Source organism: Phocoena sinus, chromosome 1 (genome assembly GCF_008692025.1).
Source record: "Phocoena sinus isolate mPhoSin1 chromosome 1, mPhoSin1.pri, whole genome shotgun sequence".
NCBI lineage: Eukaryota > Metazoa > Chordata > Mammalia > Artiodactyla > Phocoenidae > Phocoena > Phocoena sinus.
This window is the reverse complement of record NC_045763.1, coordinates 69,518,934-69,807,291: the sequence shown is the minus strand read 5'-3', so window position 1 is coordinate 69,807,291 and position 288,358 is coordinate 69,518,934. Positions and strand designations below refer to the sequence as shown.

General features: G+C 35.5%; 1 protein-coding gene and 2 non-coding genes across 5 annotated transcripts; 1 reads left to right on the top strand and 2 right to left on the bottom strand.

Annotated features, from left to right (window-relative positions):
* The first annotated feature begins 99,020 nt into the window (after positions 1–99,020).
* ADGRL4 (adhesion G protein-coupled receptor L4) lies at positions 99,021–220,948 on the top strand. Of its 3 annotated transcripts, XM_032647622.1 has the most exons (16): positions 99,021–99,365; positions 100,708–100,857; positions 163,031–163,183; positions 172,987–173,133; positions 173,603–173,673; positions 174,621–174,800; positions 174,908–175,091; positions 176,523–176,639; positions 180,492–180,697; positions 186,265–186,438; positions 187,657–187,860; positions 189,950–190,170; positions 190,300–190,366; positions 216,669–216,760; positions 218,328–218,496; positions 218,861–220,948. In XM_032647622.1, the coding sequence occupies exons 1-16, from the start codon at positions 99,344–99,346 to the stop codon at positions 218,921–218,923; spliced, it is 2,220 nt and encodes a 739-aa protein (XP_032503513.1). In that variant the 5' UTR covers positions 99,021–99,343; the 3' UTR covers positions 218,924–220,948. The 3 variants fall into 3 exon arrangements, with proteins under 3 accessions (XP_032503513.1, XP_032503520.1, XP_032503529.1); XM_032647629.1 differs by lacking the exon at positions 163,031–163,183 and having other exon boundaries at positions 99,027–99,365; XM_032647638.1 differs by lacking the exons at positions 99,021–99,365; positions 100,708–100,857 and adding an exon at positions 159,754–159,770.
* LOC116745675 lies at positions 120,614–120,720 on the bottom strand. Its single transcript, XR_004347517.1, has one exon. It is a non-coding gene; the product is annotated as a U6 spliceosomal RNA (small nuclear RNA).
* On the bottom strand, positions 173,779–173,886 carry LOC116745701. Its single transcript, XR_004347528.1, has one exon. It is a non-coding gene; the product is annotated as a U6 spliceosomal RNA (small nuclear RNA).
* Positions 220,949–288,358: the final 67,410 nt, after the last annotated feature.

Genomic DNA, 288,358 nt, shown 5'->3' with positions numbered 1-288,358 from the left:
CTTGGGCCCTGCAGTTAAGATCTCACAGGTTGTCAGAATCCACAATTCAATACTTGCTCAAATAAGTTACTTTTTATTGTTATTATTGAATGTATTGAAAGAAAACAACTGAAGAGCAATTCTTTAGATTTTTTAGGTAAGGTGAATTTGTGACACATTGATCATGAACAAAAAAGTTATTAGAAGCAATTATTCTATAATAAAAATTGAGTGCATATAATGTGGTTATGGCACAAACATCTGCCACTCACACAGACATCATTCTGTAAACCCATCTAACTAACTCTATTTTCCTTTCTGATTGTATCAGAGTAGCTTGCAGTCTCACAGTGATTTGAGTGACAGGCGTCCACCCTGGTGCAGGGTGATACATACCTTCGTTTTGTTTATGGGAATCATGCCTCCTTGAAAAATGTAAATTTTCGAATTGTTTTTTATTGAAAAAATGTATACAAGGAAGCAATGTTTTCATCTTCACTGCTTAAAAAGTCAAAGTTACTATAGTCTCCAGCTTTCATAAAAATTTTACTAACTTTTTAAATTGATTTTTTGGTTTTGTAATGAAAAAGAGCATGAATTATTTAATAGCTCCAGACAAGTTTTCTTTTAAAATATATATATTAAAAACATACAGTACAATGAAAAAGAAAATGTACAAGAAAAAGCATAACACTCACTACACTTATAAGAGGTTAACATCCTCACCTCTACCTCCACAAAAACAGCCAAAATCATTTTTAAATTTTAAAGTTATATTGGCATCAGGTTTATTACATGTCATATACACCTGTAGTAAATATCTGTTATGCAATCCTTATTTGAATGTTAGCATGTTAGATTTGGAAGGGACTTTTGAGGACACCTCGTTTGATCCTGGAAGCAACATAGAAATTTCCTCAATGGTACTCCTGGAAGAAGGTCTTCTAGCATTTGCTCAAACACTGACCTTGAGAGGAAACATATCACTTCATAAAGCAATATTCTGTGTTAGAAATTTTCATTTTGTAGGAAGATTTGCTCATATTAAGCCAACATCTATCTTGCCTTCATTCACAGAAAGGCCCCCCAAAGCTACAGAGCACAACAAAATATCTTATGACAGAGACCCCTAAAATGTGTGTAATTATGTAAAATTTTACTTTGATGCTGAAGTGTAATCAATTGTGTGAATTCTTCATATAAATATCAAGTTGAAAACTGTTAACAAACAGGAATGTTAATATCATTTTTTTTAAATAATGGCAGTGTCCTTATATACTGAAATTGTTTTTATCAGAACAAATCAGTTCCCAATTTTGACAAGAAAAAAAGAATAAAACACAAATGGGAAGAAAATGCATGAGGATTTGGATTTCTTCACTTTTCTTGGTTCTCATTTGACCATACCTTCATTCCCTCAGAATGTAGCAAATGTAATGGGTCATATATCAAACACTAGAAACAGCTTTCCACCACCAGACAGCAAAATGCTGTCCCTTGCCAATAAACTCATGCTTTCTCTTCAGTTATATAAATCTGTAAGTTGGCTTTAAACATTAGGTGTTTATTTACCAAGCAGTAAATTAACTTGTGAGTAGGAAAGAGAATTTTAAAAAAGAAAACAATGCATACAGATTCCAATAGGCTTGCACCCCTGTGTCACTGTTCTATGCTAAAAAGAAACAAAGATCTCTTGCTTTTTTTTTAAATTTTTAAATCCAGTGGCCTCAAGGACATCTTGGCCTTCATGACTATATTTTTGTCTTTGAATACCTGGTATTCTCTGAATGTAGTTATTAATCAGGAAAATATTCCAATGGATCACTTGAAAGAGAAGGTAGGAATTTAGAATTTAGCCCAACGGTGTCATTTTAAAGTTGATTAAGCTGAGAAGTCCTAGGTAAACTACAGTCCTCCTGATTCAGAATTCTGGCTGTTTGAACAATGTAGACAAAACAACCAGGAGGTTCACTAAAAATTTTGCTGAGTCATGTATTTTGTAACTTTTTGTAGCCAAATCCATGTTATCTTAAGGAAAAAGGGCAAATATTGACACATTTCTCATATAAAATGTTCTCTCCATTTTAAGTTAGGAGGAAGGGGATACTAAGTAGGGAAAAGGTTAAGATCTACCTATTCCTCTGTCAGGCTTGGATAATGAAAAAATGGTATACTATATATTTTTAAGAGAACTTACATTTTTCTGGCTTTATTAGGTAGCAGAAAGAAGCTAATCCTCTCAAACCTTGTCGTTTCTACTCAAAATCTTAAAATATTTATATTTGTTTAATTAAGTGAATTTTGAAGGAAAAGCATAAGTGAAGGAAAAATAGCTCAGTAGAGGTAAAAATGAAGGTTTTGCTTTCTTATAGGAAAATGATACAATATAAAACATGGAGACGATTTATTTTGTTATAGTTGTAGAAATGAATAAAGTATACAGGGCGCCAAGAACATGAGATATGGACACAAAAGCTGTGGTCTAGAGCCCTGAATAGAAAATAAGTAAATTTGCCATTGACATAGTAGGCAAGAAGGATGAGGCGTTTTTTTGTTTTGTTTTTTGTTTTAATTTCTCATCATGTTGGTGTTTTTCTTATAAAACTCCAAGACTATAAGCTATATAACATTGAGCTCAATTTTGTTTTCCTTTTTGTTATACATCTCAAATTCTATAAAATGTTGAGATATATAAATCACACATCCTAGGCCAGAAAAAGAATGCATTAGATTCATCTTGATAAAAGTAAAAACATGTTGAAAAGATGCAGCTCATTTTTTGCTTAAAAAAGTAGGGTTTTGTTTTGTTTTGTTTTGTTTTTCCTGAGAATCCTTTCCTTATAAATGGAAGACATACCAGCTCCATACCAGCTAATTGTTACTTTGAAGTCATTCTAGTTACCTAAAGGCAAGTTCTACTTCTCTGCATTAGATCTGGGTGCTTTTAAATGATTCAGAAAAGTCTGACATATGGTAGGGTGACTAACCGTTCTGGTTTGTCAAGGACCAAAGGGTTTCATGGGATATAGAATTTACAATGTTAAAATTGAGAGGGCTCTGGACAAACTGGGACAGCTGGTCACTTTGGTGTATCCACAATTACCAGGAAATCTCTAAGTATAACCCATACATATCAGTGGCAGAAAAGAATGAAAGATACTATCCCATTACCTGAAAGTCACCAAACTGATGATTTTCTATCTTATTTCATAGACAAAATAGAATGAAGATTAATTATTAGAAAAATGGGAGCTACCTTAGTGAAAGTGTTTGTTTTATATCGCTTTTAATGGGTGGTGTTCCTGTTATTACTCCATTTAAAAAATTATTATCCTTTCATAATGATGGGTTTTCTTGAAGGAAAATAAATACTGCTTCCCTCTACATGGAGAATTAATTAAGAGAATTCTAGAGCCACCCTACCCATTACGATGCAGTTTGTTAGTTCAGAAAACAATAGCTTAAGGGGATAAAGCATAAAAATAGAAGGAAAAATAAAAAGTACAAAGGTTGAATTCAGTGAGAGTAGGTAGCTGCAGAAACACTGTGAATTATGCAGAGCACTTAGAATATTTGTCGACTGAGAGAAGAAAGTTTTAACGGTAACAAAGAGAAGGAAAGTGAAAAATATATAAGGATGAGTGTGAAGGAATATAGTAACTCCCATAAAATTTGAGAGCTAAGGTAAGCGAGAGTGCAGGAAGAAAGGCTGTTTATAATAGTTTATGGGGGAAAAAAGCAAAGAATTAATAAAGACAGAAATAATTTGGCAGTTAGTCACTGTCACTAGAGGTCTGTAGTTCTGAAGTCCCCGAAATATATGAAGTATAGTACAGAAGAGATTTTTTTTTTTAATGGCAATGGACCAAGAAAACAGATGTGTTTGTTAGGAAAGTGCAGGTTTTAGGGAATAGACACATGCTCTCTTCATAGGTGATCTTATCCAGTCTCTTGGCTTTAAATATCATCTACATGCTGACAATGACCACATTTTCTTCTACAGAATAGACCTCTACCTTCTGCTCCATACCTGGCTCAAAATGAATATTTGACCTTAACAACATTGCCCAGTATCCATTCCCATGAGCCTAGCCTCCTCCCACCATTTTCCATCTTCTTTAAACCTTCAGGTACTAAGGACTAGAGCAGAACAGAGAATGCCAAAGAATCTCAAACAGTTATCAAAAATTTTATAATCTAGCCATCCTTTTGTTCAAAATTAAGTATCCCTTCCCTGCCATCATGGAAGCTGATTCATTTTTTATGTCTTAACTGTTTAATAATCTCAGCTGATTGATTTATTGATATACAATTAAAATGTTCTTTTATGATTACTGACTATATCAATCTAAGGGAAGGGATTATTTCATATTATAGGTTGTCAGACATTTACAGGTATTATTGGGTTTTATTTTCACATTGATAAAAATAATTATCCCCATTTTACAAATAACTAATCTTGAAACTTAGAGAAGTAACTAGCCCAAAGCCACAGACCCTGCATGTGATAAAGCTAATACCACCTCAATTTTTTAATGATCTATTGTAAAATATACCTTACTACCTAAAAAGAGTAAAAAAGCATAATTTATAGAAAAAAATCCAGCAAACAAAAATTAATTAAGAGAACACTTGTGTATGTGGACCCATCACTCAGGCTGATAATTCTCTTGTTATTTACAGTTTATAACAATTATGTATCCATAAAGAACGTATTGTTTAATTTTGAGTGTTTTTGAAATATACTTTTATAGAATCATGCTGTGTATATTCCTCTATGATTTGTTTCTCTACCTCAATATCACATTTTTGGAGATTCATTAGTGTTTATTCCTATAGTTGTTAAATTATTAATTTTCACTGCTGTATAATATTCTGTTTTATGATAGTTTACAGTATATCCATTTTGCCATTGATGTGAATTTGGATCTTTTCAACTTTGGGGTTATTAAAAGCAGTTTTGTTATAAACATTCTGCACATGTCTCCCTGTGAACATGTGAAGTGAAAGAGTTTCTTAGGGTATATACCTAGGAATGAAATTGTTAGGTCTTAGAGTATGTGCATGTTGAACTCCTCTAGGTAATGCCAAATTGTTTTTTCATAACTGTTCTAATTAGCATTCTCCTCAGTGGTAGATGAGTATGGTTTTTAATAATGGCCTCCCAAAGATGTCTATGTTCTAATCACTGGAACCTGTAAATAAGTTACCTTACATGACAAAAAGAACTTGCAAATGTAGGTAAGCTAAGAACATTGAGATAAGGAGATTATTCTGTGTATCCAAATGAATCCAATAAAAAAAAGCAAAGGCCCTTAAAAGTAGAAGAGGGAGTCAGAGTAGTCAGTCAGAGTGATTCAACATGATAAGGATTCAATCTACTTTTGCTGGTTTTGAAGATGGAGGAGGAGCCATGAGCCAAGGAATTCAGCCTCTAGAAGCTGGAAAAGGAAAGGAAACAGATTCTGCCCTAGAGCCTCCAGAAGAGAAGGCAGCCCTACCAACACCTAGATTTTAGGCCAGTAAGAGCCAGTTTGGAGTTCTATCCCACAGAACCGTAAGATAATAAAATTAGGTCATTTTAAGTGTGTGATAGTTTGCTACAGCTGCAATAGGAGACTAATAAAATGAACAAACCTTTCTGTTTTACTTTATCATCACCAATGCTTTCATTTGTCAGTCTTGGACAGTTTGCTGGGTGTGAAATGGCATCCCACTGTGGTTTGATTGTGCATTTATATGGAGAGAGAGAGAGAGGCTTGGTTGAATTCCTTGGTTCATGGCCCTACCCTTCATCTTCAAAACCAGTGATATACATTCACTTTATCACTTACTACCATCTAACATATTTTATATTTTAATTATTTTGTTTTTTATGTTTTTTCTCTTTTCCACTTGAATGTAAGCTCCATAAAGTTAAGGATTTTCTACTATTTTGTTCACTGCTGAATAGTTGATACATAGTAGGTGCTCAATAACTATTTACTGAATAAATCAGTGAACAAATTTGGGCCTCGTTCCATGTGTACCTCTTGAGTTCTGACTGAAAGTTGCATATTTTCTGTGAGGCATAGGGTAAACATGAGTTCCTCTAGAGAGGATTTACATTTTGTCCTGCCAGGTGACTCCAGACACTACCATTTTGAGATCACTTTAGCATCGTTGATCAGTTTCTTCAAATATATTCTTGATATTTCAGATACTGTAAATATAGGTTGTACAAATCTATAAGGTCCTGCTTGTTTTTTATAATTTTTCAGATACTTTTGATACTCAATACCAAGATTCACTTTGTTCATAGTCCAGGTGAGATGGGGGCGAGGGATGCATATTTCTTATTCACCAGTATACTGAAGAATTGGCATAGTTCTACAGTATCAAGTCTGAGCTTTAGAGTCAAAGATCTTTGTTGGGCAAATAACTTAAATTTTCTAAACACTGGTCTCCTCATCTGGTAAATGGGTTAGGTAGTATTATTGTCAAGATTTGAGGTGAGAATTAAACAGGAAAATATGCATAAAGCACCTGGAAGCAACATGCATATAATTGTCCCCAACATATTAATTCTTCTCCATTTTTCCTCTTGATTCTGAAGCCATCTTGAAAAAAGATTGAAAATTCTGGAATGAAATGTATGTCTTTACTTATGGATTTTTTTTTACATTAAGAATGATATTAAATTTTAAGGATTCTCACAAACATTTTCTTCAGTAAAATACAATATCTTGTTTTCACTAAATGAAAGCTTTAAAAGGTCCCTTTAGTCTTCTTGAATATCCAACTTAACAGTTTTTAAGAATTTAGTATAAATGAATCAGAAGTGAGCATATTAAAGTTTCTTTGAAATACACCAAACGTTTAGAGCTAACATTAAATATCAAAGACAAAGGAGTTTTCCAAAATACATGCTAAAACTCCAACCTGATACCAAAAAAAAAAAAGTGAAGAAAGTTAGCAAATAGCCACCCTTTTAAAAATTATGCCAAGGAATCAGTATATTCATCCTTCAAAAGGAAGACTAACCCAAGACCTGTACTGATTTCTAGCCCTTAGTATTACGAAGGATTATCACATTAACTTCCAATTCCAATAATGGAAAAGCTGTAGTTGTTTCTTTCTTGCAGTGAAAGGAACAAGTCCATACTTTTCTCACTGGATGACTTCTGAGTCAGAAAGAAAGAGAGAGAGAGAAAGAAAAAAATAAATAAAGCATCAGCCATATCACACACTCTAGGGGATTTTTATATTACTAGGAGTCTTAGATTTCTCCTGAAGGAAAGCACCAAAAGAACATGACACATTATTTCTTCAAAGAAGCTTACTTTTTGCCTTCAATTGACATAACAGAGACATCAGCTTTAATTCCTCATAAGTGAATATGTATCCTGACCTGAACTCACATAAAAATGAATATTTTCTGAAAACATATCTTTTCTGTAATTTGTTTGGAATATTACATTTTTCATTGCAAAAGCCTCTTGACAAGCACTGCATCAGTTGTCAGGTCAAATGTATAAGTAATCAATAATACAGTTCTAAGTTTTTCAACCCATATTTGAATTTTTATAACTAAGAAAAAATACTGGTAGGAGAAAAGGGCTCTTCTTGGTTCTCAGAGAAGCTAGGAGTCATTTACTCTCATATACTTATAAAGTCTCAATTATTCCTGCAAATAGAAGAGGTAAATTCATACATAATTCAAAAGCATGAATAACAACAAATTGTATTATATTTGACTTTGTGCTACATAACTTGGGGGGCAGAGACTCTACCTTCTGACATGTAAGCTGCAACCAGAATGATGAGTAGGACTTGGGCAGGTTAAAGTGGTGGCACATGGTACAGCTGGAAATGAAGTAGTTCAATAAATCTCGTGTAAAGTATAATAGCATAGCTTTCTGTTATGTTGATAGTTAAATGAAATACATTTTATTCCTGCTTCCATGAAAAATTAGAATTATAAACTAGCTGAATTTTCCAGTGAGATATAAATAACCCTGAATTAAGATTTGGAAAATTTCCGTTTTGGTCCTGACTCTCTTATTAACTCATAAGCTTTATGTTCTCATGCAACTAGTGTTACCTTTCTAGACCTCCTGTATTTCATGTGTAAAATGATGAAATTTCATTAATCCATCTCTAGGGTGCTTTCAGATTTTAAAATCAGTATATCTATAATTCTAACACTGAAGCTGACTCTCTCAGGGAGGGAAAATGGGCCAGAGCACTATTTCTTCAACTTGTTTCCACTAGACACACAATAAACAATATGTTTCTATGGTTGTTGCCCATCCCCTTTCTCTTCCTCTATTCTTTCTTTCACCTACCCCACCACTCTACTAAATCTGTCCATTCAAAGTCATTAATGACTTCCAGGTTGACAATCCAATGACCAGTTATTTGTTCTTATCTTACTATACCTTTCAGCAGCATTTGACACAATGAATGATCTGCTTTTCCTTGAAACAGTTTCTTCATCTGGTTCCTGGAAGATCATTGTGTCTAAAATGTCTTCCTATATCAATATGCTACTCCTTATACACTTTCGCTTGATCCTCTTTTTCTTGACCTCAACGGGTTGAAGTACTTCAAGCAACCGTTCTCAGATCTTATCACTTCTTCACCTATAGTCACTGGATAAGATAGATGATCTTATCCAGTTCTATGGCTTTAAATATAGAGTAGCAACTATAAGAGCATCACTGGTCAAGAACTATCCCTTTAACTACAATCTCAAAATCCAACTGCCTACTTGATGTCTTTATTTGGGTATTGATAGGCATTTCAGACTTAACCTGTCCCAAACCAATATCTTGATGCCCACTATCTACCTGCTTTCATATTTTCTTTCCTTTTAATCTCCCCACCTAAGTAAGTTAAACCACATTTTTCCAGTGGTTTAACCAAACCTTTAAGACCTTCCCTAAGTCATCTCTTGAACAGAAACTTTATCCTATAATTAGAAAATCTTATTTCTCTAATATTACTTTATAGGTGAACATAATTTTATTAATCCTACTTATCAATTCATTACACACTCATTTGTTCACAGAAACTTATTTATTCATATTTTATCCATATGTGTGTTTCTAAGAAAGTAATAAGCATTCATGAACCTACCAGTTAATATAAAAACTGTTATACTCAGTGGATAATTTTTATATATGATCCCCACTCTCCACTCCATCCCCTACCACTCCTAACCCAAAGTAACAACCATTAAGATGCATTATTCATCATTTCCTTTCTATAGTTTTATACATTTTTAAACTCATCTATATGTATCCCTACATATTTTAATTGTTTATTAACTTCATAAAATGACTTCCATGATGTATGCAAACTTGTTTCTTGCTTAATATTATATTGTTAGGATTCATCTTGATTGTTGCATGTAGCTGAGGTTAATTCATTCTGACTGCTGCATAATATTCCATTATGTGACTATCCTGCAGTTGATATATTCACTCCCATGTCAATAAACACAAAGATTGCTTCTAGGTTTTGGCCACTGTGAACAGTGCATCTATGAACAATCTTGCACATGTGAAAAGTTTCTCTCAGGTTGTAAAAGATGTTGTTAGTTTCTTACCCAGATTCTTGGGGATTCCTTTTACAGGTTGCTACTGGTGCTGCTGCTAAAAGCTTAGGCCTGTAACATTCCTTGGAGAATTGCTCTTGGTGAAATAGGTGCAGCCTCACTTGAGTTGCCTGTACTGTGCCCCTTCTTCTCCATCCTTCCCACAGCTTGGAGGCAGCTGGGAGTCAAAGAAAGCAGTCAGAAGCCCTGCTCCCTTGCCTCGGGGCAAGGACAGTTCTGCAGAGGAACCACTTGAAATCACACCCTTGCTTAGCTCCACTGCTTTCTCTAACCTGCTTCCTACCTCCCTTGTAACTTTCTGCTGCCTGCACTGCCTTTACAAATCATTGCTCAAGAATCCCTGCCTCCCTTCTAGGGAATTTGACCCAAAACAAACCTACAGTTGTAGGGTATAAGAAAATACAATTTTACAGTACAGTGTCTGTTTTTCAAAGAACTGTATTAATTTACATTCCCACCAGTAATACATAAGTGAGTCTGTGGACCCACATCTCCATCACTTAGTATTGTCATATTTTTAGAAAATTTTCCAATAGAATAAACTAGCATCTCATCGTAATCTTGATGTGGTTTTCATAACCACTAATAGAGTTGAATATTTCTTCATGCTTATTGGCCATATGTGTTTTTTATAATATGCTGGTTCATGTCTTTTTCACTCATTTTTAATTAGTTTTTGAGCTTTTTAAATCAAATCATAACAGGTTTTTTATACATTACTAAAATTAATAATCATTTGGTATTTGTAGGTATTGTATTTCCCAGTTTTAACTTGTCAGTTTTACTCTCTTTAGTATTTTTAAACAAAAAAAGATAAAAAATAATTTTAAAATAGTAAAATGTAGCATTTCTTTCACAGCTAGATATTTTTGTTCTGATTATTAAAAGCTTCATCTACCTCAATATCTAAATTTTATATGTAGTGTGTTATTTACTTCTGGGTAGTTTTGAATTACAGTTAGAAAATCTTCTTCAATTATGATTTATTTGTGAGAGTATGATTATTTAATTTCTAATTATTCAGGATATTTTCATATATCTCCTGCTATGTGCTTCTAACCTAATCATTTTGCAATTAGGGAATATGATCTGCTTATACCTATTCCAAACCTATCCTACTTCAAAGGTTTCTGATGCATGTTTTGGGGCCTTTCTACATGATCAATATTTGTAAATATTCCATATAAGTCTGAGAAACATTTTCTATTTGTTGGATACAGAATTTTATTTTATATCTATCAGATAAATTTTGTTGTACTAATATTTTTGGTCTTTTTTTGTGTTTGAAACTATTTTGTGTTGAAATGCCCTCTGATTATGGTAATTTTTCTAACTTCTCCTTGCAGTTTTGCTTCATATACTCCAAGGCCATTTTATTAATTGCATATATGTTTAGAATTTCTATGTCTTCTTGGTGAAGTGAACATTGCATTCTCAAGCAGTGACCCTCCCTGATGCTTATAATGCTCTATTCCTAATAATATCCCCTCAGGTCCATTTACTGCCTAGCAGCCAGAGTGACCCTTTAAAACATAAGTGAGTGTATATTAATCATCCACTGAAAATTATAAGGTTTGCCCTTTGACTCAGAATAAAGTTCACAATGTTACTCCCCACTTATCCTGACAATAGCTGCACCATTTATCTTATCTCTTACCAGCCTAACCCCTTCTCATTCATCCCCAGTTGTGGTAGCTTCTTTGCATTTTTCTGACCAGGCCAAACACGCGCTTAGTCCAAGGCTTTGATTACCTATTGCCTGTGCTTGGATGACTCCTTCCACACATAACTGCAAGGCTTACTCATTTGCTTCACTCATATCCCTTATTGGAAAACTTATATCAAAATGCCACTCCCTAACACACACCATGTCTCTGGCCTTTACCCTGTTTGTGTGTGTGTGTGTGTGTGTGTGTGTGTGTGTGTGTGTTTTAATTGAAGTATAGTTGATTTACAATTTTGTATTAGTTTCTGGTGTACAACAAAGTGATTTAGTTATACATATATACTATTTTCCATATTCTTTTCCATTATGGTTTGTTATAAGATATTGGATATAGTTCCCTGTGGTATACAGTAGGACCTTGTTATCTATTTTATATATAGCAGCTTGTATCTGCTGATCCCAAACTCCTAATTTATTTCTCCCCCCGCTTTAACCATAAGTTTATTTTCTATGTCTGTGAATCTGTTTCTGTTCCGTAAATAAGTTCATTTGTGTCATATTTTAGATTCCACATATATGCAATACCATATGATATCTGTCTTTCTCTGACTTACTTCACTTAGTATGATAATATCTAGGTCCATCCATGTTGCTGCAAGTGATAATATTTCATTCTTTTTTTTTTTTTTTTTTTTTTTTTTTGCGGTACGTGGGCCTCTCACTGTTGTGGCCTCTCCCGTTGCGGAGCACAGGCTCCAGACGCACAGGCTCAACCGCCATGGCTCAGGGGCCCAGCCGCTCTGCGGCATGTGGGATCTCCCCAGACCGGGGCACGAAATCGTGTTCCCTGCATCGGCAGGCGGACTCTCAACCACTGTGCCACCAGGGAAGCCCTATTTCATTCTCTTTTATGGCTGAGTAATATTCCGTTGTGTGTGTGTGTGTGTGTGTGTGTGTGTGTGTGTGAGAGTGTGTGTGTGAGTGTGTATATAAATGGATATATATTGATATATATATACATATATATTATATACATTATAATATATATTATATATGTATATATATGTGTATATATAGATATAGATATAGATATAAAAAACCTATTTTCTTTATCCATTCATCTGTCATGTTTTTAAAGAACTTTCATCATCATTTGTTTTCCTATTAGTTCCATAAAAGTAAAGCTTGCTATTTTGACCTCTGACTCCTAAGCATTACTTCCTCCCCTTCTATCCTTTATTTTTGCTGAGCGGTCTCACTTTTTAACCACTTGTTAAACTGGTATATTCTAAGAGTTTTGGAATTAAAAGTGTGTGATTGAATGTGGAGTTTGCCCTCTGGGAGAAAAGGGAATGAATAGAGAGTATAATAGATACATACAATCTTCAAGACACTGGAGAACAAAATGTACATAAATTGAGGAAATTCAAGGGATCAGGAACCCTCTACTGAGTAATTAAATATTTTGGAGGACACAAATGGTGGCAGTCATGGAGGTGTGTCACTCAGTCTCCCTTCAAGGGGAAAGCAGTTATGAGGAATATAGTCAGCCAACAGCCTCCACCTGCCACATCTTTGGGATCTACCTCCATGTCCAGCTTGAAGTACCTTCTTTCTTAGCTGGCCCCATAAATTGACTGACCACAGTGTGGTACTAGAGCTGAGGTATTCCGGCCAAATGCAGCTAAACTCTAATGAAAGAGTTCAACTCCTTGCTTGGGGCTCCCCAATAGGTTGGTCAAGATTTTCTCAGAGCTCATTGTAGTTTGGGGCTCCTCATACACAATCTTGTTTTCTTCCCTCACTCCTTCACAGGTATCAGGCACACAGTCTGAAGACTCTCTCTGCCTACTCCTGTTTCATCTCCCTTATATCCTTCACAGCCATCCTCTCCCATCCCTCAAATCTCTTTCACTTTTAATTCCATCTTGGCATCTGCTTCTAACCCAAATTTGCAACAAACAATAGCCCTTATTTGAGGCTATTAAAATATAAAGCACCAGGACTTTAATTTGAATAAGTTTTAAATCTGTGGGTTATTCAATTATTTAATAAATATTTGAGAATTACTGTGCACCCATATGGTTGTCTTAAGAACAACCAGGATGTATAATTTCAAAATTAAATTAAAGCATTTGTACTTCCTGTTCACATTCTAGTCTTTGGAATTTAGAGAAAACTTCTCCTGGTCTCCTATTGTCTGGGCCATGATTATAAATTACCAGAATGTTACCTTATCTCTTGTGAAATGAAATAACTTATGTTTTATATTATTGGACTCCATAGACTAGTCAGGTTTGCCAGATAGTAATAGGTCATAAAAAATAAATAAATAGAATCAAGTACCTAACTGCCCAATTAAAGAGCAAAGCAGTAACAAAATCAAAGCAGATTATATTTCTGAAATACTTAGTTTCTCTATAATTGGAATCTGAATAAAAACACAGATCATATCAAACTATTATCAAGGATTGGGAATAGATTCATTAATAAAATAAAGTTTACCTTCCTTTTATGCAATAGATGTGTCCTGGAAGTTATATGCAAATTGAATTTGTCTAATTAAATCATGTACTAATGCTTTTTATTAAGGGAAATTATGAATCTCTTACCAAAAATTGTCCAGAGGTTTATACTGGCTTTGCTTAAATCAAGGTGAATTCTCAAGATGGCATATTTCAATATACTAAACATAACAAATAATTGGGGAGAAAATATCTTATAACTAAATTCAACTGCTATAGCTTGGAGTCTGGGCTCCTACAAATTAAAGGACAAATGTCCCTAGTTCAATTTGATTTCAGTAAATTTGTAAAATAATCAGTTATTTTAAACCAATACTTCATTCTTTAAGGTATCTTGGCCCTTTTTCAAGTTATCTTTCCTTCCAAGTTCCCCGGAAACAAAGTGAGAACAAATTTTCTTTCCACAATACATATTAATAGCCTCCTCTTTCCCAAGAATATATTTATTGCAAATATATACTCATGCAGACAAAAATCAAGATACTTTGTTACCTTAGGTACTATTAATATGATGTTTAACTTATAAAAATTCAAAATTAGAGTTCATCTAAAAGAAATCTAAAAGAATAAAAGATGATTGGGATTTCCCTGGCTGTCCAGTGGTTAATACTCCATGCTGCCAATGCAGGGGTCACAGGTTTTATCCCTGGTCGGGAAATTAAGATCCCACGTGCCACACGGCATGGCCAAAGGAAATAAATAAATAAAATAAAATAAAATTAGGAACAACAACAAAAAAGAATAAAAGATTATAGAGTTAGCTAATTTCTATAGAAGAAACCTGATCTGCTAAGTAATAACTACAACTTCTAAATGTCAAATCTATTGTTAAGCAAAATCACCTCAAATGCTTCCATCACCAGAAGAAACTAGCATGTTAAACTACCAAATTCCAAATGTGTTCTCTATGGAATTCATTCTTATTTTCATAACAGAAACTGAACATACTTGCAAACAAAACTTATTATAATCCCTGAAGTGCTCTCAGGTAGCCAGCAACCAGTTTATACAGGAACTCAAAAGGAACATCCTGTTGTCTCATCTATACCCTCTTATTCCCCTTCCCTCCATCTCAGGTAACTCAGGAAACTCAAAATCTTTGCTTATTATTTTTCTCATTTTTCTCTCTTTCTTCAAAATGCCTATGAAGAAATTCCTGTTTTAAGTTATTTTTCTAGCTTTCTATGTGCCCAAATCCTAACATTCTGGGCTATATACTTATGAATAAGATGCTCTCCTAATTTTAACAAAAATATTTAATATTGGGAAGAGAAAAATGTGTTCACAGTTTAATTTATATAATGCTCTCCCCTTTTATTGCAAGCATTGGTACATGTACTCCAAAAACATATATTTTAGGAAGGGCACAAAAACCAATAACTGTGATACCATGTATCAATAATAAGTGCTATAATGGCAGAGATTTGAAATGTTGGTCTTTCCAGGGGAGCACAGAGACGGGAGTAAGTTACTCCTCCTGAGGAATTTGCAAGTGGTACCATCCTGAAAGCAGGTCAATTTCCTAATCTGAATAGGATTTTGTAACCTGTAAAATACAGGAGTTAGAAAGCGAAAAGTCCAAAGTGTCCAAATGATTTAAAGGGTGATTTTAATTTCAGAGAGGTATGAACAGTTTAATTCTGAAGGACTTTTAATAGGGCATTCTTGCTCTTGGTTATACTGCACATGAAGATTTAATATAATGAAATGTGAATTAGAGTTCTAAATGTTCTAATTTTTATAATCCAGGGATCCCGTGGAAAGTATATACCTAAGGAATTAAGTTTAGCTGAGTTATGTTGAAAAAAACTTGTAGAATTAAGAGCTTCAGGCCAAAATGGATGTGAAATATAATGCAGTATCTTTTTTCTTTTTCAAAATGAAATACACTTTACTCTCTAGGATATGATTCTGTGTTCCTTTATTTTTTCCAAAACATAGAGATATCCACAAAGATCTGTTGAAGAATTTTATAACTTCCTGGAGTTGGTTGTCTTTTCTTATTTCATCTTTAAACATATATGCTGGTTCAAATTGACCCATGCTTTTGCATCATTTGTATTCCGTACCAGTCATTTATTACTTACTTAAAAATCAGCCCCAAATTTAGAAGCTTACAAAAATAACCAATTTTATTATATTTTTGATGGTTCAGCAGTTTGGTCAAGACTCAATTTGCATGACTCTTCTACTCCATGAAGTGTTGAATGAGGTTGCCTGATGTTATTCAGTTGACAGATGGACTGATCTTGAATTTCCAAGATAGTTTCATTCAGATGTCTGGAGCCTTTTCAGGGATGATGGGAAGGTTGGGTTTAGCTGAGACTTTCCATCAAAGAAATTACACATGGCCCCATCTACATATTCTCAGAGTAGTCAAATTTCGCATATGGCGCTTGGCCCCAAAGAAACTGTTCTATGAGAAATGAGTGGAAAATAGTCTTTACAACATAGCCCTGGAAATCACAGATTGTCACTTCTGCCACATTCTGTTAGGGAGTTATTCACCCCCTCTCGATGGGAGGAGTAGCAAAAAATTGCAACCATCTTTAGTCTATCACAGTCTGATGTGTGGTCATCAATTATTTACATTTCTCCCATTTGAAAAATATACTCAATGCCTTTTTAAAGCCTCCCAAAGCATCATCTCATTACAATCCTTGGCTCAAATTCAAATTCCAGATTTTTGACATCTAAATCAGCTCCAGCTTAGAAAATACAACTACATATATTTCTGCACAAAACTATCCCAAAACATAATGGCTTAAAATATATTTATCCTTAGTTCTTATGATTCTGTGGATTTACTGAACCCATTTATGTTCTCATTTAATACCTCTCATGCTGTTACCTTCAGGCAGGACCTGCGACTAGAATTACCTAAAGACATTTTTACTCCATCTGATGCCTGGGCTGGCAAGCTTTGAAAAAAAACTGGGATATGGTCACCCATATTCCCCCATGTAACCTCTTCAAATGGCTTAGTTGGGTTTTCTCACAGCAGGATAGCTGGACCTCTGACATCACCCAGAACGAGTGTTCCAAGATACAGGGAGAAGAAGATTCTAGTCATTAGAGACTCAGAACTGAAGACTGGTACAATGCCACACCCACCATAATTTATTGCCCAGAAACTGCCCAGATTCAATGAAGAGACATATACCCCACATTCATGAGAGAAATGCCAAACAACTTATAGCCATGTCTAATCTGCCACAGTTGTAGCCAACCACAAATTATTTACAATTCTCCAAAAACCAAAACATACTCATGCCCTCCAAAGACCTCCCAAATTCTTATCCAATTATACTATCAGGCTCAGGCTCACTTTTAGGATCTTGTCACCCATTGGAGCTTCAAATGTAGATGAGGCTCCTGGTGGTGGTTCCCCTAGTACATCCCCTGGTAGAATTTCATTCGGTCTGAAGACTTGAGAACTATGAGACAAGTTATCTGACCCTCCCCCTGCACACACACATCCAACAAACATTGATGAGATGCTCTTAGGGTAACCACAATAGACACTCCTTTTCATGAGGGTCAGGGGAAAGCAGGACCCACATAGCAGTCGTTATGATCCATAGAAATTCTTAAATACAGCTGGGCACATGTTGACAGCGCATCCATTAGGGACCTCCTCTCATCCTCAGAAGTGACTTCTTGGCTCTGCTCTCTGGGGTTTTTTGTTATGCCCTGAATTCACCTTTCCATTTTCATAAAAAACTACCAGTATTTGACACTACATAACCTTTTCATTCTGTTTCCTGTTTATAAAAGTGTGGAATCCTAAAGCCACTTTTTTTTTTTTTTTTGATTGTTAGGTCTCTAAAGTCTTTTTTTTTTTTTTTACATCTTTATTGGAGGATAATTGCTTTACAGTGGTGTGTTAGTTTCTGCTTTATAACAAAGTGAATCAGTTATACATATACATATATTCCCACATCTCTTCCTTCTTGTGTCTCCCTCCCTCACACCCTCCCTATCCCACCCCTCTAGGTGGTCACAAAGCACCAAGCTGATCTCCCTGCTTCTCACTAGCTATCTATTTTACGTTTGGTGTTGTGTGTACTCTCTTTATCCCTTTTAGGCTAAGCTGGTGATATAATTCTCTTAAAAACTTTGTGAATTTTCTGTAAGCCTTGTAGGAATTCACTCAAATAGAAAACACACTCACAAATTGCCTTGAGACAAGCCCCTCTCCATCACTGGCCACCTAGAAAACTGTTGTGAAATAACATCTTTAAGTTTATTAGAAATCCTTTTATCTAGAAAAGAGGGTCTACAAGTTATGACCTTAAATCTTCTGAGGACTTAAAAGGCTTTCATCCATACTCTTGGTTTTTGCTTTACCCAAAACCCATATTTTACTGCCTTAGAGTTGGTCTTTTCCTTGAGACTATGTTTTACCTTGAGAATATTTTACTAGGCGAGATGGAGGATGAGAGACAGTTTTAATTTCAGGTCTAGTATGTCTTGGCTCCTTTATGTTTTCTCTAAGTTATGCTGGAAAACTGAAATGTTTTATCTTTAGGTTACCTCTCTTTTCATATTTTATCTTAAGAACCTATAAGAAGTCAGTTGGCACTTTCCATATTCTTCCTGGAAATCTCCCCAGTGAAATCGATGAGTTCATTTGGTAACCTTTTTATTTTCCCTATTACTGCAGATAACTGAGCTGCCAAAATTTTGCCACTATATAAAAAGGGTCTTTTTCTGTAACGTCTAAATATTTTACATCTGGTCTTTTGATCCCTCACCTATAGTCTTTTCAAGGCCCTTATAACTTACAAAAAATTTCCTCAAATTTTTGTCCAGTTTGTACCTGTCACCTGTGCTCAAAGCCAGCGCCACATGTTTAAAGTTTGGGTAAAGGCAAGTTCCCACTTCCTGCTGCCAATTTTTGTTCTGGTTATCTATTACTGCAAAACAAATAACTCCAATTTAGCATATTAAAACAATAATCATTTTATTATATCTCAGGGCTTTCTGGGTCAGAAATTAGATCAAGACTTAGGAAACTCTTCTGTTACATTGCCTGAGGTTATTCGGTGGTATTCAGATGGCAGAGGCTGGTAAAAATGGTCAAATATGGCGACTTATGTGTCCGGAGTCTTCCCCAGGGATATTGGGAAGCCTGGTCTCTTCTGGGGCTGTCCACTAGACTGCCTACAAGTGACCTATTTAGCTTAACAGTCTTAGGGTAACAGGACTTCTTATATAGTGTCACAGAGCTCCAAAGAGAGTGTTAGATAAGATCTGGGTGGACCTTGAAGGATCTAATGACTTGGTCTTGGAAATCCCAGATTGTCACTTCAACGTCATTCAGTTGGTCCAGCAAGTCAACACAACCCAGATTTAAGGTGAGGAAAATTATACTCTATCTCTTAATGACAGAAGTAGCAAATAATTTGTGGCCATTTTCAAATGTATTGAATATTTCAACTACACAGAATCATTTTTATAAAAAACGTATTTTGATCTGGGCTTTTGGATCTCTTCTCTGTGAAGGTTGTTTGGAAACTGGCAGTTTATTCTCAGGTAAATATGTTTGTTGTGTTTAAGATTCATTTCATTAGTTTTCATGAGGAAATTCTTTGATTAGTGAGGTAACTAGTCCGCAAATGTATGTTTAAAATCCTAACTATTTAAATGTTACAAGTGTATGCAGTTATGATTCTTTTCTAAAGTACAGATATTTCTTTGGGAAGATAAAATGTTATGTAGGGGTGATGTAATGGTTTTGTTTAAAATTAAATTTGGGAAAATTTTCCCCATTACAAAAGCAATTCACATAAGCAATGTAGTAGACCTTGCAAAGGTAAACCTATAAATTAGTTTTGATGAAAATACTGTTATTTGTTGTAGAATAGATAGTAAAACCAACCCAAATGTTACCTTTCCCAAATCCCTGCCCTTGCCAAGTAACTTCATAGTTACTTTATAATTACTTTATAATTCCCCCTACTCTGACACTGGGTCTTGGCCAATACACTTAGAAATGACAGTGTGTCAGTTGTGAATCTGGGTTTCGTGAGTCTTTGCATGCTTGTACTTCTGTAATTGCCATTAACAATGTTCTCAGACCAGCTTGTTGTAGAAGAAGTGAAAAGGGGATCGTAGTTGAGTTGCCCAAGTCACTCCACCGAGAGCCAGCCTAGATTAGCCAATAGTCAGTACCCTCTCAGACACGTAAGTGACTCTAAAATCTAAAGAAGCCCAAGCAAAGCCAAGCCTAAATCACCAGCACACACTCATTGGCTGAATAGTGTTAATTGTTTTAAGTCACTTACTTTTGGAATGGTTGCTCATTGGGCATTATTGTAGCAAGAAGTAACTGATACAGAAATTGATACTAATAGTAGGGTGTTGTAACAAAAATCTAAACTATGTGGCACGATTTGGGGACAAGGTTGCAGCAGAAGGCTGGAAGTACAGTGACGAGGTATTAAAAGGAGGTTGGAAAAATGGCAAGGGAGCTGCCAAAGGAAGCTAAAATATAATGACCATGTTATGTAGTTGCAAAACATTTGGTAAAACTATTACTTGCTTTAACTTATAAAATAAATATAACTAACAAATATTTTATCTTGAGCACAGAGATTTCCAGGCAAAAAGTTGAAAACAGCAGTTGTTTCTTATTCACTATATATGAAAATGTAATACACTCAAGAGATGAGCTCAGAATAGTGGTTAGGTGCAAATAGAAGGAAAACAGAGGGTCCAGTACCTGCTAAATTGGAAGTTAAAACTCTTTCTCATCTCCAGCTTCTCACACTGCTAAGACATGACAATGACATAAGGGATAAGGACAAATCAAGGGAGTGGCTATGGGTCACTTTATTATGATCTCAGAAAGAATTAAGCAGTTAATAGTACCCTTCATCTGGACAAAAGGACTTCTGGGAACTGAATGTCATGGCTCTATAGCAGCCTGAACAATCTAAGCAACATCACCAAGTCTAGAGAGAGATGAAATTCTCAAAAAGAATAGCGAGTGTGGCTTTGAAACTTGAATACTGCTAAATCAAATATTTAAAATACACTTAACATTTTTAAAAGAGATGCACTGGCAAAAGAACAAACAAGCTAATCAAAAATGGACTGAGACTTTTCAAAATGTAACTAGACCATTAGGACCCCAAATTTATATGATTGGGAAACAAGCTTTGAATGATCTTTACAGAACAAAATTTCCAGTGCTGTTTTTGCATGGGGCAAAAGGCACTCTGGAAAGGGAAAGATATCCCAGAGATATGAGCTAAAAGCTGTAGAGAATAACAAAATAAGAAACCCTTCTTTGGTATCAGAGTTAGACCTAAGAACATTCTCCACCACCAGAATAGAGGACCTGGCTATAATTGCCAAGTGCAATTTCAGAATTTCTAGAAGAATGACTTCTAAAGAGCCTTGGGTTCTTTGTCTTAACAAACAGTAGCACTGATTGATATTATCCTGCTGCAGTTTTGCACACTGTGTGTTGGGTTTGAGTGGGACAGAAAACTTGTCTTCTTTGGTTCATAGGACTTTAGAAGTAGCTACATTCAAATTCATGTATATCACAGGATCCTGGAGTTGGAGCTTATGTTTGATTGGATGAGAAATGAGTATATTTCTCATTAGGGAGGAAATGAAAAATTGTGCCCTTACAAGCAGACGGGGTCTTGCAAAATTGCTCAAATCATCATCTCTCTAGATTCACAATCTTTGACATATATTTGTAGTGTTCTTTACCTCTAACTCTTGGCTCATCCATGTGACCTATTTGACTAATAGAACTGTGAACTCAGAACTCAAGAAGATTTACAGGTTTCTATTTTCTTTCTCTTGAACATCTGCCATCACCCTGATGACATGCCCAGTAAGATCAGAGCCACATGGAAGATAGCTGAATCAGGCCCCCTCAATCTTCCAAACTGAGACCATACCAAGCTCATCCCCAGACAGCTGAACCAGCCCAGGCAAGATCTGAAAATTACCTACAGGAATCTAATGAAAATGACCTCCTGCATTTGTCCACTTAGTAAATGCTTACTGTTTGAAGACATTGCAATTTAGTGTTGTTATTTAGTATTTTATGGCAGTAGATATTTGATATGTTACCTGTAAAACTTTCTGATTCTAAATTTGCATTGTCTTCCTTTTCTGAAATATTTCCGGTAAACATAAAAGTATTGGTTATCCTAAAATTAAGAACTGTATATCTAGCCAGGATGAGAAATAAACTTTCTAAATATATTTGAAGCTTCTCTGTGCAACTTACCATCAAATTCTCTTTCTTTCCTATATGCCAGAGATAACAGCAATTTAAATTTTTTTATTATCCTCAAGCATTTTCATAATTCTACTATGTAGGTATTTTTTCTGCAAACAAAATATAGCATTGCTTTTCATTTAAAAAAAAATATGATAGTAACATTCTTTATCATCTGCAATGGCTTTTAATACTCAGTATTATATATTTTTAGTTTTTACCATTTTAAAACGCATTATTCCAGTTCAATCATTTTCACTATTGTGTTGCATTACTTTACATGGCCATGCCACTAATGCTTTTATTAAAGCATTTCCTCTATATGGACATTATGTTATCATGTTATGCCATCAGACACCATTTTGTATATTGGCTGCATGTAAGAATTCGGTTTTAAATTTTATATCTTACTGTTCTGAGTTACTAAAAACAATGAAAAGTCCTTAAACCAGCATATATTTTATTCATGCTTCAGGATTTGTCTCATGTATTCAGCTAAGAAACACCAAATGTAATACTATTCATGTTGACATATTCCATACTTCCCAACCCTGCAAAACTAGCAAAGTTCACATAAACATAGATTGGCTTAATCACCAGGAACATTAAGAATTTTAAAAAAATAATACATATTTAACTATTTTGTATGGACTTATTCAATATACTATCAATCCTAGAAAGCAATTTGCATTACTTGCTCACATTTTAGAAGAGTCAAAACATACTCCTTAGCAATTCGCTTTTTAGTCTTGACCTGGGTATTACTGCTCTAAGTGTGAATTAGAATACAGAAAAGTATTCTATGTGTGATTGGTTAACATCCTGTAGTGAGAAGGCAGTACTCAGAGTTTTAAGTGTACAGCAAACGCCTCTTAAAAGGATAGTAATGAAGAACTGTAAATAAAATTAAATTAAACGTTTATTTTATTATTCAGAATATCTCTTAGTGATTCTACATGGGGCTTGCTTCTCCTAAGTAGACACAAAATATTACTTTTACAAAGCAATGCATGGTTACTGAGGAAGCCATTGTTTAGATAAGCTCAGAAACATTAAAGGCAATATATTCAAATGAAATTTTGTGACCTCTGCTCCCGCTGATGCCAGTGCTGCAAATGTTGACCTTATTTCAGTACTGAAATACTTATGTTGAAAATCTCTATGCTCCACTTCATTCACTATTAAGAGGAGCTTGATTTTCAAACATAAGGAAATCTAAATGTCTAGACAGATACATATTAAAGAATCATATAGATTGCTTCTTATGTCTCAAATAATACTATTAGAAAAAAAATGAGACTCATAATTATTTTTTAACAGGTGAAAGACTGACCTAATTTAACAGTATTTAAAATAGTAAGAACAGTTCCTATTTATATCATGGTAATATGATTTATAACACTTCAGGGTCCACAGAACAGAGTAAAGAGTTTACATTAAGTAATTATCAAAAAATTTTCTTAGAAAACTTTTTATAAATAACAATGATCTATTCACTTTTTGACAAAAAGCCTTTATAAACATTTAGATTTTACACTGCTTGAGTAATGCTTAATTGTGCCCACATGCTTCACTTTGTCTTTTCAAATTATCACAATTTTAGAGCAATCCATTTCCTTTCACTCATCTAGGTATTAAATATTTTTATAAAGATTTTCCTAGTTTTACCTTGAATTCCTATTTCTATAAACCTTATGTTAAAAGTTCTAAATAAGCAACATTAGGAAATAAGGTGCAATCTACAAACTTCAATATAATAATGTGTCTGAATTGTATTAAGTCAGCCATAAATCCTCAGGCTAAAGTTTTTACATATTTTTAAGCAATCTCCTCCATTTAAAAACTAAACTTAAATCACTTTCATAATCAATGAGTTAATAGTCATTAGCAAAACAAAATCTAAGGGTTTAATGCAGTGAACAATAGTCTTCATATTTTAATTCAAATCTATTCTTCTAGAGACATTTCTACTGTATTTGAGGCTCTTTCAGTTATATATTTCTATGTGACAAATCACAGCAAAACATATTGGCTTAACACAAGGTCAATTTTTTTTATTTCTCACAATCCCATGAGTAGCCTGAGCAATTTTTCTGTTGGCCTCACCTGTACTCACTCATGCAGTTGCATTCAACTCTGGGTCAACCACTGACTAAGCTAAGCCAGGATGGCTGAGACAGTTGGATCTTTTTCCCCAGGTAGTTTTTCATTTCTAAGTAGGCTCCATTGATTTCTTTAGATCCTGGTCATCTCAGGGTATTAAAAAGGGCTAGCCCAGCTTCATAATTTGTGATGTTAACAACAGAGTATTTAACCAACGTAGGTCCTTCTAAGTCTGGGGCTCTGTGAGACTGCACAGGCTGCGTTCCCAGACGCCAGCCCTAAAAACAGGTAAGTGTGGGCCTTCCCTGGTGGCGCAGTGTTTGAGAGTCCGCCTGCCGATGCAGGGGACACGAGTTCGTGCCCCGGTCCGGGAAGATCCCACGTGCCACACAGCGGCTGGGCCCGTGAGTGTGGAAGCTACAGAATTTCCTGAAGCCCTGGATCTTCAGTCACACAACTTCACACCTGCCAGATTCTATGGGTTAACACAAGTCTAAGGCCAGTGCATATTCAAAGGGGTGGACCTGGATGGGAAGAATTTGTGTTCATATTTTCAATCTATTACAAGAGATATTTTAATTCTGTCCCTTCTTAAATCATCTAACCACCCTCGGCATTTTCTCCCTTTCAAAACATAATCTTTAAAAACTTAAATTATTTAATAAAATCACACGGGGAAGGAGAAGGGGAAGCTGGGATGAAGTGAGAGAGTGGCATTGACATATAAACACTACCAAACGTAAAATAGATAGCTAGTAGAAAGCAACTGCATAGCACAGGGAGATCAGGTCGGTGCTTTGTGTCCACCTAGAGGGGTGGGATAAGGAGGGTGGGAAGGAGACACAAGAGGGAGGGGATATGGGGATATATGTATACATATAGCTGATTCACTTTGTTATCCAGCAGAAACTAACACAACAATGTAAAGCAATTATACTTCAATAAAGAAGTTAAAAAAATAAAATCAGAGAAAAAAGTACATAAAATCAAATACACTTTGCTATATCCAATCTTGTTTACTTAATTTCAGAATTCAATTTTTTAAATTTGTGCCTTTTGACCACCTTCATCTAATTTCCCCTCCCCCTACCTGCTCACCTCCGGTAACCACAAATCTGATCTCTTTTTCTATGAGTTTGATTATTTGGTTGGCTGGTTTTTGAAGTATAATTGACCTCCAATACTATGTCAGTTCCTAGTATACAATATAGTGATTCAATATCTCTACACATTAGAAAATGATCACCATGATAATTCTAGTTACCATCTGTCATCATAGATGTCACCAGAATTTAAACAGGAGAGAAGATTGAAAATGAAAAGCATTAGTAAAAATCTATAGATTTTTCAATCTAACATATATATTTGGAAAAGTATATTTGGAAGGAAAAGGGATATTACAGGATCTCCAGGTTGTTTATTACATTATATAGAGATCTCTGCCAGGTAATTTACTATGAACAAATGCATCTGGATGGGTGTGTATGGAGCTGTTCCATTTCAAAAAAACAGAACTGTGTATTAATCTCCAGATGCAGTGTGAGCCTTTGTAAAGCACCAAAGTTCTGTATAGCTCAAATGAGAATTAGCCTCCAAGTGTGCAAAATAGATCAGGCTGTGAACACACATTTCTGACCTGTAGTTAAAAGGGACTAGTTTGCTTTAAAGAGGACAAAAAAAGATTTTGTAAACCAAAATCTTTAAATCAAAGAAAGAAAGGGAAAAAATCTGGGGTGCTGTCATTTTCACCGTGGGCCACCCATGTTCTTAGAGCAGCAGTGCTAAGGTCACTGGGCTATGATTAGCAATGAAAGGCTCTTTTATCATGTTGAGAGATTCAGTTCATGTTCCCACCAACACTTGGATGTTTTCGGCATTATTTTAATACTGTCTTCTGATTTTAACTTCTATTTAAATGCAACCTTTCCTATAAAGGCAATGGGTCCTAATTCTTTCCATCAATTCTGATCTTTCAATGACATTCTGTTACAGCTTCTCGACATTCTGATTCTAAATTTCCATTGTCTTCCTTTTCTGATGTCTAAAATCGTGTAGGAGCGTAGGTGGGCTTGGCCCCTATAATTGCTGCCTTCATATCTTATCTGTACAAGATCCAACCATGTGTTTAGAGGAAAGGAAATTGACGTAATATATGTTGTTGTAAACTGTAGAAACTTTGTTGGGCCTATCTGTAGGAGGGAGTAAAAAATTTAGTAACTGAGAACTGCAGGAGCTTTCCCGGTGTCTTCCAACAAGAGCTCGAGGTCTTTGTTGTTATTGCAGTTTTTCCACTTGAGAAAGACACAGTGAAAGAGGAAAGAAGAGTCGTGATGTCTGTTTCCAACTTCAGGGTAATTGAGGGATTGGATCATTCTGCTGAGAGTGCACCAAAGAGAAGAAAACCCATTACTGGAAAGGGGCGAAGAAACCCGGGAGAGGCCAGATTGCCAAAAGTGTGGATCTCACAGCACTGAACGCAGGCGTGAGACAGGGTCCCCCGCACCTTCAGACAGAAGGACTCCTTCCTGCCCCTACACTGATCATGAGTGAGTCTGAGGACATGGAACAAGCTGGGCTTAGTGGGACTTTTGAGCTTTCCATATGCTATTCACTACTGCCAGGCTGCGTTGTTAATTAAACCTCTTCTTCCAAAGTGGTGATTACAAAAGAGGTCTGCCAACGTCCAGCATAGTGTAGAAGCCCAGGAAGAAAGGATGGAGGCTCTGCCATGAGATGAGGAGAAGCCCAAACACCCAGACCCAGGTATTTTGGGGAAAGTACAGTCAAAAGAAGATTAACTCGTTTCTGATGTACAAATGAAACAGTGAGCTCAGACCCCAAAAGAAGCACGGTGAGTGGTAGATAACTTGGAGCCAAATTTACTAATTAGAATCATCTCAAATGACCCGGCATCTCCTGCCAAGGACATCAGTAAAAAAGAGTAGATGAGGGCTTCCCTGATGGCGCGGTGGTTGAGAGTCCGCCTGCCGATGCAGTGAACACGGGTTCGTGCCCCGGTCCGGGAAGATCCCAGATGCCGCGGAGCGACAGGGCCCCGTGAGCCATGGCCGCTGGGCCTGCATGTCCAGAGCCTGTGCTCCACAACGGGAGAGGCCACAACAGTGAGAGGCCCGCATATCGCAAAAAAAAAAAAAAAAAAAAAAAAGAGTAGAAGAGTGCTTTCCTCTGCAGAGCCACTGTGCCTTTATAGCCACCGGCTCCCCCTTACATGGTGTGGTTTGAAATGGGAGGTTTCACACAGCACTGAGAAAATAATATACTGAAACGTTTGTGTAAGGAGACCACATTTTTGTAAAGTAATGACAAAATAACCTCTATATGACTGCTGATAAATGACTAATAGATGATAGATAGATAGATAGAGTTTCAGAATGATACAGAAAAGGACAGAGGAGAGATGAAATTTAAAAAATACAAAAAAGAAACTTCTTTTTATAAGTCACAAGCATGTATATTATTCAATTAGAATGCTGTATTTTTATGAGTATGTATGTGTACATATAATGACAAAAATTTGAAGAACCTCAGGTAGTCTGAAATACTGATTCTTGAAAGAAGTAAAAGTTACTTCTATACTCTTTTCATGTTAATTCCTGAACAAGTAAATATCTGAACAGCCATTAATTGTTATGATACATTTATTGGAACCAACAAAATGTCAGGCATTATTCTAATTTGGGGGCCCAACAGTCTCCTTCCTTCTCATTATTCCTCTTTACACTTTGTAAGAACAATAAGTGATGTGCCATGGGTTATGAACAAGAGGTTTTATGGTGGAACCAACTCTACCAAATAATGGCCAAGAGCAGAGGGAGTGGGGGACACTTTCCCAATAGGGATGAAGAATGGAGATGTTCATACATCCATAGTACAAATGTGAAAGATAAAAGTTTCTAACTATGTCCTAGACACACACACACACACACACACACACATACACACACACACACACACACACACACACCTTTACTCTATAGATAAAATTGTCTCCAAAAACTTAATGATTTTTATAATATAAAATTCTTAAAGTATTACTTGATTCTCCCTTTTGAATCATCACACAGAAAATCACCCATCTCAAATAGGTACCCAACCTGGGTTTTTTTTGTTTTTTGTTTTATACCCACCTTGTTTTTATTCTCTCCCTAGTCTACAGTATGTGGCTGAAGATGTAATTTGATTCCTGGCTATCCTGTAAAAATTAGTTTCATGTCAGGAGCCCAATACTATTGTCCTTTCATTGGCAAAACTCCCACTGCGGTCAATCAGAGCGTTCCTTCTGACCTAAGGAGAGTGCAGTTGGGTCCCAGTGCAGGAGACAATGTGAGCAAATACAAGGGCTGTTTGGTCACTGTAGATTGCTCAAACACAGTTAGGAGCATTTGAGTTCTAACTCCCGCTGGGCTGCTGACCTTAAATTTGAGCAGCAGAGCATCAGGAGGAGAGGCCTGCTTTAGAAAAATCCTGTCCTTTTGCTTTAGGTATTTCTGAAGCCATTTAAACATTTCTCATAAGTTCTATCATGGGGATTAAATTCAGATACTTGGCTAGCTGAGTTGGTGAGGGTAGAAGTAGGGATGATGAAGTTGGTAAGAGGAAGAGAAGGAAGGAAAAGGAAGAGGATTGGACCAGGTGAGAAATTACATGGGGGGATGAAAAATAACTTTCCATGGCTATTTTTTCAGAGGATCCATAATTACAACATCAATACAACAGAGAAACTACAACAACATAACCTAGTAAATTATGTTTTTAATCCCTAAAGCATTTTTAATATTTTCAAAGTCAGTAAAGTAAGCCTATATGATTTTTCCTTACCTTATACTATTACAAAACAAAAATATTTACTAGAACACAGAATATAATATCTGAATTATCACTTGAGTCATTTCACTTTAGTCATGTATAGTCAAGAGCAACTTGGCTATGAAGTATTCTAAGACTGAAACCTTTCTTTCTTATTATTATATATTCTTTTTTTTATTCATTGATTGAAGATACTTTATTCACTATACATGACAGAAATTGTTATTTATTGACAGGATTTTCGGTTGATATTTTCCTCTGAGATGTCATCTTTCACTAAAAGAGCATGCTTGAATTTACATTTTTAGTGAGTTTCTAGTGAAATGTAAGTGGTTCATGGAATTTTATTTCTTATTGTGGAAACAACACTTAACATGAGATCTACCCTCTTAACAGACTTTTAAGTGTACAATACAGTATTTTCAACTACGGGCAGAATGTTGAAAAGCAAATCTCTAAAATTTATTCATCCTGCATAACTGAAATTTTATTTCCTATTGATTAGTAGTTCCATGTCTTGCACTTATCCCAGCCTCTGGCAGCCATTTTTCAATGCTTCGCTTCCGTGAGTTTGGCTACTGCAGACATCTCACGTAAGTGGACTTGTATGTACTTAAAAGTATTTGTCCTTTTATAAATGGCTTATTTCACTTAACATAATGTTCTCAAGATTCATTCATGTCGTCACATATTGCAGGATTTTATTCTTTTTTTAAGGCTGAATTCTTTATTTTTTTCAATTCAGCTTTATTGTATTTGACAATAACAATGACATCTTTTTTCTTCTATACGTATTTACTGAAATATAGTTGATTTACAATGTTTCAGGTGTACAACAATAATTTAGTTTTATACCTATATAATATATATATATATATATTCTTTTTCAGATTCTTTTCCATTATAGGTTATTACAAGATATTGAATATAGTTCCCTGTGCTATACAGTAGGTCCTTGCTGTTTATCTATTTTATATATAGTAGTGTGTATCTGTTAATCCCCAATTCCTAGTTTATTCCCCTTGTCCCCTTTCCCCTTTGGTAATCATAAATTTGTTCTCTATGTCTGTGGGTCTATTTCTGTTTTGTAAATAAGTTCATTTGTAACATTTAACAACCTAAATGTCCATCAACAGATGAACGGATAAAGAAGATGTGGTATGTATATACAATGGAATACTCAAGCAGAAAAAGGAATGAAATAATGCCATTTGCAACAGCATGGATGGGCCTGGAGATTATTATACTAAGTGAGAAGTATTATTCTTTTTCCCGCATTTTCATATGACTTCCAGTTCCAATGGACACTCACTATGGAGGCAATTAAGGTACAAAAAATCCATACTGAATTTAGAATCAGAAGGCATCAACTTGAAACCTAGTTTGTTTATTTACTAGCTATAGGATTTGGGGAATTCAGGGTTGGAGTGGAGGTTGTTAAAACCATTCTTCTCTTGATACACAGTTACTACTGATACACAACAAACATGGATGAATGTCAAAAGCATCTATTAAGCAAAACAAGCCAGACACACAAAAAATGTATACTCCATGACATAATTTTTAGGAACAGACAAAACTAATCAGTAATGAATCAGAAGGATGGTTGCTGCAGGGTGGGTGGGGAGGGTGAAGACAGAGGTGAAGTCTGACTGGGAAAGAAAATGAGGAAACTTGGTGATGGGTATGTTTAGTATCTGGATCTTGGGATGTTCACCAGGTTATATATATTCAAAATCACTATGCAATACTTAAGCTTTGTGCTTTTTATTCTACATAAATTATATCTCAATAAAATACTATAAAAATCCATGGAGAAGGGAGAAAGCAAATGAAAATATAGAAAAGCTTAGAATAACTTGAAGTAAGGCCCTAATATCCAAGAAGGGAAGAGAGGACAGGACATCAAAAACCCATTTGTGTTTTTCCATTTCCTCAGCCTGTGAAAAATGGAGAACTACAACTAGACCCAAGAAATCCAAGAGACAGAATATCCACTTTAAATAGGATTCCTCTCTTGACAACCATGGGTCTGTCCTTCCCCACTGTCTTCATGATTCCCTCAAAAAGCGAATTGGTTTCCAAGGCATGCTAGGAGTTCATGAAACAAATATAACCTGTTGTTGTTGTTTTTTTAAATCTCTACCTGAATCTATAAAAGTATCACTTACAAAAAGTTCAAAGTAGAATTGTTTCAAATTCTATCCCAAGTTCTTGAAATAAGCTGATGTGTGCTGTCCATATATACTATACCATGTACTACATGAAGTTCTACATAATTTTGCGTTGTAATTCCAAAAGACTGCAGCCCCCTCCCCCCATACTCCATAACACACACCACAACCCCCCACCCCAACACACACACACACACACACACACACACACACACACACACACAGAGTGCAGCGTCACTGGGAAATACCTTACTGGAGAAAATACCTTACTGGAGATCACACATGAGTATTTGGGAAGATATGGTCTGAAATGAAATAGAATTATTCATTAATAATCACAGAAAATGAATCTGAGGCATCCAGTTCATCTCCTTGCCATTTCAAGATTTTTCTCTCCATTAAGATACTCATAGTAATATAAACAAGTGATATTTTATTTTATTAGTTCATGTTTTAATATGACTTTTGTATTCCATTTCTATTTCACTAGTTGTCATGTATATTCTTATTGTTTTCATATTCCTCCTTTTGCCAATAGTGTTTTTTTAAATAAGATTTTCCTTATAAAGTCAAATCTAAAATGTTTTGGTGTTCTATATAATCAATTTTCCATAGTTCTATAATGACTGTTTCATAACATTCTATGGCTGGTATTATTTCCTTTGTTTTCATTTATAAAACTAATATAGGAATTGAAAATATAAATGCATGTGTAGAGTTTTCCATATCACTGCAAAGATTTAAATTTAGAATTTTTGCAGGGCAGTTTGTAAAATCATAACAATATAATCAGAGAGTTAAAGGATAGTGATTTTCTGAAGGAGTATTGTTTTTGTAAAGCAAACTTATAACTGGATACCGAATGACCTAAGTAATTATATTTCTGGTTAATAAGCAGCTTTCTGACTCTCCCAGTATCATCATTGCCTACTGGGGCTAGTCAACAAACCTGAGCATTTAATGGTGTTCTTAAATTATCTAAAAAATTAAGGAGATACCAGTCAATAAATTACTCTAATACTTGGCATTTTTATTAGTTTATTTTTTTGCTAAAAGACAACAAAAACAAAATAAACAGTGTATGCAGTAAATTAAATTGCTGAAATCTTTAAGTAACTGCCTCACTGATTTTCCACCATTGCAAACACAAACACACACACAAAAAAATGAGATGAGAATTAGTGATAAGAAAAGTCTGGAACATATTATCCTGCAGGAAAAAAAAAAAATGTTGCAAACAGATCTATTCCTAGAAACTTTTAGTATCCAGAATTATCCTTTTGGGTACAAGACTCCAGGCCATTGGTTCTCAATCCCATCAGACTCAATACCTCCTTTATGCAACAAATATTTTTATAATGTCGCTTTTATTCTCCCAATACAAAATTCACAGGTAATATCATGTAACAATGAACAATTTTAAAAATTAATCATTAACTGTTCTATGAAGGAGAAAATAAAGAAATTGATTTATAACAAAATACTCTACATTAATATTTACATTTTAGACATGACTATGCTAGTAACCATAATGAATTGGATAGATGCTGACTCCTATAAATATCATCACTGTGAATGTACAGACAAAAATGAAAATTCGCTGTATTGTTGCCTCAAAAATCAAAGAAATCACAGTGTGATTGAGAGAAATGATGAGTCTCTCTTGGTAAAGTTCTTAACAAAAACAAAGTACAATCTTTCCTAAATTTGCACAGTAATTGCCTTACTGGAAAAAATCTGCATATACTAAACCTATTCACAAAAATACTTGATTTTACTAGGCTCGGTTATTGATAAACAGGTCATGCAGAGTCATAGAATCAGTCATTGTACAAGACTTTCTACACACTCAGGGCACCCAGCATCCCTAGCAATTGCCCATTAAATGACAGCAATGTCTCTCCACTGATCATGACAGCAAATGCCCCAACACATTTCCATTTCCCAAAGAACCCCTAGGGGATTGTACGTACAGTTAAGAACCACTGTTCTAAATAAACTACACTATATGTTTGCTACTACAGGCAAAACATTGGTCTAAACAACTATAACAACAACAAATTTAAGTCACCGTAAAAAAGAATCCCTGTACCTTCTTGCTTTTCTCTTGCTTTTAGCCTAAGAGCCTTGAATAGAGTGGAGAGAAGCAGTTCCTGCACTCATATTCCACCGTCTCTGACATCGGAGAGGGGAGTGTCTGCTATTACTGGGCCCAAATGTCTTGCCCAGGACAATCATGTTTTTTTAATTCAGTTTTTCAGAGCACAACTAGCCCTGTTTGAGGTTTATGTGTAATCATAAAGCATGAGCCTAAACTTACCCCATTAAATAGTGTGACATCAGTAACAAAGGCTAAAACTTCCAGGGGCTGCTGATTTCTTTGCCAGGCACTGCACTAAGCAATGTGATACATATTAATACATTTCATTCTCATGACCCTATGAGGATGGTGTTATCATTCCCATTTATAGATGCGGAAAATGAGAAAACTGAGGCACAGCCTAAAGCCACACAGCCAGAAAGTGGTAGAGGCAGATTGGAAACCTGTCATCTGGTAAACTGGCCATCTGGTGCCAGAGTCCATGTGCTTAGCTACATATGGTATACTCTTTCTGGTGCACGTGGTAAAACAAGGAAAAGGGATAGTTATAAACTAGTCTGTCTAAAAACTTTAGAGCTTGTTGTTGTTATTATTATTTTTTTTAATGTCAGATGATGTAGTTACTCCCTTCTCCTCTATCAGCTGCTTCCTCAAATTACCACTGTTGTTCTAAGATAATGTCTGAAGCCCCTAATGCATAGGTCCTGTGGAAGTTACTCTCAGCTTGCTGGTCTTGGGGATGGCTCTGAATTTAGACTTATGGAGTCTTCCAGAATATGCACTGGCACATTGTGTTTCTACTTATAAATCTTGGTCCTCTTCTTTTGCAGTTTTAATTAAATTGTCCAATGAACATTTTCATTCCTCTGATACACTCTAGCACAGTGAATTTATAGATACTTAGGAAGTCCGGAAATCTCATGGATCAGAAATTATAGTAGTGCAGGTTATAAGTTCTCTGAGGGCAGATAATGTATTCTAGTTAGCACTTTATCTCCTAGCACAGTGCCTAAAACCTAGCAGGTGTATGATAATGGTTGTTAAATAAATAAATTAATAAATGAATTATATATAAGATTTGAGAAAACAGCTTGGCTTGAATTCACTCATCTTGATACTATTGCTATGGCTACTCTCTCTTCTTGATCAAGTTCTTTCACCTTTTATCATAATTGTCCAAACCTGTCAACTTTCTGTGGTTCTCTGTCAGACATGATCCAACTCATGATCCATGAGTTATCATGGCCCATAACTCCTGAAATTAAAAAGAGCATCAAGTTTGTATGGAAATTATCCCTTTAAAACAATCTCCAAAATCTTTTTTTTTATAACGTTGAATTGCCATTTACTATATATTTATCATAGAAATCAAACTACATAATAATCTTGTTGTATTTTAAGCATATTTTTTTCTATGACAACAAAAGTTTTTCATTTGGAGAAGTTCCTTTCTAAACATTGAAAGGGAAGAAAAGGAAAGTAATATTTATATACATAAAGGTCAAAAATTGTTAGAAGAGTATTCAAAAACGAGTTCCTTCATTATATAATTTCCATATGAAATCAGAACAGAAAACATTTAAGAGTCTATAAAACATTCATGGCATCATTAAACTGGTTTGTCTGTAAAGGTCTGCCTTCATTGCAGTGATATGTCGACATGGGTTGATGTGGCATACAGCTGCAACAGCGACAGTACTCCATGGCATGCATTTTGTTGGAAAGCACAAAGATTCAAAACAATTTGAATATAAAATATGTACATATGACAGTAAAATGAAGTGAATTAACCTTATATTCATTGTAAAGAACAATTCCTCAAAAAATATAAACCAAGCTTACAAATGCAATATTTAAATACTGTCCTGAATTGTACGGACAAATCAGAGTACACCTCTCAATGACACCCCAGAACAATTTTTCCCAGTTCTGATTGCTACTAGGTTTTGTCTTTTTAAAGGGAAATCCAACTTTTACAAGAAAAAGAAATAACTCAAACCAACTTCAAAGATTAATTGAAAGTCCCAACTAGGAACAGACCCTTAATTAATTCTCTAAAAATAGTTAATGGGAGTGGAAATTAACTACAGTTTCCAATGTAAAAATACATAAAAATATTCCCATCAGAGGAAATAAAGTAGAACCAAAAACTGGCTCTGGTATAGGGAATCTCAGAATAGCATATGGAACAGGAGATCAGATGCTTAAAATCTTAGGGAGAAATAAGTATTTACAAATGAAAAAAAAGTAAATGATATGTATGATTTTTAGATATTTGCAAGAATATTTTTTAAAAGTAACAAGAGAAGGAAAATAATCAAAGGCTTGTCACTTTAGCATCACAGACCATGGCTCAATCATAGCTCTCACTGTTGTCAAACTCAAAATTACAACATACAACAGGTAGGAAGACTTGGAGAGAATGTTAACCTTTTGGTAACACTGTCTGGAATTCTCCCATCCCTGCTTTGTCGTATTTTAAGTCATTTTCCCTTTATTAGTGTTCTCTGAAAGTATTTGCATCTGCTCTCCTTCCAATTTCTTTTCCCTCCTTACATTCTGAAGTGTACCCTAAGCCAAAACCCCTGTTCATAACCCCCTCTGCCATCAGAATAGAGTAGATAGGTGCTGCTATGTCCACAGAAGTGCTTCCGCTCTGTCATCACACCCCTCAAGGACTGTAGATATATTTTCTATTAGTCACCAGTGTATTTTCTTCAAACACTTCTAGGTTAACCAATTCGTACCCATTTGATAAATTCATTCATGTATATACGGAAAACAAACCGAATCACTATGTGCTGAATACACAGATGCTTCAGTGTCCTAATATTTAACATAAGTGTTTCTTTAACTATTTTAAAGTAATTTAGGGAGGATTTAAAACTTTTGGTAGCCAATCTGCAAACTGCATCTAATCAAAATGGTGACAATTATAGACTTTATTTAATGCTCCCCAAATAAGAGCAATCTGGTCTTTCAACACTTCCAAAATCAGTTGAATGTATACAGAAGGGACTTCCTGGGTACTACATTCTGTCTGTTAAATTAGAGGAGTCCTTCACTTAGTTTTTTTTTTTTGTTTTCAATTTTGGAATCAAGTAACTTTTAGAGAAGATGGTTTGAAACAGAAGAGTAATTAAAGACTTGGACCAACTCAATGACCTTAAAACAGCTACTTCTCTATGTCTCTGTTGACTCTTCATTCAAAAAATGATGTAACTGATAATATCAATTTCATAGGGTTAGGAAAAGAATTAAATGAATTAATATGTATAAAGTGTTTTGTATATTCAGGGTATGGCAGATAGTAAGGGCTATATAAACATTTAGTGTCATGAAGACGCTGGTAATGATGCTCCAAGCCAGAAACAAATGATGCAATTTCAGAAACTATTCTAACATGACAAATACGATTATATATTTATATTTATATATCTAGTAAAGCCTTTTTAAAAGATTTCTTGTCAAGATTACATGACATGAGGCACATATGTGTACTTTTCCCCAATATAACAAATATCTATTATTATTTTCTTCTTTTGCTCTCTAGACTGTATAATCTGAAGACATATCTCTTCAGCTTTTCAAATAGGGATCATCATTGGGAAAGCCTTGATGGATTATATCTGTAAAGATGGCCCCATATAACTGAGGGCAGAATTCCAATGTCCAGAACTGATTTCCCCAGGGAGGTCTTACTGGATATGAAGTTTCACTGAAATTCACACCCAATAGCAAAGTGCAAGGAGGGTCACCATTAACCACAATATGTTCAGTTCTTCAGGTGAGCTCTTTATAGAGACAGCTATGTTTAACCTGGATGCTCCTTCTGTAATCCACCAGCGATGTATATTACTTGAAAATATAAACCAGAAAGCTCTTGGATATGACCTAATAACTAAAAGAATTTTGTAATTCTTTGTGTTGTTTGCTTATATAAAAACAGCAACTTTTAGTGCTCATGGGAGTGAAGACACAATTCCTGATCACCAAGATACATTTAAAGGTGTGTTTATTCCAGTGGAGAAAAGGATAGAATAAATGCTATGTTGCTGCTCAAAAGTCCAATCTTGAACAGAGTTAGAAATGAATAAGAAAGACTGTTTTCCTTATTTAGTTACTTGGTGGAGTTTTTAAAAGCTATTTCTCCAGATATAACAATTTTATTTCTCTCAACAGAAAAAAATATTATATTTGGTAAAGGTATTTTCTTTTAGTTTGTATATATACTTTTTTTCATTTGTTGGGGGATGAGGACTTCATTTATTGATCAAGTGCATTTGGTGCTATGGTAAGTATACTATAGACCTTATTTAAGGCTTATTACAAAGAAGTATGATTATCTTTTCTAACTTTATAGTTGAGGAAATTGAAAGTCCTTAAGCAACGCCCAACATAAGTAGAGCCAGCAGCAAAGCAAAATTTAAACCTGATTATGTTCCACTCCAAATTTTATGTTCTTTATACGACTCTGTGCAGTTGTTCTACCTTACATGCCTATTACTTTGGGTAAATTATGTTTTTTTTTTTTCAACTGGTTGTTTAAAAGGTGTGGAAAATAAGGTTAGGTGTTTTTCTCAGCTTCCCTTTAAGTAGCTCAGCTATTATATTTTTGATTTTTCTGCTTCGTCCATTTGGTTGAAGTATCCTTTCTGTTTCATCTTCTGGATTAGGGGATGCTATTGTTTAAGCAAAGATACTGATTGAATCATGAGTACAACAAATTTGTATGACCAGATCTGTGGCTACCAAGTGCCAATTGCAACATCAAGGTAGCTTCCATGGTGATTTCAGGAAATCTACTATGGAACATTTCTTTCCACATGAAAGCTAAGTTATTATAACCTTTGAGAACTTTTAGCAAAATAACCAGCATGCTATTAAGAGCCACTTCAGGAATAATCAGTCCCTGTACCCAAACAGCTGCCTCTTGTCAAAGGAGGAGCACCTCCACAAAGCTGAGGCTGAATATGCTACTTCAAAACCTGCCAACGCCGGCACCAAGACCTCATTCCCATGGGTAGATCCTGAGACACTTATTACCCAAATCAAAGAAAAACAAAGTGCTCTCTTTACTAAATTGAGATTTTTAGAAGATTTTTCAATGCTACAAACTATATTATTGGTTTTCAAAAGCTATTGGATTTAAAACCTGTTAATGGAAAATGAGATGATATGAAACATTCACCAAAACTCTAAGAATCTCTAATGACATTTGCGAAGTCTAGAGCTAAAGGCCAACACAGCATCTACAGAATCATGAGGCTCAATCATAAAGCAAGAGTCACTAGTTTTCACATTTCTGGATGAATAAAAAGTATAATTACTTTGGAAATAGGAGGGAGACTATCTCAGAGTATTAAAATTAATCTTGTCTTTAGTTAATTAATTAAAATTAATCCTATATCTGAGTCTATGAAGGCGGGGACCTCATCTCATTAATCATTCTACCCGTAATACCTACTCTTATACATGAATGATGTGGTGCTTAATAAAATATATTGGAAAAAGGAATTAGTGAAACTATGAATGGATGACTTGATAGTGGCCACAGGCAGGAGAAGAAAAAAAAAACACCACATGACTCCAACATAAGATAAGAAGCTATGTTGGAAACTAAGAAGGAAGGTGAAGAGACTAAAAAATAAATAGATTTTTTTCCAATTTGTCTACTACTGTCTCTGATGATATACAATCCTAAGAGAAAGTGTTAGTGAAAACTTTGTTCGTACTCATTTCCTATGTTCCAACCCCAGAAAAGTTGTATCTCGGCCAGATTGTGGTTTATGTCCTCTGTCTTCCCCCTGTTGGTCACTCTCCCATTTTTCCTTATGTCACCCTGACTGTAGAGCATACATTGTAATACTCCTACGTTCCCCTGACCTAACAATCTTGTATTACTTAAAAAAATAAATAACTTAATATTATAAGGGTTATACCAAGGCAAGCACATCAGTCGTCTTAGTGATCTCCTCCCTAAATACACATTCAAATTCCTTAATCAATGAATCCAAGTCACCAGTTGTCATTGAAGCATTCTTATTCTAGGGTCTGGATGGGTGTAGGGCTGTAAAACTGATGGGTTAGTACTCATCAACTCCTCCACATAAATGGCCCAGAACTCTACTTCAATAAGTCACTGTGTCGATTATTACACATTCTCAGATAAGTGAACATTCACACACAATAGCATAGTAAAATCCCCAATAGTATTTTTTTCCACATAAATTATGCAAATAAAGTAAAGGAAATTGTGGACATCCAACCTACACATTGCTAACACAACTTAGTAACCAATGATTATTTCAGGGTGTTCTTTTCCTCAGTTAAACCTATAGAGAAAAAGAAATTTGGACACGAGAAAAGAACACACAGCTTCAACAGAACCTAGAAATATGACTAGTATTTTGTACAGTGCTAACAATTCTAATATTTTGTGAAGTATATTTATAATTCAGTTCAAAGTAGTTTTACAATCCAGTCCTTGCCAATGAATAACCTTTTGTTTTGAGAATTCAAAAGTGCATAAGAAACAGTTTCTTGACCTTACTAATCAAATGAGGGATACTACTAGCATGCAAATAGCATTAATATAAAGCAGAAAATACATTTCAGAAAGGAAGTATTAAATATTATGGGAGTAAAAGGTGAAAAAGCTTATATATAGTTGGACAGATCGTTAGATGTTTTAGAATGAAGGTTAGAGACAGGCGTGGATACAGGGAACAGGGGTCTAATTCCATCCTGGTACAAATACTTAGTGTACTTATAAAACATCAAATAAATAAGTTTGCTGAAATATAAACTATTTTCTACAGTGCTAACTCTATGCTATGCCCTATCCTAATAACTGTACCTCTATTACAAAATTTATTATTTTTATTGAGATATAATTGATATATAAACTCATATTACTTTCCCGTTTACAACACTGTGACTCAATATACGTATGTATTGTGAAATAATCATCATAATAAGTCTAGTTAACATCTGTCACCATACATACTTATGAATTTTTTTTTTTTTTTTTTTTTGCGGTACGCGGGCCTCTCACTGTTGTGGCCTCTCCCGCTGCGGAGCACAGGCTCTGGACGCGCAGGCTCAGCGGCCATGGCTCACAGGCCCAGCCGCTCCTGCGTCATGTGGGGTCTTCCCGGACCGGGGTACGAACCCGTGTACCCTGCATCGGCAGGCGGACTCTCAACCACTGCACCACCAGGGAAGCCCCGAATTTTTTCTTTTGATGAGAAATTTTGAGTTATTCTCTTAGCAATACTCTCTTTCAAATACACAATACAGTATTATTGAAAATTTAATAAAATATAATCCATACAACAACAAAGGGAGGGTAAGGGTTAAGATGCTTTTATTATTCCAGTGACAGAGCTGAGTTGGACCTGGGCAGCCTTACCTCACAACGCTTGCTCTTTTTTTTTTTTTTTTTTTTTTTTGACAACAAACATTTATTTCTCACAATCTGGAGGCTGGGGAGTCCAAGATGAAGGGAGCAGCACTTGTCTGGTGAGAGTCATTTCCTGGAGAGGTATTCTCTGGGTGAAGACAAAGCTTGCTCTTAAAGACTGAACCACACTTCTCTCACTTCTTCTAACTGTCTCACTGAGAGAATGGCGTGAATGTTACAGTCATTAACAAAAGCATAGATGTCAGAAGGAGGAACTTCTCTGGGCAGAGAAGAAGATGAGTTTATATTTCTATATTTTAAACGATACTCATGGAATTGGTTTAGAGAGGCGGAAAAAATTCCAATTTTGATTTGGAAATTAACTTTATAGTGCTGAGATTGGAATAAATGAGATTACCATAGAAGGGGCAAAGTGTGAGAGAGAAGATGACAAAGAACAGAATCTTGAGGAAAGTCTTCATTTAGAACAGAAAGTAGCCTCAGAGAAGGAGTAGGCACGGTTGCTATTGTTTCCTAAGAGTTGGTTATGTCTCTTAGGGCAGACTTCTGATTAGGCCAGCTGCTCAAAGTGGACTACATTCAACTTCTGACCCATCCAACACTCTCTGCAAGGCTTTGTATCTGGCACATAGGAGACTTTCAAACATCTTTTCAAATTAAATTGGAAAGAACTAATATTTTCTCTATGTATATAGTATGTGTCATAGGTTTTCATAACTCTACCTTATTGACTACGCACAATTTCTTTTTAGAAATGAAGAAACTCATACATTCAGTAAATGGGGAATCTAGGAGTAAACTACAGACTTGTCTAATTCCAAACTGATTTTCAGTTTCTAAACTGTGTATCAGAGATGTCTGTCTTTTGTTCATTGAGTTGCTTTTAGTGCAGTTTAGTTTTTATTGTTGTGGTGATAATGATTGTTTGAAGAAATGAGAAGGCTTTATTTAACAGGAAATAGTGAGCTGTCATTTTACAGTCATACTCATACTCTCGTGAAACAAAGTTCATGTGGAAGAAAAAACAAACGTGGTGACTGGAATTTGTGTTTACACTAGTTATTACTCCATCTAAACAAAATGAACCAAGTAGTTAGCAATATATAAGATTCATGAAGAGATAGTTTTGTAATATCACTATAGTTAGCTATAGTAGGCAAATATCATCCAACAGTCAGGAGACAGGAAGATATCAAGACTAACAAACACACACACACACACACCCTTGATAACTGGACAAAAGTTCATTCTGTTCATAAGTTTTGTACTTGTTTTTGTTTTTTGTTTGTATATGAGAATTTTCTTTTTTGTCACTTAAGACTTTGGAATTTATTCTAGACAAAAATCACCTGATTTGAAACTTGAGGAAATGGATTTAAATCTTCCTTTAAGGGTTATCAATGAGAACAAGAAGCATGTTAATAAAACACCATGACCAGGCGGATGAGCTATCTGTTCTCTCCTCCATATTCTCTCCAAATCCCAGGAGGAAAGGAGCAGGTCATGCAATTTCAGAGGAAGGGGAGGATAACTGGTATTTACTCTTTTGGAAGAGGAGAAAGGAAACCCATCCATTTAGGGTGTTTGAGTTTTATCTTAATCCTTGTGATCTACAGTTGTCATTTTTTTGTTAGATAGGAAAGAAAGTTGTGCACTGACCCAAAGGAAAACATAACATCTTAATTATGACTGCTTTCCCCCCACCAGTAGCCACATGAAGGAACCTTCTGCGTTACTAACTATTCGAGTTGACAGGGAAAGTTTGAAAGGGCATATGACATAATGCCATAATGTAAAAGTTGGAAGGAAGAGACAAAAAGAAAAAAAGGATGGCACTTTATTCTCTATTTAGAGTTCTCGTTCGTAGGAGGAGAGGTTGAAGAAACAATAACACTGTAAAAGGCAACATCAAAAGTATACTCAAGGGCTTCCCTGGTGGCGCAGTGGTTGAGAGTCTGCCTGCCGATGCAGGGGACACAGGTTCGTGCCCCGGTCTGGGAAAATCCCACATGCCGCGGAGTGGCTGGGCCCATGAGCCGTGGTTGCTGAGCCTGTGCGTCCGGAGCCTGTGCTCCGCAATGGGAGAGGTAAAAAGTATACTCAATTCTGACTATGTTTTAGCCATTGACATGTTTGCACTGCTCATCATCCCTTAAAGTTTTTTTGTGGTTTTCATAACAAATGTGATGTGTTTTAGAAAGCCAGTGTAAAAAGGGGAGAGAAACTATAGTTGAAACTTACTCTTTCTTAACATCTATGTGGATGTTAATGCCTCATAAAGGAACTACTTGTATTTCCCCCCTAAGTTTGAGTTGATTTTGACAGTTAATCCTGGTGGTCTTCAACATTATTGACCCATTATAATTTCCAGATAATGTTGATATTGTATGATTGGACAACACCAAGGGCATTACATGATTTATTTCTTAAATTAAAATGTCATTTTCCATAGCACGACCTCTGTCTCTCTGAACTAACCTATGGATTCATGCAACACAGTGAAAATCAATGGAACATGAAGTACCAGTAATGATACGTAATATGTTTGCAATAGATGTGATATTCAATGTGATTGAGTGCACTCAGGTTTGCTACTTCATTTAAACTTGGCTGACATGGCAGATTCAGTGTTACAGAATAAGAAATTTTTTCAAAAGCACCCGGTCCTCCAGCTTCATTGTTTCAGTATTCATTGTATAATTTTACATTTCAATTTTAAAACACTCTACTGCGTCTGTTAGCATTTTAGGTCTTTAAAACAAAAATAGCACAACTATTGTTTTGAAAAGAGAAGGAAAATTAATTTAATTAATAGAAAGTGCTATTTAAATGAATTCAAATTTTGTCATTTGTTTGAACATACAATCTTTTTTATATATTACTATAACTTACATCAAACGTAATATGAAAATATTATCCTATCAGATTCTGTAAAATCCAGAGCTTAGTGATTAAGTCTAAAGCCCAAAGTAGGTGCTCAATAAACATGTGTTAGATTAACTAAAAGTTCTGATTATTATTTCTATTAACTAACTATTTTAAGTTGGAAAGTTATAGAAATATAGTCACATAGATTCAAGCAGAAATAAGGGGATGGAAATTATTGACTTAATAAAACTCCAAAGTCCCAAATTTTACCTATAGGTATGGTTATATCCAGGGGCTCAAAAAGTCGTCAGGACTCTCTGTTTTGTTTTGTTTGACTCCCAAGTCGCCCCCCGCCACCATCCACCATGGACCTGCTTTTCTCCATATGAGGCTGATTTTTTTTTTTTTTTTTTTTTTGCCATACGCGGGCCTCTCACCGTTGTGGCTTCTCCCGTTGTGGAACACAGGCTCCGGACGCGCAGGCTCAGCAGCCATGGCTCACGGGCCCAGCCGCTCCGCGGCATGTGGGATCTTCCCGGACTGGGGCACGAACCCGTGTCCCCTGCCTCAGCAGGCGGACTCTCAACCACTGTGCCACCAGGGAAGCCCTAGTCTGATTTTAAGGAAAGTCCTTTCTTTCTAATGGTCCTGGCAGCTCCCAAATTCCATCTTACTATGTAAGTAACCAAGGTAGTGGAAAAGCTCTCTTTTCCAATAATTCTCAAAAAAAAGTCACTGTTTATATTTCACTGGCCAGGCATGAATTCTGTAGCTTCTCCTAGATCTCAGAAGTGACATCATCTTACATTAAAGGTGTGGATTAAGAGTGAAAAAGTGATTTCCCAAAGGAAAACACAAGCATTATTTACACAACATGCATCTTCTATACAATCTCACCTGCGAATCCAACACTTCCTTTTTTTTTCTTTTTTTTTTTGCCATGCCTCGTGGCTTGCAGGATTTCAGTTCCCTGACCAGGGGTTAAATCCAGGCCACGGCAGTGAAAGCGCTGAATCCTAACCACTAGACCACCAGGGAACTCCCAACCAACTTTTTAGGATATATTTCAGTCATGGAATGTCACCAGCGTTACAATTCTGCAAGGAGTGTCTAATCTATTTCTAATGGTCACTTGTAGTTTTGAAGGTTATTATTTTAACCTTTTTGTACTTTAATTTTATCTAATTTAAAGGAGTAGTTTATGGGAAGAAAGTATTAGTTATTATCATAATTCTCCCTGAAATTAGGCTCCCAAGCCACTATTTTGAGAACAAGCTTAACAACATGATTTTTTAAAATATTTATTTTATTGAAAATAATAATTCCATCTGAAAAATGACTTTAATTCTCTAAAGACTCTGATCAGATCTACTAATAAGTGAAATTGGTGCTAACAAAGTGACGATAATATGGTTGAGTTGTTCTTCTAGGACTGAGAGAAATTTATACATACATATAAATTTCTCTCTATATAAACTACATGTATATATATAGTAACTTGCCCATTCTCTCATGAGTGGTTCATATGTGCAAGACACCTGACTGGCCAGGGTTAGCTATGCAGTCTGTGATCATGTGTAAAAAAAAAGCTAATTGACCCACACAGGGATCAAACCCCATACCTGTAGATCCGGTGTAGATCTGGATCAACTGTGCTTACCAGCCATAGATAATCAGGAGTGTCATTAAGTGTCCCAGAGTTCCTGACACAGTCTCCTTCCAGACCACTCCACTACAGAATTTGGTGATGATTCACCCAAGAGGCAGCCATGCATATCTCAGCTTCCTGAGGAAGGAACCAGAAGAACAGGCCAAGCAATCTTTAGAAGCTGATAAGGTTTAAGTCAGCACCCTCTTCATCAACATCTCCCAGGCCCCTCCACTGACCCCTTTCCCTTGGCACGCTGACATGTAATAGTTACATCATTTCTCAGAAACTGAAGCCCAGAGCCCAATGCTCTCCACAGAACTTTTGTTATTTGAAATCTGAGTTGTTCTTTAATTTTTTTGTTGTTGTTGTTTTAGAGGATGATAAATACAATTGGATGCATGTCTGGCTTCAAGTACATTAGGATTTAAATCTCAGTGACTAGATTCCAAGTTTACTTAAGATAATTTGAACACATTCTTAATTGTTCTCTCTTTTGTATTCTACAAATCATTTTGCAAAAGTATGTCAAGTACTTTCTTTCAACATCTAGTGAACATATCCCATCCTCTCATCACCACAGCTTTTGGTTTCTCCCTACATGAGAAATGGTTTCTAGCCCTTGACCTATGTGACTAAAAAGACATATTTATATTTTATACATTTATTAAAATGTATCTGTAGGATTTCATAATAGAGCAACTGACCAAATGCACTTAAAGTACTTACTTATATGTAGTTAAAATACTTAAAAATGTTGTTTGTTTTTTTTTACCACAGCTTTTCCAATGCATGATGCCTATAATTATATCAACATCAGATCATCATTCATTAAATGATTTTGATAATGAGCACCATGATCAGAATTTATAGGCTGAGCTTATCTTTTTAAAAGATATATGTTATTCTACAGGCCTTTGCTAAAACTATTCTTCTATTACTTTATGGTGATAGTAGCGTTCAAATTTTCTGAAGATTGAATCAGAAAGTTTCTGATTTGATTTCCAGATACATGGATAAATAAACCTTAAGAATATAGGGTCAGGGCTTCCCTGGTGGCACAGTGGTTGAGAGTCTGCCTGCCGATGCAGGGGACACGGGTTCTTGCCCCGGTCTGGGAAGATCCCACATGCCGCGGAGCGGCTAGGCCCGTGAGCCATGGCCGCTGAGCCTGCGCGTCCAGAGCCTGTGCTCCGCAACGGGTGAGGCCACAACCGTGAGAGGCCCACGTACCACAAAAAAAAAAAAAGAATATAGGGTCAATTTTATTAACTGTTATTTCAAACTAAGAAGGAAGAAAGAAGGAAAGAAAGAAGAAAATGAAGAAAGGAGGGAAGAGCGGAAGGAAGGGAGGAAAGAAGAAAGGGAGGAAGGGAGAAACAAAGCAAAAACTGCTTAGAGATTTCCCATATATTTTTAATAGTATGATTACATATGCTGTTTAAATCTACCTCTAAAAAACCAAAATTTAAAAACAGTATAGTACAGAAACTATCCCTAATCGAAAACAATTTCGTTAAAGTCAATCGGATATGAAAACATAGCTTTACATGCAATAGATAGTGGATGAATGTATTAAGAAACAGATTAAATGACTGAGACATTTCTAAAATAGATCTCTCTTTTTTTTTTCTCTCTCTCTCTTTCAAGCCAAAATACACGAGATGGAAAGCATTAGTCCATAAAGGAAAGAGAAAGGAAGCGACCATTTTATTTTAAACAATTTGGCAAGTCACTTTGCCCATAGTATTTGGAAGGACTCTTTATGTGAGCTCAGAAAACTGTGAAAATATTGTATGTTGTATCACTGAAAACATTATAGACAGCCTGAAAAATAACAAAGTGAAATACAATGCTATTTCAATCACAAAAAGTTAAATCTAAGGATTTACAATAATGTAACGTATATGGAGAGTTATAAACACATACTTCTAGGCACATATAGGAGCAAGTATAAAACACTGTAATTAAAACATCCATTAAAACACATATGAGGGCTTCCCTGGTGGCGCAGTAGTTGAGAATCTGCCTGCCAATGCAGGGGACACGGGTTCGAGCCCTGGTCTGGGAAGATCCCACATGCCGCGGAGCAACTGGACCCATGAGCCACAACTGCTGAGCCTGCGGGTCTGGAGGCTGTGCTCCGCAAGAAGAGAGGCCGCGATAGTGAGAGGCCCGCGCACTGCGATGAAGAGTGGCCCCCGCTTGCCGCAACTGCAGAAAGCCCTCGCACAGAAATGAAGACCCAACACAGCCAAAAATTAATTAATTAATTAATTATAAAAAAAATATATGGACTTAAGTCTCACTGAAATTCCACTATTAACTTTTAAAGGATATTAAAGCTGCTAATTCATCTGTTTAAATAATAGGAAGACTTGTAATAGGAACATATTAGGTCATTGTAATAGAAAAGCCTACATTTTATACCTCTTTAATGTTAGTTTTTCTGGGATATTCCTTACGTATTTTATTAATAGCAGGACCCTTGTCTGGGTGTTATTTCAGGTACAGAAAGTCTATCTAGAACCCATGTGAATGTGTTTGGTTGGGTAAACAGCATAAATGAAAGTATTTTTAAATATCTTAAGTCTGGTTAGCAGGAAGTGGGCTTATGATGGCAATTTTACCTCTTAATAAGACTTCCGTAAGGGGTCAGCAACCCACCATGTCAGTGTTTAGAACCTCTCTTAGAAAGGAAAGTTTGGGTTGCAATGAGTTTAGAGAATAGCAGTCAAGTCCTCATGACTGTTGAGAAGTAGAATCCTAGGAGATTTACTTACATGGTATTAAAATTGGTTTCTCTTGTGAGGTCACTTCTCAAAACTCTCTCAGAAAGTGTTGAAGTGTAGGTAATGAATTATCCATGATAAAGAAGGCACCTCATCTATGGAATCATAGGGGGAGAAATACAGTATATAGCATAGCTTACAAGGTAAATATGGATCGAGTCTCTTCAATGGCTGTACACTTCATTTTTTTCTCACATTTACATTACACTTATTTCAGGTTGACTCCATTTGCCTCCTGAGTATCCATGTTAACTCCAGTATTCATACCTTCAGTCTTATTCCTCTCCTCTGCTGGAATGTCCATTGCCTACTCATGTCTGTCCATCATTCAAGGATTCAACTGAAAGATCACTCTCCCCCTATTACCCTGTTGAAAAGATCTTTCCAGTTCTTCTCTGTCTCTCTGCCTTCCTGTCTGCTTTCCCCTTTCTTTTACTTCCCCCTTCCTTCTAGTCTAGTATTGTGCTAGAAGCAGTGTCATAAATCTGTTTTGTTTTTAGGGATTACACTCTCTTCCTTTACATACTGTGCTGTTGGTAATTGTCTAAAAATTTTAAAATGTTAATTCCAACTTTTGATCAATCAGCAGCCATTTTCTTATATTCATGTATACATTCAACACAACATTAAACTTACCCTTTAAATAAGGAGCCTCACAGAAATGAGATCAAAATCTCATATACAGATCTTCCTTGACTTATGATGGGGTTACATCCCTATAAACGCATTGTAAATTGAAAATATCATTAAGTAGAAATACATTTAATACACCTTACCTACTGAACATCATAGCTAAGCCCAACCTATATTAAATGTGCTCAGAACTTACAGTAGCCTACATTTGGGCAAAATCATCTAACACAAAACCAACTTTATAATGAAGTGCTGAATATCTCATGTAATTTATTGAATACTGTACAGAAAGTGAAAAAACAGAATGAGTGTATAGGTACAGAATGGTTGTCAGTGTGTCAGTTGTTTATCCTGTGACTGCAGGGCTGACTGGGAGTTGGGGTTGCTGCCTGCCCAGCATCACCAGAGTATCCACATGGCATATTGCTAGCCCAGGAAAATATCAAAATTCACAATTTGAAGTGTGGTTTCTACTGACTGCATATGGCTCTTGCATCATTGTATAGTAGAAAAATCCTAAATTGAAACTTCTTAACTTGGAGACCATCTGTATTCAACTCTTCCTAAAATAAAGACTGCTAGACACATTTACAAATTATCTCATTGAAACTTTCCAACAATCTATTCCCTCCAATTCCAACTGGGTCCACATTATGTAGGATAGAGAACATCTAGCCAGACAGCAGAAAGCCTGGCTTCTGACTCTTCTCCGTTGCTTACCAGCTATTCAAAGATGGGCATCTCACTCTACTGATTTTAAACCTTGGTATTAAAATCAACTGGAGATAATAATGGCCAAAGTCCACACATGAAGATAGATGTGAAAATTGCCTCTGTGTTTCAAAGTGCTATTCAAATATCAGGTACTAGAATCTCTTGCAAAGGTACACAAAAAAGACCTTCAATTTTTCACATAATTAACTTTTTAAAATGTAAATTAGAGCCATTTGAAATTTCTTCCTGTAACAAAGTCACTGTCACTCTCTAATGTGTTCCTATATACAAGAGCTCCTATAAGAAGGAGCTGAGGTAGGATGGAAGGATGGAATTAAAAATTATTAGGATAGTCAGTATCCTTAAGCTTCTTCCCTGCAGTTTTTTTTTTTTTAAGTTAATTTTTATTGGAGTATAGTGGATTTACAGTGTTGTGTTAGTTTCAGGTGAACAGCAAAGTGAATCAGTTATACATATACATTTATCTTCTCCTTTTCAGATTCTATACCCATATAGGTCATTACAGAGTATTGAGTAGAGTTTCCTGGGCTATACAGTAGGTTCTTATTAGTCATCTATTTTATATACAGTAGTGTGTATATGTCAATCCCAATCTCCCAATTTATTCCTCCCCGCAACCTTTCCCCCTTGGTAACCAAAAGTTTGTTTTCTACATCTGCGACTCTATTTCTGTTTTGTATATAGGTTCATTTGTATCATCCCTGCAGTTTTTAAAGCTATCGAGAATCAGGCTCTTACTCTGTGCCAGGGACTAAATTAAATGCTTTATATATGTTTCAAAAAGAAAAAAGACAAATTCCTTCTGGGAATGAAATTTTTTAAAACCCCAGTGGACATGGTTTCAATATTCTGGAAAAAAAGAAAAAAGAAAAATTAGGCTGAATTGCCCTGTTGTTAAAGGCTGGGAACTGGGGACCAAGGGAGGTGCTGAAAGGTGAGACTGAAAAACAAGAGACAGGATCCCAATTAGGTTTTGATTCAAGGCAAGTTAGTGACAACTTTCTGGTTGGGGAAACGTCTGAGGAACTTTTGAAAATCGCATAATTCTAGCACACTTTATTGAAACACCTGCATATCTTTGAACTTTAGTAAAGACTTCAGCCCCTTCCACACCCCCAAATACAAACATGCTCTTATGGTAGTGGTACTATGGGGAGGGATTAAGAATTGAGACAGCATCGGGTATATGATAACATGGAAAAGGAGACTAGACAGGTGGAGACAAGCAGAAATCAGAACTGAAAGAGCCTGATACACATGTGTGCATCACTACGAGGCCTTAGAAATGGATTCAAATCTAGGATCTTGCAGTTATAAGTGGTGTGATCTTGGGAAAGTTCTTTTTCGATTCTGAGACACTGATTCATCAGGAGTAGTTGAGGATGATGTTCACTTCCACCTTGGGAGACTGTTGTCTAGATTGAATACGAAAAAAATATATGTATGACCAATGACGGTTATATGGATATACTCAATGTACTGTAGCCTCCTTATGCCTTTCTGTCCTCTATGAGTTAAATGAATGTTAAAATGCCATCCCTCCCTCTTTCTCTCCAGTATTAATGAGAATATTTCTTGGAATAAAAGTTAAGGACACTGCTATAGAGAACCAGGTGGTGACCTTGACTACCTGCTATATATACTCCTTCCATGAGTAAACTCTCCATGCCCGACCTTTGGTGTGGATTTTACTGTAACAGTGAACTAGGTAAAACTACCCCTGCCAGTTCCTGTGACAACACGGGAAGCAAATCCTGAATATCTCTTCATCTTCTTAGCAAATTTACCTAAGACTCTGCTTCCCATCTTGAATCCATCTAGAAAATGGGAAGTGATCTGACAAACTAGTTTCCTTTAAGGTGATATTAAATGATAGTCTAATGTGTAAACTTCTCTGAAGAATATGTGTATGTTAAAAATAATAATAACAGAAAGCATATACTGAGCACTTCCTCTGTTAACAGGCACTTTCTAAGCCCTTTTTATGTGCTGTGTATGGTATTTAACTTCACACTACCACATGACAAAGCTACTTTTAATATTCTTATTTTGAAAATAAAAATAACAGTCCATGACTTTGGACTGTTAATTAATACTTCTGAGCGCTAGACCTCTATGTCATGTCACTCCCTTTTTATACTCCCCCAGACTTTTCTCACAGCTCACAGAATTTAGTCCACATTTCTATAAGGCTCCAGTGATCAACTTTTCCATCTTCATTTTGTAAACAGGTCAAAGTTTCTTCTATCTCTGTTCCTCCTCTATTGCATGCAGAGCTATCCCCACATCCTTCATAACCTTGCCAACCTCCATTCGTCTCCGGGAACAAATGAAACGTAACTGTCACTGTAAAGTGTTTGGAGATGCTGTGGTTAAATCCACCTGTTCAAAACCTCTTATTACATACTCCGCCACCCTATAAAACACTAACACAGTACTAATTAATATTAATTTTTATAAGTGTTAGCTCTATTTTTTCCCATAGATAAAAACTCCATGAAGGCAAGAATATATCGTCTGTTTTGTTTTTGTTTTTCTTATTTTCACCATTTTATCCCATTTCCTATCATATAGTAAACTGGACCCAGTACTTACCAGATATTTTCTTATATTCACACAGGTACATCCAACTCAAAATGTCCAGATTCAGCTCCTTAATCTCTCCCCAAAACCTTCTTGAGAATCTGTCTCCATCTGAGCAATGAGCATCTATCTCTCTATTTACACACAGTCACCCAGGGAATCATCCTTCACTTCCTACTCCCTTCCCTCTGCTCATCCACAGTCATTAAGTTGTGTGGATTCTGCTTCTGAAACTTTCTCTTCTCCATTTGCAAAACTCAACATTCAATCTGTCTCGAAATATCTTCAGAACTTGTCTGGCCTCTTTGTCTATACTCAACCCCTCAAAAAGATACTTTTTTTCCCCAAAACACACAGCTGGTCTAGTTAATTTTTTGCTGAAAGTCTTTAAATGAACTATTTAACTGTCTTCAAAATATTGTCCCAAATTTTTCTGGTGTCCTCCTCCATCCCCACATTCACCCTCCCCTCCAACCATATTACACATCTCCTATTCTCCACAAATATCTGGCCTTTTATGTACATTTTTCCCTGCTTGGGTTACCATTTTTCCTTTGGGAATGTAGCTAACTCTTATTTATCTTTAAGAATTGCCTTTCAATTCCTCTAGGAAGATTCTCCTCACTCATTCTTAACTCTTGCTCAGTTCTCCAGGGTTTGATACTTTCATAGTGCCCTATGATCAATTATAAATGTTTCATATTGTATGTTCATTGTCTTTACTGAAATAAGGAAAATCAGATTTGGTTAGAACAATTCCAAAATTCAAAATGGTTAGAAAGAATACAATTTTTCCATTATTTGCAGTTTTGTTTGCAATTCAATATTTCATTCCTGTTCCAGTTTCAGTGTGAAAGAAAATCCAGACACCACAAGAGCACACTGAGGGTTGTGGTTTTGTTTTAGTTTAATAAGGAAACATTTGTAATAAAACCCTTCTAATGGTATCATGAAGCCTACAGGAACTATAAAAACATTCAGCTCCCAGGGCTTTTTTTTTTTTTTTTTTGGTAGCTCAAATTTATTGGCTTTTGAGATAAAAGCTTTAAAAGCTTCAAAAATGATGTGGGGTGCTTCCCGCTTTTTTAGAACCACAAAGACAATATTCCAACCAGAGTGGCATTTTCCTGCATTAAGGGAACCCAAAGGAATCTCTCCACAGAAGTGGCTGTGGTTTGCGAAAGACACAAGACCTGACCCCTTGTCTTTCACAGAAATCATGTGCTGATTTCAAGGAATTGGTTTCCTTTTCCTGTTTCACTTTCTTATGTTAGAGAGAGAGAGAGAGAGAGAGAGAGAAAGGGGTGGGGGAGGAAGGAGAGAAGGAGGAAGAGAGGGAGAGAGTTTGATGTTCTTTCCATCTGCATGATTTTCTATTTATCCTTTACAGTTTTGTGGTTTATAAAGTTAAATGTTTGAAATGTGAAAGGAAAATGTATGGATTCTTTTTTAGCTCAATCTTTGTGTCTTTTCAATGTTTTCATGAGCATTACATTCAAAATGACTACTAAACTTATTATTTTACTTTTTATATGAAAGTTGCTTAAGTAAGGTTGAGTATATATTAAATGTAGTTAAATTAAGAAAATTCACAGACATTACAAAATAAGTAAATATTTAAATTGACTATGGAATATATATGTATGTATATATACAGTGAAATATCACTTTATATGCATAATTCACATAAAACTATTGACAAGGTAGCAATCTCTTGGCAGGATAAATCCTAAAAAACATTGCTTTAAAAATTTTAAAAATATGTCTTTATTAACTTGGCTGCATTTCTTCATCTGTGTTGTTCTCAGCATTTTGTAGCAAATAATACCTACCTCAGGTTTCTGTGTAGGTCAAATAAAATAATATACATAAAATTTCTGGCACAAATCTAGCATGTGTAAAACCCTCAGTAAATGTAAGTATTCTCTCTTCAGACATTTGAAATTATAATAGTTCTAAACATTTAATAATTGTTTTATGTTTTTGGTCATGACCAGGTAATATTTTAAATTATCAGAAAAGAGAATGCACCTCTTAAACTGAAGTCATGTTCTTGTTTAGTTACAAAGATTTAGATGACCTAAGCATATCTTTTAATCTACCTACTATTTAGCATGGTAACATAGTATAAAATTAATGTCTTTGTTTTTTTAATATTATAGATATATGATCTCAGGCACAGTGAGTGAAACTTGTGGTGCACAATAAGAGGAGGGGGAGTTCTGGCTTCCCATTGTAGGAATATTTCTTGTGCCTTTGACACCTTTACATGAATTTTTTCCCTGCAGAATTCAGTAATCCAATTTCCTAATCTGTACAACAAGGATAATAACATATAATCTTATAATCTGTTCAACTTTCTTTCTCTTTCTTCCTTCCTTCCCTGCCTCCCTCCCTCCCTGCTTCCTCTTTCTTTTTCTGTCTTTCTTTCATTTCTTTTTCTTTTTTCTTTCTTTCTTTCTTTCTTTCTTTCTTTTTTTTCTTTCTTTCTTTCTTCCTTTCTTTCTTTTTTCTTTCTTCCTTTCTTTCTTTCTTTCTTTCTTTCTTTCTTTCTTCCTTCCTTCCTTCCTTCTCATAACCCAAAGCAAGGAATTTGCAGGTATGTTTTTGCTTTAAACAGTTCTATTGAGGTAAATTTGAAATAATAAACTAGACATACTTAAAGTTACAATTTAACAAATGTACTTAAAGTTACAATTTAATAAGTTTTGACATATTTATACTCTTGAGAAACCATCACCATAATCAAGGTAGTGAACATATTCATCTATATCCTCACCACCAAGGTTTCTTCATGCTCTTTTGTAATCCCTCCCCTCCTATCCTGCCCCTCCCAGTGCCCATTCAACCACTAATCTTCTTTTTATCTCAATAGATTACTTTGCATTTTCTAAAGGTTTATATAAATGCAATCATACAGCATGTAGTCTTCTTTCTTATTCATTCAGTTAATCATCATTTTGATTCATCTATGTTATTGTGAACATCGATAGTTCCTTCTCTTTTACTGCAGAGCAGTATTCTAGTGTGTTATTATTCCCAAATCTGTTTGTCCTTTCACCTGTGGAAGGACATCTGTGTTGTACTGCTATGAGCATTCTTGAACAAACCATCCTATGGATATATGCTGGAATAAATATCTAGGTATGGAATGGCTAGGTCATTTGGCAGATGTATGGTTAAACGTTTTCAGGAAATGAGCAAACACTCTTTCCCAAAGTGGCTGCATAATTTTACACTCTGACCAGCAGTATGAGAGTTACAATTACTTCAAATCATTGTCGACACTTGGTATGATCGGTCTTATTAAATTTTAGACATTCTAATAGGTATATAGTAGTATCTCACTGTGGTTGTGTACATTTTTAACTAAACTTTTTATTTTGAAATAACTACTAATTCACACGCAGTTGAAAGAAATAATACAAAGAAATGCCATATACCCATTGCCGAGGTTCCCCAATAGTGACATCTTGAAAACTATAGGACAATCAAGATATTAACATTGATACAGGCAAGGTACAGAACTCTTCCATCACCATAACAATCCCTCCTGTTGCCTTTTTACAGTCACATCTACCTCCGTTTTATTGTGTTTTTTGGGGTTTTTTTTGGTTTTTTTGCTGTATGCGGGCCTCTCACTGTTGTGGCCTCTCCCGTTGCGGAGCACAGGCTCTGGACGCGCAGGCTCAGCGGCCATGGCTCACTGGGCTAGCCTCTCCGCGGCATGTGGTATCTTCCTGGACCGGGGCACGAACCCGCGCGTTCCCTGCATTGGCAGGCGGGCTCTCAATCACTGTGCCGCCAGGGAAGCCCCCGTTTTATTGTTTTTTATTTGTTTTCTTTGCTTCTTGTTCCTCTGGTTCTCTTTCCTTAGCTTCCTGTGGGTAATCTGAACCTTTTTTAAGATCATACCTGGATTTATTGATCGTGTATTGGAGTGTAACAGTGTGTATCACTTTATATGATAAAGTGGGTAGAGTGGTCATTCCAAGTATTAAAACATACATACACATTTTATTACAGTAGATAGCAATCACTGTTTTACTGCTTTGAGTGAAGTGTAGAAATCTTACTTCAATTTAGGTCTTTTTTACCCTTCCCACCTTTGAAAAATAATTATCTTAAGTATATATTGGGTACCACATGTAACGGTGTTATTTTTGCTTCAACCATAAATTATGATTTAAGAAACTCATAAAAAGGTGGATATTCTGTTACTTACCCTATTTTTATCCACTCTAATGGCTTTCCTTTTAGAAGTTCCAAGCTTTCTTCTGTTACCGTTTGCTTTCTGTTTAGAGAACTTCCTTTAGCCATTCTTTAAGGATAGTTTTGCTAGCAACAAATTCTTTTAACTTTTCTTTGCTCAAAATATATTTATTTCCTCTTCATTCCTGAAAGATATTTTTGCAGGATTTAAAATTTGAGGTTAGCAGTTTGCTTCTTTCATTACTTGAAAAATATTGTGTCACTTCCTTCTGGCCTCAGTGATTTCACATGAGAAAACATGCTAATATACATTGATTTTCCTCTTTAAGTAATGTGTCATTTCTCTCTATGGTTGCTTTATATATATATATATATATATATATATATATATTTGTTGTTGTTCTTGTTCTTAGTTTTCAGAAGTTTGATTATGTGTATTGGCATGGATCTATTTGAGTTTGTCCACTTGGAGTTTTGCTCAATTTTATGAAACTGCAGGTTTATGTCTTTCCTCAAATTTGGGAAGATTTTAGCTATTATTCATTCAAATACTTTTTCAAATACTTCAAGTACTCTCCTCTCCTCTCGGATTGCAAGGATATGGATATTAGCTCTTTGTTATTGCCCTACATGTCATTTTTTAAAAACATCTTTATTGGAGTATAATTGCTTTACAATGGTGTGCTAGTTTATGCTTTATAACAAAGTGAATCAGTCATACATATATATATATATATATACGTTCCCATATCTCTTCCCTCTTGCGTCTCCCTCCCTCCCACCCTCCCTATCCCACCCCTCTAGGTGGTCAGAAAGCACCGAGCTGATCTATGCTATGCTATGCGGCTGCTTAGCCGCACGTGCTATGCGGCTGCTTCCCACTAGCTATCTATTTTACGTTTGGTAATGTATATATGTCTATGCCACTCTCACTTTGTCCCAGCTTACCCTTCACCCTTCCCATATCCTCAAGTCCATTCTCTAGTAAGCCTGTGTCTTTATTCCCATCTTGCCCCTAGGTTCTTCATGACTTTTTTTTTTTTCTTAGATTCCATATATATGTGTTAGCATACGGTATTTGTTTTTCTCTTTCTGACTTACTTCACTCTGTATGACAGACTCTAGGTCCAATCCACCTCACTACAAATAACTCAATTTCGTTTATTTTTATGGCTGAGTAATATTCCATTGTATATATGTGCCACACCTTCTTTATCCATTCCACTGTCTACATGTCATTTTTTTTTAAGTCTATTTGCTTTCTGTTGTTGAGATTAGGTAAATTCCATTGATCTGTTTTCAAATTCACTGATTCTATCCCTGTCATCTTCATTTTAGTGTTGAAACTATTGAGTGACATGTTTCAGTTATTGGATTTTTCAGTTCTATAATTTCTATTTGGTCCTTTTTTACAACTTCTATTTCTTTCCTGGTATTTTTCAATTTTTTCATTTGCTCAGAAGAATTTGTAATTGCTTGTTGAAGCATTTTTGGATGGCTGCTTTAAAAATCTTGTCAGATAAAATCAACATCTGATGCATCTTGATTGTTGGCATCTGTTGATTATATTTTCTCATGTTGTGATTTTCTTGGTTCTACATAGAGTTGACATTATATTATGAGACTCTCAATGTTATTAAACTTTTTAAAGGAGGCAGTCCCCTGGGAAAGTGTAACACTAGGCTGTTGGGTGTGTCCGCTCACCTTCCAACCATGCCCCGCTGACACTGCTCCCACACTCGTGAGCACTGACTCACACTGCTGAATTGCAGACAGCTGGGGTGGAAGATCAGCTTCTCCTTGACCCTGCTGACACCTCCACATTAAAAAGAGGGCACCTATTCACCCCACCTTATTACCTCTGAACGGGGGGGTGGTAAGATCAGTTTTCCATTGATCTTGCTGCCCCCAAGAAGGTGGAAAGTGATGAACTCAAGCCCAAACTGCCTTATTGCTGCAGGCTGGAGTCAGAAGCTTAACTCTCCACTGGGGTCCCCAGACACCAGGAGGAGGGAGGTGGGGTGAGCAGCATGTCAACCAATCCCATTCCCATCACCTCCTTGTGCCTCCTGAGGTAGGTGCTCAGCAGCCCACTAAATCTGCAACCCATGCTGACAATGGAGGAGCTGTGTGCAGAAACAGGAGTGTGGTTGGCCTTTCTCCAAACAGCTTATTCAGTCTCATTGCTGCCGGGTGGATAGGAAGTTCAGCTCCCCACTGTGTTTCCAAGACACCAGGGGTGGGAAGGAAGTGAAATACTCACTAGCATTTACTTGTATTATTTTATTGATGTAAGGTGGGGTAGAAACTCATCTCCCCACCACCATGGAGGAAGGGGATGTGAATTCTAGTGATAATCAGCCATACCTGCACTGCCTCTTTACATCACTTTACTTCTGGGTGTGGCATAGAGGCGAGCTGGCCCCTAAACCGCACTGATATTATCCTGGTGGAGGAATGGGCGTGGCACGTGCATCTGCTAGACAGGTTGATTGGCTCCCTGCTGTGCCTGCCAATAATGGAATTGGCTTCTGTGGGCAGGGATTTGGGGTGGAACAACACTTCTCCTGAAATATAGTATCTTGAAAACCAGTGTTTCATATATTTTATCCAGTTTAGGGGCATTTCATGCAGAAAGGTAAACTTAGTCACTGTTACTCCATCCATTTATTTCAGGCTGGAAGCAGAAGCCTGAAATAAATCTTATAAAATAATTATCAAACATTTTGAAAAGATGGCTTTGAATTGAGCAAAAGTGGTCACAGTATCCAGCATTGCTGACGCGCAATCAAATGTAATAAACTGGAGTACATCAAAGTACAAGATCAAAAACTGAGTCACACTGGTATCCTCTCCATAATGACCGCTCCCAAGAGTGTGGGAGCAGTGTCAGTGGGGCACAGTGGGAAGGTGAGCAGGCATACCCAACGGCCTAGTGTTACCCCTTGCCAGGAGATTGCCTCCTTTAAAAGGTTAAATAAGATTTCAAAAATGGAGTGTTCCCCCAAAAGACCCAATCATTAGTAAACTGATGGCTTATGTCTAGAGTCTGTTAAGCATTCCTTAGTGTTTTATTGAAATGCAAACAAAAATAATGAAATGGGGATGGAGAGATACTTATTCAAATAAGTAAAACTGATTATCACTTATGTACACTTGTGAATAGCATTTATTATTTAGCTAGTAGTTTGGGAACAATGTAAATTTCTTAATTTTGATAACTTCACTATGGTTAGGTAAGATGTTAATTAGGGGAAGTTAGGTGAAGGGAATACAGAAACTCTTTGTACTAAGTTGGCAACTCCTCTGTAAATTTAAATTCATCTCAAAGTAAATAGTTAATTAAAAAAAAATTGTTCCCTACATTGTTATTATCACAGCAAATGACTTGAAATGTCAGAGTCATTTTCATTCTACTCCCTGATCCAATCAGTCACCGAAGCTTGATTTTTATCTCTGCACTATCTTTTGTCTTCTGCAGAGCACTCTTTGCTCATGTTCCCATTAATTCTAGTTGGATCGTTGCAATGACCTGCACATTAATCTCCCTATTTCTATGTCTGAGAAGGAAAAACTAACTTAATTGGGTCTCCCTCTGTGAATTGGCTAGAACTGACTCACCTCATCATTTGGTAGCCACTTAACTCTTCTGGACCACAATGTCTTCAACTGTAAAATGGGAATAATTACAAAGTAACAGTGAGACACAAATTATATACAATCTTGGAATCAGCGAAGTGTTTGCACTTTTAAATACTAATGCATAATTACTTGCTAGACACAGCCAATAGCAAACAGCTGCTTCCAGGAAAATCACTTTACCCATATGTTTTAGTTTCACAGGCTTCCTGTGATTTGATTGCATAAAAATAACCTCCAGTGGTGACACTAAAACCCAAAGCACACTGACGAGCTTCAAGCCAAGTCCATCTTGGGGATTGCAATGGCCTCCTATTTCTACTTTGCTCAATTTCAGCCATGTAATATATAGTAATACAGAGCTAAAGCTGTTAACTTTCATTTTGTCACCTTCAGTAACTTCTTTTTTTTTTTTTTTTTTTTTTTTTTTTTTTTTTTTTGCGGTACGTGGGCCTCTCACTGTTGTGGCCTCTCCCGTTGCGGAGCACAGGCTCCGGACACACAGGCTCAGCAGCCATGGCTCATGGGCCCAGCCGCTCGGCATGTGGGATCTTCCCAGACCAGGGCGCGAACCCATGTCCCCTGCATCGGCAGGCGGACTCTCAACCACTGCGCCACCAGGGAAGCCCCAGTAACTTCTTAAAGCCATATACCTCCACAGCTGCCTACAACTTAACCTCAAGTAAAATAAGTCACCCTCAAATGATTGAATTGCCTTCCTGGATACATGTAATAACATTCATTGATTAATGCACCTGTGACTACATGGGTAACACAGCAACAAATGTTTCAAAAAGAAATCATATTTTTTGCAAGTTCAATTGCAGGAAACAATAAGATATGTTTTTAAGATTATTCATAACCTTTAAAAACCATCATCACCTTTATAATTTTTATAAACTTTTAATATCCTTTATGAGAAGAAACACAAACTTTAGCACAGTTTACAGTCTTTTAAAATTAACAATATTTTGCAGAATTTTCCTTTACAAGTCACTGACTCAACCCAACCAGGCCGGAGGTCCAACTCCTCCATTTTTTTTTTTTTTTTTTTGCCTTCATAACAAAGAAATCATCAGAAATTTCTTAATGACAAATAACAATGAGATACCTTATATTTTTGATTATGAACTGAGCATATTTTAAAATTAACATAGATAGATGAAAAAGATGCAAAAGACCAAAGTAAGCCTTGTATTTTAGTAGAATTTTCCAGTTTTCAATAAAAGTAACACCCAGACAGCACCATATGTTGGCTAGGTAGAGGGAGGAAGGGTGATGAATAATTCAGAATTGCCGCGAGAACCTTAACATCGTAATGGTTTTCATACTGCCTGGTTATTTCTTGCTGGACTCACTTAACTGGCAGAGTCCATGTTTCCTCACAGCTTTATTCAGCAAAGAAAATCTATACTGAGACCCTAAGCCTTAACAAATTGCCAAGGGATGAGGCTAAAGATGACTGCAGATCTCTGCATATTTAAATATTCAGGAGCCTAACCTGATAAATGTGGAGGGTAAAGCAGAAATTTAAGTGAAAGAAAGGTTCCTATTTGCTTCCCAGGTAGTTTGCCGGTTCACTGTGACGTTAAGTAAGAACCTTGGCTTTCAATATTGACAGATGAATGATCTGACTCTGGAGGAACAGTTATTATCCAGTAAGGGCTCTGTGTTATAAAAGCAATTCTGTTTTAGTTCTGGGGGCATAAGGACCCTCCACTATTACCTGCAGCTTGAGAATGCACAGCTGGAATGGCAATGGATTTGTTATTTGTAAAACATCCATGAATTTCATCACAGGCCTTCTACCAACATGGAAGCATCTGTGAGTCAAACGGTTCCCCAGCTGTTCATCCACTACCTGCAGGTTCTTACAGCATAACACCCCTATTAATACTGCTGGTTACCCTGCAGCCCTAATGAGTCCATACAAAATCGTTCCTTTTATACTGCAGTTTAATGTATGAAATCCCTCCAGATAAATCCCTTAAGGTTCTTTAAAAAATGTCTTTTTGGAATTGCTACCAGAGTTTCTGGGGCAACTCTCCACATTTTCATCTGAACCCCTGTTTGTTTCCTAAGTTTTTTGCAAAGGGTCCTCCCTTCCATGCAGATGCATTCTTGGTGCTTTGTTGCACAAATAGAGAAAATGTCCATGAAAGCAAGATTCAAAGGCTAAATAGAATAAAAACAAAATACCAGACTGGAGTTGTTTTAGCAGTTACCTTCAAAAGCACAATTGCTTCAGGACCCCTTAACAAATAGCTTTTTTTTTTTTTTAAGGCTCTTGAAATTGTAATTTCTTTAACAGTGACACACATATTTTAGGCTTTAATTAAAAGCTTTAGTGATACTAATTTGTATCATTGCACTACTGTACTTTTATTTCAAGCCAAATTGTATGTATAAATTATTTGGTAAGGGGTATTTAACAGCTTTACTTCAGGAAATGGAAAGGGAGTAAACTTTCATATCAAAAGCAAAACAATAATATATAATGTTTAAATTTGCAAAGAACATTTATTTAACTTAAACACTGACTAATAATTATGGTAAATGAACGATTACAAGATTTAGTAATTCAACAAACTTCTGCAAGTTTGTTGATTATTATATTTTGTTTTATAGCCCCCAAATTTCAGTAAGATCATGTTAACTGAGGTAATACATGAACCCTTTCAGCAGCAGCTTGCCATTTCTTCCACATCAGCAGTTCTCCATTTCTTGACATCAAACTGAGTATTCTTTCCAATACCTAACATTTGTTTTTCTCTGGATGCATGTTTCTTTGGATCTAAAAAATATAGATTCAGTTTAATAAGAATATAGTGTCAAGTGTAATAGCCTTAATCTGATATATCGCTCATTAACAAAGCAATATCAATAGAGTTTCACTTCTGTGTGGATTTCTAGATTCCATTTGGATTTTGGTGTGATTTTTAAATTTCATATATTGATGATCATTTTTAGATTTTAGCTATTTATTAGATTTGTTTGTACTCATAAATGAACACAAATATGATGTACTTTTTAAAATAAAATTCCTATTACAGAGGCCACTTTCAAATGGGAAATAATATATTTGGCTCTGTACTCCAAGAAAGGAAATAAGTCAAATACCTTCTGCCTGCATACATTAAAAGTTTGCACATTACCAGTTCATAAGTAGAAGAGTGACGGACAGTATGTATTGTGTATGCCAGTGACAAAGGATAGTGGGCTAAGCTCATCAGCCTCTGATGTGTGGCCTGGTTACGCCCACTAAGCAATATTTCTCTAAAGATATAACCATTCTTTTTTCCATTTATTATTCCCATACATATCATTACTTTATACACCTCTTTCTCAAACCCAGTCTCCATTGAACGACTTACGGGGTCTTCAATCTCATAGTCATAGGGAATGTGTGTTATAAATATTTCCTCAGTGAAAGAATATCGGCTTAACTTAAGTTCAATTAAATAGCAACTTTGACTCATGTAGACCAAACTTATGAAACAGATACTTCTGTTTTAAATTCTCACAGAAAAAGTCTTTACTATTTTCAGTTAATTGTGTCAATGATTATTTAAATTTTTGTTCTGAAGAATTACCATGTAGCATCAGAGGATTTTCTCAGTTATTACATTGTTTTGGTTTGAAAGAATTCTAACACTTGAAGTCTAACACTTCCTCTTCTGTAGAGGTGATAATTCCTATCACTTCGCCATCCTCTTCCTTCCACTCCCAATCCCCACCAGTAACAGAAATGTAGGGCACAGCATAATTCTGATCAAGCACTACATGCTAAAATCTCCACCAGCTTGGGTCTTCCCTGGTGGTGCAGTGGTTGAGAGTCTGCCTGCCGATGCAAGGGACGTGGGTTTGTGCCCCGGTCCGTGAGGATCCTACATGCCCCGGAGCAGCTGGGCCCGTGAGCCATGGCCGCTGAGCCTGCGCGTCTGGAACCTGTGCTCCGCAACGGGAGAGGCCGCAACAGTGAGAGGCCCGCGTACCGCAAAAAAAAAAAAAAAAAACTCCACCAGCTATCACATATATAAATGTTTCAGAGACTAAGGAAGGTATTTTTAATTCAAATTCTGTAATACTACAGATGAATGAAAGGTTATTATTACTATTGACTTTATAACGTCTCAATTTAATTTCTAAAATGCAGCATTTCATAAATGGAAATCTGTTATACGTAAATTAAGAAGACTAGCTACTTCCTTATTTAGCTTAAAATGAAATAGGCACATAAATACCTGCGATATATGGTATGCATATGAATAGTTTAGTTGGAACGTGTTCAAGTAGCACTTTTAAAAAGACTGTATGCTGGGCTTCCCTGGTGGCGCAGTGGTTGAGAATCTGCCTGCTAATGCAGGGGACACGGGTTCGAGCCCAGTCCGGGAGGATCCCACATGCCGCGGAGCAACTAGGCCCGTGAGCCACAACTACTGAGCCTGCGCGTATGGAGCCTGTTCTCTGCAACAAGGGAGGCCGCGATAATGAGAGGCCCGCGCACCGCGATGAAGAGTGGCCCCCGCTTGCCACAACTAGAGAAAGCCCTCGCACAGAAACGAAGACCCAACACAGCAAAAATTAATTAATTAATTACTAAACTCCTACCCCCAACATCTTCTTTAAAAAAAAAAAAAAAAAAGACTCTATGTTAAAGGAGTATAGCTTGGTAATTTAGTAGCTCTTTCAGAATATAAATACCTATAGGCAGAACGGGAAAATTTCTGCCCATAGAGCACCAATCATAAGTTTCGTAAGTAGGCATAAGGAGGCTGCCTGGGAAATGGTTAATTTTGTATTCCCTGGCCTTTGATATTGTTGGAAGCATGGGAAAAAATATTAATTGTTCAATTTTTTTCAGTCCATTTGAGACTAGTATAATCAGTCAAAACCATTTACCCAATTTTCACCACTTGGAACAGAAATTTCAAAATACTAAAGATAGAGCAGTTTCCACTGGTCAACAGGGAATTCTCCAGTAGTGTCTTTAAAGAAAAATCATTAAAAAAAACTGGTGTAATCTTTTTTAGGTTCTCATTATAATACAATAATTATTGAAGGATATTATTTTAAAATATCAAACAGTTGCTTTTCCAGTGAGGGAACTGAGTTACTGAGATACTCTTTCTTAACTGAATTACTCAGTATGATAGATTTGCCCTAGAAACGGTGTTAAAACTATAATCCAAATTTCATGACTCCTGAGCCTGTGTTTGGACAATTCTTTTGCCAGGGTTCCTAACGTTTCGGTAACTGGAAAGGATCAGTAATTCTTTCAGGGCACAAGGGTATCATTTAAAGACTCAGGAAGAAACAATTTGCCAACTGTGACATCAACTCCCTGAAACAGTTAATAGAATGGACCGTTTGCACCCATCAAGTATTTTATAGACCTTGGCTCATTCTAGAATCAGAAGTTGTCTTTAACTTTTTACCTTTTAAAATAAACTTACCTTTAATTGAATTTATGTTTTTGTTTGTTGTTTGCTTGGAAGTCCAGGCAAATAATTATAACCTTGTTTGTTCCATATACTCACTTGCTTATCCATATGAATTTTCAAAGAAGGAATAACATGAAAGTGAGAGCAATGACAAACTTGCAATTTCAGAGTTTCAATCTTTTTACTTTAGATTACATTATGTATCTATTAATAAAGACTAACTCTCAATATTCAGATCTTCTCTATAAATAATAAAATTGGAATGCCTGGTAGTAGAGCTAATAAAAGGTTGGCAGGTAAATATATTCCTATATTGTTACTGTTTTTGAAATCAGAATGAATAATTGAACACAACTTTAGTACCATTACTTAAATGACTCGGTTGCAACTGTTTAGACTCTTTTTTTAAAAAAAATTCATTTATTTTTATTTTTGGCTGTGTTGGGTCTTCGTTGCTGGGTTCAGGCTTTCTCTGGTTGCGGTGAGCAAGGGCCTACTCTTCATTGCGGTGCACGTGCTTCTCACTGCAGTGGCTTCTCTCGTTGCAGAGCACAGGCTCTAGGCGCATGGGCTCCAGTAGCTGTGGCATGTGGGCTCAGTAGTTGTGGCTCACAGGCCCTAGAGTGCAGGCTCAGTAGCTGTGGTGCACAGGCTTAGTTGCTCCGCAGCATGTGGGATCATTCCCGGACCAGGGCTCGAACCTGTGTTCCCTGCATTGGCAGGTGGATTCTCAACCACTGCACCACCAGGGAAGTCCCCTGTTTAGACTCTTGAAGCAAATTTTATCCATGTGTTGCTGATGTTCTGATAAAGTCAAAAATTTGTTTTGCATATGACAAGATGAAAAATAAAGTAAAATGTCTTGGCTGGTTTTTAAAGGTTTAGACAAAAACAATTCATAATGGTAATATTACTAAGACCACAGGGCCTGTAATCATGGCCTGCTAGTTCCAAATATAAATTTTTTCTAGAGTTTTATTTATAAATTATACATTTCTGAGTTTGAGGAATATCCCACAGGAAAGATAAGGAGAATGAGGGAATGAGGGAGGGAGGGTGAGGAATGGAATGAGAGAAAGAGAGAGAGAGAAGAAGAAGAAGGAGGTGGAGGAGAAAGTGTGGGGGGAAGAGAAGATCACTAGAGAGAGGCCAGTGTCTCCTCCTGATATATCCTGTTTTGGCTAAAGGAAGGAAGGCTAAGCAAAGTATGGTTATGTAGTTTTACGGAATGTATTTACATGAAACTCTGCACATAACACATAAATACCTAACTACTGTTAGATGAAGGCCACAGACCCTTCCTCCTTCCCTCCCTGTCTCATATCACTGTCTTTGTTTCTCTTGGTTTTCTCTTTTCCTTCAACATTTCCCTTTCCTCCCTTTCTAACCAAATGCAATCTATCCACCTGAAACACAATAGCATGCTGACTTAAGTCTTTCTGCTTCTTTATCTTTCAGAAGAAAAACACATTCTTCAGTTGAAAACCCAAATTACAGTAAGAAATACACAAGTTATTAGTGATTCTGACTTTGATCACCAATGCCAAGTAATGGACTTTTTTTTCTTCCTTAAAGTGAAAAGTTTATCTTGCAGATAGGAGAACTGATAGTAACGAGGACACTTTATATCAGAACATTTACAATTAAAGTTGGTTCTAGAATTTGTAGATGACATGGGAAACATTTATTTCCTATTAAAAGGTTTGTAGTATTTTAAGAACATAAACTTTTTTATTAATGCATTTCTGATTTGAGAAAACGTTAAAAAATATTAATAAACCTAACTTTGGGAACCTGACTTTTTTTTTCTTTTGAAATGCTTTCAAGACTATGGCACTCTTATATGTCTATTATTTCCCTATTAAATACTTCTGGTACATCTGCAGTTTTTAAGTATATTAAGAGATTTAATATTGCAAAATATTTATGACCTATCCTTGAGTAATTTTATAGTTGCTTCTTTTTACTAAATACTGAAATCTATTATCATTTGTAAGTGTCAGTTCATTTATTCTAAATGTTTTCTGTTCATATGAAACAAATTGGTACTTCCTATATATTCAAATGTTGTATTTCAAATTTTTCTTTATGTAACGTATTTTTCCAAACATATTTCACCATTTATGTACAGATCACACCTGAAGTTATCAGTGTTGCTTCCACTGAGAGTAGATAAGTAAAAGGAATAATTGTCACTCAATCTGTCTGATTATTCCATTTTAATTTTGGGAAAAAATTGAAGTTTCTTAAAAACTTGTCTCTTGACATATTGTAGCTAAAGTTCTTTAACTTATGTCTTTAGTTTGCAAACACTGAAGGAAAGTGCCCATAAATATTCAGCTGCCTGAATAAATTAAGATCAAATATACTTGAAAAAGGATGATATGATAATATTCCTTTTGGAAAGAGGTTCTCACAAATTTACATGCAAGAATGAATCTATATCATTTAAACTAATTTTCAAAATGTTTGACAAAGAGCAGCATTATCTTCAGCTCAAAATTTTCTTCTCTAAAAGCATTTATATTGCTAGTGGAAATCAAGCTGCTGGGTTTTCTCTTGATCCTTTTAAGGGTTTTTGATCCTTCTATGGATTCAGACTCTGCTGTGCAGGCATTGTTAGACAAAACCCATGAATATTAAGCCATTATTTTTACATTAGCAAGATTTCCCAAGGTGGGTTTTTATCATTTTAAGACATTTTTGTGTGTGTGTTACTCCCTTTTTGTCTAATCACCTCTAAAATTATGGACTCTACAAGAATAATACATGCTGAATAACAAAACACCTTGAAATATTCATAACTAAGGAGGAAACTGTTAAATGTTCATAAACAAAGTTGTTTGGAGACTCCTTTATTAATTTTTAATTTATTATCAGTCAATTCCTTATTTCTTCCAAATTCCTGTAGGGAATTTTGTTAATTAGTCATGTGTAAAATATTCATTAAAACCAGCTTCCTATTTTCTTCTTTATTGCAAATTTACATTTCTAATCTTATAACCAAAATAAATGCCATTGGGTAGAAGAACCATATTAATTTTGATCAACAACTTAAAATAGAAGCTCATACAACAAAAGATATGGTAATATAAACTAGACTAATATTGAGGTACTATGTTGGTAGACGCTGATATTGAAATAGCAGATGGCTATCAGGTTCATGTTTGAAAAAAAGTCACCGCTACGTAAAATAGAGTATTATGAAATGTACTCTAATCTAAAATATAATAACACAAATGAAATAATAGTCACTTTGTGCTTTTGTACCTTTGTATGTTAAGAATGTTTCAGAAACAACATATACTTTAGTTAGGGATTCAAGGTTTATCAACAGTGGCAAAATTTTAATCATTGAGTTGCACAAGGTTTGCTAGAGCAGTAAACTTCACATTTTACTTTTCTAATAGTTTTCTTAGTTGTTATTTATTGCAACTAAAATATTTTTTAAATTTTTGAATATTTCAAAATATTTTAATTTTCAGTTACTGTTATTTGGATTCAATGTTACAAATAGCAAATAGCATAGGATATGGTACATTTATGTGAACTTAGCATTCTTAATGTAGCTACTGACTATTCCCAATAAGAATGTCAGTAAAACATTCATACAAATATCCTTAAAAGTAATATATGCTAGCTTTGTGAGAAATAAAGTTTCCAATGCCAGATACGTAGTGTTGCAAAAAGTGAAATTCTTGGTCTGGTCGAAAACTTTTTTTGTAGGGGGTGGGGATACATCTTATAGTCTCACATTACTCTACTGAAACACTACAAGTTGTCTGTTCATACCACCTCTCTGTGGGAAGTCTATATCCCAATTTTAAGTCTTCAGACATGCAATTCAAATATGCAAAATACAACTCCATTTGGAAAAGTTGTTAAAATAAAGTAACATTATTAATTAGAAAAAATCAAAAACAGATATTTTGTGAGAAGGAAAAGGAAATTATCCTTAAATAAATGGAATATTTTATTTGTTTGTTTTGGGGAAGGGAACAGTAATTTTACTACCAACTTAAAGTCATGGTTAGTGACAACACAGTTGTACCATGGAGACATTTAACGACATTAACCAGAGGTCTCTCAGTTCCTGTTTCATCTTCTGACACTGAGCCACATGGAGGCAAAGATGTAGGTAGCACAATTTATTGGTTCTTTTAAAGAGGATCTACTGATTTAATAGCAAAAACTACTGATCAGAACGTTAGGATATATAGACCAACATTTTAGGATTTTATTTCTTAAACAGAAAGTCTAACAGAAGTCTGAGTTTTTGAAAGACATATGGCACTATTAAAGCAGATCTCTAAGTAATAGATAAAAATATATACAAAAAAAAAAAAAAGGTTAATCATAGAAGCATATGGCCAATCCTTAGAGACCACTTGCCAGGCTTATTTGAACTATCAGTCAAACTCTTTCGGCTTGTTTATTCTCCTAAAAATCCATCCAACCTGATTTTGATCCAGTCTGCACTGACTTCTTTATCTTGACCACAAAAATATCAAGAACTCATTCTATGGTGACATACACACATAAATTTATACCAGTCTAGTATTGTAATAAAAATGTTAACATGCCTTACTGGGAAAGGATCTATGCTTGCCCAGTTATCACTGCCTTCTTTTCTAAATGCTCCCTAAACATTTTCTCCCCAACAGTATTTTTCAGAATCAACCAACTTAGAGTTCTCTAAATTTCTTTCTGACCCTAAGAACACCTGTCCTCAATATTTTGCAACTCTCATTCTCCAAGAGGGCTCAAAGCAGCAATCATGATTTTATACCTCTGTTATTTTTTTAGTCTTAGGCAATGTTATTCTTCAACACCATGTTCCCTAATTTACACAGAGCCCTTTAGGAGATCTTAGAGTCTTCTCTCTGTCTTGTATGTATAATTCCCCTTGATTATACATGTTGCATGACTTTCAGTTTGAAAATCAGTTTCACATTTTAGGAGGTAGGATGGGGAGTAGCTAAAGAAGAACATGAAGTTCAGTCCTCTCTTTTATAGATGAGGGTCCTGAGGTCAAGCACAGGGTGTTCAGTGAACAGAGGGCTGGGACCTGGGGCCACTCCACTAGCTCATTCTTCCTGAAAAGGAACTGAATCATGTGTGTGAATGAGTATATTATGAGAAAAAAAGTAAGTAAAAATACTCAGCTCTGATCTGGGTTGAAGTTTCATTTTAATCCATAGGCTAATTTTTAAACATAGTTTCGTCATCTGAAACAGGCAAAAAAATGTCTTGTCTGTTTTACAACACTGTTGTGAGACCCCAAATTGGGAAACAAAGCAAGAAAACCATAATTGAGTATATAAGCATAAGTTATTATAATTATATAGTAAATTATACTATCTATCCCTTGTTCTGGCTATAAACTTTTAAAAAATTAATATAGTCAATCCTTTCTGTTTCTCAAAAATGTTTTAAAATCCTTGGGGTGTTCTTATCTTTCTAGGCTGAATTGTACAAAAAAGACCATGAGTTTTTGCATAACTCAACAAAGTCTTTTTCCTAACATACCTTTTGATGATAATCAGTGTTTAAAGTTTTTGAAATTGTGTGTGTGTGTGTATTTTCTACAAGAGTAATTTGACAAGTTTAATTCCATGTGGTGTTAGGATGGTAGCTCTCCCAAATAACTAGTAACAATGCTTTCTCAGAACTGTAAGAATGAGATATTTCTGAGAATGTTCTCAGCTGTGTTTGAAAAGACTTTTAAATGTAAGCTGTAGCTCCTTTTTAGAAACATCTGACAACGAGTTTTTCCCATTTAAGACACTGCCATATGCAGCATCTTCTTGCTCAGAAACTCTGTTTCATCTCTGCAAAAATATATTGTGTTGTTTTCTTCTGAAAATATTGAAAATTTGAGTAAAATTAGTGTCTTTTTTAATAAAGAACACCTACATTGTACATTATTCTAAAAATGTGTTCTCTCTGATCCTTCAATAGCTGCTAGTAAGTTGAGTCTTATAAAAACAAACAAAACAAAATTACAGTCTATAACATAGGCAAATGATCAAAATCTATTTTGTTTTTACTACAACACACTGTGAAACTTGACTAAAGAAAACACTTAATTTTTATGGTAAATGTATCTAGTTCCTTCATGGATATACATGAAATAATTTCTCATAAACATTTTATATCCAGTTTTAAAAGTGCCTACTATCTCAAATACATTTTATGAAATAATTAGTGACCAAACTCATGTAAAAAATCATAAAAGAGAAGTTTTTCAAAGAAAGTAGTTGATTTTGGTTTTGGTTTTATTTTTTTAAAGAGTTAATTAAGCAATTATCCACAACCCCAAAACTTATTCACAGGAGAGCAAAACAATTAAATGTAAAGTAATGTTATTTGTTATACTCCTGGGACTTTGTCATAACAAATATTTTTACTTCACTATGCAATAGAAAAGAGAAATTTATTTTCCACTATCATTTCAAATTCTAATAACAACTTATGCTCAGAAAGTCATGTGTGAAACATAGTGCCCTGATAAGAAATTTGAACACTTTTTTATTCACATTCAAAAATCTCTTTAAGTTTAAATTCAGGTTGAAAAGGGAGGGATTTAAAAGAGGATCAAAGATTAAGAATTTATCATTGCAGAATGACATTTCTTTTGACAACGTAATTTGATTGCTACTCAAAAATAAATAATTTATGTTTCAAATGCTGTGAATAATTATTTAGTGTCATAACTGTCATTTGTTTGGCTTTTTTCCCCATGGATAAAGAAGAACAATTGCATATCTCTTATTACACAGCCAAAATGATTCCTGGTATTGGAAAACCACAAATGGTGTGTACTTTAAAATGGGCAGCAGATTTTTTCAGTTGTCCTAATAAATCACAAAAAGAACCAATAGAATTTTCCTAATACCGCTCCACTTGCTCTAAAGCCAACCCTTTATAAAACATGGTTCAAAAACAACTCTATCCACACTACTTTATAGATATTATTGATTTAATAAATGAATAAAAATATTCAAATTTTGAGGCTTTTCCAAAAATTAAGTCTCTGTGGGTTCCAAATAGTATCTTTGTTTCTATATTATCATTTTCTTTAGGAACTACCCATAATCCTGACTTAAGGGTCCAACATGGCATGCCAGAACAGATCACAGGTTAGCAATTAAGAACAACTTCTAGGAAATTAAGTTAGAAAAGACACTACTATATTCTGGGCAGGAGTAAGTCATATTTTAATTAGAATACAGTGTTCCTGTTAAATAATGTTCTAACATTTTAAAACAACAATTTAAATTAATTTATGTGGAACCTACAAAGCCTCTAATTTATCATTATTTTGTAGATCAGTAAATTCAACATCAGAAAACATTTTTCTGGATGAAGGATTTTGGACAAAACATTAACACTGTCTAAAATGCAATGAAATTTCTATCTTGTACTATTTTTGCTATGTACTATTTAGCAAAACTAGTACAAGATAAAAATTTGTACACTATCAAATAAATGGATTACTTTGCTGATGGTGATGATTAATATTTTTGGCCAATTTAGCCAGACTCCTTTTCATCCAAACTTAATGTACTATTGGTAGTTAAACCAGCCTGCATAAACTAGACATATTTTATTAGAGAATTGAACCTTAATGAAAAGCTGTTGACAATAATATGATAATGAACTAATATACAAGTCAACTTGTTATAAAAAAATGATAGTACATTGAAGTAAGTCAAGAATTTTGAGATATAGTCACTCAACAAATCATGGACTGGGTTTCTCTTGGTCTGTAAAATATATGGATTGAATTATACATTCCCAAATGTCTACCCAGGAATAAAGTACCATGTTAATGGTCAGAATCAGAAACCAATATTGTTTTATAGATCACTAATAACATATCAATACTGACACTAAATTATACTTTTGTGAGTCAAATATTACTTCATATCCATTACTTCAAATGATCCTCACCCCACCTTCAAAAAAATGCTACGAGGGAGCCAGGATAGGCATTGCTATTATTACTATCCCCATTTCACAAACTAATGCTAAATGAGATTGTGTAACGTGCCATGGATGGAAGCATAAAATATTCAACTGAGGATAGAGTTCAGATTTTTTTTCATCCCAGGAGAATGAAAGTGTTTTAGAATTCTTATGAAATATTGTCTCAAATTTTTTTAAAAAATCCCTGATAACAGAGCATTTTGATTTATATTAAAAATTAAATTTTGCATGGGTTAAGGGATAGATTAAAATATACAAAGATTGAAATGTTCTATTCCACATATGTAATAATATGTAAAAGCAAGAAAACTAACCCTATGTTTTTATTCTTCACTAAATATTTTTAGGAAATAGTGGGAAAGTGATCATTTAAGTTTTTAGATATTAGGTACTTCACCTTAGTAAGTTGTACTTGCATTTCAAACCGTATATCAGAACTGAAAAATACATACAATTATTATGATGTTTAAAATAACTCATTTTTCTCTGGGTTTAAGTATGACTAAATAAATTATATTTAAAACCTCTAGAGCTGATTAGAATCGTTTAATCACATTAATTTTAAAGCCAATTAATTCATTAAATATAAATGTGCACAAACTATTAATACCAATTGCTTTTAGATACCTAATATTAAGATTTCCCTGATTGAAACATGATCATGTTTCTAAAAGATTTACTTACATGGTATCTTAAAGTAACCTCAAGAAATGATTATCCTTTTAAACAATATGTCATCAATTATGTTCATAAATTTGAAATACAGAGATAAAGATGTGATATCATTTATATGGTCAAAAGACATTTGAATATTAACTCTTGAAAATGTTCTTTCATTTCTAGTACTGATTTCCTGGTGAAGAATAATATATTTGAATGAATTGAAGGTAGATGAATGAATATGACAAATTAAGACACAGTAAAACCTGTGAAACACAGTGAAACTTCCTTCAGTCAGTTCATTTTGGTAGAAAGTTCATGACAACTTGCAGTTTTTCTTTTTTTAGTTCAGTGACAGTAAGTGGAAGTATATAACTGCCAAAAGGTTATTAATGTATAGACTAAGGAGAGACTATTTTTTTTTTTTTTTTTTTTTTTTTTCTTTACACGGGCCTCTCACTGCTGTGGCCTCTCCCGTTGCAGAGCACAGGCTCTGGACGCGCAGGCCCAGCGGCCATGGCTCACGGGCCCAGCCGCTCCGCGGCATGTGGGATCTTCCCGGACCGGGGAACGAACCCGTGTCCCCTGCATCGGCAGGCGGACTCTCAACCACTGCGCCACCAGGGAAGCCCGGAGAGACTATTTTTGATTGCTAAAAAATAAATACATTTCTGTAGTTCAACTTTAAATCTTATTTCTGGATGGATTCCATTCCATATTTCAGTAGACAGAAATTGTCCTTTTAACTCAGAACAGAGTGACATATCTATTGCATTTTGACATCTACTTTTTACAAAATTTATGAAAATAAAATAATAATAGTTTTTGAGAGCATTGTAATTTTTTCAGTCATGAAGTGAACTGAAAGATAAGGGAAGGAAGGAGGGCGTCCTGGAAGAGCATGGAGGGGAAAGAAATGGGAGTGGAGGTGGAGGGGAAGGGAGAAAGTGAGGAAAAGAAATAATCCTGATGCCCTAATAAACACACTTGCCTTCCATCGCCTCGTATTCATTACATTGAGCAGTTTGTCAGCGGCAGAATGAAGCAATTCACAGATTCTGCAGATTCCAGTTAGACTCACAGGAATGGATTTAGGACTTCCTAAGAACTCACAGAAAAGATGAAATTTGGCAGGACCCAAGTGAAAATTCATTTCATCCGTTTCATTTTATAGTGTCTATAATGTATTTTTGATTACTAAATGGAAAAGAAAAAATGAAATTCTACCATATGAATTTCTATTAAATATCATTTTAGCTATCAGTTGTAACACACCTGTTATTGATGCATTTCAGTCAATGACATAATTATATATTTTGCAACCTATATCATTCTATGAAGGCGTAATTTTTTTGCAATAAACCCATTTATTAAAAAATGTTTTCAAACATCTTAACACATACCAAATATTTGTTTCCAATATATTTAAATATTCTTCAGTCTGCATCCATAAGGGATTGATAACATGTGGTTGTTTTTAAGTTAAAATGAGTCTCCGTTTCCATGATAATGTCATGAGAGCCCTGCAAGCTATCTTTAGAAACATACAAGTCAGCACATGCACTTTAGATTCGCATACAATTTCAGGAAGTTTTGAGGCTTCCTGATATCTCTTCACAAAACCCTCCCAGATTCTGCAGCTCCATCAAATCTCTATAGTTTATCAGTTGCCTCCAAAATTTTACCATTAAACTCACATATCCATTACATTTTTAGTATCCCCCATATAGGTACATATTTATTAACATATTCAAAAGTAGATTTTGAAAGGACGAAATAAAGATGTAATGAATAATATTTTACTGCCTCCTTATAGATATGGCTTCAGAGTATAATTACCTATATTCTTGGTTATGATTCATAATTAATGATAATATGTAAAACTTTGCTTCAAAAAATTCCTTAATTTTTTGGCTAAATTTTTGTCAGATTATATATTATCACTGTTTTTACTTCTTAAAATGACTCATAGGGCTTCCCTGGTGGCGCAAGTGGTTGAGAGTCCGCCTGCCGATGCAGGGGACACGGGTTCGTGCCCCGGTCCGGGAAGATCCCACATGCCGCAGAGCGGCTAGGCCCGTGAGCCATGGCCGCTGAGCCTGCGCGTCTGGAGCCTGTGTTCCGCAACGGTAGAGGCCACAACAGTGAGAGGCCCGCGTACTGCAAAAAAAAAAAAAAAAAAACTCATAGTACAAGTATCAATATCTCACTTTCAGAACTGGCAGTCTATGTATTACGATATTTATTTATATACATACTGGTTATATATATATATATATATATATATATATATATGTGTGTGTGTGTGTGTGTGTATATATATATATATATACACACATATATATATTTATATACTGGGTTATTATTTTGTATCTCATGAAGATGGTTTATCAACCAATCAAATTTTTAATGGGTAGAATCTTGCCTAAACAGGAATTTCTCTGAGAGATGTTGAAAACAAAAATATCCTTACATGTGTATTTCTATATACATATATTTAAGTATCTTTAGTTGTGTCATGGTCAGCTTTAAGTAAATGTTTAAGTGCTTCCATCTTAACTTATCTAAATCTTCCCTAGCTTAGGTACTCTAAATATGCACTTCACTGAAAATATTTAAGGCGATTTTCTGACTCATATTTCTACACTCACACATCTTATTTAGATCTTTTCTTTGTCTGTGTCATTTTATAGAAAGAATAAAAGAAAATGCATTTTTTAACAAATATATTCTCTTTTGGTTTATCACTGCCAAATATGTTTTTACTGTGATGAGAAATGTTACCTTCTGTGACAAAACATTTTATGTCACCCATTTCTCAAATTCACTCATTAAAAACATATCTGAATGCATATTATTTATTCATACAGTACTCTGCAAGGTACTTCAGATTCCTTTTTCAACAGTTGATATGTGTTTCCTTCCTTTATATAATAACTCTCAGTTTTAAATTAATTGAATTAACAGGGTACCACCCAAATTTCCTCTGACAGTTTTTTTTTTTTCTACTCAGATGCAAACTTCCTAAACAGTAGAAAATAGGTAGTGCTTATCAACCACAAAGAATAACTTAACTCTGTATAAATGGTCACATAAGAATCAGTCTCCACCCTCAAAATCTGAGTTTAGAATAAATCCTGGAGATAGTTTTATCAGGGAATATGAAAGTTGACATTTCTAAAGTTAGCATGCTTATTCTTTAGTGGTTAAAAAAAAAAAAAGAAAAAAGACTGATCTAATCATTTCAGAATTCCAAATTACATCAGAGATAGTGATTCTTAAAATGAAAACATACTTCATAGACCTACTCGATAAGGTTTATATTCTGTACCATGACAAAGTATTTTGGGAGTGAAAATGACAGATGTGAGGTACATTAGCAAAATAAATAGTCACTTCTTCCCACCAGATGAAGAGCTTTAATCACAGCAATTTACCATAAACCAGATAGTGATTTAAGAGGAGATATTTGAACTACAGTATTTATTGCAAAGTAAGTAAACATATTTGAAATTATGACTATACAACTGGTAAGCACTTTCATTACTTATTTTAATAGTTTGAAGTTAAATGGCATCATTTCAAAGGTGAAGAAGAGGAAAAAATACACAGTTATCAGAATACTTCAGGTAAGAGTTAGAGAGGAAGACAGTTTAATGATGATTTAGTCAGTAATTTCTTGCATTTTTCACTCTGTATTTGTCTACCTACGTTTTTGGGATCACTTGACTGATTTTGTGGGAAGTACTGATTGTTCCCGCTGCCTGAGTCACTGGTTAAAACTTCCATGATTTCTGCTCAAGCATTCTAGAAATAAATACAATATCTAAGTTCAAAATCCAAATGTTTAAACAGCAGAGAATTTTTTATTAGTTCTTTTTGGTTTTATTTCATTATTCTTGTTATATCTGTTTACATTCAGGAAGAGTTGTTTGAAGGCCATGTGTATCCAAAAAGACCTCTGCAGATAATTATACATAGTAAATTTTAATAAATGACAAAATTCCAGAATGGAGACATACTTTGGTCAGGGAGAAACATTCAATCCCTAAGTTTCTCACTTATTTCATTAGATATTTTGAACATATTCTGTCAGTCTCTGGGGGTGCAGAAATGTGAAAGACATAGCCCAAACCCTCAGGAATAACAGTTTATTAAGACAGTTAATATTCAATTCAAATACAGTGTAGACATGATGTCATAAATTGTGTTTAATATATCATGAGAGAAACATGAACAGAGTATTTCAATCTGTGAGAAATCCCCAGAAAATGCTGCCCAAAGCAGGTGATCTGGAGATAAGAGGGCGGCAAGATATAGAAGGTCTCCCATAGTGGAAGTCAGCTTTACCTCTGTCTATCTGGAAGGATACATCTAGCCCTCTGTCTATCTGGAAGGATACATCTAGCCAGACAGGATACTTCTAGTCTTCTGAGCAGTCATGGCTTTAGGAACTGCTCCATGAAGTGATACGAGGCAGCATTAGGGGGCAATCTGTAGGCAGTAGAGTTCTAGAGAAGTTTAGGAGAAACCTAAAAATGGGCACACAAAGACTGGTATTTCCTCTTCCAGCCTTTGTGCATACTGTGAGAAGAGATGATGCTAAGAGCTCCCACAGTTTTTTACCACTCTAAGGAGAAATAAGAAAGGAAAATTGGGGGGAGGTCAATTGAACTGAACACAGTCTGAAACTTATTCTGTTACATTTTGTATCTGAAAGCACAATGACTTAAGGCAGCTTTCCTAACCCGTCAAGAAAATCCAAAAGAGTCAAATATAGGTATAGATATTGTAGATATATATCCTAGTTACCTCACCATCGGCATATAGGCAGCCAAAGGGGGAGACAGAACAGGCAGTTTGAAGAACTTATCCTGTGCTGATTGATCTATTTAGTCCTAAAATTCTATCTTAAGTGATTCACTCCCTTAGGTCTTGATATAAAAGCTTAAACATTCTTGCATAAGCTAAGTTATTATTAGCTAATATAGCAATGCACATTCTGTACATTGTTACATGATGCTATAATTATATAATGTAATAATATAATGGGTCAGATTTGGAGAAGGTGGTCAGTTTTTGGGAGAGGACTAGAACAGGGAACCTAGTCAAGGGTACAAATCAAAAGAATGGCAAAAGTGGAAGTGAAGTTAGAATAGAGTCCAAATTTGCCTGAGTCATAATTTTATCTAGCTCACCTCCTAAACACAGTCTTCGAGATAAATTCTATATATTTCATTCCAGAAGGATGTATTTTACATCTAAAATTGCTTTTCTATTTACTTATTAATCAAGTCTACTGCCAACAAGGGGACAGTTAGAAGTATTTCACAGGTCTTTGCAGGTCTATTATGAAATAATGATCACAAATTGCTGCCGTTATTAAAAATTACTACATGCAGGAATTGTGCTTATATGTATTATCTCATTTAATGCTCATAGAAAAACCTCAAGGCTGTTGCAGTCTTTAAACTTCTAGATAAAAGCAAAACTCAGTTGACCAAAACCACACAACTTGTCAGTAGCACAAGCAAGATTCAAACCCAGGCTTTCTGAACTCAAATCCAGGGCTGTTAACCACTAGGTTTGATGTGCGGCTCCTAGGAAGAAACATGTCAGTAATTAGCCATGGGGTATGGCACCTCTTTGCTCTAGAGATAATTATTCCAGTGTTTTATTTTTGAAGGCTGAAGGAATTTATGGCGGTGTTTCTAAAATTTTTATCATACAATCATATCAAATTTCCTTGCCAAAAAATGTTGACACTGATTTTTAAACTGAATACAGACTAAGTATTTGCAAGGACTAGTAATTCATTTTTAAAAACCTGAAAACACTCCTATAACACCTGATGACTAATTTTCTTCCAACTATATGTATTTATAAAAATGAATATTTTAAAAGTTATGTTCGGATAGTGATAGATGCTCTTGAAATTTTATAGGAACCAAGAGTTAATATTCATAAAGTACATTGTAACTCCTAGCTTAAAGGTACTTAATTTAAGAAATATATGGACTCTAATAGAGAGGTCAGGTATGAAATGTATTGAACTGAAGGCCAGTTTTTCTTTGTGTGTAATTAATTCTGGAACTTGTATTGATGTGGATTGAAAAATATGGTTCACTGTGTGTCAACCTCCCTTGGACAGTTAAATGGAGAAAAAATTTAAAATTGTGTCCAAGCAACATCTGTCTGAAGGACAAAACAGAACCTAACATAAGCATAGGTGTATGATTGCCATCATCCAATACTTGTTGGCTGCCTGTTGAGTGGATATAGCTAGGATAAATGCTTTAAGAGTTTTAAAGAGAGGGAGAACATCAAGGGTCAACAGCATAGGAAAAATAAGTTATATGATCTGATCTAAATAGTTCTAGAATCTTCTTTAGATCTTCTTTCATTTACATCAAGCATTATTCACTCAGAAGTTTATTCTCTTGCTTATATTTTATTAATTATTTCATATGAACTATTCGATACAGATGAAAGACCACCTATAGGTATATACAAACTATAAAGCAAAATAACAAATCAGATACCACCGTATACATTGTCTACTCCTCCTGTATCTCTTATTTTTGTCTCTCATCCAGAAATAAACACTACCCTAATTTTTTTTTTTTAGTATATTCCCTTGTTTTCAATGGTTTTAGCACAAGTGTATCTACCCCTGAAAAAATAAATTAGTTTACTTCTGTTTGAGATTTATAAAAATGCCATCACACTTTACATCAGCTTCTGTGACTTGTTTTCTTTATTTTATTTTATTTTTATTTTTATTTTTTTGCGGTACGTGAGCCTCTCACTATTGTGGCCTCTCCTGTTGCGGAGCACAGGATCAGTGGCCATGGCTCATGGGCCCAGCTGCTCCACGGCATGTGGGATCTTCCCGGACCGGGGCACGAACCCGCGTCCCCTGCATCGGCAGACGGACTTTCAACCACTGCGCCACCAGGGAAGCCCTGTTTTCTGTTTTTTTTTTTTCTCACCTCATTATGTTTCTAAGATGTATCCATTTGTTTCATTTTTGGTTTTATTTATTTCCATTAATAAATAATATACTATGACATGAATATACTTTAGTTATTTATCAGTTTTCCTCCCTACGTTCAGGTAGGTTGTTTCCAGATTTCTGGTTTCTTTTTGTTTGTTTTTGGTCTTATAAACAGAGCTGCTATGAACATTTTTGTATATGTCTCCCAAGCCTCATGTGCAGCAGTTTCTCAGATTATATACCTAGGCATAGAATTGATCAAGGGTAGATATTAGAATTTTTTCCTGAATAAATACACTAAAATATAAAACTTCACTTGTTCTACATCCACACCAACACTTGATGTTGTCAGGTAACTTACTTATTGTCAACTTAAACTTATCCCAATAAAGTTGGGACAGCAATATTTTGTTTTCTTAAAACCCTATTAAGATTTTCTTCCAGTTTAATTCAATGTATAGATTAGTTTATGGAGAAATGACCGCTTACATCTCTCAATTTATTTAAATTTTCTATAAAAACTTCCACTAAAATTTCGTAATATTCTCCACACAGGTCCTCCAAATCAGATTATATATTCCCACATACTTTGTATTTTTTGTTTACAGTATAAGTGGTATTTTTTAATTGTTTCAAGATGCAGTTAATTTTTATGTATTGATCATCTATCTAACCACTTTGTTAATCTTCTTTATTTCTAATAATATATATATTATAAGACAATATGTTATAATAGCAGCTTTGTTTGTTCTTTTCAATCCTAATTCATTGTTATTTCCCTTTCTTACTCTGTCCACCAGGCTTTCAGTACAATGTCTCAAAGAAGTGAAAAGTTATTTTGGCCTTTTTTTCCTAATTTTAAAGCAAATATTACTAATGCTTCCCATTAAGAGTGATATTTGCCATAATCTAAACATATTTTATTCTAATATGCATTTTTAAAATCAGGACTGAATATTAAGTTGTATCTACTGATTATTTTCTGTATATGTTGGTGCCATTGTATTACTTCTGTCTTCATTAGTCAGTTAATGTCATAAATTCACTTAAAGGTTTTCTAAAGTTGCATTCTTGGGATAAACTTAAACTGGTATTTTCTTACACATCAGTGTGTTCAACTGTTATTCTTTTCTGTACTATCCTTGCTTAGTTTTGGTTTCAATGTGATACAGGCCTTATAAACTTGTTTGTCTCTTTTTTCTCTATTCTCTAAATAGTTGCATAAGATTTATTAAAATTATATGTTCCTCGAAAATTTGAAAAACCTCATCTGTAAAATTATCTGGATTTGCAGTTTTTTCTATGAAAAGACTTCTGAATACTATGAAAATTGTTATAGGACTATTACAATTTTATATTTCTTTAATCAGTCAAGAAAAATTATTTTTCTTATAAATATGTCTTTTTGGGCAGATGTTACAAATCAATTGCAGTAAAATTATTTATAATACTGCATTTATCTGTTTTTACTGAAAAATCACCTTTCTTGGCAAAAACAGCAAGAGTTAAAACAAGGTGCTTACTATAAGTTCTAATTGCTCTGCATATAACTTATATAATACTTGCAACAATCTTAGAGGCAATCTATTATCATTATCCCCATGTTAAAGATGAAGAAACAGAGGCACAAAAAAGATTGCTCAGCTCATAAATGGCAAAGTCTTAATCACATCTAGACATTTGCTCCAGGGCCTGTGTCCATGAAAACTGTCTACTATAGTCCTTTATTTCATATATTTTGCCTTTCATCAGAAAGGTTATGGCTTTAGCTTTTTCCAATTTAAAAATTCTGAGAAAAGTATTCAATTGGATCATGTTACCCTCTTCTCAGCAATGGTCAGGATATCAGAGTCTGTAGAAACATGATTGCTCCCATACTCACCACATGGTTGAAGTAGAATTAATTTTACTTCCCAAAATAAAGAGAGCTGTATCTATAAAAGATGGTCAAGATTCTGGGCAGACAGAGGAATTGGACTAGGAAAATATCAGAATAACAGGAACCATGTTATACTCAGAAGGAATCTTCTCCTTTTGCAAATGGAGTTTTGTGTGTAGTAAAGAATTTCACCTTGTCCAAAGAGAGGTCTGGTCTTTGCCTTTGGTTCCAGAGTGGTAATCCCTAAGCTCTTGGAATGTCTTGCTTGCTGAAAGTATTCTTTTACCTGGAGGTTTTGGTCCACATCGAATAGCCTATGCTAATAATATGATTTATTGTGTAGACTCTGGGTCATGCAGTATCAGCTTAACCATCAAAGGGACTGGAGAGTAAATTTAGCCACATAAGTGGCCAACCATCTCTATGTGACCAAAACCTCTGGACACTAAGGCTTGTGTAAACCTCCCTGGTTGGTAATGCTCCATCCGTATTTTCATACCATTGCTGGAAAGAGTTAACACTCTCCATGACTCCACTGGAAGAAGACGGCTAGAAGCCTTGTGTTTGGAACTCTCCTGAACTCAGCCTTAGGTCTCTTTTCCTTTGGCTGATTTTAATCTGTATCCTTTCATTGTAATAAACTATAACCATGAGTTTAACAGTTTTCAGTGAGTTCTGTGAGTCCTTTTAATGAATTATCAAATTGAGGCTTATCTTGGAAAACTCTGAACTCTATAGATGATTTCAGAAATGAGAGTGGTCTTGTGGGCTCTTTCATAAGTTTGGTAATGGCACAAATTTGCATGTCTCATGCCCTGTTCTCTTAGGATAGATCCTCTTTCAGAAAGTGCCTTGGTCCCTAACACAAAGATGTTTGTGGCAAGCAGCCCGAACAGGGAAACTAATATGCTCAATTTTCTATAGTGGATCTAGTTCATTCTTCCTAATATGTCTATCTGTGTACATATTAAGTATATAATATATAACATAAAAATAAAATTGCTTGTTTAATGATCTATCCTTCTAAACTGTGAATTCCAGAAGACAATAATCTTGTCTGCCTTATTCATTCACAGGGTCTTTATTCATTTACTATTCAAATTTGATTAATTTATTGTTTAATTGATTTAATCATTCAATGAATATTTATAGTTTGTTATATGTCAAGTATTGTCCTACATACTGTGGGCCCAACAGTAAAGAGTTAAAATTAGACCAAAGTCTCTACTCTCATGGATCTTACAATCTATCAGGAAAAAAATATATAAACAGAATAAATAATTAAAATATATAGTTCCTCAGATGGTGGTAAATGCTGTGGAGAAAAATAAAGAAGAGAAAGTGGAAAAAGCAGTTAAAAGTTTAGGGCTGTGGTTTTAGAGTTATTAGGAAGAGTCTCATTTATAAGGTAACATTTCAGCCAATGCATGAAGTGCAAAAGCAATGTGCCAATGCTGAGCAGGACGCTGAGGTGGACAAAGCATGTAAAAACTAGGAGGCAAACTCTTCAGATGGGGGACCTGTAAGAATAAATTCCCCAATGAGGAGAGTACTAATAGAGTTGAATGGGGGAGTGTGAGAGAGGAATTATAGGACGTGAAGTTAGAAAAGTAAGAGTACAGATTATGTAAGGTCCTGTGGTCAGTGGAAGAACTTGGGCTTCAATTCTGAATGAACATAAGCTGTCATTAGATTGTTTTGACAGAGGAGTGTCATGATACAGCTTACAGTTTAAAAAGATCATTCTGACTGCAGTATTTATTGCAGATTGATTTAGGATCAAAAGTGAGAACATGATGTCCAGTTAAGGTACTTATGAAGAAATCTAGGAGAGAGAGATAATGGTGGCTAGGACCAGGGTCAAGGTGGTGGTGGCAGTGAAAAGTGAAGTGATCTTAAATAGGTTCTGAAGGTAGAGCTCACAGAATTTGCTGATCGGTTAGATTTTAGGTGTGCTAGAGCAGAGTCAAGAGTGATTCCAAGAACTGTGTCTCAAGTAACAATTAGGATGGCACTGTCCTTAGCTTAATGTGGAAGTAAACACGGTTTCAGATATTTTGTTTGGGGATGTGAAGGAAAAGGGGGAAGTTTAATTTTTGAAAGTGTTTTAGGCATTCAAGTAAGTAGTTCTAAGTGCTAAGTGGATATAGTTTAAATACGGCAAGTGTAAACAACAAAGACATAAGTCTCGTCAGGCTTCATCATGTTCATTTTGTTACATCTTCATTACCATGCATAGTACATTACTCTTAAGTGCAATATTAACAAATATTAAAGACATGAAGGAACAAATGTTTTACTAAAAACATCTAAAATCCTGCCATGAATTTGCCTTTATGGGAGCTGTGCAGTAAGAGTACTTGAGGATAGGGCCAGGAGTTTCCTCAGAAGACAAAGCCAGATCTATTTGTTTCTGACCTCTATCCTTCAAGCAACTTGCTTCCTGTAACATGTTTGATTTCGAAGAGAGATAACCACGTGAGTCGACTAGGACATTAGTCAGAAAATAGACCTCCAGATAATTGAACGAGTAAATGTGAACACAGTTTAGTTTTATCTATTAGAACATCAGGTCATTTTGTGTAAAGCAATAACTGTGATTTTTCCATAATTGATATTCAGATGTTTTTCTGACAATAATTGGCCAAGGTATTTGGCTACCTCTTGTAGCCACTCCTGAAAAGAGGAAGTTTGTTTTCCTGTTGCTCTGACAGGAAGAGGTGGATCTACATCATCAAAATGCAGAACAAAATTGTTAGGACACAGGCAAAAAACAATGACTAAGTTAGTATAAGGTACTCTTTAAAAAATTATGTCTGTATATATACAAAGTTATGTGTGTGTTTATGTGTGTTTGCTGAGTTTCCAATGCTATAAACAAACCTCTTATTATGGGTTGCAGGCAGACTGACTTTAAAATGCTTATGTGACAGGTGAAACCATGGGATATGAGATGGGATCCAGATACTGCTACTCACCAGTAGATAACATAAGACACATTTTATTCTTGCTAAGCCTGAGATCTTAACTTCTAAAATGGTAACACACCTTTAGCTCATGAAGTTATCTCGAATATACATGAACTTTTATCTACCAAATGCTTTAGTGACTGGTGCATAACAAACATATTATTCAGTAATTATTAGTTATTACTGTTAATACTATTGTGTATGAAATTTTGTAGATTGCATAGAGAGTGTAGAAATGTTCTTTCTGTTCTCTACTTAGACTTATATTATACTAATCTTCCATATTATTGAATAGTCTTTATAAGTAACATTTAAAATAGCATTTGTCATGCTTACTGTGTTCACTTTTTCCAGTATTCAAGGCTGTTTTTAAGAATCAATACACTAGTATCTTTTGTTAGTATTATGTCATCATGTTGGTATTTTAAAAATCTGAGATCTGTATCATTATTTTACACAAATGAAGATAACTACTATATAGTTAATGTGAAAAGACAAATCAATTGCTAATCTATAAGTCTAGCCAATTCTGTGCCAGTGAGTCCAAATAGGCAAATGTATTATGATATTGCAAATCTTCTTTTGCAATGACAATTCTTACTCTACTTCAAAGACATTCCAAATAAATGAACTATGAACATAACAGTATTGTAACTGTTATTTGGTAAGTCTGCATCAACACTTCCATTTATCAATGATAAAATGAAAGAAAAGGACAAACCAGGAAACTACTTTTTGTAACAAAACCAAAATATATACTTTGTCATCAATCTAAAAAGATGATATAAATGAATTTATTTATGAAACAGAAACAGACTCACAGGCTTAGAAAATAAACTTATGGTTGCCAAAGGCAAAAGGTCAAGGGAAGGGATAAATTAGGAGTTTGGGATTAACATATACACACTACTATTTATAAAATAGATAATCAACAGGGACCTACAGTATAGCACAGGGAACTCTACTCAATATTCTGTATTAACCTATATGGGAAAAGAATCTGAAAAAGAATGGATATATGTATAACTAAATCACTTTGCTGTACACCTGAAACTAACACAACATTGTAAATCAACTATATCCTAATATAAAATAAAAATCAAATGTAAAAAATTAAATAAACAAGTTTGCAAAGCCAGGAATAAAACACTAAAATCTTATTTCAAGTGATCTCCTGAAACTTATCTAAAGGATGTGTTATTTGAAGATGAAAGATATGGAATGAAGTATCTGGAATTATTTTATAGCCTATCTCTGCATCATTCTATTGAATTCTATTGAAATGTGTAGAGTCCGGAGGACCTTCTTCAGCAGCAGGCAATAATCTACCCAAAAATATACTTGTGAGTTAACATTGACACTATTGACACTTTTTTAAAGATAGTGCTTTTTAAAAAGAGATCAAATATCATTTTGTTTTAAATATTTCATAATTAAAACTATTTTTTCACTTTATAGTATTTTGGTTCACTGAAAGTACTTTATTATATTAATTTATATTTGAGTGAAAAGTATAAGTTTACAATTCTACTCCATGTTTATTATATTTATAGTTTATTGCATTTGAAGTATATCATATATTTACTCTCATTTCATTTTGTGAATTCAAAATTGTGTTTGTTTTAAATAAAAGAATAGCACTGATATCAGCACTTTGAAATTAGCCAAAAACCCCACAAAATGTCCATTTTGCCCTATTATTACTATCACTAATTTTATATGACCATACAACATTGACTAGTTGTGGCATAGTTTCCTTAATTATTTTCTTTTGGTTGAGTTTTTAAATTGTTTCCAATATATGAGTGCTATAATAAAATGGCTGTACATATTTTGGTGCATAAAATTTGTCAAAATGGAGGAGTGTTTGTTTTTGTTTTTTTAGAATATATGTAAAGGACAGGAACAACTGAGTCAAAGGTGAGAATACTCTTAAGGCTGTTGATAAACACTGAGAAATTGCTCTCCAAATCAGTTTAGGTGTTTGTTTTTGTTTTGTTTGTTTGTTTAACTAATTAATTAACTAACAATTGCAGAGAATTTGCAGTAGGAGGTCACTTGTGTCAAGACATTCTTAGACATTGTTGCTGTAACAATAATCACAGGATGGATTTTACAGGACAGATTTTCACAGTGGGCAGCAATGACTAAGCATAGTATGTGACTCAAAATTCCATACTTATAGCTGAACAAGACAGGGTTTGTCCCTGAGGGAACTTATGGTCTGATGTGGGTGATTCTACTTATACGTAAGTAGCAGCATTGAAGCAGGCCATGGTAAGAGTCAAAGTAAGGAAGTAAAGTCAAGCTACATGGAGAATGAAGAAATTAAATTTCATAAACAATCACAAAGCGAAGGGTGTCCCTCATCACTAATGTGTACTTATAATATGAAAAAACTTTAAACTATTCTTATTTTGTTCCTTAATAGACCACTATATTGAATCTCTATTTTATTTATAACTGAAAAATGTACTTCAAATTTTTCTTCATGCTTTCTCCCAAAACTTATTTTTGATTGAACCTCATCAGTATCAACACATTTCTCAGATAATAGGAATTGTAAAATAAAAAAGTTTATTTATGATCATGCAAAATAAATTTTGATATATAGCAAAAGATTTAGTATGCTTGATTAAAACGACTTCTTATCAAGATCTTATCAAGATCAAAATGTTATCCTCTTGCATGAAAATCCACCAGTATCTGCAAGAGAATATTATCTAATAATTGCACTTGAGAGGCAAAGCAGAACTCACAATTTTACTAACAAAGCTATGAGTTCTAAATATGTCGCTTAAGCTTAAGATGTCAACCACTTAGAAACCAAAAGACGTTATCAATAAGCCACATTTACTTCACTCTCAAAGCCCAGGATCCTGTTACAGAAACACGTGTTGTAGTTATAAATTAATAAAATTTCCCATTATCACTTACAGCACACTGAGATGCTTTTTCATGCTACTCTGATAAACACTGTCTTATTTTTTAATGACTGTCTTCATAATCTATTAAAGTCACCATGTCGACCCTCTAGAAATGTTTCAGTAACCCTTTGATTGAACAAAATCCTTATGGACTTCTTTGAAATCTTGAAGGTTTGTCATTATTTTTAATAGACTAAGCAAAATACTCAGAGGATGGAGACATGAGCAGTTAAATTACTTGGATTTGGGCTTGCCACACTGAGGTGTTTCTGTGTAGCATTCTTATTTTAATCAGGGACAATCTCTTTAATTTACAACTTAAGGATCAATTATCATAAGTTAATTATGCTCAAAGAATTGGGATAAAGAGAGACCTAACATTGTAAGATATTATCTCATAATAAATATTGAGAAAACATTTATTTTGCCCTAATTTTGTTTTAATCCCTGGACTCAATTAATAAGGAAAAAAAAATCTGAAAATAAAGATTTTAATTTTGGATATTTGTGTTGTATTGATGTATGAAAGTCAGTCATACTTTTTAAAAGTTACTATATTTGTGTCTATGTAGAAATATACACACATATATGCACATAGATACATATATATTTATACACATGTATAAATATACACATACGTAGATATTAATATGGGTATGTGTATGTGTAATTCCCTCAACTGAAGTTCAGGGCCATGTGGTAGCCCTGACTTATCCTAATGTTCTTACTTCTTGCCTGAGCCTCAGTTTCCCTTTGCTGACAGTGTCTGATCAATACCTACTGGGAGTCAAGAACAAATTAGGTGGAGGCCTGGCATTATGTTGATACAGAGTCCACTTGCAGACCACCATGGTATCCGTGGCTTTGTCCTGGGGTATCAATCACAACTCTGCACCTCTTCCTCCTAGCCTAAGATAATGGCTAAGTTGTGATTTTTACCACTGTGTCAAAAGCAGCAGGATGGAAGAAGCAGTGAGAAAAATTAGTCTATTTAAAGGAGGTTTCTAGAAGTGAAATCCAAACTTGTGCTTATACCTCAATGGCCAGTACTTAGTCTCAGCACTCCCAGCTATAAAGTAGACTAGAAAAAGAGTAGGCCAAGTTCACAGCCTCAAACACAAGGTGCCATTATTAGGAAAGACAGAAAAAAATATTTGTTAAGAAGCCACCAACAATCCCTGCCACACCCTTCATAACAGGCTATGTTCTTTGTACCATTATTGACAATTATTTCTTAGTATAATGTTTTTATTTTAATTTATCCTTGCTTAACTGTACCATTACTGAAGTCAGGAACATGTCATATTAACTTGTATGATATGAGGACCAGGAACTGCCTGAAAGTAACCCTGAGGATTCATTCTAGGTTGCCCATCAAGATATCTTAGATTAGGAATTCTCTTTTCTCCATTAAGAGGCAGTTTTCTCTCCTACCCCAGTCACTCAAAGGAGGAGTTAAAACCTCCCAACGGCCTTATAGTCCCCGATGTTAGGCAGCTGGTCCATGAAGCCAGATTTCTTGGTTCCCAGGAGTCTGTTACCCTCTGAAAGAGGCATTTTCTTAGGTTTTCCTTATAATAAGGGAGAACAGAGAGTCAAGTCCCCTTCACTGGACTCCAAACATGCAAGGTGTGTTCAGCAAACCACCTACGCAGGGAAATTTGCAAGCCCAAGGTCAGAAATAGAAAAGCAAGTACAGGTCCTGCAGTCTTCCCATCATCCCCAGTGGAGGGCTGCTGGTCAAGGCTTTTCTGCTGTACATGAAGTACAGACATGTCTTTAGTGGAGAGAGCCCTGCCTTCCCTTTTAGTAGGGTCAATAGGAGACCAGTCTTGTCAGTTGTATAGGAAGGAATTATTGGTCAATTTGGGTGCCAAGAAGTCTGAACTTTGATATCAGCTGTTGATGAGAGCTGTCTGGGAAAGTACCTGGACCCCTTGGGTCCCCATGAGAAGTCAGGTTTGGCACAGCCTCTCCTGATAAAGAAAGCAGAGGGGCATCTCCAGTCCTGGCTCAGGAAACCCGGAATTAGCCCCTAGGACCATCCTGGAATATTTCTGATTGATACATTTTACTTTTAAATCTCCAGACTATCACACAGAATTTGCTATTCGGTAGATACTCAATTATGTTGGCTGGAGAATGAATGAATGAATAGAGGATATCTGATGCTATACCTGAAAGCAACATTGAGAAATACACTAATACTTGAATTATTTGTTCCTCTATTTAAATGAAAAAAATAAATAAAGTCACTTTTGTTTAGATTTGCTGACCCGTTAATGTGTGTTTTCTCATGAAAGAGCAAACCTTTCTATGACCCTATCAAGGGAGATACAGAGTGAGCCTGATTGGAGTAATGCTAAGAGACTTTATCTTGGGAATTGCTCATCAGAAAGTTCTTTTTAACTTATCATATTTCTTTCAGTCTGATTCCAATCACCTTATTGAATAGTTCCTTTAATCATAAAAGAAAAAAATATTCATTATAAAACAATTTCTCACTGAGGACAAGAGGGATAAATAGGCCATTGCAACTGGTTTGAAGGCGCATGGAAGAGCAGGAAGGCCAGGCATAGTCAGTGCTGAGTTTCCTTTTCTGATAGAGATATCAGGCCAGGTAGGTGAAACAATGCCTTTGGCTTCAGATGATTAAAGAAATTTGGCATCCCTTGGGTATATGATGTCACTGGAAGCCAATGAGAATGTGGTCTTAGCAGTGATAAATATGATCTGGAGCACAGTTCTCCAGATAAAGCAGAGCACTTCAGAAATGGTTTATATTCTATTGTTCCTAGTGCCTTAGTTAATTATCAGACACATTGTACAGACTACTGCTTTTATTGGGTAATAATATTTGGAGATGATTCAGTGTTAGAGTGATTTGATACTCTAAGTACAGATTATTAGGTTGAGACACATAATACACATTAAAAGTTGCATCTAGGCAAGTTACTTTACCATATACGTACTTTTTCAGTGCTCTGTAGCACTCCACATGAACCAGGAAATTTACTTTTAAAGATTTGCCAAGACTAGAATAATTTGTTGGCATGTTATCTCTCAGTGAATTTTTTGCACAGTGAAAGTATGAGTTACAATTCAGGAATAACTCTGTTAGGACTGAACATTTTATGATGACAGAAGTAAAAACTTAATCCATTTTTTGTTGACAGCCTTATAAGTCCTTTAAAAGAAATAAAAACAAAAAGAGAAAGATGATATTTAGCCATTCTATTGACAAGGATAGTAGGGAAATGGAACGAAATTAATATATTTTATTATTATTATTTTTTTTTTTTGCGGTACGCGGGCCTCTCACTGCTGTGGCCTCTCCCGTTGCGGAGCACAGGCGCCGGACGCGCAGGCTCAGCGGCCATGGCTCACGGGCCCAGCCGCTCCGTGGTATGTGGGATCTTCCCGGACCGGGGCACGAACCCGTGTCCCCTGCATCGGCAGGCGGACTCTCAACCACTGCGCCACCAGGGAGGCCCCCCGAAATTAGTATATTTACAGGACAACCTCTAAGACCATAATTATGTGGTTCCTCTCAAATGCTTTGGTAATGGACCACAGGACATTGTAAACAAGACACATCGCTTAAAAATTTTACACATCGACCTTAACAATCTTAGCACTGAAAGTATAAACAATACATAAAGTTAATTTCAGCCTTCAAAAACAAAAAGAAGACAGTCAACAGAGGATTCATGATTTTAAAGTAATATGAATTGTTTAAAAGTTTTTAAAAGTACTTTCTTGCAAGTATAAATAAAACTCTTTAATTCTCATAAATATGAGGGCAATGGAGGACATATCACAAAATTCATTGCTAATGAGAGAATATTGAAATTATTAAAAGTAAATGAAGAATAATCATTAAAAAGAAATTTGGCCAATAGTATAAAGTAGTATCCTAGAAGTCAAATAAAAACTACTGAAGAGTGTTTAACATGTAGCTCATTTTTTTTTTTAAGGAGAGGAAGTGCCTATGTTAACAAAAATGTCAACTCTACATAGAAATCTTATTTTTATTTTCTGATTTAAATAGGCAAAGTGAAAAAAATGCCTTAAAATAGGATATCAACTTCAGGATTAAAGGGTCAATTATGTGATAATAATTAAACTGCAACTTCTATCTTTCGCAGCTAGACAATTTCACACCTAAACAATGTCATTACAATTATAGTTTAGAATTCTTTTAATTTTAAACCTATGTGTTTATATCAGGAAAGTTACCTATAAATACCTGAATATCCACTAATGAAAAGAAATTAAAACAAACACCTCTTGATCATTCAGTGTTCTGGACTCAGCAATCATGTTTGTCACAAAAATAAAATAATATGAGAATTTTTTTTCATATCATTACTCTTTGCACCATAAATAATTTTGTTTACATTTCACAAATGAGATTAATTTCCAAAAGATATCATTTTAATTACATTTTCCCTCTGTGGAACTCCATTCACAGAAAAAAATGTTCTTGGAATTATCACTAACTGATCATCATTTTAGGTTTCCATCACTTTCTTGTAAGTCATTGAATAAAACAAATGTGCTTATATAATTTCATATGACAAAGAAACCTATTTTTATTCATACATTTAAAAAATGTCATTATACTAGTTACTAGAAAAGTAGTAGATTAAGTATAACTAAAATTTGGAAAAATCAATAACTATTTCAGAATTCTGAAAGAGAAACTAGTGCAACTGGTTTGTGAATAATTTTTGACATATATGAGAACTAAACTCTGTTATCTTAGCCCTTGTTTGACAATGTTAATGTACAAGTTATATATCAATGATGCCTTTATATTACCATGACTTTGAGAAAAGTAAATGTTACCTTTAAATTTTTAATATTATTTCTGTATAGGCAAGATTATTTTAGCAATTGGTTGGCTAGAGACAGTACTTTTATATTCATTTATGGTTGTAGATGGAGATGAGGGGACAACTCATGGTCTGACGTCCACCTTTAATAAGAGTTTCTTAAATGAGATCAATTACAAATGACTATAAGCTAATGTATTTTATTTAGACCTCCAAATAGCTTTCTGTTTTTTAAGCCAATCTCTTCTTACAGAAGGCTATTAATAAAACAGATTACAATAGGAAAACTAAATCTTGTCTGAGATTAAAGGTTTGTGACAAAGTAGTAAGTAAAGAGTAAGAAAAAAAGATAATTCTTAAAGTGGTAGGAAGTTAATAATGATGACCCCTGGAGATTTGAACCAGAAGCTTGTGTCTTCAATATGCATGTTAATAATAATGGATGATAGTCAAGAACAAGCAGCTGAAATATGCTGACAGTTTGTAATTACAATATTTAATTTTGCTAAAAAAATTGAGCCATATGGAGAATTGTAAGTAGGTATAATAAACTAGTGATTGAAGAACACAAAGGTAGATGAAATGTAATATAAAGCACAAAGTATTACATACTTAAAGAAATAATTTAAATTACTTGTACATCCTGATGGATTCTGTAACCTCTCAGGATATTATTTTGGACAACTCACTGAAGAAGAGCAATCAACTATAAATAAATCAATGCTACAACATGTTAAAAGCATAGCTAAAAAGTACGACAATATCAAATAGATGGTGATTTTAGCATGGTTTCTATTTTAGAAGTATTGCCATTTTTTAAAAGTGAGGTCAGTTTCATATTTTTGTAACATGGAAAGGTTCAAAGGAAAATACATTAATAAAATAACATAGAAGTCAGTTATAACGCAAACAATTAGCATAATGCACATACTTCTCTTTTTTTGGCCAATGCCTGGCTTAAAAACATAAGTTCCTAAGTGTGGGTGCTAATTTATAAATCTTTACGAACAGAAACCATAGAACAGAAAAAGCATACAAAACAGAGAGATTTGCAAATGTTAAACAGAATAATGGAAAGTTTTAGTGGGTTTTATGAAGGCCACAAAACAATTGAATAAACCAGGCTGGGAAGGAACTTGGATCTCCTCTCTGCCAACCAAGGTTGAAAATTACCAGATGCTTTTTGCATCCCCTTTCACTAAAAACAATTAATACCATAAAAGCTATCCAAGTGTTTCTGTTTGTAGTTTTGGAAACTCAATTTTTAAATTGTTCTTTTAAATACTAACTTGAGTTTTATAATTAGAAAATTAAGTTGTTAAAAGTGCCCCAATGGAAATGTGTATTAAAGCATTAAAATTGTTTGATACAAGATGTCGACAGACACATAGACTCAATATAGATTGAGAGTCATAACTTACCAGGTAACTAGGTTCAGGAATTGCAGTATCTCTACGCCGACTATTTAAAATCATCAGTTTAACAGTAGACAAAAAAATGGTTCCCTACCGTTTGGGAACTATAGATTACTCTACAGTTAACTAAGAGTTTTCCTGGCTTTTTCTTTAAATTGAAATGCAAAAGATTGTGATTGGCTATATCCCAATGACATGAAATGTATCTAGAAATCTAAAAGACATTTGAGGCAAACAGTTAATCTCCAAAATGAAAGATTTTTCATTTCTGCTAAACTTGACTACACACTATTCTAGGTATTTATTAATTTATTTATTCCTTCAATCAGCACCTTTATAATTACATGTCTATTATCCTCGAGACACTGTGTGAGGTGTCATGAAGGAAAAAATAATTAGATTTCTTGCCTTCAAGTTCTAAGAGTCCAGGTTAAGAACCATTAATAGAGAAGTTCACCTCGTGGAACCTCAATCCTTATCCATTCGTCGAACTTCCCTTACAATGAGGAACTGATGTCCCACTTTGGTAAAACTCTTCTTGGTGTAAACATTGAGTGTGTTGCCATCCAATTACTCTTCCCAACCTTACATATAACTCAATTTTCTTTTTCTTTTTTTTTTTAAACCTTTTTGCCGTCCTTTTGCCAACTGTACATTGTTAATTCTAGGTTTGACTAAAATTGACCTGTGGTGGGAAAACATGTTTGGTAAACTGTAATCCTTTTGAGGGTCTTATGGGAATAGAGACAATATGAAGAAATGAGGAGCTACCTAAATTAAGAAATTGGTGACAAAGTTTCCATAGTTGAGAAAATTCAAATGATGTGTAATGATGATATTTAGAAATATAGTCACAGAGCTGGCCAAACACTTAGAATTCAGTCAAAGCTACCAACGCTCAGGTGAGGAATCAGACAGTCTCACAGATGCCTCATGAAGGGGGTCCAGAAGCTGCATGTGTTTCTCGTGCCACTCTCTGGGGCACCATAAATACATCCATGGATAAGGTCTTCATTTCAATTGTGTACTAATTTCCTATATTTGATGCTTTAAATATTAAAGGTACTAAATGCCTAATATTTCTGAAATGTATGTTAATGACCTTAACAACCCACAATGATCTACTAAGGCAGGCATTGTTATTTCCATGTTACAATGGGTAAACTTGTCCCCAAAGAGGCTAAAGAATCTATTCATAATGAAAGTTAGCGCTAAACCCAGGTCTTCACAGTAAATACTTTCCATAACGAACTTCAACCTGACCAAGAACCTTCCAAGGAAACCTGTTTAAATCCTGGCACCTTACAGACAGACCCAACATAGAACTAATCATGGATTTGATAAGATCTCGCATTGCAGGATGAATGTTTATACTAGTGTATTAAAACTGCAATTAGGTAGGCAGCTTAAAATGATTTTACTTCCATGTGCTATATTTAGGCCAAAATCAAGCCTAAATGATTGTTATATCTTCAAAAGACTAGAAATGTCTCAGTGGTACCCAAATGAAGATCGTTGATAACATTTTAAACTTAAAGTTCTATATTTCTTTGAGAATACTTCTTTAACATATACTTTTCTCTCACAAGTAAAATATTTGGAATGAAAATTCAATATATTTTTTTCATTAATGTAAAGACAACATATCCAAAATTATTCAGTCATTATATTTATTTCTTATGAAAATGACTGAGTAATAAATTAAGTAATTTTGATTTTTACAAAGAACGATCTTAAAACTATAAGCATCATTAAACACTTCATGCTCACATTTTACTCTCCTGTATTTTCTTTCTTTCTTTCTTTTTTTTTTTTATATACACGCAGGCTCAGCAGATGTGGCACATGGGCTCTAGAGCACAGGCTCAGTAGTTGTGGTGCACGGGCCCAGTTGCTCTGCAACGTGTGGGATCCTCCCAGACCAGGGCTTGAACCCATGTCCCCTGCACTGGCAGGTGGATTCTTAACCTCTGCGCCACCAGGGAAGGCCTCTCCTGTATTTTCTTGATAAAATATATGAATAAACTTTTACTTTTTAATAAGAACACACATGCAAAAAGAAAGTTTGGAAAATATTTTAAAATTGCATTTTACCTCATTTTTGTTATTTTTAAGCAATGCATGGAGAAAAATAATATTTTTTAAAATTGGTTGTCTTCTATTACCTTTAGTATAAAAATCAAGAGTAAGCATGTGTGGCAGATCTATGGTGTAAACTATTTTATGACAGTGATTTTAAACATACGTACAGTGTTTCAGTTTATAACGTGTCTTAGGAGAGAATATATTTCTATATTTATGTCTTTTGAATGATGAGTATACACAATGACTTCATAAGTACAATGCGATGACTTTGGAAAAACTAGCTTCCCATAAATGGAGCCCGGTCTTCAGAACACCTCGAATTTTATATTATAAAACTGGGCTTGTTACTTTTTCCCCTTTGAAACCACTCTTCATCCTATCTTTCCTCTTTTTGTGAATGGTTCCAACCTTCTGCTCACACAACTAGAAAATCTTCACACTCTGTTTTAAACCTATCCCTCAACCTTAGCAAGTCAACCAGATGTCAATTTTCTTTATCTAATCCTTTCTTCAATCTGCCCCTATCTCCCTCATCCCAATACTCCTATCCTGGTTCAGGCATTTGTAGTCTATTTCCTGGACTATTCTGGCTTCCCTGCCTTTGTTGTCTCCATAACATCCTTCATTTAGACTGCTGCCAGAGAGTTTTATTCACTGAATCACTGTCTAGCTTATTAAAAAAAAAAAAAAAAAAAAAGGAATTTAGGGCATTTAAATCACCTTTCCAGACTTCCTGGGTAGCAATAACTGATGACTACTCATTTTTGCAATACCCTTCTCAGGGTGGTACCACTATAGAAGGAATATAGCAGGGTGACTGAGGGCACCAACTCAGAAGCAAAATAGCCTGGGTTTGAATCAAACCGGTCAGCTAGACTAGCTGTGTGACTCTGGGCAAATCACACAACACCTCTGTTCCTCATTTCCCTCATTTATTGTGGGACCACACTCAGGAGCTTTTTGTAGGAATTAAATTAAGCTAGAAAATGCTAGAAAATGCAATAGAGAGCCAAGGACAGATGTCTATACATAAGTACTTGTATCATTGTGACTTGTGTCATTGTGACTAGTTTCAGCTGTTGCCCCACTATTTATAATCTTTTTGGAGTCCAAGGGCCATGACTTGATCATCTTTGTGAGGGTACTCTCTGTGCAAAGTAGATTCTTAGCAGATGTTTGTTCAATTAAACAGAACATATATGAAATGTGACAAAGGTGTGCCCAACTGTTTTTAGGTGGAATGACTTGTGTCAGTGACACAAACGTCCGTTATTTCTTTTCTTTAAATCAGCTTTATTGAGGTATAATTTCCATGTGATAAAAGGCACAATTTTAAGAGATGAGTTCTGCCAGATGCATGCATTTAGGTAACCAGCCTCCCAATCAAAATGAATAGTATTCCTATTACCCCACGTTTCCCTCTGTGTCTTTCTGCAGTGAATCCTCACTCCCCACTCCAACCTCAAGCAACCACTGGTCTGCTTTCTGTCTTATAGATCAGCCTTGCCTGCCAGATATTTTTAATTTTTACACTAAAAGTGTTTCAACCTGAATGATCCGTATCTATGTAATCAACTCATATGTAGTAACATGAAAGGAAAGCTATACACGATGCACCAGGCGTTCTGGGGAGGGTGCTGGTGAGGAGAGGGGTAAATTTTAGTTGAAAGTGGAAAACAGCATCTTGTATTTCATAGCCATTTAATTCTCGACACTTGGCTTTTCTGTTTGATTGTTTTTTACTCAGTCATTTTATACACGATTCTAACCTGTAGGCTCTGTAGGCAAGACAGAGTATCTTTATTCTACACTCTGGAACCCTGAGTCCCCATAAGGTGCGGCCTCAGTGCTGGAAACCAAGGCCCTGTTGTTTGGATCCAAGTTTCCAGCCTACTTCTGGGCCCAGAGTTCTTTAGGGAAACGTGTTACTGAAGAAAAAAAAAAAAAGCTGTGTCCCGGAATTGAGGTTGTAGGAAGGACCCCTGATAGGCAGTTCGGTAGGTTCTCTCGGGGCGGGGCGGGGTACGCTCCACTGAACTCTGGAACGCATTGTCTTTGAGGGCAACACCCTGAACGCTGCCCGCGGGAAGGGGACAGAATCCCCCCGAGGGGTGCGCGGAGCGCAGCGGGCCGGCAGCCCCGAGGCCAGGGGTGAGGTCAGGGTGGCCTGGGGGCCGGGCCCGGACGTGGCCTGCAGACTCAGCGCTGGACGAGCGCACTCACACAAAAGAGGCCGGAAAGTGGCGGGAGGAAGCGGGCGCGTCACGGGGGCCGCAGCCGGGAGCCTGGCGCGCCCGCCCCGCCGCGTCCCAGGTACACAGCCCGCTCGCCCCGCCGCTCCGCCACCGCCACCGCCACGACCGCGGCGCCGCCAATGAGACTCCTTCCGCTCCTAGGTGAGTGCCCGCGCCCCGGTCGCCCGGCTGCCCCGGGCCAGCACCTGTAGGGAATAGGCTATTTCCAAGGTGGAACTCACGTGCCGAGTGCATTTAGCCAAGACTCCAGGGGGAATTGACACAGTCCTTCTCAGGATGTTTTTCTCCTTGGCCTTTCAACTCTGGAGTTCGATATTCAGTACCCAGGGACCAAGTCATCTTTTTATTCCTGCTGACAAAGTCCTCAAAGTCCCAGACTTTGACCTTTCTTCTGATCTTCCCCCCAAGACATTTGGGAAATCCAAACCATTAACACTTGTGGGAGGTTTCCTGGCCTTTCAAGGGGACTGCTGGCCCAGACTTTGGGTTCCTTTAAAATACCATTTCGATGATACTGTGCGGAAAGAAAATAAATCACATCTTTGAAGCCGAATTAATTCTGGTTTAGACAGTATATACAGCCCTGTGTGAGGCTAGGATTTAGAAATGAATGTTTAAGAATCTCTTGTTACCAGATGAGGACAGTTTATCTCGGATGACTGTTTTCAGAGTAATGACTTGCATGATTCAAAACTGTCCATCCCAAGCGTGTTTGTCTTGAGAAGGCCTAGGACAACAATAAAAAAGGAACGTCCTACCCTTTTCCTTATCGTTTCCTAACAGCCCACAAAACACCATTGCCAACTTTGTTTTCAAAAACTCTGAAATAAAGGCTTGTTCTCTCTTATGCTGCATGTTATTGGTCATGTTTGTCTAGTGTTCCATTTCTGGAAGATCGATCTTTGACCAGTATGTTGAGTTGATTTTTTCCCCCTCTAATGGGAGAAAATGGAAAAGAAACTTTATTATGGAAAAGTCAGAATTTTAAAAGATAGAGTACAGAAAAAAAAAAAAAAATGCATTTGTCCTCCTGAATGGTATATATTGCTCTTCATCTTAAAATAACACAGATTTGACTTTGAAAAGACACAAATAGTTCACCTTGATTTCTTTCTGCACAGAATCATTCCCAGGGGAGGGATATTACTTTACAATCATGCAGCTACCTTTAAAAGTATCTCACCTCAAGGTGAAGGGTCCAGTGATGTAAGAATGCTATTTTCTTCATAAAGCCAGGTTGCTCACTACATTTTAGCTTGGTTGAGGTTTACTTGATAGACACTGAGACTGAAGAAAAACGTTACATTTTTTACTCACTTGCTCATGTCCTGTTATTTACCTAAATCCTCCTTTGGGAAATTCTCATAATGCATTTATCTAAATGGAAAGAAAGAAGGATAGTAATGTGTATGTCATCTAACTCAACAGTGGGAGAAGGTTTTTCTTTTTCTTTTTGAAAAGGTGTATTCTCTATTTTCTTTAGTGGGTTTTTCCACTTTGCTGAATTGTTGCTACACTCAGAATTGTACCAGGACACCTTGTCTCCCAAATGCAAAATGTGAAATACGGAATGGAGCTGAAGGCTGCTATTGCAACATTGGATTTTCAGGAAATGGTGTCACAATTTGTGAAGGTAGACAATCTTTATTACCTCCTTTGCAGTATATTGTAAGATTAAATTCTGATATGACTGCTTTTTTCTTATCGAGAAGTTAAGTTGTCTTACTTTATACTGTTTGGTTTCATGCTATTGATAAAAAAGCTTAATTAACGAAACGATAAGTTTAAACTTCCCAGGTCAAAATTTATACTTGATTATGGACTTTTGATGACTCCATGCATATCTTATTTTGGGTAAAGATTGCCCTTGAACTTAAGCTGGAAAACTAGGTTCTGAGAGCAGAGTCAATACCTTCAGGAACAGAAGAACAGAGAATTCATGAAGTCCAGGCTATACCCACATGTGTTGCCCTCAGATACCTTCCTTAGTACTTGCCTATCTAAATTTGAGAATACCATTAAGAGATTCGAGGTTTTCTCCTGCATACCCTGGATATATACCCCGGAGAGAGAGAGAGAGAGAGAAAGACAATTTTAAAATATATTCTTTTCTGAAAAAGTAGATCCCATTTATGGAACTTTAGGCTAGAGCCCAGAGCAAGAATGCCAGGAAAGTTCCTTCTAGGCTACAATTTAGCCCATTGACTTGATGAACAGAACACTATCCCATAATCAAATTTAAGTGATTTCTTGTCTGTGATCTCCATCACCACCATGCCTCTTCTTTCCTCAAGCTTCACCCAGTCTTTATTCTCTCTTTCATTTTTAGTAGAATCTAGTTTAACTAGGTCAATAGAACAACATTCTATGTAGGAGAGAGTGAGGAAAAAAAAAGTTCCAAGCTATGTAAATTAGTTTTAAAATATAATTAAATGGAAGTCTCAGACTCGAACTGTGTGGTATTACACTCCTAAATGTATTTAAGATAACATGGACTTTTTCTAATTAAGCCAGGATATTGTACAGTGTTAATACTGCATGTGTTTGCTTACAGCATAAACAAGTTGTGTCTCATGATTCAATTTGATAGGCTCTTAAAAAAGATTAGGGGGGGAGGAGGGATATAAAAAAAAAAAAGATTAAATATGCCGTATATAGTAAGACCAGACCTCATCACAATTAGTTTAATGCTTAAAAATGTGGAGCAAAGCTACAGTTGCTTAATGGTGCATTAGATCAGGCATTTCTGCTTGTACATACAGCCGGGATTTGTAATTTACTATTCTACAAGCACTACAAAATTCTTTCCATAAATAATCTTAGATTTTTATTGTGTACTTAATTGAATGGCATTATGTCAAGTTGATAGTTGAGTGACCTTCGAAATATGGCATCAAACATATTAGTGCGCTTTTCCACTAATCATTACAAATTGTACCAGAGTACTTCATAAGCAGTGTTGCCTTTTTGTTATTTAGATACTTTTCAAGTGTCATGATTACCATCATTAACATCAATAGTTTTTCACAATTTGGACCTTCAGCAGCCAAGCAGTTCATAATCATGTTTTTAATGATTTCTTTTAAAAACACCTCTTCCATTATCCAATGCAATTGTTTTTCCCCCTGCTGTTTAGTCAATAGTCAGCTGAAGGGCAGAAAATATTTTCTGTTGAAAATAAAAATATTTCAAGAGCTTTGGCCCTGAAATTTCTTTTCACACAGAACACAGTTTGTAATGGGAATTTTTTTTCTTTTCAAGTTCTTCTTAAATTCCCTTCTTATTTGAAGAATGGTACATATACACTTGTGTTAATATTCACAATCTGAGGTTTATAATATCCTCTTAAAACTGTTCAAACAGTGGTTTTCATCTTTTTCACATTTTATTAATCCACTGGCAAATTTGGGACACTTTTTTCAGTAAATATATTTAATATGATTTTTGGAATCAAAACATTGTGTTTTCAACTGCTGACTCGTCTAGGTTATATTTTGGGTTTGAAGAATCTTGTTGGCTTTTTTCATCTCTAAGGAGATTCCCCATCTTTCCTTATCTTTCTCTAAGATTGTTAGTAGGTATCTAAGAAATCACTGGACAGAATTTTTGTTACAGAAGATGCCTGCTTCTTGAGGAGTGAAAATTGTTGTTTTTTGGCATCATTTACGTCATCTTCATCATCTTCATAAAATCTGGCTCCCTCCAAGGCACGCCAAATAAATGTCATGATAATAACCCAAGCTTACTCAATGTATTCTGTTCCAAGAGCTAGTTTTGAACAAGTTATTTAGACTTTGGATTACGTGGTCCCACAGAAACAAGTTTTAATAGTAGTGAATTTGTTTCACTTAATTATCTTTTTATTGAACAAGTATTTGTTGAGCACTTTCATCATCATCATTATCACGATCATCATCAGGATAGTTAAGCTGTATTGTTCACTTAGTCCAAGATATTAATTAGCACAACATCTTCATCCGTTATTATTCCCATTTTATCTATAAGGAAATACAGTGTTAAGAAGGTTAAGTGAAAATCTCAAGTGACACAATAAATAAGTAGTGGAGCCAAGATTTGAGCCCAAGTCTGTCTAATTCCAGTGCCTGTATTATTACTCACTCTGTTTGACCATAAGGCCTCTGCTTAACAGATACTGCTATGCCCTTGGGTTAAAATAATCAATAAGAATTGACCTTGATTTCTAATATATCTGAGGACAGTTACAGAACTATGTTAATAATTTGATACAATGTTATAAAAGAGATAAGTTTGAGGTGTGCAGTCAACAGCAAGGACGTTTTCCAAGTAGAGGTGACATTTATGCTCAGAATTGAGAATAAATAGGTTTTATTAAGACGAACAAAGTGACAGAGAGAAGTCAGGCAAAAGGAATCAGCAGTAACAAAGGCCTAGAAGTTGAACATGTGTGTTTTTTTTTTTTAAGGAGCTCCAAGTATTTCATGCTGGATATATATCACAGGTATCTTAGTTGAGGGGTCAATGGCAATTAAGTCAAGATGTCAAAGATATGGACTTTATTCTGTTAACAAAAGAAAGCCTTTGGCAGGTATTAAGTAGCTGAGTTACATGATAGATTTTATGTATTAGAAAGATAACCCCATTAGGTAGAGTAAGAACGGATTAGCAAGGGTCAACTCACAAAGGCCATTTACCTAACCTGTAAAACCAATGGTACAGTTCATTATACTTTATGCTCCATCTGCCCAATGTACTTTAATCTTCATATCAAGCAGTTGAAATAAAAACTACAGATGCTGTCTTTTACTTACAAACAGTATTATTACTGGTTTTAACTAGCTTCTGTTGAACTCCACACTATAGCCTTTTGCATAGGAGAGAAGCAGGACTCTGAAAGCTTAAGTGAGTTCCCCAGTGTCCCAGGCTAAAGTGATAAAGTTAGGACTCAAACCCTGGAATCTCAGCCTTCTCTAAATTACCAAAAATGTCAGCGTATTACCAGTCACCTGACATAATTAGTTTAGTACAGATTTTTAAACCAAATTGGTGGAACAGTACCATTTTAATAGGAATGTATTTATTACCACTTTATTGAGGTATTAATGGGAATTTATTACATTCTTATCTTTATGCTGACATGTAAGTGTATTTTAAGATAGGAGGTGAAAAAGTGTGGAGAAATTTGGGGGTACCTTTAAAGGCTTTTGAAATTGTTGATGATGTTTAACTATAAAATGTAGGTTATTTTAGTTCTTTAAACATATATTACTATTGCCGTTCCTTATGGCTCTTAGTACATTTTTGACTACCTTCTAGTGCACAGTAGTTACAAATATAGGAAGATAAAGATCCCTCCTCCCCCAGGTAATTATGAAAGTGTTAAAAAAAAGGGAAGGAAGGTTAGAAGGGCTGAAAGAATCTTTGGCTACACCTAAAACACTATATTGCTTGAGTTGGAATAAACTGAGCTGTGAGAAGCAAGAAGCAGGAACCAGTGGAAGGATGCAGTGCATTGCATGTTTGGGTGTAAGGATGGGGGGTGGTGAGAAAATAGTCTCCCTACTCTCATATCAGCTCATTAAGTGGGGCTGTTTTCTGGGAAGTTCCATGGAATGAGAATGGGTAGGAGGAAAACAACTGCCCCAGGTAAGGAGAGGAATGGTCAGGAAGGATGTAATTGACTACCAGTACGCATGTATAAAAATCTTTTCAGAGCTTGAGACATGCCTATTATGCCTATTATGAACAACATTACAAGCACTTTACAGAAAATAATGAAGTCTTGGTGCCTGACTCAGGGAGACATACTGTATGATTAAAAAGTAGTTTTTCATTATTATCTAATAACCATACATAATCTTGTAAAATTCAACTGGAAGAATATCATAATAAACTAGAGAGCAGTATGAGGCTGGTAAAGGTAAAGAGAACAGTGTCACAGTAGCTATCTAAAGAGCAGAATGTGAGAGAAATATTAATTAAAATAGTCCACTAGCATGAATCTGCCCAGGATAAAATAGAAGTGTTGAGGACATGTGATTGCTTCCATAACAATTTTTTCTTTAGTAATAAAGAGGATGCTCATCAAAATGCGCAAACCAATAGTCATCAGAACAGACGCAAAGCATACAAAATGTGTATGTCATGAATATACACATCGTTAACACAATTAGATATACTATCTAAACTATGTCCTACAAGTAATAACTGTAGCTGTAAATATTTAACAAAATGATAATATCCGTAATAGAAATGTGAACAGAAAAATAACTCTTACGTACTCTTCTTTGCATCACATCTCAATGATATTTCACATTTAATAATGATATATACATATAGTCAAAGCTATATAACATACATATACCTTTTCACTTTTATGAGGTATAGTCACATTCTGTATGTGAATGATTTTTCAGAACAAACATGCCAGAATAACAAACTAATTGGTATCACCCATTTCTCACTCAAGTAAATATCATTGTCTAAGATGGTTTAATTATGAAAATGATGCTACCAGTGCTTAAAATTTTATTAGAACTCTTACTTTATAATTTATATGTGTAATATATTAAATTTAAATAAATTATTTAAGTATATATATATATTTTTCCTGTCCTCAATGGCAATGAGATTTTGAGAGTGGATTTAATCTTCAGAAACAGCTAAGAGAAACTTTTAACCAAATCTGATGGGTGAAGTGGAAGATTAATTGCCAAAATGGTTTTAAGAAAATGGTGTGTGGTTATAAAGTAATATGAGATGAAATATTTTTCATGAGTAGCATGGAACAAAGATAGTTTTTTAAGTTTTGAAATGTTTTGATATTGCATATAATAGCAAGATCACTAGAATAAATGTACTGACTTTCAAGTTGTTAATTCTTATTGGGATGCTTAAGTTCTGTTGTTTGCTTAAAGATAGTTGTATTATTTTCACGCATTCATTTCATAAGCATTATCTGTTCTTTATGAATCCAATTCCAAACGGCATTGTTAATATCTCTAGCTCTAAAAGTAACAAAGATAAACCCAACACATTGTTGAACTAGATTCTAAGTGTATACCAGCTTACTTAGAAATATTTTCGTTAATACAAATATTTTATGAAATAAACCTTACAGTGTAGGACAAAAATGTCATAAAATGTATCAGTGCATTTTGGCAAACATGTCAAGTATTTTCTTATATCATAAGCATCATCATTACCTTTTTAAAACATCATCATTACCTTTACTTATTTCAACAATTGGAATATTCATTTTGGCCCTGTCATTTTTGAAACCTAGCTTTGAAAATTTAGAGTATGGTACCCTTAATAATTTAGCATACCAACATTTTATTTCTGTTACCAAAAAAGATGGTCCATCAGTTTAGTTCTGTCATGATCTGGCAAATTAAATAGTCTGGTTACCAAAGTTAGTCTATTTATTGAGTGAGACCATTGGAACAAAAACAAGGAAAGTTAAAGTTTATAATTGTCTTTAAATTGTACTGATATTTAACTTCTGTGGAGTTACATACCCAGAAGATAGAGTGCATCAAAACTGCCTGGATCAGGTCCCTCTAGAAAAGCGATTTTTCACAGCAGCTTCTAAATCTTTTTTGTCTTAGGGCTGCAAATGGGTATCTTTTGAATATTTGTTTTCATTTCTCATCTGGCATCATCAGCTCTCCTAGTAGTTCATCTACAACTTTTCTTATCCTTTTACATTTGTTACATTTTGTGGTATTGAAACTTAGGAGTACAGAATTGAGTAGCAGCCAGGGCTAGCATTTTCTTTGATTTTTCCCTTTCTCTCTCTCTTTTTCTCTCTGCCTCCCTCTCTATGTCTTTTTCTCTTTTCTTCTTGTTCCAGTCCATAGAAGGAGGTGTCTTCTGGTTTTTAAGGAATATTTAAGGAATATTTGAAGATTTAGAAATCTATGTCTCAATAACATTACATCCACATCTTCCTTCATATGTAATATGTTACTAAAAACCCTTGAGGAAGCAAAATTTCTTTTGTAAAACAAGTGTATTTTTACATACTCCAGAGGAATTTTCTAGGAAAATGAATACTAATACAAACTTGAAAAAGTATGAACTCTAACATGCTTCTAGATAGCTGTGTATCAAATTTTTTTAAAGTGAGATGCATATTTTCTTGGGCCTTCTTGTACTGAATGGAAACTGTAACCTGTTTAAAAACAGATAGTCTAAATTAACCCAAGGCTTACATTCCAGGATGCATGATTTCTGTGAACTTCATCCAAATAAATAAAATACCTTTGCCAATTTCAGAAATTCTTTTCCTTGTAACTAGAAATATGACCTCTTTCGTCTGTTGACAAGAAGGGTTACACAATAGAGAGAACAAACTCAAGCACAATAATTAAGTAGAACCTCCTCAAAAAATCTCTGTAAGATTACAAACTCTTTTACCATACAAAAAGAGAAAAATAAAAGAATAAACCATTATAGAAACCATCTTTAAGCTAGTATTTTATTTTTAAAAAGAAAAGGAAAAAAGAACTTGTGTCATTTGAGTTTTGCTGATCAGCTCCACAGTTTTAAAACTAAAAACTTCTCCATATCTCCCCCTCTATTTGTATAGCTGATTCACTTTGTTATAAAGCAGAAACTAACACACCATTGTAAAGCAATTATAGTCCAATAACAATGTTAAAAAACTAAAAACTAAAAACTTCTCTTATCTAACTTGACAAGGTCATTTTTTGCAGACTAAGTTTCAGGAATCATTTTTCTAAGTCATCCTGTTTCATGTTTATTTCACTGGACAGATATGACAATGAATGAGATACAAACTAAGAAGTATCCTGAGTTCTTAAAGAAAAGTTTAATATGAATATATGGTTTTGGATTTTCCCAACTAATCTATAATGAAATGTGAAAATGTTTCTTCATGTAGAAGTCTCATTTATTTTTGATTACTTTTTAATCAGTATTATCTACATGGATTCATTGCATATTTAGAATCAGAAAAGTAATATCAGATAACTAATGGCACAGAGAATTAAACAGAAATAGTAAAAATCAACACAGAACTTCTGAGTTCTAATATCAATAATCAAAAATACTTACTCAAATTTCTGTGTTAAATCAATCCTAGATAAGACTTACTATCTGATTTGACATTATCAGAGTGATGGTTTTTTTTTTTTCAAGTGAAGACTATCAATTTGTTTTTCCTGTAGGCTAAAATGTTGATTCATCATATATATCTATTTATATATATATATATACGTCATATAATATGTGTTGCTGATGATAAAGCATCAATAGCAATAAAATTGGATATCATTTTTCTAGCATTAGTTTTCATTTTTTGCATGCAAAGTGAACATGGCAGTTGTACCATCTTATATTTTATGTTCAGTCATATCTTTAGGAACTGCTAGGAAATTTAAATTAAGTGAAAATTGTGCTCTAAATGTGGAATTTTCAGACATTTTAAACCTCTGTTGCTTTTCAAGAAAATATTGGCATAAAGAAGAACAAAGGAATTTGGAGATAGCACCTTTAACACCGTAAAGTGACTCAACGAGTCTCAATTTTTTCGCTTTGCTTATTAAAATTCTATTATTTTGTCAATATTTTAAGATTGCTAACTTCATTTTGCAAAATTGATGATATTTCTTTTGTTGTTGGAATGTCAATTTTCTACAGTCCCAGTTTTAATAGGGCATTAGCATACTTCATAGCCAACTCCCAGTTATTTTGGAAGCAAATTAACCAGTCTTCTGATTATCCATTTTTGCATTATTTCTCTTCATCCTTACTTAGTCTCTTTAATGCTTAAATACGGAACTTTAGATTTACAGCTTATTCACAAAGGAAGAATAATAATATTGATATTAATTTGAGTGCTTTCTCTGAGCTACCATCTATTCTAAGCACTTTACATGAATTTGTAAATTTAATCCTTATAACAACTCTGAAGTAAAAGCTAGTATTATTCTCAATTTATAGGTTAAATAATTTTCCCAGAGAAAGTACCTTCAAACAGTCTTCTCATATGATCTTCAAACTACTATGTGAATTAAGTCTGCAAATAATGAAATTGAATCTCATTAAGAAAAAAATGAATTATTTTGGTTCTACCCCTCCTACCTCAATTCTGCTTTTTTTGTGCTACATTATCAAAACAACTGATAAAAAGAAAAAAAAATGTGTGGCGTGTATATTTATGATACCTTAGGAATAAGTACAGAGAGATTAACACTATTTACAAGTTTTAATAGCTTGATGAAAATCATAGGCCAGGAACAATTGTTTAACTCCTGCTTATCTATCTCTTTCAAGCCCAGTGAATTGAAAATAAAATCAGTGAAATCAAAGGAGGCTCATGAGAAGTCTACAAATTAAGAGTGAACTTCTCAAAATAGAATCCAGTGCTACGAATGGGGGTAGTTCAATGTACACAGAGAAGGCTTCAGTGAAGATGGTGTCTTCTCCCTATGGTGGTCATATTCTTTACCCTTCCCCGAAAGGGAGTGGAAATCTAAGTGATTGGTTGAGACATTATTTTCCTAAAGCTGTACAGATTGGTCTCCCTATTTCCCATTGGTGTTTGCTCCCAAATAAAGCCAAGAAAATACTCTCAAAGGAAACTTTGTCATCTGCCTGTCATCACTTAAGGTGCAAATTAATACCACCTTTCTGCCCACTCCCCATCTATGCTACCTGGAATAATGCCTGAAACTTGCCCCACCCACGTATGCAGCAAACCCAGAACTCTTGCACTAAAGAGGTTGTAATTGTCAGGCAAAACCTGGGTCATGGTACCTGTGATAATCAACATTGTTCTTTAGTTATAAACATAAGCGTCTTTTAAGGATAGCAAGTCATTGGAGAAAAGCCAAAAATACAAACACAAAGATGAATAAATAGAACTGGCCTGAAAAAGATACTTTCTAAGGAGAGAAAGGTTGAAGGAAAAACTCCAGTTGATACCCTCAAAGAGATCTCAAAAATTTTGCATCCTAACAAACAAAACAAATAGAATAGGCTTCTGTGTGTGAAAGAGCTATTATACCAGAAAAAATACTTTCTTCTTTGGTATATCCCATAACCTTTGTGCTACTCAATTCCTTGTACCTCCTTTATCCTTTTATTCATCTCCTTTTGTAGAAATCCATCAAGACAATAAACTGGTAAAATTGTCAGTAATGCAAGCAATTCTTAAAAATCACCAGAAGATTGAGACTAAAGTCTCTATTCCTGGGTTTTCTCTCCTATGAAAATGATCACACACCGAACAGGGAAACTACAAATTTCAATTTTTCTTACACATCAGAAGATACCCCTGGACTACATAAGTCAAGATATTCTTAAGTTCATCAGCTGAGCACAATCCCCCTTTTTATAATAACCCAATTTCACCCCCTTGTGATCTTTTCCATTATCTCTGCCTACAGCTCTCCCAAATTCCTCCCCTAGTTTATCTCAAAGGTAAAACAGGGTAGTCAATGTGTCTTTTGACCCTAATTCCATGATTTGCTGGTAATTTTTCACATTATAATGTCATTAATATGGGGATAGAGCCCATACTTGGTACCCAAGAATAGTGCATTGTTGTTGAAGAACCTCTGCTCCATTTGATTAAACTCAAACTTTGTTTTTGACTTACTTATAAATTCTGTCGTTATAATATTGTAATTATCTGCAATTTCCAACCTATGTTGTTTGTTTTCCCTGAGTAATTTCCTGAATTCACTGGCTAATAGTCTTGAGAGTTCATACAAAAAGATCTATTTTTCTCCTCCAATAAAATATATTTATCTTCTGATCTATGTTACTCCCAAATTGAGGCAATAACATGCAATAAAGCAGCAGAAAAATAATACCCAGAGATTGCAGAACTAAAAGGCAAAGATGGAAAATATGAGAGCAACATGGAGAACCTAATATTCATCTAATAGAAGTCTTATTAAAGTAGGATCAGACAAGATTTAGCAAAGGAAATAACAAAAGATATAAGACAATTTCCCAGAGCTTAATAAACACCTGAGTCTTCAGTTAAAAGAACCCTCTAATATTCAACTGTCTTTTGCATAATATGTTTGTGCCTTGCTTCTCAGCTTATGTTTAAGGAATACCTATTGATATCTTGCAATAAAAGAAGAGTATAGTTTACTTCATAACCTGTCATTTTTATTTATACATTCAAAATGTTTATTACCTTTGTGTACCTAAATAATAGAATATATAGACTTCTTCATTCCTGTAGCATAGGTGAAAATCTTCTCAAATCATGGGGACAGAGTGAGAAAAAGTGCTTTTCAAGACGACAGTTGAGTAACTCTTACCATCAGGAGAGTGAATAGATGCCAAGCAGCCAAAAATCAACAATGACCACTACAAGAAGAGTTTCTATCAATCCTCTGGGCCTCCATGTCTCTATTCATCTACTTTCATTTAACCCTTTTCTGAGACTAATTCTAGTTTAAGAAAGGAGGGGTATATTTTAGAAATACTGTGATATTACCCCATCATCTAAAATAATAAAATAATTACTACACCAAAGTCTTATCTTCCAGGTGCCCATTATTGGATTCCTTTCTTATATCCTTGTATCTCAATAACTGGGAGCTAGCCCTGTAATTTGAACCCTCCTAGTATGCCATGCCCGAGTAACTAAATTATCTGATAATAAATTCTCATATGACTGTGATGAGGTCTCCAAGCTTGTTATGTATATTCTAGTCCTGTTCAACTGGGACTGTTATGGTAATGGTCATTAATGTCTCTCTCAGCTTTAAAATTCTTTGATTCTGTTATTGTGAGACTTTTATTTGGACTGTAGTCAATATACAGTTCATCTACTTTTTGGGTAACTAATGGATTTTCGGCTCAATTTAAAACATGAAAATGAAACAGATATGGATTTTGGTCTCTTGCCTCTAAACTCAGTGCACTTTCCACTCTACTACCCTTCTTTTTACTGCGATCTCTGGAGCTGGCGTGACCAATGCAGGTGAGGCTTTCATCTACTGCTTGTGCTACCTTCTCCCTATTCATGGCCAAAACACCATCATGATATTCTTTTCTGCTGAACCAGGATGTGACCTCAAAGTTCTTCTCCAGGCAGATGTTACAAATCAGTAGAGGCAGGCACATAAATAGAACTTATTTTCCATTATTTCCATTATTGTTTTCTCTGGTGATTTCCTCCTTTGAAAGGAACTTCTGGACGAATCTTCAGTGAACCCCCTGTATTAGAGTGCTAAAAAGTAAGGTATTACATAGAATATGATCAGCAGGAGAAGTGCTATATCAGAGTCACCTGAATCATAAAAAAAAATAAACAAGAAGGCTATAAACCTTGATTTTTATATTTGCTCCCCTCTGGGGAAGGTTTAGTCACTGTTGTATGCAGTTGAGAGAACCCCTTTTGAATAAAATGATACACATATTCGTTATGTGGGGAGGAGGGTTATGATTCATGTGATTTTATAAGTACCATTTAATGAACAATCTGGAACAAAATGCTACAAAATAGAACTTGTCCTTGTGTTGCAATTTCAAAAGAACATTGATGATTGTTTATTTTTAACTGTGATGAGCCAGGGATGTTGAGAGTGGACTTGATCAGAGGGGCAGTCTTCTCAGCTGGAAACCTGTAGCTAAATTTCTCCATTCTGAGGATTTCATATAGTTCCAGGCATCAAAATACTTTGTGTCAGACAATAAATGGGACAGGATAATCAGCTGTGTGTGTGCTCAGGAAATAAATCAGGCACTTTCAATGTTGGAAAAATTATAAAGTGAGATTCATTGTCTAAAACTCAATACACATGTCACTTTCTTTGCAAGGCTTTTCTTATTTCTATATTTTAAGAATAATTGTTTGCTTTTTCATCTTCTTCTCATAATTCATTTTTTTTTACTTTTGCATCAATTCATGATATTGGAATAAGTGTTGATGGAGTTTGCCTGCTTTTCTTTTTTTTTTTTTTTTTTTTTTTTTTTTTTTTGGGTTACGCGGGCCTCTCACTGTTGTGGCCTCTCCCGTTGCGGAGGACAGGCTCCGGACGCGCAGGCCCAGCGGCCATGGCTCGCGGGCCCAGCCGCTCCGCGGCACGTGGGATCTTCCCAGACCGGGGCACGAACCCGCGTCCCCTGCATCGGCAGGCGGACTCTCAACCACTGCGCCACCAGGGAAGCCCATGCTTTTCTTTTTTTAACATCCTTATTGGAGTATAATTGCTTTACAATGTTGTGTTAGTTTCCTCTGTATAACAAAGTGAATCAGCTATATGCATACGTCTATCCCCATATCCCTTCCTTCTTGCGCCTCCCTCTCACCCTCCTTATCCCACCCCTCTAGGTGGTCGCAAATCACTGAGCTGATCTCCCTGTGCTATGCAGCTGCTTCCCACTAGCTATCGATTTTACATTTGGTAGTGTATATATGTCCGTGACACTCTCTCACTTCATCCCAGCTTGCCCTTCCCCCTCCCCGTGTCCTCCAGGACAGGAATAAAGACACAGACATAGAGAATGCCTGTTTTTTAATAGTGCCTGGGGAATCCCAACAGTGACTGCTGTTTGAAGAGAGTAACTAATTCTTATTCTTGAGTGGATCCTTGGAAACTACCAAAATTCCTTGGATCCAATCTGTAAAATACTATGGATTGTTTTTGAGTGGTTACTCTGATTGGTTGGTGCCCCATTCTTATTGTTCCTTGCCTATGCTGAATTTATTAAGACACTGTGGGTGGTATTGCTGCTTGCATGAATCAGCACTTAGATTTGCTTGAATTCTATACATTGTAAGAGACCCATATAGCAAGACTACATTAGATATAATCCCATCCCAAATATTTTGCTGTAAATAAAGACTGTCCATTATAGCCAGATAGAAAATGTGCATGAATGATCAGTTTGCTTAATAAACTTCACATTGGTTTTCTCCAAACTGTCTTTCCCTGTTTCATTTTGAGTGATCAACTGTGCAAGACTGAATTTCCATTAACTTATCTATTGCTCTTTTGAACATTTTCCTGAATTAGGAAGCAGTATGTGCTATAGCAGGGACATTTGCAATATTGGCACTAATACCTTGTGATGACCTCCTGTTTTTGAAGCACCCTGGCCCTAATCTTCAGAGTCCCAGGAGTCACATTGACTACGGTATTTTTTTTCTGCATCTGATGTGTCACATATGCTGTTTTCATAGAAATCCTAGTAATTGTGAAATTATTAGCACTTAGAAAAATGATATTTTCATTTCTAAGCATATTAGTACTTTGTTCTTTCTTTAATTTCAAAACAATTTTATTCTGTGTTGTTGAAAATATCTGTCTCACATTTATCACTCTTTCCCATGAACTAATCTTTTTAAATACAACATTACATGAAGCTGTATTTATTCTTCAGGTGAAGTTTTATCTGTTTTTGCATTAGTATGTACAAAGTGAAGGACAAATTTTATTTTGTTTTTTATCAAACTCTAAATTTGATTAGATAGAATAAATTATCACATGAATGAATTGGGAAGAAAAAATATTCTTAATCTCTGTAACTTTAAATTATTTCATTAAAATTTTAATACTTCCAATATATAAAGATTATGAAGAAAATATTGTCTTCATCTACAAAAATGTTGTGTTTAATTTTAAAGAATGTGTTGTAACCCTTCCTAAGAGTTATTCACTTCCTTGATTTAGGAAGCATTCTTTTCATGCTCTCTAGCAGTGCTGAAATCAACTAAAAGAGTATATGTTTAGGAGGATGTGGGAAAAATGTTTTGAAAAACTCTAATGTATTATCTCAGATAATTTCTTCTTCTTGTCTTCTTGAGATATGATTTTATATCCCATATTTTACCGACCATCAAACTGGTGCCAAAATCTGAATTTATAATAAATCAATTTTTTAATTTGTTGGTCAGCTGTATGAGATGATACCACTGTGTAGTGTACATTATACAGCATCTGTATAAATGTATCAAGCATTTTGAATGTTAAAAAACAGAACAAATCATATTTGTCTGCCTTGAAAGTCGTGATTTTCTGGATATTAAAAAATTAAGGCAGTATTACTGATACATTTCAGCTGCTTTAACTATTTTGGTCCATTGCCATTGAGGGAAAAGGTAACAGGGCTTAAATTACTGTAGTCTCATGTGTAGTTGTGGGTAGAGTGAGAATAAGGATTTTAGGAGGAAAAAACATTCTGTTTAAAGAAATTGGAATATAGAGAAAGAACTCCAGCACCTGAATAATAGACGATGGTATTTTATATTCAAGTCAAAGAGTTTTCATTAAGAATGAGATTATTTTGAGTGTCATTGGCCTGAAAAGCTCGATTCCTGCCAAGTCCCTTTAAATGGAATGTACTGCACGGTAATGGTATTTCCCGTATTAACGTGATTTTTCCCGCAATGTTATGTTCTGATAATTTATATTACCAAGAAATCTGGATTAATATACAGTATCAGAGATTCTCTTTATAACTGTTTAAAAGTTCCCAAACAAATTGCTAGAAGATAGAATGCCAGACTGTTCAAAGCCTGTACTTATTTTAAGGAGGAAATTAATACTTTGGTCCTTCATTTGCCATGGAAAAAGATAAAGACATTCTCTAGGAAGATTAGAATCCAGCCAAACATTGTAGGCTATATATAGCATACAAAGCCTTGTGCCATTTGTGAAAATGCTATCAGGGGGAAAACCCAATGAGTGAGTTTCTGTACTGTATGTTTTAGGGACACAGATTTAATTTAGAGATTATGGTTTGAAAATAAAATTTACTGTAAGAGTGTTTTTAGCTGATAAGAAATTGATTTTGTGACCTTGTTACACATTAATTGAACTATCTGGCAATATGCCTTGACGAGGTTTAAGGAACCATACACACTTGGAACCATATCATTCCTTCATGTTGAACTTGCTAGTTAATCACTTTGTTACCATTAGGGGGAAGGAAACTACCCTTTGTGTGGCATCTGAATAATCTTCTATGGCGTAACAAGTGGTTTTTATGTAATTGGCATTATATTTAGTTGTTTCACTATATTGAAGGTGGAGTCATTTAAGAGTGTTATCCTTATAGATTAACATGGTATTTTGTATTTTCTAATACTTTAAAGGTTATATTTATAAAATCAAAAATAAAGTGTGTGCACATGAGCACAGACATAAAAATTATTTGTTATTTAAATTATTCAGTGAATTTTAGAATGTAGTTTTTAAGAACTTACAGTAGAATGAAGGTAGTCAGGTTATTAGTGTTCTACATGTCTTACATGCTAGCTTATTTAACAGGTGTTAACTCAGGATATATTTACAGAGGAAAAAATGAATTGCAGAGGAGAGTTCAAACAAATTGTGAAATTTGTAAAGTCTTACCAAAGAACACCAAAATATATATATTTTTTCCTTGAGATTCTTTGGGTTGACTCACCAGGTCAGTTATATATGCAATAATTATGCAGAAAAGTGGGCATCTCCACTTTATTTCTCTTTTGTGGATATAACCTCAGAACTAAAATTTGGGTCATGTTTCTTTAGTGATATCATGCTGTTAGCCCTCTGCAGATCAAGAACACACACTGAGTCTTAAAGAATTTGTTATTAAAAATGTCACTGGAGTCATGTTTAACATTTAAGTGGGAAGAAATGTGCTGTTTTTTGTACATTTTTGATAATTAAAGTTGACTTGTGCAGACAACTAAATCAATTTTGACGAGACTGAACAGAAGTTGAGGTGGTCCTAACACTTGCTTGATAGTTTTGTATTTGTGGAAAAATTTTGATATTTTGAAGTAAGAGAGTTCTATATCCTTTGTGTCAGAAAGGTTCTTATGCTAGGTTTCCTGGTGCCATATGGAGGATCTGTTCTGAAGATAATTTCTGGACCTTTATAAACACAGAAACCTATTGAGAATACTAAAAAAAGTACAACAAATCTCTGTTGTATATGCAATGCAGGAAAGCAAGCAGATGCCTGATTATAGTGTTGTGTTTGTTCAATGAATGTTATGTTCCCTGCAGCAGTTTCATAATGGTATACTATGTGGAGAAGACTGTTTTTTTAAATATGTTTTGGACTTTGAATTTCAGTTTATTAGTAGACAAATATGTCAGAAAATTTTCAATAGAGGCAGTAATTGTTGTTTTATAATCAATAATCTCTATACTTATCCTTTTAAATGATCAGATGGTTGCTTTAAGAATAAAGAAGTATGAAGTTAATATGAATTTAAGCTAGGTTTTAGATTATAACCCATAATATACTTTATTGTGTTTAGAAAAGAAAACTTAAGTCTTATTGATTACTGGAGATACAGTTTTCAAAAAAAGATTCCAGCGATTCATAAATTATGATCCAAGGACTTACTACTACTAATGCCTTAATATTTGCAGATCAATTCCTTTATTAATTGAAAAGAAATTGTCCTTACAACAATATTAAAACCGAATGACACACTTACAAATATGACACACTTAGAGAATAGAATTTAAAGCAAAATTTTGACATATGGTAAGTATTCAAATCTGGAATACCAAGTACAAATAATAAATATAGGAGGGGAAAAAATGGCTATAGTTTATTTCAAAGTAGATTTCAGCAGATGAAGCATTATAATGGAGACCTGCTTTGAAAATCTGTACCTCAACTTTTTAGATTCAGACACTATTGACACTTTGAACCAAGATCGATCCAAAGAAGCAGAGCTATAGAAGAAGCAGAGCTTCTGAGGAAGGCATCCCTGGGATCGAATCCTGGTTCCATCATTTGCTAGCTGTCATATTTGGACCGGTTGCTATGTCTTTGGTATATAAATAGTCTTATCAACTTCAAAATATTTTTGAGGCTAAAAGAAGATAATAAAAATATAGCATTTAGTTATGATACTGGCCATATAGAAAGGCCTCAGTAAGTGAACTGTTATTAATGTAAATCTGTCAGTCACTTTCTGCCGCATTGTTTTGGATAGGTTCATTCTTTTTCTACTTTCCCAAACTATCCAGAAAATCAGATGAAAATCATCTAGGCAGTTATGTTATAACAAGGTGCTCTTCTGCTTTTCCTAAATTCCACGAACAGCAACACATATGAGCACTTAACCATATACCTAGAATAAGGGTATATTAGTCCCTACTTGCTAATAGTTTATTAATCCTCAACTTACATTTTAGGCTTTCTGTGTCTGAAGGGAAAAAAAAATTAATCATTTACTTATTAGTAAGCTTTCTTTTTTTAAAATACATCTTTATTGGAGTATAATTGCTTCACAATGTGGTGTTAGTTTCTGCCGAACAACAAAGTGAATCAGCTGTATGCATACACATCCCCATATACCTTCCCTTTTGAGCCTTCCTCCCACACTCCCTATTCCATGCCTCTAGGTGGTCACAAAGCACCGAGCTGATCTCCATGTGCTATGCAGCAGCTTCCACCAGCCATCCATTTTACATTTGTTAGTGTATGTATGTCAGTACTACTCTCTCACTTACGTCCCAGCCTCCCCTTCCCCACTGTGCCCTCAAGTCCATTCTCAATGTCTCCATCTTTATTTCTGCCCTACCACTAGATTCATCACTACCATTTTTCTACATTCCATATATATGCATTAGCATATGGTATTATTTGTTTTTCTCTTTCTGACTTACTTTCCTCTGTATAACAGACTCTAGGTCTATCCACGTCATTACAAATAACTCAATTTCGTTCATTTTTATGGCTGAGTAATATTCCATTGTATGTATATGCCACATTTTCTTTATCCATTCTGTTGATGGACATTTAGGTTATTTCCATATCCTAGCTATTGTAAATAGTGCTGCAATAAACATTGTGTTACATGTATCTTTTTGAATTATGGTTTTTCTCAGGTATATGCCCAGTAGTGGGATTGCTGGGTCATAGGGTAATTCTGTTCTTAGATTTTTAAGTAATCTCCAAATAGTTCTCCATAGTGACTGTATCAAGTTACATTCCCACCAACAGTGCATAAGGGTTCCCTTTTCTCACACCTTCTCCAGCATTTATCCTTTCCAGGTTTTTTGATGATGGCCATTCTGACTGGTGGGAGGTAGTACCTCATTGTGGTTTTGATTTGCATTTCTCTAATGATTAGAGATGTTGAACATCTTTTCATCTGTTTGTTGGCCATCTGTATGTCTTCTTTGGAGAATGTCTATTTAGGTCTTCTGCCCATTTTTGGATTAGGTTGTTTTTTTCTTTTGATATTGAGCTTCATGAACTGCTTGTATATTTTGGAAATTAATCCGTTGTCAGTTGCTTCATTTGCAAATATTTTCTCCCATACTGATGGTTGTCTTTTTGTCTTCTTTATGGTTTCCTTTGCTGTGCAAAAGCTTTGAAGTTTCACTGGGTCCCATTTGTTTAGTTTTGTTTTTATTTCCATTACTCTAGAAGGTGGGTCGAAAAGGATCTTGCTGTGATTTATGTCATAGAGTGTTCTGCCTATGTTTTCCTCTAAGAGTTTTATACTGTCTCTCCTTACATTTAGGTCTTTAATACAATTTGAGTTTATTTTTGTGTATGGTGTTAGGAAGTGTTCTGATTTCATCCTTTTAATGTAGCTGTCCAGTTTTCCCAGCACCACTTATTGACGAGGCTGTCTTTGCTCCACTGTATATTCTTGCCTCCTTTGTTAAAGATAAGGTGACCATATGTGCGTGAGTTTATCTCTGGGCTTTCTATCCTGTTCCACTGATCTATATTTCTGTTTTTGTGCCAGTACCATACTGTCTTGATTACTGTAGCTTTGTAGTATAATCTGAAGTCAGGGAGCCTGATTCCTCCAGCTCCGTTTTACTTTCTCAAGATTGTTTTGGCAATTCGGGTTCTTTTGTGTTCCCATACAAATTGCAAAATTTTTTGTTCTAGTTCTGTGAAAAATGCCATTGGTAATTTGATAGGGATTGCATTGAATCTGTAGATTGCTTTGGGGAGTATAGTCATTTTCACAGTGTTGATTCTTCCAATCCAGGAACATGGTATATCTCTCCATCTGTTTGTATCATCTTTAATTTCTTTCACCAGTGTCTTATAGTTTTCTGCATGCAGATCTTTAGCCTCCTTAGGTAGTTTTTTTTTTTTTTTTTGTACTTAATGTATTTATTTGAAACATTGTACATGTCTTACTAAAGCATACTAATATTTTGTTACAGTGTGATAGGCAGTATAGCAGGCACCTCTGTGCAGGGGAACAGAACATCTTTTACAAATATACCATGTTTCACTGCACTTTCCCCTGGAAGAGCAGACTCTTCACTTTTTGGCGGCACTTTTTTTTTTAGTTCTGTTGGTATTATTTCCTCTAGAATACTTTCTTTTATTTTACCTGTTAGTCAACAAGGTGAATCTTTGCGGGGGTGTCTTTTAGAAATGCCATAAGGAGTACCAGGTGCAGACTACCACTATGGTCATCAAAAAATATGGAATGCTTCACAAATTTGCGTGTCATCCTTGCGCAGGGGCCATGCTAATCTTCTCTGTATCGTTCCAATTTTAGTATATGTGCTGCCGAAGCGAGCACTCCTTAGGTAGTTTTATTCCTAGGTATTTGATTCTTTTTGTTGCAGTGGTAAATAGGAGTGTTTCCTTAACTTCTCTTTCAGATTTTTCATTGTTAGTATATAGGAATGCAAGAGATTTCTGTGCATTAATTTTGTATCCTGCTACTTTACCAAATTCATTGATTAGCTCTAGTTTTTTGGTGGCATCTTTAAGATTTTCTATATATAGTATCATGTTATCTGCAAACAGTGACAGTTTTACTTCTTCTTTTCCCATTTGGATTCCTTTTATTTCTTTTTCTTCTCTGATTGCCATGGCTAAAACTTCCAAAACTATGTTGAATGATAGTGGTGAGAGTGGGCAGTCTTGTCTTTTTCTGATATTAAAAGAAATGCTTTCAGTTTTTCACCATTGAGAATGATGGCAGTGGGTTTGTCATATATGGCCTTTAGTATGTTGAGGTAGGTTCCCTCTGTGCCCACTTTCTGGAGGGTTTTTATCATAAATAGGTGTTAAATTTTGTCAAAACTTTTTTCTGCATCTATTGAGATTATCATGGTTTTTCTCCTTCAATTTGTTAATATGGTGTATCACATTGGTTGATTTGCATATATTGAAGAAACCTTGCATTCCTGGGATAAACCCCTCTTGATCATGGTGTATGATCCTTTTAATGTGCTGTTGGATTCTGTTTGCTAGTATTTTGTTGAGGATTTTTGCATCTATGTTCATCAGGGATATTGGTCTGTAATTTTCTTTTTTTGTGACATCTTTTTTCTGATTTTGGTATCAGGGTGATGTTGGCCTCGTGGAATGAGTTTGGGAGTATTCCTCCCTCTACTATATTTTGGAAGAGTTTGAAAAGGATAGGTGTTATCTCTTTTCTAAATGTTTGATAGAATTCGCCCATGAAGCCATCTGGCCGTGGGCTTTTGTTTATTGGAGGATTCTTAATCACTGCTTCAGTTTCAGTGCTTGTGATTTGTCTGTTCATATTTTCTATTTCTTCCTGATTCATTCTGGAAGGTGGTACTTTTATAATTATTTGTCCATTTCTTCCAGGTTGTCCATTTTACTGGCATATAGTTGCTTGTAGTAGTCTCTCCTGATCTTTTGTATTTCTGCGTTGTCAGTTGTTACTTCTTTTTCGTTTCTAATTCTGTTGATTTGAGTCTTCTCCCTTTTTTTCCTGATGAGTCTGGCTAATGGTTTACCAATTCTCAAGAAACCAGCTTATAGTTTTATTGATCTTTGCTATTGTTTCTTTCATTTCTTTTTCATTTATTTCTGGTCTGATCTTTATGATTTCTTTCCTTCTGTTAACTTTGAGGTTTTTTGTTCTTATTTCTCTAATTGCTTTAGGTGTAAGCTTAGGTTATTTGAGATTTTTTCTTGTTTCCTGAGGTAGGATTGTATTGCTATAAACTTCCCTCTTAGAGCTGCTTTTGCTGCATCACATAATTTTTGGGTTGTCATATTTCATTGTCATTTGTTTCTGGGTATTTTTTGATTTCCTCTTTGATTTCTTCAGTGATCTCTTGGTTATTTAGTAGCATGTTGTTTAGCCTCCATGTATTTGTATTTTTTTTTTTTCCTGTAATTGATATCTAGTCTCATAGCGTTGTGGTCGGAAAAGATGCTTGATGTGATTTCAGTTTTCTTAAATTTACCTATGCTTAAGTTGTGACCCAAGATGTGATCTATCCTGCATAATGTTCCACATGCACTTGCGAAGAAAGTGTATTCTGTTGTTTTTGGATGGAATGTCCTATAAGTATCAATTAAGTCCATCTGGTCTAATGTGTCATTTAAACTTTGTGTTTCCTTATTTATTTTCTGTTTGGATAATCTGTCCATTGTTGTGAGTGGGGTGTTAAAGTTCCCTACTATTATTGTGTTACTGTCAATTATCCTTGTGGTAATTTTTCAGACACCTCCTGCTTAAAACCCCAAAGGTCAGAAGAATTTTGAGGCCCCACCTTCATGCTCTGTATTCATACTGAAAATCAAGATCAAGTGAGCTTTTGCCCTTCTGCTCCACAAGAAGTTTCTGTCCTCCCTGAACTCCCCTTAGGACACCTACATTACCATTTGACAGTTGTACCACCCCAGTCAAACTCCCTAACTGGCACTGTCCTTGGAGTGGGTCACTCATGGCCAGAGTGTGTCTGGGCACTTGGTTCCAGAAGCAAAAGCCCCTCGGGGCTAGCCCCCCTCCTCCCCCACCTCACCAGGTCAGTGAAAAAATGATCAGAGTAGTGGTATTTCACTGGCAGCCTGCAAGTCCGGTGGACCCCACCCCACCCTCTCACAGGGACCGGAGTGTGCCAGTGGCCTCCCACTTATTCTACATCTCTCATTCTTTTCACCATGCCAGACTAGAGTTAAGCTCTACAAGGTCTTCTTTCTCCTCTGATTCCACCAAGCCTGTTCCCTTGGTTGTGTTTTCGCTGGATAGTAGGTAGGGACAATGGGAATCTCATTCATTCATTCATGTGCACCACTAATTAGATGACAAGGTATTTGGCTACCTGAAGAGAGTCATAGTTACTCCCACCATTTACCCAAGCTTCACTGAATTTCTTCACTTTGACATTCAGAGCACTGGGCAGAAATCACATCATGTCAACACCCATCACTGGCCTTTGTGAAGTAAGCTTTCTTTAAAGAGCAATTTTCATTCAATTACCTTTGTACCAATCACCTGTTCAGCTTGGTGGAAGACTGAATTTAAAGTAGAAGCACATTTAAAAAGAATATTTAGGAACTAATTACTTCCAAATTTATATATATAAATATATATATATGCCAATAAATTGTTTTTATAATTTATTGGCATGTATAATATAAAATGTTTAGCATTGAAGATACCTAGCATTGTGGTACCTAGTGGAGGATGTTAAGTACAGTAGGAAACATTTAAAAGTGTAAATTCTGAGAAAACAGTTTAGTCCACTTACTGTGAATATTTATCATAATTGAGTAATAAATTAATATTGCTTGAAAACACAGGATTTACATGAAAACTTGAACAAATCTACATATTATGAAACTCTAAATATTTTTCTTTGGCTTAACAAATCTCCCATTGAAATTAGCTATTTAAAAGTATATGAAGATTGTATAAAATGTAAAGGATGTTAAAAGACCCCCCCCCCCAAAAAAAATAAAAAAAGAATAAAGAGAGAGCTTCTCAACCCTGCTTACATATTAGAATCCACTCTGGAGCTTCTAAATTGCCATTCCTGGGCCCCATCCATGGCCAATCAGAATCTCTGGTGGCAGTGGCACAGAAGCATTGGGAGTTGTTTAAACTCCCCAGGTGATTCTAAAGTGCAAGAAGAATTGAGAACCTTTGTGGTAGATGAAGCTTTAAACCCTTAGGACCCTTAACCTTCTGGAAGTGAAGCTGCTGGTATGGGAAATGAATATAAGATTTTGCCTGATCCTAATGTTAAGCTTTTGCAACTTTCAATTAAAAAAGAAAAATAAAATGGAAACAAACAAATAAAAATCCACAAGCATATAAGAGAACCAGAGAAAATGCTCTGGGGACATTCTCATAGCTTATGGAAAAGTGATCTTAAGAATGCTTATATTAAAAAAAATGCTTAGGGCTTCCCTGGTGGTGCAGTGGTTGAGAGTCCGCCTGCCAATGCAGGGTACACGGGTTCATGCCCTGGTCCGGGAAGATCCCACATGCTGCGGAGCGGCTGGGCCTGTGAGCCATGGCCGCTGAGCCTGTGCCTCCAGAGCCTGTGCTCCACAACGGGAGAGGCCACAACAGTGAGAGGCCCGCGTACCACCAAAAAAAAAAAAAAAAAATGCTTATATTAAAAAAAAAAGTATATGAGGATTGTAAATCAACTATATTTCAATAAAAATTAAAAAACAAAACAAAAAAATGAACACTGATAAACAGATACACAGAAAAATAGATATTTCTCTATATGAGGTTTCTTTTTTTAATTAATTTATTTATTTAATTTATTTTGGCTGCACCAGGTCTTAGTTGTGGCACACTCAGTCTTCATTGTGGCACGCAGACTTCATGGTTGAAGCATGCGGAATCTTATTTACAGCCTGTGGCCTCTTAGTTGAGACATGCATGTGGGACTTAATTCCCTGACCAGGGATTGAACCCGGCCCCCTGCATTGGGAGCGTGGAGTCTTATCCACCGTGCCACCAGGGAAGTCCCAATATATGAGGTTTCTTTTAATTATTATTATGCAATTTTTAAAAAAGACTTGCAGGATACTTTAGCTTAAAGCTTATTTGAATAGAGAAATATATATATGTGTGTATATGAACAATAAGATCATTATATATAATAACAAGATCACATATATATGATGCTTATATATAATAATAAGATTCATTTGCCATTGAATAAGATCATTCTGAGCGAAATATAAAGAAAATAATTTTGCAGAATGGAAAGATGAAATATTTGGCACAACTTTGTTTCAAGGATGGGAATTTCAATATAATCTCTAGGTAGAGTCTTAAACTCTGAGAGAAATCAAGGATCCATAGAATAACCTCCTAGGACAGCACCTATCAGGATTTTCAGTGTCTTGGAGAAATGACATGTGTTCATTGACAAGAACTCCTTGAGAGGAATGATTGGAATTACTCTATTATGATTCTGCTCTTCCAAGGCTGTTCAAGCATTCATCAAATTAACATCTCATTCTGAATGAGGATAGATTTGAGTGAAAATGTGTCAAGACACCTTTATTCAGTTCAGCAACATTTCTGAGTTATGGTTTAACTTATGTCACCCCAAGATGATCAAATATTTACTCACTGCATTTGAACCATCTTTACTTTCTTGGAAAACTTTCCAATAAATGAAAAGTAAGCTAAATAAAAATTCATTTGATTAAGAATGAAAAGTCATCTTTCTGAAACTGAATCTCAAATAAATATTTTTTTAAAAGTCAAAACAGGGCTTCCCAGGTGGCGCAGTGGTTGAGAGTCTGCCTGCCGATGCAGGGGACACGGGTTCGTGCCCCGGTCTGGGAAGATCCCACGTGCTGCAGAGCGGCTGGGCACGTGAGCCATGGCGGCTGAGCCTGCGTGTCCGGAGCCTGTGCTCCGCAGCGGGAGAGGCCGTAACAGTGAGAGGCCCGCGTACCGCAAAAAAAAAAAAAAAAAAAAATCAAAACAAACATCATAGCACTTGGCCAGTGGTGAAAATCCCTATCAGTCTCTCCTAAGTCTAAATTTACTCCTCTCTATTTTTTTTTAAACTTGTCATTTCAAAATTATTGTCAAGGATCTGATGATGAATTTAACTTTTAAAAAATGTGATAAAGTGTTTAAACCCTTAATATAATAACATTTATTTTTTTATTACTTTTATTTTGTAACTTGGCAAGAAAATATCAGGTTATGTCATAATTCTTCACTTTTAAATTAAAAAAAATGTTTAATTCTAATACATTTGTAACTTTCATTCTAATATTTCAATATTTCTAAATTACAGACACACAAAAAATGCAGCTGCTATTAAAAATATTTTAAAGAATATGATGATAGCTTATCATAAATTTTAAAATCCATACTGTAATTAGTGTAGATTACCTTTTTTAATGATAGAGCAATAAGGTTGAATCAAATCAGGTGCTCTTTTGTATAGTTTACCATTCATTAATTCATGCATTCATTCACTCAAAAAGTACGTGTTGAGCACCTATGATGTGATAGGCACTTTGTAGGGTTAAATATAAAGCAGTGAGTAAGTATATGTGGCTGTTATGGATTCTAGAAAGATAGAGAAACATTAAAACCACTATTACACAATGATTACTTAATCATTTGAGTGGTTCCAGTGATCATGGAAGCTTCATAAGGAGACAATGTTTAAACTGAGGGTTGAGCTGGGAATTAGTTTGATGAAGCATGTGCTTGAGGATAGAAATGGCAGGTAGGAATGAGCATTGTATGCACATATGAAAGCTCTAATGAACGATAAAGAAATACAAATTCTAAGAACAAATATAAGTTGCTGAAGTAGTTAGTGAAATGCTATAGTTGTAGAACATGTATCGAAAATGTAGGTCAGTGGTCATATTATGTAGGGCCCTGATGTTATCCATAGAAAAAAATGGCTTCTATTTTCAGATATTCACCTTTTCTTCTACAAAGTAAATGAATTGAAGGCCAGCAAAGTGTGGAAGCAGGCTCAGCAAGTGGAGGATATCTCTTGGGTCGGGGATAGTGAATTTTGGCTTAGTCAAAATTTGTGACCAAAAAGACGGAAGAAAACAGATAGGAGTGATATTTAAAATGTAGACATCTATAGGTCTTGATGATGAATTGGATGTTCCAGGTGAGAGACAGAGAGATGTGAAGGATATCTCTTAGGTTTGTAGTATGAACAATTGGGTGGATATTGATGCATTTGATAAGAAAAGGAAATATATATGGAGAAAAATCATTTGTTTTATATGGTATCACTGTCATGCTATTCATACATCTAAGTGGAGACAACAGTACATGTTGGTCTGGAACTTAGAGAAGTCTTGAATAGACAGAAAATTTTTGGAATCATTAGCAGAATGTTGATGTTAATGGAAACCATGGAAGTAAATATGATTACCTATAGAGACGACATAAAAGAGATCATCGAATGAAAATAAAGAAGAACTAAGCTCAAATCTTTAATCAGCAGAGAAAGGTAAATTGACGTAAGGAATTTAGAAATGTGGCCTTAAAGGAAGGGAGAACTTGTGTGTTATTGTTAAAGCTAAGGGAATGGGTATTGCAAGAAAGAAGAAGAGTTCACAGTTTCAAATGCTACTGAAAGGCCCAATGAAAATTAAAAAACAATAACTGTTTTAATATAAAGATCAACGGTGGCATTAGCAAGAACTACTTTGGTGAAATTTTGGTGACTGAATCCAATCGAGAATGGGTTGAGTAGTGCCTGAGAAGTAAAGAAATTATTTTAAGTAGTATAGCTGTGAAAGTAAACAAAAAGGCCAGTGTGGAAATTGACCAAATATAAAGGCTGTTGGAAAGAATTGAGCAGAAAAAGAGTAGAAGATGAGAGAAAAAACTAGAAGAAAGAATAGGTTCCATGAAGATAAAAATGGGTGGGATTTTGAGCAGAGAAAACGTGAGGCTAAATGAGGGTTTAGAACAAAAGATTCTGGCTTACTTGTAGACACAGGCACAGGTTTGTCATCTAGAGCATCCTCATATGCTATTTCAAATCCTTGAGTGGTGGGGGACAGAAGAGGGAATAAATGTGGCTTATCTAGGAAAATAACAGGAGTCTTAGAGTTTTGAAAAGGAAATGATAGAAACAAAGAAATTATCCACATAAATTAAGCAAGCAGTATTATTTGCCAGTGCCTAGAGCAGGATGCCAGATTACCATTCCAATGATGCCATGCTTCCTGTCTTCTCCCATAGATAACTGTCACGATTTCTGTCTTAATCAATTCTGGCTGCCATAACAAATACCATATACTGTGGTATATGTGGCTTAAACATCAAACATTTATGCCAGAGGCTGGAAAATTCACGATCAGTGTGCCAGCAGAGTAGATGTCTGGAGAGAACACTCTTCCTGGTTTACAGATGGCCATTTTTTGTTGATACTCTCACTTGGTAGAGAAGGGACACTCTAGTCCCTTCATCCAATTAAAAGAGTGCCAATCCCGTTCGTAAGGGCTCCACCCTCATGAACTAATTACCTCCCCAAAGCCGCACATTCACATACCATTACACTGGGATTGGGGCTTCAATATATGAATTTTGGAGAGATACAAATATTCAATCCATAGCAGTATCCCTTACCGACACTGACTGAACATTGCCTTGGAATTTTCTCAAAACAGTGTACTGATCAATAACTACCAGATAATTAGAATTGACGTGGAAATCAATCCCATTCTAATTAACGATGGTGATTTTTTTTGACTCTGTTCATGCTGTAAATTAGAATTTTTAGACTGCACATCCAATATATATACATTTACTTATAAATTATAGCCTTCTACGTTATGATCAATAACTACTGAACTGTAAAAAGGAAAAGGTATTTATAAGTGAAGAAATGTTAACAGTTTTCCTGTATATCAATGGATTGTTTTTCACGTGCTTTGCGGTGCATTTCCCCCACTGTAATTTGGAAACAACTGGTACTGATGAGGTCCTCTTTGACAAGTATACCGTGATAGCCTGTCTTATACATACCATGTAACTATCTGAAGTCATGCATGGAAATTGTAATTATTGTACTTTCTGTTAAATATTGATTTAGATATTGAGATTTGAAGCTACTTTTAACTCATGTCCTTGGTAGTAAAAAAATTCATCTGAGATTGAAAATTTACTATTAAAAACAGCACTGACAGCTCCTTCCAAAATATCCCTTTTAAATTATACCATCATGCCACCGTGATTTATCTGTTTTTGTCCTTGGACACATATATTGAGATTAAAGTGCCTTCAATGCATCTTATTGCTACAGAATACCTCCCTTATGGTCAAATACATTTTTAGATTTTCTATCCAATCTCTTTTGCAAAATACATTTTTTTCTGTTTTGATAATCTTTTGAGGTGTTAACTTAAATTGTTTATAGTCATTTTGAAAAGGACACCAGCTGCTTTTTTTAATGATGAGTCAACAACTTGGAAAATATTTGAATTTGAGTAGGAAACTAGTTCGCATTTGGATTTCAGTTGTATTTTATTAGTTGCAAATATTATTTCATATCACATCTTTTGAAATTCTGAATAAAAGAAGAAAAATATAATGAATACTGCTTTTTAAAAAACTGATATCTTTGTTGCAGATTTCATTGCCAAAAAGACAGTCACTTAGTCATATTTCTGTCATATAAAAACTTAAATATGGGGCTTCCCCGGTGGCGCAGTGGTTGGGAGTCCGCCTGCCGATGCAGGGGACGCGGGTTCGTGCCCCGGTCCGGGAGGATCCCGCGTGCCGCGGAGCGGCTGGGCCCGTGAGCCATGGCCGCTGGGCCTGCGCGTCCGGAGCCTGTGCTCTGCGACGGGAGAGGCCACAGCAGGGAGAGGCCCGCGTACAGCAAAAAAAAAAAATAAAAATAAATAATAATAAAAAAAAAAAAAAAAAAACTTAAATATGAACCATATTTTTCACATATTGCTTAAGCTTTGCCACTCATGTCTTCTGCCATCTGAGGATGTTATTACATGTAATTTTTGTTTTTCATCTTCATTTACATGAGCAATGAGAGATTATATATGATAGCTATGAACCATCTGAAATTACCATTGGAGGAAGCATATTATGTTAGTTGTGCAAAACAACTAAAAAATCAAAAAGATACTGCTGTTAAATTTATCAAATCAGGAACAAACTCTAATCTTTTGTTTATAAATATTATTTTTGTTTTATAAAAGTGATATATATATATATATATATATATATATACACTCATTATAAAAATTTCAAGCCATTTAAAAAGTACAAAGGAGAAAGCAAAACATCACTAAAATCCCCAGCCCCCCAAGTCAGCCTTTATGTGTTTAATGAACACTATTCTGGAGATCTTTCTATAGGTACCTATAAAAGGACATGATAGATAAGGGAAGTGATTGATAAGTGATAGATAGATAGGTAGATAGATAGATAGAGGGACAATTATAACAGTTGGATTATTATTTTACTGAAAGGTGCCCACTCTCATTTTACTAGATTTAGCAGAAGAAAAAGAAGAGACTGTTATAACTGAAAGTATATAATATACTATATACTGAAGGATGCTGACTCATTTTACTAGAAGTTAACAGAAGAAAATGAAATTGAAATGAAACTGAAGGAATTGCTGATTGCAGATTTCTTTTTTTAACCACAAGAGAAATAAATTTTAAAATAACTGTGTAAATATAAGAAAAAATATAAATAGAATCAGCGTGCTGAGATAATTTTTTAACTACTCATTTTAATTTCAAACAGTACTGGTTTGCCTGTTGCTATAAAAGATTAACTGATTATCACAGTAACACTTCTCCCTTACTTTCCCTTTTTTACCTGGTTTTTGTTGCTTATCCTATCAAGCCTTATACTATTGATATTCTGTTCTACTACGATTCCCATAGAAGTTTAGTCTTGCTTTTATGTTTAAAAGCTTTTAGTGCTTCCCTTGAGGAATTTTCACTATCGATGCTGCATTTCTGGGGATTAAAAAATATCTTCTCTAATTAGCTGAATTTCATCATTGAATATGTTTTTTTCAAGAAGGTTTCTGACCTCTGTGTCCTTTATGCTCCTGTATATTTGAAAAGGTTTAATAGCTCCTTTCATACTTGAAAATCTTGTCTGGACATACTATCTTTAAACCAAACAGTCTTTTCTTTAGAATGTTGTACACCATTTTTTATATCTTCTGACACTGACTGCTCTCATGTCAAAGATTCAGGCTAGTGTGACTTTTAACTTCTCATAGATGACATGCATTTTCTGTCCAGATGGGTACATTCAAAATTTATCCAGACTATTTGCTAGAAGACATTTTCCTTTTCTATGTATTTTCCTTTAGTAGTATCCTTAATCTTTAGCTTGCATAATTAACGAAACGAGACAAAGATAATCATTATCTCTACAGACATAGAGGACAGACATGTGGACACAGGTGAGAAGGGGAGGGTGGGACAAATTGGGAGATTAGGTTTGACATAAATACACTACCATGTATAAAATAGATAGCTACTGGGAACCTGCTGTATAGCACAGGGAGCAAAGTTCAGTGCTCTATGACAACCTAGAAGGGTGAGATGGGGGTGGGGGGTGGGAGAGAGGTCCAAGAGGGAGGGGATATAGGTTTACATACAGGTGATTCACTTCATTGTACAGCAGAAACTAACACAACATTGTAAAGCAATTTTACTCCAATAAAAAAATTTTTTTTAAACAACTACGTTTAATATATATATATATGACTTTAATATTTCAACACCTGTCACTCACTCTTATCTAAATTATTACTATAGTCCTATGTTTTAGTTTGATATTTTTTGCCCTTAAATTAGGCACTATTATTTTGAAATAATAGTGGTCATATTCACAGAAATATTAAGAGCTATAACTTGCTCATTTTGTGCCTGGAACTATTCTAAGATCTTAGGTTATGTTAACTCATATAATCCTCATGATGCCTATCTTTCAGGTGTGGAAACTAATATATTGCCAAGGATGACCCAGCTAACTAATGACTGAATGGAATTCAAAACACAGGCAGGGCAGCTTCTGAAATGTTCTGAACCACTGCTCTGCTGTCTCTTTAAGTGTACTATTGTATTTACATAGTAATGTTGTTTTAAATTTACCTGGTTATTTATCCATTTCTTTCTCACCATTCTGTCATGTTTACCATTCCTTCTTTCTGGGTTCAATATTCTTTGCCCAGAGGTTCACCATTGGCATCACATTTTACAGTATTTATTTGAAAATGTCTGAATTTGTTCTTGTACTTTAATGTAACATTCTGAGTTAACATAATTTTCTTTAAGAAATTTGAAGGTATATGGTACAGCATTTGTTTGATGTCACTGTTTTACAAGTCTGTTGTCATTTATCTTTGTAGGTCATCTATCTTTTCTCTATAGTTGTATGTATGAGTCAACTCAGGCTGCCACAACAAAATATCATATACCGGGTGGTTTAAACAGCAGAAATTTATTTTCTCACAGCTCTGGAGGCTGAAAATCAGAGATCAGGGTGTCAGTATGGTCACGTTCTGGTCTCTGTTGCTGGCTTGCCGATGGTCACCTTCTTGCTTTGTCCTCACATTCACCTGGTAGAAAGAGAGAGAGAGAGAGAGAGCTCTATGATGTCCCTTCTTATAGGGGTCTAATTCCATTGGACCAGGGTTCCACTGTCATGACCTCATCCAACCCTAATTACCTCCCAAAACCCCATCTCCAAATATCATCACATTAGGGGTCAGGGCCTCAACATACAAATTTGGGGGCACACAAACATTCAATTTATTACACTGTTTACAAGAGCATCTGTTTATAAGATCACCTCTGATGTTTCACAGTGATGTGTCTGGGCTTAGATTTCTTTCATTTATCTGGCTTGGAATTTTATTTCCTGTATTTAAACATTCTTATCTTCAATTCTGTAACATTTTATTTACTAACTCTTAAAATAATGACTCTTCCTCATTTAACCTCATTGGAATTCCAGTCAAATGTTCTCTTTCTATCCTTCATGTCTCTTAAACTTTTTTTCATTACCCATCTCTTTGTCTGTATATACCACCTGTTAGGTAACTTCATCGGATCTAGCTGTACATCAGTATTTTTTACAGATAGAGCTAATCTGTTGTGCAACAGTCTGCTAAATTATTAACTCCAACTAGTATTTTTTTATTCTAGAAGTTCTACTTGATTCTTTTAAACTTTCTTGAGTCCTTAATAGAAATATTTTTATTGCTTTTAGATATTTGAAATTTCATCCCTTATCACTTTATGTTTTAAACGTAGTTATTTTATATATGTATTCAATAATTCCATTTGTAAAAGATCCTAAATTTCTTACTTGTTGGTTCTGATCCTCAGAAATGGTGTGTGTGCGTGCATGTGCGTGTGCGTGTGCGTGTGTGTGTGTTTAGTTTTAGTGGTAGGACTTATTTTAGCCACAGTCATTATGTGTGGGGTCCTGTGATGCCTGTGTCAAGGATCTTTCTATGGAGGAAGAACATTCATTTTTGCTCCTTGCAGCTACCAGGCCCCCATCACTGCCACCTCAGAGTCACTTTCTACTATTTTGTCAGCTTGGGGTTCCTGCAGACAGAGGCATGTAGCTACAGATTCTGAAATGTGTTTTTGCCCCCCACATATTGCCTAGGCCAAGACAAATAATTTTTTGTCACCCCTTTTCCCTGGTGAAGACCTTGGTAAATCCATCCTATCACTGAGTGTGCAGCCCTTTGATGATCCTGACTTTATGCAATGGTTTTAGTCCTGGCTTCCCCTTGCACAGGCTCAGTCCTTTCCTCCCAGAGAAGTCATTGAAAATTATCACCCCTAAAAAGTCTTTTGAGGCTTAATTTTACATCCTAGTTTTTATCTTTCTCTTCATTTTTGTCTCTGAGGATTTCTTGCACTTTCTAGTATTCTTGGTTTTACCTTTAAGAGTACATTTGTTTTGTCATATTTTATCTAGTATTTCTATTGTTGGAGAAAGATGTTAAGATTATCTAGTCTTTATATAGTTACAATAAAAATTCAAAATTCTTTGTAAGGCATCTTATGACTATGAAGATATCTAGCCTGAGGGAAAAAGCATAAATTCTGGGAATGACAGAGCAGAATGAGGAAATAACCTTCTAGTCACTCTACTGCTGCACTTTTTCTTTTGTGAGATAATTAATTACCTTGTGGTTTAAGTCACTTCGAAATGTGTTTTCTGTTACTTATAGTCAGAAGCACCTTACACGATCTATAATCAGTTTGTTTGCTTTGATTTCTCAACCCTCCTGACCTTGATTGTAAAGCCGTATTGGTGTGAGCTGTTGCCTTACCTTTCATAGAAGAATGTTAAAGCAAGGTGTTGTCTGGCTCTAACAGAAATGCACACATATTTTGAAATCGTGCTTGCAAATATGGGAAATATAAGTGAGATTTTCAAGGTAAACTGCTTAAGTTTAGAATTGCAAAATGAATCAGAAAAATATTCAAAAAATAATATTTTATTAAAATATATGAATGCAAAAATTATATAAAGCTTAAAAAGAAGAAAATTATGCCACTATTTTCTTAGAAGACCCTGAACTCAAGAGAAAGCAAAATAGACAGGTGAGGTAGATTGCAAAGAAGACTGAAAATAGAGGTAAAAGGTGAAAGTGCAAAATGAATTATAAGATATGTACAACACGAAATGAAAATAGTGAAATCTTCTGTAATTACGTTAAAGACATTAAGGGACATAAAAGAATGTTTATGTAATGATTTAAATAATTCAATTTTATTAATTTTTGTTTTACATTAATTATTATATGAACGTAATTCATAACACAAGAAAGAGACATTTTTTAGCAGCCACTTTTATAAAACCAGGGAAAACTAGGATATCAAATAGACTTTTATTTGTTCCTCTAAGACAATATCCCTAGTCTTTCAGGGCTTTTATGAGAATTAAAGTTATATTATGTGGTTCATATGTTTAAAGAGAATAAAAGATAATCAATAGTACTGTGAATATTACTAATAATAACAGCTAACAATTACTGAGCACCTACTCAATACAGTTACTTTCATTTCACTCATATCATCCTTATCAGTCATGTGAAGTAGGTGCTCTTATTGTAACCATTTTATAAGTGAAAAAATAGTTATAATTTAGCTTTTATACCTGAAGCAGCAGTGGAATAAGCAGACACAAAATAATTTGAAACATCATGAAGGGAATGGGCAGGGTATAATCATGGCTTCCTTGTAACCAGTCTTTGTATTAGTCACTTCATATTCACCTTTTTTACTTTCAACAGACATTTTTTATACTGCCTTCTTCGAAGTTTGCATGTTAATGTGACTGCTTTTGGAGGAAGGGCTTGTTGAGGGGCAGGAGTGAAAATTAGAAGGCTGTGGTAGAGAGGCTGATGCCTTTGGCAAGAATTCTGAGAGGTGTCACGAAGATCAACACAATTTTGGAAAATGACTATTCAACCAGAGACAAAAGGAGTACTCAGGGCTCCAGTAGTAGGCTACAGTATATAAGCTGCTTACATGGAGGAGATTAACCTACTGTTCTCAGGCTTAAACAGTGCTGGTGCAAGAGGAAAGGGGTTTAAACTCTAGCAGTAGAAATTTAGGTTACATTAAGGGAGAGATTGTCAGGGTAAGAGGTGTCATGTACTAGAATGAGTACAAAGAGAAGTTGTCATATCTACTTTTCTGGAGGTTTTTACAAATAGTATAGCTCATTTATCTGGGATGATTTAAGCATGAGAGGTGAACTAAGTGACCCTTCTGGTTCGTTTCCAGCTTTGTAATTATTTAAAGAAATAAAATATTTCTTCAGAACTGCTCATAAATTCCATTAGGCTGCAGTTAGTACTCTCAATGGTAAACTAGTTACTAAAGATTTTATCTAAATTTTCTGACTTTACTATATAAATAAAGCTTTAACTCCTCAGTGGCTATAAAATTTTCTGTTTTAAGAATATTAAGTAAAACTTTTTTTTTTTTTTTTTCCGGTACGCGGGCCTCTCATTGTTGTGGCCTCTCCCGTTGCAGAGCACAGGCTGCTGACGCGCAGGCTCAGCGGCCATGGCTCACGGGCCCAGCCGCTCCATGGCATGTGGGATATTCCTGGACCGGGGCACGAACCTGTGTCCCCTGCATCGGGGGTTGGACTCTCAACCACTGAGCCACCAGGGAAGACCTAAGTAAAACTTTTTTAATTGTAGAAGTTAGAACTCTTTTTCAGTGGAACACTCAAATGGACTTGATATATAGGTCTCTATTGGAGACCGTTATATTGGAAAAAGCAGTGTTTTTTAAACTAAGTATTTATTGTGTTCTTATCCGAAAAAGTTGGAAAGAAACAAAGATGTCCGTACTCTTCAGAAGAAAGGCCAAGTGAAAAAGTCTACAGTAAATAAAAAGGATTGAAACTCACTATGAATAAGCATTGGAAGAAGAGAGAGCACATGGGAGAAGGGAATGCCTTCCAACTGGGGAGTGTGTGCCCATGCCTAGTTGAGAAATTAGCAAGGCTGGAAAAAGGTTAAATCTGATTTATGTCCGAAAATATTAGTACTTTTTGTTAAAGTGAGGTTAAGAAGAATAATGTGTCAGAAGTAATATGTTAAATGGTTCTGAAAATGAGAGACATGAGTTTGAAAATCTTCAAGTATTTAGTAGATCTGAAATATTGGCTGCAAGGGTAAGGTGAGAAGAGAGACATAGCCAAGGGCTGGATCATGAAGGAACATCAGTATCAAATGATGGGGAATGGACTTAAATATCAAACTATGGGATTTGAAGTTAGTTTTGAAAGCAAGATTTTTTAAGCAGGGAAAGGCCATGATGACATTTATATTTTGGGTCTGTAGCTCTCATGACTGTGAACGATGTTTATTCTTGAGGGTTATGTTAACCATTTAAATTATCATAAAAGCTTTGTTTCTACTTTCTTAGGAAGGCCAGCCACATTTGAGAGATAATTATGTGAGCTATAGATAAGACTATGGTGTTTTCTAGGTTTAAATTTTAGGTGTATTTGGACCTGTGTTTTTGTTAAATTTTACCCATAACTGACTCTAAAAATTGCTGCTGCTGCTAGTGGTAAATGATAAGTACTGACAGTCCAAAATTTATATTAAAATACTTAAAATATTAAACATTGTAAAATAAATATTAATTTATTCATTTAAAAATATTAATGTTAAAACATTAAAATGTAGAACATCAACATTAGATTATCAATCTAATATATAGAATAGAATATGTTAGGATAGAGATGAAAAAAAGAATAAGATCTTTGGCATTCGATTAATTTAGTCCTAACTCCAAGCTTTCCAGGTTTGTAAACTTTGGAAAGTCAACCTCTTTGATTCTAATTTTACAACAGGTAAAATAGAACTAATAAAATCTAACCCACAGGAATTTTTGTGAGGATCAATTGAAACAACACATGTAAAGCACTTACAGATTTCAGTACCTGGAAAGTACTTGATAAATGTTAGTCTGCTCTTGTGCATATTTATAAAATACTCTAAGGTTTCTTAGGAAATCCTTCTCAAAGGGAAGAATATATCATATATGTTGAAGAGGAAGGTTATAAGAAAAAGATGATAATAAAAACAGAAACATCTGGCAACAATGGCCTGAAGAATTACACGGGAGAGGAATTGAGGCATTGATTATTGCAGGCAATTTTCTACTTGGAAATTGTAGCTTTTCATCTTCCATGTTATTGTGGGCAAAGATAGTGCCTTTCACTTTTACAGTGTCAGCTGTAGGGTAGACAGTAATTTTTTTTTTTTTTTTTTTTTTTTTTGCGGTACGCGGGCCTCTCACCCGCATTGTGTTGTGACCTCTCCCGTTGCGGAGCACAGGCTCAGTGGCCATGGCTCACGGGCCCAACCGCTCCGTGGCATGTAGGATCTTCCCATGGGACACAAACCCGTGTCCCCTGCATCGGCAGGCGGACTCTCAACCACTGCGCCACCAGGGAAGCCCGGCAGTACATTTTTAATACAAACACAGTTGTGTAGGTAACACATCCAGTGATGCCAATAGATGGTCTGCCCTGATCCTTTGTAGAGGGCAAGAAAATTCCCCAAGAGTACCCCAAGCTCCAGAAATCTAGAACCTGATTAATAGCACAGAGATTAGAGTCAGGGATATAGATCACAATGGGTACTTTTAAACTTGAAGAGAACTGGAATGCTGATGATATGTGATTTAGGGTCCTAGAACCAAGTGGAAGTCTTAACTATTTTGGATGGCAAAGAAGCTGATCCCAAACTTTTTTCAAATGGCCATTGTAATAGAGGATGTAGAGAAGAGTGGGAATTGTTATGGAAATTTACATGGTTGCAAAGTTTGGTGGGGAGAATACTATTAATTTAGAAATGTTAGTTATTTGTTAATTTCTGATTTATTTAATGAGTTTATTTTCTGGTCTAGTGGCTTATACTTCTTAGGTAATATTTTCTACCACAAATACATGATAGGGGTGACTGTCTACTATTTTGATTATGTTAGTCTTTGCTAATTAATTCCAAGTAAAGGTTATACCTGTGTTGTAAAATGTAATCACTAGTATAAATAGTCTATAGCCAAATTCTAGTAGTAATACAGGAAAAATAGTACTCATTCTCCAAACTACTCACCAATCCACACACATAGTATTACTACTATTACTATTACTGCTACTACCTACACATATATTTGTACATGGATCTGTTTCTGGGTTCTCTGTTTCTTTGGTCTCTTTGTCTATTCTTGTATTAGCACCACATGGTCTTAATTACTGTAATTTAATTACTGTAAGTCTCTACTGATAAAGTCACTTTCTTCAAGAGTATCTTAGAAGCATTTAGCCTTTTGCATTTTTAAAAATCAACTTTACTGAGGTATAATTTGCATACAGTAATAGTCACCCATTTAAAATTTATATTTGATAACTTTGATAAGTTTATAAAGCCACATACCCAACACCACAATCAGTATATAAAATATTTTATCACCCCCAAAAGTTCCCATATAATCTATCATAGTCAATCTTGTCCCCATCCCCAAACCAGACCTGAGGCAACCACTGATTGACTTTCTGTCACTGTAGATCTGATCTATCTCAAATACATGCAGTCTTAAATACATAGTTTTTTGAATATGACTGCTTTTTTTAACATAAAGTATCAGTAGTTTATTTCTTTCTCTTTCTGAGTAATATTTATAATTTATTAATCATTCATTTGATGGACATTTGGGTTGTTTATAGTTTGGGGTACGAATAAAACTGCTATGAAAATCCATACACTAGTCTTATTATGGACATATGTTTACATTTCTCGTGAGTGCCTAGAAATTGACTTGCTGGTTCATTTGGTAACTGTATGTTTATAAGAAGTTGCCAAGATGTTTTGCAATATGATTGAACCATTTTACTTTCCCATAGATAACGAGAGATCTAGTTGTTCCACATTCTCATCAACATTTGCTGTGGTCCATCACTTTAATTTTAGCTTTTCTATTATGTATGTAATGGTAGCTCATTGTGGTTTTAATTTGCATTTCCCAAGATACTAGCAATGTTGCACATCTTTTTACATGCTTCTTGTCAATCACTATCTTTGCTGAAGTGTCTGTTCAACTCTTTTACCCAATATTATTGTTTTTTCCTTATTATTGTACTTTGAGAGTTTTTAAAATATATTATGGATTGAAGTCTTTTCTGAGATATATTCTTTGCAAATATTTTCTCCCAATTTATGACTTTACATTATCTTAACAGTGTCTTTCAAAAAGCAAACATTTAAATTTTTGGTGAACTTTAGTTTATCAGTTTGATCATTTATTGATTTTGCTCTTTGTGCTGTATCTAAAAAATATTCTTATAATTCAAGCCACAAAAATTCATCCTATGTTTTTTATTGTGGTCTATTTTGAGTTATTTTTTTAATATGGTGTGAAGTAGGGATTAAAGTTCTTTTTTTTTACATATCAATATCCAACTATTTTGTCACCATTTTCTTAAAAAACTATCCTACAAATAAAAAGTATAACTTCTTCCCCTTACTTTACTTCCTTTTACTTCTTTTTATTCCAACCTAAATGCCCTTTTTTCCTTTTCCTGCCTTATTACACAGGCTAAAACCTCTAATTTAATGTTGAATAAAAGTAATGAGAGCAGATATCCTTATTTTGTTATTCACCTTAAAGAAGAACATTCAGTCTTTCACCATTAAATATAATTTAAGATTTTTTTTGTAAAGTCCTTTATGAGATTGAGGAAGTTTCCTTCAATTGCCAGTTTGCCGAAGGTTAGTTTAGTTAGGTTAGGAATGGATTTTGAATTTTGTCAAATCCTTTATCTGCATTAATAGAAATAATCAGATTATTTTTCTTTTTTAGTTGGTTAATATAGTGAATTATATTGATTGTTTTCAAAAGTTAAACCACATTTATATTGCTAGGATAAACCCAGCTGGTCATGATGTGTTATGTTTTGTATGTATTATTGGATTAAATTTGCTACAGTGGTGTTTAGAATTTTTACATCTGTGTTCATGAGGGATATTGGCATGTAGTTTTCTTGTAATGCCTTTATCTGATTTTGGTATCTCGGTAATGGTGACCTCATAGAATTAATTGGAAATTATTTTCTTGGATTTTCTGAAAGAGTGTGTTTAGCATTGGCATTTATTTCCTAAGTTTTTGGAAGAATTTACCATTGAAGCCATTTAGGCCTGGAGTTGTCTTTCTGGGAAAGCTTTTAATTACAAATTCGCCTTTATCTGATGAGCTTGATACATGTATTTATATTTCTGATAATTTATCAAATCATCTACTATTTTATTTTGTTCTTTTAATACTTATACCTTTCATTTATTTTTATTGCCTCACTGTATCACCAGTACAATGATGAATAGATGTGGTAAAAGCAGACATCTTTATCTCATTTCTCTTCTCAAAGGAAAACTTTCTTTTCACCATTAAATTTTATGTTTACTGTATTATCCCTTTTATTACTTGCTTATAGAAATTTTCATCAGGAATAAATGCTGAATTCAATAAAGTCTTTATGCTTTATCTCTTAAGATGACCATGCTATTTTTTCTTTACATTACTAGTGTGGTAAATTACATTGATTTTCAAATGTTAAACCATCTTTGTATTCTTGTAACAAGTCAGAGTTAGCCATCATATGTTATCCACTTTTGTATTTTACTCGATTAGATTTGCTGCTATTTTTTTTAGCATTTTGGCATTATTATTTATGAATGAAATTGATCTGTAATTTTTCTTTCTCATAATGTCCTTATCAGTTTTTCAGATTTTTATATTTTTCTGGCTTCTTAGAATTGGTTGGATAGTATTCCATCTCTTCTGTTCTCTGAAAGAATTTTTGAAATGGCATTATTTCATTATATTATCCAGATGGTGCACCATACAGGCCTGGTGTTTTGTTTATTTTTAATTACAGATTCAATTTCTTTAATAGTTAATTTTATATTTTTATACTTATTTTGGTTTACAATAACACAGGTATTACAGAAAATGGAGAAAGAATGGTCTTTTCAGTAAATGGTGATGAAACAATTAAAGATCCATATGGAAAAACGAAAAGCATACCCTCTATTTACATCATACATAATAGTTAGCTCTAGTTGAATTGTAAATATAAGAAATGAAAATCAGAACAGCTTGTAGAAGATTAAGAGGATGTTAAGAAATTATGTCTTCAACAGGGCAAAATAGTAGTAACCATAAAAGTAAATATAAATGGGATTAGATGAAAAATATATTTTTTTCTTCAAATGACATCATTAATGAAAAGACAAGTCATATAGTGGGAGAAAATACATGCAACACATATAATTTGTCAATGACTGTTACATAGGATATGTAAAGAACTTCTACAAAATAATAATAAGGCAAAGAACCCAATAGAAAATGGGCAACAGACTTGCATAGGCAGTCCACGAAAGAAGATATTCAAATGCATTGTGAGCATAAGAAAATATGGTCACACTTATTAATAATCACAGAGATTAAAAGTAAGTCAATACTACACACCTACCAGGATGGGTAAAACGTTTAAAGATTGTCAATATCAAATGTTAATGAAATTTTTGGACAATGGGAACTCTCATCAGTACTAGCATGAAAATAAATTGATATAACTACTTTGGGAAAAGTTTGGCATTTTCTAGTATGCTTGAAGGTAAGCATGATCTGTAACTCAACAATTCTACTACATATGCACCAAAAGACATAAAAATATTCATAGAGAAATATTTCTAATAGTTAAAACTGCAAACAATCCATTTGACCATTATCAGTAGAATGTATAACTCAATTGAGGAATGTTCATATAATGGAATAATTTTCACCATTGTTTCTATATTATAATTGTCATATCATTAAGTTATCATGAGATATTTATTCTAAGCAATCATTAGTGTTTCCTTCATCATAGTTACAACTCAGAAACCATTTTGGTCCTATTAATGAGAGATATCCAGAAACATAGTCGTCAAGAGTTAGGATTACTTTATAATCATATAAAGAAGCTTCCAATTTCAATTTGGAAGCTCCCAATTTCAATTTGGTGCTAGAGAGAAAAGTTGATCTATTTATTCATTTTTTTTCTCTCTGTGATTGTATGATTGTAATAGGATCTGAAAAACAGATGTTTTCACATGCCCACTGCAGTCTATTTTCTAGTCTTGTTAGTGTTTCTTCAACATATTAAATAGGTGACTATTGGTAGGCAGGATAAAGGCCTGCAAAGGTATCCATGCCCTAATCCTTGAAACCTGTAAGTATACTATATTACATGGCAAGAAGAAAGTAAGGTTGCATGTGAAATTAAGGTTGCTGATCATGTGACCTTAAAGTAGGACAATTATCATGTAGTATCTGAGTGGGCCCAATGTAATCTCACAAGTGTCCCAAAATGTGGAAGAGGAAGGCAGAAGGGTCAGTGTCAGAGTAATGAGATGAGAAAGACTCAACTAGCCATTTCTGGCTTTGACAATGGATCGGGGGGCATGAGCTAAGAAATGCTGATAGCCTCCAGAAGTCAGAAAAGGCAAGAAAATAGATTCTCTGCTAAGGTTTCCTAAGGGGAACTCAGCCCCAGCAAAATATTTTAGCCCAGTGAGATCCATTGCCATTTGTGCCATTACCACCAAGTCTGTAGTAATTTGTTATAGCAGCAATAGGAAATTAATACAGTAACTGAGTATGTTTCCTTGGGTATAATATTACATAAAAGTGAAAAGCATAACTGAGTACATTATTCCTTTTTTTAACCTCACAGGATTTTGGAGTCATATTTTTAAAAGAGACACTATAATTTTTTTTTTTTTTTAAACCAAATAGCACAATTGGATTGCCAAGAAATACCTGGAAGAGTAGAAGAAAATAGATCATGGTACTCAAATTCACCTGTATCTACAGGGAGACATAACACAAGGTTGTGATTTTTAGCCTCAATTTTGTAGGTAATTATTAAATAATAATTGAAATCAGAGTACTTACCCCAAGAGTGCACATGTATGTGTGTGTGTGTGTGTGTGTGTATTCAATATGCTGATTGAGCTAGAAATGAGAGTGTATTTTTCTCTAAAAATTGTTGTCAATATACTTCAATAATTAAATAAAGAAATCAAAGTTAAAGCTCATGGATAACTACCTAAGATTTTGTCAGTTGCCCTAAGCTTAATTTTTAATTAAATTAGTCAAAAGTCTTCTTGGAGTTGTTGAAAAGGAGAATTATAGAATATGAACATATATGAGGAAAACAACATAAAACAAAAATCCTTTAGTAGTAATGGATATTTTAGCACATTTTACAAGTGGAGAGGGATAACAGCGGGTCAATTTATCATAAAGATTTTAGATGGCAAAATTTGTTGAAAAATGTGTTTTACGTGTTTAACATTATATAAATAGACTTCTTTCCTTACTTATTTCTTTTGACATTTAACTTTTCATATAAGATACATCTCACGTCACTTAGGAGAAATTGATATATGTTACATTTTATTCAAATTATAGTTTCCATATGTTGTACTTGCTCATAAAATATCCCTTATTTGAAACTTTAAGTATAGTCATAAGAATACCTTTTAAAGCCATATACATTTACATGATAGGTTTTAAAATAATATTTTTAATTATAAGTAGAAAAGTCACTCAGAATCTTTCATTTCTTTAGAAATGAAGGTCGTCTCTCTCTCTATATAGCTGATATATAATACCTACACATATATGAAAGGAGTTACTAGATATTTGCTCTGTTACATGGAGCGAAAATAAACTTATTTTTAAAAGGCATATAAATTAGGGGATAAAAAGAGTTCTTGGTTTAACTCTAAGGTCTGAAACAAAATTAAAGAACCTGTTTTTTTAAAATGCTTTGAAACCAGCTCATAAAGAAAGAAAAGAAGACTAAATTTGGAAGTAAATCAAAGGAATAAAGTGGAGCAAACTGGATATATGAAAATGAAAATGCTAACCATCTAAGGATGCGACCTGTCTGGCTTCTTTTAAAACCACAGAAATATGTGCTTTGCAGATGAATTCAGTCTGACATTCAAAGCTGAGAGGCCCACACCTGGTGGCAACAGGGTCCGCGGGCAATCTGACTCCTCAACCAGACTTCCCACACTTTTGGTGAACAAGTGAGGTGGCAACAACAGCTGGAGTGTTGTTGTGGAACAAAAAACATTTGGGGGGAAACGTGCAAATGTATGCCGGCCATGAAACCATGTGAAAGGTCTTACAATTTGAGACATTAATTAGAAAACAGAACTGTTGCAGAGAATTTGAAAAAGATTTGGCAATAAGATTACATTCGTGAAACCAAATAGCCAATACCACCCTCCTCATCTTCAAATAATGCATTTTATTTCCCAGCATGTTCCCTTTCTAATTCAACAAACTCCTATCAGTGTGCTAGTTGTGAATATGTACAGTTCTTACATGAGAAAGGTTTGGTATAGGAACAAAACTATTTTTTATATAAGTTCCTTGTTCTGGATTTTATTCTTTTTAACGTATTTATAATTTCCATTTGTTCTAAATATGCTACGTTAGAAAACTTATGAGTCAGTAAGATTTACAATGAAACCTACTAATTCTGATCTTAGAATTATGCAGTAATGTGTTTCTGTTTACTGTCTTAATGAAGATTTGGCCATAAATATTAGAACTTAGCATTCATACTGATATAAAATCCAGTCAGACTTGTCATCCTATTGGTACAGTATGGTGATAAATACATGCTTTACAGAAACAAAGGTAGGATCCCATAACCTAAGCAGTGGGCTAAAAATAATTATTTACTTTCCTACATATTTACTCAACAGTTAGTATGCTTTGTTATCCATAGTATTTGTACAGCACCTTCAATGTACCAGTTACTCCCTGAGGACATTTGCTGTTTTATTTTTAAAGTCTTTACATTTAAAGCAGATTTAGGTTCATAGCAGATTGAGAGGAAGATACAGAGATGTCCTGTCCACCTCCTAAGCCAACACTTGCACAGCGTCCTCCATTATCAACACCCCCCACCAGAGTGGGATGTTTCTTACAATTGGTGAACCTGCACTGACACATCATTACGACGCAGAGTCCATAGCTTATATTAAGGTTCACTCTTGGTGTTGTGCATTTTATGGGTTTGAAAAAATAAGTAATGAAATGTAGCCACCACTATATTATCATATAGACCATTTTAACTGCCCTAAAAATCCTCTGTGCTCTGCCTATTCATCTCTCCCTCCCAACTTCAATGGATTTTTAATGCTTACAGTTACTCTTCAGTGGACATTATTAATTCCGTTTTGCTGATGGAGAATTTAAAGTGTGGACAAGTCACATAAGATTCAAACTTTATTATACATGACTTTTCAGTCTGTGTTTTTTCTCAATCTCTTATGGCTCTTTTCAACCAGGATTCCAAATAACAGCTTCATTGTTTTTTGTTGTTTTTGTTTCTTTTTTTGATTCTGTGCTGTTATCACTGTTAAACTGAAATGAACTTTACTTTCTCATTGGAGAATAGTTTTTTTGGCACTATGTTCATTGGAGATAATATAAATCTTGCTTAATATTTTAGAGTGTCATCTCAGCTGTCAGATTTATAACCCAGCTCTGACCCTCCAGTGTTGTGCCCTTCAGCCTGCTACTTAACGTCTGTCTCTGTGCTTTCAGTATTTGCACCTATAAAATGGGGGCAATAGTTTTCAAAGGTGTGTTTTATTTAAATGACACAGTTAATGTAACTGCCTAGCACAATCATTATTATAATATCATTATCATTATATATCATTATATATATAATTGTGTAATCATTATTATAAGAGATAGATTGAAATGGGTATAGTAGTTTTAATGCTTACAGTCTCTTGTTCTTTCCAGCTATTGGTTTTTAGAGTAGGCTATTTAAAAGAGGATTCTGGTTATACTTGTTATTGGGAAATCATTTTATTGTTTGCTGCAGAAATGTTGGACTGTGAGATAAGGAAGTGCTCCATTTTTTTTCCTTAAATGAACACTTTATGGTTTGGGTATCTCCAAGAATACTATAAAAACTGAAATGTTAGCACGTTGTTCTATATTATTTATTTTTATGTTAGCCTACAAGTTTTGCTGGCTATGAACAAGAAAGTACAAGGAGTTAGTTTCCAAATATCTCCTTTTCTAGCACAGTTAAAATTGAATCATCAGTTAATATTTCACTTACATTTTATTCTTATAACAAAGTAGTAAATATTATTCAGATTATAGGAGTTTTTAGTCATATTTAAGTGTGATTATTTTTAAAAATTAAAAATTTTAGCCTTTACATTAAAAAAGGAACCTCCAAAAATATATATTTGCATTTTATCAGAACTGTGGACTGTACTGTTATAAGCATCAATTAGATTTCTATACTATGACTTAGGTGAATTTCTGTTTTTAAAGGTTAAAATACTAGGAATAAAATAGCTTCACAGATTAACATTCAAATCCATTACAGTCACTATCTGATTTGCTGAAAACAATTCTACAGAAATTTTAAAAGAAGTAATTATAATATCACCCCTTTGTAGGTGAGAATACAGAGACACAAAGTAGTACTGAGTGACTTGCCTGGAAAAAAAGCCACTGGTGGTAAATAAATGTTTATCTTCCTGATTTAAAGTCTTCATACTAACACACCAACAAGCAGAACTGTATTCCGATTACACATCTTTTCTCTTCCAGAATATCTGGTACAAGTCATTTAGCCAGAACCAAGGAGTTCCCATTTTCAATGTCTGTACAACAAAGGCATTAGGCATAACTAACTGCTATCACAGGCATCTTTAAATGGACTTTGAAAGAGACAGTTTTGATACTGTAACAGAAAACATCACAGAAGCAGAAAACAGTATTTTATTTGATGAGTTTAACAATATCTGAACTAATAAATTAGCTGTCATCCTTGCCCCGTGTGGAGATAAGGGGGATGAGGACATGCAGATGCTTTTTTTTGACATGACAATTTGCAATTATCCCACGAAAAAGCACAGTTGTACTGATTGATGAAATATTTTAGAAAGAAAAAATGGACTTAAATGGAAGAATTTTATTAGGTTTTGAAATGACATGGCTAACAATAGAGCTAGGGGAAAAATAAACATGAAAACATTTTAAGTAGATAGTAGGGATGCAACCTAATACCAACAACCTAGAATGTCCTTGCTGTTTTCACTCATTTTTACGTCATATGTGGGGATGTAAACAACTTAATTCTAAGGTTATTGTTGCAACCTTTTCTGCTTTGTACTTTGATCAGAAATAGTGTCTGAACTAAAAATGAGATACCTCTAAGACTACAGTGGCTTGTCATAAAAAGATGTTATTAAACATAAAAAAATGCAGTAACTGCATACTCTGAGCTAGAAAGACACTAGAGTGATAAAGAAATGTACAGTAATATCAGGATCACTCTGATCTTGAACATTCATTTTCAAGTTGAACAGTTTTTGAATCAGTCTCCTTTGCTCTTAAGTATTCACATTTCAAGTTATATAATCAGTTTTACCATCCTATATTTGTTTTCCAGACCAGTCAGATCACTGGTCTGGAAAATAAGGCATCATGTCTTTTCCCAGGGTCTGAACTATTAGCTAAATCATCCTCACACAGTTCAGTGTACCTAAACAGTGGTATAAGGCTGCAAAACTGATGGTGGAAAGCAATTTCTAACTGACCCTTAAGGCAGTTATGTTAGGACTTACAAGCATGATGTTTGATTACACCTAGTATCATTTTCAATTTAAATAGCTATAAATTACTCATACCTTTTTTTGAACAGCAACGATTTTTTAAATCAGTGAACTCTTCTAAGAATTGAAGAAATGTCCATATGTTTATTATATGCCCCATGAAACAGTTTCTTTACATGCTTTAATTATTTCTTGGGGCCTTGATTTTATTATGTGTAAATGTATTTTTATCTTTTTTTACTAAGATATCCTATAAAACAGTCAAGTGACTGTGATTTAAGACCAGCCAGACGTAAATGATAAAATAATCGTTTTGTGGCATGCTTTAAGATAAAGGTAGAGTTGTCTTAAAATATGAACAAATGTCATATTTAATCCTGCTAATATGAAAACTAGGAGTACCAGGTTCATTTTACACAGTCCCAAAGGAGACCTCAAATATCCAAATCCAATTAGAGCTTTCCGTTTCGCTAGAGACTTCAGAAGGCAGAGAAAGATAATCTTGGCAGCACCCTGGGAGTCCAAATACTCCTAACTAGGCAGGGTGTATTAACTTTTTTTCTGGGTGCAGAGGAGTTTGGGATCAGGTAGGAAAGGCAGACAGGTATACAAAGCAGCAGAGAAAGGTTGGAGCAAAGGAAATATGGAGCACGAGTTGCCTAGCAAGCAACAAGACCTCTGTTGCAGTGGGAACACTGGTACGATTTATACCTCTTACAAATCCCATACTAAGTTTTCAACAGTTTGTCAATAAAAAGTGCATGACATACTCTGATCTGGGTGCAAGCAAGAAGATTCAATATCATGGTCTCCTCATTGAGCAAGAATTTCCTGTGCATCTGCTATGTGCTAGATATGTACACTTGACTGAAAATACAAATATCAATAACTTATGGTCTCTTTCCTTGAGAAAGTGGCATATTTGTAGATAGTTCATCAACTTACAATGATAAAATACAGAAACCATATTTTAATAATAATAAAATGTGAAAACAAGCTTTTATGCATGCTATAATTTTGCATATCAAGTATTTCTAAGAAAATGTAAGCTTCCATGGTCATTTTTCTCAAATAGATTGGCACCGTATTTTGTATTACTTAAAATTTGTTATTTGATTAGCTCTATTAGCCATAGGTTTTATGTATATCCTCACCATTATTGCACTTTATTTTGTACATAGTGAGATATCTGTCATATATGAAAAGATATGTTACCAGAAAAGTGGAAATGTTATTGAAATTAAATTTCTGTATTCCTTTCTTTTAAAAAATAAAAACTATGTATATTATATATTCACACATACATATATACATATATATTAGTTATAAAACAAAATACATAAATGACATATTTTTGAAGAAAGATCAATATGATTTATGGGAAATATTTAAAGAAAAAAATGTCATCCTGACATTGTCAAGATAAAGTTTATTCTTGGTTGGAGAAGACAGGGAAGAGAAAGGAATCAAAGATATCTTCAACATAGGACTGCAGGAGGACTCATGAAATGATGGTGTAGATGCAAAGAACTTGAGGGAGGCAGAATGGCTCTCATCTTTGAAGAAGGAGGTAATATATGAAAACTTCCTGTGTTTAGTATAGGGAAATGCTGAGAGAGATAAGTGGGAGTATCTTGTAGCTGTTGAATTAAAATGCAGAGAGAGATCAAGGATGTAGGGGAAAAAAATGTAAATCCCCAGGGGTAATAGTTGAACACAGAGAGTGAATGATGTCTAAGGAGAAGCACAAAGGCTGCTTGCTGACTGAGGCACTTTAGGGATGCATTAAATGTTGATTACAGCATAGCCTGAAGTCTTGCCCATGCTCTGCTCTCCAGGCCCTGTTCCAAGATGCAGGGCTGGTTTCACACGGAGGAGGGGATGCTTCTTACAAATTGGTGCAAAACTTTCATATGCTCACTTACTCCCATGCCTACAAAGCTGTGTCCACTCAGAGAGGGCACATTTTTCTAATACGTACAATGGCGCCGTATCAAGGACATATATACAGTGGTGCCATATAAAGGCTATACATGCAGCCCTGATGGCCTGGCTCCAGGGTTGTTGTGACTGCCAGTAAAAAAAAAAAAAATTGCTTGGCCTTTGGCATACAGTAGGTCATCAACACATGGTGTCATAAAATGTGGAACTGACACTAAACAGAATCAAGTGACTCTAGCCATCTGTGCTTGTTCAAAACGTAGTTTATTGGGCTTCCCTGGTGGCGCAGTGGTTGAGAGTCTGCCTGCCGATGCAGGGGACACGGGTTCGTGCCCCGATCCGGGAAGATCCCACATGCCGCGGAGCAGCTGGGCTCGTGAGCCATGGCCGCTGAGCCTGCGCGTCCGGAGCCTGTGCTCCGCAACGGGAGAGGCCACAACAGTGAGAGGCCCGCGTACCACAAAAAAAAAAAAAAAAAAAAAAAAATATATATATATATATATATAGTTTATGTAGTTAAAAGGCGAAATAGTCGATGGAGTGGATCATGACCAGCTTTTTAAAACATACTGAAATAATATAGAATTGGAAATATCAAACGACGGTAAATGACAGAAGGGTAAATATTTTTTATGAAAAAGTTGTTTCACTGTATTTATAAATATATCCAGTCATGGAGATGTATGCCTTTCCTACCATAGGCAACTGCAAAAAAAAAAAAAAAAAAGTTTGCAAACCTTAACCTGGGAAATATATAGTAAAGTAGAAGAGTTATGACAGTATCAAATTTTCTAACTCCACATCCAGATCACAGTTGGCTTTGCAATCTTTATGGTCTGGGATAGAGGTAATTATGTTAGATCACTCAATATGGGTGTCAAGGTATAGTTAATGTTTCAAGAGCAAAGGGTCATTGTCAGATTTATGGTCTATTCCAAAGGCTTATGGTTGCCAGAAACCTGATTTAAATATTTACTATGGCATTTGTGTGATAATTTTAAACTCTAGATATTATTTACAACATATATAAAATCACAAACTGCCCATGGGCACAGATATAGTTAAAAAAGTCTGAATAACTGTTGTAAAATTTAATAGCTTTAGAAAAATCATGGTGCAAGCAGATGCTTTACAAAAAAAGCCACATTTTTTATTTCAGTGAAATAATTCATATGAGGATATGCCTCCAAGTAAGCATCTTTCTTAAAAGGTGTCAGAGATATTTCAAATAATTAGTAAGCAATAGGAGATGGGATTCATCATTGTGTTTTTCAGGATATCTCACTTATTAAACTATGGATGTTATCTAAAGTTAGCCAGTATTCTTCAAAATATGATTTTGAATGGCTGTAAATTATCACATAATTCAAAATATTTGTAATGGGTATTTAGGCGCTTGCTTATTCTTACCATTATATAACTTCAGTGAAAGTTCTTGAACTAAATTTTGTCGTATCTTTGAACCTTAGAATTATTACCTAGAAGGGAAATTCCTGGGGGAAAAGATGTGGCCATTTTTTCAGGCTCTTAATTTAACAGTGCATATACTTCTGTTAGCAAGATATGTGAGTGCTCTTATAACACCAACTCTGGTTCAGTATTCTCTTAAGTTCCTCTATTTTTTTTCTTTACAGTTACGAGAAATTAAAATGTTGAAGTGTTAAAGTAATGTAAAAAGAGTTCAGACCAATAAAATCAAAGGGAATACAAGTTGAAATCCATTAGTTCTGTGAATTGCTATTTTTTGGGGAAAAAAAAAAAAAAAAAAGGTCATGGTACCAGGTTGCCCACCAGTCCATACACTGTTCTAACACTTTTCCCAAGAGAAAAATCAAAAAATCAGAGTGGAGGCAGAATCGGAGTAAGATGTTATGGAAGATGTTCATGGGTCTTTGCTTTTTCTGCCCTATTGCCCCAGTCTGGTTTTAAAACTTTAGTAGTAGCAAATAAGGAATACAGTGTGGGATAGTGTTGTAACAAATGACCATGGACTACTTATTGATCACGAAATAACAGCAAATCTCTAGCTTTAATAAAAATGGTGGTAAGAATTTTTAAAGGTATGCTAAATTTATAGATGATAATTGACCTTCATTTGCTCTTTAATTTGAGTTTATTTATCAGTAAGGATAAATATTTATTTGCAATTTTATATGTTGAGTTTCTTTTGTGAATTATATACTCATTTCTAGTGTCAGAAAGCTACAAAATATCCATTATAATTTCTAATTTCTTCTATCCTGTGCATTATTTAGAAGTTTTTGGGGTTTTGTTTTTGTTGTTTTCTAAAACTTTGGATAATTTTAATTAAAAAATTTCATTAACTTTTAATGCTGTTGATAACTAATTTAATTCACTGTTGTCAGCAATACTATTTTATATTATATATTTTGAAAAATAATCATGGGGAAACCTAATTTAGCATGAAAGAATTGAAAAATAAGGAAAAAGTAAATTAGATTGAGGAATTTGAAAACTGAGCGTTAAACTCTTGCCTTCCCCCAAATTAAAATGTAACACAGAATTGAACATTAGACAAATACTGCTTTTCATTGTTAGTTTGATATCAGGATGAACTTGTTGGCTGATAGAGAAATAAGTTTCAAGTCTGTTGCCATTTCTTGCTCAGATATTAACACATTTAGGAATGGATAATACAATGAGCAAACCTAGGAGAAGTTGGTATTACCAATGTGGGCAACAGGAACAAATATTACTCAGGCATGAGAAATCTGTCAGAGCCTAAAACTGAGTGCTGAGAAGTTATATAAATGTTCAGTGCTATACAATGCAACAAAAGCAAGCAAAATCCTAGTTTAGCTAAAAAGAAAATGCACGCAAAACTCTGATAGCTTTTGCATTTCAGTAACATCTGCCACATCTAAATGTAGTGAATATAGAGGTGAAGGTTATGATCACAAATTAGGGAAGGCATCATATTATCATAACATATGTACTGTTGGATACCAAAGGTAATTCCAAATTATATTAGAATATAATGTGTAAAAGGATTAGAGTCAATTTTATGATAAAGAAAGTACTATGTATTTGTAGGGTAAATGTTTAAACTTTTAATAAGTGTAGATTGGCTATAGTTTTTTCCCAAAATATTTTATCACATTGATGAAGTGACAAAATTTATGACATCTTAAAATTAAGGAAACAAGGTTTCATTAATAATTAAATCAGGCTGGCAGTAATGTGGGTATTTTTGATATTAAATGTGCCATCCCTATTTTCTTTGTCCTCTGATTTATTTTCAAGGTTGCTTTAATTTAAAGTTTAAGTGTGTTTATTATTAACAAAATAGTTGGATTGCAACTGTAAACTAATCTAACAAGCTGTGTCTTATAATGGGGAAATATGAGTCTTTTCCACTTAGCATAACAGTTGATATATTTGATTGATATTTGTATTCCATCAAAATTATTTCATGTTAGCTTTTTTACTTATAGTTTCATTTTTTCTTTTAATTTTTTCTTAATCAGTTTACTTTTCATCCCCTTTCCTCTTGTTTTTTTTAAAAATTAAATTGTAAATTCTCAGTCCATTTCCTTTTTCTATTCATAATCAAATTCACATTTTTGTACTTTACCAAAATTAGGTGCACATTTTGTACTTTCCTTTCTACAGTGTGCTTTACTTGCCACTGTACTCTATCCTCAGCCTGACCACAGTAATATGAACCCACTATATCCAGACTCTTAGGTTTTCCTTTCAGTAAATTTTTATAAGAATTCTAATTATCTTTTATATTGCACATTCATAATCATTCATTTGAATTTACATATTGCAGGATTTGCTGTCTACCATTGTTACACCTCCATCTTATTTTCCCTTGTTGAGCTCTGTCTCCTAAATTCATTATTATTTGATTCAAAGGTATCTCGAATGTTTTCTTCACAGAGTGCATGGGTGATCTACTCGTTGAATCCATGTATTTCTACAAATGTTTTTCATCCTGATGAGTAAAAGATTTCTTTGGCTGGTTAGAGAACTAGAGAACTGGTCTCATAGTCATTTTATCTCAGTGACTTACATGGTATCTTACTGTCTCTCAGTTATGTTAGCAAGAACCTGATACTATTATAACTGTTTTTCCTTTATAAACTGGCAAATTCTTTTGCAACTGAGAGCTTGTTACTGAACCAAACTTGGGTCTGCTTGCCCGAAGTGTAGCAAATCCAATCTGCTGACACCAGGTTGTGGTGAAGGAAAGTACAGCGTTTATTGCAAGCAAGAGAATAGGCAGCTCATGCTCAAAAGACCTGAACTCTCTCATGGCTTTTAGACAAGGGTTTTTAAAGATAGTGTTAGAGGAGAGGGTCGTACGATGCATGATCAGGGCTTCTGTACACAGGCCCCCCCGCACAGTCCTGCTTGGTTTACGTCCCCTCTTTTCTTTGATACTCATCAATCCTGAGGGGAACAGGGGTAGGACAAGAAGGGGATAGAGAAATTAATTGTAAACTCAGAAGGGGAACTCAGTTTTAGGGGGACTCGGTTTCAAGTTTGTAAGATTTTTCTATCATGGATTTGACTTTCCCCTGGAATATGTATTATTTAATGATTAGAAACAAAAATCAATAAAACTAGTTTCTCAAAAACTATTTCATGGCCATCACTCAAGCACCAGAAGCACTATATATAAGAGTATTATTCATTTTTACTGTTACAGTTGATAGATACAATGAAATGAAAAAACTTTAGAATAGTTAATTTATAATGTGAAATAAATGTATGAGGATTTTTATCCTACCGTTTGTATCAAACGAACAAGAGAAGTGGTTTCCAGTGTCTAGTGATTTATTTTTCTCCTGTTTGCCTACTCTGCTTACACTTGGTTTTGCTTGTTTGCTCAAAAATGTGTGTGTTAATAATTTCTACCAAGAATGGACTAAAAAAGTGACAGTAGTATAAAATGAGAATATTTTAAGTGCTACATTTCTCTTGGAAAATAAGTAAATGCAAAAGCAGCAACAGAGACCATCCTATACATTTTTGTTTTTGTTTTTGTTTTCCTGGCTTATATAGCCTTTGCAAAATCTGATCCATAGTCAAAGGCACACTTCTTTCATAAAATTTTCAAGTGATACTTGTTGCTTCAAACAATGAAAAAAACACACATTTCCACTAAATAATTTTTTTTCAAATAATAAATACCCAGCACGAACAATTTATTCTTATGCAATTCTACTTTCTTTACCATGGTAAATTCTAACATTTTGCATTTGATGTGTCTGACTTTTCCTTTACTAAATTGGTCTTATTAATTTTACAGTTATGGGAAACATACATTTTATACTATGTGTTTTAGAATCAACAGTGGTAACGTAGGAAGTATATCTTCAGCACTGGATTTATTTTTTTCTCTGTCTTCTTAATAATTCTGCATATGTCAGTATGTTTATGTGGAAGGGTGGGTTATGTGTGTATCATACTCATATTCTGGGCTGCACTTGAAGAGTCAGGTGCAGAAGAAATTCCCAGAGGGCAAGAAAGATATAATTCCAAGTGTCTCCTTTGATACCTTTCCTTGTCTTGTATAGCAGTTGGTAATGACAGTTCCAGCGTGGAAACAATAACTCCATTACTTTTCTTGACTGACTGAACCCATTCTGGTTTCATTGCAGCTCTCCTTTTTTTCTTTCCCTTCTGCTGACCTTTTTCTCCCCCTTACCTCCATGACTATATGTTTACCTTCATATTACCCAGAAAAATATAAACCATAGGAAGTCCATAATTCAGGGGGCTCGTAAGGATGATTCTTCTAAGTTCATTAAAGAATGCTGGATATGAGAAGAGAATTACCAGTGTTACTGAAAATAAATGAGCCCAGGAGACTGCCTTGGGGAGAAATAGGAAAAAAAGCGTGTGAGTTGCTCCATCTTTGACTTAGAGGGCCTGTTTCACAAGTAATCACACAATGGTTATAGTCATTTTAGTGTTCAAATTTACGGAGCAATACTGGCAATCGTGTCCAGAGGGAAAATGTGTATAAGAGTGATGCTGCTGTTAAAGTTCTCTGGCTTTCAAGTTGTTATAATCAATTTGAGTCCAGCCAATAATATTTCAAGTGCTAGAAAAAGAAAGGGGAATATCTTCTCTTTTTTAATTATTTTTCCCCATCTGTGGTCAATAGATTGAAAAATGGAAGAAAAACTAAAATCTTAAGATTCTGGAATGCCAGTGACCTATAAAGCTAGTAAAATTCTACATTATTATACAGGAAGTAATATAATTCTATGCTTTGTTGCCAAAAACATGTCATTACTAGGGTACTCAATATCACTCTTGAATTTGGAGAATTATATACCCACTACTTATGCCTTGTTAAGAAGCACACTTTACAAAGTACACCTCACTCTACAATACAAAGATATAACTTGGTCTTTAGAGCCAGGCATTCTTAAATATAATAACGACATCCAACAGATTCTCTAAACTAGCATGATGTAATGCATCTGGGCTTTAATTTCCTAATAAATAGAATGGGGATAATATCAATTATTGTGTTATTGTAACGATTAAATAAACTAAAATGAGCCATCTAGCAGAATGCCTGAAAAATGTTTCCTCTCTTCTTTCAGATTATTCGGTATAAATCATGCTGATCTAGTTTTTAATGTAAGCCAATAACTAAATATAAGCCAATAACTAAATCAGTAACTAATCATCAACCATAGGAACAAGCTGCCCAAAAACATAATGAGAGAAGATATTTCTGGTATATTCATCTGTGTATTATTTTAAAGCTTTGTGTAGTTTTCCAATAGGCTGGACTGAAGCAAGTGGAACCCCAAGGAATTTTCTGGTCAACACTGAGACCAAACACAGGTTAAGGGGCTTCCTTGGTCCTTTCTCTCTACCCTCACATCCTAACCTCTGGACTTTATCACTCAGTTGGTAGGAAGAGGCAAACTCAAGTAAGTAGAAGCTACAAAGAACAACAACAAAAAAAAAAGGAAGAAAGAAAAGAAAAAGGAATAACAAGAGAGTGTGATAATGCCCAAGGCGAAGTTCATTTAAACTACTGAGATCAAAGCAGGAGGAGTCAGGAGAAAGGGTCCATCTAGAGATAAGGGCGAAGGAAGACAGCAGGCTTGTTCCCTGCACTGTAGCCTAGTAAATGCCAGGCTCTTGCTTCTGACTCATCCTCTGGAAAAGAAGGGAGTCTTGAGCTCCACCTTGTGTTTAAACAAGTTATGGCTTCATGGTTGACTATTCAACTGTGGATACTCCCATCTGAATGTCCTAAAGGCACCTCAGTCTCTCCATGCTCAAAAGTGAGTTCACTCTCTTAGCCCCAAAGTAAGCTCCTCCTCTGCTTCTCTCTGTCCTCGTGAGTCAATGTAGCCAACAAATCCCTCCAAGTCAGAACCTGGGAGTCCTCACTTCCTCTCCAACTAACTCATATCCAGTTAGTCTCCAAGCCACACTAATATTTTAAAATCATTTTATTATGAAAAATTTCAAAGTCACAAGAATAAAAATAAGAATGTAAAGACCCAGGGACTTCCCTGGTGGTCCAGTGGTTAAGACTTTGCCTTCCAGTGCAGGGGGTGTGGGTTCAATTCCTGGTTGGAGAACTAAGACCCCACATGCCGTGCAGTATGGCCAAAATAAATAAATAAATGTAACTTTGAAAAAAAAATACAACCTTAAAAAAATATATAAAGATCCACATGTTAGTCATTATCCAGATGACACAGTTTTCAGTTCATGCCTAATCTAGGTGAATCCTACCCACTTTCCTTTCTCTCCCCAGATCACTGACTTTTAACATGAAAATATTTCTGATCTAGCCCACCCTCCCCCCTTTCTCCTTGACTCTGTTTTGTTAGTTTTTCATGTCTTACAGCGTTTTAGCAGGTCTACCTGGATCTTAGCTAATTTTCCTTATATTTCAAAAATTGTTTTGAAATTCAAGTCCAATCAGACTTCTCCACTACATAAAATCTGATGATGGCTATCCTTTACCCACTGAATTTAGTCTGAAATTCTTAGCAAGTGTTTTCCCAGTTTAGACCATATCTGTCTGCATAGATTCTGGCCCTACAGCCTCTACCTTCATGGCCGGTGTTCCACAATATAGTTCTCCTCTAAAGTATGATGCTTCTGCAGGCTTCAGGCATTTGGGTGAGTTCTTTCCTTTGTCTGAATGGATCATTGGGGCCCCTTTTGTTTGTCTGAATTCTTCTTATACTTCAGTGCCTGGCTCAAGCATCTCTTCCTCTTCTAAACCTTCTGTGCGAATAACCTTCTCCCTTTTATCCTGAAAACTTGCTGAGGAAACCGTCTCTTCTCTGAGTTACTAGGGTACCGCTAAACACCTCATTTATTTGTTATACACACCACATCCTAATAATTTGGGTTTTTGTCTGTCTTCTTCAGCAGCCATGGATCCTGTTATGTTACAGGCTGTGTGTATGCCTTTGTTCTTGTAGTGCTCAACCTGGTGTGTTAGGCTTGAGCCAGTAAGAATTTTTGCTGAAGGAATGCTGAATATTTCTCCTTATTAACATTTTTTGATAATTTTTAAATAATTTACCTTCTCTTTAATGGTGTTATAATGAATTTTTCAAGTGACATCCTAATCTAAATATTTATTTTATAATCCCACAAGAAGTATTAAATATAGAATCACAGAGAGTGGGTAACATAACTGCTAAATTGATTTAAACAATGGAAATAACACAAAAGAAGCAGACATATATTTTCCTATATTGTACCCATTCAAAGAAACTTTCTCCTTGAAACTTAATTATTATGGAGTTAGACACTGGGAAGTTTAAAGCTATTTAAATAATTCAGATTTATATATTACTTCAGAAAGATAATTTTTTTGCCTATCTCCGCTATCTTGGGGGGAGAGAGGCAGTTACTTTCAGATAAGTGGTATTTCAAGGAACAAGATTGGAGTCAGACCATTTAGGGAATTCGCCTATATTGTATATCCAGTCCAGAAGATTAGGAGATAGATAAGAAAATGTTTTTATTTCCAAATTCTTGATAAGGAAGCTAAGAGGTCAAGTGCTCAAAACTACATAGTAAGGAGAAACACAAAAATCAGTATCAATCTTTGTTTTTTTTTCTTCCAGTTAATGTGTTACCCAAGACTTAAAAATATATTGGAGTCAAATACCATATCGATACATTAATTTGTTTTTAGAAACACAATCAGGTGATATAAAGTGGCTCATTTTCTTAGACTCGACCAATAACTCAGACCTAGTGAATTCTTTTCCTCAGTATTTTTGCATATCACTTTTGCAGTTATAGACCACAGGGATACAATCTTCATCATTCTCTGTATTACCAATAACTGATCTGAGAGCACAATTTCTTTTAAAATTAATATAAACTTCTCCCAGTATGCAGTGAAGGGAGTCAAATTTTGAAATAAAAATGGAAACTTTTATTTTAATAAGAACTCAATTACATGCTCCTATGTTAACTTGCTTTAGAATGTGAACTCTGACAGCAGGGCACAGATCCTGACTTTTTGATTAATTTTTACTTATTTCCCAGTGTAGACATACTCACATTTGGGAACTGGGAAACTCCATAAATATTTGAGTAACTGAATGATTGAATCAAACCCAAAGTGTGTGAAATATTTTTCTTTAACTTGATTTAGGTTCTTGTGTGGCAATTTGTGAGATACTCTCAGGTAATTTTAATAAATTAGTCTAATTTATTTTGAATGCATACATAGACCTATATGTTTGCTTTCTCAGTATATATGTGCATATAGTCATATAGAGTTGCATAATATCTCTGTATACAGAATAGATAAATTAATAATACACACATGTTAATAAAGTATTAACTCTTCAACATTTTATATAATGGCCATTCATAATTTCTCTTACTTGATTTTCATATTTTCAGCAATTTTCCTTAACTCCTCCAACATTTATACACTTTAACTTAGGGGTGACAAATGCCTAACCAAGTGCTGAATGTGAAAAAAAGTTTTAAATATGCTTTTCAAATTTAAAAAACTTTAAATCCTCTAAGTGAGGTATGTACTTCCTTCTATCATAAGCCACACCACCTTCTATTGTTTGACACTTGGTGGAGTCAGACTTTAAGTTACCCTCCTGCCTGGCCTAAACAAGCTTTTTGAGAGCTCAACCTTTGCACTTACATGTCTCCAAGTAGTTGGCCTCTAAGGGGAGCTCAAAACTCTTCTCTTGTTGCTCTGCCTTTCTACTCACCCAAGAATAAATCAGGTCACATGCTGGGAATTAGAACTTTCAAAGGGGCAAGGGATTGAACCCAAAAGAGGCGCCAGTGGGAAAGTGGAAAGAGACCTGATGCCATAACATGAAAAACTATTAGGCGAGAGGCTTGGCCTAGCTTTGCTCTAGACATTGGAGAAAATGATCTTGCTTCTTGTGGACTGACCAGTTTTCTCATGAACTGGTTTTTCCAAGCAATTGAAATGGTCTTGTGCCAAAAGTAGAGTCTGGGTCCCTGAACCATTGTGGGAGAAGCCACACCATCGACCTGAACACTAACCTTGGCCTCTGACTAACGCAGCAAATAATCTTTTATTGTGCTGAATCACTACATGTTGGGATATATTTGTAGCAGTTGGCCTATTATAATTAATGTCATAAGTGAAAGTGATAGAACATATAAATATTAAAATAAAATTATGGAATAGAGATGTATAGTTTGAATATATTGAAAGGATAGGATTTGCAAATCTTACCTGACTGTCCATAGTAATCATTAAAAAAAAAGAGAGAGAGAGGAATTCACCTCTAGTTGTCTGTCATATACTAACTTCTATACTTATATCTATAATGTTTGAAAATGATTAAGTGGAAATAAATTTTACATTAGAGATAGAATACAAATAGTTTTTATTTTCCTTCTGCAATCTCTACCTCAATATCTTTTCTTCTCTCAAAATAGACCCATAATCCATTAGATACATTCTTATCTTATATATTTGCTTTTTAAAATGATTCTCACAGAGGCAGCAGGATGCAACAGTTAGGAGAACAAGCTTTGGACCAAACTATTGGCTCTGTAACTAAATGGCTGTTTGACCTTGACAAGTTACATTTCCTCTCTATGGCTTATTGTCCTCATCAGTTAAGAGAATAATAATGGTACCTGCTTCCTAGAACTTATGTAAGGATTAAGTGAATTAGTATTTATATAACACTTAGGAAAATCTCCAACCCTTAGGTATCAATATACATGTTCAGTAAGCTGTGTTTAAATTAAATGTTATACAAATCATCCTTTTAAAATAAATTAACCTTAGTTTGATTAAAATGGAGAATAGAAATTCAAGACATTTTCCAAATTCAACTCGTACCACTATCCCCCTATGATTTCTCCCTCTGTCCCTGATTAGGGTTCCTTCTACCTTCAGAAACATCTCAATCACCCTTAGGCTTGCATGTTTGCCCAAAATTTTGCTTTCCTCTTAATGATTTCCTTCTCTCTGTCTAACAAATACTTATTTACCTAAAATTAGCCAGTTCGGGTCTGTTAGTTTCCTAGGGCTGCCCTAAGAAACTAGCACAAACTTGGTGGCTGGAAACAACACAGATTTGTTCTCTCACAGTTCTAGAGGCCAGAAGTCTGAAATCCAGGGGTTGGAAGGTCCATGCTCCCTTCGAAGGGTCTAGGAAAGAATCTTTGCTTATGCCTTTCTAGCTTCTAGTGGTTGTTAGGTGTCCTTGGCTTTTCTTGGCTTGTAGCTGCATCACTTCAGTTTCTGGCTCTGTCTTCACATCGTCTTCTCCTCTGTGGCTCCATGTCTGAATTTCCTACATAGTATAAGGACACCACTCTTGGGGCCCTGCTAATTTAGAATGACCTCATCTTAACTTGATTATATCTGCAAAGGTCCTATTTCCCAATAAGCTCACACTCACAGACACTGGGGATTTGGACTTGAGTATATCTTTTTGGGAGACACAGTTCAGCCCACAGGAGGATCTGATGTCTCCTCCAGCCCCTCATAATCACTTCTGAGAAACACTTGTTTTCTATTTCGTTTATTTGACAGATAATATAGATCTGCTTTCTGATTTTTAAAAATGGTTTATGAACCTATATATATATCTTTTCTGATAAATTACAGTATAAGAGTATAAGGGTAAGGACCATGGATCATCATGTAATTATTTTTGTATTTGTGTACTTTTCCATATACAGTACAATACATATGATAATGAATAAATGAAGGGATGCAAACCTAGTAACACAAAATTCTTTTGGGGAGTAAGTGACAAAAATAAATGGCACATGATTAGAGTATATCAATGTGTAATCTCTGATTTTTCATTTTTAACTTATGGTATGCTTTTGACTGATTATAAAGAGTATTGTAATTTCACAAATAAGATATTCATTGACATTATAATAATTGAATTATACGTAAAAATTTGAAAAATAATCCAATATAGATTCAATAGCTATGTTTAGTGTTTTTGAAGTAAGAGATTCTATTTTGTTTTGCAACTGCAAAGGTTTCACATTTAAACAAGAATAACCAAGTATGGAATGTGGATTCTTTTTTTTAAATTAATTAATTAATTAATTAATTTGGCTGTCTCAGATCTTAGTTGCAGCACACTGGCTCTTCGTTGCAGCATGCAGGCTTCTCTCTAGTTGTGGCACACGGGCTCTAGAGTGTGTGGGCTTAGTTGCCCCGTGGCATGTGGGAGTTTAGTTCCCCAACCAGGTATCAAACCCACGTCCCCTGCATTGGAAGGCGGATTCTTAACCACTGGACCACCAAGGAAGTACCTGGAATGTGGATTCTTATTATTAACTTCTCTTATAAATAAACATCACATACCTAAAACTATTTAACAGGCAAAATTCCCAAAAACTGATGGAAACTAGGAATTCATCTCAATTATATAAAAATAATGTTCTAAATTGATATGTCCACAGATGATAATGAGTGTGGAAATTTAACGCAGTCCTGTGGTGAAAATGCTAACTGCACGAACACAGAAGGAAGTTACTACTGTATGTGTGCACCTGGTTTCAGATCCAGCAGTAAGCAAGACAAGTTTATTACTAATGATGGAACCATCTGCATAGGTAAATTCAACTATATAACTTAAAATTTGTACCTATCTCTTATTGCTTATACCTCCAGAGATTAAATAATATTCAAACCAAGTTCTGTCAGTCCTTGATTGTACCCCATTGTTAATACTATCAAAAACATCATTAATTCCCTTAATTCTCCAGTATGGTGTCAGTTACTATGGTATATTTATCCAAGGGTATAAGAAAAATATTTTTTTTGAGAATATCAACCAGTTTACCAAAATATAAATAAATAAATCATGAAGTTATGAGATCTAGCATGGTGGCAAACAACACAATAAATGTTTACACTTTAAAGTAATATATTAACTCTAGAAAATTATCATTGGTATCACCAGATACTGATGCTTATATAAATATGAACTCTGAGATGGGCCCTACATTTTCCTAGAAAGTGTTCAGGAAAGCATTACTTGTGAAATAATTGTCCTAGTGCTTTTACTGCTGCCTGCTGAAAGTTTTTCACACTTAAAATCTGCATTCTGTTTTTCTAAACACTGGAGTCCTATTTAGAAAATCATCTCAGATTCACTAAAATGTCTTCTGGAGGGTTATTAATTTCAATTATATCCCTAAGTGAAATATTGTGAGCCTGAAGAGAGTATCTAGATTTTTTTTAATGTCCTTCTGTTGTATTTTGGTCACACACTTGATTTATCAGATCCTATAGTCTGAGAAAAAAATAATTGCATAGAAATTTCAGAGACAAATTCTCTGAAGCCAAAGACTTTAACTTTGAAAATAAATTATGAATCATCTTAATCATGGTTTCTAAGAAACTGTCCAGTTTACCAACAGCTAGTATAATTATGATTGATAATAATCTACAAAATTAACAGATGAACCAAGGCCCTGAGAGTTAATTACATAACCAGGGGTAGATATGAGACTTGAACTCAGGACTGTACATGCAACATGGGCAGGAGTAAGGTGCTGCTTCTACTTTCCATAGTTAAATGAATGAGAGATGTCTAAATCAATATAGATCACCCTAAAGCCTTTGATGAGCTTCTAGTGAGGTTCTCATCAGTGAGCTAAGGAGAAGTCTGGCAATGTTATCATTAACACACATGATAGTCAGGAGATAATGTTCAAAGAGAATTTATTGGTGAAATGTCTGTATCAAAGAAATTATCCTGTCTTGTGTGCTTATGGTTCACAGCATTTTCTCTGCTACATAAACCAGGTAGATTTTATTCTCATATTATAGCCAAAGGAAGTGAAGAGCTATTCCAGATTCACACATTTAGGGTAAAGGGAAGATTAGAATCACAGTCTTGTATCTAGAAAGCCATTGGTATTTCCACAGGAGTCTTAAATGGGTGGCCATTTAAATCTCACATGAATCTGGATCATGCAAATGCAGTGGATCAACTTTGCAAGGGCATAAATGATTTAAAATATGAGAAAATAATGCTATTTCTGTTGAATTATAATTTTGTCTTTATTGTTTGCAGCAAAAATTTTTATTGGATTATAGCATTACAATATACGCAAGAAATTAGAATTTTCCCAGAAAACCTAGTACCCCACTCTTTGTTCTTCTCACACCTAAACTCTTGTCTCTAGTTTTAGAATGTTATATAATGTGTGCCTATTTTATCTTTAGTAGATAAGTTCAAACTATGTACCTGTATAAGCTTTACTAGAAAAGTTCTAGTTAATGAAGAAATGCAACTTATGACATCTTAATCACTGGAATTTAATACAATTTTAACTGTGCTCTCCATTCCCTCTTGTCTCTAGAAGACATCTGTCTTTTCATCTGATCATGTTTACTTTTAATATGCCTCAGTTCACAAAGGGATATATATTTCTCTCTCTGTATTCCTTGAAAGTAAAGAATTCCTATTTATAAAAAAATTAATCACAGATACAGAGAAAACACACACACAAAGATAACTGAAAGCCAACATTTTACAGTGTTGTAATATATTTGTAATATAAGCCTCTTTCTCCCAGTACTCAATTATTATTGAGATACTGTAGAAGGGCCCTGCATTTTTGCTAATTCCCCCTTTAGCTATTTTAAGTAATCAGTAAACAATAACTTAGATTAAAACCCAATACCCAATATTGAGTCCTTCAATTTCTACCTGTTTTGTTTGATGGATTATTTGGTGAAAAAAGTCATTCTCTGGAAAATTGTTATTCCTCACCAGTTTTGTTTTCCTTAAAGATTAAACTTTTTTAAGAAGCAGAACATGTATTTCTTTTCCTTTTTTTTCCCCAGTCCTATAGTAATTTTCCTTGTGAACTGTGATAATCCTCAGGGAATTTGAACAGAGAACCATAATTCTATTTCCTTTTTACATTAGTGTATCACCTTGTAGTACATTGTTTCTGATTTGAAAGTTTAGCTGATCCTTAAATTTGACATGTCTGGTAATTATAGTCATTAAGAACCTCTATAAAAACATAATGAGGAGGAACCAAGATGGCGGAGTAGAAGGATGTGCTCTCACTCCCTCTTGCGAGAACACAGAATCACAACTAGCTGCTGGACAATCATCGACAGGAAGACACTGGAACTCACCAAAAAAGATACCCCACGTCCAAAGACAAAGGAGAAGTCACAATGAGATGGTAGGAGGGGTGCAATCACAGTAAAATCAAATCCCATAACTGCTGGTGGGTGACTCACAGACTGGCGAACACTTATACCACAGAAGTCCACCCACTGGAGTGAAGGTTCTGAGCCCCACGCCAGGCTTCCCAACCTGGGGGTCTGGCAATGGGAGGAGGAATTCCTAGAGAATCAGACTTTGAAGCCTAGTGGGAATTGATTGCAGGACTTTGACAGGACTGGGGGAAACAGAGACTCCACTCTTGGAGGGCACACACAAAGTAGTGTGTGCATCGGGACCCAGGGGAAGGAGCAGTGACCCCAGGAGAGACTGAACCAGGCCTACCTGCTAGTTTTGGAAAGTCTCCTGCAGAAGCGGAAGGTGGCTGTGGCTCACCAAGGGGACAAGGACACTGGCAGCAGAAGTTCTGGGAAGTACTCCTTGGCGTGAGCCCTCCCAGAGTCTGTCATTAGCCCTAACAAAGAGCCCAGATAGGCTCCAGTGTTGGGTTGCATTAGGCCAAACAACCAACAGGAAGGGAACCCAGCCCCACCCATCAACATTCAAGTGGATTAAAATTTTACTGAGCTCTGCCCACCAGAGCAACAGTCAGCTCTACCCACCACCAGTCCCTCCTATCAAGCCTCTTAGATAGCCTCATCCAGCAGAGGGCAGACAGCAGAAGCAAGAAGAACTACAATCCTGCAGCCTGTGGAACAAAAACCACATTCACAGAAAGATAGACAAGATGAAAAGGCAGAGGGCTATATACCAGTTGAAGGAACAAGAGAAAACCCCAGAAAAACAACTAAATGAAGTGAAGATAGGCAACCTTCCAGAAAAAGAATTCAGAATAATGATAGTGAAGATGATCCAGGACCTCAGAAAAAGAATGGAGGCAAATATCGAGAAGATGCAAGAAATGTTTAACAAAGATGTAGAAGAATTAAAGAACAAACAAACAGAGATAAACAATACAATAACTGAAATGAAAACTACACTAGGAGGAATCAATAGCAGAATAACTGAGGCAGAAGAACGGATAAGTGACTTGGAAGACAGAATGGTGGAATTCATTGCTGTGGAACAGAATAAAGAAAAAAGAATGAAAAGAAATGAAGACAGCCTAAGAGACCTCTGGGACAACGTTAAATGCAGCAACATTCACATTCTAGAGGTTCCAGAAGGAGAAGAGAGAGAGAAAGGACCAGAGAAAATATTTGATGAGATTATAGTCAAAAACTTCCCTAACATGAGAAAGGAAATAGCTACCCAAGTCCAGGAAGCGCAGCAAGTCCCATACAGGATAAGCCCAAGGAGAAACACGGCCGAGACACATAGTAATCAAATTGGCAAAAATGAAAGACAAAGAAAAATTATTGAAAGCAGCAAGGGAAAAATGACAAATAACATACAAGGGAACTCCCATAAGGTTAACAGCTGATTTCTCAGCAGAAACTCTACAAGCCAGAAGGGAGTGGCACGATATACTTAAAGTGATGAAAGGGAAGAACCTACAACCAAGATTACCCTGCAAAGATCTCATTCAGATTCGATGGAGAAATCAAAGTTTTACAGACAAGCAAAAGCTAAGAGAATTCAGCACCACCAAACCAGCTCTACAACAAATGCTAAGGGAAATTCTCTAAGTGGGAAACACAAGAGAAGAAAAGGACTGACAAAAACAAACCCAAAACAATTAAGAAAATGGTCATAGGAACATACATATCGATAATTACCTTAAACATGAATGGATGAAATGCTCCAATCAAAAGACACAGGCTTGCTGAATGGATACAAAAACAAGACCCATATATATGCTGTCTACAAGAGACCCACTTCATACCTAGGGACACATACAGACTGAAAGTGAGGGGATGGAAAAAGATATTCCATGCAAATGGAAATCAAAAGAAAGCTGGAGTAGCTATACTCATATCAGATAAAATAGACTTAAAATAAAGAATGTTACAAGAGACAGGGAAGGACACTACATAATGATCAAGGGATCAATCCAAGAAGAAGATATAATGATTATAAATATATATGCACCCAATATAGGAGCACTTCAATACATAAGGCAAGTGCTAACAGCTCTAAAAGAGGAAATCAACAGTAACACAATAATAGTGGGGGACTTTAACACCTCACTTACACCAACGGACAGATCATCCAAAATGAAAATAAATAAGGAAACAAAGCTTTAAGTGACACAATGGACCAGATAGATTTAATTGATATTTATAGGACATTCCATCCAAAAACCAGCAGATTGCACTTTCTTCTCAAGTGCGCACAGAACATTCTCCAGGATAGATCACATCTTGGGTCACAAATCAAGCCTCAGTAAATTTAAGAAAATTGAAATCATATCAAGCATCTTTTCTGACCACAACGTTATGAGATTAGAAATCAATTACAGGGAAAAAATGTAAAAAACACAAACACGTGGAGGCTAAACACGTTACTAAATAACCAAGAGATCACTGAAGAAATCAAAAAGGAAATCAAAAAATACCTAGAGACAAATGACAATGAAAACACGATGATCCAAAACCTATGGGATGCAGCAAAAGCAGTTCTAAGAGGGAAGTTTATAGCTAAGCCTACCTCAAGAAACAAGAAAAATCTCAAGTAAACAATCTAACCTTACACCTAAAGGAACTAGAGAAAGAAGAAAAGAAAAACCCCAAAGTTAGCAGAAGGAAAGAAATCATAATGATCAGAACAGAAATAAATGAAATAGAAACAAAGAAAACAATAGCAAAGATCAATAAAACTAAAAGCTGGTTCTTTGAGAAGATAAACAAAATTGATAAACCATTAACCAGACTCACCAGTAAAAAGAGGGAGAGGACTCAATAAAATTAGAAATGAAAAAGAAGTCACAACAGACACCACAGAAATACATAGCATCCTAAGAGACTACTACAAGCAACTCTATGACAACAAAATGGACAACGTGGAAGAAATGGACAAATTCTTAGAAAGGTATAAGCTTCCAAGACTGAACCAGGAAGAAACAGAAAATATGAACAAAACATAATGAAAAACTGCAGTACAGGGCAAGAAATGACCCTAGCAAAATTCTATATCTTTAGTCTATATTCAAATACTATTTTCCATGGATGAGGTAATTTCATTGCAGAAGGCTTTGAGTGAGATTGAGCATCCTGCCTATTTTTCTTCTCCTTGGAATCAGAGTAAAACAGAACGTCTGGTGCCCAGCTCCCAAGAGACCTTGTTCTAGACTCACATTTCACAAGTAGGGAAACTGAGGCATCCAATGGTAAAGTGACTCTCCCAAAACCAAATGAGTAGAACCCAAGAATTTCTTCACGTTTTCTGTGTGCTTAAGAGCAGTGTTCACTACTTATAATTTTTTATGTCCTATTGCCTTAGGTACCCTGATAAATACAGATTTGTTTTCTGGCTTTGAATAATATTAACATTCAATTTTGTTTTTGCAAATTGCTTCCACTACATTGTATCTTTTCTTTCAGTGTATGAGTTAAACAACATTAGAAAATTCAGTTATTGATGAAAATTATAAAAATTATAAAAATCAAAACAATCATATGATCATGTTTTGAAAGAAGATTATGATAAAATACTGCTGTGTTGGCTCATTGTAGACATGAAAAACAAGCATAACCTTATTAATGAAAAAGTAGCAAATGAATTTTTTGACATGCAAAACAAGGAAATGTGTGTTATGATGTACTTACCTTTAGCGAAATCGAGTTATTAGTGTTGAGTGTTAGGTTGGTAGTGGAAAAAGTGGATCAGTTATTAAATATAGTTTGTCAATTGTAGCCTCACTGAAATAATTATACAACAGCAATTTAGCTTTCATGAAAATGGGGGAAGGGGTTCTTTTTCTCTTTTACAGCTCTAGGAGTACCAAAACATGGCAATTTAATGAGACACTCATTATCAATGTGTTTTCTCCAAACCTACATACTCACAGGGCTCCTGCTATTAAGAAATCACACAATATGAATAGAATCACTGGACCTGATTCCCAATTACAATATCAGGTACCTACTATATCTTAGGCATCCCTCCAAACACCTTTACATACATTTCCTCGTTGGTAATGAAAAAGAACTCTTCTGAGTTAAGAGTATTTTTATAATCCTACCCAAGGTCACAGAGCTAATGAGTATTAGAATCAAGATTTGAATTAAGGTCTTCTACAGGGCCTTTGCCTGTAAGAAGGAGGATATATAGTAGTTTTATTAGATTTAATTAGGCCCTACAAGAAATTGCAAGAGATGTTAGTAATGGATCTCAATGTAAAATGGCGGTCACATTCATTTTGGCTAAGCCAGTTTCATCCCTTTTGGGCCTGGGATACTCTTTCAGTATTTTATGAACCTCTTTTTTTTTTTTTTTTTTTTTTTTTGCGTTACGCGGGCCTCTCAATGTTGTGGCCTCTCCCGTTGCGGAGCACAGGCTCCGGACGCGCAGGCTCAGCGGCCATGGCTCACGGGCCCAGCCGCTCCGCGGCATGTGGGATCTTCCCGGACCGGGGCACGAACCCGTGTCCCCTGCATCGGCAGGCGGACTCTCAACCACTGCGCCACCAGGGAAGCCCTATGAACCTCTTTATATTACTAGGTAGCAAGGAGGCATAGAGTGATATGCTAAGGATAGTGGAAGCTCTTTGACTACCCTGACACACAGCCAGTTGTGGTGGTCACACACTCTGTACCTGTTACTAGGTTAAACTCAGTAAGTTCTAATACTGAGGCCAAAATTGAGAAGGATATCAAATTCAGCAAACCTTATGTCTACATTTTAGTAAAAATTAGAGAAACAATAATGTAAACAAGGAAAGTATAAACAATTTAGAAAACATGTCTTTCATTAAGGATGATTGAGGTTTGAAAAACATTACTTTGGTAGGGTGATTGATATTCTTTTAGAATATTTGGAGTCAGAATATAAAAATTTGCCTAATCTTAATCTCAAATGTTTATTTCCCAGAGTATGACTTCATTATTTTTACAGATTAACATTCTGTCACTTGGTGAATTCAGAAGCTGAAATACCCTAGTTGGTCCAAAGCTGACGTGCTGGGATAGCAGACAGCTGAGCGGGTGCTGGGAGGGCTGGAACCAGAGGAGAGACCCCAACATAATGACCTCAGGGTATGGAGGATGCACAGGGGAAAGCTGAAACCTTCAAGAACACCAAGACTGTGTACATCTGTGTCCAAAGTGCACGAGGGAGGATGCAAATGGAGTTTGTAAAGCTAAGATCAGTTTGTTGCTGAGAGATTGGGCTTAGGAAAAAGTTCCCAAGAAAAGTTGCACTTTTGAAATTGGGAGAAATCAACACTTCATTTTCAGTTAGCCATAGAAGGTATCCGAAAATATGAAGTGGGGGTATTCAGAGAGCACAGCTTTCTTTCCCATGAAATAAGTTTTTCTATTTATGATACTTCATGGATCTCTTCACACCTTCACTGGGGTATTATCCACATTTGGGTACTGCACAAATGACTTCTTCAACGCTACTCCACAAAAGACTAGTCTTTTGCTTTCTCATATTTTTTTCTCACTTCATTGATCTCATGAAAAATAATAATTCTAGTCTGCCCTCCCACCTGACTTCTTTACTTCAGCCCAACCTGGAATGATTTTGCTAATGATTCTCCAGATCCCAAGAGCCAACCTGCTATCACCTCCTCCTTTATTCTGTCCTTTTTTTGTGTGGAGTGGCAGTTTATGAACACACATATATAGAAATTCAAGGAAGAGGGTGAGGGTGCTAGGGCAGCATCAGGGAGTTAATAGTCTTCCTAAGTCCAGTACCCTCACCTTCTTAGCTAATGGAAATTTCTTCAAGAACTGGCAGGAGACTTACTGTCAGTTCCAGTTTCTGGTGGTGTGAGGTTTAATGGGTTTTTTTGTGTGTGTGCCATTATTGCATTTTTAAAATGAGAAATGAGGATCAGCTACATTTCAGATAACTCGCTAGATGACATTTTAATTGGACTTTGATTACTCCCCCTTATTATGGCAAACAGGATTGTGCCACTCTATGAGTCTTTAAAAAATCAAATTGTATATGCAAGATTACAGATTAATGCATTAATCTAACATAGTGAAGCTCTAAGATGTCAGGGCTAGGCTAGGAGCAAAAAAATCTTTACATTAGTTTAAGGTAATGATCTGGACCCTTCAGTTCCTTGGAATCATTCCCTATTGGAACTCTGCCTACTGGCAGAGTATTTATTCTGTATTTATAACTTAAGACATATTTCACTATTCATTATAGTATGTAAAAATTTAAATTAAGAATATAAATTATGTGAGTTTATAACTTACCATTTTTATTGTAGCTTTGATATATAGCTACTGAAAATCTAAGACTTAATTCTGTACAGTTTGTTACTTTACCTTTGATGACCATGTATTAAGCATCATAGTAAAATATAACCTGAACAAAAGTAATAAGTTCTGGTAAAATTTTAAGGGAGTTGAACCATACATTCTGCTACATCTTAATTTTTAGGTTTACTTATATGGAAAAATGAGGCTTTGGAAAGAAAATGGGCTACTCCTTTTTGCCCTGCAGATTACTCTAAACTGAGTTGTTACAATCAATTTAATTTAATACTAGAAAACAAAGAATTCTAAATGTATTTTTAAAATTAGATCTCTAATTAGGAATAAATATTACATCATCAATGATTGAAATTACTCTAATGACTTTGTTGATGAATCAAGCTATTTAGAAAACAATTCAAGCGTTGGTCTATGAATAACATTTGCAATATATTGTCAAAATGGATTGACCAAATCAAAGTTAAAAATATATATGCAGGGCTTCCCTGGTGGCGCAGTGGTTGAGAGTCCGCCTGCCGATGCAGGGGACACGGGTTCGTGCCCCGGTCCGGGAAGATACCACATGCCGGGGAGCGGCTGGGCCCGTGAGCCATGACCGCTGAGCCTGCGCGTCCGGAGCCTGTGCTCCGCAATGGGAGAGGTCACAACAGTGAGAGGCCCGCGTACCACACACACACACACACACAAATATATATATATATATATATGCAGCTAAGTTTGCTCTGTCATTTTCCAAATGATGGAATTTTTCTTGTTATCTTGTAAAATTCTATATGAAATCACTAACTCTATGTAATACTATTATCAACAAGGTAGCAACTATACGAGCACTAAATTAAAATTTTAATTTTTCAAATATTCCCAGATATAGATGAATGCAATGAATCATTTGCCTGTGGAGATCATGCAATGTGTGAAAATGTGGATGGTGGATATTACTGCTCCTGCAAGGAAGGTTATACATCCACAGGAAACTCACAGTTCACACCTAATGATGGCACTTATTGCCAAGGTAAATTATATTGTTATATTTTATGTATTATCAAAGCACCATATAAAATATGTACTACACAGTTGTGAAGTATCAAAGAGCTACATCTTCCAAGAAATGTGCTAGTATTCCTTTATCTATAAAATGGAATAAGAAAAGTTACAGTTTTATTTAATGGAAGATGTAGACCACATGTTTTATGTAATTACCATACCCTGTTTCCTTAGGGTAACTACAATATTCTATTTTCCATAAAATATTGCATTTTAATGAATAAAAATAAATGAATTTTTATTATGAATAAAATTTTAAAATAATGAATAATGAAAAAAATTTAAATGAATTTTCATGAATAAAATAAACAAAAATGAAACTCAAATGTTAAGAATGTTTTTAATGTCTAAATAAGTGAGCAAAATCACTGAAATAAATATAATTATCTTAGGAAAAATATTTTTTAAGACTTAATATATAATCTTTTTTTCTACAGAAATTGTGAATCCAGACTGCCATTTAGATAATATCTGTATTGCGGCGAATATTAATAAAACTTTAACAAAAGTGAGTAAAGGTATTGAATTAAAAATACGTTCTATTTTGACATTTTGGTTTCAGTTTAATTCTTTCCAAAGTCACTTCTTTTATTTTTTTTCTTTTTTTTTTTTATAAAATATGGAACGCTTCACGAATTTGCGTGTCATCCTTGTGCAGGGGCCATGCTAATCTTCTCTGTATCGTTCCAATTTTTAGTATATGTGCTGCCGAAGTGAGCACTCCAAAGTCACTTTTTTTAAAAGAGTAACAAGCAGTTGGTCTTCATGTAGAGTTGAAACTGTTTACGTATAGAGATCTAAGTACTTGATAGGATTAATTTGAAAATCCCCAAAGTACTGAAGAAGACCTACATATTTAATTTAAGTTACTTTTTCACTATTCAGTAGACTGAAAAGTTATTTTCAACATGTAAAGAAATTGGATGGATAAAATAGTAAAAACACACTTTGACCCCAGACCATTTTCAAATTCTAAGGAGACATAGCTGAATGCAACTAGATTTTGTACACCAAAGTAAATACTATTTTAAAGAGTAAACAAAGTAGGACATTCATAAAATTACTGTCCTGAGATTAGAAGTGTGAGTCTCACATGACTCATTAACAATGAGGTAAAAGCACATTGCCATTTTATCATGTAAAAAAATTTATCTGGTTAATTAAAATCTAATTCAAATTAAGTTATAATGTATTTTAATTAACTTTAACATGATAAATTCAAACATGTATTGCCTTTCTGAAGTAAATTCTATGCCTTTTAAGCTATTTGCTAATCCTTTGTAAATAATTTCAGGTTTCATTGCTTTGTGTTATGGTTTAGGTGTAATCTGATAACTTATTAATGTATAAGAGAAAAAAAAAACTCAGAACATATTTATCATGCAACATTTATTCTTGAAAAGATCTAGTAGTGCTTTAAACTGGTTTCCTTTCTCTGGGCTCATTTTTGTTCAGATTAGGCACATAGAAGAACCTGTAGCTTTGCTACAAGAAGTCTATAGAAATTCTGTGAAAGATCTTTCACCGACGGATATAATTACATATATAGAAATATTAGCTGAATCATCCCCATTACTGGGTTATATGAATAGCACGAATTCGGCCAAGGACACCCTTTCTAATTCAACTCTTACTGTAAGTATGTTGAGCTTTAACTCATAATTGAGGCTTAAAATTTTCCTTACATTTGTGATTAATGTAAAAGTCCAACATTTTTAAAAGATACACTTTTTTTTCAACAGGAATTTGTAAAAACTGTGAATAATTTTGTTCAAAAGGATACATTTATAGTTTGGGACAAGTTATCTACAAACCATAGAAGAACTCATCTTACAAAACTGATACATGCTGTGGAGCAAGCTACCTTAAGGCTATCTCAGAACTTTCAAAAGACCACTCAGTTTGATACTAATTCAAGTGATATAGGTAAGAAGCCAAGGTCAATTTCAAAGCAATCGAGTTTTCCACACAAGCCACTCTCAAAAGAGAAGAAAAGTCTTTAAAATATTGTTAATTAAACTGGCAGTTGTTTTATCAATGTAGACATGAATGGTGATGCATATCCCAAAAGTAGTTATGAATGAAGTGTGAATAAAAAGGATGAGTGCCTAAGATTTGCCACCTACTTATAGCCTCCACCTTTTTCTATCTCTGAACTGTTTAGCATTTAAATGCTCAGAGACCATTACTCCCTTGTCATCTCATGACTTGGTAGGATCTGTGTTGACCGATCATAGTACAGACAGATTTTCTGGATGTAGTATATTTCATTTTTTTAAGTTTAATTTTTTTTGAAGTATAACAGAAAAGTGCACATGTCAAATGAATATAACTTGACAAATTTTCACAAAGTGAACACGTCTGTATAAACAGCACCCCAGAAGACCCCTCATCCCCCCGGCAGCCACTCCCTGCCCCATAAAGATTATACCATCCTGACTTCTAAAACCATACCATGAGCATAATTTTTAGTGTCTCTGCAATAGTCTATGGATAGATCACATTTTATGTAACCATTCCCTGTTTTTCTAATGTTGAACGTTGAAGATGTTTATTTTTAACGTTGAAATCCTTTAGGCGTATATCTTTGCCCTGAATGTAGTATATTTAAATTTCTCATTAGGAATCCTTTGCCTTTCGATAATATAAAGTAATTAGCATAGCAAATTGGAATGTTTCCTGCTTTATGAAATCTCATACTTAACACATTAAGAATCTGGATCAAATTGAGGCTGCCTGTAAAGTTGTTCTGAGGAAACAAAGTACACTTTCTGCAGTAATCATTGCATATACACCCCTATTATATTTCTGGTTGTTATCCTGCTGTGCACCTATAGATATACAAAAATCATTAACTCATCGGGATTCACCAGTTACTCAAAATTAAGGTAGCAAACATTGTGACCATATATAGGAGCCTAAATTTCTATGATGTTCCTGCATGAAAAAGGTGAAAATGCACCAGGTAAGGAAATTATTATTCAAGAATTTAAGTCAATCACTCTGTATATAATAAATTATATTGTAGATATCATCCTCTAATACATTGTAATTGCTTGTCTGCTTTAGTAATTATGATTTATAACTTCTTTGTGTACATACATATTTTCTTTTATTTTATTCAATAAAGTTAGAATTAAACCATGAATGCTATAGTGAAATCAAACAAATAAACTTGAATCAGATTTTTAAATACAAATTATAATGTCCAAACATCATGTTCAGAATATGTTCATTCTACCTGCCATAATTAAGAAGTTGAAATATAACAATGATGGATGAAATTGTCTCTAACTAAATAAATACATTGATTAAACTAATTTCAGAGAATTTATTATTTTCATGATTTTGTTTCAGCTCTCAAAGTTTTCTTTTTTGATTCATATCACATGAAGCATATTCATCCCCATATGAATATGGACGGAGATAATATAAAGATATTTCCAAATAGAAAAGCTGCATATGATTCAAATGGTAGGACTTTGACAATCTTATATACAATATTTCAATGTTTTGCAATAAATACCATACAGTTGATTGTATCATATGTGCATATAACTTGTGTGGTTTTCTATAGAAAAATATTTTATGTTTATACACAGAATTTCTGTATTTATATTTGAGATTTTCATTATGATAAAAATACCTGGGTAGAATTTTAGCTGATGATACCTAGATCCTTCTTGTCCTCGATCCTCCAACTCTGTAACTGTCTAATAATGTTAAGATCCCAGTGGAAATATACAAAGGAACTGTGATTTTATTCCTCATTTTGCAGCAGTCAGATGCTATAATTTTCATAGAGTTCTTCTAATATTTCTTCTTCAGTAATCCTTCATATTCCTCCTTGTAAGACTGAATTTGGGATTGTATGAGGAAGATGAATAGAGGTAGTGTTCAAAAAGGTAGAAAGGGGGCTTCCCTGGTGGCGCAGTGGTTGAGAGTCCGCCTGCCGATGCAGGGGACACGGGTTCGTGCCCCGGTCTGGGAAGATCCCACATGCCGCGGAGCAGCTGGGCCCGTGAGCCATGGCCGCTGAGCCTGCGCGTCCGGAGCCTGTCCTCCGCAACGGGAGAGGCCACAACAGTGAGAGGCCCGCGTAACGCATTAAAAAAAAAAAAAAAAAAAAAAAAGGTAGAAAGTTATTGTTTAAGCGTGGATTTCTCTCCCATTCATTTCTTAGTTTTTGTACACTAAACTCTTCAGCTAAACTAAAGGCAGGATTTCTTAAGAAATGGGACCAGAGAATGCTAGTACTAGCAAGTGACTTTACGATTATCTAACCTAATGGCCTCATTTTATGGATAATGGAACTAAGGCACAAGAAGCTAACGGGTTTGTCTCTATGTACATCAACAGATAGTACAGAACTAAGACTTGAAGAGAAGGAGGTAACAAAGAAATCAGCCCTGACCAGCTTTCCCTTGTCACCTAACCACAGGCAAACTAGAAGCTGCTATTTTAATTTAACCATTTATCTGCTCTCGTAGTGCAATGCACTTAGAAAAAAAAAAATCTCTGCTGATAATAGAATTGGTGCTGTTCACATATAGGTCAAATATATTACCTATAAAACATGAATTATAATATTTTCACAAAGCATTGTGGATGGTCATACGTACAAACGGAAAATATATACAATAACACACATATGTCACTTTTACAGACATCACTTCATTAAAAAATATGTTGTCTTTACTGTTAAAAAGCTTGTTGCACATTCCCTCTCAGAATACCATCTTTTTAAAAAAAATTTTACAGCACTAATGTGGGAATTTTTTTCTAATCCATTGATATTATCCTTTCCATTTTTTCTTGTCATTATTTATTCAAAAGTAAGAAACAGATGGCCATAAAAAACAAAAATAACTAAGCCATACTGCCATTGAACCCATGGCTCTTACCCCATTACATCATATTCTAATTAACCAAGCACACACGTAATATTTAGGAGCAAATCCAAAGAATGTGTTAAACTGTTGTATTTTCAAAGACAATTTGAGTAGTATTTGGAAGTTGAGAATAAAGACATTGAAAATACTTATCATAGTGACAGATGATGAAATTGTCATGGAATTAATATCTTGAAGAGATCGTGTCTTAGTGTATGGTAGTTTTGTTACATTTCATAATCACGCATGCAAACGCTGACATTTGAAAGGGACAGTAATATCAGCTCTCAAGAAAGCAGAGGGAGAAAATTTATTTTCCTCAAGGTTGAATCTTCAAAATAAGGACAAGTGTAAGAAACTGATCAAACCCACTCAATGATGTCTACATGTGATTATTCATTTATTGACAAACTTCCTTAATAAAAACATTCATTAGTTAAAAGCTGCATAGTATCATTAGGAGGAAAATAAGGGTGGCACAGATGGATTTTTAATCTTTTTTATATACTGAATTTTAGTGCCTATTATTAGTGAATGAACCCCTAGTTTACTGAAAATAGGTACAGATCTGATATGAGAGTTAAAAGCTAGATCAGGCCTAGAATTAGTGAGAAATCATGGGAATTAAAATAGGTTCCAAATGATTTAAAAAGAATGAACAAATACTGGATCAATATTCAGAAAAAGATTAAAAAGGGATTTTGGACCGTTCTACGTGGCATGAGTCTCCTTTTACCCAAAGTCAAAAACTGATGTTAAATAAATATTTTCCTTTAGAAAGTATCAGAGTGATAGATTTTTAAATCCACGTTATCTCTTTGGTGCTTCATTTGATTTTGGACCACCCACTACTACAACCTCTGAGAAGTTGCTGTTGCATGAACTGGTTCATTAGCTGGACTAAGAGGTTTACCAGGTTCTGCTTCCATCCCTGGTCTGTCCATAGCACATGCTGGGCTAGTTGTCATCTGGAGCCATCACAATTTCACTAGCCCAACCATGTTATACTTACATTATTTTTTTGATACAAGTTTTCTGGGCTGGCAGTTTAGGAAAATGTGTAATGTATCTGAATTTCAGCAAGGCTCTTAGCAGTATCTTGGGGTGCCTTTTTATACTAAGATAGAAAATGTGAATAGTGACACATTTTTGCAACTTCTAGCTCACATAACCATATCCAAAGAATAGTAGCTATTAGTGTGATATTGTGATGTGGATGGTTCCAGCATTATATCACAGACCTTTGTTTTTGATGACATTATCAACATTTGTATTAATGATTTTGATTAATTTATGCTTTTCAAATTATTTGCTGGTGTCACAAATTTGAGGGAAAATGAATATGATAGAGTTCTTCCTAATTTGTCCAAGTATCTAAAGCAAACATATAACATTTCTAGTTAATAAGTATAACAATAATCATATTAATATAGCATCTTAAATTTTATGGAAGACTATCGTATAATTTCATTTGGTCTCCACCTTATCCTAGTAAATAGCCAGAGGGAATATCACTACCACCATGTTATACATGAGAAAACTCAAGTTTACCCAGGGACACACAAGTAGGAGAAATGACTAAAACCAGAACTTCTAACTCCAAGAGTAAATTCTGAATATAAATTCCTCAATTTACTGTCCGTAATTCTGTACAACAGAGAAGGAATGTGACCTAAGTGACAACAGGAATTTTAAAAGATAATAGTTGTCCATGTTGAGTTGTTCACACACACTTAATATCAGTGATAATGAGCTGCTGATAATGATCTCAAAAACCAAGGCAATTTGAGATCCGTTAAAATAGGTGTAGTGTCCAGGCTAAGGGAAAAATAGGCACGTGATAGTCTATACTGATCAGGTAACATTTCTAGTATCTGGTTATGTGCTGATGTGCTGCATTTGGGGAGTGTCAGGGGTTCAAATAAATGGCTGCCTCGAAAGGCAATAAATTCCCTATGCTGTGTCGACATAACTATATGTCATGAATTTAAAGAGGAAGCATTTCAGTGGGCATGATGTTGAACTCAGTGGCATCTCACAACTCTTTCAATTCTAAACTTTCCTAATACTGTAAATCTGTGATAATTTTCTCCCAATATCTTTCTAATTCATATATTTTCCCAGCAAAGTAGTAAGTCAAAATTTTATTTTTCAAGTGAATATACTTTACTCCTTGGTTCTTAGTCAGCACTTGGATGTAAATTTATCTAGGACTATTTTTCTCCTAAATATAGTCTGTGCCAAGGGAATGCTACAGTCCACAATCAGTTTCAGAGTCACAGAGGTCAGAGAATATGTCTTAATATGGTTGGATGATGTAAGCATAGATATATTATGACCCACATTTCAGTATCTGGGAATTCGTATGACTCCCTTTGGTCAATTTTTATGTTTATTTTAAGAATTTCACTGAATACACTTATTTGATTGACAGGCAGTGTTGCAGTTGCATTTTTATATTATAAGAGTATTGGTCCTCTATTTTCATCGTCTGACAACATCTTATTGGAACCTCAAAGTTATGATAAAGCTGAAGAGGAGGGAAGAGTCATCTCTTCAGTAATTTCAGTCTCAATTAGCTCAAACCCACCCACATTGTATGAATTCGAAAAAATAACATTTACATTAAATCACATAAAGGTAAGTTGTGTTTCTGTTGACTATTGATTATAATTGTGAAGCATTCAGAGAAATGAACATGTTTTTGTAGTGTCACTTTAATTGTATGTGAGTTCTTGAGTTTAAAAATGCAAATTCAAAATTGAAATAAAAGAGTAAAGTGGTTTCAACTAATTTTTCTATAAAATATTTTTGTACTTTCAGCGCTCTTTAAATTTTATAATAAATACCAAAGAATTTTATGTATTTGATTATCTGAAATTAAGCTACAATTTAGTTTTATTTTTAAGTACATTGTTCATTTTGGAAGTCTCCGGCCCTTCAAGGAAGAAGTTATAAAAAAGTATTAAAGAGATAAATGTTACTTGTATAATGAGGGAGGTGTTTGGTTAATTGTCATATAAAATAATACTTGCAGGGATTTGGGTGCCGATTAAAATAAAATCATAGAGAAGTTCATAATATTTCATAAAGAAATTATCTGAGAACACTTTACTCTTTTATTGTTATTCTAAATCTTTTTTCAAACCCATGTATAATTAAAACTATACAATAAAAAAAAAATGATTAGAAATAACTAAGTATTTAGGGTTTTTATAGACCTAAAAGTGAAGGGGAAACTCAAAATCATATTGTTTGCTGCATTTTTACAGTTAATGGTTTGTTGGGCTTTCAATTGAATTTCAATCCTAGTACATAATTAAAGTGCCTCAGAAACTCTATTTGGAGAACCTTGAAGCTGGGCAATTGTATTTGCATGTTTATGGGAAACAGGGGATTAAAAGAACATATAGTCAGCCCTCCGTATCCACAGGTTCCACATCCATGAATTCAACCAAACGCAAATGGAAAATATTCAAGGGACAAAATTCCAGAAAGTTCCAAAAAGCAAAACTTGAATTTACTGCAGCCCGTCAACTATTTACATAGCATTTACATTGTATTGAGTTTTATAAGTAATCTAGAGATGATTTAAAGTATACATAAGGATGTGCATAGGTTATATGCAAATACTACTCCATTTTACGAAAGTAACTTGAGTATCCGTGGATTTCGGAATGCGCAGGGGCCCTGGAATCACTCCCCTGTGAATATCGAGGGGCCACTCTATATGCTTCCATACAGTACAAATGTGTCACTGTAAAGACAGACATCTGATGTAGAGAGAAACAAAATGTATAGAAATTGCAAGTAAATAGTAGGTCAAACCTAAACAATGGTGGGCATTCTGTTGAGGGAAAAAGAAGGTGTGAAATGTTTTAAGAATGGAAACTAAATTTAGATATTTTCAGATGCTAAATGCAAATGACCTTTTGATACTAGAAAACAAACATTGTTCTTTTACATGGTCTTATGGTTTTTCTACAGTTTTTACCAGTGGAATGTTTTGGCAGCTGAAGAGGTGCCAAGGACAACCCACTTCTCCCATCTCTGTTTGACATAGCAACAAAACAAAACACACATTTACACAAGAGTTCTTCACCATACTTAATGAGAAAACTTGATTGTCCTTAATCTTCTTCTCTGTTCAAATTATTTTCCCATTCAAAGCAATGACCACTCTGAAATTTCATCTCTTTCCTCTGACAATACATTTACCTAATCAATTGCTTCCCTCTGAGAATAAAATTTGGATACCATTTTATTCTCTAGGAAAATTAAAGTTATTTCATATGTAACACCTTCCACTTCCTGATTCCCTGATAATTGCAACTTCACCAACTAGTATATACTTCATTACTGTAGAGAAATATTAATTATAGTTGTTATAATAATACAGATAATAATAATGATAATAATTATAGCAACCAATACTTTAATAATGCTTATATGGAAACATGCTTTGCTCTAAGTTATTTACTTTAACTCCCACAAGAACCCTATGAGGTATGTACTGTTATCTCCATTTCACAGATGAGGATACTGAGACTCTGAAAGATTAAATGCCTTGCCCGTGGTCACTCAGTAACAACTGGTAGAACAAAGTTTCATACCCACAGTTTTTCTCCAGAATCCATTCTTCCACAGCTAAGATACTCTCCTGCCTGATGCTGTTCTCTGAATCACTCCCCCACCTACCTCCCAAGAAATTAAGCTTTGTCCATTACCTCAACTTTCCTGGATGTCTCCACATTGGTCCCAGTGTCTCAGCTAACAAATAGGCTGAAGTTTCTGGCCTCCTACAAAATGGGAGAGCATTTTCCATTGACCCTCTATCTCTTTCACCCCAAACTTAATAACTCCTCTTATTTTTTTAAGCTTTTAAAAAATAGATATGATCTATTGCCTTCATCTATAGAAAATGTGGATTTAATTTTCTTATACATGTCCTCCCCTGTGATCCACACACTCCCCCAACTATTCATCCTCCCATGCTTCATCAAATTTTGGGTTAAATCAGTTTTCAATGTGTTATACACAGCTGAATCATGAGGCTGAACAATTTTCCTGGTGTTAGTAAATTTCCTTAATTTAGCTTGCTTAGATTTCTATTTATCCATTACTAATTAGTCCCCAAACTTTCTGACAGTACTATAAATCTCCTTATAAAACATTCAAATACATAAGATTATCAGCTAAATTAATGTTCTGGAGACATCCTTGTTAGGCCTCTGTGAACTTGATCCTGTCTGGATGGTCTACCCTTTGCCTTCTGTATAGCTATCAGCCTGGACATCTCTGTCACCGTCATCCTGGGCATGCAACTCTCCTCTCTTCTGTGTCAGATTCAATGTTTCCTTGAACCAACGATTCCTCTTTCTTGGTTTATCTCTATATTTTGGTGGCATATTCTCCAGTGACTCTTGAGAAAGGTGCCCAGAAAGTCAAGTTTTTGAGCTCTTGCATTACCTTTTTAGCTAAGTATATACTATATTTCTATCTTATCCGTACACTTAGATAAATTCCATGGTATAGAGTTATAAATTGTGAATAATTTTTTCTTCAGAATTTTCTAGACCTTGCTCATTTTTTTCTAGCTTTCCAGGTTAACCTGGGGAAGTTTCATGCAATTAATATTTTACTTAAAATTTGCATTCTTTTGCAAGTGATCTGTCTCTTTCTCTCAAACTTTTGAGATCTTATCTTTATTCTCAGGATTCAATCAAAGATGAACCTTGGTGTGGATCTTTCTTTATTAATTGTACTAGGCATTTATGTGAGTCTGTTCAGTCTGAAAATGTATGGTCTTCAGTTTTAGGGAATTTTCTATTATTATTTCTTTGCTAATTTCTTCCTCTCCAGTATCTCTGGTCTCTTCTCTTGTTATTCTTATGTAAATATTGGACTCTCCAACTGAGCCTCTAAGGTCTTTTTTTTTTTTCATTTTAAGTTTTCCTTTACATTTTTTTTTCCTGCTAACATATTTTATTTCTACTTTATACTTAATTATAACAGAGCACCCTTATTTTTTGAACTCTACTTTTGTTTCATGGGTGCAGTATTTCTCTGTGGTAGTATTTATATTTAAAAAAAAACCTGTGTTCTACTCCCTACATTATTTTGCTCGTGATTTCCTCTGTTTGGCTTGTTGGCTTTTTGTTCTTTGTCTTTCATGGTAGAGTGTGTCCTCGGAGGTCTGGTGGTTCATGGCCATCCACCCATATCTAATAATGAGACATTTGAAAGATGATTGTGTGTTCAGGTGGCTTGTGGCAGTGGTGTGCCTCCCTAGAGGGTTATCATCAGGCTAGTTTCTGGCCATTGCACTGGAAGATCCTGAAGACCACTACCTAAAAGTCATTTCTCTTCGGCCTTTAGTTTCTCAGAAACCTTTTAGTCTCATGCCTAAAGACAGAAGCTCACTACAAGGATTAGGAGGATAAAAAGAAAGTGGTGGGCAATGGTGGGTGCTCAGCATGTAGACAGACCCTCACTTAACCCCTGTTTTTTGAGTGATGCACTCTCAGCTGACTCTAGTTCCTCAATTCTAGAGTCTTTCTGGCTCCTCTAGCTTATCTGTGTGTTTGTTTTTTTAACAAGAGTGGGATTGGGTATTTTCCTGGCAGTTTTGGGGCAACTGGATGTAGAGTTTCAATTTTCTTCACATAGCGTGACCTCTTTGAAAAATTTCTTGTCATCTCTCCAATTTTAGTTCAATCACTGTCTTCCTAGACTTACTCCAATCGAAATGGCCAGTGCTCCAACTATTGATCTAAGTGTTGGATTTTCTATATAGGCCATTAAAGCAACTGTCTAATTGTATTAAAATCATCTGGGCTTCTGTCATCCTTGAGGGCAGATGCTTTATCTTTTCAACTAAGAATCCGTGGCTCCTAGCACAGTGCCTATATTTGATACTCAACTAATATTTTCTTTAATGAATAGTTGTCTGAAGATTTGCATTTGGTTCTGTTTTACTCCACTTATCAATGATTAGTCTTGCATATTTTTTTTGACATCTCTTGGTCTCTCAACACAATACCCACTCACAGGGCTCTTTTGAGGATCAAATTAAACAAAGTAGGTAAGAAAGCACCTAGTTAACTATAAATTGTTATATAATTGTAAACAGTTTTTATTTCTACAAGACACAAGCATAGGTATACAGCATTCTATGAGTAACTTATTAAAACTTACAGTGCATTAAGTATTGTGTTATGATTAGTTAATATTAATATATGATAAGGAGAACTCTGCTATTTATTGAACAACCTTCCTGTAGTCTATTTGATCAGCCCCTGTCTATCTCTGATCTTACACTCAGTACCCTTTACCTCATTCATTGCTTGAACTGCATTGGCATCTAGATGTTTCTGGAAGACCTTCATTGAGTCTCACTTCAGAGGTTTTCCATTTTCTATTCAAGCTGTACGGAACCCTCTGTTCCCAAGTCTTTAGGACTCACACTCTCACTTAATTGAAGTATTTGCTTAAATGTCATTTCTTAGGAAAAGCCTCCTCAGATTACTTCTGTTCTCCTTTCCCTAGCTTATTTATTTTGTTTAATAATTTCTTATCTCCTCATTAGAATGTAAGGTCAATAACGGAAACACGGAGCTTCCCTGGTGGCGCAGTGGTTGAGAGTCCGCCTGCCGATGCAGGGGACACGGGTTCGTGCCCCGGTCCGGGAAGATCCCACATGCCGTGGAGCGGCTGGGCCCGTGAGCCATGGCCGCTGAGCCTGTGCATCCGGAGCCTGTGCTCCACAACGGGAGAGGCCACAGCAGTGAGAGGCCCGCCTACCGCAAAAAAAAAAAAAAAAAACGCAAACACTTTTTTTGTTTTGTTCAGTGCTGTATTTTTAGCACCTGGATCAATGACTAATATCTAGTGTATATCCAATAAACATTTATCGAAGATAATGAGATATGTCATGCACCATTCTAAATGACCTACATGATCTCAATTGACAATAATTCTCACAAATGCATGACACAGGATTGATAAAATATAGCATGATTGCAGTATAAACTTCAGTTTTTTCACACAACAGTAGCATTCACTTATTAGCATTGATTTTATGCTTTACTTTTTAGGCATGGTTTTAATTATATTGCTATGCAAAATGGTATTTTAAATATAACCAAAACGATGTCGTATGTGTAAATTTTTCTCTTTTTCCTGTCAGTAAAATGTCTCTTTTTCAGACCACAGATAAGTATAGGAGTCAATGTGCATTTTGGAACTACTTACCTGACACCATGAATGGCAGCTGGTCTTCGGAGGGCTGTGAGGTGACATACTCAAATGTGACCCACACCTCATGCAGCTGTAACCACCTGACACATTTTGCAATTTTGATGTCTTCTGGTTCTTCTATTGTAAGCCAATTTTCCAATTCATATTTATAAATCTGTTTTTTCTTCTTCTTTATGTCATTCAAGAGAATATTTAATTTTTATATGTTTTCTTTGGGTATAAATAGCATATTTAATTTACTGATACAATCTCAACATTACCTTTTTTTTAGTCTTTCTTTTCTTACCTGCCTTCTATGACATATCTAGTTTGGATCTTTGGTTATTCTTAGTGTAAGACTTACCTAATCTATAATATCTAGTAGATTGTGTATTAAATATCTATCCATTGACTCTTAGTTTTTAATGCAGCTTTTAAGGACCATTTATACATTTTAAAGTATCATGGACTTCAAGGGCTTTTGCCTTTGTATTGAAAGTTTATTTTTACTGATGACAAATTCATTAAAAATATTTGATACCTGGTCAATAAGTATTAGCACATTCATAACAAAATACCATGTTTTAATAATGTAGAACCCCACAAGATTTTTAAACATGAAAAATCTTTCTAAGGTGAATAGCTTCATAATATGTATTTTATATCAGTAATATCTTGCTTTTACATTATATAGGTTTTTATTTTATATCCTTGTATTGGAATCTTTAGATTACAGGCTCATTTCCATACAATACTTAAAATCCATCAAATACATATCATGATTAAATAAATCTGCCTAACCCTAATGTCAGTAACAAAGATGATTTTTTTTCTGAATGTTAAATAAAGATGCCTCTTAAAACCATCTGGTTAGAGTGAAACCATCCTTTCCAATTTCAAAGTCTCGCAACTATACTGTTTTGTTATTCTACATATTCAGCATTTCTGATACCTTTGTTTAATGTGTTTAAATGAATTACTGCATAGAAATTACTTGTTCTTACCACTGATAAAGCTGCTTTAATTAACCATTTTCACATTACAATAATGAATTGCCTTTCTAATATCAAGAAACTGATGGTGATAACATTGTTAAACCATGTACTAATATATACTATGCTTAGGGAAAAAAAAATCACTAATTACAGAACTTTTAAAGTGCTACCTGATTTATATCAGATTTTCTGAATGTTGAACATTTTCAAAAGTACAAAATGTTCTCATCTAAATGCACGTTTGTATTTTTACATTTTAGGAACAGTTTAATGTTTCACCAAAAAGGGAAGTTCATTATATGTTGTAGTTCTTTTGATGAGCTACTGAGTTATTCTTTTAACAGTTGTATTATTATTTTCCCTTAGGGTATTAAAGATTATAATATTCTTACAAGGATCACTCAACTAGGAATAATTATTTCACTGATTTGCCTTGCCATATGCATTTTTACCTTCTGGTTCTTCAGTGAAATTCAAAGCACCAGGACAACAATTCACAAAAATCTCTGCTGTAGCCTATTCCTTGCTGAACTTGTTTTTCTTGTTGGGATCAATACAAATACTAATAAGGTATGTAGATCTCCCTTACTCTCTACTTTTATTTTCTAAATTTTTACTTTCCTAAATATATATGTCATAGAAACATGAATTGGAATTAAGGGCTTAATGGGGCAAATACTCGATATACTTTGTTCTTAAGGTGGTTTCTAAGTTTGAGAATGCTAATATATCTGAACAACTTGCTTAGTAATTCCATTAACCACAGTGGCCCTCATTATGATGAACTGCAAAAACTTGTCAACAAACTGAAGAAATAACCTTATTTTGTTTTTTGTTTTGTTTTGGTTTGTTTTTCCATGGGCGTTAAACAAAAAGAGGGGAGAGAGAGGGGAGAGAGAGAGAGTTGGAAAAAATGTTTATCTCAAGACAGGGATGGAACACAAAAGTGGCTAAGGTTCATAGGTTGAAATATGATGAATTAGCTCAACCTAGTAAAGGCACTTTTCTAACCATTTTCCACCATTATTGATTTAGAGCCTTATCAAATAGTTCCCATCTTGAGCTAGTCTGGGTCATCCTCGAAGCAGACACTCAAGTGGGATAAAACAATCAATAAATTTATTAAGCGAAATGGCTGTGAGAGAAAATGGGAAGAGAGAGACTTGGAGAGCCATCAGACCAAGATGCAGGCCTGAGCCTGAGTGAAGGAAAGAAAGGTGAAAGGAAGAGTGAGTAGAAGCGCTTTACACAGCAGTGCAGTTCTAAGGAAAGCCCAGTTTGCCTGTCAAGGAGTCCTTTGAGAAGACCCTCAGCCAAAGTCACCCGGCAGGTCTCTCAAGAACAGGAATGTCTTGCTGTGCTCAGTCAACGGCTGTCAGCAGCCATCAGGGAACGTGAGCACATCAGTGGCTTTCCTGTATAGCAGCTGCAGCCCGCCCTGCAGCTGGAGACCAGAGAAGTGCATCAACATGGCTACAAAACATTAAATTGCCTCCATATTTCCATACTTACTAGTCATCTTTCAAGTACTGAGACTAACCATCAGTTATCAAGGTTTTCTTCTGAAGTAGATGCCATAAAGCACCTATTTTAAATAGCCTACAGAAGACTGTAAACTCCGTATGTTTTTGTTTGTTTGTTTTGCAGTGGTATTTATAACACGTGTCAATTCTGTGTACCTCCCACTATCCTCCAAAGCCCAATTCCTCCTTCAGCTTCACCCCACCATCATCCTCACCACAAAACTATTCGTTACAGTGTTTATTTTCAATTCTATTTCACCAGTGTTTATTTTCAATTCTATTTCACCTATCAAATTCTTCCCATTTTAAAGCCGTATTTCAAATCTCACTTCCTCACTGCAGTGTTTCCCAAATTTTAATCACCATCCCCAACCTTATATAGTACTCTCGAATATATTTTAGTAGGTAATCTCATTATGTTTCAATTATACTCTATTTTATTAAGTGCAGTATGTAAATGTTGTGTTATCCCACCAGTAATAGATTGTGTTAGTTCTGTTACTACAGAAGTGTATAACTATTACATTTTGTTATTTCCTATAAGCCTAACTCTAGTTCTAAGTGTGAAGTCAATACTAATAAATAATATTTAACTGAAATCCATCTCAAATTTACCTGATAATCTTGTAACTTCAAGTGATCATATAATGGATATTTTTGTAAAATATATCATCATTTGCCTGTTTTGTAACTTCAGTGCCTTCTCTTAATTATTTATAATGTTTTGTTTAACATAGTATTAGCAGTAATTTTCATTATTTGAGCATGATTAAGATAAAGGAAAGTAAAGGCAGCTCCAAAACAGAAATCAACTCAAATCATAACAGTTACTGTGAGATAATCATGTGACTAATCCACAATTTATCACATAATGTAAGTGTATAAAAAGTATAAATCTCTGGACGAGAACAGCAACTTAGGTCTATTACAGGACTGGTGAATGTTTCACATTGATGAAGCACAGTTCTTTTAAATCAGTTGGAAATGGTACAATTTAAAAAACTGACACTTGACAAGGATATTTTAATGTGACCAAGCATTATATAAAATGGCATAATTTATGGAGAAAGTCAAGATTTTATGTTACAATAATGTTAAAGTAAACATTGCTTATGGTTTCTTTCTTTGCTTTCTAGCTCTTCTGTTCCATCATTGCCGGGCTGCTGCATTACTTCTTTTTAGCTGCCTTTGCATGGATGTGCATTGAAGGCATCCACCTCTATCTCATTGTTGTAGGAGTCATCTACAACAAGGGATTTTTGCACAAGAATTTTTATATCTTTGGCTATCTCAGCCCAGCTGTGGTAGTTGGATTTTCAGCATCATTAGGATATAGGTATTATGGCACCACCAAAGTGTAAGTTAAGATGATCTCATAAATATTTGGAATGCAATTCTGAATAAGCTTTGTATATCATTGAAAATTTTGCTTTGTTGAAGTACGTACAAGCATATACGTAGATTTTATCTCTTATTTACTTTTCAGATGTTGGCTTAGCACAGAAAACAACTTTATTTGGAGTTTTATAGGACCAGCATGTCTAATCATCCTTGTAAGTATATATAAAATTGCGGCTAGAATTCAAAAAAAGTTACAGTTTAAGGGTGCTTAAAATTCTCAACAATCAGGCATTACTTTGAGGGGAAAAATAATTTTGAGCACTTTACAATAAATCATCTATTAATACTGGACATATATTGCATCACTATTGAGAAAAAATATACATTTTAAACTCAAGGCTATTATAATTAACTTGCCCCTCTTGGGAGGCTGTATTTTTGCATTACGTGTAGAAAAAGCATTTTTCACTCATCAGTAGTATCTCAGCATACTTCAATACTGAGAGTGTGCCAACCAGCTGATAATCTGGCATTTCAGATGTTTACGTTATTTAATCTTTTATCAATGATCAGTGATCTTTGAAGATTAGACTGTCATCTTTATAGTTTTATCATCCTTATGTACCCTGTCATCACGAAAGTGATTTTAAACTAAATTGCGACATCAGAGACAAGAACCCGCTATTTCCCATGATCAGGCAAGTCATATATTGATAGCCCTATTTCAGCTGGGAAGAGGGCCTTTTAATTCTTATTGGAAGTGGTTTCAAACCTACAAATTTGGCAGGTGTTATATGTTCCAGTCTAAATAAAGTCATTTTTATGTGTCTCCAGAGCATTTCTAAGTGCCGTAAGTTTTCAAAGCCTCTCTGAATATAATAGTCTGTCAATGAATCTGGGAGGTCTGACAAGGCTCTACAATAGAATGAATTGTCAATGGAGGAGTTGTGACAATATTTTGGACAACTTTGTCCCATATGTTTTGACCATCAGCTAGCTATCTTTTTTGAATTTTTTTCCTCTCCCCATGTGTTTTTTTTTTTGTTTTTTTTTTTGTTTTTCTTTGTGGTTCGCGGGCCTCTCACTGTTGTGGCCTCTCCCGTTGCGGAGCACAGGCTCCGGACGCGCAGGCTCAGCGGCCATGGCTCACAGGCCCAGCCGCTCCGCGGCATGTGGGATCCTTCCGGACTGGGGCACGAACCTGTGTCCCCTGCATCGGCAGGCGGACTCTCAACGACTGCGCTACCAGGGAAGCCCCTCCCCATGTGTTTTTATGGGTGTGAGGAAGCTGCTAAATGGAGAAAGACTTGAAATGCAAAGCAAAGAATTTTCTTCAAGGTTTACTTTTTAATGGTGTGGGTGAAATAAAGTGCATTCAGTAACTGTATTTCCTAATCATCACAGAAAATTGTTTATAATTCTCACAGTGAATCTAGTAATGTAAAAAGAAAACATTGGCAAGATTTCAGCTAAAACAGTTTCAGAGTTAGTTAATTTAGAATTCCAAAATTTTCAACCCACATGAAAATAGAGGCTGAATGTGTCCCATCCATACATTTTCATGCGTTGCCCTGATATGAGTATTTTGTGTGAAAGCACTGTCTAAATTTTCTAATTTTACTGATTCCTTCTCTACAGAGTGGACCATCTCTCATATTGTTTTGTATAAGTGAAAGTTCTTTGGATCAGTGATTCTTAGAGTTTAGAGGAAAGTAGTGGGCTAAAAAGTTCCTGAAAACAGGAAAAATAGGAGCATATTTCTCTAAAGTAAGAAATAGAAAGTGTTCCCTGAAATTATTTTTTTTTTACTTTTGCTTCTATAAGGGAAAAGATAACTTTGGATTATCTTATAGTAAGATGGACAGACTTTAGACGGGCTTATCTAAAAATGAGTCCTGTAAACTTTCCTAGAAGCCTAAATGAACAATGTCACACTGTCCTAGTCTGAAATTAATGAACCAATATATCTTCCATCTGGTTTCTGTATGATAATCATTCATTTAACTAGAGGGTCAGGCTACTTAAGAAATGGATAAGGCCTTTCGGTTGAGTCTAAAACTGAATACTGTTTATCTTTTTTATATCTTTGAAAACAGCAGAAATTCTTTAAGTAATTATTGAATGAAAGTGAATTCCTTTACTCTAGTGATCTCTGGATTTCTGTGCTAATGCTGGCCTATTATTACTATTATTATTCAGCTGCATGATACAACATTAAGTAAAAGTTTTCCTGTTGTCCCAGAATAGTATTGCATTCAAAGATAAAGTAAAAGAAATATTGAGCACCCAGACATTTGAAAAAGAGCCACCAATAGTTTGGACCTGACACTTCCCATGGGTCTTTCAAAGAAACAGTAGGACCAGCTGTAGCCCAGTAAGGGGACTAAAGAGTGGGGCTGAGAGGGTTGTGTCTCGGAGTTAGGAGTCCTTGGCCTTTGAGGGAGTGCATTGTTCTCTATGAAAAGCTTTTCCTTACCCTGCCAGTCAAAAAAAAAAAAAAAAGTACTCCCCCATCTCCATGAAGACAAGTTCAAATTGTGAAGGAGTACTCCGAAAGGTCTGTAAAGAATGGAATCAGAAATAGTAAGAGTAAAACTCTCATCTTGATCCCAGATTGATGTGACTGTGGAATTTTCATGTCTCCTTGATATACAAGAGCAATATATGAACAATTTTTATGACAGCTTGACATATGTCCCCTGACTTTGGGTCAAGTGTGAACATAGAGCCTAGACTTGCTTTTAGTTTTCTGCAGGCTGCATGCTTATTGGACTATCCCCTTGACAGCAGGGAGGAAAAGGATTATTATAGAGTGTGCCTGGGAATAAAATGATGGGGCGAACGCACAAAGGCTTCAGGTATCCTATAAGCACAAAAAAGTTAGAGAGGGGAAGAAAAGTTGTAGTGCTGCCCAGAAGATTGTCAGCTCAAGTGAAGTTATACACAGCAAGAAAATAGGCTGAGCACAGGTGATGTTGAATGGTGGCGTGGCTGGCCCTCTCTGAAAAATGGAAGGGGCCAAGATGGAAATGAAATACTATAAACACTAAAAAAAATCGCATATACCATCTAAGTGTAAGCCATCACATAAGCCAAGATTACCGGCAGTAATAAGAACCAACCTAAACCAAAGTGATGTCGTGAAGCTCTCTCCATCCGAAAGAGCTGATCAGACCCTTCCAGCCCCCAGCAGCAGAGGAGCTGAGCTTTACCAATGAAGGAACATAGCCTAGAATCAACCGTGCCACCCCAACAGTCATCTATACAGATTTACTGAATTGAAAATTGTCATCCTATGTTTGGGGATATTCTGGTAGGACAGGATGCCAGTCCATATCATTAAGGTCACCATGTTAATTGGGTGGTCTGGGCATGATGGGAGAACAAAGGAAATATAAGAATTACCCCCTGCCCACTATAGTATCAATGAGGAGAAAGCAAGATGAAACAAATGACAAAGAATATCATATAATAAAATATAAATGATACCAGTGAGATGTGGAAGAGGAAGTCATCATGGAGATGAGGAACTCATTTGTGGATGGGGAGAGAAGCAGAGTATACTTTCCATACAGTGGATTCTTAGTGTGAACTTAAGTGTCTCCCAAGCAGCCCTGTAAGCGTGCCAGATTCCTTTTGAAGGAAAACAAAGGGCACAGACAAAATGTAAATAAGGCAGTACCAGAAATCACAAAATTATCATAATCTGTCTTTTATTAAGAATATTCAAGGGGCTTCCCTGGTGGCGCAGTGGTTGAGAGTCCGCCTGCCGATGCAGGGGACACGGGTTCGTGCCCCGGTCCGGGAAGATCCCACATGCCGCGGAGCGGCTAGGCCCGTGAGCCATGGCCGCTGAGCCTGCGCGTCCGGAGCCTGTGCTCCGCAACGGGAGAGGCCACAACATTGAGAGGCCCGCGTAACGCAAAAAAAAAAAAAAAAAAAAAAAAAAAAGAATATTCAAGAACCATCTTTTCATAGACTCATCACTCCCTAGTCTACATGTCATTAACTATTTACCAAATTTTTACCTCCATAAACTTATCCATTTCTTCTCTACTTTCACAGTCAGGCCTTTTTTTATCCCTTTGAGTCATTGTTATTCCTTATTAAGATTATAGTATTAATAACAACAATAATAAGGGATTTTTTTAGATTCACAGTTTGTTGAGCAGCTACTAATTTTAAAAACAGACAGCTAATACTTCAATACTCAGTCTCCTTAAATCACCTACATTGTCATCATCCCATTTTATTGTTAATGAAAAATAGAATTTGATTCAAAATGTTAGGTGATTGGCCCAAGGCACTGAAATCTACAAATAAATAATGAGGCTAGAACTTTAAACTAGTTCTGTCTTAATCTAAAGCTCACCTTTTCATTTTAACTTGCCACTTTTTCAGTTGCCTTCTAATCTGTGTTTCTGCTGCCATTCTGTACCATTTCATTTTAATCTATCCAGAAAAAACTGCTCCTAACTCAGCTCACATAATGAGAGCAATTAATAAGAAAAATAAGAACATTAATATTAAGCTCTTGTATATTCCTGGTACTAAGCTAAACATTCTCCATATATTAGCACATTTAGTTTAATCCTTCAACAACTCAAAAATGTGTGTGTGTGTGTGTGTGTGTGTGGTTTATTTTATTTTGAAGTTGGAGAAATTGGGGCATAGAGTGGTTACACAGTTTGCCGAACAATTAGTAAGTACCTGAGCTGGAACACACGCTCATGAAGTTGAGTCTATGACCTACCTTCTTCATCCCGTTGCCGATAGTTCCCCATTGCCTATAGTGCAAATACCATAGGCTGGTGTATAAGTTTCTCAGTACTTTAGCTGAACCCTGCCTATTTTCAGCCTTTTCTTACACTGCATATCTCCACAAAACAACTCATCTAAGAACTTTATCCTCTTTAGAATATTTGCCGTTCCTTGGATATTTTCTTCGTTCTTTGCACTCAATAATCCTACAACCTTGTGTAAAGCTCTGCTGCCTGAAATCTTATCATTAATTACTGCACAACTTCATGAAAACCTTTCCAGATTTGTAGCTAATCTCTTTCTTCAACCTGCTCCCATAGAATTTTGAGTCAAACCCGAAATAGTACTTTTAATGCTTTGTTTTGTTTCACATGATAATTTTCTGTCTGCATTACACTACTCATCTCCCACATCCAAATACCCAACATAGAGCTGTGAGTCTCTTGATTCACTGACCATAACTTGTTCAATAATCAATGCCACTTATTACATGACCTTAGGGGCCACAGCCCAATGAGTTGCAAACGAATTTTCTACAGAGCCACATTCACAATGCATTCTCTATGTATGAGTGGACTCTACACTGTAAAACTACCAGCCCTCTTGCTGATCACCCCAGAACACAGATGGTAGCAAATCCTTAATAATGATCTGTGTATTTTAATTGATCCATTAATAAAGACCGTGGTAATAAATAAGGCAAGAAGAAACACCCTGTGATCTTTCTTAAGCTTTATGACTGTTCTGTGTTCTGGATTCCTAACATGTAAGATGAAGATAATGATGCCAGCCCAACACAACAAAGATACAGTAAATACAAAACAATTTTTTTAGAAAAAGCATCTATTCTTTAAAAATTAAAAAAGGAAAATACACAATAATTTGGAGGACAATCTTTGGCTTTCTTAGCTTTACCTTTTGTATTAAAAATTAAGTTAAAACACTAATTTTAAAACCATAATTTGCACAGCAAAATTTTATATGCAAGGTACTGTAGGTTTGGCCAGTATAGTGTGTGTGTGTGTGTGTCTGTATACATATATATAAGCATAGGTCCTAATTTTTTAAATATTGGTGAAGATATGACAGCATTTGTTTAATTATAGCAAGATATTATTATGATAACCGTGCTTGTACATGGAATTTGTTAAAAGTCTCTAGTACACTCTGCTGGAAAACGTTAACTGAAATGAAACAAAGTGTGAAATGTCTTAAAGAGAAGCAATAGAAATTTAATAGAGTAAATAGTATTTACTTTCCAGAATAAAGATAAAAAAGTAAGTGAGCCTTCAAATTTAAATAGATAATTAGTGGTGACTTTGTTATGCCTGGCTTTAAATGAGAGATAAAATTGCTTTCTCAGCTTTCTCTGAGCAAATCTGGGAAGACTTGTACTTGGAAAAGACATTTTTATCGAACAACTGGCAATGGGTTTAATTCTTACATGGAATCCTTGTATTTCTTCTGTAGAGTAAGAACCAATTCCCAGTAAATGATATTTGCTTGTTTTTATGAATGGAGCCCTGGGGCATGTCTGGTTTGGAGTTATAATGATGATGCCTTTAAGATAATATGTAAATGAATAAGCACTGAATTAGTTCGCACTGGTGGCTTTTTCTACCCCTAGGTATGTTGTTTCAAAGGAAGATTCAAGCTTTCAATTTACTCTGTTAAGTGTTAACTACTTAGGTATTTGAGCAGCAACATTTTTGGCATTGATCAAGTAAAAGTACTCCTCAGGTGTTTACTCATTAATATTAAGGATCTCTTAGAATTCTGAAGCGTGAACCACTGACCCCACTGATTCCATCTATGAATCACTGCATTTAGAATGTTAAGATTATAACTATACATGAAAAGACCTAGCCATGCTTTTGAAAGATTGAGCTGTACAAGAAAGAGATTTCTAAATCTTTGTAAAGCAAGCTGCAGACTGAAGATAATTTACATAATTTATTTCTTTTCTTCAGTATTTTTAATCTTTCATGCTGAATTCTTTCAACTAAAACTGTGCAAATGATTAGATTCAAGTACACAAATATAAAGAGTTTGTGAAAATAATTTAACTTTTAAGTAGAAATTGAAGTTTCTCATAGATATGTTCAGTATTGAAGAATTTAATTTGCTGGATTGAGGCAAATACTAATTAAGCTGTGTCCAAATAAGGCATTTTCTTTAAAAAATGAGAGCTTTCATTTCAATTTAAATCACAACTCTTATAATTCAGTGTTTCTATATTGCTCCTTTACCCATGTCTTTTTAGGTTGCCCAGAATTCCACTCAGTTTTTTGTGATGGTCTCCTCTAATTGTTCTAAATTATGTCTACAATCTCTTAATTCCCTTTCACTAGGAAATAACTATTAAAACCTACTCAAAACTGAATTCCTCACATAAGCCTTACAAAACAGAACATGTCTATGTATATTTATTATTATGTGATGTATTCTTATTACTTTTTTTTAAATTTCGCAAATTGCCCAAGCTTGAAAGAAATGTAAATATTACAAGACTATGTAAAGTAAAAAGTGAACATTTCAAAACATACTCATATTCTTCATGACTGACTACTCTTTTGCTTAATATTTACTTTGTATCTTTCCAGACCTTTGCTATGCATACAGACACACACACAAATACATATATACCGCACATAAATATGCATATACATATGTATAAATGTAAGCAAGAAATTTGATTATAAATTCAAATAACCCAAATTATTTATAACCTGCAATGTATCATATTCATCCTTCCTTGTTAGAACATACAATTCTACCATTTTTTATCATTGCATATTATGAGTATGATCTAATTTATTTAATCACTTTCTTATTGATTTTCTTCTTACAAATCATACTGCAAGAGAATCATTTCAATACAGTTACATATACCCATTATATAAATTTGTTATGAAGTGCCTTTTAGAAGTATAATGTACAGCACAGGGAATATAGTCAATAATATTGTAATAACTTTGTATAGTACATAATGTATAAAAATATCAAATCACTCTGTTGTACACCTGAAACTAATGTAGTATTGTAAGTCAACTAAACTTCAATTTTTAAAAAAGGTACAAATGCAAGTAGAGGCAGATTTTTAAATTTCCAAATTGCCTCCGAAACACTTACTTCAATTGATACTTCCATTGACAATATATAAGAGTGTCTGTTTTCTGACATTTTTGCCAACACTAGATAATTTTATCTACTGTGGTGTCTAATGGCTAAATAGGAATATATAAACTGAAAGGAAGAATTATGATAGACCAAGATTCTGCAACAATGGCATCATTAACACATAGGACCAAATCTTTGTTGTGGCACCTGTGCTGTATGGAAGTTTAGCCGCATCTCTGACTTCTATCATCACCACCAGCTCCACCATCACCACCTGGGTATGACAACCAAAACTGTCTCCGGACACAACCAAATGTCCCATGGGGGGCAATACTCCTAAATCTCTTGACTGGGAGCTACTAGTGTAGACTTGGTTTTTAAGTATCTTTTATAGGAGTGCATTTGCAGCTTTCTTTAAATGGCACAAATATAAGGAAGAGAATTAAAATCATAGTTTGGGCAATGTCCTTTAGATGACTCCATTGAAGTTATATTAGAAACACTATTCATTGTAAATTTTAAATTGTGGATAACAATTTTAATTACATGGATAACATTTTAATTACATGTGTTAATTTAATGGCATCATATTTGTTAGATGCATCTTTAGTGACCTCTGTGGTTCAAGGCACTTCAGTATTCTACCCTCTTCTCCATATTATGTATTAATAAGAACTTCAGAGCCTATAACATTTAGCTACTTTTTCATATTATTCTGACCTTCTTGAAACAGGTAGCTGGCATTTAAAAAAAGGAAAAGTGGTGCTAAAAAAGAACTTAACATAAATAATACATTTGTAGTTTCCAATGTATTCCCATTCATGGGAGTTATATTCTTACCGGAAATACCTTCACAGATAATCTTCTTGGAACTTGTTCTAAAAAATTTCATAAAATTTGAATAACTTCATAAAACTTATCAATCCAAAAAAATATCGAAAAAGAAACCCCTTGGGTCTCTCAAGCCCAATAAGAAATAACCAGCTTAATTAGAATTTCACCAGCCAAGGTGAAATTCATCCCTGGTATTTTCGTATAAATGCAGCTTTACATTGAGGGATGTTACATAATGAAATGGTGAGAGGGAAACACTAGGGATGTTGGTAGAGCAAGACAGTCGGTTAGAATTATTGTTCACTTTATGTTTGTGTAGTCTTTTAATCTTTACAAAACCCTTTTAGCATCTCAGTTAATCTTCCCAAAAGCTTCAGTAATACATCGAAATTAAGGTAGGAATAGCATGTAATAAGAGATAATGTTTTACTAGATTTTCACTAAATCTAGTAACTATAATCTTGACTTATCTATTTATAAATACCTATGGGGGTTCTACTATTTATAGCTTTTTAAAGAAGTGTACCAATTCCTTGAGAACCGGTTAAGCTAAAGCTAATTATGTACTTTCTTATGTAGCTAACAGATGAAATCTTCAAGCTACTACTCAGCAAGAATACATAAAAATCCGTAACCTTAGCCAAGAGCACACTACATATTCTGATCATTCTTCTACTTCTGCTCATCCTCTTAGTGTAACACAGCATCCTTACCCAAGTTGGTCTGCAACAAGAGTGAGCCCTTATTTGAATCGGTCTTTGTTAGCACTTGCTGAGCTCTTGTTCTACACATCTGAAAATATTTAATCTTCCCTGTAAGTATGTATCATGTCCCTCTGTCCCCTTCAGTACTCTCTGCAAAATATAAACTACTCATTCTGAGAGAACGGACTATCTGCATGGGTCTGTCTTGATTTCTGTTTCTCATATAAAAATGTTGTGTCTAGTTTCAGGGCTTCCCAAGAAAGGAACATTTAACAATTCCTTCTGATGAAAAAAACATGCCTCCTGATGGTTTCTGTTCAAAAAGAGAGCCCAAGTTGTTCAGTGTTAGTGCACAACCTTTATTCATTAGAGATTCATTCACACTCATTTGGGTAAGAGCCACCATTCTGACTGTATTTCAAATAAGTGGGAATTTATTTTAAGGCTTATAGAGATTAAGAAGTTTACTCAGGGTCACCCACCTACTGAATGGTAGAGGCAAGCTCATGCTTTCCAAGTTTACATTCTGTGCTGTTTCCCTGTCATATATTCTTTCACCTTGCCTTGCCCAAGAGACCAAAGGGAGTAGATCTTTGTTAGGTCCATGAAAAACTTGTTTCCATCTCCCAGATTCCACAAATGGTTTCAAGGTGGGTCGTCAGAGACGCAGCAACTACATTCCTTCTAAAAATTATTCATAAACTTTCAATTCTTTGTTTTACTTAGTGAAGATGTCAAAATAAATTATTTTTCACTGAAAATGATGGAGATCTCATCTACTATAGATGTCTCTTTCCCCATTTTGTATTGCTTTATCTAAATACTTGCCAAGCATATCTAACAACTAATCAAAAGATCCTACCTGAAATCCTGACTATACCAGACTATAGATCAGTATATGGAATACAGATAGTCTGGATGTATTCCAGACAGCTCTATTCAAAAAGCCGTTTTCAAAAGTAATTTTTTTTCTACAGAGTAACACTTATTTGGAACAGAGCACCACGTGCCTGATAGACATTTTGAATGATAATAATAGATTCCCAATGATAGACATTTTGAATCCTTCTTCCACTACCCCGATATACGAAGGAGGTGACTGTCCTTAGCCACCTGTGCCTGAGCGTATTTGGGTGAAAGGTGATGCTTACATCATATCTGGATAAGGTCTGGAAAGAGGTGACATATTGCTGGTTATCTTCCATATTTAGGCACATTTGAAAGTTAGAATGGTCACTACACACATGATTCTCACACGGTACCCCAGGAGCCATGGCAGAAGCTGGAGGTGGAGCTTGCCAAACATATCTGAGCTTATCTTAATAAGAGGAAAACAAAAAACTCAAGTAAATTCTAAACTGAGCAGAACACTGGGCAACAGGAGCAACAAATACTGGGCCTCAACAAACAGGGATAAAGTGGACACTGTCCCTTGCAGGCACTGGATGTTCCGGCCCCTGTCTGCTGATCCGCCTCATCTCTCATGACCCTCCCGTGGGCTTTTGTGTTTTAATAACATTGGCTGCTTTATAGTTTCTCAGAAGTTCTATGTAGCTGCCCATGTCAGCACCTCCACACTAAAACACTCCTCGTGGCTTTCCTCTGTCTGTCCTTCATCCAGTTAACTCCTTTCAGATATCAATTCAAACAACACTTTCTGAGGAAAGTCATCCCTGACTCACTGGTCTATAATGAATCTTTTTGTTATATGTCTACAAAGAAGCCCTTTTTTTTTTTTCTTTTTGAAGAATTTCCTCCATTTATAATTACACGGGAGTTAGTTTGAATGACTGATCAATAACTGATTCGTATCCGTCTCCCTCAGGAGACTGTAAGCTCTATAAGAGTAAAACCTTATGGATTTTCTCTCACTATATTATCCTTGAAGTTTGCCGAGTAGTAATCACTCAAGTAATATTGTTGGATGAATAAATAAATGATGCACCAAGTACAGTAGTTAGTCAAAAATGTTAATTCTTTTCTCCAAAGGAAATTTAAAGAAAGAAATCATCATCGTGGAAATGGGGTTATTTTGGGAAGACTTCTCAGAAGAGATAACATGTGAAGCAGTCATTATAGCATATCACTTTTTAAATTGAAATATAGTTGATTTTCAATGTCGTGTTTCAGGTGTACAGAACAGTGATTCAGTTATACATATATTATATATATGTATATTTGTATATACTCAGATTCTTTTCGTTTATAGGTTGTTACAAAACATTGAATATAGTTCCCTGTGCTATATAGTAGGTCCTTGTTGATTACCTATTTTATATATAGTAGTGTGTATATGTTAATCCCAACCTCCTAATTTATCCTCCCCCATAAATTTGTTTTCTGTGTGTGTGTCTCTTGCTGTTTTGTAAATAAGTTCATCTGTATCTTTTATTTTTTTTTAGATTCCACATATAATCGATATTGTATATTTGTCTTTCTCTGTCTGGCTTACTTCACTTAGTATGATAATCTCTAGGTCCAACCATGTTGCTGCAAATGGCATTATTTCATTCATTTTTTACTTTATTTCTTTTCACCTTAGGAATAATTGCTATATCTATCTATCTACCTAGATCTATCTTCATTGGCATTTTAGGTTTAACTGAATAAAATGAGGTCCTAGCCAAATAATGTCAGAGTTTTTAAAAAGTAGTATGATTAGTAAAAAGCACATATTATGGAGTCCTTTCTATGCCCTGGATTTCTAATATGTACATGAGGACAGCAATGCCAACTCTATATACAGAGTTACTGTTAAAAAAACAAAAGAAACAAAATTAAAAAGATAAAAACATCCTTTAAAAGTTAAAAAAGAAAAACTTTTAATAATTTGGGGGACAGTCTTATGTCCCTCTTTTATTTTTATCTTTTATATTGGTGATAACTAGATACATCTTTGAATTTAATTGTTAAAGTTCTATCAGATGCTAAATAACAGCCTAATGATTTATATGTTTGTATAAACTTTTTAACTGTTACTAACCTCTATCCTCATTTTATACAGTAAGCATATACAAGGAACATTTTTCCTTGCTTATATCTTAAATTTCATTATTCAGTTTTCATTGTCACATTAAACTGAACAATTGTTGTAAATACTCTTCACATATAGTTTTTCTCCTTCACCTTTGTTTTCTAGTATCTTTCTATGGCTTATAACCATCTGCAGTTGAAACCGGCCACAAAAATAAGCTCATGAAATTCACTTACACCCACAGAGGCCACTTTACCCTTCGTGTTTATAAATTTCTAGTTCTCTCCACCTTTTAATTCTGTCTGGAGACTAGTAAATTATTCTTTCAAAAATTGAAAATATCCAACTATTAAAATATTCCCAAAGGAAACATATTAAAAATATGAAGTGTGAATATTTTTTTAATTCATAAGATGATTATATATTGGTATGGAATTTTAGCCGTAATAAAATAGAGCAATTATTTAACTATTACCTCAGGGGGGATGTGGGAAGATATTTTCCTAATGAGGCAGTTTTCTGCCCACTTGTTGATTAAGACTTTTGTGTGCCCAAGTCTGATTAACGAATATACCTCAAAAAGTCCATAGGTCTGTAGTTTCTGTTAGATGCAAAATGTTGCATATATCCCAAGGTATCCATTCATAAAATGAAGGAGATGTAACTTAATTCTTTCCCTTTTCTCAAAATTATTCCTAGAGGGTCATTATACTTTGATAACTATTTCTCTCAGTTTCCATTGGTATATCTATCTACAGATTATAGATTTCTAGTGAGATATCGTTTTGTCAAAATCTGCAAGATGCAAGATGTAACAAAATATAAATTTTTAAATGTTTAGTCAGATTAATGGTTGAATGTTCCTTTACATAAGACATTAAGGATACCTGGGATTGGGGCATACCACTCTTCATCCTCTTATTCATTCAACAAATGTTTATTGAGCATCTTTTATATGTCAGACTTTGTGCTATACCTTGGGAATACATCAGTGAATAAAATATTAAAAAGTCCTTACCCTTATGGATCTTGGATTCTAGACCAGGAGTCTACAATAGCCACAGCCTGTTTTAATAAATAAAGTTTTTTAGGGATACAGTCACATTCATTTGTTTCAGTATTGTCTAAGGCTGTTATTTTTTTTTTAACATCTTTATTGGAGTATAATTGCCTTACAATGGTGTGTTAGTTTCTGCTTTATAACAAAGTGAATTAGTTATACATATACATATATCCCCATATCTCTTCTCTCTTGCATCTCCCTCCCTCCCACCCTCCCTATCCCACCCCGCTAGGTGGTAACAGAACACCAAGCTGATCTCCCTGTGCTACGCGGCTGCTTCCCACTAGCTATCTATTTTACATTTGGTAGTGTATATATATCCATGGCACTCTCTCACTTTGTCCCAGCTTACCCTTCCCCCTCCCCGTATCCTCAAGTCCATTCTCTAGTAGGTCTGCGTCTTTATTCCCCTCTTGCCCCAACGTTCTTCATGACTATTTTTTTGTCTGTTTTTTAGATTCCATATATCTGTGTTAGCATACGGTATTTGTTTTCCTCTTTCTGACTTACTTCACTCTGTATGACAGACTCTAGGTCCATCCACCTCACTACAAATAACTCAGTTTCGTTTCTTTTTATGGCCAAGTAATATTCCATTGTATATATGTGCCATATCTTCTTTATCCATTCATCAGTCGATGGACACTTAGGTTGCTTCCATGTCCTGGCTATTGTAAATAGAGCTGCAATGAACATTGTGATACATGACTCTTTTTGAATTATGGTTTTCTCAGGGTATATGCCCAGTAGTGGGATTGCTGGGTCGTATGGTAGTTCTATTTTTAATTTTTGAAGGACCCTCCATACTGTTCTCCATAGTGGTTGTATCAATTTACATTCCCATCAACAGTGCAAGAGGGTTCCCTTTTCTCCACACCCTCTCCAGCATTTATTGTTTGTAGATTTTTTGATGATGGCCATTCTGACCGGTGTGAGATGATATCTCATTGTAGTTTTTTTTGTTTATTTGTTTGTTTTTTTGCGGTACGCGGGCCTCTCACTGTTGTGGCCTCTGCCGTCGTGGAGCACGGGCTCCGCACACGCAGGCTCAGCGGCCATGGCTCAGGGGCCTAGCTGCTCAGCGGCATGTGGGATATTCCCAAACCGGGGCACGAACCCGTGTCCCCTCCATCGGCAGGCGGACTCTCAACCACTGCGCCACCAGGGAAGCCCTCATTGTAGTTTTGGTTTGCATTTCTCTAATGATTAATGATGTTGAGCATTCTTTCATATGTTTGTTGGCAATCTGTATACCTTCTTTGGAGAAATGTCTGTTTAGGTCTTCTGCCCATTTTTGGATAGGGTTGTTTGTTTTTTTGATATTGAGCTGAATGAGCTGCTTGTAAATTTTGGAGGTTAATACTTTGTCAGTTGCTTCATTTGCAAATATTTTCTCCCATTCTGAGGGTTGTCTTTTCGTCTTGTTTATGGTTTCCTTTGCTGTGCAAAAGCTTTTAAGTTTTATTAGGTCCCATTTGTTTATTTTTGTTTTTATTTCCGTTCTCTAGGAGATGGGTCAAAAAGGATCTTGCTGTGATTTATGTCATAGGGTGTTCTGCCTATGTTTTTCTCTAGGAGTTTGATAGTGCCTGGCCTTATATTTAGGTCTTTAATCTATTTTGAGTTTATTTTTGTGTATGGTGTTAGGGAGTCTTCTAATTTCATTCTTTTACATGTAGCTGTCCAGTTTTCCCAGCACCATTTATTGAAGAGGCTGTCTTTTCTTCACTGTATATTCTTGTAAGGCTGTTTTAATGGTAGGAAGAATTGAGTAGTTATGATAGAGACCATATGGCCCTCAAAATCTAAACTATTTACTATCTGGCCCTTTACAGAAAAAGTATGCTAATCCCTGTTCTACACTAGAGTGATGTAAGAAAATATAACTATCCTCTCCCATAAAATATCCTAGAATATCATATTGGATTTATTAAGAATATATTTCTTATATTAAGGTATCTGGTAATTTTATATATTGATTGCCCTTTAAAATACAGTTAGTTACTCCTCCTTTTCTATAAAATTCTTAAAGATAGCTAGCTTTTTGACCCTGAAATTTCAATTCTACCCTAGAGATGTTTTAACAAAAATGAGAAATTGTTTACATGAACAATAAAGAATTGACTTATTGTTGAATTATATCTAAGTATTTATTTTCCTGACATTATTTTACAGGGAAATCCTGAAAGTGGAAAAAAAGATCTTAAATTTTCTGTTGAAGACATATTGCCTAAAGTAAAGACTAAAAGATAAAAGTTCTGTTTTTTTTTAAGGTGCTATTTATAGGTCCAGTGAGACTATGACACAAAATAATGCTTATCCAATTGTTAATAAATATTCACTATATTTATTGTTAGACACTTCAAATATTTGACACAATTTGGAATAACATCTTTCCATATGAATTAATAACTATTAGTGATAATAATTGATGTTTGTTGGGAATGTATATATTGAACACTATTCTAAGTACTTTACATTAATTATGTAATTTAATACATGCAAAAACCCTGTGAAATAAGTACTAATATTATCCATATTTTACAGACAAGGAACACGCAATACAAGGAATTAAGTAAATAAATGTCAGAGCTGGAATTTGAATCCATTTGTGGATTTTAACTTGGCTGACTTACATGGACTTGCAACTTTTCTGGCAAATAACTCAGTCTAAGAGTAGGAAAAAAGTCAGTTGTGTCATTTTCTCCTTCGTGTGTACTTTAGCAATATTCATTTTAATCCAGAGTTTCACTTGGAGACATTAGATCTTGCTTTTTTCATTTTATTAGAGTTACTTTATTAAACTACATAATGTGACCTGGAAATCCACCTAGCAGGTACACATACCATACGCTGCAGGAGGCTGAAAGATAACAAAGGGTGCAGCAGGGGAGGGGGGGACCCTGCTACCTTTGGTAACAAGCACTTATCCCTCCCAATGGCTTATATCTGATGTGTGACATGTGATGTAGAAAAAGTGAGGGCACCAGTGTCCTTTGTATTTTAAGTAGTAAACCTTAATTTTTCCTTGGAAAAATATCAATAGGAATTCCAATGTGTTTTTCCTGTGCAACAATAGATTATTTTGCATTCCACTGAGACCACTGACATGAACCCAATAACCGTATTTGAACTCTAAAGGATATAAAGCTTTGTTATTGACCAGCACAGGAAAAACTATCACTTTCTTAGATCCTTGACCACAGAGAACAGAAGGCAGGTGTCTCTATAAAGGGATCATTGGCATAAAACACTACATCCTGTTCAGTGTTACTGGTTTCTTGACTAAGTTCAATGAACACTAACGCCTAATAGCTAACCAAGTCACTATTCAATAATGTTTTCCTCTTCTACTTTTAACCATTTCTAAAATAAAGTTACTATTAGTAGTCAAAATAAATAAATGTCTAAACAAATTCTTAAACTTTTAGATGTCAGTTTAACTTCTCTTTACCTATCCTTCATCTGTAGTTTGGTAGTTTTGCAGAGTTCTTAGGAGCATAAACTGTAGAATCTGTCTACTAGGTATGAATCTTGGCTCTGCTACATCCTAACTGTTTCACTTTGGGCCAATTATTTAACTTCGCTATGCCTCTGTTGCCATAAATGTGAAATAAATATAATGATGCAGATCTTACTCGACTTACAATGGGGTTATGGCTCAGTAAACTCATCCTAAATCGAAATGCATCTAATACAGCCAACCCATCAAACATCATAGCTTAGCCTAGCCTACCTTAAACATGCTTAGAACAATTACATTAGCCTACTATTGGGCAAATATTTTAACACAAAGCCTACTTTATAATAAAGTGTTGAATATCTCATGTAATTTATTGAATACTGTACTGAAAGTGAAAAACAGAGTGGTTGTATGGGTACAGATATTTGTCAGTGTACTGGTTGTTTACCCTGGTGACAGCGGTGCTGACTGGGAGCTGAGGCTCGCTGCTGCTGCCCAGCATCAAGAGAATATCATACCATATATCACAAGACCAGGAAAAACCAAAATTCAAAATTTGAAGTACAGTTTGTACTGAATTCATATCATTTTCACACCACCATAAAGTCGAAAAATCCTAAATCAAGCCATCGTAAATCAGGGACCATCTGTAATGATAATATTAAGAAGACTAAGAAAACCTACCCCATAAAGTTCATGCGAGGGTTAAATAAACGAATAAATAAGGAAAACTTGGAATAGTGTCTGGCACATAGAAAACAATAAATATTAGTTATTATTATTTTTGTTACTGATTTCAGCCTCAATTTTATAGTAGTTATTGAGTACATGAAAAATGCTATTTTATACCAGAACAACTATTCATCCAGTTGTATATCCAAGCAGTCAAGGCCTGGTAGGAGGGTATTGCTGTGTTTTAAAGTGTAAACCTCAAGAGATTGATTAGTGAAGTATCAGGAATACTGTTAATACCCCAGAGTAATCTATGAGGGATACTCTCCTCTCATGATATTTAGAACCTACTTAAATATGTTGTTTTCAGATTTTTTCAGATATTTCAATATGTTTCAGATTACTTTTTTTTTCGTGTAATTTGTAGACTACATTCCCATTTCTCTGTAGTCTATGCCCTCCTGAGCCAGGTGCTAATAATTTCAGGAGAGAAGCATCTCTTAGCTCTGTAGATATTCCCAAGCTGCTCAGTTCTGAGCCTCGGGAATGTTAAATAAGATGAGGCTAGTGATGTTAGGAGAGAAATGCTTCCTAGCAGTGTCATGGAGGTATATGTAGGGGAAAAGTTATTCCACTCCACCGTTCTGACAAAAGGTCAACAAACACGGTAGCGTCATAATTTCTGTGGGTTTTCCCTAAATTTATATTAAAGCAATTTCACATCTAAACTTTGGAAACTTAGTTTCTAAATATTAATTTATTAGCAAAAAGCTTTTAACAGGTGCCAACCCAATCCATTGCTTCCTGGCACAGCTTCACCATGCAGATCTTGGGCTTTCCAAGGGGAGTTCTGCCGAGCCTGGGTATATTCTTTACTGGGCTCAAACCTTTTATATGTGCTTTCAGCCACTATATACCTTCAGGGTATTTTATCAGTCTTAGCACATACACACATGTTCAGGTTCCACAATGGTTGCAACTTCTGAAAATTGACCCCCTCTTCTTTTGAGATCTCTTTTCAAACAGTTATAGATCAGCCTTCATCAAGGATAATGTCCTTGGGGTTTTCTACTAAGAAGTCAGTGCCCTCAGAGTATAAAAAAGATCAGATGTGAAAATAACTTGAAAGCTAAGAAGTCAGAGTTGTCAAACAAACGTCAGAATGCCCACATACTTTGACTTTCAGGTAAACAAAAAATTATTTTTTAAGTATAAGCATGTCCCCAATATTGTATGGAACATACTTATACTAAAAAATTAATTTGTTGTTTATCTGAAATTCAACTTTCACTGGCATCCTATATTTTTATTTACTAATCTGGCAGCAATATGAGAAAGGCCTATAAAGGCAGGTATTATAATGAAGAAAATGTGACAGGTACCTGAAAGTACAAACTGCATTTGTGACTTGCTGGAAAGGAAGTCTTTTACAAGTTATAACTTGTCTTGATCTTTTTATTTTAGGAAACACAGAAGCAGAATCCACAAATAATAAATGCTTTCATATAATTGACTACCCATCAAATATCTGGAACATCAATAGTATTTATGAGTTATTTATATATTTATATTTATATATATATATTTTAAGCTGGATTTAACTTTTTTATTTTAAAAATAAGAAACACTGTAATTATAGGGTTCATATCTATACCTCTATAATTAGCAATAGAAACACCCTGTATTAGTGTTCTAATGCTGTCATAACAAATTATTGCAAACTTAGTGGCTTAAAACACCCCAAATCTGTGAGTTCACAGTGCGGTAGGTCAGAGGTCTGGGCACAGTGCGGCTCAGCTGATTCCTGTGCTCAGAGTCTTACTGGGCTAAAATCAAGGCGTCAGCTCTTCTGGAGGCTTTGGGGGAGAATTTGTTTCTGTGTTTATTCAGATTGTTGGCCAAATTCAGTTTCATGCGATTGATTTCTTTGCTGACTGTTAGACAGAGGTCAGTCTCAATCTGTAAAGCCTCCCATATTTCCTGACACATGGCCCGCTTGGTCTTCTATCTCTCAGACCTTCACTTATGCCTCATCTCTCCTGCCTTCTGTGGCATCTCTGCTGAATCTTTTCTGCCTTCCTCTTTCGTTTTTAAGGGCTCACATATTTACACTGAGCTGTTATTTTATCCAGGATAACTTTCTTATCCTAAAGTCTTTCTATCCTAAGGATAGAATTATAACCTTAATTCTACCTGTAAAATCCCTTTTGCGGGGCTTCCCTGGTGGCGCAGTGGTTGAGAGTCTGCCTGCCGATGCAGGGGACACGGGTTCGTGTCCCGGTCTGGGAAGATCCCATATGCTGCGGAGTGGCTGGGCCCATGAGCCATGGCCGCTGAGCCTGTGCGTCTGGAGCCTGTGCTCCTCAACGGGAGAGGCCACAGCAAAAAAATCCCTTTTGCTATATTCACAGGGTCCCAGACATTAGGGAGTAGACATTTTTTTTTGGAAGGGGCATATTATTCCACTTACCACATACCCCAATACTATATAAATGTACTGTAACTAAGGCATGTAAAGAAGTGATTCCAGCTGGGAAATAATTAAAAAAAAAAATCAGACAGAAGACAAAACTCTAACTACTTAATTCCAATCTAGCTAGTAGACAATTTTTTTATTTAATAGATTATATATTTTCACTTTAAAGCTTAAATTAAAAGCTACTCAGCCATCTCTGCAGTGGCCTAGGGATTGAGAATGGGTCTTTTTTTATGGCCTTTTGGTAAGCCAGTAGAAACCCACCTTTTGTCCTTGGCAGAAGCAGTTTTGTTCTAGGCCAGTTAATTTAAAGGTAATAAAACTATTTGAAAGGTTGTGATCATGACACATTCTTAAATGAACCAGATCCTGTTTGATATATATATGAAAAATTAAAGCATGAGACTAAAAGTGCTATAAGAGAAATTTTCTCATTCTTTCTGGTGAGATCTGACATCAGCATATAGATGGCTTCATCAATTATTGAGAAAAAGACTAAGAAAAAAAATGACTGATTGGGATGCTTTATTCTAAAGTCTGAATTTGAAGCCCTTGGGTTGAATGTACCTGTAGGTCTAAATCTTTCAGAATTAGCTCTTGCTGTCTCACCAGCCCATCTATTTAAATTTCTAGTTTAAAAGACTAAGGCACTTAAAAATTTTTAATGCACTCTGTCAAACGTGTGTGCCAAACTTTGAAGTAACTGCATGTATCAATGAAGTGAAGAAACAAATCTCTGTATAGATAAACATCCCTTAAGATAAAGCAAGGGAACTGATTTTAAGCTTCCAGGACTTCGAATGATTTTTTTTCCACGGCTATTTTCATTCTCTTCTGTAATCTAAAGTACAGCAATGAATTTCAGAGTTCTTATGTTTGCCATGTAATGTCCTTGTCCTGTTTATTCCTAGAAAAGTATTATGGGCTCCTGGTTGACAAACTACAACTGTATTTTAAAAATTGAGACAAAAGTCATAATGAGTGACTCTGTTGATTCACAAGTCATTAATTATCCCCTGTGCTTTTTTGTGACACTAATGTTAGAGATAAGTAAAAAGGGAACCACAGCTTATAAAATCAGCACACATAGGTAAGCACTAATGAGCAAAAGTGTGAATCATTTTAAAGGCAACATTTTGCTAATTAAGGTTAATATTAATGATTTATATTATATTTTAAAGACTTACTGAAGTATTCAAGTATTTTATTGTTGCTGTAGCCATTGCTTGTAAACACAGTGTTAATAGTGTCTTCCCAACTATTTAACCTAAAATACAGATATTTCTGTATCAGTCCTCAAAGTCATTACTTCTGGAATAATTGCAAACTATTTCTTATTATTAGAAATACTTTTTAATTCTACATAATCTTGTTCTGAGCTTTTGTTTTTATCTCATCTCAGACTGTTCATGATTACTTCATAAAACATTTCCTCCCAAAAGATACTTTTCTGTACCATGTAAAATGCATAGAGTTTCAACTTAATTTCCACCTGTAAGTAAAGTCATGTGCCTTTAGGTGATGCTAATTCTTTGTTTAAGTTGTTTTTGTTTTTTTTACTCTATTAGAAAAAGAATTTTAAGTAGCTTATATATTTATGGATAAAGAGAGAATGCAGGCAGTGTAAAAAGAGTAAATTTAGGTTTTTCCAGTTATCCCAAATTTGCTTAATATTATAATATGACCTTGGATTTGACTCTGAGTTTGGTTAAGGAAAAAATTATTCTGACACTTGTTAAAATGGCAAGGAAGACTTTATTCCAGACTATTGTGAGACGTGTCAAAACTATCAAAATAGGGGAGATTGAGCTCAACTCTGAATACAATAAGGGCAACTGGGAATTTACAGCCAAGGAACAGGTTATGTGTGAGGGAGTGGGTGGGGATGGCAGATGAAAAACTACTAAGAGGAGACATCAAGTGTAGGGAGAATTCTTTTTTTTTTTTTTTTTTGTGCGGTACGCGGGCCCCTCACTGCTGCGGCCCCTCCCGCCGCAGAGCAACAGGCTCCGGACGCGCAGGCCCAGCGGCCACGGCCCACAGGCGCAGCCGCTCCGCGGCACGCGGGATCCTCCCGGACTGGGGCACGAGCCCGCATCCCCTGCACTGGCAGGCGGACTCTCAACCACTGCGCCACCAGGGAAGCCCAAGTGTAGGGAGAATTCTTGCCAAACTTATTTTAAGAGCTTTCTTACTGAATGGCAGGCCAGGGTGATCAGATATCAAGAATGGGAGATGAGGAATTTGAAAGTGATCACATATCAAGAGTGGGAAAAATCCTCTCTAAGCTGATTCAGCAGGATTCTTGCTAGAACTGGGCACTGCAAGGATGTCACTGAAGCTCAGGGTCGAGGCCTAGATGAGAAGAGGGCTCAGAGGAACTTGACTGAGATTTAATTAAGGAAAGTCTTTGTCAGTTTCCTACTGACTAAGGCAAGGGAAGAACATGTTGACATACAGAATTTTCATCGTCCAAAACAGTAAAGAGTACGATCATGCTCTGCATTTCCATAGAATTGAATTTGGGTCTGATTTTATCATTTGGATTTCAGTTTTTCACAAAGGTACACTGGGAGGCAGTAGGTAGATAAAGAGCATTTAAACAGAGGTGGTGAGGGAATGAGCTAAGGAGATATCTAAAGGTCCAGCAAGGACAATGGCCTGAAGTCATGCTTTGTGTGCTGGAGGAAGAACAGAGAATCCAATGTGAGTGGAGTGAGGTGATCAAAGCACAGAGAAGTAGGACTTGAGGGAAGAAGTATATCATTTCAGACCTTAGAATTTATTGTGAGATCCTCAGGTTTAACTCTGAGATGGGAAGCCATTAGAGGGTTCCGACTAGAGAAGTGGTCTGCCTTACATTTTAAAAGGCTCAATCTTTCTGCTGTAATGAGAAAAGATTGTAGGAAGGCAAGGATGCAAGCAGAGAGACCAATTAGGAGGCTTTTGCAATAACCCAGAAGAGGCATGATGGTGGCCTCTTCCAGGATAAGAGCTGTGAAGATGGTAAATGGTGGTCATATTCCGAATATGTTTTGAAGGTAGAGATGAAAGGTTTGCTGATGAATAAACTTGATCTGCTAGAAAATGAGATAACTTTTTTTTCGTGAGGTGGGATATGTTACAACAAAAGTAGGTTCTTTAGGAGAAGAATAGCAGTTTAACTTTTGACATTTTAACTCACAATGCCCATTAGATTTCCAAGCAGAAAAGTTAGATGGAGCTTAAGGATATTATTTGGAGCCACTGAGTCTGAGTCAGTGAGTATATATAGACAGGTCCAGCAACTGAGATCCAGACAAATCACTTATTTTCTTTGTGTTTCACTCCTTTGGCTCTACTGGTCACTCAAGACTGGCTTAGAAATCATACATTAGGGTATCATCACCTGTGTCTTTCTACTCTACTCTGCAAACAACTGCATGGCACTTCCTAAATAATGTTGTACTTGCCTGTTGACTGGCCATCTCCTCCACTGTACTGTAAGTTCGTTGAAGAAAAGGAGTATAGTGCATAAGTGATTCTTGAGTGAAAGAATAAATTTTAAAACCTTCGCATTTAAGATAAAATCTAAGAACTCTTCATCTTTTGTCTACCTTGTCTCCAGCTACTCTTCCCTATGTTTACTACACTTCAGCCACCACTGCTGGTAATTTCTTAAAGGCATACCATATTCTTAAGCCTCATGGCTTTTTTCTATGCCATTTTGCTTCATAGAATGCTTTTCTCCCTCATTTTTGATCTGCTAATGCATTATCAGTCGTCACGTCTGGTTTAAAATGCTAAATCTTAAAAGACATACTTCCCAAACCTTCATTCTAGTCCATCTTCATTTTGTGTCTCCTAACAGTCTAAATTTGTGACTGAGTAGCATTTTTCACAGTTTGTAGAATTGTAAGTATTTGTATGATTTTTTTTTTACTATCTATTTTCTTAATAAGTTTATGAGAACAAAGGGCAGTGTCTGTTTTGTTCATTAATATGTACCCAGACCTCACCAATATACCAGACACTTAGTTGACCCTTTATAAAATGTTTTGAATATATGCAAATAAAAAGCTCCAAGTATTTTTATTATTGTCATTGATAATACAATCAATGTATTTGTGATTGTTTTCATTGCATAAAACCATAATACCTTTTGATAAAAATGCTTTAATCTGTTTTATCTTACAATTGCAAAAATATGTTTATGGACTAAGAATTGTCTCTTGTTTGTGTAGCAGCACCTGGTTTTTATAAGTATGTAAACATTTTCCCTTCTATGTAGAAAACATGTACTTTCCACAGCTAGATCACCCATAAAGAATGTTCCATTTTTACTCTTCACTATTTTAGCATATGACGTAAAAGCATATCCAAAATATATATGCATTTCTAAGAAACCATAACAATATAAGCAACTATTTTTCAAATTTGTTTTATCAATAACAGAAGTTTAAGAAACTTTATTTAATAAATATTATAAATTTAAATCATTAACTTAGGAAATTTATGCATTAGTGAACAATTATTTTAACACTTAAAGTTATTTTATCTTATAACTCTTCTGTTGAGTTAACAAGTTCAATATAAACACCTCATAAAACTTCTTTGAAAATTTTCAAACCAATAATATTTTGGGTATATTATTTATACTAACCAAATTTTAATACTTTTTATTATTTAAAAAAAACATATATATGTTTATAAAATTAAATACAAGTGTTGTTCCCAAATTTATTTAAAGAACTTATAGATATAGAAGCCTAGAAAATGCTATGCATCTCTCTTTCATAAGTAGCAGAGACTATTTATAAAATTAAATATTATTAAATTGTCATTTCAGTTAGTTATTTGAGCATACAATAGGGCGAAACTTGTCAACTAAATCAATTTAAATATATTTTATCTCCCCTCTGCAATTGCTGAAGTCTTTCTTTGTATGGAAACCTTACTGTAATTAGAATTAATTAATCATATAATTGAAGTAATAAACATTTGGAAGCAGGAAGAAGGGACTAGATCCATATTCCTCTAAGAGTTTCTCTCAAGGACCTCTCCATGGAGATATGACAACATGAAATTATCTGATCCATTATTTTATATTGCTTTTTATAATAGTAACTAGTAAATTTCATTTTTAGAAGCTATATAAAGTCCTTAGAATATGGAAGAAAAAACAGAATTTTCCTATTAATTTCTGAAATCCTAGTATAAGAATTAGCTGAAAATTAAAATATTGCACTTTGCTACTGTTGTTACAAAATGGCTTTTGAAAACTTTGCTTGGATTAATAAAATATATTCAATAAAGGATTAACCTACAAATTATTTCTATAATTTTAATATTTTTAATTATTAGTATGCTTATGTTAAAATAGATATACATTTAAAATATACCCCTCAATGAATCCTCTGACACTGCACATATGACTTACAAGTCTCCAAAAGTATAAGAAAAGGAAAGAAAAGAAGAGTAAGTTTTTGGGCTTCCCTGGTGGCGCAGGGGTTGAGAGTCCGCCTGCCGATACAGGAGACACGGGTTCGTGCCCTGGTCCGGGAAGATCCCACATGCCGGGGAGCGACTGGGCCCGTGAGCCATGGCCGCTGAGCCTGCGCGTCCGGAGCCTGTGCTCCGCAATGGGAGAGGCCACAACAGTGAGAGGCCCGTGTAACGCAAAAAAAAAAAAAAAAAAAGAGTTTTTCATAATGCAGTCATTTTAGAAGGGGTAAAAATTCTGTGCATTCTATATAACCGATATTGTGGAATATATAAGAATATAAATGTTTATCAAAATGCATATGCCTTTAAACATATATTTCACTGATTAATACTTTGAAAGTTTATGAGATTAAATTTAGGGAAAGGAAATCTCAACATAATATTAGGAGAGATAGCTAGATGAACCATACAAAAGAAAGTACATTCAAACATTTTCTAACAGTAGAAATTAAGGATGTTTTGTTGTTTTCAAATTTCCTTTCAATTTCTCTTTTCCAGTTTAAATTTTCAAAGGATTGACAGAAGTATCACTAAAACGTCTTTTCAAAGAAACAGCACACAATTCCATGAACAAAAATTTGATTTCTCAAGTGTTCATAAAGTTTTTTAAACCAAAATTTATCTTAATATGTATATTAACCATATTGTTGGCAGAAGATGATAATTCATCAATCTGTAGAAGTGATTATAACATCTGAAGAAGTTCTTGAACAGGTGCTTAATACAATCTGGCAAATTGTACTAACTGTGATTTGTACTGACAATTTTCAGTGATATTGTAAAGATCAACCACATATTTGTTTGCATATGTCTACTAGAGGGTTTGTACTTCTTAATATACATAAAAGTGCCATGATTTGCTGGTTTCTATTTATTTGATATCTTTGCTATTTGTTTATTTCCTTTATATGTATCTAGTTTACTATGAAAATTATCTCTGTTGAAATTAATTTATATTTTCAGGTTAATCTCTTGGCATTTGGAGTTATCATATACAAAGTTTTTCGTCACACTGCGGGGTTGAAACCAGAAGTTAGTTGCTGTGAGAACATAAGGTAAGTATTTCTTCAACTGTATTTTCTTTAGTGATTAAAAGCTTTAGTAACTTAAAGTAGAAATAATTTTTGGAAGGACAATTTTGAAATGATTTTTTCACACTTTCCCCCATCATATTTAAAATACTAAATAGTATTGCTAAATAGTATTTAATATGTTTAATAAGCCTATAATCACCACAGATTAAATGGTAAGTAAAGTAATCTTTTTGAACATATTCCCCTTTGAAATAAAAGATGATGACTGCATTTTAAGACAAAAGTTGGCCTTAGTGATCTGCTTTTGCAAAGCACTTCTCAGCGCTTAGTAACTGTGTTCTTCCTTGTGATTTCTAGTTTGCATTCTGCCATGATTTGTCCTCAGCTCCCTCCCTTTAAAACTGATTTATTGAGACCTTGAAAATGGTTAGTTCAGGAAAAACTGAAGTGTACTGTAGGGAACATTAGAAACAACTGACGTTTGGGTCTCTTGGGAACACTCCTGTAGTTTCAATATCTTGCACAAGATTTATAGTTAGGATTTAGCAAATGTTTGATTGATTACTTTCTTTTACTCCTCACCATTCATAGTTACATGTAGTTTGCTGGCTTTAATAAAGTTGAGAATGACTCATTTTCTGTGGTACACTGCAAAAACATCTTCTGCAGTAAAGAATGATTGCACTAAGAATGAATGAGAAAATAAGTATTAGTTGCCTCATTTTCAAGGCAGGGTCCTCAGTGAGCAGGATTGAATATTATTTTACCAAAACTCACAGGCAATAAGTTGAAAATGTGTAAAAGTGAGTATGTGCCTGTATTTTTTAAGAAATAAGCATTCTAACATGAATTTACTTTGAGGTAACTGTATTGCAAAAGCAAAAAAAAAAAAAAAAAAAACTTGTTTTATATTTTACATGTTCTCTACTAATCCTGAAAGGAAAGCAGAAGTATCCTTTGATGTCCTGCCCATGTGCTGACCTAAATCCACATGGTATACTCTTCAAGGTTTCTTAGGGAGAATACTTCCTAACAGCTATCTGTCATACCTTTGGGAGTTCCTGCAACATTAGATTTGAGATCAAAGCATACACACAGGGCTCCCCTGGTGGTGCAGTGGTTGAGAGTCCGCCTGCCGATGCAGGGGACACGGGTTCGTGCCCCGGTCCGGGAAGATCCCACATGCCGCGGAGCGGCTGGGCCCGTGAGCCATGGCCGCTGAGCCTGCGCGTCCGGAACCTGTGCTCCACAATGGGAGAGGCCACAACAGTGAGAGGCCCGTGTACCGCAAAAAAAAAAAAAAAAATACACACAGATGAAAATATTTTAGGATTAAGGAAATTCCTTGAAAAATACCAGATTTTAAAAATGCTGCCTTGAATTTGGAAGCACATCCACGCCACAGTATGCTAGTATACCCTAGCCTGTCCCATGCAGCTATAGCATAATTTGTCAGTTTCAAAATTATTGGTCTTTACCGAAGATTTCTTGGTTATTCAAAAACTGACTTCCCACATAATTTGAGGAATTTGAGGATACGTTAAGTATGCATAGCTTTCTTAGCTGGAACATTGCAAATTTGTTCTAGGTCTTGTGCCAGAGGAGCCCTTGCTCTCCTGTTCCTCCTTGGCACCACCTGGATCTTTGGAGTGCTCCATGTTGTGCATGCATCGGTGGTGACAGCTTACATCTTCACCGTCAGCAATGCCTTCCAGGGGATGTTCATCTTCTTATTCCTGTGTGTTTTATCTAGAAAGGTAAGCAATTTGTTATTTTTGTCAACCTTATAGCATATTTATGTAGCATCAGTTACCAAATTGATAAAAATTCTCATTCTCATAGATTTATGACTTGTGCCTTTATTGCCTAAGTGCAGTACACTTTAGTGTCAAAATAATCAGAATGCTTAGCTGTTCATAGGGAAATGTGCTTTTAAAAAACTTGCTAGTAGGAGTATAAATACAGCTTACATTCACTTGAGCGTATTCTGACAGATAATCAGAAAGCAACAATAATTTAGAAAACTAAATATAACAATTTGTTGTGATTTGAAAATAATTTGATGTGATTGTTACAGTTATATTTCATGTTCCTTACTTTCTTCTTTTTCTTTTTTTTTAGATCCAAGAAGAATATTATAGATTGTTCAAAAATGTCCCTTGTTGTTTCGGATGTTTGAGGTAAACAGAGAGAACTATGGATCATTATTGCTACACAGAAATAAAGAAGCCAAGCTGTGGATGGCCAATGTATAAAAATGACTCAAACAAATTGTCCAATTGTTAATACTAATCAAATATTTTAAGTCCATTTTTCTGTGGAAGAAATGTAGATAATACGAGATAAAATTATGTACCATATAGCTATAGTAAGCTTTCCTACATGACTTAGTTAGCTATGTCAAAAATAGTATTGCAGATATTTGGAAAGTAACTGGTTTCTCAGAGTGATATCACTGCACCCAAGGAAAGATTTTCTTTCTAACACAAAAAATATATGAATGTCCTGAAGGAAACCACTGGCTTGATATTTTCTTGATTCATGTTGCCTTTGAAACTAGTCCCCTATCACCTTGGTAATGAGCTCCGTTACAGAAAGTGGAACATAAGAGAATGAAGAGGTAGAATATAAAACAGTAAAAAGGGAACGATGGTTGTAACAATGAGACATATTTTGAACAAGCTCGTTGTTTTGTAAACTAGATGGGAAATTAGAGATAAAACAAACAATTGAATAAACACATCTTACCATTCTGTGAATTGTTCTGAACTTAAATTTCTACCAAAACAACTTAGACCTGTATTTGTTATATCTATTTTCTATTCTAATAGTCTATAAAAACACAAAACTTCACAAAAAAAAAAAACCTAAACATTTCTGTTCTGTTTTTAGGTTAACATCAGAATGAGGTATATGCTCTTTCTATACTTATTTCACAGATTGTGATTTCAAATGCTTATTCAGTAGTACATAAATGTGTCAAAATATAATATTGTTCATGCCTGTAAATGTAAAAATTGTGTATATAAACCTGAAGTACTCTGTTCCATAACCTTTCAGTGTAGTGAAAAATATTGTATCTCATTAGACTAGCATATTTGAGTTTATTTTTTTTAAATTTTAGAAATATTGTAGTTCACATCACAATATTCTCTTTTAACTTACTATTTTTAAAAGGGCATTGTAAATATGAAAGTATTCATAAAGTGAATTGCTATTTTTTTCTGTTCAGAAAAGTACACATTTAAAAATGTTATTTATAACAAAGAAATCACTGGGAACTGTATAAACTTTCACACTGGATCTATTTTCTGACAGTTTTCTTCTATTAAGGCATATCTGCTAAAATGTAAAGCTTCTGTCTATCTTCAAGTTTTCTCATTAAAATGTAGACGCAGTGATTTTACTTCAAAAAATATGTAATTGTTCTACACATACCTTAAAAGTGTGCCAATACACTAAATGTGATTTTAACTTAATTTCTCCAGCTGTTAAAGTGAAGTCTGTCACATCTTACACTAACAAATAAGATGATATCTGAATGAATCTTTTTACAGCTTGGCTGAGGCATTTCTCTAGAAAGATGAGCTGCCTGCCAATGTCTTAAACATTTTTAGAGTATTTGTGATAACTTTTTATTTGATCTTTTGATCTCTTATATGACCTATTATTATCATTATCATTATAGGACAGTGCTATTGGAATAAGATACTAAAAAAGTAATCTGTTCAATCAATGTATACAAATTATGTGTGGTGGGCAGAATAATGGTCTTCCCAAAATGCCCACACCCTAATCTTGAGAACACATGAATATGTTAGGTTACGTGGAGAGGAGAATTAACCAGCTAACAGCTAGTCCTCTAACTTTAACGTGAGGAAATTATCCTGGATTTTTCAGGTTGGTCCCATGTAATCACAAGTTTCCTTATAAACAAAAGATGGAGGCAGAAGAGGGAGCCTGTTAAAGCAGTGCCATACGAGGCATACTCAACCACACATTGCTAGCTTTGAAGATGGAAACAGTCCACAAGCCAAAGAACATGGGCAGCTCCTGTAATCTGAGAAAGGCAAGGAAATGGATTCTCCCCCAGAGCTCCTAGAAGGAAGTCAGCCCTGCTGTACTTTTGTTTTAGCCCAGGGAGACCCAGTTTGGACTTCTAACATCTAAAACTGTAAAACAATAAATGTATATTGCTTTAACCACCAAGTTTGTTGATAATTTGTCACAAGATTATTGATATTTTTTTTGATAATTTGTTACAGCAACTATAGGAACTAATACTATGGAAATATATACATAATAACATCTTTAGATATAAGCAAGTATTCATAACAGTAGGGAAAACCTTAAAATCCTGAATCTTGTTTTCACTAACCCTCCCATAGACATCATTGGGTGAAACTTCTATTCTTTAGTATGAGATTTCAGACATTTTCATAACTGCTCACTTACCTTTTTATTAGGTAAGGATCTCTCTTTAAAAAAAAAAAAACAGGTGTATGCACACGTATAAATATATATTTATTGCATAAATGCCTCATAGCACTTGCCCCCTGTTTTTATAAGCAACAAGAGAAAGGGCTCAAAAAAGGTTTTCACTGGGCTCGGTTTAAAAAATACAAAAATGGGGCTTCCCTGGTGGCGCAGTGGCTGAGAGTCCGCCTGCCGATGCAGGGGACACGGCTTCGTGCCCCGGTCCGGGAAGATCCCACGTGCCGCGGAGCGGCTGGGCCCGTGAGCCATGGCCGCTGAGCCTGCGTGTCCGGAGCCTGTGCTCCGCAACGGGAGAGGCCACAACAGTGAGAGGTCCGCGTACCGCAAAAAAAAAAAAAAAAAACAAAAAACCCACAAAAATGAACATTACAATGACAGGAATGTGTTAAGATGCTGAACTGAAAGGTACATACAAAAGTACATACAGCTGCTGGAAACACACTTCCAATGTGCGGCTCCCGAGCCCTCAAATGGAGGAGTGCAATGAAGCCATGTCCCCTGAGGCCCAGCAGCTCTGCCTCAGCAGGACCCAGTGTGACCCGCTGCCTGGGGGCTCACCCCATCCCCAAGTGACACTGCCCCACGGTGTGGACATCACCCACGCCTTCAAATGCCCACACACCACACACTTAATTAACATGAAAAAATTTAAACCCACTCAAAGTCTGTGAGATAAAGAGATCCTACCCCCCTGGTTCTCACGTTTGCCCTATGAGTTTCTTCAGTTCTGCTAAACTGTTTATTTTTCCCAAGACTTTCTATGGTTTACCAAATCCCCTATTTCTGGAGCTTCCTCCTTGTTATCATTACTCTGACAAACATCTGCTTATACCTAAGGTATCTTTCTCTATGAAGCCTTTCTGGTTTCACACAAGGAATTAATCAGCTCTACTTTTGTGTCATCATTCCATCCAGTACTTACCTATTTTGACATTTATCACATTGTATTGCAATTATTTATCCCGAGCTCAAGATATTCATTGTACCAAGTTATGTTCTTCCTTTAAGACAGATACCTTTTCTTTTTTGCCTCGTGAATCAATGTCACTGCCTTCTTCTGTTTTGTGACCTTGTGGTTGAGGTGATAAGAGAGTCTGGACCCTCTGAACAGCCTGGCTTTTGCTCTTTTGCTTTAGATACTCCATACTGGAAGCATATGGGGTGAGCCAGCTTTCTCAGGTAAAGCCCTCCATGCTTATCTCTAACGTCATGCAGTTTAGGTGGAAGAGATCGCCCAGCAATCTCAAATTGATGAAGTGGAGAAGGGAGAGGAATTAGGCTACCAATGTAGCCTTGAGCTCGTAATATGGCTTCAACTCAGTTTTTCCAGGGAAGATATTTTGGGATTTGTAAGGAAGTTGCCAAAGAAGTAATAAAGTAGTGCTTTATTTTCCGTTTGTCTGTTATTCCTCACGTACCATTTGGTAGAGGAATAAATATTAGGATTTGAGATTCAGTCTCCTCAACCTCTAAAATGTATCACAAATTCATTAATAAATATTAATTTGCAAACTCTTCTTCACGAGCAGCTGGGGTTGGGAGAAGGGTTATCGTATTTCAAGGGATTCAATCAAAGAACTTAGTACTTTAAGGTGGGTCTCAAACAATGAGATGAGTGGATACCAAAGAAGTATAAGATAAATTCCCTTACTGTGTATAAACTTGTTATTAACTGGAGACACTATAATCCCCTAATTAAAAAATCTGTTAGTTGATTGATTGCACTGTGGTTAGAAAAAATATATTTGCACACAATATAGCAATTAAAAAACGTACGAGAAAGTCTCTAAGCAGATACTCCACAATCTTCATGCTAGGCATAACCAACAGTCTATACATACTCATTTGATGATGGCATCATTTCTTCAGTCCTTTTAAATTTAATGCCCCCCAATTAAATGATAACTCTGCATTTCTTAATTTTCCATATATTTAAAGTTATTGCACCTATCTTCAATTACTTACAGAATATGAGCCTTTTCTATGTGTCAAGATTATCCTCTAATTTTTCCAACATGAAGTCTTTGAGGAGAATGTGAATTATTGATTCAGTCTGGATCAGAAAGAGTACCTATTGTTCAGATTTTTCTGTTACCTAGAACGTCTTCTCCCGTGCAAATTCTGCCCATGATTCAAGACCCCTAGTACGAAGCCTCTCAGGTCAATTTGGTGCGTATTAATTTCCCCAGTCACTACAACTATAGCACTTACAAAGTGTACGAAATAACATAACACTTAATAGGGTTGTTAAGTCATCATGCTTAAAACTTAAAACTTAGTACTTTTAGGTTTTAGACTACAGATATGAGAGAAATAACTGGAAGATGGCATTTAAAGGGAAAAAAAGACTTCTTCCTGAAATTTGATATAGATTTCAATTGTTAAACTGTGTGATCTCATTTAATTCTTACAGTAATATATGCAATTTTATCCTCATTTTTTAATGTGAAAAGTGCTCAGTGTCACACAGCTAGGAAGTTGAACAATCAGTGTTTAAACTGAAAGTCATAGCTGCTTCTGCTCCCCCCATGGTAACTCTGAGGAACTTGCTCAGACTCTCTCAGGAAGTTAAAGGGACTGGATTCATACCCAAGCTTTCTGCCTCTCAGTCTAGAGCCTATTCCACTGTTCCGTAGCTATAAACTCATATCATATAAGGATAATATTCCTGTTTACAATTATGTTCTTTTGGGTATAGAGGAAGTGTGACATTCTTTTTTAACATGTCTTTTCTACATTGCATATGCAATTTGAAATGTGTATTTCATATGTTTTAAGGTGAAGTATTTTTCTTCTTTTCTTTTTGCTTTGCTGCCCTTTCTCTGCACATTTATTCCTATCCCCATGCCCACTTACACCCCCAACCAGGCAATTTATTTTAACTAGCTGTTATATATTCTTCCATTTTTTTCTTCCTGTTCATATCATCATATTCAAATGATTAGTATTAGATCACATTTTAAAAGCATCTCTATTATCACGTGGAAAGCTAATGGGTATATTTCATTCATTCCTTTTAAGTGACTGAATAATATTCCACACTAAGGATAGACCATAAATTGCACAGCTGGTATGCAATAATACATTAGAAGACATCAGTATCTTTCAGAAGTAATGTTCTCCATGCTATGTGGCTTGGTTTTGTTGTTTAAAATACCCAATGCGAATAGTTATTTTTTTTTCTTATGATGGATGTGGACCCATGTTGATAAGCTAAAGCACTATAAACCTTTCATTGATATAGAAGTTGCTTGTTATTTCTTGTAACTATTCAGTGAAAATCGTGCCATGGATTTGAGATCCACAAAGCTCCTTGAGCATTTTCATTTAAGTGAAAAGGATTTGAATTACTTACACTAGATAGAAGGCTTGAGCAAGCATTAAGATCAGTAGGCAATCTGAAAGTACAGAACAATTTACTCAGTATTTCATTCAGACGTTGTACATCATAGGTTTGTATGGTAGTTATGATTAATATAAAATGCGAGGGTTAGTTTAGCTGCAATGGATCTCTTCTGGTGCCAATGTACCACGATTCTAATTTCAAGCCCCCACTTTGAGGCACTGTAAATAATAAAATCTATAAAGTATATTACAATTTTATACACTCAAAAGGGGAAAATTAATAGCTTTCTTGCAAAATTGTTCTTAAGAAATGTGGTTTCATTTCCTATTGGGTTGCAATTTGCCATATATCAGCATCCAAGGGCCAGGCTGCCCAACCTGAAAATGATTATTTTCCTTCTTTTCCTTAATGTATCGGAAGTGGATCTAAAAGAACCTCCAGTATGCAGGGGGGTTAATTATCTTGGCAGTCAGTTAAGTTTTGTAAGTTTTAGGTGATATGAGCAGAGCCCTAAAAAAGACTCCACGCTACTGCTGCCTGCTGTGAAGAAAGAGCCTTGTGCTGACACCACTGCAAATATTGTTCAAATTACCCTAAAATTCCCCTGGTTTTCCATGCATCTGGCTCCTGGAGAGCGACACAGCTCCAGTGAGGTCATTTATTCTGTCACTTCAGCCCACTCGGCAATCATGACAACTATCTCTTTCTGACGCAGGAGGCTTTTGTGCAAGACCTTCTATGACACGAGTAAGGAAAGTAATTATTCAAAACAACATCACTTCTTGTTTCTCAAGTGCCACCCACTCCTCTGCAGAACTACCTAAATGCTCCCCAATTTGATCTTCCCACTCAGATCAATCTCTCCAATTCTCCTTAAGGAATGTGTAAATAAACAGCCACCTCTCACATCTTAGAACTTTACTTTCCGAAAGGCAACGCGGTGTGGCCCCTCTCTCTCTGCAGTCAGAGTGCCTGGGCTAGAATTCCTTTTCTACCTCTAGTGAGATATGAGATCTCAGCTTAGTTATGCCCTGTGACTCAGTTTCTCATCTAGGAAATGGGGATGACAACAGGACCTACTTCATCACGTTGTCGTGACAATTAAATCAACTAATATATGGAAGATAATTACTACAGTGCTTAGCACATAGCAATTGACATTGAAGGATTAGCTATGATTATTATAACCCGGGTGAACAGATATTGACTGTGCACCTACTAAGTGCCAGGGACTGTTATAGGTATGTGGTGGAATTCACTAGTAAAAAGCAAATTAATAAAAAATAGACATACATTTCTTGTATAAAGTGAAGATTTCCACATTATTGAATTATCAGCAAGTTATTTCTGAAAGAGGTGAGGAAACAGTAAAAACAGAAATCAGTCACGATGAAGTCAAATTGTAGGTTCACTTTCCTGTCTACCACCTCCCAACTTACTTTTCCATCTCCACCCTGCCCCATTCAAAACCTGAAGTTCCACTCTAAAGCTGGTAGGACGTTAGAGAGAATTTCAAATGTTCAACATTGCTGACACGCCCTTTGGAGTACTGGTGCAGCCCAGGCCCCTGCAATGCTCTGGACATACAAAATCTCTGCCCCTGCAGGGCTAAATGTCCCACAATTTGATTAAACATTTGATTAAATGTTTTCCTGTACAAAGGTGCATTGATATATTTTTATTTAAGTATAAATACTATGAGCATTTATATGAACTTGAAAAATATAATCTCTTCTTTAAACAGTTACATATACGCGAAGAAAATTTGATATTCTCAGCTTTCCATATATTCCTATAAAAGACCGAGAAATTCATACTGGCATCATTTGGGTACTTCATCTTCTTTGTGCAGGACAATTTGCAGTCATTTCATTTGCTCTTGCCTAATGTAAAACTATAGAAACCATGCTCCTTTAAAACATAGTCTTGATTTCTTTAAAGACAAAAGCAAATGAGCTATTTTAATACTTGAGAAAAAAATAAAAAGGAATCTTCAGTAGAAAGGAAGAAATATTCTTTAATAAATGCCTCATAGTCATATGTAAAATGCATTTGTTTTTACCTATTTTTATGCTATTTAAATTTTCTGCATTGTTTCCTGAACAATAAGATGTCTTTGTTATTATATAAAGGCAATTTCTAGTTTCCATATTTAGTAAACTAGACATTGCAAATTTTTGCGATAAATGAACCAGGAATTCTATTAGTTACTAATATAAGAATTCAGACATTTTACTTTGTATGTCACCGTCACCTGATACCTCATCATTCTGAAAAAGAATGCCTCAGAGGTCAGAAGCATAGTTCTTTATTCTTTTATATGCTAAAGTATAAGACCTGTTTAGCATTGTGTGAATTTTTTTTTTCTCAAGTAGATTTGCATGCATAGCTGGAATAAGCTGAATAACTCTATACAACCAAACATTTTTTTTTTTCTACTTGTTGAGACTCTTTCTCACCAAATCTCTATTTCCTTGAGACCAGGAGTATAATGCTGTTTCTTAGTATCCTTCTGTTTTCTTTTTAAAGTCTCAGAAAAGGTAAGTGGATTAATATATATTTTTGGACTTGGACATGATGTTATTTTATACATGGAACATTATGTACATTCAACCTTTTTACAAAATAACTTTAAGGCGCTTTACAAACACGGATAAAATATAAACTAGATATTTTAATGCAAAACACATACGAGAATTGAGTCAAAGGAGAAGTAAGGGTACAGCCATAAAATGGAGTTAAAATAAAAATATGAGTGCTTTATTTGTTCAGGTTCTGTCCTGTTACCTGCTGCAGTGTAACCACACCGCTCCAAAACCTAGTGCCTTCGAAAAATAATTTATTATTGTTTCTCACATTGTTGTTGGTTGATTGAACGCAGTAGGGTAGCTTTCACGCAGGGTTTCTCGTGAAACTGCACTCAGATGTTCACTGGGGCTACAGCCATCTGAGATGGCCATCCACTACCATTTCACAGGGGCTGCCAGCCAAACACCATTCATGGTCTCTCCATGTCGTTTGGGTTTCACACAGCATGGATTCTGGGGTCTTTGTGATAGCATGTCCAAAGCAAACATTCCAAAAGACCCTGGTAGAGGCTGAAAGGCTTCTTACCACCTGGCCTCTGAAGGCATAATGTTTACTTCTACCAAAGCAGTCACAAATCCCACCCAGATTTATGGGGTTGGAGAAATAGATCCACCTTTTAATGGAGTGACAAAGTCACATGCATAAAAGTATATGGAATTGGGAAATATTATTGAGGTCATTTTAGGAAAATATAATCTGCCGTAAGTTTTATGCTCTTGCTAATGTCTATGTATCCTTTCATTAGACAAAGTAAAGAACTCAATAGGACTGTTTCCTGAAGTGTCCTTGAATATAGTCCAACGAAGTCACACCAAAGAAAAATTCAGTGAAAACAATAAAAGCCATAAACGTCCCAAATTATATGATCCAGGTAACTATGTTTTGCTATTATATCTGAATCCAGAGGTAGCTTTAAAAATCCATGTCTATATCAGTATTTCTCATACTGTATCCAAACACCAGTATTCTGATTAAAGTTAATAGGGCCTATTTGAAAAAATAAAATAATATAGGTATTCCATAAGTAAAAATTTTTGAGAAATCCTGCATAGTTTACCCATAACCACTGCCCAAATCTACCACTGACTGAGTCAGCCTGTCAATTCTTTTAGTATATAAAATATTTTAAGAATTACTGCTGTTTTGAGCTGCTCGGTGGTTTGTGACCACCTAGAGGGGTGGGATAGGGAGGGTGGGAGGGAGATGCAAGAGGAAGGAGATATGGGGATATATGTATATATATAGCTGATTCACTTTGTTATAAAGTGGAAACTAACACAATTGTAAAGCAATTATACTCCAATAAAGATGTTAAAAAAAAATTACTGCTGTTTTAAAAAACACACAACAAAAATGTTGATGCTAGCTTAACGTAATTTTGCCATACCTTTTTAAACTCAGAACCCTTCTTTCTTTCTCTCTAGTACACTAACCAAGATCTGAGAGACCACACAGCACATAGATCGGGAAGTACTGATGTGATACAGTACAGAGTTTCCACATCCTTCCACTGTCACTCATCCATAATTATTGACTCCATCAGTAGAGTTGGTCAGAAATATTGAGTAGCACTCTGTTTGACAATAAACTCTAAGTCAAGTACCTGTCACTTGTGAAATGAAACTCCTTTGCATTCAATTAATTCAGGAATGTAGTTAATAATTTTTCTGTGAAAACAACAACAAAAGAGGACACAGTAGCTTTATTAAGTAGCAAACCAAGGGCACACCTCCCTCATACAACATAACAAATGATTGGGTGATGGGAGCCCAGACAACTCCCGATCTGTGGCATAGTGAGAGTAATTTAGTTAAAGTTCTCCCTGGCCAATATACAGGCAAATATCCACCTAAAAGAACTTTACAAATACATTGATCTTAATATTAAATTTCAAGGTTATTAGTGTAAAATCCAAAGTCAGTGTGAAAATCTACTGTTTTTCTTTCATTCACTTGATAACTTTCAGAACAGCTTGAAGTTTAGAACATACTTGCAAATATTTAGCTCTCAAAAAAAAACTATTATCCTAAAATTTAGATGAACATATTTTCATTTTGTAAAATGGCACATAAATTATTTTGTATTACAAGTATTATTCTATATTTAATCATTGTGTAACTAGTAAGAATGTAGCATTTTCTAAACAAATGTGAAGTCACTAATATTTAGTAAGTGAATGCATAACCAAGTAATTTTTTATTGAAGTATAGTTGATTTACAATGGTGTGTTCATTTCTGCTGTACAGCAAAGTGATTCAGCTATACATATATATGCATTCTTTTCTTATATTCTTTTCCATTATGGTTTATCATAGGATAATGAATATAGTTCCCTGTGCTATACAGTAGGAACTTGTTGTTTCCATATTCAAGTATTTTTAAGGTTATATAATGGTATCCAGTTCTGGCTCTGCTCTAGGAAGTTGATACTATTTACAGAATAATATTTCTACATAGTGCTCTGACTAGAAATGAGAAGACAAATATTTAATATCAGAAAAATTAGAAAGCAAGTTTACATATACAAGGACTCTATTTCAAAACTTTGGTATATTTAGTGAGACCAAACTTAAACTACATCCTATTTTCTCTTTCTGTGACAACCTGAGTCAAAAAGCTATGACCTAAAACGTATTGTACACTAAGACTGTATTTCATCTCACCCAGATCTAGCTGTGGAACTTTTGCACAATAAAATGACAGATTCAAAAATAAAATGGTGCTACCCATGACATTAAAGAAATTTTGAGTCTCTGATTTACTATGACAGTGTACAAAAGAGAAAGGGAAATAATGAAATTATGTTTAAGGAAAAATGAATTTATGAATTAGTGAGGAAGTTAAAGACATTTTTAAAGGAAAGTAATTTGCAGGGATGCCTCCCCTGAAGCTACACAAAACTGAAAATCATCTACTGAATATGAAAACAACATTCAATGATATCTTCTTTTCTACCCTTTTAATGGATGATTTGTATGCAACACTTCCAAGTGCAATGAGAGTATTACAGACTACTGAATCAGACATAATCACCCGATAGACCCAGCAAGGGAAGCTTGAGATAATAGGGAAAGGATGAAAAATCCCATGTTCAAAAAGTGTTTTTCTCTGAAACCACACAAGCACCACAGCCTGTGAACACTGAACACATCATTACGAAGCCTTAGCTGCAGCCTACACCTCTCATTTTTAAAGGGAAAATAACCACGACAAAGAATTAACCTGCTTCCTTTAGCACTCTGTCTCTAATAAGTTAAATCTCAAAGTGAGTGATAATTGCCTTTTGGTGGCACTACAGGCACTAATATGCTTGAAATGAAGACAGGTATCTTGGTTTTAGTTAAATTCGTTTGCAAGAGGTGACACTCCAAAAGTATTGTATGCTAATGGAAATCAATAAGGAGACCTGTGTACAGTAACCTGATCACTGAAAAACAAACACGCAAAGAAATAATACCAGTTTATAAGCGAGAAATGATAGCTAAATTTAAAGAATCGCCTCCCGTATTGAAAGAACACATCCATGGGGATTCCCAAAGTCATAATCCCAGTCTAATAATGAGAAAAACATAGTCACATCCCAAGGGAAAGACATTCTACAAAAACTCCTCAAAACTGTCAAAGGCATCAAAAACATGGAAAATCTGAGAACTTATCGTAGTCACTGGAGCTAAGGAGATCATAACTAAATATAGTGTGGTGCCCTCAATGGAATTCTAGAACAGAAAAAGGATGTTAGATAAAAACTAAGGAAATCTGAATAAATTAAAAACTTTACTTGATAATAATGCACCAGTGCTTGTTCATTGATTGTGACAAATGTACTAGACTTGGGTATACAGGAACTCTGTACTAGCTTCACAATTTTTCTGTAAATCTAATTTTTTTCTTCTAAAATAGAAAATATTATTTTAAACATTTAATATTTTTTAAAAGTTCACCTTGAAATATAATTCAATTCTCATGTCAGAAAGTGAAATTATATTTGCAAGTGGAAAATATTTCTTTTGCATTCTTTATTTATAAGCTGTACACACCATGCAATCTCTGTTTACTTTCAAATACACAGTGTTACTTGGTACTGATAAAGTTCTGCACCATCACTCAAATAACATGAAAACAGGAGATAACCTCAATGTTTGACCTGAAATAAAAGTGACCACATTAACACCTACCTAACAGCATATGTAATTGCCCTGGCTGACTAATAATCTCTTTAAGGTTCTGACCCTGACAACAAACACTAAATTAAAATGCTTGAGTACAGCAAGGGTGGCCTCTGGCTCTGGAGCATGGAATCAAAAAATACTGGACATTTTCTAAGGTCAGAAAAAGGGTGAAGACCCAAGCTGATAGAATGAACAATCCAAAGAAGAAGGGCAAGGTGGTAGAACAACTTCTGAGGCAATAGGATTTCAAAAGGGAAAAAAGGAAATTATAGTAGCTGCATTTGGGAGTCATGATACAAAATAGAGGCTTTATACAGGGTGCTTTAGTGTCACCTGCCCTCGTATTTGGAGGGCACCGTCAATGAGGAGGAATCTGAGCCAACTAGGACAACAGTTTTTATATCCCTTAGCTTTCAGAGTCTAAGCTTGAGACATGAATAGGAATTGTCTAAGTTAAAGTATCAGGTATAGCAATTTTGAGAACTGAAAGAATGAAGCCCTTAATAATTAAGTAATCCTATGTGAGAATGCCCCCATTAAACCCTTGGCAAAGAAGCCCCACACCAAAAGGACCATCAATAAAGGAAACTGTCGATAGAGGAAACTGACATACCAGTGTCTCTGCCCCTCCTACAGAAACCCACTGAAATCTTTCTAACTTCCTTCCTTCAGTCTATTCAAATCTGTTTCTCTGATTCATCTCATTGACTTCTCATTTCTCACCTTTGGACTTATCATGGTCTTACCTCCACACTCATTTCTGGCTCCTTGCCCTATAGTATGAGTCTATTCTGATCCAACATCCAGTTGTGTTCCCCAATCTTCAGTCTGGGCTGAACCATCCCTCTTTGTAGCCCCACATAGAATCCAAGACACCAGCCCAGTATATATACCTCTCAGGGACTTTACCCTATAACATACTCCTTTGATATAGCTGAAACATTTTAATCTTCTCCAGTTTCATCTCAAGAATTTTTATGTGTATATGGTTTGATAGTGTACAAAAACACTTCCACATATATGTATTCATCTGATTCTTCCACAAACTCAATGAAATAGTCAAATAACAGTTTCCCAATGTGAAAAGTAAATTCTAGGAATGTTACTTGCTCTAAATGCCATAGCTAGTGACTGGGATTTTGATTACTAAACCAAAAGTACACACATCAGGTACAACACATTCTGTTAGTGTGGTTTATGACCTATGATTGACAAGACTAGAGTGAAAAATCTAAGATCACAAATATGCCAAATGAAAACAAATTTTTTCCAATGGTATTTTTGAAAACTACATCTCTATACTAACCACTAACACTTGAAAATCCCTCAAAATAAGCCTCTTTTCTCAGCTGTCCGTCACTACAAACTATAGTTATGTTCTGGAATTATTTGGGGGATTAATCATTTATAGGAAGCAAGAATTTATAATTATAATTAACCCCTAACTATAATTGGTCACACAATTATTCTATTTATCTTCCACCATTTCTACATGCTCTTCATGTTTTCTACCAGACTCTCTACTACATCATGGGATTGTTACTCACCCTAAGTCATCTGAAACACAGTTATGATAACAAATTTACCATTTGGGGTATGTAACTTTCAAACAGAATATATTTTAACACCCTCCTATTATTCCTTATCTAAAGCTAAACTTAGCAAAACATTCAAGACCCCAATATTCAAGACCCCAATAAATTGCCCAGCTTTGAAATTCATCTCTATTGCCTTCCATACATTTCAGTCATCAATTTATTATCCCAAGTAGGTGCTGATCACTAAACTCTCTATCCCTGGATTTTATTTTACATTTCTCTCCCTTAATTAATATCTTTCAGTGACTTTAAGATCTCAGAATCCACCTCTTTTAAAGAATGTACCTGATCGTCATTATACTATCAGTTAAATCTCTCTCTGATAGTATTATTTTCAGATTATGTTTTTCATCTGGAGTAATGGTGTTTCAGATGTCGGGGGAAAATATGTTCTCTATCCTCTGCCAAAACCCATGCTGGGCACTGAGAGCATGGATTATGCTCTAGTTATTTATTGCTTCATAACAAACTAACCAAACTTAGTAGTATAAAACAACTGAGGTGTGTTTGTTTGTTTGTTTGTTTGTTTTGTGTCACTTAATTTAGGGTCAGAAATTCTACCAGGACACAGTGGTGTGGCTCATCTTTTCCCCTTTATGTCTAGAGCCTCCTCTGTGAGTGACACAAATGGCTGGGAGCTGAAACAACTGGGGCTATAGGATACACTTCCAAGACAGTTAATTTACTTGCATGGCTGGTGCCGGGGCTGGGATGACTCAAAGGCCAAGCTTAGCTAGGACTGCCGATCAGAACATCTACATGCAGCCAAATCACCGTGGCTTCTGGGCTCTAAGATAGACCATCCCAAGCAGAAGCATTCCAAGAGACCATGGCAGAAACTGCAATACTGCTTTTAACCTGGCTTCAGAAGCCCTGCAGTATCACTTCTGCCATCTTCTGTTAGCTACAGTCCAGATTTGGGGGCAGAGGGAAGGAGTTAGACTCCACCTCTTGATCAGAAACTGGTAAGATCATATTGAAGAAAACACATGGGATAGAAGATTTGTTGCAGCCATCTTTGTAGGAAAATGATCATAAGGCAAAAATAAATTTTGTTAGGATGGCGTTCTATGTCAAGATATGTGCTGCTTACCTCATTGTTTCCAATCTAGAAAACACAATCTCCACTATTAGGTCATAATTGTAGTCATAAGTTGAATGGCCAACATCACTTTCTTTCTGAGAATTCTCCCTTCAATACCTGTAATCTTGCAGTGCTATTACATGGGGTGCCCAGCACACCCTGGCCACTGAAGGTGAGGGAGTCAGGGAGGGAAGGGATATGACGAAAATCAAACTAATCATATACAACCCAACTTTGCAAATCATTCACGGAAACTACATGCCTTGTTGGACCAATCAGTCTTTTCTGAAGACAAACATTAGAGAGAGAATATCTATGTCCTCTAGTTCTATTAAGCTGGAAACATGGAGAATTGGACCCACTAGAAGCCTCCTTAGCAACCACATGTGAAAAGCTCATCTGGAGTAGAAAAAATACAAACTGATACACAGCAAGAAGCAGAGTCACGGGGTGAAGATAAAGGCCTGATAACGTCATTAGAGCCCTAGGTTTTAATGTGCATGAATCTAGATCCACCCTTGACTTCCAGGTTACCCAAGTTTTTACTCATGGTATTTAAATTGAGTTTCCAGTACCTGTGCCGAAAAAGCCCTGCTGATTTGAGTAAAGTCCACCTACTCTGTCACATATGTATAAGAATACTTGAAAGAAAACCTTTAACAAGGAATAAAATTCAATCGAAAAAGTTAATGTGAAAAGAAACATATAGAACAAAAGAAATTCTTACATAGATGACCAAGGCACAAATTAACAAAGCAACTTTGAGTACAACAACATGAATTACAATGTCAATTTGCTCACTTAGAAACTGGTAAGAAAAAGGAAATTTTTTTTCACGAGGAAAGCCAAAAGAAAATCTTTGTATTTTTTGAATCAATTAAACCTGGTTACTTTTTACTTACGCATGTCACAGATCTACTGTTCGTTTTCTGTATACCTGGTAGAAATCTCACTCCATAGCATTTGGTGCTAGAAGAACCAATATTTGCTTTAGTGCTTTCATTACTAAGTCTTTTTAATTGCTTGCTCTCAAATGATCAGTTGACTTTCATTACTAGTCAATGGTAGCTATAATATTGAACAATATGTACACATTCCTTTATACTTCTATGTATGTTTTGCATTCACTCAGGATGCTCTGTAGAATAATTTCTCTTCTTTTTTTTAATTCTTCTTCATTCTAACCTGAGTCATCTTGCAACAAATGTTTAGTGAGGACATACCATATGCCAGCTACTGTGTTAAACACTGAAGATACAAAGTAGTGCAGGATAAATTCCTTACCACCCAGTCTAGAGGTGGGAATTATGCTGAATTTACTACTTCAGTAAAACTGAACTCCAGATCAAATCATGAATGTCCTTGTTTCCATGCTTCTATTTAAGCCATTTTCTCTGCCTTAAATGCCTTTTTCTCCCTATTTCGTGTCCATGAGCTAAGTCCTCTACTTCATTCAAAGAACTCTCTAGTTTCTGGACTTGAATCAGATCAAGATTTTTTTGTTTGTTTTTGAGGTTATGAAGAAGTTTTTAAAAATCTCTTTTTTTTTTTTTTTTTTTTTTTTGCGGTACACGGGCCTCTCACTGTTGTGGCCTCTCCCATTGCGGAGCACAGGCTCCGGACGCACAGGCTCAGCGGCCATGGCTCACGGGCCTAGCCGCTCCACGGCATGTGGGAATCTTCCCGGACCGGGGCACGAACCCGTGTCCCCTGCATCGGCAGGTGGACTCTCAACCACTGCGCCACCAGTGAAGCCCATAAAATCCCCTTTCTTTAGTTAAAAAGATCCACTCAATGATTAATTCATACAGAAAAGAAGTTTCCCATTTACCAAATACGTGATATTTTCTGGGTAATATTGCTAATCATCACCCTTGTAGCAATCATTTAGGGAATTTCCTGTTTAATGATTGCTTATTCTGTTTCACATTGTCTTTACAACAATGAGCACCAATTATGTGTATAGAACTGGGCTGGGCACTATGTCACAAAGCACAGTGGTATGTGGCCCTACCACACAGGAGGACAGTGCTAGCCAGTATGACACAAGGAAGCCAATTAGAGAGCAAAGTATTGTGTAAAAAACACATGAAATAAACAATCTGAATAATAAGTCATAGATAATAGGACAGTACTTATAATGTTCAAAAAGATGACAAAAAGGGAGGATCAACATAGGACAAAATCCTTGAAGAGGCTGGCTAAAGGTGATAGAACATGATTCTTATAGAATGAGTGAGCTGTAGCTAAATGAGTAAGGTGTCAATAGAGGGAAGGTGCATGGCTTTTGCGGAATAAGCATTACAGACTAGGGTGTAGAGGTGGGACCATGCACAGTATATGGAAGCACTTGAAGGAAACTGGTCTACTATGGCAGTGAGCACACATTAAAGTAGTCAGCAATAAAATTGAAAAGTTAGGGAAGCATCTTGTTATCAGGGAAACTGAAATCCAGAGAGAGAAAGTTTAAACATTTTTATGGTCATAACAGAGAGTCACTTTAGGTTCTTGAGCTGGAAAGTTACAGGTGCCCTCAACCAGAGGTTGTGGCTCAGGAAGCAAAGATGGACAATTCTTGGCACTGAGCTGATAACTAACTGGGTCAGAGTGGGTATGCAGCCCAGGGATATAGGATCTTCCCACTGTGAATGATGACGATTATTATTAGTTAAGGCAATCAGACTGACTGCATAAAGGCCTGTTCAGGGGAGAGAAAGAGTTGGAAAGAGGAAACTTGTAGTCAGAAGTATATCATGAAACCATATAGTACATATGGGAGACCAAGAGGGAAGACAATTGCCTCCAGTAACCTCCTTGTATGTAAGGTGATCAGAGCAAAACTCCACTCTTTGGTTCTAGAAGCCTAACTAACACACTGGCATCATGAAAGTGATACTTTAGGAATATTTATCAAGCATCACTGCTGAATCTTGAAGCTAGGTAACAGAAAAGCAAAGGGAACCACTAGGAATATATTGCAATATGTAAGCAAGCTGGACTTGGGAACACGAGGGCTAGAGACTGAGGTCATGGAGATGAGTATAGGAATAAAGAAACACAGGGCTTCCTGGGGCACAGTGGTTGAGAGTCCGCCTGCCGATGCAGGGCACACGGGTTCGTGCCCCGGTCCGGGAAGATCCCACATGCTGCGGAGCTGCTGGGCACGTGAGCCGTGGCTGCTGAGCCTGCGTGTGCGGAGCCTGTGCTCTGCACCGGGAGAGGCCACAGCAGTGAGAGTCCCGCATACCGCAAAAAAAAAATTAAAAAAAAAGGACTAAAGAAACACAAATGTGTGATGATCTGACCATCATCAGAGCCAATTCTCTAATTGAGTTACATAGATAAATAATTTGTGGAGGGAATAATAACTAAGACTTATGTTCAAAATTGTAACAAGAGAGAGAGTTTTCTTTGGTTTCCTCCTTTGATTTCCTCCCTTCCTTCCTCCTTTTTTTCCTTTCCTTTCTTTCTGTAATGTAAAGAATGTATTGGTTGAACCACCAGCTCTCAATCATGCAATCAGATTAACTTGGATAACTGTGTCTATTTGTTCTGAGGAAAACAACAGTCGCTTATCAGCAAAGAATGGCTTTCTCAAAAGCCTAGTGTTTTTAAAAATAATTAACTCACAATGGACAAAAATAATAATAATAATGAAGTGTATCAGCCACGGTAATACTTGGGTTCTAAACACAGGCAACCACAGCAATGGCTTAAAATTTGAAGAGTGCTTTGGGGCCCTGTGCTTCTCTATTTTCAGTGCTGAATTTTCAGATCTGTGTACCTTATGGCAGAGTGACTACCATGCAAATTCCCCTGTGACTCTGCTGAGCTGTAAACCAGCTCATTGCAGCTGGTTTTGTGCTTAGCACTATTACCAGGGAGCATTGGAGGAAAGAAAAAATACATGGCAGTTGCTCTCAAATTTTAGTGTGGGTGAGAATTGTTAGGAGGCCTGTTATAATATAAAAGCAGATTCCTAAACCCTATCCCTAGAGATTCTGATTCAGTAGGTCTGGGGTAGGGCCCAGACACCTGCATTTTATGTTTTTTTTTTATTTTTTTTTTTGCGGTACGCGGGCCTCTCACTGTTGTGGCCTCTCCTGTTGCGGAGCACAGGCTCCAATGCGCAGGCTCAGCGGCCCAACCGCTCTGGGGCACGTGGGATCCTCCCGGACCGGGGCACGCACCCGCATCCCCTGCATCGGCAGGCAGACTCCCAACCACTGCGACACAAGGGAAACCCTACCTGCATTTTAATGAATACTCCCCAGGTGGTTCTGATACAGGCAGTCCTTGGACAATGCTTTGTGAAACTGAATTGTGAAAATAACGTTCTAAGAGATCCATCCAGCATGACCCCATAGCAGGCAGTGCATCCTCCATTATGTCAAGGAACACGTTGTATTATTGTGATTTGTTTATATTTTGTCTCACTAGGGTGTGAGCTTCTTGAGAGCATGTCTTGGTCAATTAATTTTATGTCCCCAGTGCCTGGAACAGTGAGTTTAATGAAAGATGATCTAAAGTTGATGCCACAAGTTCAAACAGAATGTTTCCCAATGACTGAAACAGACAAAAGAACATTACAAATTAGAATCTGCCGTTTGCCAGGTTATTTCCTTACTAAAATTTACTGTCCCAAGCCATATCTGGGATACCACTCTGACTTTGGGGGGAACTGTACCCTCTCTTCCAACCAAACTAAATATTACAAAACTAAATCACCACCTTCTCATATAAACTTACCTTTCTATCCACAGTGATTTTTTTTTAAGTGGGCAACTGAATTTGAGCTAACCTTGTGACCGAGGCTCATGGTCAATGTCATGGGATTTGTTCAGAAATAGACACAAGCCCAAAGCAGAACTGTTCAGTAATGTCAAAGACTTTTTAGTTTTTTTAAGTGGAGCTAATGTAATACATTTTTCCCTTTTTATAATCACTCATTTATTTATTCATCCGGTAAACTCATGTCACTTCTCTGTTCAAATACCAAATACTGACAGTGAACCTCAAGTCTCTTGGTGACCTGACCCATTTCCTTCTCTCCTGCCTCTGAGTCCCTTCACCTCAACTCCTCTGACTTCCACCTCACTCCACTCAGCCACAGCAGAGACAACTCTTCAGTCCAACTCCAGCCTCAGGGCCTTTGCACTGACTGTATTCTCTGCCCCAAATACTCTTTTCACCCCCCATATTAACATGGTTCACCCCCTCACCTTCAAGCCTTCATTTGGAACTTGCAACAGCCTATCTTGAGAGCATTCCTCATCTCCTTTTACCTTGCTCTACTTCTGTCTCATTTCATAGAATTTCTCACAGTCAAACATAGTAAAAAATTTTGCTTTTACAATTTACTTTTATATTATAAAATTTACTTTTATATTATAATTTGCTTTCATACTTTATAGCTTCCTTTTACATTATAATTATTATTTGTTTTCTTCCCCTAAATCCTCATCTAATATGAATTCCACAAAATCAAGGATCTTTGATGCATTTTAAGTATCTAGAATAGTGCTTGGCACACACTAAGCACATAATAATTCAATAATTTAATTTGTCCAACCAATATTGGAATGTTTCTATGTGCCAGGTAGTTAAGCAAACAGATCAAGCCACTGTTCTCATGGAACTCATATGATAGTGATGAATACAGGTAACAATCAATAAATACATAATATAATGTCAAGTGCTGATAAAATGCTTAGAAGAAAATAGAACATAAAAGAGGGAGAATACCAGGGGTACTATATTAGAGAGGGTGGTCAGGTCTTTGAGACGGGCTTTGAGCAGAATCCTGAAGGAAATGAGAGAATGAAAATGTAAAGACTCTGAAGCCAAGTTTCTAGGGCTTGAATTTGGCTGTGCTATTGATTCACTGTGTGACACTGAGTAAGAAACCTTTCCATGAATTAGCTTCCTTCATCTGTATAACGGAGATAAAAATAGTATCTTTCTCAGAGGTTTGACACTGACTATTAATTTATAGGTAAAGTCCACGGAACCAAACACAATAATTACTCTATAATTGGCTATTACTATTGCTATCTTGAGGTGGAGAATTCCAGAAGAGGATTTGCAATGGTAGCATGTTTGGTAGGTCCAAGGAACAGCAAGAAGACTTAGTATGAATGGTTGGAGGAGCCAGCGGTATACTGGAAGAAAATAAGATTTGAGAAATATCCATGGGCCAAATCATGGGTTTGTACTCATGAAGGTGACAGAGAAGAGCACAAGAAGTCCAAAATACCATATTCCCCCACTGAATGGATGGAGGGAGACATTCTTCTGTAGGAGAGGACAAATTTTATATGCTGATGAATGTAGGGATGAGAAGAAAAAAAATTTGATGACACTCGAATTGCTGGGATCCCCAGAGATAGCTGGGTTTCTCTCCTTACCAAGAGTGATGCTCTTTCCATCTGAGGACCACCTCATAACCCTTCCAATAAGTCCACCTTTCTTATTTTCGTGGAATGAGAGGGCAGTTTCTGTTTGTCTGAGTTGGGTTTCTATCATTTGCAACCAATAGTGTCCAGAATAGTACACCTCCTAGTGGCCATACAAAATAGGTACCACTATTATTACGTTTACTTTAAAAACAAGAAAAAGGAAGTGCAAAAAGTATATTTAAAATCTACTAAATGGATTAACAAAGAACTGAAATCACAATCGTCTTAGTTCTTCATATTTCTCTTAAATATCTACCTGCATTGGGGTTAGGAAATATAGACGTTAGACGTTGCTCCAGACTGCCTGGGTTCTTAGCTTTTTCATTTAAAATTCTGCTTTGTCATAAATAATTTCCTCATTTACAAAACCAAGCTAACAGTAGTGCATACCTTAGTGGGTTGTTGCAGTGTTTAGAAGTATAAACAAATGTAAAGCACTTAGAACAGTGCCCAGCATATGGTAAACTGTCAATCATATGTTGCTGTTTTTATTGTTGGTGTTTAGTAGTAGTAGTACTGAGCTGGCTGGGCCAGAGCTCCATACAAGTATGTCCTATTTTTCTTAGTTTTTTATTGTTATGATTGGCCTATGAATCAATTTCACCATTCCTTCCAGAGATGGCAGCACCAAACTCACAGCAGATCTGTAACTATCCCACTTCTGGCTCTCCTCCTATAGAGCTGCCCATTTTCTATCTTGACATTGACTGTATCCTCCTCCCTTTTGTTCCCCTTGAAGAGAATTTATAATTGTTCAAAGTCCAGTATTTAGTTCTTCTCATTTCACTTTACGTTCCTTATCTGGACTATCTTACCACCTGCCCAGCATCAACTATCAAGTTGCTTTAGATGAATCCCCAAATCTACTATTATTGTTGTATTAGTTTCCCATCACTACTCTAATAAATTACCACAAACTTAGTGGCTTAAAACAACAGAGATTTATTATCTTAGAGTACTGGAGTCAGAAGTTCAAAATGGGTTGACAGAGCTGCATTCCTTTTGTAGGGTCTAGAGGAAAATTTGTTTCCTTGCCTTTTCCAGCTTCTAGAGGCCATCTGCTTTCCCTGGCTCACAGCCCCTTCCCCCACCTTGAAAGCTGGCACTTGTGCATCTTCCAATCTTTTTCTGACTCCAAGACCTCTGCTTGCTTCCATCATCACATCTGCTTTCTTTCCCGTACAGAATTTTGTGATTAATTTGGGCACACTCAGAAATTCCAGGATAATCTCCCATCTCAAGATTTTAACTTAATCACACCTGCAAAATCGTTTTCTATGTAAGAACACATATCCAAAGATTCTGGGGATTAAGACTTGGACATCTTGGGGTGGGGACTACTGTTCTGTCTACCACACTAGTTTTGATTTTCCCCCAAGTGTTATATTTACATAAAATTGCCCAATTTTCTGCTTCCAAAAGTTCCAACTCTACTTAAAAAATATATTAAAATGTAATAATTTCTCAACACATGTTTAAGGAACCTACTCCCTCTCTTTCAACTAACGTTGCATAATCATTATTCCAGTCATCCTGATCAGAAAACACAATGAAAGGGTAAGATGATATTCAAAATGTGGTCACTCGGGGGAATTCTGGCTTGAGTATTCAGCTAGGAAACCTGTAGCCAATCTCTTTTAACAGCAATACATCTCAGATCTTCACCTAAATATAGGGATAATAACGATAACTACTTAATAGATTCCTTTTGAGAACTAAATAAGACAATAATGAACAGAGTATATCACATCATAAGTACTCAATAAATGTTAGCTAGTTCCCTCATCCCCTGTATTAGTCAAGACAGTCTAGGTTTGCTGCAGTAACAAATAAACCTAAAATTTCAGTGGTTTACAGTCACAGAGGTTTCGTTGTCATTCACAGATCATGCCTCTCATGGATCAAAGGGCTCTCTGCTCTGTATAAGCATTCAAGAACCAGGCTGAAAGGGAAGACACCTTTTCAGATACTGCAAGTTGCAATAAGAGGAAAAGAGAGAGCTCTGGAGGTTCATACATTGGTGATTAAGCACTCAGGCAAGAAATTACACACTTCATTTCCATGTACAACTTATTGTCTCAAATTAACCACATGACCCCATCCAACTACAGGAAGACAGAAAGTGCACTTAATGTGTTTGGAAAGAGAAAGAACTGGAATTTTTGGACTAATGACACTAATAATAACCACATCACCAAATTCAAACTATTTGAGCCCTTTTTTAGATTACTTTTGACATTACTTTTATATCCAGGCCCTGTTTTCACTTCAACTGCCATTTTTAGAGTTATGCTTTAAATGATAGTTTGCTTGGACTGTGGCAATAATCTTCCTGGTTTTACCAAAGCGGTTTCACTTCCACTCTCTCATATCTTTAATGCATACTTCAAAGTGATGGTATTGTCCTAATCATATCACTTCCTCCTCCAAAAGCTTTTGACAAAAGGCAGCTTAATATAATAGTTAATAGTTCTGGCCCCGGGGTCAGATCTAGATTCAGACAGATACGCTATCAGCCAGATAGGTGACTTTGGGAAAATTACTTCAACTCTCTACTAAGCCTCAGCTAGGTTTTGAGGATTAAGTAAGATAGTGTTTGTAAATTGCATATTTACCCACTATTAAATTTGATAACCATAGTTCAATAAATGTTAACTCTCATTTTCTCCACTTCCTAAAGAATAGAGTACAAAATCCTTACCATGACATTCGAGCCTTTTGTAGCCTGACATTGACTTAATTTCAGTCTTGTTTCCTCTGTTTCATGTTCCTCATGAACTTTATATTACAGCTCTACCACCCTGCATTCTATCAGTACAGCATAAACTCTCTTACAGTTATGTCTTTTGACAGACTGACCCAATATCCAGAAAGGCCCATTCCCTCTTTATCCTATAGAAAGCTCCCCCCTAGTCCAAAGCCTATCTCAAACACTAGACTCCTCCATGCAGCCTTCAATAATTATCTAGTCAGAGTGAATTACTTTCTTCCCTTCCTCCTGGTACATTTAGTATAGCACTTATCTCCTGTTCCTTGGATTGTGGTCTTAGGTTTGCATCCTTACTAGATTCTAAGGCCCTTGATTCAATTCATCACATATGGACCAAGACGCTACTATGTACCCAGAACTGGGCAAAGAACTGTGGACATATTAATTAATACAACAGATGTGGATCCAGCCCTCTTGGGCTATGCTTTTCCTCTGGGGTCCCTTGTCCATGAATGTTTGTTGAATTGAATTATTTTCTTACACAAGGCAGACTGGAGAATCTTTACATTATTCCAGACTCCCTCCTCTGGATTCTCTCCAGGTTCCATGTATCTGCTTAAATTGCTTTGGTCAGCTCTAAACAGGAGGTTCTTTAAAAAGCTTTACAAATGCTGAAAACTGGGAGAGGCTTAACTCATGTTTCCTGTAGTTACACTCCTGTTTATGCCCCAGAATCAAACTTCGCTTCATGAACAGTGGCTGTTTTGCTATACATTAAAATATGTGTTGGGGAAGGACCAGATTCTCAGCCTGTATAGCTATAAACATTTTCTCCAAATTGCCTACAATGTGATCCACCCCACAAAGAATATATACAAAAACAAAGCCTTGAAACAAGGTATTTTCCCAACTTGGAATAAAATATAAACTACCTAGCAACTCTCTAACACTTCTTTTTTTTAATTAGCTAATTCACTGTGCCAAGAAAATATATCCCCCAGTCTCAAGAGATGCCTTCTCTGTGAAGTCTTGCCTGGTCACCTGTGTTCCTGGCAGAAAATTTGACTTGATCATTTGTATTCCCAAGAGATGAAAATAGCAAGGTGGGGAGAAAGACCCCAGTTTCAGGAGCCTGACGATCCTGGGTTCAAATGATGTCATTTAATAAAGTATACACATTAGCCATCTAACATAATCTCCCTGAGCCTTAATTGTCTCCTTGGTAAAGTTCAGATAATATATATTTCATAAGGTGGTTGTGAAGATTAGCAAGATGGTGTATATTAGGTGTTTAGCAGGTATGGGATGTTTAGAATCACCTGGTTTGTGGCAATTATTAGCTCCTGTACTTTCCTCTCTAACAGCCTGTGTTGCCAGACCCTGAGTGTCTTGAGAACAGTGACAATTTTTGAGAATGGTGATTATTTCAGCTACTGCACCCATTGCCTTGCACAGTGCTCAGAAAATAATTGTTTAATAGGTAATTTATAAACTCTGGCTATTTACAAGTCATGCAGGCATTCTTTGACATCCGTTACCTGCCTGCCATTAAGCCCTCTGTTTCACTGCCTGTCACTTCTCACTGAATAGTGACTCAAAGCTTGAAGCTAGTAAGTGGACAGTTATTTGAATTGGTGTTAGAGGATTAGGGATTTAACTACTGTAAATGAGATGTAGACGGAGGATACTGTGCTAAAGAAATATTGTTATAGTCAACTTGGAAGAACTGACTTCAAATCAAACATTTTTAGCAATGACCTCGGAATGGCTTTTAAAATTAGAGTGCATTTATCTCTGCTTTGAATTTTGCTTTGCATGTGTGTGTGTGTAAGTACTCCTCAACAATGAATCTGCTAAGGGGTAGCATTTTTTCCTGTGAGTAAATGTGTATGCCCTTTCAGAAAACATGAATAGAGTGATAGTAAAAGTAATTGTAATATCAGGCTAAATTCAAATTTTAAAAGTGCAAGGTCTTCATTTTACAGTCAATACATTTAAAGGGACAAAACCCAGTTTGGGTACTTTTGTCTTTTAATCAATAAAATGTCTCTTTCCCTTATTAGGCAGTAACAGTCAACTATTGTCAACAACCAATTTGCTCTATCCGTGAAGTAAATCATTACTAAACACACGGTACCCGTGTTACAGTTCTCCATCCTGTCCAGAGCAAGAAAATGGAAACGAAAAAAACATATTTTCTTTTACATTAGGAGTTAAAAACCAACAAAATATAAAGGAGAGTGAGTTTTCAGGCTAACATAAAAGACTCATTTTCATTTTCCTAAAACCAGAGGGAATTATCTATCTATAGTATACGCTGTCTCTAATGATGCCTTTTAAAACCCACTCATTAAATACAAAAGGCCAGTAGATTTGTGACAGCTATCACCTCGGCAAATACAGCAAGCAGAGCTAGGAATGTTAGACACAGCCAACCTAGAAGAAGGAAAGAAAAGAAAAAGGCTATTTTACTTCAAAAAACAGGTAGTCAGAAGCAAGACGGTTGAAAAAATGCAAAAATAATCTTTTCCCCTGTCCCTCACATAATCAGTATAAAACAGTGCTGGCCACATCATCAGTACTCACTAAATATTGGCTAATCAACTCATCCAGTGGGGGAAAACTGAAGTCTTCCGCTACTGGAAGTATACTCTCAAGAACAGAAGGGCTTTTTACTAAGACCAGAAAGTCTCTGGGTCCACGGGAGGTAGAGAATGCAGCTGCGTGCCGACCACACAGATTCTTCAAGCGATTGGACTTAATATTAGTCATCTAGGCAGGGCAAAGCTCAGAAAAGAAGAGCGGGGAAAGACAGTCGGTTGAGAAAAAGACTGGCTGGCTCTTTGCATTCCTGCATGGAAGGGTTTCTTTCCTGGCACAAGAATCTTCTAGGTCTTTAGGGCTGGCGATCTCCCAGCTGTCAAAACCCTCTCCTCAATTTCCTGGTTCAGTGCCAAACCAGAAATGTCCGTCAGTAAGAGCTGGTTGCTGCAGTGAAACTGACATTCCTCCTCGGCTGCCTGGGCCTGGAACGTTCTGGAGAGAACCTACCTCTACAGGGTTACTGGGGACCAGCACAAATCCAGGTGGTGTTCTGAAGATCCTGGGAACCACAGGTGCCAGAGAGACTGAGCAGCCCCACTGGGTGAGGCAGAAGGAACTACAGAGATAGGCTTTGGGTGGGACAGGAAAGCTATGCTGTTTTTCATGCTCGCACTGGCATGGAAAGGAGGATATTTCTTCTTGCAAGCCAGACCCAGGAGCAACCTCTGCTACTATGGGAACAGCTGTGGTAGCTCTTTGGGGATGGCTGATTTCCAGAATTCCGGGTTGGCAATCCGAGAAACCTCTCTAGTTTTTGGCTCTGAATTGATCATCCCACTAAAACTGAATGTTTAACTGGAATAAATAACATTTCAGTCTGTTGTTTCAGGTGTAACTTATCTCTACTAAGTTTAAAGATATAAGACCAACTTCCACACTTTGAGTTTCTTCACAACAAAAAGCAAGACAAATACAGATTTGGAAATCCTTCTGAAGATTTTCATCTCAATGCACTGGGACTTGGGGATTTACACATATAATTCGCATTAATACTAATAGACGTTAGAGTATGAGCACCGATTCCCTTATGTCGAAATGAGAACATAATCATATGGATACTAATAAATACATTTTTAATTCTGATTTTATGCAGATTTAACATAGTATTTTATACAACACTTGGCAGACTCTTTGGAGACAAAGATTGTTTCAATTAATTCTCCCCAAAAGAGACAAACACATTCATACAAACTCCTGTTATTTCTTTATGAATATTGATTTCTTTTGTACAGATGAGGTTGGTTAAATTTTTGGTAGTAGTTTAAATCTATGCAGTGTTAAGATTTTTCAACTGTAAAATGTTCTTTGTTTGCAACCATACCTTCTTTACATGTACCAACCTCACGACCCATCAGAGATTTTTTTCCAGGTGATATTTTAAAACTGAGTTGTGACTCAATCTTTTTACAGTGTTTTAGTGCCACCTCCTGGAAAAATCTTTAAAAGCAAGAGATTCCAAAATCGAACGAACCTATGTTTTCCAAGCCAAGAAACAATTAGCTGAGGGAGTCTACTAATAGTCACAAAGGAAAATAAAAGAATTTCTTTTTTTAATGAAGAAGAAGAAGAAGAAAAGAGAACCAGTCAAAGAAAAAAAGGTTTTTGTTTGTTGTTTGCTTGTAAGGATAAAGGGAGAACAAAATCAGAAGGAATCAACCATAGGAAGAATGAATAGATGTAAGACTGTTGCAAATGTGGTTTTGTTGCTGTTGTTGTTGTTGTTACACTCAAAATTTAGCATATTTTTGATGGACACATTTTCACCTCACACCGGTCAGAATGGCCATCATCAAAAAATCTACAAACAATAAATGCTGGAGAGGGTGTGGAGAAAAGGGAACCCTCTTGCACTGTTGGTGGGAATGTAAATTGATACAGCCACTATGGAGAACAGTATGGAGGGTCCTTTAAAAACTAAAAATAGAACTACCATATGACCCAGCAATCCCACTACTGGGCATATACCCTGAGAAAACCATAATTCAAAAAGAGTCATGTACCACAATGTTCATTGCAGCACTATTTACAATGGCCAGGACATGGAAGCAACATAAGTGTCCATCGACAGATGAATTGATAAAGAAGATGTGGCACATATCTACAATGGAATATTACTTAGCCATTAAAAGGAACGAAATTGAGTTAATTGTAGTGAGGTGGATGGACCTAGAGTCTGTCATACAGAGTGAAGTAAGTCAGAAAGACAAAAACAAATGCCGTATGCTAACACATATATAGGGAATTTAAGAAAAAAAATGTCATGAAAAACTTAGGAGTAAGACAGGAATAAAGACACAGACCTACTAGAGAATGGACTTGAGGATATGGGGAGGGGGAAGGGTAAGCTGGGACAAAGCGAGAGAGAGGCATGGACATATATACACTACCAAACGTAAAATATGTAGCTAGTGGGAAGCAGCCACATAGCACAGGGAGATCAGCTCGGTGCTTTGTGACCGCCTGGAGGGGTGGGATAGGGAGGGTGGGAGGGAGGGAGACACAAGAGGGAAGAGATATGGGAACATATGCATATGTATAACTGATTCACTTTGTTATAAAGCAGAAACTAACACATCATTGTAAAGCAATTATACTCCAATAAAGATGTTTAAAAAATTAAAAAAATAAAAATATATTTTTTAAAAAAGAGCCCATATGGTGTTTAAGAAAGAAAATTAAATTTTAAAAATTTGATTACCTTGAACTTGATATAGGGTAAACTGCACAGACACAATCCTCAGTACAAGCAAGGGCTGATTTATCTAAATTTAACAATACAGCTGCTAACAAAACATGTGGAGTAGCTAAAGACACGATTGCTGAAAGGTCATGCCCTCTCAGTTGAGTATAATGAATTCTCCAATAAGCAGTTCAGCATCAGGACATTACAGCTTATAAAGCCTCCCAGCCCGGACTCCCCACCCACTACTTCCTAAGAGAAAAAATGAGGGAAAACACTCTTTTTTATTTAGAGATCTCATTTAAGGAAACAGTCTGTGGGAAATACAGTTCTACTTCAAACAAGAAGTGCTTATTGAATTTGAATGTTAGGATCTGGGGGAGTTGACCTAAAAAATTTAATGGAGGCCACTGAGCCTCATCACACAAAGCTTAATCATAATTGTGGAAAGATAATTTGAATTTTTAAAAATCTCCACATTTTAATCAATCACAGGTTTATTAGGATTTTTTTTTAAATAAAGTATTTTTATCTCCCTAAGACCGGAAAGAGGAAATTTAAGAGAGGATTGAAGCAGTGTTTTAATTTTTTTAAGCCAACAGCCTTGAAAAGGCAGTCTCTTTGAGCCAATCAACACTTAGAAAATGAAACATTTCTTATTTGAATTAGATCATTGATTACTTTACTTCCATATTGTAATGTGCCATAGAATCATTCCACACATATATGCACAAACATATGCACAAAGACACACAAAAGAATCTTTTAATTCTGTCCTCAATTTAAAGCAAATTTTAGGTAGGCCCCCTTGACTGCTCTTCCAAATTCCAGCCAGATGATTATTTGTATTTCAATGGTATGTGGAACAGTTACAGGCTAAGGGTTTATAGATTAGGCTGCATCATACTGAAATGACTTATTTTTTCCACAGTTAAGAAAGCTGTTGGAGAAGAATAAAAGCTATTTCTATAAATACCACCAAAGAAGACATTTAAAGTGAATACATTCTTTTCCTTAAACCAGGATTTCAATCATTTTTATGTCTATTGTCCAAGAAAAGCCCTAATATTATATAGATCTTACCACATTCTCAGATACTATAATATTATCTTCTTGATGGACATGCCCAGCTTCTATTAAATACTAATGGTGGTTCCACACACACCTCCTGAGGACACGGTAGCCCTGAGCAGGTTTTACATCACACATAGAAATGTGGGGATATGGTTTTCTTGATGTGCTTTAGCAGTGCATTAAAATGGATTATATTTCCACTAATGTACCTCATGAAAACAGATTGTCCTGTCAACTTCTATGGATGAAGAACAAGGAGACGGACTTCAAGCCATTACCAATTCAAGCTGGTTTAAGAGAAAGTAAGAACAGTGGTTTAACGCCCAGTGGATGTGTCTACATTAAACCTCTCTATCATTATACAACACTCGTCTTTATTGTGTGTGTGATTATATATGTTTGCCTAGGCTTATGATCTATTAGGTACAAACAAAGCCACCTTAATAGATAAAGCCTACTTTTCTTCCATGTCATCTAGCTGTAGCATGTCTCTCCAGTTCTCCCATAGTCATTTCTGAAACTGACTGGAAAAGTGAGGATCCTAGGTGGATATCACTGTCTCCATATCAACTTGTAAGCAAAATCACAAGAGGATATTATTATATTGAGTTAAATGAATGATTGATTTCCACTCTACTGTGCTGTATCCCAAGAGCTTTCAACCTCCAGTGTTGTCCTGACATTAAAAAAAATTCTTCCAAAATAGGCTGGGTTTTATTTGTATTTAAATAAGTTATATTTTACACCTTTTCTAAGGTGTATGAAATACAATTAAATAAAAAGCTATCGCAACTACAAAACAAATGTAAGATTCATGAAGAAACAACCCACTGTTTTTAGGATTCTGAATATGAGCTGATTCTTGAAGCAATTTTTTTATGTGAAAAGAATTACATATGTACTCATACAAAAAAGTCTTAAAGGCTTTGAAAGGAGGTAAAGATAATATTTTAGGTATCATCTGTAATGCAGAATATTTATTGTTTTCTCTCTATTGGTCTTAGAACACTATCTTAACCTCAAGGTCATTTTGTGCCTGCAGAGTCGCAAATCGTGAAATATGATCATGGTGCAAACTGACAGAATTTAAAATAGCTTTTCTTTTAGGAGAAAAAACTGTCATTTTTATATAGCTTTATAAAATATTTATTAAAACATAAAAAACCTTCCTTTAATTATTTTTTCCTATAATAATATTTCTTAGTGATACTATATGGAACTTAATGCTATAGAAGTTACACAAAAGAGACTATCTACTAACTAACAAGTCAAAATCTGTAAATAACCCAAAAGTCCTTCAACTGGTGAATGGATAAACAAACCATGGTACAGAGGTTATACAATGGAGTACTACTCAGCCACAAATATGAGCAAACTATTGTTACACACAATCATTCAGGTGACTCTCAATAACTGAAGAGAGAAGCCAGTCTTAAATGGCTACATACTGAATGCTTCCTTATACAATAGCATTTCTAAAGAGACAAAATGATAGTGATCGAGAACAGATCAGTAGTTGCCAATGGAAATGGATGAAGGGAAGGTGTGACTACAATGTGATAACACAATGGAGTTGTTTGGGATGAAATGCCTGTTTTGTAACCTGGTATGGGTGGAAACCATACATGTCTTAAAAATTCATGTAACTGTAAGCCAAAGTAAAAAGTCAATTTTCCTTTATAATATTTTTAAAAAGGATCCTATCTACCTATGTACTAGACATAAAGAAAACTGGAATTTAAAATTTATGACTTAAGTCATTGATAAGAAACAACCATGAATTTACATAATTTTGTTTATAATAACATTTTCTTCCTTTATTTTATCCACTTAATTCATTTTTTCAACAAATAATTATTGAGAGTCTATTATATCTTATTATTATGAACATAGGTGGTTGAGAAAAGTCAATCATAGCTCTTCTTCAGTAGAAATTCACTATTTGTTTATTCTACTTCCTCACATCTCACTTCTCCTGAACCCATCTAACCGAGGTATTACCGCTACCATTCCCTTGAAACTGCAATTATAGAGGTTATCAGTGACCCTCATATTGGGAAACCCAGTCCTCAATTTACTTGAATCAGCATCTTTTGGCACAGTTACTCACTCTTTCTTCACTTAGCTTCTGGGACTCCACCACCTTTTTTTTTTCTCCTATCACACTGACCACTCTTTATTTTTGATTCTTTGCTGGATCCTTCCTTTCATCCATATTCCAAATTGTTTCCCTGTTTGAGAGCTCAGTCTTGAGCCTATTCTCTATTAATATTCACTTCATAGGTAATTTCATAAAATGACCCTTAAATTAATATATCCACTGTCACCTTCTTCCTTAATTGCCCAAATCCTCTATCAAATTGCCTAACAACTCCATTTTGATGTTTAATAGGTATTTCCAAAAAAATTTCCACCACTACAAACAAAACAACAAACACAAAATAATAATGATAACCCTTGCCCCTTGTACCCTCTTCTCTGTCTCAGGAAATGTCAATGCCATCCTAGAATTTTCTCAGGCCAAATCTTTTAGTCAACCTTGACTCATTCTTTTTGGAAGATAGAGGTACAATGAAGCTGAAAAGGAGATATTGGATAGACACACAATATAATTGTAGATCACTTAAATATTTTTTTAATTAGTGTAAGAGAAAGCCATTGCTTTAAAGAGTGAGTTTACATAATTGGGTTTATGTGGAAACTATGTTGGGTGGGATGGTTGCAAGACAGGAAGGAGGGAGGGAGGGAGTTATGACACCAGAATAACATTCCTGGAGAGAAATGTTGGTATCCTAGATTTGTGGAAATTGAAATTGTTAGGATTTGATTATGTATGGGACTTGGAGAGTTTCTAATGCATACAACTAAACAGATGGTTGTGTCACTAGAAGAGGACCTGTGTTGTATGCACTTTTGTTTGTTTTCTTGGAGAGATGGGTAGAAATCATTTGTTTAGTTTTAGCCATGTTTCATTTAAGGTGCTTTTACCACAACCAAAAGAAGTATCAACTAGCAGTTGCATATACTTGTAAGCAACTATGGGAGGTAAGTAAATCTTAAATATAGGTAAGAGACATATATTTCTGAGTAATTTGCATATTGAGAAAAATTTAATCCATAGGTTTTAGTGATATAGGTTATGGTGTATAGTGTAAAATTAGAAGAGAAGATTATTTAATGCTGACCCTGGCAATGTCAGTGTTCACTGGGTAAGTAGAGAAGAATGAACCCCCAAAACCAAACAGGATAAGTGACCTGGAGAAGAATGAAGGGAAAACATATTGTGACACGGAAACCAAAAAACAGAATTATTTCAGGAAGGGTGAGTCTAAAGCACAGGATCCTGATGGAAGTTCAAGTAAATTATTGATAATTGTCTGAAAAATGTAGGAAGATGGGTATCATTTGTGGTCTTAACATGTATTGTTTTGGTGAAAGGATGAGGTCAGAATACTGACAGAACTAAATAAATAAGTAAATTGGAGGGAAGTAAATGGGAAATTTTAGGTGATTATGTTGAGACATTTGGAAAAAAAAACTTTTAAGATGGGAAGTAAAAGAAGGCATGAAACTAGGAGCAGTTAATGGCTAATACAGTGAAAGTTGGAAAAGTCAAACAGTCAAGCTGATTGGAATTGAGGGCTTTTCCAGGTGAATATGATGAGGGGGAAAAATACAGAGAAAAAAGAAGTTTAAGACACTGGCAAGAGTGTTGTTGAAATGATGAACCATAAAGTTTAACCCGGATGACAAGGCATGAAAGGTAGCTGTTGACAAATTAAGGAATGAATGGGTAAGAATGGATAAGTGATATGGACGGTACTGAATAGTTGAAAAAAAAAAAGGAATGTTGAATTAATAAGCTGAACATATAAGAGGACATGGTAAAGAATGTAAGGCTTGGGCTTCCCTGGTGGCGCAGTGGTTGAGAGTCCGCCTGCCGATGCGGGGGACACGGGTTCGTGCCCCAGTCCGGGAGGGTCCCACATGCTGCAGAGTGGCTGGGCCCGTGAGCCATGGCCGCTGAGCCTGCGCGTCCGGAGCCTGTGCTCCGCAAGGGGAGAGGCCACGACAGTGAAAGGCCCGCGTACCGCAAAAAAAAAAAAAAAAAAAAAAAAAAAAAAAAAAAAAGAATGTAAGGCTTGAATTACTTATTTTAGAGAAAAAGAAATCGGAGGTGATGGCATGATGTTAGGGACAACCCCCGGAGTGGATTGTTAAAGTGAAGTAAAAGAGAAAGCCATTGGAGCTGAAGAGGTCAGAATACTGAGAAGCCAGAACACTGAAGGTTCATCCTGTGAGCAGCGAAGGTACATAAAATGATGACAGTAAACTAGGCAACACAGTTTTCAATACATTGACTTGAGAAAAAAAGAATTTCATTACAAGAGAGTAGAAGAACAATGGACTGGAAGTAATAATGGAGGTAAATGGGGACATCAAAGCCTAATTCCTGGTCATGAGTTATATTGGGTGAGGGAGAGTAAACAGAAAAGGGCAGAAGTAATGTCCACAGGAAGGAGGCCATTCTCTGTTAAGACAAGACGATGGAGGGAACACAGATATCCACTGAGGATATGGTAGGGGTTGCCAATTACGGAGGAGCAACTCCAGAGGATATGGATGGTTTAGAAGTTGCAGGACTGCAGCCCAAGGTCAAAGTAGTACAGAGTATTATAGAAAATATGGAACATCAGAGCACAGATGGGCCACAGAAGCAGACAACTGGGATCTCTAACTGATTAAAACAGAGATCAGAAGTGTGCAGAGTTAGATACAACAGCAATCTTGTTGAAGACAATGGGTCTTATTTTATCATTTACCCTGGTTAGTAGGGATCCCAGATGCCTGGAACACTGCATATTATGTGGCTTGGCTGTTAGAAAATGCTAAGACTGTCAACTATACACACTGTACGGATCCACAGACAGTTGACTCAGTTGCTAAGCCTTCAGAATGAGAGTTAACTCAAATATTTGACAGATTCATGATTTACAAACAAAAACAACTTCAAAGGCTATTGATAGATGTAACCTGCCTAGGCTTCTAGATTAGAAAAGAAAGATGATATGGACACTTAAAAAAATGATAAATTATAAAATCATGTTCAACTTTTGGCATGATTAATTACCTTGCAAATTAAATATGAAGTTAAATTTCTTAGCATATGAGGTTGGTCTTCAGACTTGAAACTTTTGGCTTAGCCCTCAAATGTAGCAAAATCCTGCTCCCAGGTAGGCATAACAATATCTAGTTAAAAAGAAAAGTTTCTTAGTCTGAGCCTCTTTCACAGAGAAAAAGTACATCTTAGGAGGCCAGCAGACGTCAACTCAAATCCCACTAACCATAACTGAGTCACACGCACACATGATCCTGGCCTAGCTGCAGGGATGCTTCAAAGCATGGTTTGGGGGACAGTTCAGCCTCTATGGTGAGAACTTGACTACACTGGCAAAGAAGAAATTAGAGGGAAGAAAGATGACTAATGGATGGGGCCACCAGTGCCATCTGCCTTCAGAAGATTAGGTGTCCTTCTAAGTGATATGTGTGTGTGTGTGTGTGTGTGTGTGTGTGTGTGTGTGTGTGTGTAAATACATCTCTAAAAACATTAAGGAGGGACTTCCCTGGTGGCACAGTGGTAGAGAGTCCGCCTGCCAATGCAGGGGACACGGGTTTGTGCCCCGGTCCGGGAAGATGCCGCGGAGCGGCTGGGCCCGTGAGCCATGGCCGCTAAGCCTGCGCGTCCAGAGCCTGTGCTCCGCAGCGGGAGAGGCCACAACAGTGAGAGGCCCACGTACCGCAAAAAAAAACATAAATACATTAAGGAAATATAGTAAATCTTTCCAGTTTGTCAAATGTCTCTTAATTTTGTTTATAGGACTTATTTTTCCTTATAGAAACTTTAATCTTTTGTAGGTCAACCGTTTCCTTTATAGTTTCTGGCTTTACGGCATGCATAGAAAAGTTGTCCTCTATCAGAAATTCTGAAATAGTCACTTCTATTTTCTTCAACTGTTGTCAAAATCTTACTTTTTAATATTACATGCATTGCTCTATCTGAAATTGATTTCAGTGAGGTATGGATTTTCATTACATTTTACCCCCAAAGGCTAACTAGTTTTCTCAGCATCATTTGTTGAATAGGCCAATCTGTTATCCATGAATTTGAAATACTGCATTAAAAAAATGCTAAAAATCCATAAAACTCAGACAGGTTCCAAATTCTTATTTTTTTTATTCACCTACTTAATTAATGCTGCTTTAGTCTTGAATTTTAAAATATGAATGGAAAGCAGAGAAAGAATGAAGATAAACCTGCCACGTTTAGTCCAAAGTATACCTGGAAGATTACAGGTTTGCATCCACATTTTAAGATGAACCAAAACAACCTCATGAAGAGAAAGGAAACTTCTTTGGAAGTGAGAAGACCTCTCCCTGACTTTGTCAGCCCCATTCAGCCACAGGCTCTAAAGATATTCTGTCTTTAAATTCCAGCCCCGTTCTGCTGAGCAGCCAGAATATTTTTCACACAAAACAAATAGTTGTTGATCTCCTACTGTATGACATGCACTGTTCCAGGAACAGAAAAAAAAAATAGTGGTTGAGACCAAGTCCGTGCTTTTACTACACAAGGAAGCAAGTACACAGTATAATTTTACACAGTGCTAAGTACAAAGAAGAAAACAAGTGGGGAGATGAAAGCTGACTAGAGTCTGTTGGGTACTTTAAAATGACCAGGGAATGCTGATCTGAGTGGTGATCTGAATGAAGCCAGTCAGGAGAGCCTAGAGCATTTTAGGAAGAGGCAATTTCAAATGCAAAAGTCGGGGACTGGAATGAGTTGAGAATTTGGGATATTTGAGGAAAAGAAAAGGCAGGAGTGCAGTTAGGAATGGGGGTGGGGAGAGTGGGAAATGAGGTTGGAGGACTGGGCAGGCCAGCAGTTCAAATAGGACATCATGGGCCTTGGTAAGGAGACTGGATTTTAGACCCACCAGCTAGGTGGTCTTTAAATGAGCTCACTGCCCTTAACTCAGAACCTCATATATTTAGGAGATCCTTCACGAGCTTCCTGCTTTGACTTTACTGCTGCCATCAGAATCCTTACTCTAGCCTTTTCCTGCATCTCATGGCACTAGAGCCATTGGTAGCAATGATCACTGGAGAAAAGATTCTTCTAACCCTGCTTTTACAGAAAAGGCAAATCTGACTTCATCACTCTCTTATTCCTTCTGTGGAATTTTTCCTGATACTATTTCTTTTTCTGGTGTTTTGTTGCACTCTTATATTAATTACAGTGCTTAATATCTACTAAGGTCACTCACTGTGCACCAGGTAATGTCCTGGGGATTTCCCATGTATTAATACATTGAATCTTTTCAACGATGCGGTGGAGTAAGAACTGTCATTGTTCCCACTTACAGATGATGAACCTGGAGCATAGACTCTGCCCTCAGTCAGACAGCTAGTAAGTAAAGGAGCTGGGATTTGAATACAGGAGTATGTCTAGAGCCCTAATATCGAGTCATTAAGCTTTGCTGCATCCCAAAAGCCTTTGTCAGTGATTGTGTATTGGATTGATGTTGAGGTCCTTGGAGAAACAGCAGAGAATTATTTGAGAAATGCAACTTCCGAATAACAGGAGCCCACAATGTGCCTATTTATTAGGCTTTGAACATGTGTCTCTTTACTTAATACTCACAATGGCCCTATAACACAAGCATTTCTTTTGTCTGGCACTATAGCCGATTTCTAATATCACTACACTACTGCTTCTCAGTATCTAGCAATGCCCTAAGCATCCTCAGAGGAGGGTCTGGGACAGCCGTTAGAGTCATCCTTAGGCCAGAAGACTGCATGTTTTTACCTTGGTGGATAAATATTCAGGCTTACCTGAGGTCCAGTGCAATCCTTCTGACTAATGGAAGACAATAGATATCCAGTGCCCCTCTTTGATTGGCTCACCCATTGCTGGAGCTTATTGCTTGAGGGCCACAATTAAGCAATTGTCTGACCCACGGGAGATGTTCAGTCATGCTCACTGAGGAGATGAACAGTGCCCCTGAAATGCTAACAAATTCAGCCTCTCACCCTGTTATTTTTAGAAACACAGATATAACTCTCTTTGTTCACTTCCATTTCCTTGATTGACTCTTATCTAACTACACATATAGCATGTGGTCCAGGCACTGTATTAAGTACTTAAGAAATAATTTGGGACCCTGAAACTTACAATCTAATGAGTGAGGCACTACTTTTTGCAGATAAGGAAAATGAGGCATAGAGAGATGAATTTACCTTTCTAAAGTAACAAAGACAAAACTAGTGTATAGTACAGACAGGCTCAAAACACAAGAAGCCTGTTTCCAACTTCTGAGCTCTTAACCACCTTGGCACTGCCTTAATATGGGCAGTTTTGTCACTGAGAACCTCCTCATGTCTCACTAGCCCAATGGCAAAAGTGAGAGGTCATTTATAGTTATATTTAGATTATAGTATCTTGAAGCCACTATCCGTTTACTTGTAATAATTTCCATTTTTTCCAGAATTCACTCTTCATATAAATATTTACACAAATCCTCAGAGCTGCTTACATTCTGTCATAAATAAGTCCCTTTCAGAGCTCCCCTGTTGCCAATGACATCACTCAAGGCTGAACTCCACAAGGTACATATAATTGATGGTGTCCCACCCCCCCGCCAGGTGGTTTGATTGCCTGCAGCCTCATAGCTTGCCACCATTACCCGCAGTGGACTGTCATTGCTAATAGTGGAGCCAGATATTTAGAGTCTTTGAGAGCCCATCTAAAAGTGCCAGCAGTCCTCCCAGATGCAAAACGTTCTGTCTCCAAGGATTCATAGGTCAAAGAGAAGGATGTGCTCTCCTCACTTACATCCAATCAAAGACTAACCACAACAAAGCTACCTGGACCTGAAATTATACTCTTCAGTGACACAGCACTTTCAGTTCACACACCTGTCCATTTCCCCAGAGAAAAACCTGGATCTGAAGAGGTTCCCACATCAGCTGCTCCCTGTGCCCCACCCCAGCACTCCCCTCTGATGGGCCAGCACTGCTGCTGTCCGGCCACCCATCCACACTCTTCCTCTCTTCAGACTGGGCTCCTCTTAGAGCCTTCTTTGTTTCTTTCCAACAAAGATTCACTGTAGATTCACTGTAGATCCAGATTCACTGGATTCACTGTAGAAAATCAGGCATTTTTCTTTTTATACTAAACTTCAGTGAAGCAAGAGAGGTCAAGGTTCTAATAATTCTCCATACTCCACTTCCAGAAGTCTTCTTTGAACTTTCATGTAAACCACAGCCCCATACAGTGGAAAGTGCTTCCCAGTTTTACCAAGCAAGCTGTTCAAAGAAAGCTATTACCTAACATCATCTACTAATGGACCTATGCCTTGGCTTGCCCATCTGGAACAATTTACTATTACATTTTGCTTTGAGATTTTTTTTGGTCTGCCATTGTGACTTTTATCCATCCTCAACAACTTTCCAAAATTCAAAATATTAACCAACACAGATATTTTGAAGTATTATGTTCAAATCTATAATTCAATGTCCATAAATTACAGAAGTTCTTTTCCCTCAGCCCCTAAGCGTCCTTTATTTTTTTCAAAATCTTTTAAAATTCTTAATTGTTCTAAAGTTAGTTTCTTGTACTTTGCTCTTCTTATATCTAGGAACTAGCAAAATAAATAAAAGACGTGCAAACTATCCTTCATAGCAATGTATATGTGTTTATTCCACTCCAATTATGAAAACTATAGATGACAACTCTTTCAGAATGATTTCCCATAAATAACAGTTACAATTTTAATTATTCATCAGGAAGAGAAAAACTCAGTAACAAGCCTAAATATTACAGTTTTCTAAAGCTTAGTCAGCTTTTCCAACACTAATTGCTTAAGAGTTAGAATAGTCTGAGGTTCACATGTACTAGATTCTAAATTAAGTCTGAAATTCTAATTCTAAATTAACTCTGAAATGAGCTCTCTTCAGACCACATACATAGCTCTAAATCCTACAACCTCTTCTTCAAAAGACAGGAAATTTGAAAGAAGTTAATTTCTTGTTTGTGGTGGGGGGAGGGACGGCAGGGAGCCTACAATTCAGCTTAATCCTTCAAAATGGCTAATCCAAAGGGAGGAAGAAAGAGAGGGAAATGGCTCATTTACAGCTGTCCCTTTCCTGGTTTCCTAGAGAGAAGATTTCAAGTGATTTTTTAACCTAAATCTAGTCTTCCCAGAAATCTGGTGATGGGTCGACTAGAGTCCCCACAAATTCATGTCCAACCTGAACCTTGTAACTTGAACTTTTTTGGAAATAATGTCTTTGCAGATGTAACTAAATTCAGGTAAGGTCATACTGGATTAGGGCGGGCCCTAACCTCAGTGACTGGTGTCTTTGTAAGAAGAGGAGAGGGCACACAGAAAAGCATATAAGAAGATCATGTGAAGACAGAGGCAGAAATTAGAGTTACACTGCCATAAGTCAAGGTAAACAGAAACTGGAAAAGACAGGGAAGAATTCTTCCCTAGAGCTTTCAGAGGGATCATGGCCCTGGTGACAAGAGCAACCCTGCTCTTATTACTCTTTGCCAATATTTTTCATCTTTCATACTTTTGGCTAGATTTCAGACTTCTAGCCCTGCCAAAAAGTGAGAGAATACACTTCTTTTATTTTAAGCCACCCAGTCTGCTATACATTTTTATGGCAGCCCTAGGAAACAAATACGTATGGGAATACTCATTTAATGCTGCTGCTCTGGGCACACCAGAACACAAGTTTGAGAAGATTTGGATAAGTCATTTTTTCACCTGGAGTTTTAATCATTAAGAGGTACAGACTCTGGTGCCAAGTTGTCTGGTGGACTAGCCAGCTCAGGCTGCCCTAGCAAAATACCATGGACTGGGTGGCTTAAACAACAGAAATGTATTTCTCACAGTCTGGAGGCTCAGAAATCTAAGATCAAGATGCTGGCCAACTCAGTTCTTGGTGAGAGCTCTCCTCCTGTCTTGCAGAAGACCACCTTCTTGCTATGTCCTCACATGGCAGAGAAAGAGAGAGAGAATGCACTCTGGTATCTCCTCGTTTAAGGATACCAATCCCATTAGATTAGAGGCCTATTCTTATGACCTCATTTAATCTTAATTACCTCCTAAAGGCCCTACATCCAAATATGGTCACATTGGGGGTTAGGGCTACAACATATGAATTTGGGGAAGACACAGTTCAATCCATAGCACCAAGGTTTAATGCAAGTCTTCCACCTTTTAGCCATGTAATCTTAGACATGTTATTTAACATCTCTGCTGTCAGTTTTCTTCTTTGTAAATGGTAATAATAAAAAACTCCCCCTTCACAAGGTTGTTGTAAAAATTACACGTATTAATATATCTAAATTATTTTGAACAGTGCCTTACACACAGCATATGCCACATAAGAATGAGCTAGAATTCTAATTATCAGGACACACATAAACCTTGATTTGACCCTGGTTTCTTTTTTCTTTTTCTTTCCTTTTTTTAATGTTCAGTCCAGTAGAATAAAATTGCTCTTCTTATAATGATGGTCTTATAGAAGAACATGATATTCAATGACAGCCACATTTTTAGATCCTAAATACAAAGTTTCATTTGGGCATTCATTCATAGACTGACTTACGCTATCGCTGAAGCTACCACATTTATAAACATTTGTAACATTTGTACAGCAACCCTGCTCTTATTACTCTTTGTCAATATTTTCCATCTTTCATAGGGCCATAATATCACTGATCACATGAAAATCAGAAGAAAAATCTGCCGGAGATCCTTTACTTTAAACATAAATGTTTTTCTTTTTTTAAAAACAACTTCTCACAAGACAAAGATTTAGAGCTTGTAACTGTAGAAGATACGTTTATATGTCACTCTAAGTGTGGCTTTTCTTTTAGATCCAAGTTTTTTTTTTTTAATTATTTACTTCTCTTGCGCACATATGAAGAGTGAAGTGATATATTCCCTCCTTTAGTAGAAGAATTTCAGAAATAGTTAAAAGATCCCAGTTTCATATTAGTGTCATCTGATGTTTCAAAAAATTTTAATTTAATTCCAATAATGATTTGAATTTTTTGTACAATTCGTGGGGTAAAAATAAAATTATTGAAAGTTGATTCTGTTGAAAGTTAGATATCTGACATTCTTGTGAATACTTTTCTTAATTAAGTTAGAAAGTTTAGCACTACAGTGATAAAACAAATACAAATATTGAAGAATAACAGCATAATTATACCAGTGTTCTTATAAGTTAAAAATATATGGAGAGATATTCTTAAATTGGTTATCATGCACCTATAATTTTCATTTACATCTAAACAAACAGCAGTGTCCTATAAATAAAAACAATAGCTATAGTTGTCAAAATTTACAAACATATACATGTATATAGATTAACTATAAAACCTTTTCTGATTAAGTTAATGTTAAATTTTAAAAAGTACATTCTCTCTGAGCCTAACTTATCCTTTTGCTTCCCACATCAATAATATTTTGAAAATGTTGGCTCTTTGAACAATTGCTTTGTCAATCTAGCTAAATGTGCTACAACGGTATTGAACATTTTTTTAAAGAATCCTCTAAATGTTGATGTATTTTTTCAAAACAAGAAAATAGAAATAGTTAAATTATTCAACAAATGGAGTCCCTTCCAAATTTCATATCTGAAGATTTTAGCAAATTGAAATTATTGACAGCTTGCAAACTAGAACACATTGAAAGATTCATTACTTTTAAATTAGCTGTATAATGCAAATTAGAAGAACATTTGAAAAAATGTTTTTAAATAAAGTTAATAAACCCATGGTAAAATATACACTTAAAAAACATACCAGTGACATAATATTAGAGATAATTATGACTAAACCATGACTAAAGTATGTGAAAATGTACCAAGAATAATTATTCACATTATGTTCATTTTTAAGTGAGATATTTAGTTTTTAAATATTGCTTTAACAAACACTGTTTGGGGAGAACATTTTTGTTCTGAAATAATTCTTGAATATGATCATTTTATGTCTACAAATGAAATTAATTTAATTTGTCTACTCATAAGTGAGTATTTTAAAATCATATTACCTTAATTAGTTTTAATCCTCTTTCACTCCTCAAGGTGTTCTGGTTTGGAAGATAAACATATGCTCACCTTACTTATAACCCTTGTAAGACTTTGTCTTTTACTCTGATGGGAATAAAAAAAAAACCATGTAGAGCTAAAGAGTGATGTGATACAGCTTATAGATTATATAGAGAGAATATACATATTCTCTTATATTCTAGGATCACTTTATCTGCTATAGTGATCCAGTTTAGAGGATGAGGTTTGCTAAGAGGAGGTGAAAAGATTCTAGGTCCAGTTCGGGACATTATAGTTGACATGCCTGTTAGACACCTTAGTGATACAGGCAAGAAAGTAGTTGGACATATATGAGTCAGGCTTAGAAGAGGACTCATCTGGGGATGTAACTATGAAAATCATTATGTATTTAGACGGTACTTAAACCCAGAATATTGGATTAGATTACCCAAGGATGAATCTATGCAAAGAATAAAAGAAGCCAAGAAAGTAAATCTCAAGGCCTCTACCATTCATAGATAGAGAGGCCACCAAATGAAACTGAAGAGAAGTGTTCAGTGTAACAGGAGAAAAACCAAAGCAGTAGGGTACACTGCAGCACCAGTGAGGGAAATGTTTCAACGAGGCAGGTGATCAAGTTTACGAAATGGTGCTGATGATCCAAGTATGAGAGGAAGTGAGAACTGACCATTGGACTTAGCCAGGTAGAGGTCATAGTTGACCTTGACAATAGCCGATGTGGTGAAGTATTGAACTCCAAAGACTGACTAGAGAAGAAAAATAACATGGTGTCTGAAGTTTGCTTTTATGTACTTCAGCGAAGGAAGGAAGGAAGCGAGGAAGGAAGGAATGAAGGAAGGAAGGAAGGAAGAAGGAAGGAAGGAAGGAAGGAAGGAAGGAAGGAAGGAAGGAAGGAAAGAAGGAAGGAAGGAAAGAAGAAAAAAAGAAAGAAAGAAAGAAAGAAAGAAAGAAAGAAGGAAAGAGAGAAGGAAAGAGAGAAGTGTAGATGTAGATAGGCAAATAATTGTTAAATTTGTGTGATAAGAATATAGGATTTCATTATCCTATTCTCTATATTTGTGTATGTTTGAATTTTTCAAAATAAAAACCTTAAAAGAGGAGAATAAAAGCAGAGAATCAGAGAAGCAATTGTACACAGCTTTTCTGAGTGTTTAGTTAGAAGAGAGAGATAAGAAATGGAGTGCTACAGTGGTGTTAGCTGGAAAGGAAGTGGAGGCCAGAGAGGTTTCTTTCTAAAAATTATTGCTTATTTGTATGATGATAGTAATGATCCAATAGACAGAGGAGATTGTTGTGCACAGAAGAAAAAGGGGACGAATACTGGAAAGAAAATTGAGCAGATGATATGGGAGGGAACCCAGTGGAGGGTTTAGTTTTAGATAGGGGAGTGGGGAGCTTTAGTTATAGGAGTAATGTGGTCTCTATGGACATAGTTTATGTTAACTGGGAACTGGGGTGGAGGAAGTATGTGGCATCTTTATTCCAATTTTTTTCTATTTTCTTGGTGAAATAAGCAAGGACATAGTCTGAGAGTGAAGATGGATAAGAGAGTGTTTTGAATTTAAGAAGCAGCAGGAAAGAGCTACATAGGAGAGCAGAAGAGGGAAAGGATTATGAGTTCTAGTGCGTTAGGCATCATGGCTGTGTGCTTTTTTTCTCCACTGTGTTACGAGTCCCAGTGTAAGTGCTGAGTACAAAGAAAATTGAATTCATTTAGAGTTCAGATTTTTCAGACTTGTACTCTAAAGGGCAAGACAATGAAGGCTGTAGGCAATGCATAAGAAGGAGAGACAGTAAAAATGTTATAGATCGAACAGACTATAGATCTCAGTAGGATGTACAGAGCATAACAGGGATGAGAATCTGGGTGATGAGTTTATCTGTATGTTGATTGCATTAAAATGTAAAATCATTTTCATTAAAGCACATCACAAAAGTGGGACAAGAGCCTGAAAATTGGGGGGAACATTATTTTTTATATTCACACATATGTACGTATAATACACTGTACATATATCTAAAATATATTTTTAAACTTCCTAAAACAGTAAAAAACAATGCATTAACAAAAAGAAGCCAATAAACACATGAAAAGATACTCCACTTTACTAATAATTAAGAAAAAGATAGATTAGGGTCACAATGAAATACGATTTCATAATAATCAAGTTGGCAAAATTTTTTAAAGCTGCTATATTAAGCTGCCATATTTCAAATATTGGAAAAGTAGGGAAGCATGAGGAATGTCTATGCATTACAGTGGAATTGGGAATTGGTGTCATCACTTTGGATAATGCATAAAATAGCATTCTGAAGGAAGGAAGGAAGGAAATGGAGGGAGGAAGGAAGGAAGGAAGGAAGGAAGGAAGGAAGGAAGGAAGGAAGGAAGGAAGGGAGAGAAAAACCATTTAAATGTCTATAGCAGGAGAATGGAGACATAGTATATTCATACCATGCGGGAAGGAATGAATATAGATAAATCTCACAATGTTGAATGGAAAGAAAAATGAAGTTGCACATTGAAACCAATTATATATAAAGATTTAAGTATTCAAAACAACACTATGTATTACTTAGGGCTACATATATATTTAGAAAACTATAAAGAAATTCATTATAATGCTAAATAACAATGTTAGGATAATGGTTACTTCTAGAGCATAGCTGGGTTGTGTACAGGAAAGGTTTGTGAAAGAGATTTAACAGTATTGGCAAGTATTTTCTTGAGCTAGTTGGTAACTACATGGGTACTTGATATAATATTCTTCATATCCCTTTGGATGTATTAAATGCTAAAATTTAAACCTAAAATTCAGTAATATATTATCTAGCAACTTCAGAATTGGTACTGTAAGAGAGTCTCCTATTTTCTTTCTCTCCTCATTTTCTCTTATCCTCATACCTCTTCATCTTTTCCTTCTTGTTCTCTCACTCCAGCATATATTGACTCACTCCCCACTGGGTTCCAAGTACTGTGCTTCAGAAATGTATACATTTCTTTGAAGATGCAGTCTTTTACTAGCGTTCTAAGTTTTTAAAAGGACCACACCGAGGAACATGTACATACGGATAGGTAATTTCCTTAACCTTAAGCATTGAAAAGTGTAAAAATATTAGAGTAATTATTCTCCTTTGAATTCATCTATTTCCATGAAATCTCATTAGGTAAACTCAATAGCGCTTTTACTCCCTGAGGCAAGCAAAAAACTCCTACCTTAAATCATATATGAAGTGTGACAGACAGACAAATTTTCCAAAAGTTCAAGGTTTTCTATTAAAATTTCTATTCAGGTGTTTTTTTATTTATTTGTTTGTTTCTAGATGAGAAAATGGGCCACTCTAGCTCACACATATTTGTCATATGGACCTCAAACTCTCTTTCTAATCTCAAATTACATCCTTCCAAATTATTAGCCAGTGCCTGGGAAACATTTCACTCACTTCTCTGAGGAACTGCTAGTTAGCAACCATAATGGACAATAACACAAAATTTCATTTTCTTCTCTACTCTCCCTTTACTTAAATCATCTGTAGGGATTTCTCTTCTCAGAACAAGATCATGAATGAATTTGCAGTTGTCATTTTGATTGGCAGTAAAGCCAGTGTTAGGTTATACATGACTCAGAATAACATGCATGTGAAATTGTTTAAATTGTCTGCTTAAACTGTTAACTACAGATAGAAATTTCCTAGAAAGCAGACTGATTTTTTGGATGCCTCCCATCTGGAAAATGCCTTCTAAGCAAAGCAGCTTTGCCCAGGATAAGGAACAAAAAGTAATTTAACTCCATGAGAAGGGTTACATGCCTACATAATACATTGTTGCTATTATTACTCTGAATAAACCGTTACCTTTTAGATCGATTAAGGATAAGAAAAATAAAAGATTTTATTTTACATTATTTATTCCTTCCCCTATGCCCTTCCTTTTTTTATGTAGTTATAAATTTCTAACCTATATCATTTTCCTTCTACTCCTGGTGGCTGGCATAGTGATGATCTTTGCTATTCTCTACATAGTTGGAGTCCTCCCCGCGGTGTTCTGCTCAACACTTTCTCTCTCTCTGTCTTCTTTCTGGTACCACCATTATGCATAAGTTATACCTTTTGTAGTTGTGCCATAGATCTTGGATATTCTGTCATGTTTTCCAGTCTTTTTTCTCATTGCTTTTTTTTTTTTTTTTTTTGCGGTACGCGGGTCTCTCACTTTTGTGGCCTCTCCCATTGCGGAGCACAGGCTCCGGACACACAGGCTCAGCGGCCATGGCTCATGGGCCTAGCCGCTCCGCGGCATGTGGGATCCTCCCGGACCGGGGCACGAACCCGTGTCCCCTGTATCGGCAGGCGGACTCTCAACCACTGAGCCATCAGGGAAGCCCTTCTCATTGCTTTTTAGTGTTAAAAGTTTTGATTAAGATATCCTCAAGCTCAGAGATTCTTTCCTCAGCTGCCTCCAGTCTAAATAAGCCCATCAAATGCATTCTTAATTCCTGTTAGTTTGGTTGGTTGGTTGGTTGGTTTTTTTGGATGTGTAGCATTTCTTTTTAATTCTCAGGAAGATTAATTCTTTTATTTGGTTGCACTTTGCTTTCTCTCTTTTTGGCCCTGCTTACCTGATGATTGAGTCCATGTTCTTTTATATTTATTTTTCCATATTAAAATTTCATTGTGATATGGTTTTTGCCATTTGGATATAAAGGAATATGTCAATATAGATGTGATTTGCATTTTTTATAAAGGTAATCCTGAGTCTCTTTTACTATGTTTATTAAAAATTTTTGCTTTCTCTTCTCTGAAATCCCTGTGTATATATTTTGTTTCTTTTCTGTTGAGTAATTTTAGATTTGTAGTTTTATATATAAAAAAATATCCTCCTTTTGTAATTTTCAGTTTCTGCTGATTTATGACTATGACTTACCTTTTCACTTTATTTTTATGTGTCTTTGGAGGAGCAGAATTTTTAAATTTTAATATAGTAAAGTATATTAATTCTTTCTATTTTGGTTTTGCTTTGTTTATCTTGTTTAAGAAATACTTTGAGGCTGTAAACATAGTCTCAAATTGTCTTGTAAATCTACTACATTTTGTCATTTACACTTAAACTTTCAATCCACCTGAACTTTTTTTGTCTATGGTATGAGGTACAGCTCCAACTTTATTATTTTTTCTACAAGAATTACAACTTTTTCTCTACCAGTTGTTAAATAGTCCATCCTAACGTATTTCCTTGCAATGTCACTTCTGTCACATAGTATGATTCAGTATATACTTGGGTTTGGTTCTATATTTTGTATTCTATTCCACTGATCTATTTGTTAACTCCACACTATCTCAATTATCATAACTTTATAATTAGTCTTGATAACTGCAAGAACAAATTTTTCCACCTTGTTTTCTGCCTCAGGAGTATGATGGCTATTCTCGTCTTCTTGCTTGTCTATATAAAATTTTAAATCAGCTTGACAAATTTCATGAAAAACTCTGTTTGAATTTTTTTTTTTTTTTTTAACATCTTTATTGGGGTATAATTGCTTTACAATGGTGTGTTAGTTTCTGCTTTATAACAAAGTGAATCAGCTATACATATACATATGTTCCCATATGTCTTCCCTCTTGCGTCTCCCTCCCTCCCACTCTCCCCATCCCACCCTTCCAGGCTGTCACAAAGCACCGAGCTAATATCTCTGTGCCTTGCGGCTGCTTCCCCCCAGCTATCTACCTTACTACGTTTGTTAGTGTGTATATGTCCATGACTCTCTCTCGCCCTGTCAAAACTCACCCTTCCCCCTCCCCATATCCTTAAGTCCGTTCTCCAGTAGGTCTGCGTCTTTATTCCTATCTTACCCCTAGGTTCTTCATGACATTTTTTTCCCTTAAATTCCATATATATGTGTTAGCATACGGTATTTGTCTTTTTCTTTCTGACTTACTTCACTCTGTATGACAGACTCTAGGTCTATCCATCTCATTACAAATAGCTCAATTTCATTTCTTTTTAAGGCTGAGTAATATTCCATTGTGTATATGTGCCACATCTTCTTTATCCATTCATCCGATGATGGGCGCTTAGGTTGTTTCCATGTCCTGGCTATTGTAAATAGAGCTGCAATGAACATTTTGGTACATGACTCTTTTTGAATTTTGGTTTTCTCAGGGTATATGCCAAGTAGTGGGATTGCTGGGTCATATGGTAATTCTATTTGTAGTTTTTTAAGGAACCTCCATACTGTTCTCCACAGTGGCTGAACCAATTCACATTCCCACCAGCAGTGCAAGAGTGTCCCCTTTTCTCCACACCCTCTCCAGCATTTATTGTTTCTTGATTTTTTGATGATGGCCATTCTGACTGGTGTGAGATGATATCTCATTGTAGTTTTGATTTGCATTTCTCTAATGATTAATGATGTTGAGCATTCTTTCACGTGTTTGTTGGCATTCTGTATATCTTCTTTGGAGAAATGTCTATTTAGGTCTTCTGCCCATTTTTGGATGGGGTTGTTTGTTCTTTTGTTATTGAGCTGCATGAGCTGCTTGTAAATTTTGGAGATTAATCCTTTGTCAGTTGCTTCATTTGCAAATGTTTTCTCCCATTCTGAGGGTTGTCTTTTGGTCTTGGTTATGGTTTCCTTTGCTGTGCAAAAGCTTTGAAGTTTCATTAGGTCCCATTTGTTTATTTTTGTTTTTATTTCCATTACTCTAGGAGGTGGGTCAGAAAGGATCTTGCTGTGATTTATGTCATAGAGTGTTCTTCCTATGTTTTCTTCTAAGAGTTTGATAGTTTCTGGCCTTACATTTAGGTCTTTAATCCATTTTGAGCTTATTTTTGTGTATGGTGTTAGGGAGTGATCTAATCTCATACTTTTACATGTACCTGTCCAGTTTTCCCAGCACCATTTATTGAAGAGGCTGTCCTTTCTCCACTGTACATTCCTGCCTCCTTTATCAAAGATAAGGTGTCCATATGTGCGTGGGTTTATCTCTGGGCTTTCTATCCTGTTCCACTGATCTATCTTTCTGTTTTTGTGCCAGTACCATACTGTCTTGATTACTGTTGCTTTGTAATATAGTCTGAAGTCAGGGAGCCTTATTCCTCCAGCTCCTTTTTTCGTTCTCAAGATTGTTTTGGCTATTCGGGGTCTTTTGTGTTTCCATACAAATTGCGAAATTTTTTGTTCTAGTTCTGTGAAAAATGCCAGTGGTAGTTTGATAGGGATTGCATTGAATCTGTAGATTGCTTTGGGTAGTAGAGTCATTTTCACAATGTTGATTCTTCCCATCCAAGAACATGGTATATCTCTCCATCTATTTGTATCATCTTTAATTTCTTTCATCAGTGTCTTATAATTTTCTGCATACAGGTCTTTCGTATCCTTAGGTAGGTTTATTCCTAGATATTTTATTCTTTTTGTTGCAATGGTAAATGGGAGTGTTTTCTTGATTTCACTTTCAGATTTTTCATCATTAGTATATAGGAATGCCAGAGATTTCTGTGCATTAATTTTGTATCCTGCTACTTTACCAAATTCATTGATTAGCTCTAGTAGTTTTCTGGTAGCATCTTTAGGATTCTCTATGTATAGTATCATGTCATCTGCAAACAGTGACAGCTTTACTTCTTCTTTTCCGATTTGGATTCCTTTTATTTCCTTTTCTTCTCTGATTGCTGTGGCTAAAACTTCCAAAACTATGTTGAATAAGAGTGGTGAGAGTGGGCAACCTTGTCTTGTTCCTGATCTTAGTGGAAATGCTTTCAGTTTTTCACCATTGAGGATGATGTTTGCTGTGGGCTTGTCATATATGGCTTTTATTATGTTTAGGAAAGTTCCCTCTATGCCTATTTTCTGGAGGGTTTTTATCATAAATGGGTGTTGAATTTTGTCGAAAGCTTTCTCTGCATCTATTGAGATGATCATATGGTTTTTCTCCTTCAATTTGTTAATATGGTTTATCACATCGATAGATTTGCGTATATTGAAGAATCCTTGCATTCCTGGAATAAACCCCACTTGATCATGGTGTATGATCCTTTTAATGTGCTGTTGGATTCTGTTTGCTAGTATTTTGTTGAGGATTTTTGCATCTATGTTCATCAGTGATATTGGCCTGTAGTTTTCTTTCTTTGTGACATCCTTGTCTGGTTTTGGTATCAAGGTGATGGTGGCTTCGTAGAAGGAATTTGGGAGTGTTCCTCCCTCTGCTATATTTTGGAAGAGTTTGAGAAGGATAGGTGTTAGCTCTTCTCTAAATGTTTGATAGAATTCACCTGTGAAGCCATCTGGTCCTGGGCTTTTGTTTGTTGGAAGGTTTTTAATCACAGTTTCAATTTCAGTGCTTGTGATTGGTCTGTTCATATTTTCTATTTCTTCCTGATTCAGTCTTGGCAGGTTGTGCATTTCTAAGAATTTGTCCATTTCTTCCAGATTGTCCATTTTATTGGCATAGAGTTGCTTGTAGTAATCTCTCATGATTTTTTTTATTTCTGCAGTGTCAGTTGTTACTTCTCCTTTTTCATTTCTAATTCTATTGATTTGAGTCTTCTCCCTTTTTTTCTTGATGAGTCTGGCTAGTGGTTTATCTATTTTGTTTATCTTCTCAAAGAACCAGCTTTTAGTTTTATTGATCTTTGCTATTGTTTCCTTCATTTCTTTTTCATTTATTTCTGATCTGATTTTTATGATTTCTTTCCTTCTGCTAGCTTTGGGGTTTTTTTGTTCTTCTTTCTCTAATTGCTTGAGGTGCAAGGTTAGGTTGTTTATTCGAGATGTTTCCTGCTTCTTAAGGTGGGCTTGTATTGCTATAAACTTCCCCCTTAGAACTGCTTTTGCTGCATCCCATAGGTTTTGGGTCGTTGTGTCTCCATTGTCACTTGTTTCTAGGTATTTTTTGATTTCCCCTTTGATTTCTTCAGTGATCACTTCATTATTAAGTAGTGTATTGTTTAGCCTCCATGTGTTTGTATTTTTTACAGATCTTTTCCTGTAATTGATATCTAGTCTCATGGCGTTGTGGTCGGAAAAGATACTTGATACAATTTCAGTTTTCTTAAATTTACCAAGGCTTGATTTGTGACCCAAGATATGATCTATCCTGGAGAATGTTCCATGAGCACTTGAGAAAAATGTGTATTCTGTTGTTTTTGGATGGAGTGTCCTATAAATATCAATTAAGTCCATCTTGTTTAATGTATCATTTAAAGCTTGTGTTTCCTTATTTATTTTCATTTTGGATGATCTGTCCATGGGTGAAAGTGGGGTGTTAAAGTCCCCTACTATGAATGTGTTACTGTTGATCTCCCCTTTTATGGTTGTTAGTATTTGCCTTATGTATTGAGGTGCTCCTATGTTGGGTGCATAAATATTTACAATTGTTATATCTTCTTCTTGGATCGATCCCTTGATCATTATGTAGTGTCCTTCTTTGTCCCTTTTAATAGTCCTTATTTTAAAGTCTATTTTGTCTGATATGAGAATTGCTACTCCAGCTTTCTTTTGGTTTCCATTTGCATGGAATATCTTTTTCCATCCCCTTACTTTCAGTCTGTATGTGTCTCTAGTTCTGAAGTGGGTCTCTTGTAGACAGCATATATAAGGGTCTTGTTTTTGTATCCATTCAGCCAATCTGTGTCTTTTGGTGGGAGCATTTAGTCCATTTACATTTAAGGTAATTATCGATATGTATGTTCCTATTTCCATTTTATATATTGTTTTGGGTTCGCTACTATAGGTCATTTCCTTCTCTTGTGTTTCGTGTCTAGAGAAGTTCCTTTAGCATTTGTTGTAAAGCTGGTTTGGTGGTGCTGAACTCTCTCAGCTTTTGCTTGTCTGTAAAGGTTTTAATTTCTCCATCAAATGTGAATGAGATCCTTGCTGGGTAGAGTAGTCTTGGTTGCAGGCTATTCTCCTTCATCACTTTCAGTATGTCCTGCCACTCCCTTCTGGCTTGTAGGGTTTCTGCTGAGAGATCAGCTGTTAACCTTATGGGGATTCCCTTGTGTGTTATTTGTTGTTTTTCCCTTGCTGCTTTTAATATGCTTTCTTTGTATTTAATTTTTGACAGTTTGATTAATATGTGTCTTGGCGTGTTTCTCCTTGTATTTATCCTGTATGGGACCCTCTGTGCTTCCTGGACTTGATTAACTATTTCCTTTCCCATATTAGGGAAGTTTTCAACTATAATCTCTTCAAATATTTTCTCAGTCCCTTTCTTTCTTTCTTCTTCTTCTGGAACCCCTATAATTCGAATGTTGGTGCGTTTCATGTTGTCCCAGAGGTCTCTGAGACTGTCCTCAGTTCTTTTCATTCTTTTTTCTTTATTCTGCTCTGCAGTAGTTATTTCCACTACTTTATCTTCCAGGTCACTTATCCGTTCTTCTGCCTCAGTTATTCTGCTATTGATACTATCTAGAGTGATTTTAATTTCATTTATTGCATTGTTCATCATTGCTTGTTTCATCTTTAGTTCTTGTAGGTCCTTGTTAACTGTTTCTTGCATTTTGTCCATTCTACTTCCAAGATTTCGGATCATCCTTACTATCATTATTCTGAATTCTTTTTCAGGTAGATTGCCTATTTCCTCTTCATTTGTTAGGTCTGGTGGGTTTTTATCTTGCTCCTTCATCTGCTGTGTGTTTTTCTGTCTTCTCATTTTGCTTATCTTACTGTGTTTGGGGTCTCCTTTTTGCAGGCTGCACTTTCGTAGTTCCCGTTGTTTTTGACGTCTGTCTCCAGTGGCTAAGGTTGTTTCAGTGGGTTGTGTAGGCTTCCTGGTGGAGGGGACTAGTGCCTGTGTTGTGCTGGATGAGGCTGGATCTTGTCTCTCTAGTGGGCAGGTTCACGTCTGGTGGTGTGTTTTGGGGTGTCTGTGGCCTTATTATGATTTTAGGCAGCCTCTCTGCTAATGGGTGGGGTTGTGTTCCTGTTTTGCTAGTTGTTTGGCATAGGTTGTCCAGCACTGTGGCTTGCTGGTCGTTGAGTGAAGCTGGGTGCTGGTGTTAAGATGGAGGTCTCCGGGATATTTCCACCGTTTAATATTATGTGGAGCTGTGAGGTCTCTTGTTGACCAATGTCCTGAAGTTGGCTCTCCTACCTCAGAGGCAGAGCCCTGACTCCTGGCTGGAGCACCAAGAGCCTTTCACCCACACAGCTCAGAATAAAAGGGAGAAAAAGTAGGGAGAATTAGTAGAAGTATGAGTAAAGAAAGAAGGAAAGGAGGAAAGGAAGGAAGGAAGAAAGAAGCGAAGAAGGAAAGAAAGGAGGGAGGGAGGGAGGGAGGGAGGAAGGAAGGAAGGAGGGAAAGAAGGAAAAAAGACAGAAAGAAAGATGATACAGTAAAAATAAAATAAAGTATAATATAGTTATTGAATTAAAAAATATTTAGAAAAAAAAAAAAGGGACGGATAGAACCTTAGGACAAATGTTGGAAGCAAAGCTATACAGAGAAAATCTTACACAGAAGCATACACATACACCTTCACAAAAAGAGGTAAAGGGGGAAAAATCATAAATCCTGCTCCCTGAGACCACCTCCTCAATTTGGGGTGATTCGTTGTCTAAAGGAGGGAAGGAAGGAAGGAAAGAAAGAAAGAACGAAGGTAAAGTATAATAAAGTTATCACAATTAAACTTAATTATTAAGAAAAAGAATTTTTTAAAAAAAGTCATGGACGGATAGAGCCCTAGGACAAATGGTGGAAGCAAGAGTATACAGACAGGATCTCACACAGAAGCATACACGTACACATTCACAAAAAGAGGAAAAGGGAAAAAAATCATAGATCTCGCTCCTAAATTCCACCTCTTCAATTTGGGATCATTCCTTGTCTATTCAGGTATTCCACAGATGCAGGGTATATCCAGTTGATTGTGGAGCTTTAATCCGCTGCTTCTGTGGATGCTGGGAGAGATTTCCCTTTCTCTTCTCTGTTCTCACAGCTCACAGGAGCTCAGCTTTGGATTTGGCCCTGCCTCTGCGTGTAGGTCGCTGGAGGGCGTCTGTTTTTTCGCTCAGACAGGACGGGGTTAAAGGAGCCGCTGATTCGGGGCCTCCGGCTCACTCAGGCCGGGGGTTGGGGGATGGGGGTAGGAGGGGCACTACGTGCGGGGCGGGCCTGCAGCTGCAGAGGCAGCGTGACGTTGTGGCAGAGGCCGGCGTGATGTTGCACCAGCCTGAGACCCGCCGTGCGTACTCCCGGGGAAGTTGTCCCTGGATCCCGGGAACCTGGCAGTGGCGGCCTGCACAGGCTCCGCGGAAGAGGGGTGTGGAGAGTGACCTGTGCTCGCACACAGGCCCTTGGTGGCGGCAGCAGCAGCCTTAGCGTCTCCCGCCCGTCTCTGGGGTCCGCGGTTTTAGCCGCGGCTCGTGCCCGTCTCTGGGGTTTGCGCTTTCAGCCGCGGCTCGCGCCCGTCTCGGGGGCTCGCGCCCTCAGCCGCGGCTCGCGCCCGTCTCTGGGGTTCGCGCTTTTAGCCGCGGCTCGCGCCCTTCTCTGGAGATCCTTTAAGCAGCGCTCTTAAACCCCTCTCCTCGCGCACCAGGAAACAAAGAGGGAAGAAAAAGTCTCTTGCCTCTTCGGCAGGTGCAGGCTTTTCCCCGAACTCCCTCCCGGCTAGTCGTGGTGCACTAACCCCTTCAGGCTATGTTCAAGCCGCCAACCCCAGTCCTCTGCCTGAGCTCCGTCCAAAACCAAAACCGGATCCTCAGCTCGCAGCCCCGCCCGCCCCGGCGGGTGAGCAGACAAGCCACTCAGGCTGGTGAGTGCCGGTCAGCACCGATCGTCTGTGCAGGAATCTCCCCGCTTTGCCCTCCGCACCCGTCGCTGTGCACTACTCCGCGGTCCTGAAACTCCCCCCTCTGCCTCCCGCAGTCTCCGCCCGCGGAGGGGCTTCCTAGTGTGTGGAAACTTTTCCTCCTTCACAGCTCCCTCCCACTGGTGCAGGTGCCGTCCTTATTCTTTTGTCTCTGTTTTTTCTTTTGCCCTACCCAGTTACGTGGGGAGTTTCTTGCCTTTTGGGAGGTCTGAGGTCTTCTGCCAGCCTTCAGTAGGAGTTCTGTAGGAGTTGTTCCACGTGTGGATGTATTTCTGGTGTATCCGTGGGGAGGAAGGCGATCTCCGCGTCTTACTCTTCCGCCATCTTCAAGGTCCCCCCCTGTTTGAATTTTGAGTGGAACTGCATTGATTCTTTCAATTAATTTAGAGAAAACTAATATTTTAATATGGAGTATATCCTTAATTGTTTTCAATAAATTTATAAATACTTTGCACATCTTTTGTTTTAGTTTTACTAAGCATGCTAGCGACTGATGTATTGTTCTTTCTTTCCAATCCTTCTGCCTTTTATTATCTTTCTACACTGTGGAGGATCTTCACTATGATTTACCAAAAGTGACGTTGGGCATCTTTACCCTTTTCTTAGGTTTAAAGGAATGTTTTGGAAAATTAACAATGATGTTTACCTTTGACAATGAGATGGAAGTTCTACCCTGGTCCTGGTTTGTTAAAAATTTTTATCATAAATGGATGTTGAATTTTCTTTTAAACTCTGTAAAAGATCAGAGCATTTTTGTTTTTTAGTCTTTTAATAAGGAAATTACATAGAATATGTAACATTAAATGAGACATGCTTTTTAGGTCAGGCTGTAATATATGTTTTATATACTGTTGCATTCTATTTGACTAATTTTTTAATGATTTCACCTACCTTGCAGGTACAATTTTCCTATTTCTTTACTTGGCTTTCAATCAAGATTATTAGTAGCCTCATAAGCTGGGGCGCAGTCCCACTATTTCCATTCTGTAAATAATTTGTTCACGATGAGATGGGTTTCTTCCATATAAATAATAGAATTTGCTTGTAAGACCATCTGTGAGGAACATTTAGTGGTATTATTTTTATGACGAGATTGTTAATTGATTCAATGTACTTAAGGCCTATGGGATTATTTAGTGTTTCCATTCCTTCCTGAGTTGGTTTGGTAAGTCAATTTCCTGGGAGGTTTTTCCACTCCACGTGTTTTCAGATATATTGGCATACGTTTGTTTATAGTATTCGATTACTATCTTTAAATCTCTGCTATATCTGTAGTTATGTTACCGTTTTAATTCTTGACAGTATTTGTATTTTCATTCTCTTCTTTTTTATTGTTGTTTCTCCATCCTGTAAAATGTATTATTGTTTTATAGGTACTTCAGTAATCATTGTTTTAGCTTAGTGCTCTTTTCCTTTGTATATCTGTTTTATATTTTATTAATTTCTCTTCATATCTTTATTAGATTTATCTTTCCAATTTATTTAGGTCTATTCTCTTTGTTGTTTTTAACTACTTAAGTGGGAGGCTGAGCTCATTAATTTTCAGTCTTCTTTATTTTCTAGTCTAAGCATTAAAGGCTATCCATTTTTATCTAACCAACTTAGTTGTACCTATCTAATGTTAATATGCAGTGTTTTACTATCATGCAGGAAAATTTTTTTTTATTTAATTTCCATTTTGATTTTTTCATCTAGCCATTATTTAATTATTCAATTGTTTATGTATTTTTAACTTTCTAATATAGAAAGAGACTTTATTAAATATCAGTTTACCACTTATGTCTAATTTATTTTTGGAGTATTTTTGTATTTTATTTTTCTTCAGCTTTTTTAGAGGTATAATTGACAAATAAAAATTATACATATTTAAGGTATACAGTGTGTGTGCTATGTGTATACACTGTGAAATGATCACCACAATCAAGTTAGTTTTCACTTATTACTAATATTATGTAATTGTAGTCAGTAAATATTGGTCTGTATAATATCAATTTATTAAAAATTGTTGAGATTTCTCAATAACATAACATTCATTAAGACAAATTGTAAAACTACTTCACGAGCATTTGAGAAGAGTTTGTTTTCTCTGATTGTTGGCTTTAACATTAGATATACAGATCTACTATTAAATAAAGTTTGGTAAGCATATTGTTCAAATTCCACTTGGTTTGATGCATTTTTGCTTTATCTATTAGTTAAGTACAAGTACAAAGTTAGAATTATTACATCTTCCTGGTGAATTAAACCTGTTATCATAAAGTACTAATCCTTTTTGTCCAAATAACATTTCTATCTTAAAGTCCATTTTTTTCTTCTCATAATAGCATCTATACTATTTCTAGCATAGTTTCTTTTGCCTTGTATTCACCTTATATGACTTCTTCCATCCTTTTATATTCAACATTTTGGTGTCTTCATATTTTTGGTTTGTTGCTTGTAAAGAATCTGTAGCTACAACTGGACTTTTAAATTCCACTTGACAATTTCTGTCTTATAAAAGAAACATTCAGTCTACTTGCATTTGATTAATGATATATTAGGCCTTGTCTACATCTTTTTTTATGCTTTCTATTATTCCTGCTTTTATATGTCTTATTTTTCTTTGCTGTCTTTTTGGGGAGGAATTTTTCAGGAATTTTCACTTGTTAATTGTTACTATTTTTTAAATCTACACATTTGGGTGCTATCATAATATTATTTATTTATTTATTTATTTATTTTAATTAATTTTTTTTTTTGCGGTACGCAGGCCTATCACTGTTGCGGCCTCTCCCGTTGCGGAGCACAGGCTCAGCAGCCATGGCTCACGGGCCTAGCCGCTCCATGGCATGTGGGATCTTCCCGGACCGGGGCACGAACCCGTCTCCCCTGCATCGGCAGGCGGACTCTCAACCACTGCGCCACCAGGGAAGCCCTATTTTTATTCTTTTATGAGTTACACTTACACAGTTTTCTCAGGAACCTAATGTAAAGAAAATTTAATCAGTAGATTAATTCTCCTTTCAAATACCAAGATCTTTGAACGTTTTATATACCCCAGCTTATGTGGTATTATAATCCTCTTTTGTCATTTTTACTTCCTCCAAATTGTACATGAATATTAATATTTTTTATAATTGGCATGTGTGTGTGTATTTATACACATATTTACCAATTTATTTCCTTACCATTTTTTCTTATATCTCAGACTTTCTTCTAGGATCATTTTCCTTCTTCTTGAGATATATGCATTACTTGCGAGTTCTTTAAATAAGGATCTGTTGGTAGTAAACTCCATTTTGTTTACTTGCAAATTACTTTTCTATTCCCTCACTCATAAAAAATAGTTTTGCTGGGTACATAAATTATCTTCACACCTAGAAGATATTTTCCATTATTGTCAAGATTACAGTGTTACTCTTGAAATATCAGCGGTCAGTATAATTACTGTTCATGAGAAGATAATTTGTGGCTTTTTAAAATATTTGCTGTAGTTTTTTGTTTGGTTTTGTTTGAGTATGTCACAGTTATTTCACTACAAAGTATTGAGTTGTGAACTTTTTATTTATTCTATTAGTATTCATAAAGATTTTCATATCATATAAAGTTCTTGAAAATTATTAATTATTATCTCTTCTAGCATTAATTCTTAGTCATTATTTTTCTTCTTTATTTCTGGAACTCTAATTATATTAATGGACCATGTTTATCTGTCCTACATATCTTTTACCTCTCATTCATGCTGTACATCTTCTTTTCTCTCTGCTACAGACTAAATAATTTCTTAATGTCTCTTTTAGTTCATTAATAATCTCTACTGATTTATTTAATCTGCTGGTTAATCTTCACTTTAAATTTAATTTATTATATTTTTCACTCTTAATTCTCTTTTTTAATTGAATATCAGATATTTCTAATGTTTTTGATAACTTCTTGCACATTGCTATTTTTTTACCCCATTTTTTAAACAATTAGAATATAATTATTTTATATTCTAAATCTTATATTTCCAGTATCTGAAGTCCTTGTATGTCTTTATTGTGTTGTTTGTGCTGGACCTCAGACATAATGGCTTCTTTCTTGAAATATCCAGTATTTTTTAATCTGAGTTAATATTTGACAGGATTTATTCTGTTGAAATCCTGAGGATATTTTCTTGGGTCTTTTTTCCTCCTGAGAGTATTTATATGTCATCAGGAGAACTACTAACTTGGGACCAATTTAAGATAATTTCTTGGCTTGATACTCTCCATTGACATGGGTTGTAAAAATTTGAAATCGAGAGTCACCTGAGAGAGCTTTATGTTTGTAAGTTATCAGATAAGCCTATCATTTTGATGATGATCATTATTTTTATCATGTCTTTCTCTTTTTTGAGATGGAGACAGACAGGTATCCTTCTATGTTCCTTTTGTTGTTTAGGAAATTTTGGTACAATATTGTAAATCAACTATAGTTCAATAAAACAAAAGAAAAATGTTGGTAACCTACCATTTCACTAAAACATAGTATTACTGCAGTCGTGTCCCTTTATCTCTCTAATTCAGTGGGCCTAAGGATAATGTCTAATTTCCTACATGCTATGTCATTTATTTTTTAAATTTTTATCGAAATATAGTTGATTTACAATGTTGTATACTATATCATCTATTTTTAAGATCTACATACTTGATATATGCATTGCTTTTTAGGAACATCCCCTAGCTTTTGATTACTTAATGCTCACTGCTTTGGTTTTAGCAAGCTATTCCTATTTTGGTAACCCTGTTAATTTTTCTTACTTCATCACAAGCTCAGTCACTCATTTAAATATAAGCTTGTTAAAATTTACCCAGGATCAAGTTATATCAAAGAAAGAAGTGTTTTGGTTGTTTGTTTGTAGAATATCCAGTCTATCAGAAAGCTGGAGGCAGAGGTCTCTAATATAAATGTGGCTGTTTCTCAGATTCTTTGATTTTAAATGATTTAGGAGAAGAGAGTCTGAGACCTGAAGCCAAAATTAGGGATGATCAGGATATAAAACAGAATATTTTCCAAAGCTGGCACTATCTGCAACTTCAACATGTTTTATTCTACTTTTTGATTTCATATCTTCAGTCAGAATTAAGAGGCATGTGATTTGCTAAATTGTTATTCTAATATGATTTCAAAGGTCACTAGAATAAGTTAATTTTGGCTTTTTAAATGTTATGTCTTCTGAGACTTAGTAATTAGAAACTGCTTCCAATCTCTATTTATTTATTTATTTGCACTCTCCCATTGCATTTATAAAATTGCATAGAGAAAATGAAATTACATGATAAACACATATATACTATCAAACACTGTTTTTGATTAACGGTATAGATACTCTATAAAATAGTCTGCAAATAAGATTTAAAATCGTTGCAGAATTATTGTCCTTTCTTATTACAGATTTGCAGACTATTTTATAGAGTATCTATACTGTTAATCAAAAACAGTGTTTGATAGTATATATGTGTTTATCCTAAGAAGGAACTATATTCATAACTCTATAAAAATCAACTTTTCTGCTTGCAATCTTTAAATGATTAATAGTCATCAAAATATTGTTTAATTGTGTTACCAAAATCTTGGCCTCTCTGTACACCGGTGCCAAATCAAATCTCAGAAACAGAGTTTTGGGTGAAGTAGAAAAGGATAGCTTTATTACTTTGCCAGGCAAAGGGGAACACATAGGGCTCCTGCTTTGAGAAACTATGTGTCCCAACTTGGGAGGATTTGATGAGAGTTTTATAACAGTGGTTCAAAGGTGGGGTCTCTGACAAGATTAGGGTTGAGCAGGGCCTGCACGCCCTTAATCTCAGCTCAGGTGGTCGGCTAATCTTGATGAGCTTCTCTGGTCCCTTTAATCTGGCCTCAGGTGGTTTCATGGATGCTTCTCCCTTGATTAACAACTGTTGGAATCTGCCCTTTGGAACTCAGGGAAGGTCATGGAGGCTGGAGCCTTGCTTACAAGAAACAGGGGAAAAGGGCCTCACTCGGTTTCAATAGTTATTATATATATATATATGCACACACATGCACATATATATGATTTCAACATAATTTGAAACAATAGAAAATTAACCACTTGTCTTGGTTCAAATGATGCTAAATAAGACTGTCTACAAAATCACCAAAGATAATGGAAAACAGGTTAATAGTCTCTGTGTAATCACTTTCATTTTCTGAAAAATATTTAGACTTACTCTTGAAATAAACTCATTAAACTTAAAAACCCTGAGTGTGGGCTTCCCTAGTGGCGTAGTGGTTAAGAATCTGCCTGCTAATGCAGGGGACACAGGTTCGAGCCCTGGTCTGGGAGGATCCCACATGCCGCGGAGCAACTAGGCCCGTGAGCCACAACTACTGAGCCTGCGCGTCTGGAGCCTGTGCTCCGCAACAAGACAGGCATCGATAGTGAGAGGCCCACGCACTGCAATGAAGAGTGGCCCCCGCTTGCCACAACTAGAGAAAGCCCTCACACAGAAACGAAAACCCAACACAGCAAAAATAAATTAATTAATTAATAAACTCCTACCCCCAACATCTTCTAAAAAAAAAACAAAAAAACCCTGAGTGTGTTAGGGGCTTTCATGGATTTCTTTTGCAGTTAATAATGCCCCTCTTCTAGGATTGTACATAAATAATCTCTCATAGGTCCAAAGAGAAACTCTCTCCTCACTCTAATTCAACATGGATAAAAGCAAAAGCAAATTGCTCTGCCACGTAGACAGTTGAGGTCATTGAAATCATTCCTCCATTGAATGATGTTTGAAATAAAAATGTGAACAAAATGGAACAAAAATAGCAAAATAAACAAACTTCACATTACATGAGCCAAGAATACTTCAAAGTATATGGAGTAACCAGTGACTGACATTTTTATAATTATCAGATTAAAGAACGCTTTCACTTCTAAAGACATTTTACTTTTAGATGATTAGGTGGTTTTGCATTTTTTAGAGTAAAATCAAGCTCTATATTTGAGTTAGCACAAAGAGGTTTGATTGAGCACAAAGAACCCTTTAGGTATTAAATTGCTTATCTTATCTGTCTTCTGACCTAGTGTCATCCTGATCCTGTGTCACGGTGACCTGCAGATGACAAAAATGAGCATCACATTCCACACATGTCAAATCTAATGACATATTCAATTGCTGACATTATTGTCCTTATTCCAAGATGTTATTATGTTTTACAAAATAACAATTCTAGATAGATACCATTCAAAAAGGTAAATCTTTGTGACGTATCAAGTCTTTCAGAAAAAAAGAAAAATTATATATTTCTCTTTAAAATGTACTTCCACAGAAAAAGTAATGTTTTATTATTATTTAATGAAAATATGGGATAATTGTAATTAAATTTTAAGAAAGTAGCATTGATTTCATTACATCAACAAAATTTTTATGAAATCTCACTTTAAAATCACATGGTAAGTAATACCGAATTGTATGGTATAACTTTTTAAGATTTGTTACCTAAGCAAGTTCCTTGTTAGAATATTACAACTTTTGAGAACTAAATCTATCTTATTGATGATCTTATCCAACTCCTTCCTATTATAAATGGGAAAACAAATGTCTGGAAGCATTAATATGATTTGACCAAGGTAACAAATTTACAAAGTGACAAAGTCAAAACTGACATATCAATCTCTTGCTTCCCTATGTCAAAATTTTAATGCAAAATTACTGGAAGAGAAATAAAGTCTCACACATTTCAAATTTCCATAATAGTAAAGTAATTGTACAATATTATAATATTGCAAGAGAAAATTCTATAGAATATGAGGATGGTTTTTCTAAGCTATATTTTGGCCTTTGACCTTAAAACCTGGCCACAAGACAAAATTATTTTTACCATAAAATTTGAAGTGCAATTATTCAGCCAGGTCCTCTAAGAGAAGCAACCCAGACAACAGCCTGAGTAGATGAACCTCATGGCAAATTGCAATCAGGAACATTCACTGTAGATGAGGCATGTATTATAAAATACATACTCCAAGCCAGTTGACTACTGTTACAGTTTGGGTTTTGGCATAATGACTAGCAATGTACTTTTCCTAAAAATATTTTCTCTAAAGTTAAATGGATAAAATATATGCATGGAATTAGTGCCATATTTTATACAGAGTTGAACTGGACTTCCTTGTGGTCATGTAATTATTTCTTTACAGTGTTAGCTGTCACTTTTAACTACAATTTCTGTTGATGAGTGGTTTGGGGGATTTGAAAAAAAATATGGAATCTGCAAAGAATGTGCAAAATTAAGTATAGAGATTAAAAATTATATGTCACCTTTATTCCCACACAATGCCAATTTAAATACATCATTTCATGAATAAGCATTTGCCTGTGTACCAATGTCACCAAATACCAAAATTTAAAAATGGAGAATGTTAAAAGTTTTGACTCTTTTAAACTGTAGTATACTGGCACAGGATATACTAATCTTAGGTAACATATCTCAGCAGCAGAACATATATTTGGGGATATTACATTAAGTCATTTCCATTCTAATGATGTATTCAGAGGTCAAAGTAAATATCATCTACCGTAGCTGCCTACTTGATTGTTCTGGTGAAAATTTACTAGGGTGGCTGAGAGCAATTTTCCTAATCCCATTTTTTGTCCCTAAACATATGATATCACTAAGCCATAACTCAGCATCATGAATACAGTGAGAGGAGTACTCAGAAATATCTGCTGAATTTTAATAGTCATTAACATAACTCTGTTACCTGAAGGGAATATGTTTGCAACAAATAACACCAGCATTAAAGCAGTATTTCTAAAGTGATAATTCAAATGCATTTCCATTTCATATCAAGTGGTTTTTGCAATTCAAAGCATACTGCATTCATTCTTACACGTTTATGCTCTGTGCACTCTTATTTTTACTGCTACCAACGCTGCCAAGTACCAGATACACACTAAAGGTTTTAAAGTGGGTGATTCACAAATGTCTTCCTTATCACTAAGGAGAAGGATCATATTTTCCCTCATAAGTGTTAAAATAACATCTTAATCTCTCAAGATCTTTCGTACTTTTAGGGAACATTATTCTTCCTTTCCTTGTGAGTTTCCTACTGAGGGATAGTCTACGGGGGGGGGGGAAATTAGTTGGTAACCCCATTTTTGTTTTTGGATATCATTAATTGAAAAAAATTAGAAAATATTTACAAAGGCCTACTTAGTTTCTTAGAGTTTGAGGAAGGTGGAGGAGGCAAAGAATATATTGTCAAAGACAAAACAGACACTTTTTTGCAGTCTAAAGTTTTATGCTGACACATAACATGAGCCATTTGCTGGCTTTTCAAATACTGCAGCAAAATGCTGGATCAAATAGATCCTAATTAATCCTAAAGCCATTTACATAATGTTGCACATACTACTCAATCAAAAGTGCTTCTAAATCAGCTCCCTGTAATCACCCCTGAGGTTTTATAAAATTGAAGAAATTAATGTCATTGTTTTCCTGGAAATATAGGAATACAGGGAATAAGATGTGACTTTGGACTTGCAGTCTCCTGTAGCCCATTAATACATGATAAGTGTGGTATTTGTTGCATGAAAATCATGGGTTGCTGGATATATTTTATAAATATATACTCACCTCATTAAGTCAGATAAATAAGGCAAGACTGCAGTGTTCCACAAAAATCCAATAGTGCCTTTCTACTCAGCTTCATGTCTTGCTGCCATATTTTGTGCTCAGGATTGGTCAGGACTAAACATGTTTAAAGCCTAAAACTTGACATGGGTATCTTGCCTCCAAAACTGAGAATATATTCAATCCCACTAGAACTTACACTGTTAAAGGAAGATATGAGGTGGCAGAGGTAGTCAAAAGGCAAATCCTGGAAGCCACTGTAGGCCACAGTATTATGGACTGAATGTTTCCCCCCACAAATTCATGTTGCAATCCTAATGTCCAATATGATGGTATTTGGAGATGTGGTCTTTGAGAGGTGATTAAGTCACGAGGTTGGAGCCCTCATGAATGAGATAAGTGCCCTCATCAAAGACCCCATTGAACTCTCTCATTCCTTTTGCCAACTGGGGACCAAGCATGAAGACTGAATCAGGAAGTGGGCCCTCAACAGACACTGTTGATCTGCCAACATCTTAATCTTGGACTTCCCAGCCTCCAAAACCTAAGACATAAATTTCTGTTGTTTTTATAAGTCACCCAGTCTATGATATTCTGTTATAGCAGCCTGAATTGGCTAAGACATGGTAAAATGTTTCACTTTATCTATCAGTCGAAAGATTTTAAGTGGGGGAACAATATTAGATTTGCATTTAGAAAAGCTACTCTAGTTTCACGTAAGATAGAGATTTGCAGGAGGCCAGAACATTGGCAGGGAGATAAGTTAAGCAAATGCAGTTATAGGTCAAAGAAATGGTGTTTGAGTAAAAGGTTAATGAATATTGTCAAGTGGTCAAGCAGTTCCTGACTAGCAGCATGGTGACAGCTGCTAGGTTGGCTTGCTATGTTTCCATAGGTTCAGCCAGCAAAAGACAATGAACCTGAATGGATTTTGACAGTTTATTACTTACACAAAGTAAAGCAGAAGCAAGATCAGCATGGTTTCAGCTACCTATGACCCTAATTCTGCAGAATGACACAGGACTTAAGGGGCCAGATGACAGCACAATTAGTACATTACTCTGCTGTGGAGAAGCCATCTCTAGACTGCAGTTAAGTGGTGGTTTTATAGCCTATGTTGGGGAGGGGGTGGTGAGGTGGGAGGTCCCACGTCTCACCACAAGCAAGGAGATGAATGAGAAACTGCCTTGTGGTAGCCCCTTCTGCTAGACAGGGAGCCCCCTGCAAGGTAGAGATGTGGACAAGAAACAGTCTTGTGACAGTTCCTCACAGGACTGCCTGCCTTGCTATATTACAGGCAGGATCACAAGGTATTCATTAAGATCTGGGTCAGACTAAAAATGAAAAAAAAAAATCCAATTAGAAATGTGCAAAAGGCATGACAGATATTTCATTGAAGAGGACATACAGATGGCAAATAAACACATGAGAAGATGGTCAACATCATTAGTCATTAGGAAAATACAAATTAAAGGCACAATGTGATATGACCACATACCTATCAGAATTGCTAAAATGTTTAAAAAAGCAGTTTATTAGAAATGCATAACAATTATAAATGTGTATGTACCAAGTAATGATTTTAAAATAGATAAAGCAGAATCTTACAGAATTAAAGTGAAATAAAGTCATAATTATAGTTGAGGATTTTAACACCCCTGCCTCCTCAGTAATGGATAGAATACATAAAGGTATATATATATATATATATATATATATATATATATATATATATATATATAAGTATATAAATTATAAGCATATAGAACATCTGAACAATTCTTGCCCAAATTTCTCTTTTGGCTAGCTCGAATCAGAAACAGAAAGGGAAGGGAATTTTGGAAAATGTTGTTGAGCTGCTCCAAGATGACACATTACAAAATCCCGTAATTATTGAGATGGCTGCTAAGAGCAGCAATCAATCATTTTTGGGGAGCATTCACCTGGAAGCTATATAAAGTTCATTTCAGGTAAGAATATCTTTGAGAAGAAAAGAAGAATTAATTCGCTGGCTCTTACCAAGTATTGATTGAATATTTGCCCCTCAGGTAAACTTATAGCCTCCATTTTAACTGGCTCCAAAAAACACGATGGGGCCTCCAATTCTGTGAGAATATGGTGATCTTAATTTTTCCCAAAGAGAGGTGATACAAGTTTAAAAAGTCAGAGTTTCCTTCCAAGTAGAAGCCAGCCACACTCTTTGAAAAATCTTAATTCCCAAGTGAAACATGCTGCAAGACTCACTATAACCATTGACCTTGAGATCTTAACTGCGTCACCATCTCCCTCCTCCACTTCCCACTCTTTCAGCCAAGCTGGTCTTGGATACCTGCTTAGTAGGATGACACAGACCTTTAGCCCAGAGGAATAACTAAAAGGCCCTTAGTTATATTGTCTTTGTTGTGTTATCATTGCTATGAGTGCCCATTTGCCACTACCATTGGTAATGAAAGCACCAGAATCTTGTGGGACCCATACACACTCACCCTACCCCCCACTGTGTAGCAGCATTCCAACATTTTCATGGTGATCAGAGTTGATTACTTTCACAAGTATTTGTTTTCTGCCCTTTGGACTGTTGACATGAAAAACTCAAAGTAGTTAAGTGGTAGGCTGGGCTTCCTGTTGTATGGACACGGTGGCCTTTTTTGTGTCTCTGGAAGAAATATTTCCTCCTTCGAAACCAGGATCTCTAATGTGACAGACGAGTAAACAAAAATTCTGTAAATGGAACACTTGAAGTGGTGGTGAGGGGGGCCAATCATACTTCTAGTTCTTGATTTCCAGACCTGTGCATTTTAACCATTGAAACACTGTACCATATCGAGGCCATTGTTACATACTTGTACCACATCTTAAAGGACAGCACCCTATCCTAACATGATGTTGACCCCAAGTTGGAACATTAGCTAGAGTTCCAATAGGTTATTCACCTGTTCTAGTAGGACAACTGCTCCTGGGTGTTTTGTTGTATAGTAGGACTTTTGAGATACTCTCACTTCTTGCTTATCAGTTGCATATAACATGATGTCATTAATAGAGAATATTCAGAGAACTTTTCCAGAAGAATGAAGGCAATTGAAGTCTCTGAAGACTATACTGTGTTAGAGAGTAAGATTTTTCACATGATCCCAGAGGCAAGACAGCAAGTGTATATCATTGTCTCTGCTATATAAAAGTGAATTGCTTAGTAATTAGGAAGAATATATGTTGGTATATAACAGATAAATAATTATATACTAAGTGTGTAAAA

What these genes read in the sequence shown, in the direction of transcription:
- ADGRL4 (XM_032647622.1), top strand. Translation starts at nt 99,344, where the DNA reads ATGAGACTCCTTCCGCTCCTAG. An exon ending in TGGTGTCACAATTTGTGAAG is followed by an intron (nt 100,858 to 163,030) that starts GTAGACAATCTT and finishes ATATGTCCACAG; the next exon opens with ATGATAATGAGTGTGGAAAT. An exon ending in TGATGGCACTTATTGCCAAG is followed by an intron (nt 173,134 to 173,602) that starts GTAAATTATATT and finishes TTTTTTCTACAG; the next exon opens with AAATTGTGAATCCAGACTGC.